A 266,361-nucleotide genomic window follows, 5' to 3' on the forward strand; every position below is an offset into this window, starting at 1 on the left:
AAGTTTGTCTTTAAGTCGAATTTGTATGTAAGTTGGATAATTGTAAAATTTCATAGGGACATAGCCTTTTACATACTCCATTATTTTCGCTTTGTCCTTTAAAATTGTCCCAGTTGTTGACTAACTGTAGCCTAACGCTTTTCCAATGTTCCTTGGCCTTTCACCTTTTTCTGATTGGTTTATTTCCCCTTTAGTTTCAGTTGTGATTGTTTTCCTTTTCTTGGCTGCATCACCATCACTTGCATCACATTTATTCTTTGGTGCCATAGTTAGGAGGGTAAAGCCAAGAAAATTAAAGCCAAATACAGTAACACACACGAGACACTGTTAACAGCAAAGTGGTCCTTCTCATACTGAGCGGGTAGGTTGTCATGAGTTCACTGAGAGACGGGTTTCTCCAATAAGATTCCACAACCAGCATATGCAGGTGCGGCTTCTTTATACACCACTGCTCTGATTTCTGGAAGGTGCGGACGTTCAGGGCGAGATCATGGGCATGACAGTCCGACTGAAAAGAAGGGCAAGTCTTTGCCCTATTTCGGACTCATGCGCTCACGAGTCGACGAACCATTGTAGACGCGTAATGTTTTGATGGGAGTTGTAAAGTAGCGCCTGTTTGTTATTACGAGTCATTGTATGTAACTTAGATTTTTAATAGGCTTTACAGGGGGTGGTTCGTAACTACAGATTGTATGTAAGTCAGATGTTCGTAACCTGGGAACTGCATGTACTGGTCTATATGGTAGTATGTCACAAATTGACTACTCAAAAATCCCGCTTGCATTCAAATATCTCCTTCTGTCAATGTAATGCACTTTTTTAAATTGTTCTCTATAAATAAATGTGTCCTGGGTCTTTCATATGCTTCTGTATACTTATGGTGCAGTAGTTTACTAAAAAATAAAATTTCTTCCTCAATGTAGTCTTAAGTTAATTTTCTTTTTGATTATGCTTAATATCTTATCCTAAAGTTATTATTACTATTTCTTCAGGCTGTTTTTAAGTGTTTGGAGGATGTTTTTGGAAAGATTTGGGGATGACCATAAAGTCCAGGAGTGCATCATATTTTTTCCCCATTTAAAATAATGGGAAAAGACCTCCCGGTCTACAGAATTTCGGCACACGGACTGTTTTCAGGAATGAATTAGGTCCATGTAACGAGGGATAGCCGTATAATGTAAATGGAATTCCATGCAACTGGCAAAAAACACAAGATCTGAAAATAATGATGAATTCCTGAGAAGGAATTATTTTGTGTTAAATAATATTTACCCTTCAACCCTGCATTGTGTCAATATCAGCCCAAGAGAATATCTGAGAATTTTGAAGGGTGTGACATAATTTTACTGCCAGTTTAAGTTTCTGATTCTGTCTTCAGAGAGGCCCTTATTCATATTGTCACCTGTTACTGTACACTGAGGAATAGGTTTCATTATTACATCTTCTATCCTTCTGAAGAAACTCAGAAGAATTTCAGAAGAAAACCTCACGCATTTCTATTTCTACGTGCACCTGGAATGCACCCCTCAGAGACTGTAGACTGTGACTATACTTGTAAATATTCCCATCCTGTGACCTTCTGACAATGTGTCTCGGAAGGGAGAAAACTGTAGATGTGGGCTAAATTTAGTTAAAGTCATCCACCCTTGGATTCATCTTAGAGACAAAGAAGTCATTGACAGACAGAAAGAATCACAGGATGAGATGTCATGACAACATTTTTAGAGCAGAGGAGGAGCAGCAACTGCCACAGTCATGTTACACATCCTGTGTTCTTCAGGTCCAGTTTTGTTCCCTTCTCTGAACTAATACCCCTGAGCTATTCCAGGATGATATGCTGTGACACTCCTGTCCACTGATTTCATACAGAGGTTCCCGCTGCCATGTGAATTATACCTGTTTGTGCTATACATGGTATGCTATGCTTGTATGTGCTTTTCTTCTGTACGTTAACGCCATCCTGCTCTCTTTTCCTGGTGTCACGTCCACGTCCACAACTCAAATGACAACACCTGACTCTGCTCCAGTACCTGATTAACCACTCACCCTTTAAAAGACCCTCCTCAGCTCCCATACTTTTGCGGAATCTCGTCAGAGACAACCGCCCTTCCTTGTGACTTGTCCCTCGTACGCATCTCCAGTTCTCAGTTCACGTTCTCCGGTTGTTGACCCTTCGCCTTGTTTCTCGACCACATCCATGGATCTTCGTTCTGACCCTGATCGCCGATCGACCGACCACCTGCCTGTCCCTGACATCGAGAACTTGCCTGATCCTCTGAATCCAGACGAACGACCCCGCACTTGGGTCCTTCCGTCCCGGTTCACCGTGACACCTGGGAGATGATCACATTTAACTTATGTTTAATTTGTGACTATATTCCAGTACAGGTTTTAGTAGGAGGCAGAACTTTAAGCACACTGTGATTTTCTCAAATTTAATATCATTGTATCAGTACATGCATGGTGACTGGTTGTAAAAAGAAGGTTTGACTGAGACATACACCCAAAATAAAGTACTGTCAGTGTGCATCATTTTTTCATTCCAATTAAACCAATAAATGGTCTAATATTTTCTGCTAATTGTACTGGCAGAATAAATATTTTTATTTCTGTGGGAGCTGTTATTTCTTACATTTTAATCACAAAAAGTGAACTAACTAATTTTACTGTTGTATCTGATTATATATATCTGTATATATATATATATAAAACATTATTTACCTTTGTATTCACAGTTTCCAGAAGAGTTACCTTAATACACTAGATTACGGTACCTTTTCTGGTGGAGTACCCTTAAACTGTATGAAATATATGCTAATATTGTGCAAAACATTATTCTGCTACCACATCTGGACAGAATAGCACCTTGTGTAACTGTTTTGATAAAGGGAGAAGCCTTACGAGTAAAAATTCTACTCTAGAACAAATCCTAAATGGCTTCCTCAGTTGGGCACAAAGAGATTTTTTCAAATGTTCAGTGTTATACTTCTTCATAAACTTTTTCTTGGGCCCTCGACAAATGTTCATAACGATCGTTCGGTATGCTCATATTAATCTTGGGCTCTAGCTGTGCTTTTAATTAGTGATTTTGTTCGTGAAGAATTCCAACATCTAAATGAGGGGCAAACATGTCTTTGCTGGTTTGAATTACACCACATCTGTGTGTGTTGTCACAGTTGTTCCTTCAGAAAGAAATAAGAAGTGGAATCCCTCTGACAAATAAATCTGTTTGCGATTACACTTCTCCTTTCCCCTGCATATTTCCATGTAGCTTATTTATGGGAAACAAAATTTCAGCTTCTTTGCAAGCAGTATTTGAGAAGAACAAGTGTTTTGCAAAAGACCTTGAAATAAGGTTTAAATGCATTCCTTAGTAACAAAAATTTGTCATTTTACCATAGACACTTAAACTGAAAAACATTTTCCAAGTGAGATGTATTTCATCTCTTGTACAATGCATTTGTCTATTACACAAAGGTGCTGGAGTAGCATAATGATGGTGCAATGGGTAACACTGGTGTTTCACAGCTCCTGGCTTGTGCGTTAGGACATGGATTTTGACCCAGGCTCAGTCTGTATGGAGTCTCCATGTTCTCCTTGTGTTCAAGTGAACTTCCTCTGGATGCTCTGATTTCCTCCCAGAGTCCAAAAATATGTTTCACGTGAACTGGTGACTAAATTCCCCATAGTATATGAATGTATAAATGAGTATGCATGATGGCCTTGATTACTGATGTTCTTTCCAGGGTGTATCCTGTTCCACACCTTATGCCTCAGGCATTGGCTATGGACCACTCCAACCCTGCATTGGACAAATAATTCATAATAATGGATAGATGGACTGATGGACTGATGGACGATTGGATAAACAGATTTACAAAAGCAGCACTATTTGCGACCAGGACTGGGATTATAATATTTTTTCTTCTTAAAGTTGTACTCTATAGACTGCTTTCAGAATACTTGTCTCAGAATCATCCCAACCAATACAACTTTTTTTTTTAACGTTACCATGACACTGCAGGCAAGAATGTCCCAAAATTAACCAAAATGCACATTTACATTTATTTATTCAGCAGACGCTTTTCTCCGAAACGACATTCGATGAACTCTATGTAGTGTTATGAGCCCACACACCTTATTCACGAAGGTGACTTACACTGCTAGATACACTACTTACAATGGGTCACTCATCCATACACCAGTGGAACACACACACTCTCTCTGTCACTCACATACTATGGGTTAACCTGAACAGCATCTCTTTGGACTGTGGGTGGAAACCAGAGCACCTGGAGGAAATCCACGCAGACACGGGGAGAACATGCAAACTCCACACAGACTGAGTGGGAATCAAACCCACGCCCTCTCACACCACCCAGACACCACCCCAAAATAAAACATCTCAAATTGTTTACATATGATAAAGAATAACTTTTTTTATAAAACAGGAAAAAACATTTTAAAACTTTTCAAAAATATTAATTCAACTTTGCTAGCTGGGATGTATGAGTGAGATTTTGGAAATGGCTGATGGAAAACGAAGTTTCCCCTCTGTATTGCCAGATGGCAGCCTACGTTGGCAATCTGAGATCTAGTCATACCACCCACTACTTTGGTATGGCCAGTGACTAAAAGTTACCAAGATGCTGTAACATCTTCATGGAAAAGGGGGGCAAAATAATTTTCCAGTGCATACTATGGTATTATTATTATTATTATTATTATTCTTATTTTTATTATCATTATTATAAATAGAATGACATTTCAAGGGAAACTTAACAGAATGCTCCATCAAGCTTTATGAGAACTCATTATCCAAAACTTTATTGTCCTGGTTATGTATAATGCAACAGAGGTATAAAATGATGTACTTTAAATAATGCGGGGCTGAAAACATATAATAACAAACTTCCTGGCTGATTTAGTTGACTTATGGTCATTTGGAAAAGCAATATACAGAGGAAAACAGAGAAAATATGCATTTAACAAGTGAGCTGCTAGCCATAACCCTAACTTCAGTCTTCATAGATGAGCTGTGGTAGAAAGACTACTCAGCACCCTTTCCTCACTGTGTGGAGCTCATTTTTGATCTACTGTTCCTTCAATGTTTTTTTATCATTTACTGTTATTTACTGTTATTTCCTAGGGGGTCGCGCAGTGGGTTGGACTGGGTCCTGCTTTCCGGTAGGTCTGGGGTTCGAGTCCTGCTTGGGGTGCCTTGCGACAGACTGGTGTCCTGTCCTGGAAGTGTCCCCTCCCCCTCCAGCCTTCTGCCCTGTGTTTCTGAGCTAGGCTCCGGTTTGCTGTGACCCTAAATGGAACAAGCGGTTCAGAAAATGTGTGTCTGTGTGTTATTTACTAATTTATTCCATCTTTGGCTTGTTCTGTGATTATCGTGTTGAGAAGATGTAAAAATAATTTCCCATTGGCTGTTCTACACTTTACATGAACAGGCATAAATCACATAACGTTTTGTCTTCAGTTTCATCATTTTGGTTCAGACCTGTATCACACTCACAATCTGTACCATGTAACTATATTCTAGAAAGTCATTTTTATGTCCAAGGAATCGTTGAACTATTGACAGTCACACAAAACACAATTTATTTATAATGCACTTATTCCAGGGGTCTTAGAATCATTTCATGGTGGCCCTGTGAATATTAGCGAGTTCTTACCTTAATCACATATCATATCAGCTGGAATGAGAAGTGAAAGTGGAAGTATTTAGATAAAGAGAACGAAGAATTGTAGTCCACAGATGGGTTTCATTTTTGATAAAAACAAGTACAGTAATGATATGAACCGTTGCTATCAATGACGAACTAGGAGATGCGGATGGTGAAGGACCTAATGCACAGTTTATTTATAATAATCCATGGAGCATGTGGTGAAGATACAGGAGGAGGAGGAGGACCCACTAAGACTAAGACTCCATAGTACTCACTGCAGGAAAGTTTTTATTGAAAGATAGTCCTGATTACATGACTGATGACAGGTATGAAGGGTTGCTAGTTGACTAGTAGGGTTACTGTAGGTCACTATGTTACTGCAAAGAGCCCACTGACACCAAGAGTTGTGACAGTTCTTTTGCACTCAAAGAACTTGGGTTTGAATCCTACTCCTGCACTAGTACCTTTTGTCATTGCTTCCTCACGGAACTCAGACGCCAGACCCAGGTGCGAAGCTCAGGGTGTTTTATTAAGGGAAATCCTAAACTCGTTATCCAGAAAACCAGGCAAGGGGTCACCGAGGCATGAACGCAGTAACACGGAGAATCCAAAAGAAGTAAGGGCTCAGCAAAAAGGGACAAGGAGAGAGGGACACCGGGATAAGCAGGAGAGCAGATGCTGCCGTGAGAGACAGGTAAGGTTGAACTAAGATTCCGCGTCCTGTCGCGCCTTGAACTCCCTTTTATCCGTGCGTCTCGTGATCTGCTGTAGGTGTTCCCTGTTGCGTGGAAATGGAGGGCGTGACCCCCTTGATGAAGGAACTTCCCTTGAATTAATGCAATAAGAATATATGGCTGTATAAAAAGTATAGATCATTGGAACTAGACTACTACATAAACCTAAAACTGGAAATTGCTTTGGAGAAAAATCCACAACTAGAAGAATAAACAACAAGATTAAATAGCAAACCGAAGGTGCTAGCTGACTAATTTATAGCGGTGCATAAAAAAACAAATTAGACTATGAGATAACATTCATATTTGAGCAGACATGTAATGATCCATAGTATGCTTATAATAGTTTCTGCACTTCCACTACCATGCTTTTATTGAAAGATAATGAGTAATGATGGATATGGCACTCTATGATTAAACCAGATGTTACCATCATAACAAGTGCTTATTGAGTCCCATTTAAATTTTATGGTGTGAGTGTCTCTTAGGGCATCATTTTGGCATGGTAGATAGACGGTGTGTAGGGTGGGGCGGGCAGATCTATCGTCTTGGTAGGGCTTTGCATGTTTTATTTCAGATTTTTCCACTATGATCTATTCATAAACGTTTCTTTATTTTAATTATTAATTTATTAAAAATATTTTCTCAAATACTTTCAAAAACCATGGACATAGAACTGACCGTACTCTTCTGCAGGCTTGTGTGAAATAAAAGAAACCAGGGCAGTAGGAGCAAAGCACCGTCATTTTATGTTGTTAGTACAATAATAGCGTAAACAGTTTTGCATCATCTGAATACACTTAGTCAGTGCTACTGGTGGAATGACACTAACTTCAGGTCATCTGCACAATTACCTGTCACGTTCATGCCTGCAATTAAACCGAGAACACCTGACTCTGCTCCAGCACCTGATTAAATGCTCACCCTTTAAAGACCCTCCTCAGCTCCCATACCTTTGCGGAATCTTGTCAGGGACAACTGCCCTTCCTTGCGACTTCTCGTTTGTACACATCTCCTGTTCTCAGTTCACGGTCTCCGGTTTTAGATCCCTCGCTTTGTTTCTCGACCACGTCCACGGATCATCGTTTCAACACCGACCGCTGATCGACCAACTCTTCGCTTCGTCTCTTGACCTTGCCCATGGATTCCCGCTCTGACCCCGACCTCTGATCGACCGACTATTCGCCTGTCCCCGACACCGAGAACTTGCCTGATCCTCTGAATCCAGACGAACGACCCCACACTTGAGTCCTGCCGCCCTGGTTCTCTCGGCCAGCCATGACGTTCCCACCTCACTGGGAATGGATGAAGTATAGTTTTTAAATTTCTCTGCAATACACTGTTTGTGGTGTCATGTATACTGAACTGTGTCTGAAAGTGGATTTTGAGCAGAAAAGTTTTTCTTTATTGAATAAAGAGGCAGCAAATTTCATTATAATTGAGCAGTATTTTATGTTGCTTATTAACTGCACATTTTTTTTTAATATTTTGAACCAAGTTTAACATAATAAGTAGATCATTATGTGGTGTTTCTGAAGAACAGCAGGCCCTGGAATGAAATGTGTGTTATTTTTATTTTGACTGCTGCACAATGAAGGGGGTTCAGTGGTGCAGTGGACTTGGCTGGGTCCTGTTCTCCGGTGGGTCTGGGGTTTGAGTCCTACTTGGGGTGCCTTGCGATGGACTGGCGTCCTGCCCTGGGTGTGTCCCCTCCCCTCCAGCCTTATGCCCTCTGTTGCTGGTTTAGGCTCTGGTTTGCTGTGACCCTGCTTGGGGCAAGTGTGTGTGTGTGTGTGTGTGTGTGTGTGTGTTGCACAATGACCTGCAAAATAATGGCAGACAAGCAGATAACATCAGCTGTTACTTAGTATAACTAAAACTAAATTTAAAAATAGGTTGCTCGGGAGAAGAATAAAAACTCAACGTTTTAAGCCTTCTAAATTAAACTATCGGCAAACAGCTCTTTTTATGTGATCTATACCAGAAATCCAGGGTGTTGAGAAGTCAGAATATTTTGCAAGATGAGTGTTTTTTTTTTTTTTCCCAGCTTCAGTTACAAGGATGTCATTTACATTTATTGGACTTTGGTTTCTGCTGGGCTCTCTTCTGGCTCATCTCTAACTGGTGTTAGTGATGTCGTTCCTCTATATTTGCCAAATCTCCTGCAATTCTCATCCCTCTCAGCGTCATTGTCGAGGAAGACTCAAGTGCAGCAGGGAAATCTCAATGATTGATGTTGAAGTCCCTCCCTGAGGTGGCTGAGGAATTCAGAGTTCTTCCATATTTATTTTGGCAGGTGTGCTGGCAAGCCTTGGATCCTGGGAGGCGTGGTCAGAGAACGTGCGAAGCTACCCTCTCCATAACGCTCATCTACACCTTCCCTAAGAGATGTTCCCGGCACAGAGAAATGTTGGCCGCTTTGTGGAACAACCTCTCATCTTCATGCATATTTGTGTAACTTGGCATCGGTGCGTCTGTGCTTCTCTGCTTTCATTCAAGCGGTGCGAAATAAGCATGCCACTGCAGTTGCAACCTAGTAACAGTGGAAAAATATTGTTTCACTCAATAGAATACACACCCTGTGGGGCCTTCCACAGTTTCCTCTCCCTGTTCACACTGCATGTTATAGAGCAGTGGTGAATTTCACTTATACTTTTGACCTCGGAATCACATGAGAATATGCAGGACTTCATTTGCTTGGACCAGGACCGGACTGGACGCCACTTTCAGCCCTGGGAGTTACCTGCTGCAGACCAGAGCCCTTACTGATGCTGAGCAAGTAATATTTCAGCTGTCATGAATGCTGTGCAGCTGTTAACTAACAAGAAAATGTCAGATGGATTTTCTTCCACAATATAATGACAAACAAGCACATTGCATAGATGACCCCCAGCGCTGAACATTGGTAAAATGTTTTTTTAATGGGTTTCCATGTCCTTGAACAGCAAAGCTAGCACAGTGAACTCAAGCTGCCTTGATATTTTATGGTGCACCTGCCATGTCTCGGATGTCTTTCACTTGGAATATACTGGTTATTGTGGAGCGCTTTAATGCTTTTTCATCCAGTGTTTTTCTTTGTAATCCTGGCTGTGGTCCTCGGTCTTTTCTCCAGATGTTACATGCTTTTTTTTGGTGGCTGCATGTTATAGCATGCATTTGGACTTACAGAAACATCTCAAAGTCTTAAACTACCTGTTCAGTGCAGATTCAGAGTTAAAAAGACATTACAAGGACATGTCACAGGTTCCGATCCATGTGACTGATACTCCTGTCTTTCCACTCCTAAGACACCTTGGGGCAGGTAGAACACGGCATGTGTAAATCACAACATGCAAACACAGTGAATCGGTTGTGGACATTGTCCATTTATTTTGTTTTCTGTCATTTTAAAACTGTCAACATTAAACTCTAACCAATACATCACAATCCACAAATGTTTAATAATATAACTTAATCCCTTGCTTTATTCACAGGTTATCCCTTGAGAATAAATCAAGGGATAAAGATGCATTTAATAAGTAAATAAAAAAATTAATTATTAGATCAGAAGTAGAAAGCAAGAATAACTCATATGACTTTGTATGCAGGAATTAGTTTGTATTAAAAGTTTGAGCCTTCACTGCGAAATTGTAATACGTATTCGGGCATTGCAAATCATACTTTCTGCTTTTTATACTGTAATATTTTGAGGATTTTGGGAGCACATGTAGCTGGTGAATGTGGAACTCGGTTTCCTTCGTTACACGGACATTCTTGGTTGGTGAAGTCCCAGCATAATTAAGTGGTTCCAAGTGGACAAAATAAACAGAGGAGCAAATGCTGCGGTGAGAAAGGCCTGTGCTCCTATTCCAAGTAAGGAACAAACAGAGGCAGCCAGCAGCACATCCTCTGGCCTGCGGCCGTTTAAGGAGAACAACCTGCAGGTCACAGTTTCAGTGTGTGACTCAAAGGATGTCAGGATGTTTGATTAGTTTCTATTTGCATGCAGCTTAAATGTTTGGTTTAAGTATGTAGATTGACCAGGATCAAAAAGCACAAACAGACATGGAATTCCCTCCCGAAAAAGCAGTCCATATAAAGAATGTATACATGGGGCACAGCAGGGGGTGTGGTGGTGCAGTGGCACAGTGGGTTGGATCAGGTTCTGCTGTCTGGGGTTCGAGTCCCGCTTGGGGTGCCTTGTGATGGACTGGTGTTCCATCCTGGGTGTGTCCTCTCCTCCTCCAGCCTTCCACCCTGGGACAAGCTGTTCAGACAATGTGTGTGTGTACATGGGGCACCTGTTTCCATGTATGTAGTCCAAGCAATGGTGGCTTATGAAAACAATGCAGAGAAGGTCATTTTTTTTTACCAGTTTATGCAGCTCATCTGGAAGCTTGCGCTGCCACTGTATTAATGAACAATAGATTGTGCAAGCGCTGGAGCGGTTTCTTGGTGATGTAAGTTCACCAGCGAAGATGGAAACTTAAAATTATAGTAGGAGGGTTACATCCAGAAATTCATGGCCTTTGCTGAATTTCTTCCTAGTCTTACTCACTACCCTCAGGGACTTTAGTATCGTCTTGGTTCAAGTGCAGAGGTGGATCCTTGTGAAATAAAAACATTTTGAATTGATTCTCCCTTAAATATACATGTATTGTCATAGAGGGCCAGTTATCATTATGTTTAATTATTCTAAGTGGGGCCATTTTTCACATGGTGGCAAAGCTTACCTTGTTTAACCAGGATCTCCTGTCCAGCTTTTTAATGGTACAGAATCCAAGCTATTTTAAAGCAATTTAAACATTATTTTGACATTAGTTGCTTTAATCCAGTTTAGAGCCAAATATTAGGTAAAATATAACAATAAGTGCTAATCTCACAGTAAAGAAATTTTCCGGTGTAATTCTTTTTATTTTCTATTTTTAAAGGAAATACATATTTAGACTTTTCCCATATCTGTTAGTGCAGACGTGTTCAGACTGAACTCCAAAGAATCGTTTTCTGAAATTAAAACAATCACAAGCAGATGATCCCTGTAAATTGTATTTTCCTTTTGTCTGGACACTGGTTCTCTAATTCAATTATAAATCAATAGGAGCTTTCTGCTCTGGAAGTTATGATTTTAACTTTGATGAAGGTCTCTTGGAGATGAAGCATTTATTTATATCATTTTAAATGTTGTTTTAAAATGTAACTTCAGCACTATCACAATGTAAAGATACGTACATAATGAAAACAATCGAAATCCTGGTATTAGAAGTGGACTGTGTTGTGTAAACACCAACGCTCACATCATCACTCACATCACGGCATATCACTTTATTATGGAATGTCTTTAATATGTGTTTCAATAACAATTTTGGAAAAAATGTATTAAATGCCTCTTGCATTCATATCAGCCCTGCCCTTACTATGCTGTTATGGAACCTTAGATCAGCTACTCTCTTCTCCAGCCACTTGTGGCCATTTTTTTGTTGACTGTTTTGCACGAAAGCTGAAAATAAAAGCTATTTGCATATGAGAGGGTTTGCATTACAGCGGCCACATGTATTTAAATAGAAAGCAGCCGATCTTTTCTCCCACATCATTTTGCAATAAATGAAAAAAGTGCATTATTATGCACAGAATAAGGAACATTTTTTATTACACCAGATGTTAAAGCGAAGAAAATAATTGAACATCTTCCTGGTCTGATTCACTTTTCCATCTCATACTTTGGAACCAAGAAAATGGTGTTGAAACATTGCAGAAAAAGATTCAGTCCAGTCCAGATTCAGCCCTGAAACACCAGTGAAATGACTTTAGTCTAACAATTCTGTTATGGAAAAGGCACAGAATATTGGACCTCATATTGTTTATTGCTCTTTAATTTAAAGAAGATCAGGAAAAATCCCTTGAAGCACAATGGCAGTATAGACAAATATTTCTTCTTTGCATTACAACTGATTATTTTCTAACTTCAAAAACATGGCCAAATTACACATTATTTTAAAAGATGCGTTAACTCTTTTGCTACTTTGGCAGTGAACTTTTTCGGCGCTCTTTCCTACAAGTCAAGTCAGGCAGCACCAGAGAGATCTTCCTCGGGGAAATGGGAGAGTGAAATTTATGGGACCCCTTTGCCATACTTCCAACAGCTTCAGGGAAACAACAGAAAAGGGATGCGACCTCAGTTGCTCCAGGGAAGAAGCTGGCACAGAAAACATTGTTTCAGACAGAGCACACGTCTTTCACAAACCATGCCCCGAGCAGCAATGTGCTCCACCTTCCCGCAATCTTTCATTGCTGCAGATGCTCTTTTTATATTCTTATATTTTTATATGGTTGCACCTGCATATGGATAACTTCAAGAGGCCTGTGCTCAAGGCTGTCAACTACTCTCACTCCTTAATTTTGTCATTTTGGACTCCATCCAGGTTGCACTATGTAAACTAAAATCCAAAAGTTAGAGTACACTTCCTGGAAACTTTTCAGAAGGCATTCAGCTAACAAGTTTCAGCAGGAAAACATCCAACGTGTCTTCCCACATGTCTCCCCAGCTCTTCCGCAGAAATTCCCAGAGAAGGACATTTGAGAGCCGTTTTACTTGGACTCTTTTATTCAGTTTGTCCCATTACAAATACTGCCCAGATTGCCCAGCTCTTTGACTGTTACTGGACTTGTACATGCAATACCATGGTACTCATAGCAAGAATCCAAATAACTTCACCTGCCTATGGAACACTGTGATTGATCGTGTCGTAGAAATCAATTAACTGATGAACTGAGGTCATTGTTCGTCCTGAAAAGTAGATTTACTAGATGGCAAAATATTGCATTATTTTTATAACCCTCTAACATCCTTTTTTAGCACTTAGCGAGAGTCGGCTGCTATTTGCGAAAAAGTTCTTGCAAAGTTCTTGCAGATCAGTCACAAATTGAAATTACATGCATGTGTTTTTCATGTTTGTGTTTGTTTTCATAATTGTAAATCACAGCCCAAGTCTAAAATAAACAAGCAGATAAATAAGCCTCATTATTTTTCCAGAGTAATTTGGTTTTAAACTGATTCCCTAATGGGTAGTAGCAATAATGAGAAAGGAGTGTGGAAATTCCTGAATTAAGAATGAAACACATAACTGGCCAAGCGGATTCTAAGGGCAAGGCCAAGTTATTTGTCCCATGATAAAAAGCAAATGTTGCTATTCAAGTTTAATTTCTGACACACCCTGAAAGGCGAGAAGTAGCATCCTCCAGTCATCCATGCTGATTTTCCATTACAGGACTGTAATGCTCGAAAAATAAATCATTTAAAGACTGCAGGAGAAAACCCCCAACATGTTTTTGTTCTTCTCCCCAGAAGTTCCTAATAACTGAAGTGGTGTATTCACGCCCACGCTGTCCGAAACCACTTGTCCCGAGTGAGGTTGCGGTGAACCGGACCCTAACCCGGCAGCACAAGGAGCAAGGCTGGAGGGGGGAGGGGACACACCCAGGACGGGTCACCAATCCATCACAAGGTACCACAAGCAAGACTCGAACCCCAGACCTTCCAGAGAGTAGGCACAGGCCAAACCTGCTGTGGCACTGCACTCCCCATAAATTGTGTATTAGCATGCTAAATTAATAGTGAACAAACAAGAAGTATAGGATACGGTATACAAAAATTTTCATTTTTTCTATGAATGCTTCTTTGCAACAGCTTGACATTTATATACAAGTCTGATAAAGAAACAAAACTTTGTCAAGGTTAATCTTTATACCCTGGCATTCTTTTCAAACAAGGGGATATAATGAAAAGACCAATTCTTCACAAAACATTATCATCTAAAAGATGAAAAGAATACTAAGATGCAACTGGATTCCAGAGCTTCAGTTCTTATATTTGGCTCAAATTCCAGGTGTGGGGCCAAAACATGGTAACATAAAGCTGTCAGTACTGAATGATGTCCTCTTATACTGAAGGAAAGTGAAGCAATTGCTGCAATAAAACATCAGGAGTAAAGAATATTGTGCATCATGTCGGTGCCAACTCTTAAAGAGGTCATCACCCAATTACATACATATAGTATATAACTGATCTGAATCAGCTGTTTCTAACAAATTAAAGCAGGACATTCAAGGTACACAGGATGACAAGGACAGAAGACAAGATGTATACCCCTTGCGTATATTACAACAGCTGTACACAAAGACCCAGTCCAACCAACAACAACAACATGAAGCCAAACAGAACATCCAGCATAGCCAACATAAATCTCCATGACTCGAAACCGAGAAGGTTAACAATCTTCTCCAACAAACCAAACCAACACAACTACAGGATACCAACATGAGTACTTCATTGAGGTTGTCAAGTCACGACACATCCGGGATCCCCAACAGTGCAGTCTGGCGTCCCAGAGCGACCCCCCTCCATATACATGTTACCTGTCCTTCATTCTCAACAAATACTGCAACTCCACAAACTCAACAACCAGTAAAAAAGGAAATGCAGCTCTTGCATTAATACTGTGGAAAAACAGAATTGTTCTATCTGTCCTCTTAAATGTCAGGAGAAACAAAAAAATTGTTGAGTTTCTTGTGTATTTAAAAGTTATAATATAAAACATGTCAATACATATTGCACCTTAGAAGTGTGCCTCAAGCTACATAGTTCAAAGAAAGTTTACTGCCATGCTGGATTTATATTGTATTTTTTAACTTTGGCCTCAATAAAAATGTAAAAAATCTTAAATGGCTAATTTGTTGGATTTATGATGCCAGCGAAAGCTAATAATCGCAATAGGTGGACACATAGAGAGAATTTCTGTCCAAAAATACCTATAGTTTACTGCTATACAAGAGAGGCCTAATGATACCTTTCACTGTGTGTCGGTGTTCATGTGTTCATGTTCATATAATGATAATAATACAGTGATGGACTGATGTCATGTCCAGGGTATACTCTCAGTCTTGTTCCCAGTGCTTCCAGGATAGGCTCCACTCATGGTTATGGAAATTTTATGGAACAACAACAACAACAATAATAATAATGAATTATATGATGAATAATTATATGAATAATAATAATGAATTATATGATGCAGTCACCCACATCAATGGCCAAGATCCTTCTAGCTCAATAACCAAATATTCTAGATACATTAATACACGCGAAGCTGTTAAACAAATACATTTTTTAAGAGAGCAATAGTCATTGTGCCTGTGGAGTTTTTCAGAGTGGTGATTAGCCACTCCTCGTCTTTCTGTAACAGCCCTTCTTTGCCAGAACAAACATACCAACAAGACAGAGTTTGCCTTGCCCTTTAACAAGAGCAAGAATTTGCATAGAAGAGATGAAAAAAAAGAAAAAAAGAAAAGAGAAACATCATACCTTGTTTCTTTTATTCGTCATTCTGACACAGTTCGTGGAAACCTGCTTTCCATGGAGATGGACAAAGTTAATCCTCCATGTCTGAATAAATGCCTGCAGAGGTGAATATTTCTAGATCTTCTATAGCACTCTTTATTCATCTGAAACAATAATATCAACTGAAAATTCTTTAAAAAAAACACTGAAAAGAAGGTACAGTATCTATTAAGATATTACTAAGGTTGCTCGCAAAAAATATCAGCCAATAAAGCCGATTCTGATTCTGATTCAAAAACAATAACTTGCTATTAATAAATATTTGAAATTTGTTTGTATTGCAGTATTATCTTCATGGGCAACTGCAACATTATCTTCAAATGCACCAAAACTCAAAAATACTTTGGTGTTCAGTAAACAGAGTATTGTGGCAGGAAGAAAAGGAATAATAACCATGTTTATTTGGTGTTGGTAGATGTTTTGCACCTCTTACTGTCCAACCTTTCTTCAGTATTTTCAGAATTACATCTCTTTTGTACAATAGCACTGGAAGATGTCATTTAATGTGTGGATGTGCCCCATTTGTAATTACAGTTCTCATAGTGTCATTGATGAGGGCGGCAGACTGAGGAGTTGATGTGGACCCAACTGTGAGTTTGATTAATTGTGGGAACAAAACAAGGAGTAAGCAAGGATCGTAGTCGGGGGCGGGCGTGGGTCTTTCGAGACGAAGATGTTGTTCTTGGGACGAGACAGGAATCCAAGTTGATTGGGGAAGCAGGAGATTTGAAACCGGGAAGGTGGCAAACAGGGAACAAAGGGCAAAGGACGAAGAGGTAAGTAAGGTTCTGTCACTTATCGGAGAAGAAGCAGGTTTACTCAACGAGATCCCTCAACCAGGTGACCTGGGACAGCTTCTTTTATACCCTCCTGCTCTAATTCAGGGGAGGTGCGGTGAGGGTGTGGCACATAGTCAGTGCTGAATATTTTTGAAACCCTGCATACTCCAAAATGTCATTTTTTGTTTCAACCAACCAACTTCTACAACCGCTTGTCCCGAGCGGGGTTGCGGCGAGCCGGAGCCTTAGCTGGCAACACAGGGTACAAGGCCAATGGGGGTAGGGGACACACCCAGGATGGGATGCCCGTCCGTCGCAAGGCACCCCAAGCAAGACCCAAACCCAGACCCACCACACAGTGGGAACCGGCCAAAACCACCACACCCCCTTCAATTCAATTCAATTCACACACAAACATTGTCTGAAACCATTTGTTTCAAGCGGGGTTGTGGCGAACCAGAGCCTAACCTGGCAAGAAAGGGCGCAAGGCCAGAGGGGGAGGAGACACACTCAGGACAGGACACCAGTTTGACACAAGGCACCCCAAGGAGGACTCAAACCCCAGACCCACCAGAGAGCAAGACCCGACTAAACCTGCCACACCACTGCCCCCCTCCCCCTGCAATTCAATTCAATTCTCACTCACACACACACACACACACACACACACACACACACTTTCAGAACCGCTTGTCCCATACAGGGTCACGGGGAACCGGAGCCTACCCGGCAACACAGGAGGGGGAGGAGACACACCCAGGACGGGACGCCAGTCCGTCGCAAGGCACCCCAAGTGGGACTCGAACCCCAGACCCACGGGAGAGCAGGACTGCGGTCCAACCCACTGCGCCACTGCGCCACCGCACCCCTCAATTCAATTCAATTCAGTTTATTTTTGTGGTGTTTTACACCAAGAACGAATCCTTGAGAGTTTTGTAAAAGAAAGGTTCCTGCCGGCCTGTAGGGTGTAAGCTGACAAAGGATAATTGTCATTGGTTATTTCCTAAGAGAAGCAGGAACCATTATTGGGGGCACTATATATAACGGGGGGCTTTTTCGCACGAACGCAGATGAGGTTCCGCGGTGTGAAGTGAGTTTGTGACACGAGCTACTGTTCTTAATAAACTCTTTATTTTGCACACTTCAAGTGTTCCAGTGCTTTGTTTCAGGGAAACCTCCAAAGAACGGTGTTCCTTCCTTTTCGGACACCACAATTTTCATAGAGCGCTCTTCTCGCACAGTGACACAGAGTACTGAGCAAAGGCATAAGGCAAACAAATACGATACAGTAGCTTTACTAAACTGCTACATTATCCATGCAGTTATTAAAGTTGTAAGTATGCCTACCGGCCAAAGAGGAAAGGAACAAAAGACCACAAAATGAAAATCAAGGGAGAAAAAACCTCTAGGGGTCCAAGTGACTGCCTGCCTCTCCAGAGCATTCTAGATTAAACAACACACACACATACACACACACTGACTGAAACCACAGGGAGCAAGGCTGGAGGGGGAGGGGACACATCCACTACAGGATGCCAGTCCACCACAAGGCACTCCAAGCAGGACCTGAACCCCAGGCCCACCAGAGAGCAGGCACAGGCCAAAGCCGCTGCACCACCGCACTCCAGTTAAACAAGACTTTTAAGCCAGTTTACAAGTAATAATAATAACATTACAGCTGAGTGTTAACTTGATGTCCCAGTTCACAAAGATACGTCGTGTCCATGATGGCAGGCGGTCATCAGCTTCAGTCAGCATGCGGTGCTGATATCACAGCTGGCCTCCTTTGGTCTTAAGTGGAAATAACAAATTATTCATTCATTACCAAAATCAACATTTTAAAATATTATAAAAATATTTCCATCTTGCTGTCATGAATGCCAAACAGTCATTAAACTAAAAAATCTGAGCAGGCAATCCCAAGTAACATTATGTAACATCTCAAGTAACATTATGATCAATCTGTGGATTTATTTTCAAAAAAGACTTTTACCCTGCCCTGAGCGCAATGACAGAATAATAATATCTCGGGATGACGTCTGGTTTTGTTATTATTGAAGTTTTCAGAATAACAATATAATCTAGGCCACAGATGGGGTGTTTATTGAATAAATAAAGTGCCAAAACTCAGTTTACATTTGCCAAAAAGCTTCAGTCTTTTTTGTACCCTAACTACAAAGTAAACAAGGATAAATAGAAAGAGTGAATAAAGGGAGTGCAAACATTTTTTAACAAAATTTCAGATTTTTCCCTGGTTTTATTACTATGACTCTTTTTTGCTACTTTTATTACTGAGCATGTTGTACTGTATGTGTAGGGTCAAATCAGCAAAAAAGTTAAAAAGGTTTCACAGAACTAACAGCTTAATAAGGTCTGATTGAAGTTATTGTAAATAGTTGGAAAAAGTACAGATAATACACTGACATCTGCAAAACAAAGTCTGTTGGGAAATATTTTACTTTAGTATTTGCACAGGGGCAGATCATGGAACTCAGTCCATGTAGAGTTTGTAAGTTCTTCGCATCTTCATGTGGGTTTTCTCCAACAGTCCAAAGTCATGCATTTCAGGTGGACTGGTGACTATGAGTTTTTCATAGTGTCTGAGTGAGGGTGTGTGGGGACTCTGCAATGGATTGGCATCCCATCCAAGGTACACCCTGCTTGGTTCTGCTCTGTATGCTTTGAGGACAGATTCTGGACCGCTGCAACCCTGACTTGGACAAGCGGTTGATGGTCGTGAGCAAGTGAGTGAGTGAGCAAGAAAGCAAAGAAGCAAGCAAAGCAAACATAAATGACCAAGCCAAACAAAAAGCTCATTTTGTCGAACGAGGACAGTATTTTTCCATAGCTGTGCTCGTTTTCATATAAATGTATTGTGGTTTAATACTTTTCTTGGCTTCTGCAGTGTCCTGCAAAAACAGTCTACATAGTGCTGGATATATAAGCTTTTACACGCACACACACACACACACACACACACACACACAAAACATTCTTTCCATGGTCTGCAACTGGGTTATGTAACAGTAACGTGCTGCACAAGTCCATCTATCAAATGAAGATGTAAAAATAGGGAGTTTTTCAAGCAGGTAAGTCTAAAGGAGAAATAAATTTAAAAAGTGGAAGCTTTCAGGATATTTGTCTAGGTAACATTTCAAAATCATCTCGATTAAGTCGCGTGGAGTTTTTGCAGGAGCTATTTTGCGTTAATTACGATTTTTGACATTTATATTTTTGTAATTCTAAGATGAACATGGCACCTTGTTTGTCACAAAGCATTCTTGCTATTACTAAATTATAGGCATTTGGACATCATACACATCATTACTCCTAAAATAGTCTGCTGTGTGCTTCAGTGCTGCACTTAAAATGTAATGACAGAAAAAATGCCCACAAGTGTTTGGTTAAATTGTGTTGTTTTTATTTTGTTGCTAATGGAAATGATTTTTCACAGTGACATTCATCTTGATAAGATCTCGGCAGCTGTAACTCATAAAGAAATGCGGTCCTTCAAAGCAAAGAAAAACAAATCATTCTTAAGCACTCTTAATTCTTGCCTATTTATTACATAACATGCAATTAAGGACTAGAAAGACTTGAACTGTAAAACCAGGTTAATGTCTTTCCGTATCAGCCATAGCTGAAAAATGTGGTCTTGCTAATGATTAAACCAGTTAAATTATTGAGTTTAATGGTCAGTCACATGTAAAAGCATACATTTAAAAACATGCAGTTGTAGTCATTTTCCCCAAGACTGAAAGATGTTTCAAGAGTGAAATGGCTGGAAAATTTCTGAGGAAAATAAGTCTTTCAGCCATAAATTTAGGGATAAGAAACTAAACTTTATGTAACTATGACCCATAATTCAATTTGGGGAACTGAATAGTTATATGTTTGGAAAATATACTTTGGGTGAATGAAATGCGAAAAAGAGTCCTGGAGTCTATGACACATAGCTTATTTTCCGTCTCCTGCGTACAGGCAGTTTGTGTTCTTTGGTCATGTAACTGCATCTGTAAACCTACAATAAAAACATAGTAAAAACTAAAAAAAAAATCTGCTCTTAGATTATATTTATACAGAGTATGTCAACTTTTTCTTACATTTTACTTTCTCAAAAAATATGCTCACAGTCTATATATATTGCAAGTTGTTTGTGTGTCTATTTTTATCAGTTGTATAAATGATAGAAAAATTAAGGGGGTGACTTATTAAATTACTTATTTCCATGTATGCATTTCTTGGGGGGTGTGGTGGCGCAGCGGGTTTGGCCGGGGCTTGCTCTCTGGTGGCTCTGGGGCTCAACCCCTGCATGGGGTTCCCTGTGGTGGACTGGCATCCCGTCCGGGGTGTGTGTCCCTGCCCTCTCCCAGCCCCGTGCCCCGTGCTGCCGGCCCAGGCTCCAGCTCACCACGACCCTGCTTGGGGCAAGCGGCTGTAGACATTATGTGTGTGTGATGTATTTCTTCTTCATTTATATGGATGTCTCTAAGTTAGTCATGTGGTACTCCGCAGCACACATAACACATTGCTCCCTCTAACTCCGCATAACTCCAAGTTCCAAGGCCACTGTAAATTTCCACAGTCTTATCAATATCACCTGCTTGCCATTAAAATTTGGAAGCGGGTATAATCCTCCATGCTGTGTTTATCCAATCTTTCCTTGTCCCTGTTTGTGTCTTCCTTGTAGTTTATGATCACTGCCAGTGTCACATACTGGGAAATTGCAAGCCTCTGAATTTTTGGCATAAAACACAGGATCACATGTGAGGGCAAGTCAGTCAAACAGCTTTTCTTATCAGATTTAGTGTCTGCGAAGACATAATGTACTAAAAGTAAAGGTAAATGCGACTAAGTGAGAATTAACTCTTAAAAATCACTTGAGTGGACTCTAAGGTGAAGTTTACCGTTGTATTTTTGAGTGCATGTCGTTGGGTGGTGGAAAATAGCCCATGAAAACATGGGGAAACCATGCAAATTTCAAAGATACTGAGCAGAGGTCAAACTTGAGTTGTTAAACCACACCCAAGGTGCTACCTGCTGCGCCACCATACCAATATATGCAAGAAACATAATGTATTTAAGGGGGGTGCGGTGGCGCAGTGGGTTGGGCCAGGTCCTGCTCTCCGGTGGGTCTGGGGTTCGAGTCCCGCTTGGGGTGCCTTGCGGCGGACTGGCGTCCCGTCCTGGGTGTGTCCCCTCCCCCTCCGGCCTTACGCCCTGTGTTACTAGGTAGGCTCCGGTTCCCCGCAACCCCTTATGGGACAAGTGGTTCAGAAAAAAAAAATAATAATGTATTTAAAATATACTGGTATATCATAGGGATTACTTGATTTATAGCTTGTGTTTTCATTTATTCAAAGTCTGGTTTTATCTTGATGTTGTCTTTTCTGAATGTTGCAGTGATTGACTATTTATAAAGGCACCTTTTACAGTATTTCTGGAAGCAAGCATTTAATGATCTAGCAGTGCAAAAGTTTCAGGTAAAGGTAATCCTCATCCGCACCCATGGCTTTTGATAAAAAAAAAATCAAAGTCCCTGACGAAGCATTGCCTTAGATTGATGCATAACATGTTGATTCCTGCTATTTCTTCTATTACAGTCTTTCTTTGTTCAACTAACTTAAAGATTTTGTCAGAAAACACTAACACTCACAGCAACACCAAAAACCAATCTTATATGAGAAAATAATCTAAGTACAGCATGTAAAAAAAAAGGCAAGTAACTGATATACTGTGGTACTTACACTACCTCATTTATACTACTACACACAGTCTGAATAAAATAACAGTGTATTTTAAAATTATTTGGACTGGGTTGCCTTATGTAATGCTTTGGATGAGGCCAGACTTTTGGAATCCAGATCCCATCATGTGAACTCGTGGCTGAACTCTTCTGTGTTTCACCTGGAGAGAACTTTGCCAACATAAACCACTAAAGCAGCAGACTGCACAATACAAAGTGTTAAACTGAGAAGTCCATTCACAATTTCCATATTTTCTGAATAAATCTAAGCCTTTTGCACTGATCTCAAATCTCAGTGAAACTTCTTGACTTCACCTGTGATAATCATTCCATGCAAAATCTAAATACATGGCAGTAATATATTCATTGTCCAGTTTCAGATTTATGTTTGCTCTGTGATACAGTCATTACATTTACATTACAGCCACACAATAATTAAATGTGTGCTGGCCTACTTATATATACTTCAGTTTTGTGCAGAATTCTGCGCCTGTTGGCGTAATTTTTCCCATACATTTGTTATTTTCTAATTTCAGTGATGGTCATCTAGATTAGCATATACTTATTTTATTTGTTCATTTAGATGACACTTTTGCCCAAAGCAACAAAGTTAAGGTACTTACAATTAATTCAACAGGAGCAAATTAAGGATAAGTACCTTGCTCAAGAAAACTACACCCAGCAGCAGGAATTGAAGCTATAACTGTTGGGTCCAAAGGCAGTAGTTCTAACCGCTATACTACCAGCTCTTCAACATGGGCAATTAGAAACAAATACATCTGATAATATATTACTTTTCTCAAAAACTAAACTAGACTTCAGTCTTCTTTCTTCTGTCTATAATACAGGGCACAATGTCCATTTAGAGGAAAATGAGAAATGAGAATTTGAACAAGGAGAATATGACTAATCATTAATTTCAGAAATGTTTTTAATGGTTGATTTTCATACTCAACAGACTTTTTAAGATCATATAGTATTTTCAGTTATTAAAACTTATTAATACTATATAGTTCAATTATTTGGGTGTGAGGGGGTGCGGTGGCGCAGTGGGTTGGGCCACAGTCCTGCTCTCCAGTGGGTCTGGGGTTCGAATCTCGCTTGGGGTGCCTTGCGGCGGACTGGCGTCCTGTCCTGGGTGTGTCCCCTTCCCCCTCCGGCCTTACGCCCTGTGTTGCCGGGTAGGCTCCGGTTCCCCGTGACCCTGTATGGGACAAGCGGTTCTGAAGATGTGTGTGTGTGTGTGTGTGTGTGTATTTGGGTGTGCTGTCTGACAAAATCTGTAAATGAAAAGGTTTTTTTGTTTAAATTTGGTGGTTTTTTTATTGAATCGTATAGCTCAAAGTATAATGGTGTTAGAATACTTAATATACTTAAGGAGTTACAGCCATAGTAAAGATCTCAGTAATTCATGATTCAAGATATAGAACAAACACACAAGAAAACATTTCAGAACTAGTAGTCAAGAAAAACTGCTGTCAGGATTGTCTAATCCTGGATACTTGTTAGGACATTCTTCTAAAGATCAACAGGTTCAAACAGATGTACCTGCCAATCAACAGGCTTACGGAGAATTTTCAATTCTATACTTTACATAACTTAACAAGACAAGTTTAAACAAGATATTGCTAAAACCCCTTATTTATGCTGTTACATTGCTTGGCTGACACGTTAATGCAAAGCAAATTATACATTTTTACTGGATATGTATTGGATATTTGTACTAGATTAACTCCAGTTAACCCAGGTTAAGTACCTTGAGGAAGTGATACTGGAGTGGTGGTGGGGTGGGGCTTGAACAAGGAAACTTTACAAATCTTTATATTAATCCACTATTTTGTCTGCAACCACCTTTTATAGTGTATGATTTGGTTTTTACATATTTATAAAAGTTAAATGTAAGAATTACATGTAGTCTTATATAGAACTACAGTTCTAAAATTTGTAAAATAACTCTTGGATAAAGTTTTCTTTATTAATAAAGTTTCATTTTAATAATCACTGTCAGGCACTCAACCATTCATAAAAGCCTTTCAGAAATATAATCTATTGAATTTTGATGCTTACATCTTGTTTAGAATGCTTCCTACTAATAAGATTTTTGCAATTTTTTTTTTTTTTATTATTATTTGCTCTACAAGAAATAAACTACATTGCTACTGGTAGAGACCCCATGAGACAGAATTAAATAAAGCCTAAAGACTAACATTTATCATGACTGAACCAGCATAGCCTGAACTGGAAAACAAGAGTGCTGGTTTTCCCTAAGCTCACTAACACAAGTCAGGATGTGCCATACCCTGAATTAAGCTAATATAGTTTGTGACCTCAAGGATTAAAAAGCTGCACATGACAACAAGCACTACAGGGTTGAAAAAGTGAGTTGAATCACAGTCAATGCTGCTGCACAGCCTAAGCAGCTTAGACACCTAATGGTTGTGTTCCTAAAACAACTGACCCTGATGGCCACACCTGTGGGTTGTCTGCTAAGGACAAACAACCACGAGGTGTGTCCAGTTTTACCTGTGAAGAAGCTATGTCTTACAATGATAAAAAGTGGATCTGAGTTCAGTTCATACAGGTTCTACATTGATGCAATGAGCAAACAGTGAACAGAGAGTTCATGTTGATGCGGCACTTCTGGTGATAAAGAAAGGATGCAAATTTTCAAAAATGACTTATTTATTGAAATGACTGGAACATTTGCATGGACAGGTTTAAAGCTATGGCAAAATTAAAATCCAACCAAATATTACCACTAGCTTCTGAACACAAAGCCCAATAAAAGCAGAATAACTTGCAAAGCTGTGCTGTATTGCAAGAGAACTGCAGTATTGGTACTGTCTGTTTCTGAACCAAACCCAACAGTAAAATATAAGCATAAATATGAAAGAGAACAGAGTTCTGAAAAAGCACAACACTAGACTAAACATTCAGTCTAGGCAAGCCACAAACCTTACAGAAAAACCTCGCTATGTGAAGTAGCTAAGTATTGTTTATTGAGAGCAAAAAAAAAAGGCATTCTGCGATCTGAATGCGAGCACCCTAAAATCACAAATGTAGAGGTAAATGGTCCTATCAATCTCCGTCATTCCATTAATTTGATAGTAATTTCTATAAAAGGCATAAGACTGGGTTAATTTTTAAGTTATCATTTAGTTCCCAGTTCCATTTCGTACATCAAATGAAGATACCTTGATTGACAAAAGGGAACCTAAAAAAGTAATGGAATAAAAATTTCATTCAATATTTTTGATCATCAAAAAGGGGCTTTTTATTGACCTCAGCATTTAAAAATTTTATGAAACTCTAAAATAAAATTGAAACATGGAGATTATGCCGCTTATTGTGGAATTTCTAAACTGTGTACTTAAGTTTGTTCATATTTATTGAAGTTATACCAAATAATAATATTGGTAAGAATATAAAATCCCATGAATGTATTTAAACCATCTGCATTTAATAGCTGATATTAAGGTTTTACATATGAAAACCTTTCAAAAAAAATTTCAGGCAAATTTTAGATCTCCATGTATTTTGTAAACTCTAGGAAAACAGTATAATTTCATAGCATCACACAGTATACATTTTCTGACCAAGCAAATGATTATTTGGAAGATTGCCAATGAGTTTTAAAATAGGGTTTTTCTCTTTTGAAGGATTTTAAAGTTATTTTCTCAGCTCAAAATGACATTCAGCATTTAAGCATTGACAAGGTCAGTGCCTTTATTGTTTTTTCACCATTTCTAGTTCTGGTTGCTGAAGGACGTTCTTGTGTGAGTCATGCTCACTGTGTTCTCACCTCGTAGAGTCAGGCTAGCCTTGTTATCCTGGGAAATGAGAATGAGAAAGACGTTGATTCTGTGTTCACAGGGTCAAGGACTGATGGGAGAAAGGTGATTAGAAACCAAAATATATGGCTGTTGAGAAAGTTGACAGTTGAAATATAAATTGAACAAATAGAAGACTGAGGGCTTGGGTGGGTGTCCAAGATTTCACACTTATTAATCTGATATTTGGAAAGTGATTTTTTTGAAGATCAGTCCTATTCTTCAATACAGACACCCCTCTACGTACGTAAATTTGATTTCCGTAAATCTGGATTTACGTAAAAAATTCCCAGCATACACATTGTTTACAGACAGCGCTTACGCAAAACATTTGAAATACGTTAAGAGCAAGTCGGCAAGGCAGGAATCTTCCCAGTTCCCATGTGTTTTGAGCAGTGAACGGATCTCCTCTCATTAGTGTAGTGCTTCTTTCCCATATTTTTTACCCTTTTCATTATTCACAAAGCCTGGTGGCAAACGTGCGCTTGAATAAAAACGAGAACTGTCTCGCAAGCCTTCAGTTATCGATTTGGAGATGAAATTAAACATAAGAAGGAGGTATGAAGGTGGACAAAGATTACTGTCTACAGCACGAGAACCAGGTTTAGCTGTATTGACTATAAATACGACAGTGAAGGATGCTGCAAGTATAAAGGAGCACGTGAAAGGAGCAGCTAGCATGTAAAGAACAATAATAATATGACAGACATCTAACATGTCTCACATTTACTAGAGAATTATATTGTGTAATTTTTTTATACCTGTGTTTGTAAGAAATGCCTAGACTAGGCTAGGGTAGGCTGAATGGTGGGGGAGGAGGGGGGAATCTGATATACATGACTTTTGACTGATGTAAGGGGTTGAAGAACGGTTTATCTGCATAAGTTGAGGGGTGTCTGCAGATTTTTCAGAATATATTCCAAAAACAAAAATGTCTATGTATATAAACATACACTAAAAGGCAAAAACCAGTTTTCCTAGCATGTTTCAGGCTATACCTTGGATGGCTCTGGTCACTGTTGTGACCCTCTTCCGATGACCCTCGTGATCTTAGTGGTTGGCCCTTGAATCACCCTAGTAACTGGCAAGGTACGACAAGAATGAAGAGTATGAGACCTGAGAAAGAGACTTTAATACCACCTTTACTATACGGCCAGTGTGAAAGGCATTAAATGACTTTAATGCTTAAACACAGTACCCCACAATTACTGAATGGTGTGAATGCATTGTTGAATTTTCTTCCTATGTACAGATAAGCTGACTTTTTACTGAACAAGACTTTTATGTTGTCTCGGCCCTAAGGAAGTTCTTTGGATGAAAATAAGATCTTTGTAAAACTCTTATAACTCATTTCAAAAGACATCATGGAACACTACACATGAATTAAATTATCTCTAATTGATTTAAAAGCTAGGAATGTCATGAAACCTTCCAGGTTTTACATCTGGAGATAAGATATATATATACTTTCCACTGATTTATCTTTTTTTACTAACACATTTGGCATTGATAATATTTCTTCCCTTGTTCAGAAGAAAAATGCTGCCAGTATCAGAGAATGAGTCTTTTTGATCGTGTTCTTTGATCTTGCCCTTTAACTATTTCACGACCACCACTGGCTGTACAGTAACGGTTGCAATGGTGCTCCATGTGGGGTGAGGGGGTGAGGCATGCACATGCAGGTGTGGTTTTTTGCACTGCTCAGGTTAAGCTCCTTCTCAGCGTGGCCTGTCCTCGACAAGGGGCCCCATGTTGGGGTGCTTGGAAGCACAGCTGAAACTGAGGCAGAAGACGACCATGGACGGTCAGGACCCCAAGGTGACACTCAGTTCCTGGGTAAAGCGAGTGGAGCCGGCACACTTGAAGCAGCTGTCATGGGGAACTTTCAGCAGTACTGAAGATGCTCAGCTGACCAGACTTTAATGAGTTCTTTGAGTAAAAATTTCATTTTTTAAAAGATGGTCTTTGTTTTGAGTTTAGAATTCAATTAGAAAATATACTTCAACGTTTAAAGTATGTTCTGAGCACAAGCGTTCATCTCTTTTGGAATTAATACATTTTTAATTTTAAAATAAATACATTTTTACATTTTACATCAGAATTGACCTATAAAATTTCTGAATTTCCGTAATTAGGAAATGTTGAGCTGCCAATCGCTGATGGGGTTTGGATTCTCAAGGACTGCTGAAAGAATCTATGCGGTAGACACTACACTTACTAGGCCATAAAAGAGACCTGTTGTATGTGCTGGCGAGCCAAAGCAGTGAGCGTGAATGTCATTCCCATGAACCTGGTGAGGTGTGGTTAGCTGGCATCTGTGTGGGGTACCTGGAAGGGGACGGGAAGACCCGCCCCCAGTAGCGGCCCGTTGCCTGCGTCGCATATCTAGACACATGAAGTGGTACAAACTGACCACTTGGTCTTTGGACTATGTATGTTCGAGTTACAAATTCTTGAAGGTATGGACATTTTTCAGTGAATTAATTTACTTTCATTTGTATTTTTTTCCCACTTGTTTATTTTCAGAAATGTTATTTCTGAAAATATTTCTTAGCTGTGTTTCCAAATCCAGCTGGGAGGAAAAATTCACCCAAACAGAATACAACCAGGGGCTGAGTTTATCATCCCTATGCCGTAATTTTAGAAACTCACGCCTGGTGCCAATAACAAGACAACAAGCTTTGCACATGATTATGGGATAAATGAAGGAACAATTGACGTTAAATAGGAATTTACGTACAATATCTTCAGTTATTAATTATTTTGGTTTTCATATATATTATTAAGCTTTTAGTGATTGTACTAATAATGAAGCAAACTAAAAGTGGCCAGATGCTGACAAACGTTGCACATGTCATTTCAAAAAATGATGATAAATTAAAAGTGACGACGGACTGTTGTTCCAGTCGCAGTTTTTCTTGCCGCATAACACGATAGGTTATAGAACACACAACCTTGCTCAGTTATTAAAGATAATGAATAATGCTTTTCAATAAATTTTAAATTATAGTTTTTTCTGATGTTTAGGGGAGACTGTATAACTAAGCTTTTATTGCGTGGTGTAATGATTTCATTTACAAAAAACATCAATTTAGGATATTTAATTTATTCTAGGATACTTTAATTTGCAATTTCTTGTCCCAGTTGTGTTTGAACTATATGTTGGGGGCCCAGTGTAATGACATTTATTCACTTAGCTGATGCTTTTCTCCAAAGCACCTTGCAATTATTTACCCGTTAATATAGCTAGGTGTTTTTACTGGAGCAATTTAGGCTAAGTACCTTGCTATTGAGTACTGCAGCTGGAGGTTAGATTCAAACCTCCTTAGTATTATCTTTGGGTTCAAAGGCAGTGGCTCTAAGCACTACACTACCAGCTGTGTCTTTATTAGACACTTTGCAGTGTATAGTCTCCACAAATGTGCAATATAAATTGGAAGAGAAGTGTGATCGTGTGAAAACAGGCTCTCTATATAACAATATTTGGATATGTATAAAATCCCCAAGTGAAAACAACTGGAAAGAATCGGGCTGATATAACTATAATAAGTTCAATAACTGTAATAACTTGTATACATTTGCACCTTCTGCATTAATGGGGTTTCCTAAGTTCAGAAGCTGTTTTTGATGAGTTTCACAAAGTGTAAGTCTACATTAAAATACATTCCAGCAGAAGTAATGTTTCAGATGTGTTTTGCATTCTAACACTGAATCAAGGTCCTCTCAATCAAGGCTAATGCTTGAAGGAGACTTTTGAGGCTTCAAGATACAGTAAATACTAAGAAGGCTTGTTTTCACAAGCCATAAATTCTTGTTAGATGAAGATTAAAAGTGAACTTGTTGCCCAACACCTAATTACCAAAGAAAATTGATCTGCACATTTAAAAGATGGACATAGAAGTAGAACCTGCTGCAGAATAAAATTTACACGTTATGTAACTGTTTCAAAGAAAGAAGGCAAGGCTTTTCTTGCCGCAGTTACAGCTACATTTGGAGCTGGAGGAAAAAGAATGCTTTAAGGTCAGATCATTCAAAACATTTGAAGAAAAATAACAGGGATCATTATGAGAGCATCATGACTCCTATTTTCTCTGACAGTTTGAAAAACTACAAATGGGTTTCATTACCTTTATCAGATAAAAACTAAGAATATTTCTACGTTCTCCACATCTTAGAAATGCGGATAGCCTTTCATCCTTTTCACAAAGTTTTGTTTTGACAGGTGTCTATTAAAGAAAACAAATCTCCCATCATAAACCTATCCTAGGACTATAGCTCTTTCAAAGCGGTTTCATAACTCCATGTTTAAAGACTTACTTTACCTGGGACACGGGTGACAACTCGTTCTGTAACGAAAGAAACATTTTGAAATCAGTCATCAAATGGGTCAGCCAGAAGGCCACTTCAGGTTCTGTAAGGGCAGGATCATCTGTCTGTCTAACACATACACAAAACTCAGCGGCGGAGGAAACACAAACGATAATGAACTTACTTATGAAGGTAACAGGAATCTCCTTGTATCTGTATCCAGGGACATACTGGAAAGAGTAGGAAACTGTGAGATGGATGCATACACTTTTTTCCCCATACCACTACGAGTTAACAGCTGGAACTAAGCTATGACTAATTTCCTAATTGCAACGGCAATAAAGCCAATGGAATAGCAGATGACGTTCATGTTTATTACTTTGCAGTGCTGTTCTGTTCTATGGTTACTGGCCACCAACACTGCATTCTTCAGTCATGATAAAAGCATATGCATCAGGTCCCAATATAGGAAAAAGGCTGAGAAAAAAAAAAAAAATTATATATATATATATATATATATATATATATATATTTAAAAATACTCAAATGAAGCATTTGTACATTACTTTAAATTGACATGTTATTATTTGTAATCTGGCGTACACATGACTAAAGTGCTGCCTTCAGGTGAGTTACTTTTAGACTTTCAAATTGCGGCAGCATATGAGAGGATAGATGGGTGCTGTCTACGTGGGAAGGTAACGCAAAATTCCTGCTCTGACATGTCCAGTGACGGTACCTTGATCTGAATGTTCTTAATGATTCTCTGCAGAAGACTTAGCAGCTCCTGGTTTCCCACTGGCACATCTGCTCAGTTAGATGTAGACGATAAGGACATGACCAGAAAAACATGCGGTGAGCAACCGTGACGGGTCAGCACGCAGACAATATGGCGAAACAAGAAAATGCAGTTGGCAGCTCTCATCTGACCGCTGAAAGCTCTGTCTTCGAGAATCATATTTCATTCCTGCAAGCTCGCACTCCTGCCTGTCCCGCTGCGTCAATAGCTCGCAGCTCATTGCAGCCTAAGCCCTCACCTGAACTTCCGAGAGACACAAGAACAACAACTGTAAAACTCACCTCCAGGATAAAGAAAGGTTTTGACAAAATGAACCACTCCATTTGTCGCCATCATGTCTGTTTCAGGTAACTGCATGGAGTTCACCGAAATGGTGTTGTTAATCTGAAAGGAATCAGAAAAAAATTTAATTATTTAATATAGTAAATACTTAACACTCGTCTATATTCTTAACTAATTGTTCAGCATAGGTACACACCCTGGAGAAACGCCAGAAAAAACTTCAGCACTACATGTTTTGAAATTCTGCAGTGCTGCAAAGTCATAGAGCACAAATAAGAGCCAATAGAGCCTCTCAGCTTGCGACTGATGTACAGACCGGAACCTCATCATGCTCTGCTGTTTGCTTCACTTATAAAGACCTTTGACAAGCCAGATAAATGTTTCACATCCTGCAGTTCCAGCATCTGCTTGGGAAATAAGGTAAATTACAGTGCACGAGGGAGGCTCAGCCATAACGTATTGTACCCGCTGTCCCCCCAGTGTGCCAGGTTTTGAAGACCCTAAGGCTTTCAAAAAACATTTACAAAACATTTACATTCAACATTGCTGCTGTCTCCTGCAGCTCTTTCTGCTTGTTGCAGAATTTCATTTCGCTGAAACCTTTTTTTACACAATACATATGTTAATTAAATTACTTATTATTCAAATCATTACTTATTTCATTTGCATATCAAGTTTTTTTTTTATTGTGGAAAGTGAGTATTTGTGCATTAGTCAGTTGCCTCTAGCAGTCACACTACTTCTGTTTCTCGAAATGGGAGAAGAATAACAGAATAGTGACTGTCGTAGAGGCGCTGAAATATACACAATTTTCATAGCAGTAACACCTATCTAAGGACCTACAGTACATATAGACACACACATTGTATGAGACCGCTTGTCCCAAGCAGGGTCGCGGTGAACCGGAGCCTAACCCGGCAGCACAGGACGCAAGGCTGGAGGGGGAGGGACACACCCAGGACGGGACGCCAGTCCGTCGCAAGGCACCCCACGCGGGACTTGCACCCCAGACCCACTGGAGAGCAGGATCCAATCAAACCTGCTGTGCCACTGAACCGCCCCCCCCAGTACATATAATTAGGATGAAAAGACAGATCAAAGATATTCTTTAACTTATAATTTTATAAACCATTTCAGAGTTATTAAAACACACCATAAAGCTGCTTGAGGACGGCTAACCCTCCAGGAAGCATAGTTTCATTTAATTAAATTGTCTGGGGTGTTAAGTTTCCCCAGGCACACCCAGTAAACTACATAAAACACACTTTGTAAGTAATTACATCAGGGAATTACGCATAATATCTCAAATGTTCTGAGGACTTGGAAGTCCACAAATAATGCGTATTTTACATGAAACAGTTACACGTATGCAGGTTTTCCTTACGTTAGTAAAACAATTTGCTTGTTCTAAGTTGGCTCAAAGTATTTTTTTTTTCTAAAAAGAACTCTTCATTGCAAAATCATGTAACACATTTGCTGATCCCTTTTTATTTCCCCTTTCTGTGTCACATGTTGTGTTACTATAATTCCTTTTCTGCTAATTTTATGGAAAAAATTACATTTGACTTGATTGCCAGAATTGTCTTTGCTTCACAAGGGATGCCTATAGTTTCAATGCATAGTGCAAAGTGTTTTCAGCATGTGTGAGGAAGGATTTGCTACTTACAAGGAGCACTTTGAGATAATTCCCCTGCAGAGAGCTGAGCAGGTTGGTGACTCCGGTTTCTAGTCCTCCACCGATAAAGATGCCTTTGCTGAAGTGGTACAGCAGGAAGGTCTTCAGTGCATCAGCGTCACCTGATTGCAAGAGAACAGTCTCAAACTTTTGTGTCCCAACTTACTGTAGTCCAGCAGCAAAAACAAAATCAAAAAACTTACCAACAGAGGACATGTAATTTTACATTTTTTTAGCAGATGTTTTTCCTCCAAAGCGACTTCCAATGTAGTGTTATTAGCCCACACACCTTATTCACGCTAGATACACTACTTACACTGGATCATTCATCCATACATCAGTGGAACACACTTTCTGTGTCACTCACACACTATGGATGAACCTGAACAGCATGTCTCTGGGAGGAAACCAGAGCACCCGGAAGAAACCCATGCAGACCCGATGGGGAGAACATGCAAACTCCACACAGACTGAGCAGGGATCAAACTCATGTCCTTTCGTACCACCCAGCTATTGTGAGACAGCAGCACTACTCACTGTGCCACCCGGTGAACTTTGAAACTATATCAGCCCACCCAGTTTTAAAGTTTCTTTTTTTTTTAAAGTTTGAGTTTGGCTTTCAGACTGATGAAAGTGAATTCATACTATCCAGAGACAAGAGAACCTATCTGTGTGACTCCTATCTTTCTCATAAAACATCTGTAATAGGTAGCTCTCACTAATACTTCAGTCGTAAAAATGGTTGACACCAAATGGGACGCAGAGATTGTGAGTATAAAGCTGCACAAAAAATATCATAATAATACCAGCATAACTGAAAAATCAGGTTTATGCCCCATGCGGAATACCCTTGCCTTATCTAGCATGCTTCTGGGAGAGCCTCTGGAACACCACAGCCCTACACTAGTCAGATGATCATGAATAAATGAATGAACGAACGAACGAACACTCAAAATGTCAGGCATCATAACACTCTTGGAAAGTTTTGAGTCGGCATCAAATTAACAGTGACATTTCCATTTACTCTTTTAGCAGACATTTTCTTCCAAAGAGATATACAATGATTATTATCTGGTATTTAGCTGACACCTTGGTTCAAAGTGACTTACAGTGCTAGATACAGAACACTAAAGTCCCTACCGTTATAAATTCATTTATGAATCAGTGCAATGTAACACACTCATTCACACACGTACACAGACTAAGGGTAATTTAGTTACCCCTGCACCTAAAACACATCTCTTTCGACTGTGGGAGGAAACTATAGCAACTTGTAGAAACCCATGTGAACAGGAGCAAAACATTCAAGTTCCACACTGACTGAGCCAGATAAAAACCCACATCCAAACGCACCGACTGCCCAGGTGTGGTGCTGCATCAGCAATACATGATATGCTGATTTACCTTTAACATATTTACCAACAGTTCCACAGAGTCAGGAAATATCAATTGCTCAAAAAGGCTTGGAAAACAGCTTGATTATTAGATAATGGGAATGCGGTCACTGTTGGAAGTTGTTGCCTTTCTAGTTCTAGTTGACTCTTTCAACACTTCGCACGACTCAACTGGTGCATAACTCCTGCAACGTTAGATGTTCTACTAGAAAGTGGAAGTCAAGCTACCACTCACTACCGATGATACTGTTGATGAGAGATTTAACGTTGTTAATAAAATAAGAAAAATCAAACAAGCTCTTACTTTTCAGTGTTGCAATGTCTTGCTGGCTCAGACCCACAAATGCATCATCTGTGGGGGCAAAGAGAGTGTAGCTGCCCTCCTGTCGCAGGATATCAGTCAAGCCTGCGGCCTCCATAAGGGACAAGAAGATCCTGCAACCAAGGTCAACAAAACACATCTGATGACCTTTATTGTGGCAACTACATTAGTGAGTAGCGTGTGTCATTTGGTTTTCAAATAATGTGTGAGTGATAGAGAGAGTGTGTTCCACTGATGTATGGATGAGTGACCCACTGTAAGTAGTGCATCTAGCAGTGTAAGTTGCCTTGGCGAATAAGGTGTGTGGGTTCATAACATGACACAGAGTTCGTATGATGTTGCTTTGGAGAAAACGTTTACTAAATGAATAAATGTAAATGTAAATATAATGGAAGACTTAGTTGACTAGTGTTCTTGCCATAATGACATCCGGTTAAGAAGTTTAGTCAGCCGGTTACTTGCAGGCTTACTTGAAGCGCCCAGAACTCTTCAGGATCTGGAACATATTCTTCACAGCTGGCTTGATGAAGGTCCTCATGAGGTGCAAGGCACCATTGATGCCCTCCTTGCTGCCCCTTACCAAGCAAGAATTCTCAATGCAAACGGCCTGTGGGACATGGTACCTTCAGTCATTATGCCACAGCTATACATCTCCAACTGAGCACAGCTTGCCAAATCTGAGGCTGCTATCATCAAGTTTTTTATGTTTAAGTACAGATGAGGAAGAGCATATTAGAAGTTCCAACAAATTAATTTTAAAGCAATAAAATTCAGTAGGTTTTCTTTTGTGCAAAAGTTTTGTGGCTATCCTGGAACACGGGTGAGGCTAAATGGTTCGAGAGAGGAGCTCACCGTACGATAAAGAAACACCCTCAGAGTTTTGCCTCCAAGGGTCTCCAGGCGCTGGCCATCATACAGCTGGCTCAGGACCACCTTACTCTTTAGGATGTGATTCTGTAGCATGATCATAAGCTCATCCTGTTCCATGGATAACACTTCCTCTGTGAGTAAGGGCAAAGAGTAATGCAGAGAGTTGGGATACATGGAGCTCCAGTTCTGATTGTTCCGACCTATAGTACTGAACTGATCTGACCAAAGCACACTGGTTTGCCCAGCAGTGCAATCGACTACAACTAAAACTGTGAGATTTCTTGTGCCTAGTTTTTCAGACATTCCATTTGGAGAAAGCAGTTTTTAGTCACTATGGGAAAAAAATTTGAAGAACAATAAAGCATAGTATGTCAGATACGTGCTTATCAAAGATGGTTGAATATCCTATTTACACACATTATTTAAACTCACTCTAGCACAAGTTTGTTTGATTGCTTGGCCATAGGAGTGTGAGTTTTAGACTCCGTGGGAATGTGCCAGTAGTTGAAACACTAAGTAATAACTACTAAAACTGAGTGTCTTTCTTGCAGAGTTCCACTGACATTATTATTTGGGTTTGATGATACCAGCAAAGTGATACAACAGGTCAGAGATATTGAAATGTCTTTGGAATTCATTAAGGTTCAAACAGCACTTTGTGGAGGAGTCCAGGGATTAGCACTCACGAGTGAAGACTGTATTGAATGGGGCCAGGAGGGTGTATTCCACATTGGATCTCATCTGGGCTGACAGGCCAAGCTCAGATATCATGTCGGCAAACATGGCCTGCGAGGGCCCAACAAGCTCCATCACCTGTTTGGCTTTGAAGGGAGGAGAACCAAAGCATGTTAAGCATCGGCTCCTGTATGGAGTGTTGCCATAAAATGAAAACACAAAGTGTTGTTCTTGGCTGTATAATCTGTCGATGAAGTAAAATGGAAAACTAGATAACAAATGTTGTATTATGTGGGCATGAAACAAGAAAACAGTGAGTGGGTGTTCTGAACTCAAAGTTTGACATCAAATGGTTCAGTATCTTGGAGGAACCTCTCATCTACCCATTAATCTATTCCCATGTTATCTGTGAGTCTGGAACCATGACATGGGTCCTCACCTGAGTCTGGTATAAGCACTTCATCAATCAGGTGGACAACACCGTTGGTAGCGACAATGTCCTTCTTCAGCACCATCTTGACCCCGTTGACGGTTAGACTCTCACCATCACAGCCTATCTCAATGTTGTGGCCTTCCAGTGTCTCGTAGGAAGCGCCAACCATGATGGCCTCAGCGCACAACATGGAGTCCAGAAGGTGGAAGTTGAGCAGGGCTGGAGAGGGATGGAGAACCCATAACGACCAGGAAATGAATGGCAATTGTAACAGGAAAGAATACAGTGATGCACAACTGGATGAATCACAATGCCTCTCAGAGCATGAACCAGTGCATGATTTCAGAGGCATAAACTCAACAGTAGCAGGTAACATGCTGACTAAAAACATGTATTTTGAACCTGAAAGTTAAAATCTTTTTGAGGAAGACAGCAAACTTCAGTCATTCCACTGAAATATGCAAGAAAAAATTTATAAGCTGTTTTATATGAAAGCATTAGACAAACCACAAAATATCAACTTTCAAATTAATCAGTATTTTACTATTATTTGGACATATCTAAGGGTAAGGTCTTGGTTCTGCTATTTAATTAAAATATGGGACTCCCAGCAATCTTGTGGTCACCTGGAATCCAGGCAAGATGGCACCTGACGGCTTCTCCTCTCTGCTAACACTACCAAACACACCACAGGCTGAGTCTGTGCCAGGTTTAAATGGTGTTAAAAGAAACTTGGAAGAAGAAATACGTCCTTCCTCCTGCCCGAGGATTTGGCTCCCTGCTATGTACTGTACTTGGACGAAAATCAGAGTATGTGTTCTTGGAAGATCACCTCTGATCCCTTGCACAGTAGAAACACTGACAATATTCACTTCTGGTTTAAACCCAATACAAACATATTGTGGGTTTCTGACACCTTTTTTAGTTAGGACACACTTCGCGCACTGAATCTCCCAGAACATGAATACGGTGTTGCATGCCGAGCTGTCAGTGACTAGAAACCTGCTACAGAAATCAATAGAAAAATTTCGAGTGCTATTTCCCCTTGAGGAAAACTTAGAAAATCTGTAGAACAACTTTTTTTTCAGCCCACTCCACTGCATTATACAAATCTAGACATGTGACAATAGTTAAGGTACTGATTTTTCTAAGGAGGATTTGTGTGCAATGACAAATCAGTCTTATTTAAAAACAAGTGAAGTCACAGATAGTTTTGAACACACAGAAACACACCCATACACTCGTACACACTCATACAGACAGACATAGATGTACAGGTTTGACAGTGAACAGCGTGTGTTGATTTATAATGTATTTACTGCTGTGATGCTTGCTGTGTGACAGAAACAAACAACACTCTTTGCTGAAGGCTGGAAGCCAAGGCCTCGGGCCCTTGTTCAGTACTGTACCTCTGAGGGCATCTTTATTTCCCTTCAGTCTCCTCAGGACCTCTCTGTCGAGCTTATCAAAGGCGCGATTGGTCGGTGCGAACAAGGTGAAGTGTCCCCGCTCGCTCAGCTTTTCCAGCAGGCCAGCATCCATGGCTATGGACTGCGTTTCAATAGAGCCATCATTATTAGTAATAATTTCATTGCCTTTAGTTTGCGTCTTATCTAAATGTCTCAAAAGCATTTAAATTTAATACTAAAGATAAAATGCATTCCTATTTCTCCTTGAAGCTTTATAACATCAATTTATACATTCATGATTCCAGTGAACATCCTAACTGGCATATGAACTATTACACTGTTCTAAATATTGGAATCATACAAGCAGGGTATGTTCTCTTGGTCTATAGTGCTGGTGCTTACGCTCAGGGAGGAGAGCTCTGAGTCATTTTCAACGATGTCCTGGATGGTTCTGCCCACAGCTTTGATGACACGGTCGATGACGTGCACCACTCCATTGGTGGCCACCTGATTGGCATGGATGATCCTGGCACAATTCACCGTCACTACCTGCAGGGTTATTGGTTGTTATAAACTCGGGACTGCAGCATCGGCATGTTACAACAAAATTATGCTCAGTACATGATTTCATCTCATGCTGCTGTGAAAAGTCATACCCCATTAGGGTAGTGATTGATGAAAAAGTCAAGGTCAAGATACATAGACGGGATCATCATGCCATCCTTCAGGTCTTTGGTGAGCAGTCGGCTGTCAGTCATATGGTAATGGAGAGCATTATAGAGTTCGAGATTCACGTTGTTCACCAAGGAGCTCCTTTCTGTCTATTGATGAATCAAAGAAGATAAACATTAGGATTCTGTCTGATAAGAACATATACTTGAGCTACTGCCTTCTGCTGGATGGGCAGAATCCCAACAGAAAATCAAATGTTAACAATACAGTGGCCTGTGAAGTTTCCACCCGTGACAACATCTGAAACTAACTTACAGGGTTTAAAAGCTCCCAAGCATCATTGCTGGGGGCAAACATGGTGTAGGAGCCAGGGCCCTCGATCTCTTCTCTCAGCTTTGCGGTCTCAGAGTATTTCTGGGTGGTAGTGGTGCCAACCAGACCCAGTGTGCCATACACATGGTCAATGGGAGCCACTGAAAAGAAAGGGGCAAATACATGCTGATTGTACAAATGAACATTAAATTTATGTAAGCACTGGTGTAATTAAGGCAAGAAGATTACACAGATTTTAAGACAAGATATTTAGTCCATAGTTAACAACAAATTTGAAGACAGGAGTATCAAAATAAAATATAGCAGAAAATATCAAATTTTTTGAGAATATTTTCAAATGTGAAAATGATACACATTCATCAAAAGACTAATTAACAATGAAAATTCTTCTATCATAATAAATTATTATATAATATTTTGCTCAGGCTGAAAGTCAAAAGCAGAAAGGAATAGTCACTCTAACCTGCAGGGCAACCTCGCGTCCCCTCCAGCTTCGTGTATCCTGGACAACATTCGTACATCACCACCCTGAATGGAGACCATTATGAATTATATTTCCCCATTGCTGGGCAAGGATGTTTGTCAAAAGCAATTTCCATGACCTTATCACGAAAAAAAGTTTTGACTTAAGTATTTTAGAATACTGCAGGGGGTGAGGTGGCGCGGTGGGTTGGACCAGGTCCTGCTCTCCGGTGGGTCTGGGGTTTGAGTCCCGCTTGGAGTGCCTTGTGACAGACTGGCGTCCTGTAGTGGATGTGTCCCCTCCCCCTCCAGCCTTATGCCCTGTGTTGCCGGGTTAGGCTCTGGCTCCCCATGACCCCGAATGGGATGAGCAGTTCAGAAAATGTGTGTGTGTGTGTGTATTTCAGAATAAGACGATATTATGTACTGTAACAAAAGTTTCAATGGATTTTGAACACTTACAAACCTTTAACAAATCTAAGACCCACTTTAAACCTAGGGTGGCTATGTCAGAGTGACCAGTAATAACTCCACTTCACTTTGTATGAAAGTCTAATCTACACTAAGTTATGATGCTGATACAGTTATATTTGGTTTTGTCAAGACTGTTATACCACAATTTGAAGAGGCAACAGAATAAACTGCAGCTGCAATAATTTTGTACAAACTATAATAGATTAGCAGAACACATTTGACTCCATGCCAGAAATGGAACTCCTTGTATGAATTACAATTAGTCAGATATGTACTATATAAATTCACTGGCATGTGAGTGCATTCCTTTTACTGTATAATAATGACACAAAATTCAATAGTTAATAATGTGTTTACTTCAAGATAAAATTTTTGTGTCCTGGGCAATATTTTTATTTTAATCAGAAACAATTGGATTTTATGAACAAATCAGTAGGTCTGAACATACGCAAGGTCTATACTGTATGCTCCATATTGATTTAATTATAACATTCCTCATATAGGTACACTATTCTAATCTGAGCAACTACAAAGAAGCTGTCTTTTTATGTCTTCTCCTTTGTATAATGAATAAACACAACATGCACTCCATATGTCTGAAAAAAAACCCATTTGTTTAATCCTTGACTAAGTGGGTGGTTAACCTCTGGAACTTTATTTATTGATGTAGAATGCAGAAGACTTTAATGAAATGGCTTGCTTGTCAGAATCCTTGACAACATCGTAGCAACTTCGCAACATCTTTTGCAACAACTCAAACAAAAGAGGTTTGAATCTTTTCTACAAAACTGAATGAGCTTGGAAAACAAACTGGAATTTATGTAGTTTAGAACGACAGTGACAATAAGAAATAAGTTTGACATCCTATTTATTAAAAATAAATTTAATAGTAGCAGCACTAAATCTTCAGCAAAAACAGTTGCCTGCAGTTTTGAGGTTGCTGTCCTCTGTTTCACTAACATTAGTTCCGATTAAGTCTTCAGTCTGAAGTTTTGATAGGGATTTTTGCTTTCTTTTTTGCTGCTGTCTTCCATGAGATGTTATCCCTGAGAAACTTGCACTCAAAGTAAGTTTACAAATTAAGTGAAACTGCAAAAGGTCATGAATGCAGCCAGGCATTGATATGTTTATGTCATACTCCTGCAACACTGTCCAAGGACAATCTGTTCTTTTTTTTCGGTCCAATTAAAATGAACTTGATGTCGATTCCAAGAGGTTCTGCAACACATAACAAGCAAGAATCTTCGTGGCAAAATTTAATTGTGTTTCTTTCGACAGCTTTTTAGCTTGTCCAGTATCTTGTTCAGAATACTAATCCACATTGAAACAATTTTGTTTGAAATTGTTTGTCAGAAACATGTTTTTATTTGCTTCTGCATAAGAACTGGTTCGAATTAGACATAGCCACCACCTTTATTGCAATGCATGTCATATTAATGATATGCATCTCTAGCCTGCTAAAACACTGAGCAAATTTTTATGAAATGGCCTAAAACAATGTTTGATTGAAGAAAAAAAACCCACTAAATTAAGGGTTCTATGGTACCAAACATTACACTGCTTTTCCACAGTTTGCTCCTAAATAAATCAACGGACAGAACCATGAAGACTGTTTCAGACCATATAGTCTGCAAAGAACAACCAACCAACCAACCAATGTCAACAACCACCTGTCCTGAGCGGGGTTGCGGCGAGCCGGAAACACATGTCACAAGGCTGAAGGGGGAGGGGACACACCCAGGATGGGATGCCAGTCCATCTCAAGGCACTCTGCAAAGTATATCAATATGAAAAACCCAGTTCTCTGATGGAAACTTAAAAAACTCAGTTCTCTCTTTAAGGTCCCACACAACCAACTTGCGTGTCCGATGTGGTAAGAAAGACACAATTGCCTCCGTTTTTGCAGGCAATGACTGATCATCATTAGAGGAAATTGTGGAAGCAAAGTTCACTAAAGACCACTTAGCGGTCCAGGAATTGTCAGTCACAGCCAACCATCTTAATGGCAGTGTCAAATGAGATCTTCACAGTGTGGTGAGGAGTGGGGGAATGGTGGGTGGGGAGAAGGCAGAACCTATCCTAAGATCCAGAAGCAGCTTGGGAACCCTCCTGCCTCATGAAAGCGGTTCAACATGTTTGAGTTCTGAACTACAACCAGATGGCTCCGCAGCCAGTCCCTGAGGCACTCAGCATGAGTGGCGGGGAAAGAAACCTTAAGCGCAAAATCATAAACAGACTTCCAGGACAACAAGAAGAAAGCAACACGTGAGATGCTCAAAGACGGTTTGTTTAACGCCTGTATCCTGGAGAGTGGAAAAGTGGTGAAATGGATATGTCTGACTTGCCCAGCAATGTCGATCACCAATCTCTTCCATAAGGTCCTGTTCTTGAAACGGGGGAAGGCAGATGTGGACGTGTTGCTAGAATCAGACATGTGCTGCCATAGAAACACAGACTTACACCCTCCTCACTCTTACAGGAGGAAACTGTGATACTGCTGGCACAGCAGATCATCATTATATAAGGAAAAGCCAGCACTGAGGGACTTCCAGAAAATTCCTGACAAATTAATTTGATCTTTATGTTGCTTCCACTACATGACTTTCCCATGATGCTAATCAGGTAAAACATGTAAGGTGTAATTAAAAAAAAAAAAAACTTCAGTCAAATTGTTTGCTATTAATATTAATAAAGGACAATATATTCACTGAAGAGATGATTGATTTACATAATGCTATGGGATAGTCTATGAAATCTTCCTGCATCTAATAACACGGTGACTTTAGCTTGTCTTAATTCTTCGTGAATTCATGCATGCCAGCAGTGGTGGTGAAATAATATTATGCACTGTTATCACATTAATAATGTGACTAAAAAGAAGAAAATTACCTTGACATGGTGTAATTCTACTTCCTCTCTATTAATAACAGTAAGAGACAAAATAACTGCTTCATTTTAAAAGTCTTAACTAAAGCTTCATTGTCATTCTCCACCTATATATTGCTGTCATGAAGAAAGTGGGAAACGGTGCATCTCTGACACCAGAGCCAGGAGTCCTTGGACGTGCTCTTGTACTACAAGATGCGGAACACACGGAACACCCCAGAACGATACTCTTCGCTTTCCATTGGGCAAGGAAACTGCAGACACAGCGTAACCAAAGAAGATGGAGAAGCCACAAGGCTGCTGAATTGACAGTTAGCAGCTGGGGCAGGAAGCCAGTGGGTGACGCTATATGACAAGACTGAGTGGGGCTCCTTTCCTGCGACCACACTCCACAAAATGTCCTGATGAGACCAATGTGGAACACCATGGTTCAGGATGGCCTCCCACAGTACAGTCCAAACAACCTCAGTTCTAGCGGTTTGTTTTGATGGCTTCTCACACTCCTTGTAATCCAAACCAGATTCACATTTTCACAACAGTAGCTTCTTCACACCAAGCTGGACTGGAGAGCTACAGTTCTATTGTTAACATGAACATATTACTAACACAACAGCTACCTTTGGACCCAAAGGTTGGCAGTTCAAATCTCACCTCCAGCTGTAGTACCCTTGAGCAAGGTGCTTAACCTGAATTGCTCCAGTAAAAATCCCCAGCTGTATAAATGGGTAAATAATTAGTTAGGCAGGTAGACTAATATTGTAAATCGCTTTGGAGAAAAGTGTCAGCTAAATGAGAAAATGTAAAGATTGTTATACTTGCAGTTACTTTTGATTGAGAACCTCCCTGTTGTGGGCACTAAGGATTATTCCCACAATGTGTAGGTCATTAAAGGCTTGGGGTCTCCCTGAGTTGCAGTTCAGATGTCCCAATAATGGATGCAGTTCAGAAATAATTTATATCTACACCCAGAAAAAGAGAAATAAATCCCTCAGACATCCCTCGGGGGTTGTAACTTAGGTAACTGGAATTGTGGTAAAAGCATGCTGAAGTTACAATTTCTGGGATCTACTTAATCTTGTTTTGCAGCACATAAGCAGACCCTCTGGTGTAGTTTTAAGCCTACAGCAGTATGCATGCATGTTTCTAACAAAGCAAAGCGGTGCAGTTGGTTTTGCTCTTGACAGAATGTAGGTCACATACCTTGGAAGCACATGATGGAAAGAATGCTAATAAACTGACACTGACATTACATTAGTATGTTGTGGAGTAAAATTATTTTTCAGAATGCTGTAGGTTGTACTTTCTCCAACACCTTTCCATCAAGAAAGGGCTCAGAGGAGAGGAGCAGATGTCCAACACTGCTCTGGAGCCAAACTGTCCACCAGACAGATGACCTCACACTTACGCTTTCTTTCCACAGATCTTCCCATGGTACCAGTTCCGGCAGGTGCTAAAGTACTTCTTCTTGGTTCCCTCGACCTGCTGAAGGGCGCACACGTTGGGTCTGTGATGAAGGGAAAGGTTAGGAGAGAGATCAGTACGACAGCGAGAGCAAATCTTATGCTTGTCTCATTATTTGTAAGGTCATTCTCGTGATTCTGACATTGTGGTGGTATTTATGCTTTGTGGTGTTTTGTCTTTGTGGTCTTTCAGGTCACTCTTACAAGAATCACTTCCAAATGAACAGCCGTAAATATATTGTGTCTTTAGAGCCAGGATAAGAACCTATTCTCTTCTGATTTATCATAACACATAAAAAACAATTTATTACTAAATTCAAATTTAAACATGCATTTTAATTTCAGTCAACCTCTCAGGGAAGTTCAATGTGTTCTTCTTTTTCTACAGTTTCACAGGACAGAAATGCCTGATATTTGTTAATAGTTGCAAGAAGCACAAACAGAACTAGTGGATACCATCCTGTCAGCACTCCAGATCAGAGAGGGACCATGAAGTCTTCACTTACTGACAGACAAAGCAGAGGCTATTTCGCTAGTACTAATAGTGTTGTTAATATTATAGTAATATTATCAATGCTATTCATTTTAATATTGGGATGTCTATGTTATAATAAACCAGATGCAGAACAATATTTAAATTTTATGCACAATATAACTGAAATGACATTTTTACACATACAGATGCTCCTGGACTAACGATGGGGTTACGTTCCGATAAACCCAGCGTAAGTGGGAAAAACTCTAAGTCGGAAAAAAGTAAAGTACCGCACCTACCGAACATCATAGCCTAGCCTACTTTAAACATGCTCAGAACACTTGACATAGCCTACAGCTGGGAAAATTTAAGCAGGAGACACACATGGGCGTTTAGCAAACATGATGGGACATGAAAAGACAAAATAAAAAAACACTTTCAACACAGTATCAGTTCTTTACACTCGTTGGCGTGATCCCTACAGAGACTGTGAGCGTGGATGAGTGGATGTGGCAGCTCGCTGCCATCGCCCCACATCGGGAAAGAGTATCACATCGCATTTCGCAAGCGCGGGAACAGATCGAAATTCAAAATTCGAAGTCCGGATTCTACCGAATGCGTATCGCCATAGCGCCACTGTAACTTCTAAAAATCGTAAGTTGAAACATTGTAAGTAGAGGAGCATCTGTGTACATTCAAAGATGATCTTTGCTATTTTTTTTAGTTCTGATCACATACAAAAACAGATATTTCATACATAAAAAGTTATGTTAAAAGGCTAATTAAAACTGCAAAGCAAATATGCTTGAGAAAATTTTAATAACTTTAAAATGTCTTTTCCATCAGAAAGACTTTTTCAGACTTTTTTCAACAGTCCTCAAATTTGCCTCTGTATTATTTAATGTATTGCTGAACATATGTCCGGGTAACATTTGAGCTGTTCTTTTAGCTGCTCTTACCCCTGGTCCCTGGCTCTGATTCTGCTGTGGGTGACTATCTTGTCGTAGGCTGAGGAATCCACCCTATCCAGGGCGGATAGCGCAAACAGCGCGAAGGCCACAGCAAACACAAGTTTCATCCTTCTCCCTTCCTCCGTCTGCCTGGATCAGAGGCAAGAAATGGAAGCTGCAGCAGAAGTTGCGAGTTTATATATCACAGGGCCACTGTAGTGGGAGGATGGCACAGGAGTCCAGTTTCTCCCAGTACCACCCCTCGTCTCCCCCACCTCCCTCAAACCCCTGCAAGACTGCTCCCTCATCCTCACCCATAATAGAGAATCAACATTTTTCAGTGTCATTATTGACATTGGGGATGGTTTCATACGATGCCTGTTACATCTCAGGCAACATGTCATTACGTACTGTGCTGCTTGAAAGTTTGTGAACCCCTTGTGTCCTTTAGTTTTACCACAAAATAGTTATTTAATGAAAAGCAGACTTTCTAATAATAAGGCTGTAATAATCAATTCCATATGTTGCTTTACAGGAAATCATGTGTGTAGGAGAAAAGCAAAAGTAGTTCAGGTGCAAAAATAAGTGAAGCCCAAACTGTTTTCGTTAAGCGAAGTAGTTAAGTAGAATCAGGTGTATCAATCATTGTAATTTAGTCATTGTATTTATTTTTGTAAGCTTACTGTAAGATTTAAAATGTAATAGTTTCTGCAATAGTTTAGAGTTCAAGGAATTTCCAGCAGCACTGTATATGGTTTACATATATGCAAATTTGAGTGCAATACATGTGATCAGAGAAAAAGTGATTATCTTGGGGGACAAGAAAAGTGGGGAATTTGTGAAGTGAAATTATCTTCATGGATTGTCACTCCTCAGATTTTGTATTTTTCCCCTAACAACCAATACCATCGCTGACCTCAGGATAAAATGGTGAGGCAGTCGACTCAGTGACAATTTTTGGCAAATGAGGACTAAATAGAGACAGTTTAATGGGTTATTGTGTAACTTGTACATGATTAATAACTATTTCTGGCCATGAAGAAAGTTTTGAAGTAAGGAGAGGAGTAAGGTTTCTGAGAGACAAGTACTAATGTTACTTGTGTGCCTGTTACATTACTGCACACAGTGCGTCACCTACTGAGGAAAATGAGCCAGTGCAGAGGCTTTTGAAGCATAATTTAGTCAAGAAGTATCAAAGCCTCTTTTCACCAGACATCTGCACAACAGCAGCTGCAGTTCATTGTTGGTTGAAGTCTCTTTGTGTGCAAATTGAACATTGTTCGCAAAAAAGTACTTGGACAGGGGGGCACTATTTCTGAGCACGTACGGGGCGGAAAAAAATGTTGTTTTCAACATAACATTTTCCATTAGCAAGTACATTCCTCATTCACTGTTTCCTGCTGAGGGCACCCAGTTCATTTCTGAGAACAACAGGACACATGCTCCATTTAGAAATCCCGCTGCATAAAGGAGCAATATAAAGTTGCGCACATGTTTTACACTTGCGTGTAACTGCAACAAGATTTGGGGTGTGTAAACATGTTACTGTGCTTATCTAAGGGATTGCCTAATTCACTGACTATTTAACTAAATATAAAAAATGTTGCTTTGCATATTACACTACTCACAGTGAATATGAACTATCCGTATCTTCTGGACCTGCAGATACATCATGCATAAAACCCACAGGATCCGTCCCTATCTAACAGACTTTGCACAACTACTTGTCCAGGCCATGGTAATATCCCGCCTGGACTACTGCAACTCACTCCTGTGTGGCCTTCCAGCTACTGCCATCAAACCTCTACAACTGATACAGAGTGCTGCTGCCCAAGTTGTTTAACTTGCTGAAGCATTCATATATCTCTTCCGCCTCGTTTTTCTGCATTAGCTTCCTACAACTGCCCAGATCAAATTCAAGACTCTGGTTATGGTTTACAAAAGCATCAATGATATCTATAAGACCTAATCATTTGCTATTCTCCAATCAGAGTGTCACGCTCCTCTATCTCTGCCTGCTTGGTAGTCCCACCCACCAAAGGTCCAAAACCAAAGCACAAAGGTTCTCAGTTTTGACTCCAAAGATCTCTTAAGTGCATATTAATGTGTGTGTGTTTATGCTCAATAATCTTTTTATTATAATTGCTGAATAACAAATAAACCTTTATACAGCTATTTCTGTGAGGTACATTGGTTCATACAATGGAAAGAAACAAACTATACTTTAGAATCGGACATCTGCATCTCACTCTCTTTCTGCTAATGTAATAGACATTGTATTTTCTATGAGATGCGTAACACTTTTCTAAAGTATCTGCTAAATGAGTAAATGTAAAGTAAATGTACCAGTTTGGCACAGGGAACATATCTGACACCAAGGGATCAGGCGAATTCTCATTGTAGGGAACAGACAAAAAGTCAATTGATCAATTTGATTTATTTATTCAGCAGACATGGAACCTATGTAGTCTTATCAGCCCACACCCATTATTCACCAAGGTGACTTACACTGCTAGATACACTACTTACAATGGGTCATACAATCAGAGGTCAGAGTGGGAGTGAGGATCCATAAATGAAATCAGAGGGCAAGGTAAGTGGTCAGAAGCCAGGGAATGAGGAACAGGACAAAAGCACAAGGAGGACAGTTGTCTCAGATTCTACCACTGAAATGTGGTAGAGTGGTAGTTTTTATAACCCAGTGTTTCAACTGAGGTCAGCTGCTGCTGGTTGAGGTGCAGCCATGGCGTGACAATACTCCCCCACCTCACAGGCGGCTTCAGCCACCCTGTGACATCTGGAAGGAGGGCAGCCCCTGGTATGGGGTGCCAGCCTAGCTGGATGGTACCGATGGAAGTTGGCAATGAAGGAGAAATCAAGGATGTTACCCGCTGGCACCCAGCCACCTTCCTTTGGGTTGTATTCCTCCCAGTCCACAAGGTACCGCATGTCCCCTCACTGGCATTGGGAATCCAGGAGTCCTCTAACTGTGTAGGCTGGAGCGCCATCCACCTGGCCTGACAGGGGAGGCGTGGTCATACAAGGGGCCTGGAGTCGAGATGTCTTGTATGCTTTGAAAAATGACACATGGAACGAGGGACAAACCTGCAGGTGCATTGGCAGCTGTAAGCGGTAGGTTACTGGGGTGAGCCGGTGGATAATATTTTAGGGACTGATACTGCGCGGGCCGAGCTTCATGGATGGGAGTCGTAGTCGCAGGTCCCTGGTGGAGAGCCAGACCCATTGCCCTGGATGGAAGCTGAGGTGTGGCAATTTCAACTCGCTTAGCGTTTGTACCTGTCGGTGCTGTGCCGGATATGGTCCTTAACAGCCTGCCATGTCTCCTCACTGCCCCGGAAGCAGGCATTGACCGCAAGCACATCGCTGGAGCCTGGATGCCAGGGAAATGGGGGAAGTTGATAGCTAAACACACACTGAAAAGGAGAAATACCTGTGGATGAGTGTGATAAGGAGTTGTGAGCGCATTCCAGCCATGGGAGCCAAGCTGAGTCTCCTGTATGGACACCACGTTCTGCAGGTGCTCAATCTCTGCTGGGTCCATTGGCAAGGTGGAACAGGGGACTCAGGGAAAGTCGGACCCATATGCAGGAGAGGTTATCTGAAACCAAGGGATCAGGCAAGTTCTCGTTGTCAGGGAGAAGAGTCGGTCAGTCTGCGGTCAGAGCAGGAGCAAGGATCCTTAGATGAAGTCAGAGGACAAGGCAAGTGGCCGGAAGCAGGGAAACAAGGAAGAGGAATGAAGGCTGAAGACAAACAGGATATAAGTCCAAGGAGGCCAGTTGTCTCTATGAGATTCCACAACTGAAATATGGTTGAGTGATAGTTTTTAGGGGGGGTGTGGTGGCGCAGTGGCGCAGTGGGTTGGCCCACAGTCCTGCTCTCCGGTGGGTCTGGGGTTCGAGTCCCGCTTGGGGTGCCTTGCGACGGACTGGCGTCCCGTCCTGGGTGTGTCCCCTCCCCCTCCGGCCTTACGCCCTGTGTTGCCGGGTTAGGCTCCGGTTCCCCGTGACCCTGTATGGGACAAGCGGTTGGGTTGGGTTGGGTTGTGTTGTGTTGTGTTGTGTGTGATAGTTTTTATGGTCAAGTGTTTCAACTGAAGTCAGGTGCTTAACTGAAGTCAGGTGCTGCCAGTTGAGGTGCGGGTGTGGTCATGACACAGTTCTAATTTGTTAAGGAAAATCAGTTTACTTATTTGTTTGTTCATTTTTTTTGCACCTGTTGAAGGTGACTTACAGCCTTAGGCAAAAGGTACTTTTTCAGTCTAGTGGATCTGAACTCTTACATGGCTTATTTTTGTCCGTACACTGACAGATTTGTTCAGCAGGATTTGTCCAAATGCCTGCCATCTGTATTACCTAGTGTTGTGATCTCAGTTCTGCAACATGTGACACAGATGAACATGAAGTTAACACACTGCACAGGAAGACACTGGACATCCCAGTGTAACAAAATCACAGACTGCCAACAGTCTTTGAAGCATTAAGAGGATGAAGATTTACATTTATTTCTATGCATTGTTTACAACATACTTTATTGACACTTCTCTCCAAAGTTACTTACAACTATTTAACCATTTATACAGCTGGGTAATATTTACCAGACTAATTTAGGACAAGTACTCTATTCCAGAACACTGCAGCTGGAGAAGTAAGTTGAACCTGCAACCTTTGACTCCAAAGGCAGCAGCTTTAACCACTATGTTACCAGCTGCAGAGCGGTTTTGTGAAGTTCCTCTAACATCAAATGGTTGGCTCAGATTAGTTGCCAGCATAGGACAAACATCTGTCTGTTTTAGGGGAGTGCTGTACTCCAAAACCATCATGAATGCATAACTAGGAAAAAGGCAGTAAGAAAACAAAAGGACTGCTTAATGTCTCTTGGCCACCAGAGCGGTACTGAATTTCAAGCTGTGTATGAAATGAGTTAAACTTACTGTATACACGACTTTAGCATACTTACTTTTACATTTACATTTATTCATTTAGCAGACGCTTTTGTCCAAAGCGACGTACATCTCAGCAAAAGTACAATTTATGCATTACAAATTACACCATACATGTAGATGAAACTGAATCAATGTTATTGTAATAGGGGATGTAACATTTAGAGAATTCTCCAATTTTCATTTCAATATTCCTAATATGGAGTGGCATATGGGTAAATGGTTCCTTACAGCTCTGGGGCAGTCGGTTCAAACCAAGTCTAGTTCAGTCTGTATGAAGTCTGCATGGTCACCCATGTTTTCTTGGATTTCCTCCTGGTACTCTTGTTTCCTCCCAAAATCCAAAGACATGTTCTTCAGGTGAACAGGTGACTCTAAATTTCCTCTTTTGTGTGTGTGTGTGTGTGTGTGTGTGTGTGTGTGTGTGTGTGTGTGTGTGTGTGTGTGTGTGTGTGTGTGTGAGATTACCTTGTGACAGACTGACATCCTGACCAGGGTGTAACCTGTGTTATGCCTTTTGCTTACAAGATAGGCGTTTTGGCCATGTCAACCCTGTACGGGACAAGCGGTTATTCTAGAAGGATGGATGATGAATGGAAATAGTGAATATTTAATTTTTTTTCTTATCTTTCAAAACAATTATAAGATCGATTATCACAAAAACAAATACACAAAGGGGTTTGCCAGGACTATGGTTTAATAACCTCTGATAATTATATATTAAAGAGAAAAAAGAGTGGAATGAATAATAAGTGTTAAACAAGCCACAATACTGTATTACAATGACATTTGCACAAAAGTACTCTTAGTCTGGTGAGAACTCGGTATCACATGTTTAGTTATTTATTTAGTTTTGACTGATAAGATTTACTAGAGTTGATTAAGCTTCCATACAGCAGTGTATCTGAAATTAAGCTGAGCTTTCATTTTGCTCTCTTCTGATATGAGGAACAGTGCATTCTGTGACAGGAAAAACTGAAAAAAAAACATTCTTAGTCTCCAGTGTATGTTCACTGACTCTCTGCCTGAGGTTAAGTTGGGACATAAAGCTGAAGTCATGGTTTGACATGTAGCTACATCATCCACCAGCTGTAATCAGAGTTTATGATGAAATGCACAACAGTTTGCCATGTTGCACAGTGGCATTTACTCTAGCTGAGGTAAGAGAGCTGCCTGCAGTCACAGACTTGAACATCACTGCCTGGCAGCATGTGACGCTCCTCCAGTTTCACACACACACATTGTCTGAAACTGCTTGTCCCATACAGGGTCACAGGGAGCCGGAGCCTAACCTGGCAACACAGGGTGTAAGGCTGGAGAGGGAGGGGACACACCCAGGATGGGAAACCAGTCTGTCACAATGCACCCCAAGTGGGACTCGAAGAGCAGGACCCAGTCCAACCCACCGCGCCACCGCACTCCCTCCTTCAGTTTCATACAGCTATTTTCCAGAGAAAATGGCAGAATTATTCTTTATCAAAGCTTGCATACACAATGTTCCTTGAAAGTATGTGAACTGTTTTAGATAAGGCTATTATTCTTGAATAAAATATTAAAATAAACTTATAAAATGAATAAATGATTATGACACCAGGGGGGTGTGGTGGCACGGCGGGTTTGGCCGGTGCCCGCTGTGGGGCAGGTGTGGGGCTCGAGCCCTGCTTAGGGCGCCATTCAACGGACAGGCCCCCCCTCCCGGGTGTGTCCCTTCAGCCTTGCACCCTGTGTTGCCGGGTTAGGCTCCGGCTCTCTGCGACCTCGCTCAGGATGAGTGGTTGTTGACATTGGTTGATTGGATTTAGACACCTAACTGGTTTAACCAATGCAACTTGAGGTTCACTTATTTTTGCACATGCACTACTTCCATTTTACTACTACACATATGATTTCCTCTAAAGCAACATATGGAAACAGTGATTACACACCTATTACATCAAATGAGAAAGACTGCTTCTCATCAAATAACCTTTTTTTGGTAAGACACAAGGAGTTCACAAACTTTCAAACACACACACATTTTCCAAACTGCTTGTCCCATATGGGGTCGCAGGGAGCCAGAGCCTACCCAGCAATTCAGGGCATGAGGCTAGAGGGGACACACCCAGGATGGGATGCCAGTCCGCCGCAAGGCACCCCAAGCAGGACCTGAACCCCAGACCCACCAGAGAGCAGGACCCGGTCCAACCCACTGCGCCACCGCACCCCCCGAACTTTCAAACAGCGGTGCATAAAGATAATCTTATCTAAACTTTATTTTTGGGCAAAAACCCATCTTCTGTCCTCTATTGCTAAAACCTGACCTTAACAAACTCAGTGAAAAAGAATATGAAACTACACATGTTTTGGGGGACAGAGCAGCATCCTTATTACAGCATACAAATAAACAGATGCAGAAGTGGTTAAGCTTTTTAGTGTTCAGGTGCTGTGTGTAGAAGCTGGCAAGAGTCTGCAAATAATCATTCATCAAAAGCACATTAATTGTAATTTTGGACAATTTTGGATGCACTTGTATGCACTCAGCATCACGAGCTGTGTCAAGTAAACCCATTAGCTTCCCTATGTTAATAGTGACATTTCCTTAAATGGGTACTACATGCTCAGGGAATTATAACACTGCTGGGGTCCTTTCTAAATTGTGCAAACTGTGTGCGAGTCATAGAAACACAGGAATCTTCCTGACTCTGGTAAGTCATTCTGGGACATCATCTGTCATATAGCATTGAAACAAATCAACTCTCCGGTTATGAGAACTCTGAAAGGTTTGGCTACTTTCAGGACTGAGATTCTGTGTAAGCCACAGGGACTTAAACACTTCACTGTCTTCCTCCATAAAACCGTGAACTACTTAAGCTAAACTTGATTGCAACATGATCAGAGAAAGCTTTCTGTCAGTTTTACAGCAAAAGATCCAACATTGTGAGGACAGAGGTACTTTGTGCTGTTATTTCAGAATCCATATGGAGATGCCAGTCTCACATTGCTGCAGTATTATGATGCTTTGGGTGAGTTTCTGGAGGTGCACCTTCAGTAGATGGCTCATGACTAGTTGTTGCTGAGCTGAGTTCCTCCAAACGCTCCACTCTCTGGTCTCTCTGTTGTCCAATCTCCGCAGCTCTGCCAGGTAATTGCTCTGTCCCAGCCCCCTCATCCACAGTCTTCAACAAGTGTTTCGTTGTGTTCCCCACTGGCAGCTCATATTCAAAAGAGGCCTCAGAGGCCAGATGGTATCGAGCAGCAGACCTGTCACACGAAGAGCTACTATGGATGTTCTTTGAGATCAGCTTGCCCTTCTGCTGGCCATTCGATGCTGTGGAGTTATTGGGACTATGGTTGGCATGTTTCAAATTTGATTCTTTATTGCTAGATTTGTCTTCCTTTAGAAATGAGCCTTTCTCCTTCATCAGGCCCAGAACATCATACCGGAAACTTGAAATGTCTTGTTTCAGTTCCTGAAAGGATTGAAAAAGTCCATCAAGATTCCTTTCAACAATGTTCCCTTAGTGAGATCAGCAGAAAGAAGACTACTGCTCTGTAAATTTTAATGAGAACCTGATTTAATTCTGAATCACCAGATAACATTCTATATAATTACACACACACACACACACATTATCAGAACTGCTTGTCCCATACGGGGTCACGGGGAACCGGAGCCAACCCGGTAACACAGGGCGTAAGGCCGGAGGGGGAGGGGACACACCCAGGACGGGACGCCAGTCCGTCGCAAGGCACCCCAAGCGGGACTCGAACCCCAGACCCACCAGAGAGCAGGACTGCGGTCCAACCCACTGCGCCACCACACCCCCCTCTATATAATTACAAAATCACTATTTCATCAATATAATTATTATACATAATTACACTTATTATAAGTCTAGAGACACTACTGGGATTAAAAGATATGTTGTTGTAAAAATGTTATTGTACAAGACTGGTTTTACAGTAAGAATGGAAAACACTAACCAAAAACATACAAAGCATGTTGAATATGGGAACACAAGAAAACATCTCACACAAATGCAAACAAAAAAAAATGAATGTACCTTGAAGTTCTCCTCTGTGAGCCCTTCTTCTGTTTTTGCATGTCTTATCGTTGCAGCCACATATCTTTTGATCAAATGTCTCATGACTTCCTATTTACGAGGAAAACATGACAGGCAATTTAATTAATGAAATATAATATTTTTTCTTTTTCATGCTTAAAATAACATTTAAAAAGTCAGAAAATGCATAATGTACTTTTATCTGTTTATTTCGTCTACTTAGTGAGTCGCAGACAAATCTGCAAACAGTCTGGGGTTTTACAGAACCTGAAATAACTTAAAGTAATTATTTAAGACAGCAATGTTTAGACTTAAGAAGTAAAACATTCTAACAGTTGTGCTTTCTTCAGTACATAATAGGTGAGTAAAGTAATGGAAGTAATAATTACCTGATACTGATTATTTATTTGGATATTTTCAGAATTTTGCTTCTACAGGAAAAAAAAAATATATTACAAACTCACATTAAAAAAGTCCCAACTGGATTTGAGTTTAATGTCTACATATTTTCATTCAAGTCCTCACCCCAATTGCTGAATCTCTTTCTCTTCGTTTTGATGTTGTTCTTCTGTAAATGTGCTTCTTAGTCCATTTGATGAAATACCAAATGGACTTGGGGCTCGGAATTATATTAAAAGGGGATGGAAGAGTGCCTCCTTCTTCAAAGTAGCTGATCCACAGCTTTGTTCGTGCAAATTTCCACTCAATATCTGCATGATCCTAGGGAAAAATTCAAAGGCAAAGGATGTAGGAAAAAAACTAATTCCCTTTACACATAAAGAATAATAAATCACAGGCAAACTGAGCACATCAATACATCTCATTTTTAAATGTTTGTTTTGTGTAAATAAGTCCTACTCTGATAAAGAATATGTTCTTTGGAATTTGACGGATGGACGAACGGATGGATGGCTGGATGGAAGGGTATGATTTCTCTATATATCTCATGCCATAGTTCTGAAGCTTTATAAACTGGGAAGAACATGTACATATACAATGCTGCTTGAAAATATGTGAACCCCCAGTGTCCCTTAATTTTACCACAACCTGGTTATTTAATAAAAGCAGTCTTTCTTACCAGATACGATAGGTGTGTAATGACCAGTTCTGTATGTTGCTTTACAGAAAGTCATGTGGATACAATAAAAACAGAAGTCGTGCAGGTGCAAAAATAAGTGAACCCCCAAGTTGCATTGGTTAAACCATGTAGGTAAATAGAATCAGGCGTGTAGATCAAAATCATTTATGTATTTCCTCAGTTCACAGTTGAGATTTAGATTTGAATAGTTTATTGGAACTTTACATGAGAAAGTAGAACACATATTTTAAAACCCTGAGGTACACTTTGATGTGGATGTTCAACACTCACAAAGATTTGCTGGTAGGAGTTGTTCATCATGGCGATGAGCATGTTAAGAAGAACCACCAGAGAGATGACATTGTAGGTGCCAAACATGGTGGCTCCCACAAAATTGGTGAACTTGTGGTTGGCTGTGACGTTGGTGACATGAAGGCCAACAAGCCCGAAAACAGACCAGAACAGGGACTGCAGGGTCTCAAAAAATCTGAGTAAAGGAAGTTAAAAATGAAATATATAAGATGAAATATTTCTTTGCGAGCACTCATAAAAAACTAATGCAAAACCAATTACAATTAATGGTAGGACTGTATAATACTTAATTCTTTGTGATTGGTCAGTAAATGCTGGATAAAATGTGAGAACTACCAAGGAGAGATGGTTAGACTTACGTCGAGAAAGCTCGAGTCTGGTAATAGAAGTACAGCTGATTGAGACCGTTGGCAAAGGCTAGCAACACCAGGCAGAAAATGAAGAGGAACTTCAGTATGTCCAGGAGCATGCGGCCCAGAGAAATTTGCAGCGGGCCCAGGTGCGAGTTGGCCGTGAACAAGGAGATGAGCCGTAGTGAGCTGAAGATGTTAGCAATCGCAAAGAGGGCCTCAGCAACTAGTGTGGGGTGAAACATCTCCCAGTCATCCCTGCATTTTTTACCCCTATACTGGAAGGACAGAGCAGGACTGGTCACATTTTGGTTAACATAGATGTTAACAGAACAAATCTACAGGACAGGCAAATAAAGAACATATATTCTACACATCTTTTCATCCCAATGTCTGGTATATAATATCCACATGATTTAGATGCACCACATTAAAGTTGTCACGCAGAGGTATGTATCAGGTGTAACAGATGCATTTTCGACTTACGATCGGGGACCACCTGCAGTGCTATAACTATGAAGATATCACAATGTGTCTACACATATACACAAACTCCACACAGACTGAGAGGGGATCGAACCCATTTCCCCTCACGCCACCCAGGCGCTGTGCCGCCGATATATATTCAAGTAATTTTTTGTACACTGTATGGAATATGCCACACTGAATTATTTGCATAATGTTTCAGTCAGCACCCTACCTTAACATAGGCAACGATTCTGAGTGCTATAGTTGCCAGGTACAAGGAATTCATGACAAAGTCCATGAGGTTCCACCAGTCATCAATGTAGTCCTGCAGTCCATCATTCCACATCTGTTTGATCTCAGTCCACACAAAACCTACGGAAGAATTTTAGCAGTCTTAACTGAGCAATTTAAATACCACTGATGTTGTCTAAATATTCTAGTAAGAAAGCTGAATAGCTGAAGAAAGATGTTTACAGATCCCCTCAGAACACACACACACACACACACACACACTGAACTCACTGAACTGAATTTAATTTTAACACAAAATTAATTCCTGTTTTTCATTTTTTTTTTTTTATTATTATCTTGGTTCCATAAGAAGAGCAACTGAATGTTACTTGCCGAAGTTCTAAGGCCCTTAGGATAAATATTCGTCGATATGTCAAAACCTAATAATCTTGTATCACCTAGAATCCAAGGTAGGATCATCCATTCCACTATGGTGGGTGCTGGTCCCTCGTTGCATTTGTCTGTGAACATCATATGCTGGGATGCCATCAACAGGAGGCAGAGGAAGGTTAGGTAGGACGCTGTGTGGCAGATGAACTTGATGAAAGGCTTGCGGATGAAGAGGCCGCAGCGGCTTTTGGGGGCGACCAGGTAGCAGAGGCAGAGGATGGGGAACAATAGTCCAATGCAAATGGAGGTAAGCAGCTTTACTGCCCAGTGGCGCTTTCTCCAACTGGGAAACTCACCATACCAGCGTGCAGCCAACAGCTGCTGACAGTTGGGTTGAGCCACAAACTGAGAAATCAAAGAAAAAGAGAGAAAGATTAAGCAAACGTGTTGAAACTCTACTTTTTATCATGTCACAAGCAGACCGAAAGAAGATGCAATGATGAGATAATACTTGAAACCGTAAGTATAGGTGGGCACACAGTCTGATCAAGACTGCATTAATTAAAGCTTAAACACATATCCTCCTCTTAGCCTTGCTAATCATCTAGTTTTCAAAATCAATAAGTTCTCTTCTTAAGGACATGGTACAATTGCTATTTGATTGAATTTCACATAGCACTTTCCAATCAGTAAGATAAGTAATGATCTCTAAGATGCCATTATGGATGTTTGTATAACAGCTATTCTTGAAACCATAGTCCGGGTGTCAGCTGGAATTTTTGTGAAAATTTGGTCAATCTATCGCACCTGAAATCTCCCACTGGAGTCATAAAACTATTTGTTGCTTTCACTGGATATTCTTCACGCAATTATGCTCACTTTGGAAAAATATCGTTATCATTTGTAGCTATATATTTCAATAATGTATTACTTGGGGCACTGAAGAACTACTGTTCCAATTGTTTAGCCATTCAGAGAGCAAATAGTTCCTATGGGTGGGTGGGAGGAAGGGTGTGATGTATAACTTTTCAACTACATACTAATTCACATGCACATAAATATTGAATGACAGTTGTACCTTTGTCTTCTTTATACTAGAATATTGGATGCTATTTTAGAAAATCTGCTTATGCTATGTCATTGATTTATGTTTATACTGGAAGTAACAAGAACACCTTCCTCAAACATTTAAAAAGCTTCTTCAAGCATAGCAGGGCCTCTAAGTGCATTCATAGATTTATTAAGGTCAGAACTGATCACCTCCTTCTGATGGTACTTTATGGCCAACTTCAGCCGGGCCAAGTCGTTGCTGTTCTCCTGGTTTAGCAAAGTGATGTCGTCCCGAAAGTTGAGGATCATCTCAAGCTCGTGAGAGCTGCGTGTCTGGTCCAGAAGGTCCTTGGCAAAGCGTTTGCACTGATGTGATAATTCTTCATACTCTGACTTGAACTCAATCTCCATCTTGCTGAGCTCCAGAAGCTCCCAGCTGAGCTGGAAGGCGGCGAGGATGGGGTCCTCACTGGACAGGGCAATGAGCGAGGGGCAGGCCAGGGCCCGATACAGGTTGAGGCGGGAGCGGGAGTTGCGAAGGCTGTCAGCATCTGAGTTGGACGAGCACTCCAAACATTTGCACCGCACGCCATGTGGCTTGGGCACTGACACACCCATCTGCAGCAGCATCTTGATGATCTCATAGTTGTTGGTGTGAGCAGCCAGGATGATGGGAGTGATATCTGGTGTGAAATAGGAAAACTGCCTGTCCCCCCAGATCTGTGGCACCTGTAGTGGCACAACCGTTTCAAAAGACATGACACTCAGCTTCAAGAATGTTCGAGTGGCATTCTGCCATAAACAAATCATATTTATATCGTCTAAAAAGTTAAATCTCCACGTTTTCCTTGTCTTAATTAAATCTTTCATAACGATATTTTGCCTTTGGAAATAGAAGGATTAAAAATGAATGTTTTCACAATTTCTACAGGATTTAAAAATAAAATTGAAATTGGGGTGTTGCATTTGAAATGAATTTAAGTTATGGCAGTAAGTGACAACACAAAATATTTATATCAAATATTAGAGTCTTCCTGTGCATTAATATGACTATGATGATGGCGATTTTAAAAAAGTGCTAAAAGAAGATGAAATGGAAAAGGAAAACCATACTTCTCAGTTTAAAATTCAAAGTACACACACACGCATGCACGCACACACACACACACACACACACCATCATCTGAAACTGCTTGTCCCATACGGGGTTGCGGGGAGCTGGAGCCTAACCCGGCAACACAGGGCGAAAGGCTGGAGAGGAGGAGACACACCCAGCACGGGACACCAGTCCATCACAAGGCACCCCAAGCAGGACTCAAACCCCAGACCCACTGGACAGCAGGACCCGGTCCCCCCCCACTGCACCCTTCAAATTCAAAGTACACACACACACATTTTCAGAACCGCTTGTCCCTTACGGGGTCACGGGGAACCGGAGCCTAGCCGGCAACACAGGGCATAAGGCCGGAGGGGGAGGGGACACACCCAGGACGGGACGCCAGTCCGTCACAAGGCACCCCAAGCGGGACTTGAACCCCAGACCCACCGGAGAGTAGAACTGCGGTCCAACCCACTGCGCCACCGCACCCCCAAATTCAAAGTAATGCAACAAAAAAAAAAAAAAAAAAAAAAAAAAGTATTAAAAGGCAATATCATTACAAATGACCTTGTGTGATTCCATTTTCCATTCATTTATCAAACCAGCACAGAAGGGTTATAGGTGTCATGAGAGATTACATTAAGATTTACATGTATTCATTTAAGGGGGGTGTGGTGGCGCAGTGGGTTGGACCGGGTCCTGCTCTCCGGTGTATCTGGGGTTCAAGTCCCGCTTGGGGTGCCTTGTGACGGACTGGCGTCCCGTCCTGGGTGTGTCCCCTCCCCCTTCGGCCTTACGCCCTGTGTTACCGGGTAGGCTCCGGTTCCCCGTGACCCCGTATGGGACAAGCGGTTCTGAAAGTGTGTGTGTGTGTGTGTGTGTGTGTGTGTGTGTGTGTGTGTGTGTGTGTGTGTGTGTGTGTGTGTGTGTGTGTGTGTGTGGGTGGTGGGTTGGACTGGGTCCTGCTCTCCAGTGTATCTGGGGTTCGAGTCCCTCTTGGGGTGCCTTGTGATGGACTGGTGTCCTGTCCTGTCCTGTCCTGTCCTGTCCTGGGTGTGTCCCCTCCCCCTATGCTGTAAGTTGCTGGGTTAGGCTCTGGTTCCCTGTAACCCTGTATGGAACAAGCGGTTCAGAAAATGTGTGTGTGTACTGACAGGGGGTGTGAAACAAGTTCCCTTGACAGTTGGCAAACTAAGACAACTAGTTGGCAGACTAGACTAAAATGAAGTTTGTTCAGAAACAGAATACACTGAGCAACAAAGCATTGTGAGAGGACCTGCAATCCCCACCTCCATTACTGCCAGTACACACACATCATCTGAAACCACTTGTCCCATATGGGATTGTGGGGAGCTGGAGCTTAACCCAACAACACAAGGCTGGAGGGGGAGGAGACACATCTTAATGATGTACAGAGTGGTTTTTATTCTGAACTTGGATTTGAGTTAGATTTTCTGTGTGTTTAAAAGACAAGAACTTTGCATGTATTGTGGAAAAAAAATAGGTGAACCGTTAGGGGCTCAGGAACACATTCATCCATCCATCTTCCATCCCGCTTGTCCTAATAGGGTTGCAGTGGCAGCAGGGAGAGTAGAGAGGCCCAGCTGCCCCTGTCCTCTGCAACTTCCTCCAGCTCAACCTGGGGGATCCCCAGCCGTTCCCAGGCCAACTGTGAGATATAATCCCTCCAGCGGGTCCTGGGCCGACCTCGGGGCCTTGTCCCAGTTGGCCGTTCCCGGTATACCTCCTAAGGGAGGCACCCAGGGGGCATCCTTATCAGATGCCTGAAACACCTCAACTGGCTCTCTCAATGTGGAGGAGTAGCGGCTCTACTCTGAGTTCCTCCCGGATGTCCGAACTCCTCACCCTATCACGGAGAGTAAGTCCCAACACCCTGCGGAGAAAACTCATTTCGGCCGCTTGTATCCGCGATCTTATTCTTTCGGTCATTACTCAAGGTTCATGACGATAGGTGAGGGTAGGGACGTAGATCGACCAGTAAATGCAGAGCTTTGCCTTATGGCTCAGCTCTCCCTTCACCACTACAGTCCGGTACAGCGACCACATTACTGCGGCCGATCTCACGCTCCCTTCTCCCCTTGCTTGTGAACAAGACCTCAAGATACCTGAACTCCTCCACCTGGGGCAAATTCTCGCCCCTTACCTGGAGGGGGCATGCTATCATTTTCCATGAGAGAACCATGGACTCAGACTTTGAGGTGCTGATCCTCATCCCAACCGCTTTACACTTGGCTGCAAACCATTCCAGTGCGGGTTGGAAGCATCCATGTGATCGTGCCAGAAGGACAACATCATCTGCAAAGAGCAGAGACGTCACCTTCCGACTCCCACACAGAATGCCCTCCTGGCCTCGACTGTGCCTTGATATCCTGTCCATGAAAACCACAAACAGGAGTGGAGACAAGGCACAACCTTGGCGGAGTCCAACACCCACACTGAACAGGCTTGACTTAATGCCGAGTATGCAGACACAGCTATCGCTCCGTATGTACAAGGACCGAATGGCCCGCAGTAGCGGCCCCGGTATCCCATACTCCCGAAGCACCTCCCAGAAAATTTTCTGGGGGACACGGTCATAGGCCTTCTCCAAGTCCACAAAACACATGTAGACTGGATTAGCGAACTCCCATGCCCCTTCAATTACCTGTGAGAGGGTAAAAAGCTGGTCCACTGTTCCACGGCCAGGGCGGAATCCGCATTGTTCCTCTTCAATCTAAGGTTCAACTATCGGCCGGAGCCTCTTCTCCAGCACCCCGGCATAGACTTTCCCAGGGAGGCTGAGAAGTGTGATACCCCGATAGTTGGTACACACTCTCCGGTCCCCTTTCTTAAAAACAGGGACCACCACCCCAGTTTTCCAATCCAAAGGCACTGTCCCTGAGGTCCATGCAACATTGCAGAGGCGTGTCAACCATGACAGCTCTGCAACATCTAGGGCCTTAAGCAGTTCCGGGCGGATCTCATCCACCCCCGGTGCTTTGCCACTGTGGAGCTTACCAACTACCTCAGTGACTTCCACCAGGGAAATGAACTCTGACGGCCTGAAAGCCTCAGGCCCTGACTCCTGTAAGGGAGGCATATCACTTGGGTTTAAGAATTCTTCAAAGTGCTCCTTCCACCTCCCGACAATGTCCCCATCTGAAGTCAGAGTTTCTCCACTCCTGCTGAACACAGCCTGAGCGAAACTCCTCCGACCCCTTCTGAGCTGCCGGATGGTTCTCCAGAACCTCTCTGAAGCCGACCTATAGACGTTTTCCATGGCCTCTCCAAACTCCTCCCATGCCCTAGATTTTGCTTCTGCAACAGCAGCAGATGTTGCTGCCTTTTTTACCTGCCGGTACCTGTCTGCTGAGTCAGGAGTCCCCAGAGCCAACCAGGCCCTAAAGGCCTCCTTCTTCAGCTTAACGGCTTCCCTCACCACCAGTGTCCAACAGCAGGTTCTCGGGTTGCCGCCCTGGCTGGCACTAAGAAGCTTTTGGCCACAGCTGTGCCTGGCTGCTTCCACAATGGAGATTTTGAACAGAGTCCATTCAGACTCCATGTCCCCTGCCTCCTCCGGGACATGGGAGAAGCTCTCCTGGAGGTGCGAGTTAAAATCATTCTGGACAAGGCCCTCCGACAATCGTTCCCAGCACACCCTCATTCAACGTCTGGGCCTACCGGGTCTGTCCATCAGTTTTCCCCACCATCTGATCCAACTCACCACCACACGGTGATTGGTTGACAGCTCAGCACCTCTCTTCATTCGAGTGTCCAGAACACGTGGCCTCAAGTCAGATAAAACGACTACAAAGTCGATCACTGACCTTTGGCCCAAGGAGCTCTGGTACCAAGTACACTTATGAGCATCCTTGTGTTCGAACATGGTGTTTGTTATGGACAAACCATGGCTAGCACAAAAGTCCAATAACATTTCACCATTCGGGTTTAGATCAGGCAGGTCGTTCTTCCCAGTCACCCCCGCCAGATTTCCCAGTCATTGCCGACGTGAGCATTGAAGTCCCCTGGCAGAACTATGGAGTCTGTAGGTGGAGCCCTCTCCAGAACCCCACCCACCCTCTCCAAGAAGGCCGAATACTCTGAACTGCTGTTTGGTGCATAAGCACACACAACAGTCAAAGTTTTCCTCTCTGCGACCCTAAGTCGCATTGAGGCGACCCTCTCGTCCACCGGGACAAACTCTAACTGTATGGCAGCCAGCTAGGGGCTTGTGAGTATCCCCACACCCACCCAGCGCCACTCAGCCCATGCAACAGCTGAGTAGGAGAGAGACCACCCCCTATCGATGAGTTTGGTTCCAGAGCCAACACTGTGAGTGGAGGTGAGCCCAACTATATCTAGTTGGTATTTCTCAACCTCCCGCACCAGTTCCGGCTCCTTCCCCCCAGTGAGGTAACATTCCACGTACCAAGAGCCAGTTTCTGTTGCGAGGGACCGCGACATCATGCACCACCCCGCCCCCTCCCACTGCTTGGTACACATTGCACCCGACCCCCATGATGGACCTTGCAGGTGGTGGGCCCACATGGCCCCTCCACGATGCCTTTTCGGGCTGAGCCCGGCTGAGTTACGTGGGCTGCCCGGCCACCAGGCACTCGCCTAGGAACACTATCCCCAGACCTGGCTCCAGGGGTAGGTCCCGGTGACCCTATTCTGGGCAGGGTAAACGTTTTTCTGTTTACATTTTTCATAGGGGTTTTTTGGATCGTATTAGTCTGGATTCTTTCTCTTTTAATACATAACAAGAAATCAGAGACTATTTAAATGTATCTAAGCCACTCAAGTGTCATGTTCCAGCAGCCAAAAAGAGAAGCGAACAAATGTTGTTGCTACCAACTCCTCCTGCTATGTCATATCCAGTTCCATCTTATTATGATCGGTTTGGCTGAGTGGATGAGTCTGTCCATCAATAATTCATACAGCTGGGTATTTTATCCCTGCTAAAGGACCCTACACTCTATTGAGAGTCTATATATGTTTATGTATGTTTAAATATCTCAAAAAATATATATATTACTAGGAAGGTGATTAGGAATCGTGGATATGAGGAAAAAGTTTTATGCAGCTACTCGTGCGATGAACATTGGTTCATATGGTGGAAAGTAACAAACTAACTGCACTTAAGAATCACGCATCTGCATCTAAGTGTCTCTTTCTCCTAATGTAATGTAGATATTGTATTTTCTATGAGATGTATGTCGCTTTGGAGAAAAGCATCTGCTAAATTAATAAATGCATTGCTTCTTCAACCTGAAACCCCTCCAGTCTCAGAATATCTATGCTTACAGCTGCTTGTATTACAAGAACAGCTTCATACATGTACATTTTTTCACTTGGCTGACACTTTTCTCCAAAGAAACTCACAACTGTTAAGCTACTTACAGTTGTACAATTAAATGTACATTAAATTCCAAACAGATACATGGAGAGGCTGTGCCACAATCTCTATGCTGTCAAGCAGATTTTTAGAGCTCTTTTAACATACATTTGTTAGTGCCAGAAAATGGTCAGATGACAAAGGTCTGCCTGTAGTACAATCAGTATGTATTCCAGTTAGTACTTTGTCAAATAAATGATTACATTTATTTATTTAGCAGATGCTTTTCTCCAAAGCGACTTCCAATAAGCTCTATGTAGTGTTCAGCCAAAAACAATTTATTCACCGCGGTGACTTACACTGCTAGATACACTACTTACACTGGGTCACTCATCCATACATCAGTGGAGCACACTCTCTCTGTCACTCACACACTATGGGGGAACCTGAACAGCATCTCTTTGGACTGTGGGAGGAAACCGGAGCACCCGGAGGAAACCCACGCAGACACGGGGAGAACATACAAACGCCACACAGACTGAGCGGGGATCGAACCCCTGTCCTTTTGCATCACCCTGGTGCTGTGAGACAGCAGCACTACTCACTGCGCCACCCGGTGAACTTTGAAACTATATCAGACCATCCAGTTTTAAAGATTTTTTAAAGCACCCAGATGAAACCCAGAGAACATGCAAACTCCACACAGACTAAGCGGGGATCAACCCTACCTCCTTTCACAACACCCAGGTGCTGTGAGACAGCAGCACTATTTGCTGTGCCACCATGCCGTCCATGACTCCAAATGACTCGAGTAAAAAATACTTTTCATTAGCAAAACACATTTTGTCGTACCGACCGCACCTGTGACTGGTATCAGTCTGCCTCTTCCGAATCACCAGTGGTTACAGATCTTGCAAATTTCACCAAATGATGATTCGGTTTAAAAAAATAAGACCTTTCAGGGTTCCCTACCTTTTTCTCCTTGCTTGGCTTCTTATGGTTGAGCAGCAACTCTACGGCACCCACCACCCCCCTGCGGATGGCGTGCAACAAGGCATCCCCCACATATACATTGTAGGAGAGCAGTAGCTGGATGATGTCCAGATTTTCGTTCTCAATGGCGATGAGCAGCGCCGTGCGGCCCAGGGAGTCCACACAGTTGATGTTGATCTTGAAGTAGATCTCAGCCTCCTCCAGAGCCTGTTTGACGCTGGCGTAATCACCGCAGTCCACAGCATTCAGGTAGGCCTTCTCCAGGGGCGACAGCTCTGGTTCGGCCCGCACAACACGCAGCGGGATGCGGTCCTGTTGGGACGAGCTGTTTCTCTTCCAATAGTACAGGTTCATGATCGCTGCTAGGCCATCCCGTGGTGCTGGAGCAAGGCAGAAGGAGAACAAGAAGAACAGCAGAGCTGCTGGGGCAGGGACATTGGAAGAGGAGATGTGAAGGAAGAAAACTGCTCAGCCAGCACTCAAGTTATTCCACTCTTCCCTGTCTGCTCTGGTGTGCCGCAGTTTCTGACCCTGTCATGTCACTTCCCAGCAAATGAGAAAAAAGGGGCTGTTATTCCATAAACCAGCACTGTTTTCCCAACAGGGCACGGAGTTTGTGCCCTTAATTGCATCTGGTTACTTGTAGATTAGAGGTGTGGCTCACCCCTGGGATCTCACGGCAGTAAACATCTTAAGGGATACATTCCATCAGGAAACTACTATGGCTGATAGCAACCAAACTGGTTCCAGGAAATTACTTCACCCTTCAGTGATATTTCTCCATTCATAATACCTTTGGGTGTATAAGTAATGTAGCAGTTGAGAAACTGCACTTTTTACCAGAAGGTTGCTGTGGTACAAGTAGTATGAGTGTAGTTGTCCTAGTAAAATGCTTACATTTGCACCTGCGATAAGATGCCTCTGTAAATATCCAGTTGTGCTGCGCAAAGTCGGAAAATTGTAACCTATCACAGTGCTGTCTGAGAAAAACAGTTTGTACCTCCTTAAATCAAATATAACAATTTAGGGTGGAGAGTTCAGCTGATTCCATTTTCCCACCTAACAGATGACAGAAGAAATTGACATTCTCAAGAATTAATCCTATTTAAGCTGCTGCAAATGTTATATTTTCTATTATAAGTGATCACCAAATATTTATAAATATAACAAATATTTCTATAAAAGCTCCTTGGTTACCACAAATTATAATAATGTATTAAGAGGAGTATTATGAGAATCAAAGTAAAACCGACTTCCACTTCAACTAAAGGACAGCAGCGATACAAGGTTAGCTCAGTTCTACACTGCTGGACTTGGGGACAATCACTTGTAATGGGTGGGAATTTAGTTACACAGTAGGAAACACTATACTTGGGTGGAGGGGTGCAGTGGTGCACTGGGTTTGCTCGGGGACTGCTCTATGGTGGGTCTGGGGTTTGAGGCCTGCTTGGGGTGCCTTGCAATGGACTGGCATCCCATCCTGGGTGTGTCCTCTCCCCCTTCGGCCTTGTATCCTGTGTTCCTGGGTTAGGCTCTGGCTTGCCTTGACACCACTTGGGACAAGCAGTTGTACACAGTTTGTGTGTACTTGGGTGGTGGGGTCAGCCCCCCCACCACTAGCCCTGGTACAAAGGATCTTCAGCAAAACAAAACCCTATTAGAAAATGAGGTGTCAAAATACTCACACTGATGCTTGAACATGTTTTGAGTATAAAAAATAACTTATGGTAAGGGTTGCCTGGTGGCATCGTGGTTGGAGCAGCTTCCTTTGGCTCTGAAGGTGGCTGGTTTGATCCCTGCCTCCAGCTATAGTACCCTTGAGCGAGGTGCTTGCCCTGAAATTGCTCCAGTACTTTCCCCCAGCTGTGTACCCGGGTGCATTATTGTGGCCCTGTCTGGGGTGTGCCCCCCCACCCCCTCAGCCTTGCACCCAATGTCTCCAGGTTAGGCTCTGGTGGTTTTTTAAGTTGGTTGGCTATTTATGTCAAAAAAAAGAACATAAACACTACACTGCCCTGCTGTAACATCCAGCACCCATCAGTTTAGTTTTCTCAGGAACACCAGGTGATGTTACCTGACAAGGGGTCTCGACCTGGGGGGCGAAGTACTGAGTTGAGGTGGGGGCTCAGCAAGAAGTCACTTTGAAACGTGTAGCTGCTCAGCTGAGATAACTGTACTGTACTGTACACTGGGTGTTTGCAGATGTCACTACCCTGCAATAGACTGGCGGCCCATCCAGGGTGTATATCCCCACCCCTCCTCCCCAGCCGCACACCCAGTGCCTCCGGGATAGGCTCCGGATCACCGCGACCCTGCTCAGGACAAGCGGTATTGGAACTGGGTGGATGCATAATTAATTGCACTACAATTAATTAATAGTCATAGTTGAAGGAAAACGTGTACTTACATCGCTGTTGGTGCTTTTAGAAAAAAATGAATCACGATGAATTAGGACGAATTTACGTCACTAAGCGGACGCCACATGATTTAAAGAAAATTTGCAAAACACACACAGAGACACACAATGAACTGAACCAACATGAAAGGAGGCGATCATGTCACGCTCTTCCAGTTCACATACGTTGCACGAAGTTTACGAACACGCGGCGAGATGGTGCAGAAGTTGAGCACTTACTCAGAGCGCGGGGAGGAGGCGCGCGGCAGTTGCACGACATCGGCGGAGCATCTCCATCCTCTCCTTAGAGAACCGCACCGATGGGATGAAGGAGATCGCGGCTGGAGTCATCATGATGATCATCGACCCCCGTCACTCATCGTCGCTCTCTTGCTCCTCGCGACAGGGACCCCGGGGGAAAGCAGCTCGAGACGGAGACTCGAACGCGACGAGTTGCCTTCCGAACGACTAGGCTTGGAGATGGACGAGACTTTACTAAGTTGTCACGCATGGCAGGGGGGGCGGGTGCAGTGCTTTCGCTTTCTATCTAAATAAGGCAGCTCGTAGTAAAGAGCGGTACTTCAGCTCGCGTCATTTCCATACATTTCTTTTCATTGTCCATAAATTGGATCAGTATTTGCATCAATCTGTGCAACCTGCTGAAGTTTTGTCCCACGTTCAGCCGACATCCTCAGAAATATGGGCCTTACACTATTGATAACACGCAAATGAAGTTGACATTATTAAAAGAAGAACATTTTTTTTTTATTAGGGCAGCGGGTAGTAGACTAATGTTCAATTTTATTTCACTGGAAGGGTTGCTATCTTGAATGCGTATAATAAATAATCAAAAGACAGAGAAGGTTCTCCGTCCTTTCTCGAATGACGTGGAACGATCTGCCTCTCAGAACTGCTGAATCCCTCGCAACTTTCAAGACGGGTCTCAAAACGCACCTCTTCCTGACACATTTCTTTCCCAATCTACTCCATACATTACATTATTTGTTACAAGTACTTTGTCCTCCTACCAGCTCTATACGCTACCAGTCCTACATCCAGCAACCCTTCTGCATGTAGTGTTAAAACAGTGGTACTGTCATAAATTGCACTATGAGGGTCACGTGTCTCCGTCCGTATCTGCGTCCGTATCTCTCCATCTGCTGGTGAAATGCACTTTTGATTATTTTTACTTATGTACCGCTGTGGAGAAAAGCGTCTGCTAAATGAATAAATGTAGACGTGAATGTAAAACAATGATAAGTGGTGTCACCGCCCCAATACCAGACCATACAGAATCCTTAGTATTTTGTACTAATCCATGGATTACTCGTAAATCGTAATTTCCCTATATCACTGAATGTAGTGACATAAATAACTAGCAAAATTAAAATGACACCTCTAAATTGCAATATCATACGCATACACACAGCCTAAGTAGTTTCATTAAGTGAGAATTCGGTAAGAAAATAATAGAATTCGAAGTAAAAGCGTTTAAGAACTACACCAAAATTATGTTTATTTTAATGTTATTGATACAGGTTCACAAATACTAATTACCACAATATTGTAGCTAAAACACAAGAAAATTTGACAAAATCAACGACTGCCGAAACAGCATCAGCGATAAAAACAACAGCGCGCGCTCGCAGCGCATGCAGACGAAACCACGTGATTCGAAGCGTCATTGTAATTCGCAATTGTAACTGTAATTGGATGATAATGAGAGCTCTGAAAGGAGCGCATTGGAAAGTTCCAAACGTAAATGAGCACAGAGTTTCAGCCTTGTAGCTATATATTGATACATGTAAGCTGGGCTTTATTAGGAAAAATGTTTTTTGTTCTTAAAACTAAGCACACTGGCATTCTCCGGTTTCCCCTAACAACACAAAACCACGTGTTTCAGCTGCATTGACTCCCAGTTGCACTTTGTGCGCGTGATTGCCATGTGTCCTGCCATAGACTGGTGTTCTGTCCAAACAGGATATACCCTGCCAGGATTATTGAGTAAGTTTTTGATTAAATGGTCCAAAAGCACAAAGGTTCTCGGTTGTCTCCGATGCGGTGGAACAACCTCCTCTCTCACCCAGAACTGCTGAATCTCTGTCCACATTTAAAAAAGGTCTTAAAACTCATCTCTTCTGGGCTCACTTTTCCTATGATCACTTCGATTCATGCAAAGTGTTCACGCTCTATAGCTTTGAGATCATAACTGCAACTGTTAGCTGTGTGACCTCCGGATGTGATATATATATATCTCTATGGGAGGAATTCCAGCTGCAATACTGTGTTGATATTTCTGTGTGAACTCCCAGTGGTGTAAAGACATCTGGAAAGCATGCTCAGCTCACAACAATACTGTCCTGACAACAATGACTTGATCCTGTGACCATGGAAAGAATTGAGTGCTTAATGTCATCAAGGCCTGAAAAATATCATAGCAGCATCTTGACTGGGTGGTCACATTGTCCTTAGCATGCACTCTAATGTAACTAAGTCATTAAGCTTTCCCAGACGAACTCTAAGGACTTGTTTGTGTCTTTGAAGGTTGCTTCAGCTGAGGTGCACTTCGGTGTTCAACTCTTATGACCCAGCTTACCATTTTATTATGACCAAGAGACTCGTGCACATGACACTCATAACATTTCACTCCATTGCATTCTTATATTAGATTGTGTTTGTAATAGGGGGTGTGGTGGCATGGCAGGTTTGACTGCTGCCTGCTGTGTGGTGGGTCAGGGGTTTGAGCCCTGCTTGGGGTACCTTGCAAGGACTGGTGTCCCATCCTGGGTGTGTCTCCTCCCCCCTTGATCTTGTACCCTGCATTGCTGGGTTAGGCTCCGGTTTGCCGCGACCCTGCTCAGTACAAGTGGTTTCAGACAGTGTGTATGAGTTGCTTGGACACAACCTGGGAGGACGGAGTGGTGGATCACACAGAGGCTCTCAGACAAAAGACCCATGATTGCACCTTCCTTTAATACTCAAATGATTCTGCTGTATCACAAATTGCTTTGTTGCAATTATACCGTAAAAAAAAAAAAAACATCTTAACAGTGGCAGTTTTTTCTGCTTGCTATTGGTACAGGGCAAATTTTTTCACATTAATGAATAATTTAATACGCATTAATGAATTTAGAAGGTTTCATGCATTTTTAAACCTTGAAAAAGAACTTTGGCTCTAAAGGCAAATACTTGTCCTTTTAATGCCATCTGTAGCGCTTAATATGCAATAGATCTTACATTATGGGAATTCCCATTGTTATTAAATCCCGGGCTAAGTGGATCTCATTACTATTGTGGGTGTTAAGTGAATACGGAACAGGCGTGTTCTCTGGTGAAATTTCCCATTACGAGTTCCTCTAATTATTATGGTCAATATTTCCTCTTCTCTGAGTGGGCCCTTAATGGCCACAAAAAAGGCTAACAGAATCAAAAATGAAATGATTGTAAGGTAAGACACATTATATCAGGATCCAGTGCAACTTCCTTTTTTAAGTCAATCTGTTTTTCAAGTACACTTGAGAATTTCTGTAGGTGAATTTCTGCAGTCACCCCCCCGATGATGATACACCCATTTAAGTGAATTTGACTTGATTTCATATGATACCCCTCCTTCAATTTACAAGGGATTTCTTCACACTTACAAGGGCCAAATCTGAATGTTGTTTGTCTCCCGACAGCTGAGTAGCAGGGCACATCTACATTTACATTAATTTATAGTGAATTATTATCTGGTACACTTACTCCTTTATCCAAGGTGACTTACAGTACTAGATACAGTACAATAAACCCTCTACAATGATTCACTCATCTGTACAGCAGCAAACTGTAATAGACACACACACACACACACACAGGCATTGTGATTTTTGTCAAATTCACATAGTAAAGTAGAGCAACGGGAAAAGAGTGTGAAAATATTTAACACAGGAGGCGTAGAATCTCTTCAGAAGCTCATGGAGAATCAAATAGCACCAGAACTGTGGATGTCTTGTTTAATAATGCAAATATCACACAGAGATAAAAAAAAGTGCAGTATCATTAAGGCACCATTATATTAAATTACCATTTACTAACATTATTTTAAAAGATGTATTTCAAATGTTAAATGAAAACAGCATTTTATAGGAAGGATTCCGAATGATTCATGTTCACCTCATACGGAAAATGACCAATGCACAAGACGCACTTTAACGTCTTTTTTGTAATAATCTCATAGCAAAGCAAAGATCGAAGAGCACACGAAAGCTTAAGTCCCAAAAAATAGAAAAAGTATTTTGGTAAGCTTTCATGTGCTCTCACACCTTTGCTTTACTTTACATATAGCTAGGGTGTTCTCACCACCCAAGCCATTTACGTTATTATTATTATAGTTTATAAAAGTAATAATTAGGTATTAAGCTATTATAACTTTGTTATCATTAGTTAGGCTTAGCTGGGCATGTCTTCTTTTTCTCAGAAAATCTAATAGTGAAATTACATTTAACATCATAAAGTACTCATGACAAAAATGCTTGACATTTGGGTTTCGTTGGGTCTTTGCCTGCAAATATGTGTATATGTGTTTTTGGTGTGTCTGTATGGCTCTGTGTTTGGAAGAGCAAATGTTTAAGTCTTGAAAGCATTGCCAGCATTCATCCTCATATAATTTAATCCTCACATAATCAATTCTGAAAAAAGAATATGCAGCAATAAACATTATTTTAAAGTGCATTTGTCATGGGGGGTGTGGTGATGCAGTGGGTTTGGCTGGGTCCTGCTCTCTGGTGGGTCTGGGGTTCAAGTCCCGCTTGGGGTGCCTTGTGACAGACTGGTGTCCTGTCTTGGCTGTGTCCCCTCCCCCTCTGTAGCCCAGTTAGGTCCCAGCTTGCCGTGACCCCACTGAAGAAATGAGCAGAGGTGAGAATAAAGGAAGACACACCATTGCTCACAGGTTGCGGAATCTCCATCGAGACAACTGTTCCTTCTAGGTTCTCAATCTGCCACTTTGCCTTGTTCGTACCTTTTCTCCCCAGCCTTGATCCCTTGTCCCCAAGTATTGACGCTCCGTCAATGACGTTCGCTTTATACTTCAACTTTGGATTATCCCTCAGAATGACGTTCACCCTTCGATTCTTCGACACACACCTGTCCCAGATTATAATTCTTGCCTTGTCCTTTGAACAACTACAAGATCCCGCACTTGGGTCCTACCTCTTGTCTCCTGCCCTTGTGTGTGATGCTATTCATATTAGCTTCTTTAGAAAGTAACATTAGTGAAATGAACCAACGATTCAAATGAGTATGTCCTTCAGATTTTAACTTTGAAACATTAACTACTTCTAAATTCTCTTCATAAATAAGAGTTAATATAAATAAGGACTAAGATGTTTATTAAGGAGGAATGTGGCAGAAGTTTGAGGCAATACAATAAGCAGATACACTCAGCTTGAAAAACATGTTGAAACTGTTTTTTATTTTTTATAATTCGTATTATGTTGCCCTTTACTACACTGAGGCAGTCATCCTCTACTTTGTAATTTTCACAAACTGAAACACATGAAACATGTTTTATTTAGGTTTTTTATAAAATATATATAGAATTGGTATTTCCATGTTAATCATCTTCAGTTCCAGTGTAATATTTTAATTCTTATTATGTAGTTACATAAAATTTTGTACAAAAAAGACTGTAATACAAATTTTACAAGACATATTCAGTATAAAGTGCTAGACCCAATAGAAAACATTACCAAATAAGCATGTAATAATATTGATTACTTTTAATGGGAAAGCCAACTATTGCGGAAAATCAGGCTTGAAAGGCTGCAACATTAATTGGAGAGCATTTAGGCCCATTATGAGAAGTAACACTAACAAGATTTAGTGGTATATCTTGCACAAAGATTAGTGAGTGGTTATGCGACATTAAAATTGCCGTGAAGATTTACACTTCAAAAAAAAAAAGTGTGTACATATTGAGGAAAAGTATTGAATTATGCCATAGAACATGCTGCATTTTGTTTCCTAACGTCGGATTGATGCCCTCGTAACCACTTTCTGTTTCTGTCACAATTTCTTAGCCGTTATTTCGCTATTTCTTTATTGCATACAGTTTCAACAATGTTGTGCTAATCTGACACCCCTTGTGTGTAACAGGTGACTGAGGCAAGAGTGCTGCAACCTAATACGCCAACCGCTGTATTTAGTATTTAATAAAAAAAAATTAAAAAAAAACCCACTGCCTGTGCTACTCAGGGAGTCTCTCTGCTGAGGTCTCCCAGTGTGCACTGCTTGCCACCGCTGTACTCAAAGAATAAAGGCGAAGCTGCATCGAACCTGAGATGTGTGCAAAGTTCGCCGATAATATGAACGACTAATACGGTCAAGGTATTGTGCACGTATGTAATTGTTTGAGCAACAACTAACAGGACTTTCTTGTGTTCATATACAAGCAAGCTGAACATTACAGTAAACTACAGATTACAGTTGTAGTTTGTGAGCAGCATATACTGGTTGCACATCCCACTGAAGATTATTGAAGAGTCAGAGATAAAAATCACAGGATTAACAAAACGAGGCCAGAAATAAAGAAAAACAAATGAATCAAAGTACAGCACAGAGCAATGAAACACAAAGCCACGCTTTATTGCAGATGCCACACAAATGTTAGTGGCGGGCTCCCCACAGGTACTGGCATACTGTGTGTGGGGAGGAAAAAGGGCACGTATTTTACCAGAAATTGTCGGGGTCAGTCTAATTTGTGAAGAACCAGTCTTTAGCAGACTTTTAAGACCTTTAAATGACCAGAGTAGGAGATGAGAGGTCAGGAACTCTTGTGGTTGACTCAACCCAGTCTTTTTCAGGAAGTTAAATGCACTGTCCATCACAGTGTGGTCAACTTTTAAGTTATGGGGGGTCCATTAGAGCTTTTAAGGGCACTATACTGTAATACTAAAAACTAAAAATTAAGCATTTAATTTACGTTTTGCTTGACCACTTTTACAACCTGTACTGTTCTGATACACATTGAACCATCTGCAAGAGAAAGGTATTAAGGTTATTTATGGCAATATTAATAGTATGTGAATTTTCTGATAATCATAAAAGAACATTATGGTTCTCGAATCACACCCGGTTATCTTCGCTAAGACATTAATCCTGTTACACATTGATAAGAAATAAAAATGTGTGGGTCAGAACTTTCATACACAAAAACATCCACAATTTCATATAATACGGGTTGCAAAAGTAATAGCTACACCAAAATGTATCTACAATCTCCCCTTGGATTGTGGGAGGAAACTGGCATTTACATTTTCAAAATGTAGCTTCCTGGATTGTTTTCATTTAGGAAAATGGCCCACGTGTTATGCTGGCTTGCATGCAACAACATGAAAAATGCCATCAAAATCTGATATCAGCTTTTCATACCTTTCCTGAATGGGCAACAGGTTAAAATGCTCAATGGAAAACCCAAGATTCCTCAGCATTCCCTGGACAATGTCCTTACTGAGGGGCAAACATGAGAACCTCTGACCTCCCACCATGTAGAAGGTCTCATTAAGGGCACCTGTCATCACCAGAACCCCACCGGGTTTGAGCAGCGCCTTCAGGCTCTGCAGAGCACGCTGGTAGATGTCCAGGTCTTTGCAGGCCGCCTCTAGACAAAGGGTGGTCACCACACAGTCGGCAGGCTCCACTTCCAAGGGTTCGAAGGGGTTCTCCAGACGCACATCACACATCAGCACCTGCTTCACAGTTTGTCTGAGTCTCACTTTTACCTCCATGGGTGTCCTGCCACAGGAACGAGGAGTCAACAAATGGCACTTGCATACAAATGTATCAGTAGTACAGTACAACATTTTGCAGTAGGAACATTATGTAAAAGCACCTTGTTGCAGCTATACTATTCTGAACCTAAGTTGCTTTGGACAAAAGCATCAGCCAAATAAAGAATTTAGGGGTCAGTGATAGGGCATATAATCTAAGACCAAGGAGGAACAATAGACCTCGATAGTTGATGATCGGAGAAGTAAACAGAAATAATGTAAAGCGAAACGTGTTGCACATTTTGCCAATAGCATTACAACCAGGCAGCCCTCTTTTAAACTTTATTTCAAGACAGGTGGCCAAAAACAGTTATCTGGCAACAATGACCCAGTCAAAAAAGTGCTGAAGAATATGAGCTCTACGGAGTGATGTTGTACTGATCTAGCTGCGCAACGTCTACTTGCTTTGATATTGTTTGAAAAATCTGTGTAAGCCTTTATGGGAAATAATTTGTTTTTATAGAACATTACACAGAATCTCTAAGATGCCAATTATGGGCTAAATATGTCTTTTTTTTGTTTTAGTTTTTCTACTTGACAGCTCATAGACCCTCAGTAAGAGATTCCACATGTCAGGCAGTAGCAGTTACATTTCTATTTGACTGGCTGCTACTAGATAAATATCTGGAGGAGGTGCAGACAAACCCAAGTCATAAATCCTACCTGTTTCCCTCCAGCTTGCAGACAAACTGGATGATAGGATCCCAGTCAAAACAACCCTCATCTTCTCTCAGCCAGCTCTCAATCTCCTGGCGATTGCGGTCAGCAAAGTCGGACATCACGATCTCCTCAAAGTGCTCGCAAGCACTTATGAGGCTGACGATCGATGGACCACTTCCTATCTCAATTAGCCGTTTACCTTTCCATTTGCCTTAAATACAAAGTCGATCAACAAGAATAAGTTGCCATTCGTGGACTGTAACCTGTTTATAAAATGTTCACTAGAGATTCTCAGGTCATTGCTCACACTTTGTTTGAACTCACCTGTCTTAAATGTGTTGGTCAACTGGCGCAACTCAAGTTCCAGGTAGTTCTCTTCACAATGGCCTTGTGGGAGAGAAAAAAAGCTATTTAAATATGTTTTGGGGTCAAAATGAGCCTGATAAAACTCTCCTTCTGTGAAAATCGTTTGTTCTGATTTCTCCATTCTAACCAAGTTGTAGTATATGAGGCTAAAACAGGTCTAAGTCTCACAAAGCATAGGGAAAGGACTTTGAACTTGTACTTTACCACACTGACTGTATGTCCACGGCTATTCCAGAGTTACACAATCCAGCAGGCACGTGAGCATCGCATCCGGATAGGAGTCCGACACGGGGGGGGGGTGAGGAAAGACGCACAGCATAATATTCTCACAAAGGTGAAAAGTGAAACAGAAATCTGAGAGTGGGGCTTGAATACGGAGGTGTGACGAAATACCGGACTGGAACTCTGGACCTGGAGCGGAGCACAAAATGAGGAATAGAGAGGACAGGCATTTGGAAGTGGAACATAAACACCTATGGAACAAGACTTTGGATATAAGTGTGTAGCTAAGGTGCCGCTGATTAAGAATCCACAATCTTGCCTCAGTTGATTGCTCACAATTTGATCCTTTTATATCTGACAGTATCAAATTGTGAAGTGGTATATGGGACTGGACGAGTAGAACTGAGTGGCGCCTCCTTTGGTCACTAGGGGTATTGTCCCTGTGGGTCGTGACACTAATAAAAGATGTTTCTGAAAAACTCACCAGTATGTCTTTCACAGTACAGTACAATGTTTTTTGATGCATCTTGTTTGTGAGTATGAGTCCCTGCAGTACCATAATGTACGTACAGCATAATCGTCATCACTCTCTGTTAAATGCTCATCTTAGTCAGGGTCACCGTGGTCCAGAGCCCTACCACAGAAAAACATGGCTAAGTAGAGTACACCTCATTATATTGTTTCACTTCATACAGTGCCATGGCAAGGGGCTCATCTATATAAAGCAAGTGTGCCATCTTCTGGTATTAAAACCTACAGTCATAAAAGTAATAAAAACTGTAGATAAATCCATCCATCCATCCATCCATCCATCCATCCATTTTCATTACGTGCTTGTCCAGAGCATGGTCATGGTAGTGCAGAGCCTTTCCCAGAATCACCAGGCACAGGGTGAGGGAAGTACACCTTGGATGGGACACAAGTCCATCACAGGGTATGCTACTAAATCCCTCAAGTGATTTTCTATTTATACATTCCTCTCACAGTAGATCCAGTCGTCCGTGTGCAGATTCATAGCCACTGCAAAGCTGGATCTCTCACTCACTATTGATAATCACTACTCCTTTTGTGAGGTCAGTCACAGAGGTCCAGAGGCCTGGAAGTATAGGTAGACCTTGGGCAGGCTGCCAATCCATCACAGGGTTGCCACCTCACCTGTAACACATCTTTGGACTGTGGGGGAAAGAGGATGACCCCCACATGAACATGGTGAGAACATGCAAAGCCCACACAAATAAATACCTTGTCACACACTCCAGGTGCTGTGAGGTGCCTGTACTGCCCACTCTGCCACCTTGCCACCCTTAGAAAAAAACAGGCATTTCCAGTTTTCCACCTCTCTTTATATATTTTATAAAAACAAGCAACCTGAAGACTCAACCTTTTTCAGGATCTTTTGATTACCTTTCACGTTCCCTATTCAGGTGTATCACCGCACTCCATTTCTATGGAGGAGAAACCAGCACTGCCCCGTGGTTCCTCGCATACTTACCCCTCTTTTTTCTTTTATTTATTTTTTTTCTGCAGTCTGTGACATTATACAGTTAAAGAGATGGTGAACCATTTCACAAGGTAAAATGCCCTATTAGAAAGCGACAGGTTTTTGATTAGTTATTGGTCTGAAGATGTCTGAATGACACTGTTGCTTCACTTAGGCTGGTAACCCTCTGTTTAGAGAAAGACCCCTAACACCTTAAAATAATATGTGGGTACATCAGGAAGGTGGATGGGGTTTGGAGATGGTAAAAACAGAGGCAGCACAGTATGATAGTTAAGAGTGTGTGAGTGCGGTGCTGTCGGGGAGAGGCACAGTGCTGAAGGTGCAGCTGTCTGTGTGGACCCTGGAGGCTAAAATACATGCTCCATTAGGCCCACTGCCTTATGGCTGATGTGGGAGTGTGTTGACAGCATCCTCACAGCGCTTGCAGCCCACAACAAACTCCTGCCAAAATGCCCACCAAAACAGACAATTAGGAACAGAATCCATCTCGTTAAAAACCTCTGAGCTCTGTGAATTGTTTTCATTCACGGGATGAGCTTCTCGTTCCCTCAGTTAAGCCCAGTGCAAGGAGCTTCACTTGGTGGGCAGGTGCCTCGCTGTGCGATAACTATTTGGGTCAATCACAGCACGATGAAGAAGCTCGGATTTAAACGGCAACATTTCCTGCTACTCTACTGTATCCCAGGAGGGCGCGATGGTGCAGCGGGCTTGGATGGGTCTTACTCTCCAGTGGGTCTGAAGTCTGAGTCCTGCTTGGGGTGCCTTGTGATGGACTGGCGTCCCGTCCTGGATGTGTCCCCTTCCCCTTCAGCCTCATTGATTTCTCATGTTATTCATGTTAAAACCATACAAATACTGACACTCCTCGACTTATGAAAATAGACCGTTCTTCAACCCCTCACGTAAGTCAGAGTTACGTATGTCAGATTCCAGCATCCTTCACTGTCGTATTCACAGTCAGTACAGCTAAACCTGGTCTCGTGCTATAGATGATAATCCTTGTCCACCTTCATACTTCCTCATTATTTTCATCTCCAAGTCGACTGCTGTGCGCTTGCGAGACGGTTCTCATTTTCCTTCAAACGAACATTTACCACGAGGCTTTGTGAATAATAAAAAGGGTAAAAAATATGTGAAAAAAGCGCTACACTAACGAGAGGAGATGCGTTCGCTGCTCAAAACACGCGGGAACCGGGAAGATGCAGCTTCCCGCCTTGTCTGGCCATGACGACTTGCGCTTAACGTATTTCAGATATTTTGTGTAAAATAAAAGCACTATCCGTAAATATTGTGTATGCCGGGAATTTTTTTACATAAATCCGGATTTACAGGAGTAGTGGGGTGTCTGTACATGGTGTCAAAGTATGCATAAAGCGTTCCCATGAGGTAAAAGCTGTGGTTTTACTGTCATATCCACTTTGTGTGCTTAGGATGGTATTAGCTGTTTTCTATTTTTAATTTGTCCTGGGAAATAATGTACATTTCCTACAGGGGATTCTCATGGGCATATTTCCACATCTTCCTCCTGTGCAACAAGCACACTCATCTGTTTGCTGTTGTTGCACAGATGCCCACTCAGTTAGAGGGGTCAATGAATGGTTGTCTGCTCACCTTGGGCTCCTGGTGTGTATCAGTACCACTCAAAATTTTAAGTAACACCACAGTAACACTGGAGAAGGCCTCGGAATCACCTTGAGTGCTCATTATAAGACCAAATAACATTCACTCAAGACTTCACAACTGCAGGTATTCCAATCCTGAGCTTGTCTGTCACTGAGAAGTCTTGAGCTATATCAAGTTCTGGATGGTATGATTCATAGGTGTGTGGTGGCAAGTCTTCCCTTCTAACTGACATATTGTAGGAGTGTGTGTCACGGCAAGAATAGGCTTGAGTCTTCTGTGGTCTTTCTTCTCAAAAATATGCATTTTTAGAAAGTTTGTGAGTTCTTCCATTGGTATTGATGAACTCTTTGTGGAGCACCACAAATTAAATACATTTCCAGAGGGCACAACAGCAAACCTGCACAAAGATGCTGCAGATTTAACTTTTAAAATGTTGCAAGTATGCTGAACTATTCTATTTGGTTCCATGAGTTGATGACAAACGTGTTGACAGTCTTCTGAAAATTACTGGGGGTGTGTAATGAGTGAGTAATCTCATCTCACACTGAACCGAGCTTTTTTCAACAATCCCTCAGTTCCCCTCAAAAATCTACAGGAGGTTACAAGGAAAAGCACAAACAGAATGCCTAATGATACCCCAGGGAACGTATAGGCAGTAGCAAAAGGGAAAAGGAGTACAGAAACAAGTCACAGAACAATGAGATCAAACTACAATGACAGTCAGAGAAGATGATTTTAAAATTCTTTGTGCGTTGTTTCGGAAAGAAAATCTTGGAAACTATTCCACGATAATCCCTAATGTGAAAACTGAATTAAAGCACACATCCCCTTTATATGCTTATCCCTCTCCAGTTGTTTGTTTCCAGCACTTTGAGTGCTATGCACTGAAATTTGTAGTGGTAAATAAATTCTAAATGTTAAACCAACTCCGAGGGATTTGATCCGAACAGGTAAGGTTCAAATGAACTCTCTAGGAGACATAACTCTTCAGGTCTGTCACTGAGATTGATTTTGACTATAGAACCCAGCTGTTTGCCTTTTCAGCAAGCTGTAGGCAAGTACGATCGAAAAACAGGCCTCACACTGAGATGATATTAACTGAAATAGCAGCGAATTAGATTTGAGAGGCCTTGCAGTGGATCTGTGGGAATGAAAAAAGAAAAACACACCTTCAAATTCGACTTGGCCAGTCTGAGATCTTGGGACATGTTGTAATGGGGCAACAACTAGCTAAAGAACTGCTCACCATCCTGAAGTTGAAAAAAATCGTTAAGTCGAACCATTGTAAATCGGGGACCACCTGTACAGCACACCACTGCAATGATATACTGGCTACGCATCCACCCAGAAGAGGGGCATGATGGCGCAGTGGCACTGCAGGCTTGGCTGGGTCCTACTTTCTAGTGGGTCTGGGATTTGAGTCCTGCTTGGGGTGCTTTGCAACAGACTGGTGTCCCCTCCTGGGTGTGTCTCCAGCCCCCCACCCTGTGTTGCTGGGCTAGGCTCCAGTTTGCCGCGACCCTGCTTGGTACAAGCAGTTTCAGCCTGTGTGTGCATCCACCTACACTTGAAGCATATCTTGTCATCTTTGTTTGCCAAAGGATGTCAGGCTCAGTGTACATAAACTCCATCCATGTCAGAAAAACATGTTAACAGCAAGTTATTGCTTTTCTTCTGTTGCTTAACTAGCATACTAACAATGCATTAATAAGGTAGCAAGGTCTATGTGCGTTCTAACCAAGATGCCAATGCCAATGGAATATCACCTAAAGAGCTTGGCTAGGGATAGTTGATAGTGTAGTGGTTAGCGCTACCACCTTTGGATCCAAAGATCCCATTTTCAATCTCCCTGTCCATTTGTAGGACCCTTGAGCAAAGTACTTACCCTAAATTGCTCCAGTAAAATTACCCAGCCGAATAAATGGGTTAATAATTGTCAGCTTGTAGTAACTGTAACCTCAACATTGTAAGTCACTTTGGGAAAAAAGCATCAGCTAAATGAATAAATCTAAGTTAGACACTGCTGTGATTAATTAGCTCTATAACTTGCTTTCAATCCAGCACTTGCCGCTGTCCAATGTTGATGTCCTAAATAAACCATCTCCTTGCAGGGTAAATATTAAATCAGCTAGACTGGCTTGCTAAAGCAAGTTAAGAGAATATGTGTGACTCTGTAGGATTCTACCTTTTTTTTTAATTTTGAGCATGGGAATTGATGTTTGTTTTTCATGTGTTAGTTACTTTGAACTGTGTTTTTGGGATCTCTTGTTACAGGACAGTCAGTTACATAGTTGTTAGAGCTAATACCTTGTAACCTAAAGATTGTTAGCCAAGTCCTGTTCTTGCCAGTTGGTAGTTGTTTTGAATAAAGGTAAAAAAGGCATGTTTGGTGCAGAGAGTAGTGTAATTGCAACGTAAATGTTTACATGTATCTCCAAAAAAAAAAAAAAAAAAAAAAGAATCATTATTAGGAAGGTGATCAGGAATCATGGATATGAGGATAAAGTTTTATGAAGCTACTGGTGTGATGAACATTGTTTCATATGGTGGAAAGTAACAAACTAACTGCACTTTAGAATCAAGCATCTGTATCCAAGTCTCTCTTTCTGCTAATGTAATGTACGTATTGTATTTGAAACCACTTGTCCCAAGCGGGGTCGTGGCGAACCGGAGCCTAACCCGGCAACACAGGGCGCAAGGCTGGAGGGGGAGGGACACACCCAGGACAGGTAAATGAATACATGTAAATGTAAATGTATTTGCCAGAGCCCTTGCCTGTCCTACTGTAGTACCCACGATCAAGTTATTTATCTTCAGGTGCTCCAAGCAGAAATAGATCAGATACTGCAAGGTGATTTGTAAAAAGAGGCAGATAAGCAACACTTTCATAACTCAGCCACACATGCGTTGTCTAGTCATGCCTATTTAGTCTTCTTCGATTCCTTTTCAGGTCCCTCTAGACAACAATTTCAGAACTGGTTCCGAATATATTCTCTGTGCACTAAATTTGCCAATTCAGTGGACTAACATTTACAGATTGCTATCATACTATTCATTTCACAAGCACAACAGCTTTTCCTTCCAAGAGACCTGAATATGATCCAGTTTCTCCACCTCCGCAGAATACTGGCACCTGTTCACATTTTATCAACACAAAAGGCAAAAGAATGAGGACGAGAAACTTAAAGTATTAGACAGAAAGTGAGGGTCTGGGGGGAATAAGTGAGTAAGGAGTTCAGGAGAGAAAGAATGCAGCGAACTGAACAAGGAAAAGGGAGCAGTGATTGATAATGATGGAAAGAGTATGACAGAGGTAGAGAAAGAAAGAGTGTTTAGTTCACTGATGCCAGCTAAGCTGGAAGGCTGAACAGACTTCTAGAAAAGCTGTCAAGATGAGGCCTATAAGACGGATGAGGAAGTTGTTTTGTGAGCACCCCAACAGGCGTGCTTCGTGATAAAACACCTCAGGTGTTTTCAGATTCCGACAGAAATGGGAATCCGAATCAAACAAGAGCCATATCTTACGTAACAATGGAAATTTCCTTCTGTACATGGGCGGGCATATTGTTTTTGGGAGCCACTCCATGTTTGCCAGGTTTGCTTTTTTGGGAACTCAGACACTGACGTGAGTCCTGCTATGCCATTTTATAGTTCATGAATATGATTCTAAAGCGGGGCTTCTAGGTAAAAACATAGAAACAACCCCAAAAAGGCATACAGAATTACTTTATATCATACCATAATCTTCTGTTGCTATAGTTGGGAAACAGCGCAAAATACATTTGTGCAACATTTGTTGTTTTTTAATTGCCACCTTCAGTGATTATTTTTTCAGATGATATTATATTCCATCCAATTTCAAACTGTTTATTCCGTTGCAGGTTGTCATGGCAAAAGAACAAGCAATGTAGACCATACTTCTGTTGCTGCAGCAATAGTCTCTGAGTCATTCTAGACGATCCCAGAGCATTTCCAGACCAGCAGAGAGAAGTAGTCTCTCAAACCTGTCCTGGTTGTGTCTCCTCCCAATGTATAGTTCCTGGTACACCCATCACAGGAGATCTCAAGGGGGCATTGTAACTAGAATGAACTACCTTAGGTAGCTCCTCTGAGTCTGGAGGAGCAATGACTTTATTCCAGGGACCTCCCTGTTTGCTGAGAATCTCATTCTGTTACAATTTGCACCCTGCCACTCCGAGGTACGAGCCACATTTCCACTCCTTGTACCTGCGATTGTGTTCTTTCAGTTACTATTCAAATCTTGAGACCATAGTTGAAGATCTCAGAAGCAGGTCAAATGGTTTTGTCTGAGAACTTAGGTACTGCTTCACCTCCACAGTTCTGCAAAGTGTCTGCAATATTGCTCCAAGCCAAAGGTCAATACTTCCGGTTTAACTTGTGAAGAGTACTTAATCTACCTCCTCCACCTGGAATGGCTACTCCTTCCAAACTAGAGAAAACAACTCACCTTTTCCCTGGTGGTAGTTCTCAAGGCACGGTGAGAGTCCAGATCTCAACTGTCAAAATCGATAGCTCTGCGTTCATATCCTGACAATGAAACAGAAGAGAAAAGATACTTGGCAAAGTCCAACACCCACATGAAATGAGCCTGACTTAGTGCCAAAAATGTAAATGCAATTCTTGGTTTGAGATAAAGGAAGTAAACAGCTTTCAGAATATCTGTAGCACCCCATACTCCAACAGCATCTCCTAATATGCCAGGACAACCAGTTGCAGGGCTTGTTAAGATCGATAGACCTTATATATATAGACTGGGTTTCCCAGAACCCCTCCAGTATCCTTCCCAGGGTGGATGGTTGGTCTATAGCCAAAATGAAATCTGCATTGATTCTCATGAATCTAAGGCTCAACAACTGAAAGCAGTCACCTTCCCAACACCTTGGCATTGATTTATATAAGAGGGCTGAGAAATGTGATCTTGTGATAGGACACATCCTGCAATCCCTTTTTTTTAAAAAAATGGATAACCTTTGAACTTTTGAAAGATGCCACCTCAGCCGAAGAGATGGGCATGGATCCGTAGACCTGGAAGGAGAGCTCATCTGCTAGGCACAAGGTGCTCCTTCTACCTCCTGAGGATATCACCAGTTAAGGATAACACAGCTACACCCTTGCTGAGAACAGCCTGGGGGACATTCTGCTTTCTCCTCCTTTGTCATCAGCTTTTATTAAATTAAATACTACATACTAAATAGAAATACTAATTGATAGTATTGGTACTGGTTGATATTGTCAATGTGGTTGGAAGTAGGAAGCATGTAATTGGTTGTAATGAAAGAATTTTGACCATGCTAGTAAACTGCTTAAAGGAATGAACACCTGCCTTGATTAAGACCCTATATTAAAAGACAGGAGCCCAACTATCAGCATCCAGCATCTACTTGTACACTGTTGATGTTTGTTTCAAGGGTAAATTAGATTTTAGCACAACAGATTTAGACAAAAAAAAACTTCCATACTGACACCACTGAGGGACAATCTCTGTAACAAAAGGTCTGATACAAGCTGTTGTACAGCATGAAATACTTGTAGAAGTAAAATTACTGCACAATGGCCAAAAATGCCGTAGTACTAATTCAGAAATCTGTTATGTAAAAAAAAAAATGTAGATATTTTTATCAGTTGTTGCAGTGATTTTTCTGTTGTACTAGACCCCGACATACAAGGGTTGCGCGTATATTATATATGCCATATGGGGAGAGTGAGAGTTTACATATGCTTAAACATACTAGATTAACATTTAAATAAATATATATTTATTTAGTTATTTAATATATAAAGTATGTCTTTAGCCCCTTTCAAGGTAAAAAGAATAATTTAAAGAAACGTAGAGAATATTTAATTTTATTTACTGAAAATAGGCTGTTTTTATATTTATCTGTAATATATAGTAGCCTGTAGAGTAATGTCATACACCGCACCACGAGATGGAGCCAAAACATGTATGTGATGGTCTGACTTCTGAGTTATTAACTGTATTAACAATTATAATGCATATTGGAGAAATATAAATTATGTATCATGTTACCAATAATTATGACAAATAACAATGAACTGTGCTCTTGTTTTTTCACTGTTTAAATAGCTGTTTCTACTAAGAGACTTAATAGCCTTGAACTGCTAAGAGTTATGTATTCATTTATACAGATCCTTATCATATATCAATATAATACCAATCATGGTAAGTACTTTACTCAGGAGTACAAGTTGAGATGCGAACTGGGTCTTTCCAGTGCAAGGGGGTGCCTCCAAACACTACCTACAAGTGCATTTTTCATGACATACTAAAAGTTCGTCTACAATGGTCTCATAAGATCATGGATTACTCATCATGGCGAAATAAGAATTTTTCAATAATATAGTGCTTGTCGCGCATTTGATTTGTACAAAATTATTATCATGATTATGTCATGATGCCATGGGGTATAGTAGTATTTATATAGTACTTTACATCATTATTATATGTTATTTTCTTGCATATTTATACGCTTTCTAGCCAAGTGTATATGTGCGATTAGATATATTCTGATATAATAGTGTGTAATTCACAATTACTTAGCGAAGTTAACAGTTGCTCCAACCTGCTGCTCTGCTCCCTGCTCCTTGCATGATCACCCGGTCCGTCGCTCTCACGCAGAGTGACATGAGGTACATCCAATTGGCTCCAGAAAGTCGCATTCCGCTATTAATGTTGCCCAATCAGATGCGAAAGGAGGCGGGCTCTCCTCGCCACGGGCTCCTGACAGAGACCGAAGTTTAAAACTCGATGCGCACGATAGATCTCGGGGAATTGGAGTGATTCAGCGCGGACGGGTCAGTGGAGTTTAAATTCAGCCGGTAACTGTGCGCCCTGGATTTCCCAGCGACTCGTTTTCATTGGTTTGCGTGCATTTTATTTGCACTGTGGAGGACGACTGCGGGTTGGAGCTGAAGTCCGAATGAATGGGAAGATGTATTTCCCGCGGCTGCAGGGGACAGCGCGAGCCGCCGCGTGTTTCTTCTGCGCGCTCGCTGTGCAGGCTGTGGTGACCGTGGCCGTGACAGGTGCGGCATCGGAGCGGGTCTCGCACCGTCCTGCCTCGTCACACTTACTGAGATCAGAGCTGTCGGAAGATGCCCTTCTGGTGGCCAACAACGGAATACGAGTGCCATTGGGAAGATCCGTGTTTATTGATCCCATCAATGACTTGGTGGTCCAGGTTGAGCCCGGGGACAGATGCACCATCACCGTCCTGGGTCATGATCCACTGTCACAGAGGCCTGGACAGCTGTCACCGAAAAAGTTTCCCTGTGAGTTCGGCCCCAATGATGTGAAATACTCACACTTTGGGTCAAGGAGCCCTTCAAAGGACAGGGTGAGGTTACAGCTCAGGTATGACACTCAAACTGACACCTTGATTATCCCTTTCATGATGGAGGTTGAGGTGATTTTTACCCAGCTTGAAGTGCTAACAAGGAACATGCATCTCACTGTTGAAAAACTGCTCGGCACCAGTAATCTCATAGATAAGAACATTTTGGAATTTACTTTCGATAGAAAAACGCAGCAGTGCAGGGTCACGTCTCTCACGGCTAGCAGTGTGTTACCGCGGTATGGGAAACTTACAGGTGAAGACAAACTAGGAAAAGCCGTGGATTGCGATGAATTTGTCGAGCTTGACATATGCTACCAGCACACGTTTACAGAAAGGTCTCCAAACAGAGATTATATACCTATGGTTGTTGAGTTACAGGACAGGGAGGGTAACCAGCTCAAGGAGGAGTTTTTCCAAATTATGGTGCGGATTAAAGAGGGGGAAGACAACACTGTCCCCAAACCCAGCTTTGTGGCAATGATGATGATGGAGGTGGATCAGTTTGTCATGACAGCTATAACCCGTGACATGTTGGCTGCAGAAGACATGGAATCTAATCCAGATGATTTAATATTCAATATCACGTCTCCTCTCTCCTTTGATGAAGGGTACATTGTCAGCACAGATGATAGGAACTTGCCGATCACCTCTTTTTATCAAAGAGACCTCAAAGATTTAAAAATTGCTTACAAGCCTCCCTCTGTTGATTCTGACGCCGAACGGATTTTCCAGATTGAGTTTGAGGTGGTGGACACTGAGGGTGCTGTCTCAGACCCCTTTGCCTTTATGATTGTGGTGAAGCCAATGAACACACTAGCCCCAGTGGTAACAAGGAACACTGGCCAGCTTTTGTATGAAGGGCAGTCCAGGCCTCTGTCTAGCTCGCGCAATTTAGAAATCAGTGATGAGGACAATTTATCTCATGTCATGATCACAGTTGTTGATGGACTGCATCATGGTGAACTCACAGTTCTGGGATCCAGGAGGAAATTCTTCACTCCAATGGATCTTGATGCTGGAGTTGTCATCTACCAGCACGATGGCAGTGATACGTACAGTGACAACATCATTTTCAGGATGACGGATGGCAAAAATGAAGTTGAATTTCTCTTTCCCATTACAGTGGTGCCAACTGATGATGAGCCGCCGACTCTGAATGCTAACACTGGCCTGGTGCTGTTCAAGAATCAAATGATTCCCATTTCCCCTCTAATGCTTAGCGCTGTGGATGTTGATTCTGAGGACTCCACCATCAGGTTTACAGTTCTGCCTCCTTTTTCCAAAATTGGGGAGCTAGTACTCCGGCAAGCTGATGCTCCAGAGGATCCCTCTACGTGGAAGTTCAGCGCAAATGATGAAATATATGAGAAAGTGGTGACAAAGTGGCTTCAGCAGGACATCATGGATGGGAGGCTGTTTTATAGACACACAGGCCCCCATAGCCCTGGAACGCTCACAGATCAGTTTGTGTTCCGGGTTCAGGATGACAATGACCCTCCCAACAAATCAGGTGAAAGCACGTTTATCATTAGGGTTCTACCCATTGATGACATCCCACCTGAGCTCTTTCCTGGCTCCACTCTGCATATGAATGTCCATGAGTACCAGCTAACCCATTTCCGCAAAAAGTACCTGCGGTACACTGACCTGGATTCAGAGGACCGGGATTTGAAATACACTGTCACTCAGGGGCCCACTGATACAGATGAGAACAACCCGCTTGCATTTGGGTCTATAGTTTTGTCTGAGAGTCCAGATACTCAGGTGACTGAATTTACTCAAGCACAAATTAACCACCATAAAATAGCCTACAGACCACCTGACCTGGAGTTGGGAATTACAGCACATGTGGTGCACTTTAAGTATACCGTCGAAGACATGGCGGGAAATAGTGTTGAAGGAGTGTTTTCTATATTTCTTCAGCCTGTGGACAACAAGCCCCCTCAGATAACAAACACTGGGTTCAGTGTCTTTGAAAGGGGCACACACATCATCACAAATACAGAGTTGGACACCACAGACATCGACACTAAGAGACACCAGATATCATTCACATTAACTCGGCCTCCGTTTCATGGGCAGATGTATTATGAGCTAACGGAAATGAGTGAAGGTCAAGTCTTCAAACTGGCGGACATTTCCGGTGGTAAAATCATCTATGTCCACAATGGTGATGAATCAGTCACTGACACTTTTCTGTTGGATGTTAGTGATGGTGTTCATGTCGTTACAATCACTGTGAAAATAGCTGTAAAACCCATAGATGATGAAATACCAGAAATCAGTCTTCCAGTAGGAACAATAGGTTCCCACTTGGATGTCTTGGAGAATGGAGCTACGGAAATCACATCCAGTGTAATCCAGGGAAGGGATAAGGATACCGATGACCTCAGGCTGACATTCATCGTAGAAGATGCCCCACTTTTTGGGGACATTTTAGTTAATGGAATATCTTCTGATAGATTTACCCAAGCTGACATCATAAATGGTGTAGTAATTTATGCTCACACAAGTGGAGAAATAGGTCTCACAACAAAAGAAGACTCTTTTAACCTGACTCTCACTGACATGTCAGATGATTGGATTGTGGGGGGTAACAAAGTTAATGGGATCCGTGTGCACGTCACCATTCTTCCAATTGATAACCAAGCACCAAAAATTGTGGTTGGCCAGCAGTTCAGTGTGGTGGAGGGGGAGAAGAACGTCGTAGAGATCCACCATATCAGTGCAGAAGATGTTGACACCCTGATTGATGACCTTCTCTGTACCATCATTATCCAACCCACCTCTGGGTACTTGGAGAACATCTCACCAGCCCCTGGCTCAGAAAAGTCAAGGTCCAGGATCGCAATAAGTGCTTTCACAATAAAGGACATCCGTGAAGGTCATATTTATTATGTACAGAGCATTCACAAGGGTATTGAGCCTGTGGAGGACAGACTCACCTTCAGGTGCTCAGATGGAATTAACTTCTCAGATCGACATTTTTTCCCCATTGTCATAATTCCATCCAATGATGAAAAGCCTGAGATCTATGTCAGGGAATTTGTAGTAATGGAAGGCATGAACATTGTGATTGACACACCCATTTTGAATGCTGCCGATGCTGATATCCCTGCCAATCAGCTAACATTCATCATCACTAAACCTCCTAAACATGGGTCCATCGTCAATCAGTTCACCACTGGTACTAGTCTTGTGACTAACTTCACCTTGCCTCAGATTAAAGATGCTTCTGCCATTATTTATGAGCACGATGACTCCGAGACCACAGAAGACAGCTTCAGTGTCATCCTGACCGATGAGAGATTCACAGTGAAGAAAATGATCATTATAATAATTATTCCAGTTGATGATGAAACACCAAGGATGGCAGTCAACAATGGATTAGAGCTTGAAATAGGGGAAATAAAAGTGATTAATAATAAAGTATTGAAGGCCACTGATCTGGACTCTGAGGACAGTACATTGACCTACATAATTCGCCATGGCCCCGGCCAGGGGTTCTTGCAGAGGAGAACTCCTTCACAGTTATTGGAAAACATCACTGTTGGCATGAACTTCACTCAGAGCGAAGTGGACCAGAATCTTATCTTTTATGTTCACAATGGACAAGGGAGCGTTCGTGACCTCATTAAGTTTGATGTAACGGATGGCATTAACCCTCTCATTGACAGGTATTTTTATGTCACCGTGAGAAGCATTGACATGGTATTCCCCGATGTCATTAGCAAAGGTGTCTCTCTGGAAGAAGGGGGCATAGTGACCCTAACCACGGACCTGCTTACAACTAGTGACCTAAACAGTCCGGATGAAAACCTGGTCTACACCATTACCCGGGCCCCTGTGCGGGGTCACCTGGAGTACACAGATATGATCGGGATACCCATATCCTCTTTCACCCAGCTTCAGCTGGCAGGGAACAAAATCTTCTATATTCACACTTCAGATGATGAGGTGAAGATGGACAGTTTTGAGTTTGAGGTAACAGATGGTTACAACCCTGTGTTTCGCACGTTCCGTATTTCCATTAAGGACGTGGACAACAAGAAGCCTGTCCTGACTGTGCACAGTCTCACAGTAGCTGAGGGGCAAAACAAGCTGATTACGCCCTTCGAGCTGACAGTGGAGGACCGAGACACAGATGACCGCTTACTCCAGTTCACCATCACCCAGGTACCCGTCTACGGCCGGCTGCTCTTCAACAACTCCCGTACTGTCACCTCTTTCACCAAGCATGACCTCAATGAGAACATGATCAGCTACAAGCATGATGGAGCTGAGTCTGTCAAAGACAGCTTCTCCTTTACTGTTACTGATGGAACCCACACCAACTTCTATGTTTTCCCTGACACTGTATTTGATACACGTAAGCCACAGACAATGGAGATCTCTGTTATTTCTGTGGACAACAGAATCCCACAAGTCATTGTCAACAAGGGCTGCCCAACCCTGAGGATGTTGCCCTCTGGACACTTGGGGTTCATGATCACCAGTAAAGTGTTGAAGGCAGAAGACAGAGACAGTTCTCAGGTGTCTGTGACCTTCAAGGTTACTTTAGGCCCGGAACATGGTTACCTTATCAATTTAGGCAAGGGCAATGCTTCCATCACCACCTTCACTCAAGGTAGGAAAGCCATTTAAAATAATTTCTTACTCAATTTTCAGACCACTGCTTTAATAATAATATACTTCTGAATGTACAGCTTCTTAGTCCTTAAACTTAATATGTTGAATAAAAACAGCTTTAAGTTCTTTATTAACTGTCTTAATGTTTTAATTGGTAATTGTTTTATCATTTTGAACATCCAAGAAGTGCTCACCTGGCAGGAGAGGTTGAATTTTGTTTTCACATATTATTTCTAGAAGTACGACAGGAACTGAGTATAACTAGCACATTTCTGTTGTTGATGACAAGGATTTTAATGGGCTGAGATGCAACTCGGGTAGGCTTTGGCTGCTCAGTAGTATTTGAAACCGTATTGCAATTAAATGACATTAAGAGGTAAAGGAGGTCACTCACTGATTCATTTGGAGGGACACGGAGGTCAGATTTGCAGGTGGGTGATTGTCCAACACACCTTACTGAAATGAGATTTCATAAGAACATTGCGATCAAGAGTTTTACAAGTCTATCAGTTCACCGGACAGCTGATCTCTATCCTGGAATTGCTCTATTAGAGTATTTGTACTGTTAATAAAATAAGACTAAGGCCATAATTCTCAATAAAGACTAAGGATATAATTCTCACATGTCATAGCACATAGATCACTTTTGAAAAATGTCTGGGGTTTGCATTTAAGGTCTTTTTAAACGTTGGGGGACCACTACATCGCCATTTCCCCCATATTGTGTGCTCATGAGTGCTCCCCCACTACTCCTAGTAGATGACTGTAGAGATGAACAAGGGGAGATATGACATCTGAGCAGAGGGAGGGGGAAATGCTTAAAGGGAATGGGGTAGGGAGTGGAAGCTGAATTTCATCTGTTTTATTTAGTGACTCCACTCACCACGCAGCTCTCTCTGCAGGAAAATCGCTAAATATTTCAGGCAGGTTACATGGTGTAAACAGCTAAAATGAAAGCAGTTCCTTGTGTGTCTTCAAAAATAAGATGCTTGGATATTTATGGCCCTGCTTGCTTTTTGACACAAAAATTGCTGAAGACATGGGCAACCTTTGACATGCTGTACAAATTGATGGCGACTGTAGGGAATTTAGACAGAAGATCCAGACACTGGTTCTTCTAACATTTTTCTAATGATTCAGAAATAAGTTGATAATGTGGGTAAACTTAAAGTCTGAAAAATTGTCTACGAAACATTTGTGACAGTAAGTTAAAATATATGATATATCTTATTATTTAATAGTAATAAATTGTAACTTTAAATGTAACTCTTGTCCAGCGGACATAGATGACATGAAGATTTGCTACGTCCTCAGACACGGAGACAGTGCTACCAGTGACATCTTCTACTTCTCCATTGAAGACAGTGGTAAGAAATTTACTTTTTATGTTAACACCACACAGGGGGGGCACGGTGGTGCGATGGGCTTGGCCGGGTCCTGCTCTCTGGTGGGTCTGGGGTTTGAGTCCCGCTTGGGGTGCCTTGCGATGGACTGGCGTCCCGTCTGGGGGGTATCCCCTCCCCCTCCAGCCTTACGCCTTGTGCTGCTGGGTTGGGCTCCAGCTCAGGCTCCGGATCGCCGCGACCCGGCTTAGGCAAGCAGTTTCAGGCAATGTGTGTGTGTGTTAATAACACAAGACCGCCTGTTCTTCTGCAGTTTGCCACACTAAAGTTAAAGCAGTATCATTGTGCAATGAGGAAATCACTGGTAAACACCTTGTTGCTGCAAAGTCAAATTACCACACTGAGTATCGAAAAGGGATTGGGGTTGTTTATACAGTCACTCTGTCTGCTACGTCTAAAAGTATTTGCTTAAAAAAACAATCTGGACTGTGATACATCTCTTCACCTTCAGCGATGCCTTTCCTTCAATCAGTCCTGTTAATGTGAATGAAAGAGTGCTAGATGGCTGAAACAGAGATATGAGGGGAATTGAGATATAATCCTGTTGATGTTACCATCGTACTAACCACAAAATAAAGCATTCTGATATAAATCTGCCTCCACTGTGGAGTCAAGCCACTTTCTCTCTCTTCAAGGAATCTAAATTCATTTCTGCTTGTTCAGGCATGTTTTGTAAGGTGTTGGTGTAAAAGGCTAAATGATCAAATATAGTTTAAACTCCTCTTGCCCTATGAGTGTATCTTTGTGTAAAATAAGTAAGTCCAAGGACATGCTGTTCAGGTTCCCCCATAGTGTGTGAGTGACACAGAGAGTGTGTTCCACTGATGTATGGATGAGTGACCCACTGTAAGTAGTGTATCTAGCAGTGTAAGTCACCATGGTGAATAAGGTGTGTGGGCTGATACCACTACATAGGGCTCATTGGAAGCCGCTTTGGAGAATAGCATCTGCTAAATAAGTAAACAAATGTAAATGTAAATTAATGGGGGCGCGGTGGCGCAGTGGCGCAGTGGGTTGGACCAGGTCCTGCTCTCCTGTGGGTCTGGGGTTCAAGTCCTGCTTGGGGTGCCTTGCGATGGACTGGCATCCCGTCCTGGGTGTGTCCCCTCCCCCTCCGGCCTTACGTCCTGTGTTACCGGGTAGGCTCTGGTTCCCCGTGACCTCGTATGGGACAAGCGGTTCTGAAAGTGTGTGTGTGGACAAAAAGTATCATGTCATTGTTGGGGCAGTTGAGCATTTCTGCGTCAGTCTTTCTAAGAATTTCTTAGTCTCTTCAGACTTTAGAAAATCAAGTTTTTGCATAAAAATGTGCTCGAAGGGAATTTAGTCCCAGTGTCCTGTACCGCATCACCTCTGAGTTGTGTTCTGCTTTTGAGTGGCAATCCACGAGCTTCATATCATGTCAAAGGATGATGAGTTTTTCAGAATACGATTTTGCAGAACTGTCTTTCAGCATGTCATGTAAACATCTGGAGCAAGAATCTTTATATTTAGTAATCTGATATTGTGATGTGCTGAAGGGATATTGAAATGACTCACATAGAATTTTTGGGAAGCTGCTTAAGATGTAGCTGGGCACTGAAAGGGAGATTTTTTTTCCAGTACATGGCGGGGGTGGATTTTCAGTTGCGGCATCATTCGGGCAGCTGAGACTGCCAGCGGAAGCCTTGTGAGGTCAGCTCTTTCAACTTTTCTATAGGGGGTCCACTTGATTTTACAGAAATAAAGTAGACCCCCCCCCATTGAAAAGTCTCAGTGGATCTGTGCATGATTGAGTATAAATCTGCTGCTCTTTGATTGGCTTCTCCTGTCAATGATGACAGTAATGCAAAGACCCAGACTTTGTTCTGTAGAGTTGCTTTTCAGTGGGCGTTACAGTGACACAAAAGGTTCTCATCGGGTAGCCACACATTTTCCACAAGGACTATGAAGTGCTCAATCTAAAGTGGTCCTTACACTTCAATCACCATGCCCTGTTGACAGGTTCATCACACCCATAAAAAGTGGCTCGTATGACCTGGATGCTGATAAGAGACATGCCTAAATAATAAAAACTGGTCTGGAAGAGGACAGGTGGCCTTTAGATGCCTACAACCATCAAATTTAACCAGGATCATGCTGCTATAGAAGAAGATCTAGAAAAATCTATTTTATTATTTGTTATTGTTATTATTTTGGAAAGCAGACATTATATATATTATAATATATATACTGTATATACGGGGGTGTGGTGGCGCAGTGGGTTGGACCACAGTCCTGCTTTCCGGTGGGTCTGGGGTTCGAGTCCCGTTGGGGGTGCCTTGCGACGGACTGGCGTCCCGTCCTGGGTGTGTCCCCTCCCCCTCAAGCCTTACGCCCTGTGTTACCGGGTAGGCTCCGGTTCCCCGTGACCCCGTATGGGACAAGCGGTTCTGAAAATGTGTGTGTGTGTACTGTATATACTATTTATATATATATACACACACACACACACATATACATAGTCTGCTTTCCTACCAAAATAATAATAATTACGAATAATAAAATAAAGCAGCTTCATATATATATAACATTGGTGCACCTTTATCTACATATGTAGATGCTGCTCAGTGTATTTCAACTCTCTTACTTAAGCATATAACAGCAAGGCTCACATTTCTTAAGTACTGTGGCATCTGTTCAAGTTCAGTTTGAATATCATATGCGCACACACGCACACACACTTTCAGAACTGCTTGTCCCATACGGGGTCACGGGGAGCCGGAGCCTACCCAGCAACACAGGGCGTAAGGCCAGAGGGGGAGGGGACACACCCAGGACAGGACGCCAGTCCGTCGCAAGGCACCCCAAGCGGGACTCGAACCCCAGACCCACTGGAGAGCAGGACCCGGTCCAACCCACTGCGCCACCACGCCCCCCATATCATTTGCCCTGACTAGGAAATTTTCCTAGAGCTTTTTACAGGTGCCGATCAGATAAGGTTGAATTTCGCTTTGGGTGTTATTTTCTGAAATATTTTAACTGCAATGCTTCCAATGAACTTGAGCTGAGTACAATGCAGGAGGGATTGTAGACATGGTGATAACAACATCTATTACTATTTTTTTCAGAATGAATGTTTATTTGTATTTTTTGGGTGGTTTAGCATCTGTGTGTCTATGCATGTGTTCCTGGGGTTTGACCCTACTGGATGTGCTGGTGCTGTCACTCTCCAAATGCTCACTGTGACCTTTGACTATTGGATGAACACCAATCTCACTTTTCATTTTCTAACCGCTGACCTTGAAAGGTACTAAATTATAGCAGAGGAAAATTGGAGAATTCAAGCAAGCAGATTAAATTGCTTTCATAGTGACAGGATATGCTTTGGAAAGTGTCAGGCAGTCTATATCTTCACAAAAGGCATAATCACGCGACGCTCAGTATGGATTTATGACATCTTATAGGGTTAACTAACACAAATAGAGGTCCCGTGGAAAACAGATAATGTGTTCTTCCCTATGGGGGCACGGTGGTGCAGTGGGTTGGAGTGGGTCCTGCTCTCTGGTGGGTCTGGGGTTCGAGTCCCGCTTGGGGTGCCTTGGGGCAGACTGGTGTCCTGTCCTGGGTGTGTCCCCTCCCCCTCTGGCCTTATGCCCTGAGTTGCTGGGTAGGCTCCGGTTCCCCGTGACCCCGTATGGGACAAGCGGTTCAGAAAGTGTGTGTGTGTGTGTTCTTCCCTGTATGAGAGCATGGCACACATTATAGAACTGTTAATACATCTAAAATATTTTCTCATGATTTGTGTTCGATAGGAGAATGATCCGTTTCCCTTAGATTTTTTTTGGTTGCTGGAAGTGAAGGGGGATGCAAGTTTTCATAAAAAAGAAACACAAGATAAGTTATATCCTTAACTTGTCTTAAGCTCATGTAAGGTGTAAATGTTCATGCACTATAACTTCAAGATGATGCTGGGATCAATCCTTTACGCAGCTACTCCTGTAATGTAACGTAGATGTTTATATGTATCTCCAAGCAAAAAAAAAAAAAATACTAGGATGGCGATTTGGAATCGTCGATATTCGGATGAAGTTTTGTGCAGCTGCTCGTGTGATGAAGACTGTTTCATATGGTGAAAAGAAACTAACTGTACTATAGAATCACGTCTGCATCTATGTCTCTTTCTGCTAATGTAATGCACACATTGTATTTTCTAGGAGCAGAGGGCATAGTGGTGCAGTGGGTTAGACCAGGTCCTGCTCTCTAGTGGGTCTGGGGTTTGAGCCCCACTTGGGGTGCCTTGTGATGGACTGGTGTCCTGTCTTGGGTGTGTCCCCTCCCTCTCCAGCCTTATGCCCTGAGCTCTCAAGGTTAGGCTCTGTGACCCTGTATGGGACAAGTGGTTTAGAAAGTGTGTGTGTGTGTGTGTGTGTGTGTGTGTGTGTGTGTGTGTGTGTGTGTGTGTGTGTGTGTCTTTTCTATAAGATGTATGCTGCTTTGGAGAAAAGCGTCTGCTAAATGAATACATGTAAATGTAAGACGGATGAAACAGGCTGTCGGGGCACAGATTGCATGCACAAGGTATCACTGCATTAGAGGAAACACCTGCAAGCTCCATTACACAATATTGTATGTTCTGCTGTAAAGCTATAGTTCAGGTAAGCAAGGGGAGCCTGTTTTCTCTGTAGTTAATCAGGTGAGTGTGGCTGAGTTCTCAGTGGTCCAGACCGCTCCAGAGTATCTGTTTGCACTACCTGATCTTCTCAGTCAGCCAGTCAGTGTCTGTTGATGCTCAGGTCCCAGGCTTTTGTTTTCTCATCACTCCACACTCTTTCAGACAGCCCCTCTGGGCCGCAGCTGTCAGGCTGGAGGATTCGCTCTTTTCATCCTACAAATCACTGCGAAAAAAAGAGAGTTGCTGGAACCAAATCACTCAGAAAAGGATGGCTTTTGGAACCAAAAACTGAGAGTGTAACAGACATACGAGATTATATCCACAGTTTTGCTTTAAAAAAGAAAAATATATACATATGTATAAATAGGCGGCATGATGGGTTTGGCCGGTGCCTGCTGTGTGGCAGGTCTGGGATTCGAGCCCCTCTTGGGTTACCTTGCGACAAACTGGCGTCCTCTCCTGGGTGTGTGTGTCCCCTCCCCGTTCGGCCTTGCGCCCTGTGTTGCCGGATAAGGCTCCGGCTCACTGCGACCCTTCCTAAGGCTTGTCGGTTGTAGATGTTGCTTGGTTGGTGTGTATATATAAATAGGTGGAACTTTTACAAATTTGAACAATAGTATGAGGCTCATCTAACAGATCTGACCATTCCTGTTCCAAAGATATACACATTTTTCCTGATTAGAATTTACCCTGGAATATTTCCTGCTGGAAACCTAACAGAACCATCCAGCACCATGTCCAGGATCATGTGCAAAGCTGCCAGAGCTACTTGATACAGGTCACCTACTATCAAAGGCTTGTCTCAAGCAATTGTCCTGCAAAGGCAGAGGAGCTCATCTCTCCCCTGCACTACTAATTCACATTTAGCGTGTCGGGTCAAGCCTTGGATTAGATTTCACTCAGCGATTCCCTGAGATGGGCCACCAGCAGCAGTAGCAAACACCCTCATGCAGCAGGACAACTGGAAAATGCAGGCAGGATGGGGCAAAACCCCAACACAGGTCTGCAGCAACCTCTCTCTCACACACACACACACACACACACACACTGTCTGAACCACCTGTCCCATACAGGGTCATGGGGAGCCAGACCTAAGGCTGGAGAGGAAAGGGACACTCCCAGGATGGGACACCAGTCCATCATAAGGCACTCCAAGCAGGACTTGAACCCCAGACCTACTGGAGAGCAGGACCCAGTCCAACCCACCGCACCCCATACAGGAACAACAGCTCTGCATTTTTTATCTGTGGCATTATCTTGTCAAGACTGATTACTTAGCTCATTATCAACTATCTTTCCTAGTTATTTTCAGTATGTGGTGGGAAAATTCAATAAATTAACTTTTCAAAGTCTTTTTTTATAAATTGTTTTTGTATAAGTAGCAGGGGATTGAGGATAAGGGCCTGGCTTATGAGGACAATAACAGTGACCCTTGTGAGATTTGGACCTTTGGTGAAGGGGTGCTGTTAAACGTTAAATCGGGACTTTCTTTCCACCCCTTAATTAAATCAGAGGAAAGGCAGTGATTTTTATCTTTTTTCAGTGTGAAAAAATTATTTTACATCAGATACCTGGGACCTTTTTATATTCATGTTCAGCCAATTGCTGGTTGAGGCTTAGATTTTCAGAGGACTCAAATTTCTTTATTTTTCAATCTGTTGTTTTTCTCTTGAAGTGCCCTGTAGTTGCTGGGTGGCTGCTGTGCTGCTCTTCCTCTTTTTTCAATGCCTGCCATTAAGGCATTAAAACTGGTTAAGGTCAGGTGTGTCCAGTAAGTGGGCTTAGGAAGAATTGTGATGAGTATTTACCACACATCTTACAAATCTTTTTCTCGGTGTGTCTGTGGAAAGTTCTTAATGCTGTGATAATATTTACAGGATTTTTTGTCTTATGTTAAATATTTTTTTCCAGATTGATGTTTATCCAGAAACTAAATGTGTGATTTGTTGACTCTTCAATGTGCTTTTTTACAATACAAATTTTAGTTACTTCAGTCACAGAGGGTCCAGTAGGATTCCTGGTCTCTGTATACCAATAAGACCTGAAGTTGATTTAAGCTACTGAAGTTAAATGCGAAATGCCCAGGCTCAGCCCACGTAGGGTCACGGTTCAACGGTCATGGTTTTTATAAACCTACAATATGTCGCAACTTGATTGTTATTGTGGTGGTTGTCTCACCATTAGTTGTTTTTCACCTCAAAGCATCTGTCAGTGTTGAATTCTGTGGTGATCTTAATTTTTCTTTCGAGGTTGGAGGTGAGGACCAAGTTCATTGTAGCCCATATAGCCAAAAAGCTAAGAGTACCTCAAAAGGTTTCTTTACTTATCCTTTGGCAGCACGTCAAGGACTTCAGTACAAAACATTTTTCAGGCTGGCCGGGGCATCCAGTGGTGTTTTGTGAAGAGAGATTGTCTTGAGGACTTTGAGAGGAAGCCTTCCGTTGCCTGCACCGCCAGTCACTTCCCGTCTTCCGTTGTGTGAGCTTCAGGACAAGCTATAACCTTCAAAGTGAGCAAAGTTACACACTGTCCTGCAGCGGTCCTTCTTCAGATGACGGGGATGTTCACAATAGTTTCCTGGTTTGTAGTGAAGTGGAAGTTCACTGTTAAAGGCTCCATGTCTTGCCTCTCCTTAAACACTCAGAAAAAAACCATGGAGAATATAAACACTACTCAAGGAGCTGAGTTGATTAAGAATTGAGATTACGAGGCATCAAATGAGTTCTAGAGAGTTTCCAGGATGGGTGTCCCTGTGTCTGGTTAGGGAAAAACTGGATTTCTTAAGATCCATTTACTTTATTGTGTGAAGAGTCCTGTTCTTCACATACACTTCTTTCATCTTGTTTCCTTGGCAAAGGAGAAGTTGAGATGGTGAGCCTTAGTTAACTCAAAATGGTGATAATGTTGGTTGGTGTTCTTTAATGAACACAGCACTAGATGAAATAAGGTGCAAAGAGCTGCGCCAGATGTTTTGCCCATGTTGATGAACACTGGAGGGCAATGGGAAAGCGTTGCGTCCTGGCGTGAAGGGCCAATCCGGTACATAATGATAGACAGGATTTATCTCGTTGCGATCGGGGTAAAGGGCGGAGCTCTAAATTATCCTTGTCTTTATATTTCTTGTTCCGGTAAGCTAACTGCTGAGTGGGGAATTTCATGCAATACAGTGCCCTCTGAACACATTAAATATCTTAAATATGGAACTCAGCACTGTATCAAAAATGTGAATTGTTAAAATTACACTAGAAGAAGAAAAACTTTCTCACACTTTTTTTTTTTTCCACAGCATGAAGCATAATCCATGGGATGTTTTAGCTTGCCTTGAAGTAGGTTTGAAATGTTTTGAATTGCATCGCTGAACAAGGAGGGAATGTTACATGAATTGCATGGAACATGTTCACTGGGGTTAAGCCCAGGGACTAAAGTTTTACAACACCGACCAGCAGAACTTGGGTGGTACCAGCCAGGCTTGGCCTACATTTCTCCATGCCGTGTTCACCCCTCCTTTGGGGGGTGCCCTAGTAATCCCTAAAAGGAGGAGGGACCTCCCTGCACGCAGAGTGTACGGCTTCCTTCTCCGGTTGTTGCCGGAGCAGAAAAATGACAGATCCACAGCAGTTTGTGTTGGAGAGCAGCCCTTCCATGCGTGGTGGAGAAATGAGGCCCAGGCCTGTGTGCTGGAGGGCAGAATGTGTAAGACCCATGTAAGACCCACGCCCTTCCCCAAGGATGGCAGTGCTGGTGGAGCAGAAACGATGTTTTCTCCTACATTATTTATTTGGCTGACACCTTCATCTGGAAGCAACTTCCATTAGTTTACACTTAGCTGCACTTTTCTGTCTGATGCTCAACTAGGGGTCACCTAGGGACTTTTTTTTCCAGCATTGTAAATTAGGAACTGTAGTCTTCTGGACAGACTGTTCTTCATTCTGTTGCTCTCCTCCTAATTCTTTTTAATGAAGCTGGAACCCTTGGTCTTGAAGGGCCGCTGGTGTCTTTTGGAGAAGTGTGTGTGTGGCCCTGGACGCTCTTTACTTTCTCCTTTAATTACACACACAGCTGAACTCATTGCTTTTCCAGAGGCCCATTGTTTGCTGCACTGTTGTTTTCTCTGCATGCAGCAGCCGAGACTGAGCTTGTAGAGCTGCAGCGTGCCTGTCCTGTCTCTTTCCCTCTCTCGCTGACAGCTCAGAAGAGGGCACAGCTTAGCAAGGGATTTCCCAGAAGGCCCTGGTGTCGTGACTCTTTGCCTCCCCCACCCCCAGAAAGTATTTTGGCTGACCAGAGCTGCGGCGCATTGGCAGTTCCCACACTTTGTTGTGCTAGTTAAGACATGGTACTCCTAAACCTGGCTCCTCGATGCAGTATAATATTCTGCATGTAGATCTGAACACCACTCACATTTTGTAGAGGGGATCTTCACTTTGCAAATGAACGATTTACATGCTTTTCAAAAGAATCTCTTTTTTCCCCTACATGTGCCCCTTTCAAAAAAGAAGAAAGCATAGGAACTGTATCAGACTGATTAAATAATTCATAATGGACCCCAACATTCTGAATCCTTGACTTTTGTGAAGCGGCTGCAGTGAAAGCTGTGGGCACACTAAACTCAGGACGCTCTAGTTACTGCTCTTTGTCACAAAGTCCTTGTCATTTTTGCACGGAATGCTGGTCAATACCTCACAGCCATGCACAGATTTTTGCATTATTTTTTTTTTATTTTGGTGACACCTTTCTCCAAGGCAACCTGTAACGCTAGATAATTAACTGTAGCCATTTACACAGTATGGCAGTCTTACTGTATTAGTTCAGGAACCATCCATCCATTGTCACCTGCTTGTCCCAAGCGGGGTCGTGGTGAACTGGAGCCTTCCCAGCAACACTGGGACCCTGGAGCCTAACCCAGCAACATACACAGGGCATGAGGTTGGAGGGAAAGGGGACACACCCAGGACTGGATGCCAGTCCATTGCAAGGCACCCCAGGGTAACCCCGTGGACAGGATGCCAGTAGTTCAGGGTAAGTACCTTAATCAAGTGTACAGCTGTGGGAATTTGATCCATGGACTTTCAGATTACAAGGCACTGCCCTAAACATTGCAGTATATGCTGTTCTTGAAGTTGTGTTGCTGATGCTGAAGGAGCTGTCACAGAGCTGTGCTCCTGCTGACATCGTGGGGAATTTTGGACTGAAATGCATACACCCCTCATCCTGATCATGACCCACTCACTGACTCACTGACACTTTCAGAAAACCAAAAGCAGAACAAATCAATCGGACAGTGCCGCCTACCCCTGGCAAACAATCTGGTAAACCAGTTAACTGATTATAACTGTGACCGATAATGTGGAAGTTCATGTTCTGAAACAAACAGTGAAGTGCTGTATATGACATTAACTTTTCATTAAAACACATATTTAACTGAACTTCAAACAGCAAGTTATGAAGTCTCACACACACATTGTCTAAAACAGCTTGTCCAGAGCAGGTGCCTAACCCAGCAACACACACAGGGCATAAGGCTGAATGGGAAAGGGACACACCCAGGACTAGACACCAGTCCATTGCAAGGCACCCCAAGCAGGACTTGAACCCTAGACCCACTGGACAGCAGGACCTGGTCAAACCCACTGTGCCACCATGTCCCCAGTTATGAAGCCACCTCATGTTAAATCTATTAAAGATAGGTTAAGAAAACCACCGTTACTTTCAAGTAGCTCAGAAAACAGCCTCATGTTGTGTTTCGTTTAAGGCAGAAATAATCAGTGAGCGCCGGAGTTGTCCTTTGCCTGTATTATTCACAATAACCAGATGCCCGAAGTCCAAGGTTCTGTATAACTTGGAAGGCATGTCTTATGATGTGGACCTTATTTTCTGTACGTCTTCAGCTTCAGAAAGGTCTGAAAAAGACATGGGGTTCGAAAGATCGCAAGGAGTTGATGCTTAAGGCCTGTGATGTGACTGGAATGGTCAAGCTCATCCCAGGGAAGCGGGGATGCCCTACCTTGTATAAGTGTGAATGCCCTCACCTTGTCCAAGGGCTTATCTGAAGATAACAAGGACTGCTAACAAGAACGGGTGTGTGAGGGTCTTACACGTTAGTCATGTCACCGGAAAGTACAAACAGCAAAAATATCACTGAATGGAAGGTTGCTAATGCTGTCTTCAGCCGGTTTCTCCTTCTGTTTGTCCACTTGGCTGCAAGCTTGAATCTTCATACTCCCTTCAGTATTGTTAGTAGCAGGGGCATAACAACTTCTCAGGTACTGGCAGGGACCAAAACATACAAGCGTTATTACTCTGTGGAGTTCTGCACCAATTGTTGGAGGCATGCAGGGGGCAATTGTGAGCGTCATAATTAAAGCCGCTGCCTTTGGACCCAAGGTCACAGGTTCGAAACCCACCTGTATTTGTAATACCCCTAAGCAACATACTTGCCCTAAGTTGCTCTAATAAAGAAATTACCACTGGATAGATAATTGAAAGTTGCTTTGGAGAAAAGGATCAGGTAAATGTAAATTTATGCTGCTTAGCCTTCCATGATTGCCCCAGAGATCAATAAAGTATTTTGACAGTGAAGATAGGTCATTTGATTTAACTGGAGTTAAATTTCATCATTTAATGTATTGGTAGCTCTTTGGTCTGGTTTTGGTGCTACAGACAGATTTTGTTTATTTGTTGTGCCTAACTGGGAGACTTATGTGCTCAACAGCTTTCTGATATGCCAAATAGTGCAAAGAAAAGGCTGCGTGCAAGAAATATGTGAGAACTTCTCACTGTCTGATGAAATTCCAAATTTCCAGTTATAACATGTTTTGAATGACTACTTAACCTAAAGGTACAAATTACACTTAACAAAACAGCATGGTCCAAGCGACTGTTTGCTAATGCCAGGCTTTCGGAATCAACCCTGTACGGTTGTTCAGACATATTTGGATCAGTCATGCATTTCTGCTTTCATTCTGCAAGGTGAGATATTAACTGTCACAGAGGGTCAGGGTAGAGAAGAGTGGGGAAATGCCTTGGCACCAGTACAATTCTGGGAATTTTACGCTTGTTCTGGTTTCTCTCTCTGGACTCCCACAAGCTCCTACCCCATGACGGTACCACTTTGTCAATGAAGGCTAAATGGGTACACACTATAAGACCAGAGAGACTGCTTGAACTTACGACACCCAAGGTAGAAGTGGAAGGGCTGAGTGTTTTCAGAGGTTTGTGAGGGGGTGGACTAGTTTACGAATGGCTTATGAGGTCAATTCGGCATTCAGAACTCAAAGGCGCACAGACCAAAGCTTTTCTGTTTTAGAAAAGTAAACAAATGTGGTGATAGTAGTTTTACAGGCCATGCAAACATCGCTGTGGAGTCCATAAAAAACACATATACCTCTAATGGTAAGTAGCAGATGTCTTGATGATCAGGCTAAATACTATGGTATAAGGGGAGAGATTTTGACTGTAGGTGGCTCTCACTACAACCCCAATTCCAAAACAGTTGGAACAATATGGAAAAGCCAATAAAAACAAAAAGCAGTGATTTGTAAATTTACCTTGACTTGTATTCAAACAAAAACAGTATAAAGACAAGGTATTTCATGTTTTACCTAATCAACTACATTGTTTTTTGAGGATATATGTTTGTTCTGAGCTGGGGGGCGCGGTGGCGCAGTGGGTTGGACTGGGTCCTGCTATTCAGTGGGTCTGGGGTTTGAGTCCTGCTTGGGGTGCCTTGTGATGGACTGGTGTCCTGTTCTGGGTGTGCCCCTTCCGGCCTTACTCCCTGTGTTGCCAGGTAGGCTCTGGTTCCCTGCGACCCCCTATGGGATGAGCGGTTCTGAAAATGTGTGTGTGTTTGTTCTGAAATTGATGTCTGCAACACGTTCCAAAAAAGTTGGGACAGTCGAGTCTTTTCCACTGTGCAACATCACCATGTCTTTTAATAACACTTATTAAGCGTTCGGGCACTGAAGACACCAGTTGGTTAAGACAGCAGTTTAGAGCTTCAGGTTTAGGTCTTAACTTTTATAGATTTGTACAGTGAATGTAAAAGTTGAGATTATAAGGCAGAGACTGCATCTTTATTCTTGGGGCCAAAGATGTGCTTTAGGATCTAAGGGCTGGAATATTTGCAGGGATTCCAGTATCACATAGTAATGGGCCACTGGCAGCATGTTTTTACTCCCTCCACACTTCAGCCTTGCGCCCTGTGATTCCAGAGCCTGTTCCTGAATAATCGGGCACAAGGGTTGGGGGGCGGGCAACACCCTGAGCAAGATGTCGGTCTATCACAGGGTAGCCACAAACACACAGTCACTCACCTATTTTTACATAACTGGGAATTTAACATCAACTCACCTGGACTTCATGAAGAAACCAGAGCACCCAGAGGAAACCTATACAGACACAGTGAGAACAAAGAAATTTCATAAAGACTGAGCAGGGTTCAAACCCACATTGTCTCATACCACCCTGGCTGTACCGTGAGGCAGTAGCGCTACTCAAAGCGCCAACATGCTGCCCTCTCTGAGCCGCAACCAAGTGGAAAAAAAGAGCCCAGAATTCACTTGTCACATCTCCTCAGAATGTTTCCTTTTTTGAGGGCAGTTGAAAAACCTGTGATTTTAACTTGCTAACCCACATGGAAAAAAGGTTTGGCTGCTGCTTAAAGCGAAATATTTAAAAAATCCACTCAGGCAGTTTTTTTCTGATGATAGTAACGAGGAAAGGTGTAGATGTTGATGTGCAACAGTGATGCTGAAAGAACCATATTTAACCTGAAGATGTGAAAAGGAAGAGTCAAGGAACCCTTACATATAGTTTATAATTCATAGCTTCATAGTTCATAGGTTGAAAATCCAATTTTATGAAATCTTAGTCACCCGTTTGTGGTTGGAGTTAGACCCTCGCTCCTTATCTTCTGCCTCGTAAATCACACACCTCCTTTTCTAGGCATCCCACACATAAGAAGGACCTGGGCTCGATTAATTCAGTTGGAACACAACAAGCTATAGGGAGCCATTGGGTGCAGCCGCGAAGCAGCCACAGCGAGTGCCGTCAGCGATTAGCATGGCACACATGGAGCTGAGGGGCCCATGGGGTTTTTGTTCTTCTCTTGCTAGTGCATTCAGTATTATTCCGCCTGACAAGAGAGCAAACACTGTGCATTCAGAGGTCAAGAAATAGGAGCCCTCCAATTCCAATCCCCCCTCTCCACAGAGCCTGTTTGTCAGACCATTTTACCCTGCAACATTTCATGATCTTATTTACTTTTACTCTGTTTTTACACTCTTACAACTTTACTTCCCAGTATAAACTTCAAAAATTTCAAGAAAATGTGCATCAGTGAAATGAAGAGAAAACGAGCATCAGGTAAATGAAACAATGAAATAAACATCATCTTCTTATCAGATTATAGATGAAGTTTTCCATGAGAAATATTTTACAGGCACGGGTAAAATGCCGGGGAGGGTTGCTGTGTGATTGAACGATTTTCATAATAATTAAATTAAATATTATTACCAGCCTTTTCATGAGAAAAGAGTCAAGGGTCTCATCAGGACTTAATCAATGTAAAGATACATGAGAGGGGTAATATTTCTCAATTTTAATGCACTCAGTGTTCCAAAACAACCTCTCCAAGCAGTATTTTTGTCTGTCCAGGTCTTTAGTTCTCTAATCATATATATTTTTTTGTGGTTCACCAAACACTGTGATTACAGAAAACCCTTTAACAAGTATGTCTTTTGCCAATGTGATCTCTAAGTGTCCACTTCACTACTGAACCATCCATGTGATGAGCATTTATTTCCTTCCTTAAGTACTAGGGCACCAGTGCCATGACCATGTATTGTCCGTTCAAAATCGAATACTTGGGCATCGGCATAATGATCATGCATGTTCATCGTTGAGTACAGGGACACCAGTTTGAAATCCTAAAATGCTTCAGAAAAGAAGACTTTAAAAACTTAAGATGTTTGATTCAGGCAGAAAAAAGTTACCTGCATGACTCAGAATGGGAAAGTGTTGGCTTATTAATCATGTGGAAAGGAAAGTACTGCAGGATGTTTCTAAACACACATTGCAGGTTGGAATATGCAAGTCAGGCTGAGTAGAAGGGGTTTCTGATATGAACTGTATTGTCATCTTTCTTTGTCTTTTTCGGTGCTCACTGGGATTATTAAAATTTTGGTGCTCTTCCCACCTTTTGGTTTTGTTTTTTCTCATGTTTTTTTCCCCCCTGGTCCCCTTGCACTTCAGAGAGCATGCTCAGGTGACCGTCAGAGCAGTCGTGCATAATTGACTAGCGAAATGACTTTCAATATTTAATCTCCGGTGACCTTTATCTGCGGATGCGGAATAAATTAGTGTGCAGCTGCTGATTCCTCACTTCATTGTCATTTTGAGTGCAACAGGGAATTCAGACTCTTGATGCTGGTGCAAGTTTCAATGGGACAGCAGATGCTTTAGCACTTAGACTGTAAATCCCAAAACGATGCTAGTGTTTTACCCTTGAGGAGGTACTTAATTGAAAATGATGCACATTCCGGTGAAAGTGAGATATCATTAGTTATTTTTACTTGCTAATCTAATAATTTCATTAATGCAATGAAACACACTTTAGTGTGCAATGTTTTTGAAGTTGTTAAAGGACAAGTGGGAATGAACATGACCTTGTTTGCTTCTCAATTTGAAGTTTATTAGCGGAAATTGGATCTTACCTCCTGCAAACAGGACAGGGCAAATCTGCAAAACTGTGCAGTACCTTAGGGGAACCATAAATAGGCGTTATTAATTTGTTATAGCTTTTTTAATTACACTGAGTAGACTATGTCTTTACAAAAACGTTCAATTTTAAACCAGCGGAACACCGTAAGTACCTTATTCATGGGTACTACAGATTCAGTAAGAGAGGGCTAACTCCAGGTTGCAAGCCCATGTCCTCAACTGCTTGGTATCTGCTGCTCTCTGTTTACTAATCTACTGTAGCAAAAGTAGCCCTAGACTGGGGGAAGAAGTTGGACCAACCATGGAAGGAGGATCCGCTTCTCCATTTGTTGGCCTGAAAGTTCTGGCAAAATGAAAGAATACATTGTTGAGCAGATTGTGCTGATTCGATTAAAGTCTGAACTTTAATCTTCACATTTAATGAATTGGCTGTGGCTCTGGGATAAGGTTTTGACCTTGGTGGGATGCACCCTCCTCATGTTCCTTCACCCCATCCCCAGGGTTTTAGGGGCCCAGATATGACAGGCATAGCTTCTGTAGTGCAAAGCAACAGGATGGGAAGGCCAGCTAATCCAGAAGTGTTCCCCGTGAGCCTCCTCCAGAGCTGACATTCTCACGGAGGAGTAATAGGATTAGGCTGGAAAGTTCGGGGTTTGAGTAGTGTGTGCCTCCGTGTTCTCAGTCACGCTGAAAACGGACTTTTATTAGAGCCCATTTTCCCGTTCAAAAAGGTCAGATTCACGAGACAGAGTGAGACAGAGACAGAGTTTTGTTGAGTCAAGAACGGAATCAAATCTTAGAAACCCTTGTCTTCAGTGGTCCATGCAACACAAACTGTTTTCATGCCCCACGATCAATATGTCGCTTTTTCTTTTTCTCTTGTATCTGCTGTCTGCTGAGGAGGGGGAGCAAACTGGATTCCTGCACAGTCATAAGTTGGGCACAAAGTATGTAAACTGGCAGACCTTCAGCTGCAGTCCCATTGCCCATCTCCCAGGTCTTGCCTGGCATGGAGGTGCCACAGCCAAAATGAAGAGACTCCCGATTATTGCTGCTCCAGTTGCCCATGGAGCGCCTTAAATGGTTTCCATAGTAACCAGGAGGAACATTCTGAAATAATGAAAAAGAATGCCGCCCTCTGAGCGTGCAGAGAGAAAACAGGTTTTGGTGGTCATTAGACAGATATGTTGACATGATGGAACAATATGTGGATATTATTGTTTTTAATATATTCCATAATATCTGAGACATATTAGTTCACGTAGTAAAAGATGAAAGGAACAGCTTTAAATCCTTGGGCACCACTTGTGTAATTTGTGCGAGAGAATGCAAAGATATTTATGGGCAATTTAAAAAATTGCCAAGAAATATCTTTGTCATACAGTTACAAATTATAAACAGAGTACTGTAAGAAAATGAGAACATGTGCGGTCGCTCAAAAGCTTTACCAGTGAGAATAATCTAGATAAAATATTTGCTTTGTGGCTATGAAGAAGAGAGGTGCCTTCAAAGCTGAGAATAGTTGTCTGCCTCTATTTTTCAGAAAGACTTCCATTCTTTCTGGCAGCCTGGTTATTTTTGAAAACTTTGACATGTCCAGTGCCTGTGGGGCTGTTCCTCAGCCACAGAGAGGTTTGGGAGAAAGAGAATCTGTCTTAAAGGAAGTGGTGACAGATTAATGGTCTCCTGTTCTCTTGTTAGCAGTCTTGGATTAAAACTCTGTAAGAACCTCCAAGCTCTAAATCTGTCTGTTAGTGTAACTGTCACTTAACTCCCATCTGGTGGCAGCTTAAGACAAGTTCTATCGTCAAAACTGTTTCTTGGGATTGTACTCGTGATTCTTCATGGCTTAAAGAAGCCATCCAGCAGTACAGCTCACTCTACCCACCGTCAGAATTTACAGCACATTCCTTCATTTTATGGTCCTGGCCTTTTTTTGTAGGACAGTGGTGACACTGAGGATGCAGGAATTGTTTTTCTGCTGGGATAATTTACTCTTCAACCAAAGGCCTGGGCCCCGAGCAGTCGTATGAATGACCGGCTGAGTGAACATAAGTCAACTTAGCCCCTCGGCCCCCAGACCCAAGAGTTGGGGATAGCCTAATAAGGGCATTTGGCTCTCCATGTTCCAGAACAGTGGCAAGGAAATAGTGTTCACGTTGGTTGATCCCAGACTTTTGCCCGACTCCCTTTAGAGGGCTTTCCGTAACCGAAGCTCCTGCCTGTATGAATGCAAACCTAAATTTTAGCACAAGGGTTTTAACGTCTTACCCTGTGTATTATTGTATAGATAGACCTTTAATGCTGTGGACACAGTACCGTTTACATTTTTTCCTCTCCTGAGAAGAAATACTTCAAAATGCTGGAACATCAGCAAACAAAAAAAAAAAAAATGTTTCATCTGTGAGTCAAATGCAATGTTTTCCAAGTTGTAACATCAAGATTATCCCATTTAAAAATTACTTGGCAGATGTAATCTAATTTAGTTTCGTGTCCCATTGGCACCATTCTTGGATGAGCACTGTTTGATTCCATCAAAAGAAAATTCGGAAGTTGTACGTACACCAACTTTTTTTTTCAAAGCAGCAGTTAGAGAGCTGCCTGCCAGTGGATTAGCAAACAGTGTTAAATCAGATATCTTAGTTTATCGTGCAGGCATGGGTGGAAATGTCAAGGGCCTGAAAGATTATGAAGCTCCTATAACATAAATTAATTCAATTGAAAACAGCATAAGGACTATTGGATCGAGAGAGCTTAGTAAAATAATAATGTAAAGTGACATGAACTAAGTGTAAAATATTTCTCGATTATTACTTAAATGATCAGAAATGTACAGATATTGAAATAAAGCACTTCAAAGCTGAGTAGGCGGGGTATTTCAAGTGGTATGGTATATCTGATCTGATGTTCTGCAGGGAGACTTTAGTCTTTGTTGAAGTGGGCACCCGTTGTACTTAGAAAAGCGTGCAGTTTCTGTTCTAATAGAAATATAGTTGAAAGTCACGCCTTATTGTTTTCGAGAGCAAGATCACTCTCTTATTCTATCATCGTATTTTAACACATCTGTTCCAAAACTTACTGTATACTAATCACACCCACATTGTCTGAAACCGCTTGTCCCATGCGGGGTCGCGGGGAGCCAGAGCCTAACCTGGCAACACAGGGCGTAAGGTTGGAGGGGGAGGGGACACACCCAGGACAGGACGCCAGTCCATCGCAAGGCACCCCAAGCGGGACTCAAACCCCAGACCCACCAGAGAGCAGGACCTGCTCAAATTCATTGTGCTACTGTGCCCCCTCCTAATCACACCCTCTAAATCTTAATCTTTTAATGTTATTTTAACCATTACAGACTGAGCGCTTTACCTACAGTACATCAAGTCTTATAAAATAAACTTGGCTGAGATGATCTCGTGTAATCAGTTACAGATGGTATTCCTGCTGGCTGAAAAAATGTTCATTTTATGGCCTTAATGCATGTACAAATAAATCTTTATAAAACAAGTGTGTATAATGCAGTGGAATTTTGCATAAAATACGTAAAAGAAGGCTTGGGTTGAATGATTTGTGTGACATGTCTTGTTTGCTTAGCTCTAATTTTTGTGTAGTCTTAAACTCTACCAAGAGGATGTGAATAAAAATGGGAAGAATTTTGCTGAGACTGAATCCTGCTCAGGGGGTGCGGTGGTGCAGTGGGTTGGACCGCAGTCCTGCTCTCTGGTGAGTCTGGGGTTCGAGTCCCGCTTGGGGTGCCTTGTGATGGACTGGTGTCCCGTCCTGGGTGTGTCCCCTTCCCCCTCCGGCCTTACACCCTGTGTTGCTGGGTAGGCTCCGGTTCCCCGTGACCCCGTACGGGACAAGCGGTTCTGAAAATGTGTGTGTGTGTGAATCCTGCTCCACTTCACGGAGCACATGTTCACAGCGGTTGGTTAAGGTAGCCACTCATTGTTCCGCACAGGTCTGTGGGGGGGTACCATTCCCATTTCAGGTCCAAATCATGGTATTGGTCCCACCACAGTTATCCAGTCCATATTGTTCCTCTTTCAGTGTGAGAACCATTTAAACTCAGGAGGAATAAAAATGGACTAACACTTCCTCCAGGGTGCTCTGAGCTTCCAGCCTCTTTTCACTCTGGGGTAACATGCCTGCAATGCACTTAGTTCCCTATAAGAGTGAGTCTGATCAAACATGATGCTGAGAGAAATGAGGGAGAAAAACCCAGCCATATCATCCACCTAAGGAAGCCTGGGATTTTGTGTTTCATTGGCCTTCTTGCTGCACATAATTACATTTAATCTTTGATTTGCATATTCTCAAATGGGTTCTAATCCCTCTCAAGGACTCGTTCATAAATACTAAAAATCAGATTCGAGCTGGGATTGCTGTTAAGTGACCAAATTTGAATGGACCATTTAACTGTACAAATGTTTTAATATAAATAAGCAGAGTTCCCCAGTTCCAAATATTTATACTTAAATATATAGAGCACACAGTGATGTTTTTATCTATACATGGTCTTGAAGTGTTCTAACTGGGTTTATGATTGAAGGGATGTCATTTGCATTTGCAATAAATACAGTTTAACAGGGGAAGTGTTTTTACGGGGCTGACATCCGTGCCATCATCTTAACATAAATGTTAAGATCTGCCGTTATGAAGTTTACTGTTGCTTGTGCTTGACACAGGTTCCGCACAGCCAGGAAAGTAAAAAATGTATACATTTGCTTCTCTCTGTTAGTAAGTCAGTTTTCAAAGAGGGACGTAAATCATATGAAACAGAGGGATGGTTGATGGCACCTTGAGTTCACCATCCCCACCATTTTGTGCTCATCCCAGAGGTCAAGCAAAACTCGTAGGAAGTGTCTTCCGTTCCACATGGCATTGGTTATAAGAGAAAACACCAAGTTTTTTTTTTTTTTTACCTTGAAGGATCTCTAGTTCTTGTATACAACAAGGCAGTAACAGAAAAATCAAGGAAATTGGATTAGTGTCTACTTTATTGGGAGGCCTGGGTTCGAACCTCTCCTCTGTAATACCCACTTACAAGGTGCTTCATCTGAACTGCTATAGTAGAAAGTACTCTGCTATAGAAATAGGTAGACAATTGCTAATAGCTTTGTACAAAAGCCTAAAATTGTAAGTCATTTGGGAGAAAAGGTTCAGCTAAATTAATACTAATGCATATGATAAAAATACAGTTTTTCTGCATTATTCTTAATCACACCTAAACTCTGTGAAATGTAGCAGGTAGTATAGTGATTCGAACTGTTACCTTTGTCACCAAAGGTTACAAGTTCGAGTCTCACCTCTAGCTGTGTTACCCTTGAGTCTTACCCTGAAATTGCTCTAGTAAAACTACACAGCTGTATGAACAGGTGAATAATTGTAAGTTGCTTCGGAGAAAAGTGTCAGCTAAATGAAATAGTGAAAATGCAATAATAAAGTAGATTTTTTTGGGATGGGGGTTCAATAGAATTCTTGTAGCCTAGCTGTTAAACCAGAGCTACTGTCACGTCCACGCCCACAACACAAGCAACAACACCTGACTCCGGACTAGCTCATGAGTAATCGCTCACCCTATAAAGACCCTCTTCAGCTCCCGTACCGTTGCAGAATCTCATTTGGGACAACCGCCCTTCCTTGTGTTACTACACTCTTGCTCTGTCCACAATCTCTGTTTTTTTTTTTTTTTTTTGACTCCTTGCTTCGTTCTCCGACCATGTCCATGGATCCTCGTTCCTGTCCTGTTCGCCGATCGACCGACCATTCGCCTGTCCCTGGTTTTGAGACCTTGCCTCTTCCCTCAACTTCTAACGAACAACGCTGCACTTGGCTTCAGCCGTCCCGGCTCCCTGTGTTTTGCGTGAGAACTGCACACCACTGTGAAATATTGAAATGTACCAGTAAAGAGCCTTCTCAATAATTACTTAGTATTTCTTATTGTATATCAGAATTTCTCTTTCTTCATTTTTGGGGTCTCGGTGTTTGGAACTTTCAAAGTCACCCCATTTATTAGCTTTACTGTGTTCATATAAAATACAATCCTCGTACTATATGAGATTATTGTTTCAAGGTCCTTCGAGAAAAATATGAAAACTTTTTGTGCAAATAAAACAACATAGAATATTGTCCCTGCCAATGTAGCATTGCTGTGTTCTATCTGTAGAGTTCCTGATTTATGTGGCTCCTGTAATAATTTATTATTTTTCCACGCACAGGTGTACCATCTGTTAAATCCCCCTGATTTGCTGATAAGTTCTCCTGGAGTCATTCCAGACAGATAAAACCTCTGTAAACAGGTGCACCGGAGACACAGTTGATACTTGAGGGAAACACCGTGCCTTATATATGCTTTGGTGAATGTGTGGCTCTGTTTCATACATAAAAGGAAATGATGGAAGGTGCACGGTCTGCGGAGGGGGCCACAGAAGATCGGCTGACCGTAACAGTAAAATGATGGGGCAAGTCTCTGTAGTGGTGCCAAGAAGTACTATCCAAACCTTCTTGCTGGCTTTTGGTTTTATATTGTGACAATGGAGGGGTGCCATGGTGCAGTGGGTTTGACCGGGTCTTGCTCTCTGGTGGGTCTGGGGTTTGAGTCCCACTTGGGGTGCCTTGCGATGGACTGGCGTCCCGTCCTGGGTGTGTCCCCTCCTCTTCCAGCCTTACGCCCTGTGTTGCCGGGTTAGGCTCCCCGCGACCCCGTATGGGACAAGTGGTTTCAGATGATGTGTAACAATGCAAGTTGTGGGTTGTTTCCTTGCAGTTCCTTGTGTACTTTTAGCAGTGCAGTGCTCCTCAGTACCCCAAGTGCAAGAAGCAAAGTGTGTATTTTCTTCTGAGATGTGCATCTCCTTGGAGAAAAGCATCTGCTAAATGAATAAATGTAAACGTGAATGTGCATGTCAGAGGCAGGGGGTTGACGTAATTCACTTCACGATAGCACCCAGTCTGGGGTTCTCCACCTGATCCACTCACTCATGGGTTCTCTACTTACATGTATTCATTCAGCAGATGCTATTCTGCAAAACGATGTACATCTCAGAAAACAAGACAAAAGTGCGTTACACCAACAGATGGAGAGATCTAGATACAGAGCAGCCAGGTACATTTTCTTCAAGGGATGGCAGCAGCCAAGAGATACAGTATCAGTTCAACACCTTCTGCCAAAATATTATAAAGAGAAAGGATATACTGTACCTATTAAAGGAACATAACATTTCAGTGGAGAACATGTTATATTTATTTATTTATTCAGTAGATATTTTTCTCCAAAGCAACTTCCAGTGAACTCTATGTAGTGCTACCAGCCCACACACCTTACTCACCAAGGTGACTTACACTGCTAGATACATTACTTACAAAGGGTCAATCATCCATACATCAGTGGAACACACTGTCTCTGTCACTCACACACTATGGGGGAATCTGAACTGCATGCCTCTGGACTGTGGGAGGAAACTCATGGGGAGAAGATGCACACTCCACACAGACTGAGTGGGGATCGAACCCACGTTCTCTCGCACCACCTAGGCGCTGTGAGACAACAGTGCTACTCGCTGCCTTCATACAATTTACAGATTCAACAGATCTGTTGCTCTTTGGAATTCATGTTGTGAAGGTGCAAACACAAGGAGGTATGGAGACCTGAAATAGAAAGCATTCTAGTCTATAGCTACTGATATGTTGTGAGTGACAGAGAGAGTGTGTTCCACTGATGTATGGATGATTGACCCTTTGTAAGTAGTGTATCTAGCAGTGTAAGTCACCTTGGTGAATAAGGTGTGTGGGTTGGTAGCACTACATAGAGTTCACTGGAAGTTGCAACATCAATCCAAAACTGGAGGTCATATGTCCAGAATTTAAGCATGGTTCTAAGAGTCTGGGGGATTTTAGTGTAAAATTACCACCAAGTTGAGGTGCAATAGCTCTAGCAGGTGCAGAACTGAGAGATGTGTGTCTGTAGGTGTGCGTGTGTGGTCTAAAACTAACAGGCAGTGGAATCCCCCCAGGACCACAGAGCTTCTGCACTGAGTGGAATCTTCAAAGGGGGTCAAAAAATATTGCAAATGTCATTGAAATAAGAAATAATAAAGTTTTCTTCCCTCCTCATTCATTAGAAAGCGGCAATTAGATCTCATAATTTGAACTTTTTGCAGCATCAGTGCTTTTGTTAGAAATCAGTGCTGTCAGCTACCTCATCAGGCAGGAGGTCACACAGAGAGAAAGCGCACTGGCTCTCGAGTGAATGATTGGGAAGCATCGTGAAGACGAATAATGCGGAACGCTCCCATACGATGGTAACACACTGTAAACCATAAGATTAAATGCGGTATGTGCACGCTGCTAAATAAAGTCCTTGCCTTAGCTCAGACTTTTTCATTATTTTAAATCATCATGCTTTAAACAAACTCACGGATTCCATCTCCTCCGTTCAATAGCGGCCCATGGAGAGAGGTGCCCACAGGAGCCCATGCTGTGTAATAGAGGCTGATTACAGAGCCATTTGCCTAAATCCTGCTTGCATTGTTTTTCTGTGCAGGTGGAAATGAACTGAAAGACCAGCTGTTCCGTCTCAACTGGGCCTGGATCTCCCTCGAGAAACAGTACTACGTGGTGGATGAGGAGGCCAAGTTCCTGGAGGTGGTGCTGAAACGCAGGGGCTTCCAGGGGGAGACCGCTTTCGTGAGTGAGTGGACCTGCTGCTCGCTTTCCTTTCCATTTCTGTTTTCGGTCAGTTTCTTCAGTCTGTCATCGCAGATTCTTTGGTTGTAATGAGGAGGTCAACATGTGGGTCAGGAAAAGGTTAACTCAGATTTTAAGTCTATCAGATGACCTATGATTTCGCCTTATATTTTTGTGGTTGGTCAGTCTTGAATGTGGTCAAAGTGCTTTGAAAATTGGCTTCTGAAAGATTGGCACTCAACCCCCAAATCAAATTAAATCCAAAGGATCTGTTCATTCTGAACTGTGCCACCTCTAACAGAGCCCTTTTGCCTCTGAGAGACATTTTCCTTGTAATAAGACATTCCTGTTCTCTTGAAATTTTGGTGGGGTACAGCTTTTGCTAACTGCAGCTTACATTTGACTGACTCCAAACTCAGTCATTTGTGTTACGAAATACATGATAGATGAATGAATGAATGAATGAATGAAATGAATGAATGATATCCTGCGATGGACTGGAATCCTTTCAACACCCAAAGTTTCCGAGATAGGCTCCAATTCATTGTGACCCTGCTTAGGAAAAGCGGTTTTTGAAATTGGATGGTTGGATGGATGGATGGATGGAATCCTGGAGGGAAACTGCACAAGGCTGCAGCAGCGTACAAACAAAAACAAGATGATGTGCGGAACTAGTGACAGAGACGGAAACTGGGTGAAGACTGAACACAATAAAATCCCATCTGAAGGAAATAAAAAAGAAGCATATTTAGACAAAAAATATATGTTATATGGACAAAAACAGCCCTACAAACATGCAGGGTTCACACCCAACAAAGACTGGTGTGAATTCATGTCTTATATACTAACTTCCATCAAAATGCAGAAAACCTGTGCCTTTATAACTGGATCTGTGAATATTCAGAACTTTTGGGGTAGATAAGAGAAACACACTGTAAGGACAGGGAAGCTTTGTTCTGTGGTCAAGCCAGTCCTCATGACATTATCTCCTTGCCAATCCTCATCACATTCTCACACTAATGATGGGGCCCTTAAGCAGAGTGCTGAAGATGGAAGAGAAAGAAAGGGAAGACTGCACAAGTCCACCCCCCAGCTGCCATTCCCCCACTCACCTGCACAGCTTGGCATTGTTTGCTGGAGCAGCAAGACAGAAGTGTTGAAAGCAGCGAGCCAGTGTCTTGTCCCCAGGCCCAACCGTGCAGTGATCCGAAGCCTCCTCCAAGTGCCGCACTATGGCACATCTGCATTGGGGGTCCTTTCATCACACCACCCATCCAGGACTACAGTAGGCTGCTAGACCTCACTGCCAGGCTGTCGAAACAGCGCAGCTGGATGCCTCCAGCACGGCAGTTCAAAAACTTCTCCGCAGATTTTTCTAGATCATGCGTGTATCTCAATATTTCAGGATGATTCTGACATTACTTACGCATCGTTTCTTCGAAAACTTACAGTGCCTTGCGAAATTATTCAAACCCAAGATAGGCTCCAATTCATGTCTCTGGTTTGCAAATGATACAGCCGCATTTAGATTTAATGCAAAGTTGCATCAAGAAACAGTAATTATAAAGGAAAAAGGTATTTTTTTTAGTAACAATAACAGCTTTAACTGTATTACAGTGGGTAGGGAGCCTTGAACATTCAGCATTGCTGGAACAATAAAGCCTCTATTCCAGTTGCACCCCTTAGTACATCCCCACCACTTGACCATCTACATTTATTCACTTAGCAGACACTTTTGTCCAAAGCAACTTAAAACAGATACTATGTAGTGTTACTAGCCCACACACCTTATTCACAAAGGTAAGTACATTGCTAGGTACACTACCTACAAGGGGTCACTCATCCATGCATCAGTGAAACATTCTCACTCTGTGACACTCATACACTATGGGGGAACCTGAACAGCATGTCTTTGGACTGTAGGAGGAAACCCACGCAGACACAGGGAGAACATGCAAACTCCACAGAGACTGAGCAGGAATTGAACCCACATTCTCTCACACCACCAAGGCGCTGAGAGACAGCAGTGCTACTCGCTGTGCGACCGTGCCACCCTAGCTGATGCTTTTCTCCAAAGAGACTTACAATGTTAAGGTACTTGCAATTATTTACCCATTTATAGAGGTGATTAATGTTACTGGAGCAATTTAGGGTAAGTACCTTACTCAAGAGTAGTACAGCTAAAGGTGGGGCTCAAATTAGCAACCTTCAGGTCTAAAGCCAGCTGCTCTAACCACTACACTACCAACTGTCTCACTAAACACTGTGTGCTCTTGGATGCCAAAATTTCACAAGCACCTCATTAGTCTTTCTGATGTTGAGCGCAACTGGTTGCTTATGCCCCATTCAACAAAGTCCTTCACCCAGACACAACCAACTGATGTATCACCATAGTACTTACATTTACATTGATTTATTTAGCAGATGAGAGGGTGCGGTGGCGCAGTGGGTTGGACCACAGTCCTGCTCTCCAGTGGGTCTGGGGTTCGAATCCCGCTTGGGGTGCCTTGCGGCGGACTGGCGTCCCGTCCTGGGTGTGTCCCCTCCCCCTCCGGCCTTACGCCCTGTGTTGCCGGGTAGGCTCCGGTTCCCCGTGACCCCGTATGGGACAAGCGGTTCTGAAAATGTGTGTGTGTGTGTGTATTTAGCAGATGCTTTTCTCTAATGCGACTTCCAATGAACTCTATGTAGTGTTATCAGCCCACACACCTTATTGACCAGGGTGACTTACACTGCTAGATACACCATTTACACTGATCCATACATCACTTATCCATACGTCACTTATCCATACATCAGTACTTAGTACTTAGTGCTCAGTGTTGTATCCAAAGGAGTAATACTTGACCACTACTTGGACAGTTGTACAGTTTTCAAAGAATGCCATGTCTTGCTGAATATCCTACAATGGTTTAGTTTTTGGCAGGTTGAACCAAGTGCCCTTGTAGTATTTCACTAATTATTGTATAATTTCTGATAAGATTATCACTCCCAGCTGATGAGAGGCATCCCATCTTCATAATGCTGCCACCATCATACTTCATCGTAGGGATGGTGTTACTTCTGTGCATCACAAGGAAAGTGCTTTGTGTTATAGCCAAAAAAGCTGAACCTTTTTTCCACATCTTAGTAGGACCATGTTGGTACTTTCTACCAAAATCCACGCAGAGTTCTTCAGGGTTAGGGCTTCGTTCTTGCCACTGTCCCACACAGGCCAGCATTATGCGGAACTCTTCATATACAGTAAATGCCATTGAACCTTTACTGTTGTTGGATGGTGAGATTTAAAGGATCATCTTTTCTGGGCACTGCCTTGGTGACTTGATGCACCTTCCATTTCCTTCCATTGATTAATGACCCAGCAGTGCTCACTGGGATATCCAAACCCTTAGGTATTGTTTTATACCCATTTCCTTCTCCGTGCATTGGTAAAACTTTTGTCTAATTTCCTTAGGATGATCTTTGGTCCTCCATTCTATGCATTTACATTCACTGCCTGATGAAAAATCCTCATGGGGCTTAGATCCAACAAATGGAGGCAACTTCTTCAGTGGTGCACCGGCAGAGGTCAATGGTATAACAAATAGATACACTTTGAGCCACCAGAGCACAGGGAATGAATACTTATGCATCAGCATATTTCATTGTTAGCCTTTATTTACAAGCTCGGCAGTGAAAAAAATAATTTTGCCTTTAAAGTGTTTCTGTTTCAGGACTGGACTTTAAAAGAAAAATTCTACTTGGGCAAAGGATTGATTGTGTTGTTTTTAATCCAGCAACATTTTATCACGTTTTCAGGGTCTGAATACATTTTGCACTGTAAATATTGATCCCATCGACAAAAAACGTTCTGTGCATCAATTTTTCCATCTGGACTCTTGGTGTCTAAAGATTCATCATGAATAGACTGAAACATGAAGCTGTCTTTCTGGAGGGGAAGTTGCAGACAATGAGTGCCATTTTTCCGCAGCAGCTCATCTGTGCAATAATCCAGGCAGGAGGTGTGGAGGGAAGGGCCAGAGTGGTCGCAGCTCTGCTGTTTTATTAATTGGAGGCAACCCGCTGGGCATCAAGCAGTTATCAAACGGAGCGGCCGATGTCCATGTGCCACGTGGCAGCTGGCATGGCCGCCATGGCAGAAGGACCCCGACAGTGGTGGCGATCAAACGGCCTCTTGCTGGGTCCAGCATCGCAACCCTGGGATTGAAACAAGGAGGTCAATCAGCAGGGTTACGAATACTGATTGCTGACAGGAGAGCTCTGTGTGTTTATGAAGCATCTTTGGAACTCCATGACTTTGCACTGTAAGACATAATTGAATTATGAAGGCTTGCATATAGGGTACTAACATCTTACGAGAAACTGTGCTTTGCAGAGGAATTTCAACTCTCTAGATGTACATTTGAATGAAGCTAGTGGTGCTGGATCCTGGAGAGCAATAACATATTGTGTATGTCCGTGAATGTTGGTCAGGATTAGTATTTTTCTGACAAATTTTTTAACTGTTCCTAACTTGGTGCTTCCAATAGGTATTGGCACCAGAGATGGCACAGCCGAGAAGGACAAAGACTTCCAGGGGAAGTCACAGAAGCAGGTCCAATTTAATCCAGGCCAGAGCACCGCCACCTGGAGGGTCCGCATCCTGCCCGACAACATGTTTGAGCAGTCGGAGACCTTCCGCATTGTTCTCTCTGAACCTGTCATGGCAGTGTTGGAGTTCCCTGACGTAGCCACTGTGGAAATCCTCGACCCAGCTGATGGTTGTCATTCTTCTACCACCTAATAATCAGTCTTGATGGTTTTACGGCTTCGAACCTGTCCCTGTGCTTTAATGTGGCTTACAAAGCATACAGCAACTTGGTCATTGCATGAAATTACTGCTGGGTAGAAAATTCAGGATTTGAATTTAACCTTTTTGTAGCACTGGCACATGGCATAAATGACTTGGAGGAAGAAATGCATTTTTTTTCACGAGTTGGACAATAAGCTTTCTAAACTCCACTTTCATGAATCAGTCATCAATGAATCAATATTGATATTATTGATTATTGATTGATTGATTGATTTATATTATTATTGAAGCTACACAGTAATAGCTCTTTCTGACTGTGTGCCATCATAGCAAAGGTGAATAAATGTGTATCTGTATGGGCAGCACATTACATAAATAGAATATTTATTCATTTAGTACTTTTCTCAAAAGCAACATACAGTGATATTTTTCACTTAACACATTTGTTCAAGGCATCTCTGACCATTACATACACTGAAACAGACTCCTTACAACCATTTACCCATCTGTGCACAAGAACAATGTACGCACACATTTTTTGAACCGCGGGGAACCGGAGCCTAACCCAGCAACACAGGGCGTAAGGCTGGAGGGGGAGGGGACACACCCAGGACAGGATACCAGTCCGTCACAAGGCACCCCAAGCGGGATTCGAACCCCAGACCCACCGGAGAACAGGACCCACCGCACCCCCCAAGACCAATGTAAAACACACACTACAGGCAATTAAGTCACCAGACCATCTGAAACGCATCTTCAAACTGGGACGAAAGCCACACACAAACTCCACACATGCTGGGTAGGGATTGAACCTAAAATCCCATCATGCACCTCGACACTGCGAGACATCAGTGCAACCTCTAGCACAACCACGCCACAAGTATAGAAAACTTCCTGTAATGTCAAGTAGTCATCATGAAAACCCTTTGAGCATTTCACCAGATACCAGGAACTTTCAACTTAAAGAAGGAAGATTAGCAAAAAGCCAAAAAAAAACACAGAATATGGTCTGTACTTCTATGACTATCTTGGGTCAGATTGACTAATTGGCCTCTTTTAACTATGTTAATAAGTTATACTTTTATGAGATCCTTATTAATTCCATGGGAAACTTGAATTGTTTTGGTTTGCTTCTTCTCCTGGTGCTATTTTGATAACTGTACACTGTGCCTTTTACAGAGTTTCTGTAAAAAAGAGAGAAAAGGGGCTTCTTCTTTTGAAAGTTTTGAGATAAACAGAAGCTCATAGTTCTGTTTGTTGCCTCAAACACGAAAGAAACACCAGCAAGCACTGGGGACACATGTAAACATTTTTTTTTTAAATTTCACCATGAAAAAAAAAAAATTTCCATGCCTGGTGTATTTCGAATATGAGCCTGCCTTTTTAGATTTTTTTATGGGTCATGGGAATTTGGCTAAGAAAATAAAATTCATGATATGACCGCTTTGTATATTTCTAAATTTAAACAACTCAGTAAAAAGAAAGCATTTCATCATGTTTGATTATCACACAGAAGCTCTCATGTTTAAGTAAGACCTCTAGAGAACTTTCATGGTTCAGCTGCATGGCGAGGCCAGGGATTATCGTATTAAATGCTTCAAAATGTCACATCTCTCTCTGCGCTCAATCGCAAATATACCATAAATATTCATACGAAAAACATGTCAGCATCTCCCAGCTGATTGCAGCTATACTGTTAACATCAGATGTCAAGCTCTTCACTTCACCTGCTTGCTGCATATTTTTAGATAAGTGTCCGGTTAGTCTGGGAGTTTGATCAACGGTGATAAATACATGAAGAGATGGAAATGGATGATTTTCTATTCTCAATTTGTCACCCCTCAAGCTGTCACAAGCTTGTATTTCAACTTTTACAAGCATTATACCGTAATAAGGATACTCCACCAATATACCTCATCGAGGTTCTTCTATTTGTTAAACCTATATTACACAATGTATGTCAAGTGCAATATGATGACATCTTCTTACTCATCAACAGAGTCCATGGTGTTTATCCCCTTATCTGCCTACACCATCGAGGAAAACATCGGTGAGCTTCTGATTCCTGTGCACAGAAGTGGAGACATCAGCCAGGAACTCATGGTCATCTGCTACACTCATCAAGGTAGAGGTGTCTCTGAGCCCCTCCTATAACTCCAAACATTCCTCCTCAAAAAAAATCATAAGGTTGAAACAATTTTCAGCTCATTGCATTAATTACTACTTGTGCCACAGATTGATTCTCTGTTTTCTGCTATACCAGAAGTGGTGAGTCCCAACTCAGGAAAGAGAAGTTGAGAATTTCAATAATTTCCCCTGCCAAAGGAGCTTATAGTAATTCAGCTGGACATTTTGTTTGATCACTACACTTTAATTACCTACCTCATATTAGGATTTGAGCCTACAGTATAACCTTGGCTTGTGGTTACATATCATGTCCTTAGCAGATATACTACTATATGTCCAAAGAGCTGCTTCTCCACAGTGTCCCTTCAGAGGTGTTCTATCTGGGTGTTTCCCCTTGGCCTTGTGTTCACAGGCTCTGCCAGAGGCACCGTCCCGACATCGGTGCTCTCCTACTCGGACTATATTTCTCGGCCAGAGGAACACATGAGCTTGCTTCGCTTTGATACAGGCGAGGCACAGAAAGCCTGTCGTGTAGTTATAATTGATGACTCACTCTACGAGGAGGATGAGAGCTTCAATGTCACACTCAGCATGCCCATAGGTGGCCGTCTTGGCCAGTACTTCACGGCAAAGGTCACTATCTTGTCTGACTTCGATGATGGTAAGGACTCTTAATATTGACTTTACAACCAAAATGTTACCACATAATGCAATTCTGCAAATTTACTTATAACAAGGCTTTTTAGTTTATTGCCTTAATATACAAGTGTTTGTAGAGTTCTCCTTCATGGATGCCTTTTGTTTGTTGAGACAATATCCCATAATTCTTGCAAATAATGCAAATGTAACTTTGAATGTAAATGTTAGCAGACCCTAAATATGAGTTTTGCTTCATATTTTAGAGGGCAGTATTTTTTGTTATTCCTGTGTCTACTTTTGTCTCATTGTTTGCTTAAACATTTTTTAGTCCTTTGTCGAAGGGGATGCGGTGGCGCAGTGGGTTGGACCGCAGTCCTGCTCTCCGGTGGGTCTGGGGTTCAAGTCCCGCTTGGGGTGCCTTGTGGCGGACTGGCGTCCCGTCCTGGGTGTGTCCCCTTCCCTCTCCGGCCTTACGCCCTGTGTTGCCGGGTAGGCTCCGGTTCCCCGTAACCCCGTAAGGGACAAGCGGTTCTGAAAATGTGTGTGTGTAGTCCTTTGTCCTTTAAGAGATCAGCATTTGATTTGTGGGCACAGTCATGGAGAAGCTCCCTTCCCACTGTACTTTATTTACCCATATGGTCACCCCTCATACCTCCTCCTTCTCGGTAAAGGCTGCTGTGATGTAGACACACCAAAATGAGACTGAGATCAGGGAAGCTTACAGACTTGACATGTTAATGAATGTCTGTTTAGAGAATATGTCTAATTCAGTTTAATAGACACAAAAGACATTTTTAGCATTTCTATAGCACTGACTACAGCTTTGCTTATCCGTTTCATTCTCATCTTATTGAATTAATAAAGCAATGGGCTGACCCTCCGTACAGAGAATATGGCTCAGCTCAGTAGAGTGATGTGCTTGCTGTTGATCTTGTAGGGTAAGCTACAGAGATTTATGGTAAACTTTGACCCACTCAGCTCTTGGGCATTTCAGCTGCAGTATTAGGAATGCTGTTCCACTTGAAGGTAGGCAGCTGAAGCCACACATTTTGGTTTTTAATAGAGTGTGGCAGGTCCTTCACGGAACTTTTCTTGTATTTAATCCTGTTCCAAAAGTCAGAAGTCCATTCCAAACAGAATAGTAGGGGATTTCAGCTCTGCATGAAGGGATTTAGGCAGGAAAGTGAAAGCCAGTCTGAGCATCACACTCTATTTTCACACTCTAATATGCTTTAGAGTCAAAATCTATATACCTTTATAGTTAATGTCATGCAATGCTATGAAAGGCATGTCTTTATCATCCTCTTTGCAAAGCACATTGGGATCTTCCATAGGCTAAACATGCAGCTTCTGAAATTTTGTCTTTTTTGGTTTTAATATAGTTATAGTTTCTGTAGACTGGCTCCCACTACAGTACATTGATGATTTGTTTTGTTTTATTAATTATGGGTGCATCATTTAGATGAAGGGTCAGACATGCTTTATTTTAAACAAGCAGAATATTCACTTCTCTGAACATGTTTAGGAATAACGAGAACCATGTCTGTCATTAAAGGGGTCATCCAGGAGTTCACCCAGGGCCATGACTGTAGTGCCACCACAATAGCCCTTTGGGGGCCCTACGTTCTTTTCTCCTTATAAGTAGCACTGCAGCTCAAGAGGCACTTATATTCCCCAGCATATTATTATTTCTTTCTCAGCACTGGAAAATTGTGTGGCGTTTGCTTATCCATTTCATTCTCATCTTATTGAATTAATAAAGCAATGGGCTGACCCTCCCTACACAGAATATGGCTCAGCTCAGTAGAGTGATGTGCTTGCTGTTGATCTTGTAGGGTAAGCTACAGAGATTCATGGTAAACTGATCCTTCTATACCGGTGTACTTACAGTGTTTACACAGTTTAGCATGTTATTCTAGCAGTTCAGGGTAAGTGCTTTGCTCAAAGGTAGTACAGCAGTATGGAATAGTATGGAACAGGCTCAAACCAGCAACTGTCAGTTTACAAGTCTGTATCTTTAACCAAATATCTTAACATCTAACTACACATTTTATCCATCTCATCTCCCTATCTTTTAAAAGAAAACTTGTATTCCCAAGTCTCTTCACAGAGAGCACCAGATAAAGAAAATCAAAATCAAAAATAAGAGCTGCAATATCTAGCTCTTGATTTTATTTTACCAAGATTGTAAAATATTGTGGACCGCAGTCCTGCTCTCCGGTGGGTCTGGGGTTCGAGTCCCGCTTGGGGTGCCTTGCGGCGGACTGGCGTCCCGTCCTGGGTGTGTCCCCTTCCCCCTCTGGCCTTACGCCCTGTGTTGCCGGGTAGGCTCCGGTTCCCCGTGACCCCGTAAGGGACAAGCGGTTCTGAAAATGTGTGTGTGTGTGTGTGTAAAATATTGTTTGGGCTTAGTTTTTGTATTGCGGGAATGGACTTAACTCCTAACTAGAGGGTTGTTGACATCCACGTGCGGCTCTGATGTTGTACCCTTGAAGTTCAGTTAACTTTAAGATCTTCAATAAAACATACTCAGCATATGAATGAGCAAAGGTTCAATAATTCAGTGTAAAAACTTTTTGCTAAGCTTCACAGTAATAGGAATGTACTGTATGTAACGAATTGCGTTCAACACATCAGGACTGAACGCAACAGGAGAGGATTCTGAATAACAATCAGGCCAGGCACCCGAGTCATTTTAGAGTACCTTATCTTAAAGAACTGTCTTCTGCTGTTTTTTGAATGAAAAATGTCACCTTCCATCATGAAAAGTTGAATGAGCATCTGAGGACGTCTACATGTATTAAGTCCTTGGAAAGTGAAGATCACCATTGTAAATGTTTCATTGTTGCCTTATTGCCTAAAGAATTGTGTGTTGTGTGAAAAAAAAAAAACATGACCTGAGGCTACTGTCTGAAAGCAAGCCTTACCTGGCTGATCTGTAATCTGAGATTTGAGAAGATGCAACACGATCTGCCCTAAGCCTCCTTCAGTGCTGTGTTCTGGCCGAATCTGCTCTCAGGTTTTTTAGGTGCAAGCACGCTGTGGTTTAAAACAAGTTAATTAGCTGCAGATGCCAAGTAATGTCCCTCAACGTGAGAGAGGACAGAAGGAAATGGAAGAAGATGCTGTTCTTTGGAAGAAAGGACATGTTCACTACCAATGGTTTGCGGAACTGGTTAAGCTCTAAAGCTTCTGGTGAAGAATGTTAACTGAATTCCCTCCATTATGCTTGGTGGTCACCCTTCCCTCCTGTCCTGGGGGAGGGCATAAAGCTTAATTATCTCTCCTTATGTTGTCCAATTGTGTGTCCAGACTGACACCTGGACCTGCCGCTTGTTCACTCAAAGAAACACACACATTTATATTTGTAAGGAATTTACTTTAGCTTCCACTTCAGTGCAAAACATTTCTTATAATTCCACCAAATGAAAATCAAGACCACATTAAAGTGTATAGCAAACAAGAAGTTTTTGCACTCATTATTAATTAAGCAAATTATTTACACTTTTTTACCCATGTACATTTATCTGACACTTTTCTCCAAAGCAGCTTACAGTGTTATGGTTACAATTTACCCATTTACACAGCTGGGTAATTTTTTACTGAAGCATTTTAGAGTAACTACCTTATTCAAGGGTATTAGAGCTGGAGGTGGTTATCAAACCTGTAACCTTTGGATCCAAAGGCAGTAGGTCTAATCACCACACTACCAGCTGTCTATTTAAATAGTTCAGAAATTTTTACTGGAAGGTCTCGGAGTGAATACCTTGAGGATACTGTGATGCTACAGTGCATCACCTGCTGTATTTAGGCTTTAAAAGTTTACTAAACTTTAAAGAAAAAAAAAAAAAAAAACGCAGTTTCAGCATTTGTTTTTCAGCAGTTTCCCCCCAAGGTTTGGAAAAGCCAAAAATACACAAATCCACATTTACAGAACCCACTGGACACACTATGAAGAATTAAAAAATGGGAGTTACCCCTGTGTTTCATCTTCAGCTGTTTATGTTTGAATTATTCACGCAGTTTGTACTATGTATGCAGCTGTATTAATAGGTGGAAAAGTGTGAAACAGATTGTACAAGTCATCTTAAAGATGAAGAAATGCTTGCCAAGCGCTGCAGCTCAGAGGTGCCAGTGTCGGAAATTAAACTTGCAGCATTCTGACCACACGTCTCTAAACCACTCTGTTACGCTGCTGTCAAAAAGGATTTGTATCTCCACAATGTTCAGCGTGAAGGGACTTTTTTTACGCTCCACATGTGCACCATGAGCACAAGATCTAACCATCCTTCCTACACTGATGCCTCTCAGAGGCATTTGGTTCAGTCCCATAACCGCTGATACTTTCATGATAACAGACAAACACTTGTAATTTGTCTAATGTTAGAGATCTGGATGTCAACAGATACGTTTAGAATGCACTCCCACTGCACTGTGGACCTAAAGGCTTGTTGCCTCTTCCATTGTGATCCAACTCTAACTAGCATCTCTGCCTGCGACAAGAAGAACATAAGCATTCATACACACACTAGAATCGCTCACCTGTCTGCCCTCTGATGGTCTTTGCTTGTAAAAGCTGTGTGTTCCTTGGAGGTGAGATCATGTCAGAGTTTGGGAGGGATGACGTGTAGTAGACGGGGTCTGACCACTGGCGTCTGTAACAAATTTTTCTGTTTTTTTTTGTCAGCCACTGATTTGACAATCACAGTAGTATAACTGTATTTCTTATCTCTTAGTTGTCAGTTTATGTTTTTTTTTGGCTGTGAACCCTAACGTTAAACTCCTTAAAATAATTTACCGATTTTTACAGGATTATTAGTTTGTGCCAAGTATTACTTGGGGGTGCTATAGCAGGAGGTGGATTTCAACCAGGGTATTATGAATCCAAAGGTGTTAGCTCTAGCCACTACACCACCTATTACCTTGGTAGCATGTTGTAAGATCAGTGGCCTGTCTAGATAACCAGTCAAATCACCCCAAGCCTCCTGTCCTTCCTGTCACATCCTCATGGTCTTCATGCTGTGCCACCACTGCTGCCTGATGAAGCGAAAATGCCTGGAGAAGGAGTCTGCCAAGCAGCATTGTGGGAGTGCTTGTTTTTAAAATGGTTTTAGTAGACCCGTCCTTGGCTTGGCTGCTTTTCAGACAAACCAGTGTGGGTGGGGTTCAGGGGTCGGCGGGGGTGTCTCAAGTCAGTGGGTTGGCTTTCAGCCGGCATTTCTTTGAAGCCGGTCATTTGTCTGCTATACAAACGAACCTTATCTTGTTACTGCAATTGTCGTATTACCAGGTAATTGCAACAGACTGGTGCTGCCAATCCCAGTAGCTGCTGGATCTGGTTACCTTAGTGTCACAAAGGTACGATGCTGTCGCTTGACTTGATGGTATGGGTGTGAACGTCACGCCATGGGCATTGACTGGCTAAATGCCAAGCCCTTTGGTTGGGTGATTTGTCTGGTGGGCGACGCTATAGCACCTGCACAGCCCAGTCACGTCATATACGCTGCTGAAATGTCTTTTCAGCCCATATAAGAGTAGAAGCATCATACTGTGACCTGAACTCAAATTTGCCAATTCCACTTCAAGAACAATCTCTTGCAGTTTTTTTTCCCCCTAAACCACAAAGTCTTAGTCACGAAAACCATTTTCCCCACGATGTCTCATTTTAAGTAGCATTAAACCAAATTTTTGACTATTAAAGTGAACAAGGCTAAGGCATTTTGGAAAATGATATAGTCTCACATCTTGTTTTTGATTGTACAGTCAACCCAGCGCATTCCCTCTCCTTTTTTTTTCCATCTGAGCTGTAATGTGACTTTTATCAGAGACACTAATGTATTTTAAGAAGCTGTGAACAAAGTACATCATACACATTTTCAGTTTCACCTTGGCACATTAATTGGACATAAAAATGATGTCTTGCTAAAATACCAAAATGACCCCATTTTTGAGGGTCACAGGCTTTTTATGACTTGAATATTTCTTAAAAATGAAAAGCAAATCTGTTTGCTTATCACATTCAAAACTATTTTTTGAGTTTCATGTGGGTCAGCATACAACGTAGAGCTGCCAACTTGCAATCGATGGACCCGGCTTAGGAATCTACCTCTTGATACAGTAAAAATTACCCTGCTGTATAAATGGGTAAATCATTGTATCTTAACATTGTAAGTCACTGTCATTATCCCTGAAAACAATACTCAGGATGAACACAGGGAGCACTATCCCAGGTCCACTCAGCTGCATCAGCCCACCTGCGCTCAGTGAATGGTGAATGCCAGATACTCAGCACTATGAAAGGTGTGAATGACTAGCATCCAGTTGTTGTCACGTACACGCCCACAGCTCAACCGACAGCACCTGACTCTGGTCCAGCACCTGACTAACTGCTCACCCTTTAAAAGACCCTCCTCAGCTCCCATACCTTTGCGGAATCTCGTCAGAGACAACCGCCCTCCCTCGTGATGTCCAGTGCACACTCAACACTTGTTCTTCGTTCTCGTCTTCCGGTTTTCGTCCCTTCGCTTTGTTTCCCGACCACGTTCACGGATCTTCGTTCAAACGCCGACTGCCGACCGACCTTTCGCTTTGTCCCCTGACCTCGTCCATGAATGCTCGCTCTGACTCCAACTGCCGATCGACCGACCATTCGCCCGTCCCCGACTCCGGGAACTTACCTTATCTCCTGAATCCAGACGAATGACTCCGCACATGGGTCCTGATGTCCCGGTTCTCTCAGCCCCGCATGACAGTTGTGGTTCCTTGATCATCTCTTCATTGCTTTTGCCTGTGATCCCATAGCAATTATTGTTCCCTGTTTCCTCACCTGTTTCCAAAGTTCCATTCACAGTGTGTTTCTGTTCCAGTCCCGAGCTCTTGTCCTGCCTGCATCAGTCCTCCTTGGTCCTGTCTCGGTCCCATATCTCAGCCCTGTCTAAGTCATGTTTCTATGTACTAGTTCAGTTCCACTTACGGTTGTTGTGAGAAAACCCCATGCTTCTCATTGTTCTTTTTTCCGTGTCCCATGCATTTCCTTCTTTGCGATGTAGAGTTCTATATCCACTCTGCATTTGAGGTTATCACCCTTTACACCTGTATTTGGGCAGTAGAGTAATACACGTCCCTATCACCACCTGACACGACAGTTAATTGTGGGAAAAAGCATCAACATAATGAACAAATGTACATTTGTGTGTTTGTGTTTTATTGTTTTCTGATCAAATTAGGAGATGCTGGTCAGAGTCTGAGAGCAGAAAATTGAGTGAGTTTGGCCAAACGTAGCACTTGAAAGTACTAATACTGGTCAGGCCTTCTGAGTCAGGGAGACACACAGATGCTTTTAGACAACACCACAATGTGACCCTCAGAAGATAAGGAAGGTGTTTAAGCACTACGAAAACAGAAAAATAAAGTTGGCTACAGCCCTCCTACAACATGGTCTTCATCTGTCTTGAGTGCTTCTATGTGATGTATCTTGTAATATACATAATAAACCTCTTTCAAATTCCAATAAAACTTATTCATGAATGAAGTGTTTCAAATTCCTGTAAATTTTAGAAAGTATGGAAAGTGGTAAGTCTAATCATTTGTGTCCCACTCCTTCCCAGTGCCTGTCTTCTATTTTGAAGACACAGAGTACCATGTTGACGAGAGTGATGGTTTTGTAGAAGTCCGAGTGTGGAGGACTGGTACGGATCTCTCCAGGATGGCCACTGTCATGGTTCGGTCCCGCAAGACCGAGCCATTGTCTGCCGAAGGTAGGTGGTCTGATGGAATTTTCTTTGCTTTCAGTTGAGTACATATTGTGAAGTAAGTGGTCAACACAAATGTTTGCTGCGATACTCTGCAGGTGGAGGGTACTGTGATATTGCGTTTCACCTTCCCCAAACAACTCATTAACAACATAGTTCCAATGGGGTTTGGTGATTTGTAGGATGGGCCATGCAGGCTGAAAAAGAAAAGTTCCTCAAGATGATAAATTACATAGAATAAAGTCTTCGGTGGTTTAAAGGCTTGGATTGTGTTTTACAAGCAAAAACAGAGGAGGAGAACGTGCTGGAGCTCAGCCCTAGGGTCTTATACCCTTTGTCGCAAGTCCCTGCCCTAGCTGGTACACTAGTACAAACTGGTCAGCCTCACAGATCAAGTTCTTGTGAGCAAAGGCAATTCCTAAGGAAATTTTATGTGCATTTCTAAGTGCTATAATTCACACATTCTTGACTGTCTGTGGGGAATAATTTTCCTGGACCGACCCTACTCTCAAATGAGATCTCTGGACATCTTTGTCCCTGCTCTCCTTTGGGTTGCCTTTTCTCTTTGCTGCTCCTTCAAAATATTTTCTTTGTGTTATCTAATCTCTGTGGGCTTTTGCATAACTGTGTTGCTCCTGCATAACTAGTGTTATCAGCTCATTAGTGCATGAGAACAGAAGATGTGGTTAAGGATATACAAGCCACACCAAGCTTATAAGAGCCAAATAATGAAATAACCTAATTTTACCTGAAAATGTGGTACAGGCCATATTCGGTTGTACTTTTCAGTTATTACCTTTATCTAATTAGTGTGCGTGGTGTTCATTATCCCTTTTATTATCCAACAATACAAAAGAGCTGCTGCACTGGTAGAAGATCGAGTTTTAAATTGTGGTGATCACAGTAGGGCTGTTTTATAGGCTTTGCTTTGAATGTCCATCCTTGTAGATGCTCTGACCTTGTGTTCTTCTGCAGCTGCTGTGGACTATGTGGGAATCAGCAAAAGCCTAGACTTTGCTCCTGGGGTTAATATGCAAACTTGCAGAGTTATCATCCTGGATGACCTTGGCCAGCCTGCCCTAGAGGGGACGGAGAAATTTGAGCTTGTCCTCCACATGCCTATGAATGGTATTCTGGGGCAGCCAGGAAAGGCAACCGTCTTCATCAATGACACAATTTCAGACCGTAAGTAGTGCTGGCTGGCTGCAGCTGTCCTGAAATGAGGTTTTTCATTGATTGATAAGTTGAATTGAATGACATGACTGATCACAAACAAATTCCACATTTAGTCCCTAAAGTCCAGTTCCGGGAATCGGCCTACTCAGTGAATGAGAACCAGGGACAAGTGTTGGCATTGGTGTATCGCAGCGGTGACCTCAACTACCGGTCCACAGTGCGGTGCTATAGCCGCCAAGGATCTGCCCAGGTCATGATGGACTTCCATGAACGGCCCAACACAGATGCATCCATCATTACCTTCCTCCCTGGTAAAGGGCTACAGCATGACATGCAGAAAAATACTTGATCTTGTCAACTCTTTGATTTGAGTTAATTGTCCTTCCAGAGCATTAGAATGGATGCAGTGAGGGTTCAGTGTCCATTTACATTATCTTTCAACACCCCAGGGGAAGTGGAGAAGCCATGTGTTCTGACACTGGTCGATGACGAGCTTCACGAGGAGGACGAGGAACTGCGCTTGGTCCTGGGGAGCCCCAAGAGTGATTTACCCTTTGGAGCCTCTGTCGGGGCTCAGAGCGAGACACTCATCACCATAAAGGATGATGCAGATAGTAAGAGACCTCATAGATCCAAACAGCCTATATTATGTTCTGGGTTCCATCTCATGCTAAGATAAAATACAACACATTAATTCCTGATTGTTTAAACTCAGAGCAAATTATGAACCTTACATATGCAGTAGGCTGTGTATTAAATTAATATCTTTTCTTGCTTTTATTATCTGTTCAGTGATTTTCTTCTGCTTCTGTATAATTAATGGTGATTTCCTCGAATGTTTCACATTCCTAAATGTCTGCTGAAAGAACACATCTGTTTAAAAGGATTATTAAGCATGTGGTTTTTCTGAATCTGTCCTTGTAATATGTAGTATAAACCACAAAAATTATTTATGAAGGAAGGGAATGATTGTAATGATTGTAAATGATCCTTATTTTTCCAGAGCCCTTCATCAAGTTTGGGGAGACAAAGTTCAGTGTGAGAGAACCCAAGGAGAGCGATCAGGTTTCGGTTGTGCTGATTCCTGTGCTGCGCATAGGTGATGCCTCCAAGGTCTCGCTGGTCCGTGTCCACACCAAAGATGGTTCCGCCACCTCTGGGGAGGACTACTACCCTGTGTCTAAGGGTATGAGGGAGGCATTGACACTTCATCTCTCAAACATCTGGTTAAACTGTGGCTCATGCCTTCAGAAGCACTACATAAACTTTTTTAAATGCATGCATCAGCTGTCATAGAGTAGTGAGTATAATTCATCCAAAGTCCCTAGATATGACCCGTCAACTGTAAGTGCTTTTTTTAAAAGCCAACGCAACATAAACACCAAAAACCACCATCTGTCTCATGTTTGAGCGTTTCTAAAATGTCACAGTAACAATTCAGATGAAGAACTCTATATTCGATGTGTTTAAGTATTTCATATTTTGATGCATTCTTTATGATTGCATTACTCATACAGGAATCGGGTATTGCATCATACCTACTATGATGGTGACAGTATGTGGAGTGGTGGGAAATGGACATGTGATGAAACTGTATGGTTGAATTCCAGAAGGAGAAAAGATTTTTTATTTTTCAGGGATATACTTATCTTCAGATGTTTCTCTAAGTATTTGGATGTATAAATTGGCATTGGTGTATGGATGCTGGTAGGTAAAACTATACACAGTATATATACATATATATATATTGGGGGGGGGGGGGGGGGGGGGGGCGCACTGTGTTTGACTGGGTCCTGCTCTCCGGTGGGTCTTGGGTTTGAGTCCCGCTTGGGGTGCCCTGCGACAGACTGGTGTCCTGTCCTGGGTGTGTCCCCTCCCCCTCCAGCCTTGCACCCTGTGTTTCTGGGTTAGGCTCCAGTTCGCTGCGACCCTGCTTGGGACAAGCGGCTTCAGACTCTGTGTGTGTGTGTGTGTGTGTGTGTGTGTGTGTGTGTGTGTGTGTGTGTGTGTGTGTGTGTGTGTGTGTGTGTGTATAGTACTGCAACTTCAGAAAGTCATAGGTATGGCTATAAAAAGAGCTCTGCCATGTTATAGTGAGGGACACCTTTGCTCCACCAGACATTGAGTTCAAGGAAGGTGAGACGCAGCACTTTGTGGAGGTGGAGATTCTGTTCGACGATGTGCGGGAGATGCAAGAGGCCTTTACTGTTCATCTGAAACCGGACGAGTACATGGTCGCTGAGACTCAGGTAGGAGTCGTGAAGCACAGCTGAATATCTTCTAAAGTGTGTCTTATGCCGAATGTGACCATGCAGTACAGTAAGTACAAGTACAATGTAAAAATCCTTTCATATCTTTAATGCTTTTAATTTTTTGCATCCATGCCGCCTGTTTTTGCTTTCTTTACTATATTTTTTCTCTGTTAAATGTTTCAGAACAGTGGTTAAATTTCCAAATTTAGAAAATTAAGTGATATGTAAAATATACAGTATAATATACTATATGAAATTAATATTAAAATTAGTATGAACTAAATCTGTAAATATTTATCATGTGTTGCCTTATATTTCAAATGACAGGCAGCTAAAGCAATTATCTATATCGAGGAGGCCAACGGCATGGCGGGCGTCACCTTCCCCTCCGCACCTCAGGTGGTGTCGCTGCTGCAGTATGACAGCACAGACAGGACCAAGGACAGCCATCACCCCGCTGCTGGATATCCGGTTGTTTGTGTCACGGTACATGTGTTCTGTCAGTTATTACAAGAGGCAAAAACTGTAAAAATGGTTCTGTCCAGGAAGTACCTATAGTTCATCCTCGTGCGACTAGACTAATAGGGGGTGGAGGGTCCAGTCATTCAGCTGAGCACTATTTCCAATGTATCTTATATATGAGACTTTTTTTTTAAAAAAAAAAAAAAAAAACCTTTTGACATGGTAGTAATCTTGTTGGGTGTAAATAATTTTAACAAAAATTTTCAAAATTTTGAAATGCTGAATTTTTTTTAAACATACTTTCATTTCATACAGTATCCTACCACTAGGGAGAAAAATTATTGATGAGCTTAAATAGAGGAGGGATGTTGGTGCAAAGAATACAATTATTCATTTCAGTTCTGCATTTCCAAAAAGAAAAAAAAAAACCATATTGAAACAACTGTCAATCTTCAACTTCACAATCAACTGAAATATATATTTAAGTATTTTTTGAAAACTCTGGAAAATACATAATAATATTTTCATGCGCTGGAGTGCCCAGCCGTTCCAATATCAAGTCACCCAAGCTCTACTAGTTCTGTGCAGATTAACTGTATTACCTTTTCAGATCATGGAATCCTTTTACCTCCTCTCAGCTAGCTCTTATATACAGTCGGTACATGTGTTCTCAGGATGTTATATGGTTTTTTGATTCACTAAAGCTCTCCCCACCCCCCTGATCCCACTCAAACAGGCTTGTAACCCAAAGCACTCAGACCACGAGAAAACTGGGTCCATCTGCTCAACTGAGGGCATCAACGACACGCTGACCCAGTACCGCTGGCTGGTCAGCGCCCCCCCTGGTCTAGATGGTGTGACCAGTCCCATGCGCGAGATGGCCTTTGACACCTTCTTCACCTCTTCCAAGATGATCACCCTGGACTCCATCTACTTCCAGGCCGGTTCACGTATCCAGTGTGCCGCTCGTGCCGTCAACTCCAACGGTGATGAGGGCTTGGAGATCAGTAGCGCCATTGTGACCATCAGTATAGACGAAGGTGAGTGACACCCACGCCCAGGGGTAGCATGTGACCTTGTGGTAAGAGAAATAAACCTGTGATCTGAAGGACTGTTTAACAGCTTATATGTACGTGTTGTCCTCTTAGAGGATCTTAGCTGTCGGTGAGACATTTTATGAAGACAGAGCAGACCAACAGTGATCTGTTGTATTCTCACTCACCATGAGTAAGACTGGAGTGGATGGTCCAGTCTGCCCATCCAGGAAGCACAGGACAGTAGGCTAGTTAGGGAACACCTTCAACAGGACACCCGTGTGTTGCGGATTTGTTCTATACCCTTTTAATATTCTGTTTTCACTGTCATTTGGGAGAGTGGGATCTATTGTGTAATGTGTTAATTAGTGATGTCGCACCAGTTCCTGTGTTATTCTGAAGCTTTTGAGAGACACACACACACACAGTTTCACGGTCTGTCTGACGGCAGGCATGTGCCAGCCTCGCGAGGTGGGAACGGTGGGTGCAGATCCCTTCTCGGCCAAACTGCGATATACAGGGACAGAAGACCCCAACCACCCCAATCTCATCAAGTTGACAATTACCATGGCCCACGTGGATGGTAAGAGGCTCATGCTGGTTCCCTGCAGCCCAAGAGAGTCGTGCCCAGTGGCAGTGGCCATACAGCTACAATATATTGTTGAATTCTTTCTTCCTTCAAAGACAGTCACGCTGTCTTAGCTAGCAGCTTGATGTGGCGTGTGTTGTTCGTGTCACCTTGGTCTCGCCTGTTCCCTGTCACTAACGGGCAACTGTTGGTCCTGATGGTCCTGTCTGCCTCTTCTGCCAGGCATGCTGCCCGTGGTGTCCACACGGCCGCTTTCCAACTTTGAACTGACGCTGAGCCCCGATGGCACGCGAGTGGGCAACCACCGCTGCTCCAACCTGCTGGACCAGCACGAGGTGACAACCCGCCACGGATTCCTGACGGATGTTACCGCGAACGCAGAGGCTGTCGGAGAGACCGTGCCTTATCAGTACAGTGCCGTCCTGAGGGGGATGGCAGCGCTGCGCTTCTACAGGAACCTCAACTTGGAGGCCTGCCTATGGGAATTTGTCAGCTACTACAACGTGTCTGAGCTGCTGACCGACTGCGGGGGCAGTGTGAGCACTGACGGCCAGGTGGGCAGTGCTCTCATTTGGGGGTCTCATCTAGAGTGTGTAATCACCCGTCGTCAAGGCAACAACTCTGGCCATGACATGATGTTGCCTGAAGGGTGGATTTGTGGGTGTAGTGCTTTACAGCTAAAGACAAGTTAAACTCTAACTCCAGATAACCAGAACTCACATGGGAATGGGAAAACATGGGAAAAACACCCACCAATGTGCTGTTTTTGGGAGTTCATTTATAATCATTTTCCTTTATTATAGTCTGCAGGAAAAAGATTTTTGAAAAAAATTCAATAAAAATTAAAATAAATTATGTAAAACCCTTTTTTAGTAAAGCCCCTGTATATCAGGACAAAGAAGCTTTGGTGCGATGCATGCCCATATTCAGTACAAAGTGTCTATAACCTGGGTATTTTGCAGGGGTTTGACGGGTGGCACAGCGAGTAGCACTGCTGTCTTACAGCGCCTGGGTGGTGCGAGAGGGTTTGATCCCCGCTCAGTCTGTGTGGAGTTTGCGTGTTCTCCCCCGTGTTTGCGTGGGTTTCCTCCAGATGCTCTGGTTTCCTCCCACAGTCCAAAGACATGCTGTTCAGGTTCCCCCATAGTGTGTGAATGACACAGAGAGAGTGTGTTTCACTGATGTATGGATGAGTGACCCAGTGTAAGTAGTGTATCTAGCAGTGTAAATCACCACGGTGAATAAGGTGTCTGGACTGATAACCTTACATAGAGTTCACTGGAAGTCGCTTTGGAGAAAAATAAATGTAATGCTGCGCATGTTTTGCAGCACAGACAAAAAGATGGACCAGTCAGCCGTCCGAGCAGATTTTGCTCTGACACATTTTTCGGTAATTTTCACAGCTGTTCTTTTTGTTGACAAGCGACTCTTTAATCAGGCCTCGAACCCCTAGCGGGCTTCCCTCACGCCAGAAATCTGCTTCCCTTCAGTTCTCTTCTCTCTCGGCTTGACAGGAACCTCCTGTCCGCATTCCTGCTCCGGAGCAAATCGCTGAGCAGTAAAGTGAACAAAACGGTCGCTTTGTGCGGCCCCTCGCGTCCACAGTTAACGCAGCGTTCGGGTCGAGTCCATTTCCATGTATTTATTGAGCGGACGCTTTTCTCCAAGATGACACGCAGTGTTAAGATACACATTTTCACAGGGGCACTTAGTGTAATTACCTCCCTCATGGGTAGCACAGCAGGAGGGGGGATTCAAACCCATGTTGTTGGGGAAGGCAGCAGCTTCGACCACAACTACCACCTGCTGCCCCAGACTCACTGGGATGTGGGGGTTGTGCGGTAAACGGAGCTCTCAGTGTGGTTTTACTTGAGTTAGATTCCTGTGAAGTAATTATTCACTTTTATAAATTATTGCAGCACTTCGGTACAAACCACATTGAATGCCTGTCAGGGAAACAATGATCTTTTATAGAAATGATACGATTAGCTCTGCGAGCGCCGCGGCGCAGCGTCGTTCATGTACAGCTGCGCCGGGAAGGAATATTTAATAATAAAATGTTATGTCGGTGTTTCTGCAATAAATTCTTTCCAGAAAGATCAAAAGCGTTGCGTCCTTTTTATCTTTTCTGAAAAGGCTGATGTGATTCAGCGACTTAAATGGGACGCGTCTCTTTATAAATGTTGCATGTTGTTTGTGTTCGGTGAAATGAGGGCACAAAAGAGTTCCTTTTAGTGCTTTTCAAATTAAAGGACGTTGCATGACAATGGTGTAAAGCGTGCTGCTGTATTATTAAAGAAACTGTGTTGCCGGACACAAAAAGAACAAATGTAGCTAAAGGAGACAAACAAGCGTCTCGTAATTAGAGTCAAATTAGGCTGGGGTTCGACACTCCGCCATTTTCTGTGAGAACAACACTGGGCTTTAGTGTGCTCCTCGTTGTCTGCTAGGTTTTGGACCTGGTCCAGTCGTACGTGACCCTGCGGGTTCCCCTCTACGTGTCCTACGTGTTCCACTCCCCCGTGGGCGCCGGTGGCTGGCAGCACTTCGACCTGCGCTCTGAGCTGCGGCTCACGTTTGTTTACGACACCGCCATCTTGTGGACGGACGGCGTCGCCAGCCCACCCGAGGCCGAGCTGCAAGGCAAGTGCGCCGTGAGCGGAAAGCGCGGCTGGTGACGTCATGGTTGGAGGGGCTGCCTTTTGGCCCTGAAGATGGTCGCCGGTTTGATCCTGCCTCTCTGGCTGTAGTGCCGTCGTTGACCTGCTTGCCCTGCAATTGCTCCAGTGCCTGGGTTACTAGTTGTGCCCCCACCCCTTAGCCTTGTGCCCAACGTCTCTGGGATAGGCTCCAACTCACCATGACCCCAATATTAAAACTATTTGGTTGTATGTTTGACTCTCGCATGTGGCACCAATAGCCCTGAAGCAGCTGTTAACGTGGGTCGGTGGCCATCACTCACAATGCCCCGTGCGTTAATGTTTATTCATGCTTTTCTCTAAAACAGCTCATAATTACTCACCCCTTTGTACAGCTGGGTAATTCTTACCAAAGCAATTTACGGTAAGCACTTCGCTCGAGGCAGAATCAAACTTGCGGTCTTTGGGGCCGAAGGCAGCGGCTCAAATCGCTGCCGTACCACTTGTCCCCGCGGTTGTTAGGCTTGCAAGATCTCCTCCAAATGATCAGCAGATGTTCTGGAAAAAAATATGGAAAGAACCCACCTGATGCGAAGTTAATTAAGTCATGGATGAATAAATTCCTGGAAAACAGGGACAATGTAGAAGGCGAAGAGCAGTGGCAAACCACCGGTTTCCAATGAGATGGTGGTAAACATTCAAGCTGCTTTCAAAATCAGTTTGACAGGTTTCACACCAGCTGCAGATACTAAAGTCTCACCGAAGTGCTTCATTTTCTTCTCCTTTTCAGCAAAACTACTTGTGATTACAGCTATTAATTGTCACATACTGTCATCAGAATATTCATTTACGGGCACCCTGTGTTTTGACACTCCTCTACCACCTACGCATACCGTAATCTGTAAACTCTGCAGTTTTTACCTTGTTTGTCCTGTGTGAAGGCAATGTGACCTTGTGCCCGTATGATCTTTTCATTTTATGACCTGGTGACTCCATGATCCCGGTTTACCTTGTAGGTGCGCTGTACCCAACCAGCATGCGCATCAACGAACAGGGCCGCTTGGTGGTCAACTTCCGGACAGAGGCCCGTTTCAGGGGCGTCTTCGTGCTGTCGCACCACGGTGAGCTAGCTGATCGCTCTCTCTCCTGCCCACATGTCTCGCACTGGTGAGAGCTCACAGTTTTCTCTGCTCTGCTTTGCTCCAGCCTCCACCCTGTCCTCCATGGTCATGTGTGCAGACCACCTTGGCCTGACGTTCAGATTGACCGTGGTGAGAAGTGAGCCCACCTACGACCAGCCGCTGCAGCACTGGACCTTCACCTCCGACTTTGCCGTAAGGAAGTCCCGCCTTCCAGGTTCCATCACTTCCTATGTTCAGATGCCATCGGTTCACTTTATCTCCATCAAATGTGCTTGTAGGTTTGCTATGAAGGCCATGGTGAGAAATGATACAGGGTAGTGAAGACCTGAGTAGTCAGTAAGGTGTAAAAATCCATCAGTCCACATAGTCAGCAGTATTGACATAGAGGTAGAGAAGTGCCCTAGGTTTACACCACAAGTCATGCTGGCTGTGATCAATAAAGAGTTTTTAATCCTTCCATACTTGTTAGATACGGCATTTACCATGGTGATTTTATTAGACTGCCTGCTCCACTGTGTGGCCCTTCCCTCTCCCAGGTGAGAGACTACTCTGGAACATACACAGTGAAGATGCTCCCTTGCACAGCTGCCTCCAACTCGGAGTACACAATCCCCCCCGTGTGCAACCCCAGGGAACCTGTGACCTTCAACTTGGACATTCGCTTCCAGCAGGTGATCCTCAGATACACGCAGCCGCTCAGCTCTGCTGCAGCAATAACCGACTAGTCCAATCCGACATGACATTTTTACCCCTTCTCTACTCCCACTGGTCATGTTGTGGTTTCTGCTGGTGCCCCTGCAGGTGAGTGATCCTGTGGCCGCTGAGTTCAGCCTGAACACGCAGATGTTCCTGCTGTCCAAAAAGGAACTTTGGCTATCGAACGGGTCCATGGGCTTTGGTCAGGAGAGCGACACAGCGTTTTCAGAAGGTAATGCCTTTCCGCTCACAGTCAGGAATTTACTCACTGCGGTGCTGGATATATATGATTCATGCTGCTGTCTACCAAATTTTCTCTGCTCATTACCATTATTACTGTTAAGTACGAATGTATGTGAACCGATCATATCGTTGCTTTCCCGACACTTCTGAAACCACTGTCAAACTGATGAGTTCCCTCCAGGAATGAATAAACTATTGTCCTGTCCGGTCCTCTTCTATCCCATCCCGTCTTGTCCTGCCCTATCCTTTCCTATTCTAACCTATCAACCCAAGTGCACGCAGTCAGTGTAAGACGAGCATGCGTGTAAATCTGTCCCTTGCTTCACATATGCAGGGGATGTGATCTACGGCCGAGTGATGGTAGACCCCGTGCAGAACCTGGGTGACTCCTTTGTGTGTACTGTTGAGAAAGTCTTTCTGTGCACCGGGACTGACGGATATGTACCCAAGTTCAACCCCAGCAGCTCGGAGTTTGGCTGTCTTGCCGATTCCCCGACCCTGCTGTACCGATTCAAAATAATTGTAAGTATTGTGACAGCGCTCATACTGCAGGAAGCTTAAATATCATACTGCTGCCTAAATCCTCACAGTATTACTTAATTAGAACCTTGCAGAGAGCACTTTCATTAATGTCAGATGTACAGTTTTTGGTCTTTATGTGACATTTATTTGGCAGACTCTCTAGAATAATTTGCAGAGCCCATCGTGTTACATTTTACTCACATATAGGTCTTATATTAACTCCCAATGGTTCAATAGTTGTGCCCACAATACAGTTTTTAGACCTACAGTCCACTTGTTGCGAGGCTAGTTTGTAAGCCAGATTGGTCACCTGCTTCCACTCTTTTCTATTTCGCAGGACAGAGCTCAGCCAGAGACTCAAGCCCGGAGTTTTGGGAGTGTGGGATTCAATGCACAGCTAGCTGTGGATGACCCTGAAGCGATGCCTCTGGTGGGGCAGGCAGGCTCAGATGGATTCCGGGTCGATTCAGCAGCTCTCTTTCAGGTTTGGCCTGGCATGCTCTCTCCCCGACATGTCCTCACATCCTTCCTTAGTCCTGCTATTTCATTATAGCCAGGATTTTCAGAGATGTTCAAAAATTTTTTCACACATTTGAAAAGTTCACCTTGTTTTGACAACTAAATTTCACTGCTAAGTGTTTGACGTGTAGGATACGCTGACCCAGACAGTCCATTGGAAAGATGCCTGAAGCTATGAAGCCAAGGGTGAAGGATGAGAACACAATGGGTGAAAACACGCAAACACACTGAGTCTAGCAATGCAGTGTGATATTCTCGGTCTCTTGAAGGTGTCCCGGGGCCGTGAGTGGTATATCCACACCATCTACACAGTTCGCTCCAGGGATGGCACCAGTCGAGTAATTGGGAAACGGAGTTTGGAGTGCCACTCAATGTCACCTGCCGACGAGCTTCGCCTTAGGAGATCTGTGGCTGCAGTGCCTGCTGTTGCTAATGGAATTGGGCAGGAGAACGACAGGGGCACCAACATTATGCATGTTAGGCTGCAGCGTGGCACCGATCTTCCAAGGTCCGATCTGGACACACCCGCCCTTAGCGCCGTCCCACAGGAGCGCCACGCTGAAGTTGGGGATGCTGATGGTGGGATGGTGATGCTCTCAGCGGTTGTGGCTGGACTGCTGCTCATCGCCCTTACTGTTGCGGCCCTGATCCTGGTATGGAAGTCCAGGAAAAGTAACGTGAAGACAGAGCATCCCAAAAGGAATGAGAGTGCAGCACCCACAGTGACACAGGTTCACAGTGGCAGTGACAGCTCAGAGGTGTAACACACGTGTGTAGCATTTTAATTTCCCCTAAGTCAGTACACAGGGCTGTACAGTTAAGGGAGGCAAATAAGCCAGTGATCTGGGTGCGAGAAGAGACTTGAAACACTGCCATGACTTTGTTTAAAACGCAGTGATCGTAATCTGATCTGTAGACTCCTGTTGTTATATGTTTAAAAAAATTTCAGTGGTCCAAAATATTTTTCCTAAAGGTGCTGCATTACCTGTCAGACAAAGTTTGTCTGAGGAGACAGTTCAGTAATTTAATACATCAGACCAATTAAAAACTGGCAAATTTTCAAGGCTGTTTGAATGAATTGATGAAATGTACCATTGGACATTGATGTATTTTACTGTATTCATTTTGTGTTGTAGTCCTTATCTGATTCAAGTTGAGACACCTGTTTAGATAAAAAAATAAATCTCGATTAGTGATTGTTTACATTGCGTAACTCTTAACCGCACTGCAAAATAAACTGTGGCTGGCAACAGGCTCATTTTGCGCCGCAGTCGGATAAATGTTGGACCTTTTGTTTAACATTCAAATTTTCAGTGTTTTCTTTGAAAAAACTCTGAAATATAAATATGTGATGTTGGTTTTGTATTTTTTGCATGTGTGTTGGTTCTCTTTTTTGCATCCTTACGGTTTTGTATTGCCGTTGAAACTGCATCCCTAGAGAGTTTGGAGAATGTGCTAAATCCAGTAAAAATATGCAGTGATAAACAAGAACACTTGGACACTTCACATTGTTCAGTATGACTGTATTCTTCATATTTTGATCAGACTGATAATATTCTTGCCCTGTTTTAAATGTATGAACTGACTTTATGTTTACTGTGTTTAATTATTACAGCAAACTGCCCATTATTTTTACTTTGGTTACTATTGGTGCAGCCACAGGTTGGGAATTTAGAGTACTACATAAATCATTGCTGTGTAACATTTTCCTTGCTGGTTATGGAGGTTATTGTCGGAACAATTTTGGAAACAGATGCAAAACAGAAAACAAAAAGAAAATGCCAAAAAAATTAACATGTTCACTGTGCCGTTGCTATGCAACGCATAAAGTTGCGTAGGAATAATTAATAAATGTTCATTGTGGCTATTAAATACAAATGGTTATTTCTTGCATTAAGCTGCCAAACATTAATAATTAATAGCTAATTATGTTTGTAATCACAAATCATGATATATAGTTATCTCGTGTTATTCCTATAAATGCAATATAATTTATATGAAATTCTGTGCATTTGTCTATCTGCTGAACACATCTCATACCGATGAACAAGTGAGCTATATGAAAGCAATTGTACTTTACTAACAAATTCTCTGTTGTACTTCAGGGCTTTTGTTTGTTTAAAAAAACTGTGTTTTTGTTTGATAATGGAAACCTATGCAATATTCACTGTTAGAAAAAATTAATTTCTGGCGGTATAAAATTAATTTATCGCTTCAGAAGTGTGCTTCTCGCTGCAACGTTTGTACCGAAGACATCGAACTATCCTAATAATTTTAACATTGAATTGTTTGTGATTTGCATGAATGCATATGTAAATATGTATGTAGATGAAAATTTTGTGAACAGTAAGTCTGATGTAGCTCTGATTTTTGTCAAATAGCGTTACAATATTGCCTATATACAATTTTTCACTGTAGCACCTATAAGCAATCAATGCTTTTGTCTGACTTTTAAGTCTTTTTTTCCTAAGAAAAAATGTCATTGCAGAAAATACTAAATATTTTAAATTGTATTCCAAATGCACATTGGTTTTGAAAAACAGCATTTTTGCTATCACCTCTTGATTTTTGTGTGAGTTGAAAAATAACCACCCATTCCGTCTCAGATGTATAATTCCGAGCAATTCTAGTCTTACCAGATCGACACATGACTTAGAACACAGTGAACCATTTCTCTGTTGAAGATTTCCAACACTGCTCAGCTATCACAAAATATAGAAAGGATTCTTTCACTGTTATCGTCATCCAAAAATATTACAGATCTTGTTTTTGTTATAGGAGGAAACCTGAATAGGCTTGAATTTGTGACACTGAAATTTACACCTGTTTACTTATCTGTCATTTTGATTTGTAGATAAATCTCCCTCACAGTTTAATGATTGCTTTGGAGCACAAGTGTTGGCCATCATGAGCATAACATCTGTTCCCCTGCCGGGACCGAGTCCTGACACCCTTGACCTAGCAGTTGGCTGCGGAGGCCCTTTTCAGCTCCTGCTGCCCATTGCATCGACTAGACAAATACCCAATTGCGCTAATAAATGTACTTTTACCGTGTCTTTTATTCCTGGAGGGTTTAAAGGTATCGATGGAATTATAGGATTGTGTCTTTGTTTTAAACAACCCATTTAAAAAAAAAAAAATTATCTGTCTCTTTCACCAGTGTCAGTTTCAGAATTACAATTTTTTTTTATTATTATTTTTAATAATTGCAGTTCAATTGTTGGACTGTAAAACATTTGTTCAGTTGTCACTTCAAAAACATTATCTTGTTGCTGGCAGTGGGCTAAAAATCAAAACTTTTTTCTCTTGTGCCGCTGTGGTTGTCAGTTCTCTTGGTAAAAGTGACATGGTATAAACATGTCTCATCGCTGCTGAACTTATAACCCATGTTACACAAGTATTACACAACGTGTTTTCCAAATCTGATGTTGATCAGTTTTATTCGGGGTCTGTGTGAGTTTTTTAGTGCCTTCGTATGTCACATGTCTTTAATGGACGACCAGGGGTTTATCAAATACTTTAAGGACAGGCTTATTTTCCCCAAACAGCAACTTCTTCCCTTTTTTTTCTGAAAAAAAAAAAAAAAAAAACATGAATAAGGACCATTGGAAATGAATTCTTTCATTTCCACGGAGTTTCCCTCCCCATTTTGGCTTAAAAAGACAGTTTTCCTGTAAATCATGTGACTTGCTTTCGGAACCTATCCCTGCAATGCCAAGTTTCCCAGTGTGAAATTCAGGGACAAGTGTAGTGAACTGTTAGACTTAGGACCCTGCAGTTGTGAGCCGCTGTGTTTTGCAGTTCTGATGAATGTCCCTGTTTTTCGCTCAGTTTCCTTGGGCCTCTGTTGTGTTCGGCTGGTTCTCATAGATAATCGGAAACATTTAGGTTGTGCGAGAGCATAACAGCACAACAGATCTGACATTTTTTTCCTCTGAACGGCACGAGAAGATCGAACAGCAAAACAGGATGAAGTTCGCTCTGGTCATCGTCATGGCAACGCTGGCTGCAGTGAGTCCGCAAAAGCCCCTGTAAGTAGCATGAACGATGAGTATTTGCTAACTAATGCACATGAAGTTTTCAGTGAGTGCTGTTTTGGGTCAGTTATGTTATTCTGAGCATGAGAAATAGTTGGAGGTGACATGAAGGTGTAGTAAGGAAATTTAGTTGCAGTTTAATTGCAGTAAAATGTAGTTGAAGCTGGTGTTCACCCTGCCATGCCAAGTGCCCTGGTTGTTGGACCCTTACCACTGAGGGGTATCAATAAGGACTTGATTGTATATATTTACTATGACCCTTAAAGGATATCATGAATTGGTGTGAGGTTGGGGTTCAGGGAATAACCGTTCATTCTCTAAACAGGATTCTGAGGATCCACCAGGTAGGTGTTTAACTATGAACCTTAGCAACCTCAGGCTGATGATAATATGAGTGTTTCTGAACACAATCATGGGTCTCTGCATGTCTGACACAGCTGCCTTATCACGGCACCTAACATTATTCATCTGGACACGGAGGAGACCGTAACAGTCCAAGTCCATGGAGCTACCAAGCCTGCGAGCATCACACTGTTCTTCAAGAAGCAAGTTTCTATGAAGGGAGGTGCAGAGATTCTATCAAAAAAAGAAACTGTGCTACTCAATGAACACAATGATTACCAGACCGTGGTTAAACTCAAGGTAAGTATTTGTATCTGCTTTTCCTCCACAATAAAGTATTTCTCTTTTCGGATGCCTACTGAAACATGCCAAATAATTTTACCATGTTCAGTTTTCGGAAAGTAAAGGTATGTGTACCTACCATGAAACCAATATGGTATTTATTCTAACACATATCTCTTCTTTCACCAATTTAGCTGGAATTTAGCACATACAAAAAGGTGCAACCACTATTCTACATTCAGCTGGTAGCAGAGAGCAATGATATTTTGGCAGATGGAAAATACATGAAAAACATAATCTTATCTTCAAGAAAAGGATACATCTTCATCCAGACTGACAAACCAATCTACACCCCAGGAGAAAATGGTAATATTTTAATGTGTGCAAATACGGCAGCCTTTGAATAATGTATAAAGAAAAATTAAGTATTAATATTAATACTTTTATAGCTATTTTTTGCTTGCGAAAATGTACTGTTTTTAGATGCTTAGTTCAACACAAGGCTATTATAAGAATATTTACGTTTATTCATTTAGCTGATGCTTTTCTCCGAAGCAACTTACAGTGTTAAGGTATTTACAATTATTGACTCATTTACACAGCTGGGTAATTTTTGCTAGAGCAATTTCAGGGTAAGTACCTTACTCAAGGGTACTACAGTAGGAGAAGGGGATCAAACCTGTGACATTTGGGTCCAAAAGCAGCAGTTCTAACTCTACACTACCAGCTGTTATTATTATTACTGCTGCTACTACTCTCCAGTTTCCAGTTGACCATAGTGATACAGTGGTAGTTTTACTGGAGCAATTCAAGTTAAGTATCCTGCCCATTGGTTCTACAGCTGGGCCTTCTCAGCTGTCAAAGTTTAATTGTGAGGTTATGGTTGAAAATATGCACTTTGTTTAACTTTTTCAGCCAATTTCAGAGTCTTTACTTTGAACCAGTACATGCTCCCAACAGATGAAGCTATGAATCTGAGAATACTGGTGAGCAAATGCAATGAAACTTTCAAATCTTTCACTTTGGCAGTGAAATGTGCCCCATCCCCCCAAAACATTTGCTGTCTTTCCCGCAGAATTCAAAGGGCCTTATGGTCTACGATAATACTGTCAAGTCCATGCAAATTTATCAGCAACGTATACCCATACCTGACGTTGAACCGTGAGTTGCTTCTTCCGTGCTCATTTTACTGTTGCACTACGGCTTGGTTCAGTATTAAAGTGGTTTGATCATTTTTACTCTCTTAGGGCTGGCCACTGGAAAATTATCGCTTGGTTTACGCATTTGCCCATGTCCAACACTACTGTGGAATTTGAAGTAAGGCAATATGGTGAGTGTTTTTTTTTTTTCTTTTTTTTAATAAACCCTGAAGGGGTCATCATTTTATTTGCGTGTATGTTTTTTAAGTGCCAAGTCTCAGCAATAGCTCAAACATGTGTGAAACGCATTTGGTTTATTATAAAACACCAAGGCTCAGAAATAAAACGTTTAATTTTGTTTAGTTCTTCCATCATTTGAAGTGAAGATAGAGGCGTTGAAGCCATATTATCTTCTCAAGGAGGATTCTTTTGACTTCAGGGTATCTGCAAGGTAGGTGCATATTACAAAACCTCCCAAATATTGTAGAGAAAAACTTGATGACAATATATGTCATTATAATTTCAGATACACCTATGGAAAAGGACTCAATGGTATAGCTTATGTAAGATTTGCACTTATGGATGAACATGGCAGCAAAACCCATCTGCCTGGTTTAGAGATGCAAACTGCAGTAAGTAAATATAAGCAAACTACAGCACTGCTTTTGGTAAATATTTCATGAAACATGTGTAATTACCTTTTTTGAGGAACGCACATTAAAAGATTGCCGAATTACATGTTTGCTGCAATCCAGGTCAAAGATGGGGGAGCGCAAATTACTCTCCGTACAGAAGATTTGCGGGAAAAAGCAGACAACCGAACCACTGAGCCTATAGAAGGCCATCGCCTGTACATTGCGGTGACAGTGCTTGAAACAGCAAGTAAGTCTAAGAAACGAGAAACCCTTAATAGTGCAAAAAGACTTACTCAGCATTTATCTCGCTTAAATGTATAATTCGAGTGGTTCCCAGTTTACGATGGGGTTACATTCCGTGAAACCCATCATAAGTCGAAAATATCATAAGTCGAAAATGCATTTAATACACCTAACACACACCTCTGCGTGATCGACTGGGAGATGCGGATCGCTGCTATCCAGCATCACGAGAGAGTATCGCTCCGCGTATCACTTGCCCGAGAAATAACCAAAATTCAAAATTTGAAGTACAGTTTCTACTGAATGTCTATCGCCAGCTCACCACCGTAAAGTCGAAAAATCGGAAGTCAAACCATCATAAATTAGGGACCACCTGTATAATATAGTGATTGTTAGTGCTGACATCATCTTTAAAGGGTGAGCTTATGCCTGACTGGTTTTTAAAGGTGGAGAACTGGAGGAAGCAGAGAGTAGCACAGTGAAGATTGTGTCCATGCCTTATGAAATTGATGTATCCAAAACTAAACAATACTTCACGCCTGAGGGGAAGTTGTTTATATTGGTAAGCCACAGGTCTTGGAGCTGCACATTTTGTTCTTGTCTGGGAAGCTTCAGATTTTGCCTGTGTTCAGTGACTCAGTACTCCTATCTCTTTCTCATCTCTCAGGCTTCCACTGTCTACCCGGATGGTACCCCGGTCCCACACCCACAGATGAAGGCTACTGTGGAAGTGACAGGGGGTGCCGGCGAGTCATTCCACCTGAAGGCCTCTGGCAATGAGGATGGGGAAACAGTGTTTAATTTGAAAGTGCCTAAACAGGCAGAATCCCTGAATATTGAGGTACACTCAGACAATGCAGAAGGCTATCCTAGTTGGAAGCATGTTAGTGGCGATCATGACACATATCCCAGGCAATGTTTGCGTTTGCTTATTTTTTATCTTTGGCAGGTGTTTGCCGTTGAAGACACTGGAGATGCCGTGCTTGGTCGTACCCGTATACGTGCCACTGCCATTGCCTCTCTGAGCCAGAGCTACCTGAGCATAGAGCTGCCACATGTTGTCCTGAAAGATGGCCAGGAGATGAACGTGATCTTCAGGGACATCACCCCAGCTGGCCTTGCTAAGCCTACACACATCTATTACTTGGTTTGGAAGCTCTTACAGGTTGTCATATCACTTATTCCCATAGACATGAGGGGCGATTCTGATCATTTCACTTCTCCTCATCCCAGATTTTGAACAAGGGAAAAGTGGTCCAGGCTAAGAGGGTCCAATGTACCGAGTTGACTTCCATCACTCTGCCCTTCAGCTATGACCTCACACCCTCCTTCCGAATCGTGGCCTACTATTACATAAAGCGTGGTGGGGAGTGGACGATTGTGACAGACTCCGTGTGGGTGGATGCGCAAGATGTCTGCGAAGGGCAGGTGGGCAGCTAGGACCCCCAAGCAGGTTGGGAAGAGAGATGGTGTCAGTGTGATGATGCCTCTACCTAACACTTTGCCTTCACTTTCCAAGATGCAAATTGTGCCCTTCAAACGTGACTACAAACCAGCAGAGAAGATGAATGTGGAGGTCCGGATGGACCAGGGGGACAGAGTGGCCCTGGCAGCTGTGGACACCGCAGTCTACATCCTCAACAAGCAGAACAAACTCACCTCCCAGAAGGCAACTAGTTTCATAGTGGCATTTAATTTCCTTTCCTTAAATTTAAATATTCACAAAAATCCAGTCACTGTGAGTAGCAAAGGACATAAATGTACAGGCTCTTTCCTTTGTGTGGCTTTTGCAGTGTGAAATGAACATGCTTCTCTTTATTATGCAGATGTTTGATTACATGAATTCTTACGATCTTGCTTGTTCGATGGGAGGAGGTAAGGACCATCTATCCGTTCTCAACGATGCTGGCCTTACTTTCATAAGTAACATCAAAAACATGGACAACAGTGTAATGAGACAAGGTGAGTATAAAACAGACCCCGGTGCGGTATTTCTCAGGTGATTTTAGTACTACATGCAGAGTGCCACATTAGAGCATTGCCCTGAAGGTATAGATGACTGTGCTAGCAGGTGGCCTTCTTCCTCCCAGGTTTCAGCTGTTCCAGTGGGAAAACAAGGCAGAAGAGGGCCTACAACTACGTACAACTGTTTTCTTCAATAGGTAGGGCTCCAGATGCATTCACATGCACTCATACTCACATGGAAATGTGTGTGTAGAGCATTGCTGGGAATCTCCTTGAATTTCTCTTCCACAGTAAGCGGTTACAGGAAGCCTGAGGAGAAGAAGTGCTGCAATGATGGTGTAAAGTTCAACCACCTGAAGTTGTCCTGCGAAGAACGGCTCACCAAGACTCTCCATCAGTCACCCGCGTGCCGGGAAGTCTTCTACAAGTGCTGCAAAGCTGCCAAAGAACTGCGAGAGAAGATCCGCAGGTCCAAGAAGAGTTACAGCCTTGCTAGAAGTAACTTTGGCTACCTTTGCATTATAACAGCTATTTTAAATATACACAACAAACATTCAGTTCCATGGAACATTTACCCAGACATATGTAAAATAATTAAGTAATTAACATTAAAAGTATTTTTTAAATATTATTAACAAATACAGTGTTTTTTTAGGTAGAAATGCAGAGCAAGTGGCTTCAAATAAATCAGTGCTCACCTAATAAGTATGATAAATACAGCATAATTTGAAAATCCTAACCTTAACTCCATTAATGAGTTAGAAGTGTTAAGTAGGTAAAATCTGTTACGCTTTTGACTTTTTTCAAATCTGAAAAATGTATCAGTACTTGTACTGTTCATTATGTAAGATAGGCTAGTGATGCTGGCTCTCTGATTACCGATTGTCTGACACTGCAGAGACTCATGTTCTGGTTAGTTACACTAAGTCACTTCTGCCTTCTCCCTCTGTTGGCTCATTTGACACTTGCTGGGCCATGCAGCAAAAGGAGGTGAAGAAGAAGACATGTTCGATGAGACCAGTGTGCGACTGCGCAGTTTTTTCCCCCAGACCTGGATGTGGGTGTACATAGATCGTGATGCTTCTGGTCTTTTCAAGTAAGTTGTCCTTCCCCTCTGTTTGCTTAACTGTCTGGTAACTGGGTGTCTACATTCCATGAGCTGGTGGGGGGGGGCGTCTAAGCCAGGGCAGGAGGTGGGTACATCAAGATGGACAGCTCCTTGGGACCCACCCCTCCCCTAAGTGAATAATGATGGCCAGCTGCTGACACTAGGGTCCAACTAGATGGATTATTAAGGCAGCTGTGCTGAAGACTTGAGGGACCATGTTTTGGAGAAAGACTGGTTAGAAGGTTGATCCTGGAGAAATGGTTTTGGTCTTGTCTTGGTTGTGTTATTGTCTGAAAGGACCTATTTTATTTCCCTTTGGTTTATAATAAAACCTTTCTTCTTTGGTTAACGTCTTGCTGTCTCTTGCCTTGATCCTGCCCTGTAGCTCCCTCTGCCCCTCAACCAGCCACAGTTCACTGAATGATCCTTGGGTGTAGATATAGTGCTCGTTTTTGTAAATTTATATCCTCATTCAAAAATCATTAAATGCATTCTTCTCTAAATTATCTACAGAAGTAAAAAATTAGCATCTTTATTGTTCCTTAATGCTAAATGAAATATTGGACAAGTTAGGCCTCCTTAAGCCAAAGCAATATTCATTTTCAACTCTTCTCAAAAATGAACTTTGTCTTTGGACACTAGGAACTTGGTGAACATGACACACTCTATTTCATCCATCAGTGGCCATGTTCCTCTTATTATGATGTTTTCTCCAGACATACTGATGCCGTTCCAGACTCTATTACCACGTGGGAGGTTCAAGCTGTCGGGATTTCTGGAACAAAAGGCAAGTCTGTATGAGAAGGGACACTTTCTAAATGTAGGAGAATCTAAACTATTTGGTCTTTGATTATTTTCTGGCCTTCTGTGGTATGTGGCCACAGGACATTTTTGTGTTTTAATGTCAGACATTTTGCAAAATGCTTTAGATTAAAATCTTATTCAGTCAGGGCAGCACATCGGGTAGTGCTGCTGTCTCACAGCACCTGGGTGGTGCGAGAGGATGTAAGTTCGATCCCCCCTCAGCTTGTGTGGAGTTTGCATGTTCTCCCTTGTCTGTGTAGGTTTCCTCTGGGTGCTCTGGTTTCCTCCCACAGTCCAAAGACATGCTGTTCAGGTCCCCCCCCATAGTGTGTGAGTGACAGAGAGAGTGTGTTCCACTGATGTATGGATGAGTGACCCAGTGTAAGTAGTGTATTTAGCAGTGTAAGTCACCACGGTGAATAAGGTGTGTGGGCTCATAACACTACATAGAGTTCATTGGAAGTCGCTTTGGAGAAAAGCATCTGATAAATAGATGCATGTTTAGAACTATGTGCAAGCATCAAGCAGGCAGTGATGTTTGTGCCTCTCTAATCATCTTACTCTACATCATAAGACATTTAGAGATCTCCTCTGTGAGATTTAATTTTTTTTTTTTTTGCTTACGTTAGTTGGGTGCTGAATTGTGACAATGTACCACAATAATTCTGGTTTACTCTTATTTTGCTGTAGGTTTTGTTTTAAAAACATTGTAATAATGATTAGCACCTAGTACTGAAAATAAATGAATGAAGGTTTTGTAGATGGCCCCATGTTATCCGTATTCTTTGTTATCCAGCCTGCTGCCATTGCATTTGTGGAAAGGCAACAGCATACAGTCATACAGTAAAGTAAAAAGTTTGAGTACACAGCCTGGAAACAAGTTTTTGTAGCATTTGGCAGATCCAAGTTTGTCTGGAAAATGAGCCTAGATGTCTTATGTTTTAACAATAACGCACACAAACACGTATGTATGTATGTGCATTTGGTGTGTTCAACCCGCTAGGACAAGTGGTTTAGAAAATTTACGTTTGGCTGGTTAAATAGATGTCACCCCTCTCCATGGGTGACCTTTTCAGGCTTCTGCGTAGCCAAGCCACAGCCACTCCGAGTCTTCCAGAACTTCTTCGTATCTTTGAAACTGCCGTACTCTGTGAAACGGAATGAGCAGCTCGAGGTGAAGGCTGTGGTCTATAACTACAGAACAGAGCCCTTGGAGGTAACAGTTCTGCTTCTGAAATCCCTCACTCTCCTTGCTTCTGGATTACTGCTCTGTTTTCTTATTCTGCTCTCCCTTGATGTAAATGATTTGGTTTTGTCCCTGCTGAGTGTACTGCAGTTTAATTTAATGTACAATATGGAAATATTCTTTTCCCAAAAGGGGACCGATTGTCATGCGCTGGCGAGCAAACCTTAGTCTAAGCCATCGTGAATATCATGCTTTGGTTTCCACTAACTTGGACAGTGTTAATTCTCATGCTATCTATGTGTGTATGTTTAATCCAGAATGATTCTGATTTTTTATGTGATGGTGTGTTTGCGTGTACATGCATGTACTCAGGTGACAGTGCACATGCTGTCTGTAGAAGGACTATGTAGCGCAGGCGATGGAAGGGACAAGCAAGTGGTCACTGTCCCTGGGAACTCAGCCGTGCCTGTCTACTTTGTTGTGGTTCCCTTGATCATTGGAAACATCCCGATCCAAGTGACAGCCTACTCGTCCAACGACCTAACTGATAGGATAAGGAAAGACCTCAAAGTTGTGGTATGAACTGTCCTCCTTGGAACTCTCTGATGGGCAAATGTCTCTTTAAACAGTCTCCAGTGGGCATAGACCTTGGCCCCCAAATCATTTATTAATCCTTACAAAAAATTAAAAATATGCAGTTCAGAAGGTTTGCATTTGTTACCTAACTTCAGTCATCAGTTCATACTGACAAGTTGCTCTTGTGCTCATTACTGCAACTTATAGGGAGAAGGGGAGCTTATTTCTCTGCACCATGAATACAACCTTGATGCAAAAGGTAATGGTGCTCAGTAGTGAGCGTATGTGAATGTGCGTGAATGTATGAACTTGAATGTTTTGTTTTAATTTGTGATCTCCTGAGTAAAATCTTCTATTGGTTGTATGAAGCTGCAATATCAATGGAAATTGAAATACCAGCACCTCTCAAGTCCATCCCAGGGGAAGAGTCAGACGCATTCATCAGCGTTAAAGGTGAGGACATCCAAATGAATGTGTGAGCCTTTGAAATCAAATTCAGTATTATATCAAAATCATATCCATTTTGATGTGTGAGGTGGTAAAGTTGACAAGTTAGTTCCTTCATGCTCAAATTCAGTGGTATTATTCATGCCTTCAACAGAACAATGTCAATGTTTTAATTTAAGGTGTAAGATTTAAGATGTATTCTCTGTAAAAAGTGAAAACATATGTATTCCTGTGGTTTTACCAATGACAGGTTCAACACTTCAAATTTACCCTCTGCCATTAGGAGAATTCATTTTAGTCATTAATGTAATGATGATTGGTACATCTTTTCAGGAGGGGCGATGGGCGAGTCTGTGGAGAACTGCCTGAACCTGGATGGGGTGAATAGACTGATCGCACTGCCTACTGGCTGTGCAGAGCAAACCATGGTGAAAATGTCTCCAGCTATCCAAGCCATACAGTACCTGGATGCTACCAATCAGTGGATCAGTCTAAGGGCAGAGCGGCGTGATGAGGCCCTGGAGATGATCCAGAGTGGTGAGCTTGCCTCTCACTGGAGCCACTTACACAGATCCTCCTTAGATTTCAAGGATGATGTTTTTTTAAAAGCATGGTTAATATTCTAGCCAGTGATGAAACATTAGAAAAGGACTTTCCTGAAATGATGCCTTCATGTTTGTTAGGTTACAACAGAATCCTGAGGTACAAGAAGGACGATGGTTCATATGGAGCTTTTGAGACAACTCCCAGCAGTATTTGGTAATTCCTACTTTTTGAAATACTTCTATCCAGATGTGATTTGTATTGATCCCAGACTAAAATGTCATACAAAATTGACTTGCTCTCTCACTACTTAAGTCCACAATCTTATGACTGAAATTTTAACTCGTTTGTAGGCTTACTGCATTTGTTGCAAAGGAACTTATTCGATGCAGGAATATAATTCCTGTGCAAGATTCCTACATTCTGGAGTCCATCTCATACCTGGTGTCCAAACAGCTGGATAATGGAGCATTTAATGATCCACACCCGGTCTACGATAGGAGCATGCAGGTATGGCATATTTCTTCAAACCCTACAGATCTTGTAGACTTTTGCTGTGTAACTTGATACAACTTTTGCCTGAGAACCACTGTAGTGTAGGAGTTTTCAGAGGTAATTTTAATAATCATTATAGATTGATTTATAAACAGGGTGTTGTGATCCATGTTTGAACCATGAGATTAGTTACTTGTCACATTGGTTTAGTTGAATGTTTATTTTATTTCAGGGTGGAGTCGGAGGAGTTGAAGGGGATGTGTCCCTGACATCGTTTGTACTGGTGACCCTGCATCATTCTTTGAAAGTTCAGTCCACAGAACAAAGCACACCAACGGTATTTATTGACCTGACTCATCACTGAATACTTTCACCTCCAATTTTTGAGAGAGTACTTCTATATAGTCTCATTTTGGGGGTCATTAAGATGAACAATCTTACAGTAAAGATACTTACTGTGGCGCGCAGCACTCTGGGTTCGGATGGGGCAAAGAAGGACACGACGTTTATTAAAACACTGGCATACAGGGAAATAATGCTCTCAGTCCAAGGACCCCTTTTCCTCAAAGACCTGCACCTCAAGTTAGTCCTCCCAGCCTGCTTAGCACCCCTAGGCTTTCTCCCTTTCTTGCTAGAAAACAGCCACCTCCTTATATTCCCCGTAAGTCTCCTCAGTGGTTGAACACGTTATTCCAATTTTCCCACAATGCAACTATTTACAACAGACCCTTTTTCCCACCCAAACTCTTGGTAACATGGGCTGTTACATTACTTTAGTTCTGTGGTTGAGGAGTGCTACCATGGCAAGTGTTTATTCTGAGGATTTCTATCTTGCAGATAATGGCAATGCAGAAGGCCGAGGAGTACCTGTCCAAGAAACTGAACTTGCTGCAAAGGCCATTTGCGGTGGCGATTACAGCTTATGCTCTCAGTCTGACGGCGCCTGGGAGCAACATAGCTTCCCTTGCCCAGTCCAGACTACGTCTACTGGCCAACTGTGATGACAGTGAGTCCTCTATCCAAAGCTACTCTTGTGGAGCAGGACAAATCGCATACAGAAAAGAAGGGCAGCCGTTTCTGTGGTTTACAGTTCTAATGTTAGAAAAATAACATAACGCTTGGAATAATAGAATTCAGTAAACCCAAAACTTGAACAGACTAGGAAAGACTGAGTAAAGGCCAATTGGGGACTCTGTGGTGGCAATCTGTGTGGACTGTAAAGGTATTCATAACACCAAACTTGAGTGTAATGCCTGCCACGTAGCAAGAGCGTATAGAAAGGGCTAAAGTAAATTATGTTGTCACTAGAAAACGATACCTGCCATTGGGAGGCAAGCGAGGATCTTCGACTGAAAGAAGAGAAAAAGGCCTCTGGGGTGCCCCAGGCAAACGCCATCTCTGTGGAGACCACTGCCTATGCCCTGCTACAGACCCTGCTAGGGGAGGACTGGCGATATGCGGCCCGGATTGCCAAGTGGCTAACGGAACAGCGTCAGTATGGTGGAGGCTTCCGCTCTACACAGGTAGGATCTGATGATGGTGTACGTCTTGTCTTCAGCAAGAATGTTGTATGACTCTACAATGAGAACCTCTGGAAAACACATCAGTGGGCTGGTTTTACCAGTCAGTGTGGATTTTGTACCTGTGACTTGAATCAGCACCTCAGATCCTCCATCTGGTGAACTACAGAGGCTTCTTTCTCGTTGTTCTTTAGGACACTGTTGTGGCCCTGGAAGCCTTGTCCAAATACAGCATGCTGAGCAATGATGTAGTGGAGCTGGATATGAGAGTGGATTTCTGTCTTCCCTCAGGAGCGAAAAAGTCATTAGTTCTCAATAAGCAGAATGCCCTCACCTCACCAGCCATTCAGGTGAGGTTGCTGCCACACCCTTGCACCTGAGTGATACAGTCACACAACTTTGCTCCAGGTGACTTTGGGGTTTTCATACCGTTTCTATTTTTTTAGGAACATTATTATTATTATTATTATTATTGTGGTGCGCAGTGCCGTGGGTTTGGATGGGGTGAAGAGGGACGCAGAGGCAGCATTCATCTCAAATGTTTTATTGAACACCGGCACAGAGGGAAATAACGCTCTCGGTCCGATGACCCCGTTTCCTCCAGGGCTTGCGCGTCTAGCCAGCCTTCCCAGCCTGCTTAGCGCCCACAGGCTCTCTCTTTCTTTCCCTGGCAGACGCAATCACCCCCTTATATTCTCCAAACGCTAACCAGTTACAATAAACATAATTTCCGCTCAAACACAGTAACACGGGTTGTTACATTATTATTATTATTATTATTATTATTATTATTATTATTAACGACACCAATAATAATATATTGTTTTTCATCTTTATTAGATGACACCATTGTATAAAGACACAATTTTAGATAAGTAATGTATACTTGGATATTACTTGGGTATTCTTACTGTATTAGTTCACTGTAGCTCCCTTGACTATTTGTTAAAAACACACAATACAAATGATTTCCTCAGTGGCTGAATACTAAAAATTAACTATGGACGTGTGAAATGGTAATAATGACAAGTATGAGAATGTCCCATCAATGATATTATTGGTTCTGCAGGTTGAACCAGGAAATAAATTTAAGGTCAACATTAGAGGAAAAGGGAATGGAACCATGACAGTAAGGCAATTGTTTCCTTTTCCATTGCAAGGCATTTGATTTTTTTTTTGTATAGTAGTATTCATTTAAGGTGTGTTTGAATTATTATTCATATTAATGTATTTCTTCTCTTTTTATATCAATAGGTTATACAGACTTACAGAACTATGAAAAGGACAGACTCTCACTGCGGTTACTACCACCTGAATGTCACCGTGGAAGGGGAAGTGAAATATAAAAGTAAATATGTCTTTACCTCAAGGAAAGCTTTTTTTGATACCTGTATTTTTTTCTCTTTTTTTTTTTTTACATTTTTATTGTCATGTCATGTCATTGTCTGAACCGCTTGTCCCATACGGGGTCGCGGGGAGCCGGAGCCTAACCTGGCAACACAGGGCGTAAGGCTGGAGGGGGAGGGGACACACCCAGGACGGGACGCCAGTCCATAGCAGGGCATCCCAAGCGGGACTCGAACCCCAGACCCACCGGAGAGCAGGACCCGGTCCAACCCACTGCACCCCCCTACATTTTCATTACAACCTCTATTATCAGATAGTCCCCTCTTCCTTCAAAATCAGTTCAAAAGTGGTTTTTATATGACTGATGCACTGGCTTTTGCAGAGAATGACTACGAGGATGGCCTGGATGACTACTACAATTATGAGGAGGGAGAGGATGGGACAGCACAGAAGGACGAACCATGGAGTCGTATCGAGTGGTTTGACCTGCGTTCTCGGAGAAAGAGACATGCCCCGGAGGCTGACGAAAGAGAGAGCTCCCTCATCTACACAGTGTGTGCCGGGTGAGTGCTGGTGTGTCCGCACAGGTCGAAACTGGGGTCACTGAGGTCACCCAAGTCCCTGATCTGGTGTTTCTTGCTGCTTTTCATTCTCCATCTACCTTCAAACTTTCACCTCTGCTACGTTTTTTGCAGAACAAAGGCAGGAAATGCCACAGGAATGGCCATAGTTGACATCTCGCTGTTGAGTGGATTAGACGTGAACCTACAGGATCTTGAGGATGTAAAAACATTGTGCTGGTTTTATTTAATGTGTAATAAAAATATTGCTTTATACCACTGTTAATTTATTATCGTCCGTTTACACGAGCAGTGTAATCTGATGTGTGGGTATGTTATTTACAGCATTCAAAAGGAACAGAGAAATATATTGACCATTATGATGTTGGACCAAATAAGGTCTATCTCTACTTTAATAAGGTAATGCACCCTTGCATTCATGGTAACCTTATGTTTGTTTTCATCCAGTTGGAACTAATTACGAATCAATTACCATAAATTCATGATTAGTACAACCCATGTGTAATATATAAATAGCAAATGACCCTTTGCAGATTTTTCTTCTGCATGGGAAAGCAGTGCCCTTCTGACTGGAGTAAATGTGCATTTCATTACACAGATGCATTTGTGTCTGTTTCGGTGTTACTGTAGCTTACTGAGAACCCAGACTGTGTGATGTTCAGAGCCAAACAGATCACACCCATTGGGTTGGTCCAACCTGCCAGCGCGGTTGTCTACGACTATTATAACCCAGGTGATTGGGTCACACGTGGTGCAGTAGGGGTAGGGTAAATTCCACTTAGATTTCGAAAGGTAACAATTTAAAAGAATCTTTCACTACTGCTGGCGATCCACTGCCCAGCTATCATGCATCTGCTGACCTGGTATTCAGCCATGTTTCCAACTGGCTTGTAAATGGAGAGCCTGAAAAATGAATGCTAGCCAGTGAAACGTATGCACTAAACCCACATGCGTATGTTATTTCAACAAATTATGTAATATATGCAAAGATGTAGATGCAACAGCAAAGGTCGACACTTATAATACAGACTAGGAACCATTTATAGCCATTCAGTCACATTCAGTCACTTTCAGTGAGCCCTACAACATGAGTCTCTTCTAGTGAGAACTATAAGCACTATAAGAAGTGCTACATGTATTCAATAATAGAGAGTGGGATGGTTGGTGGCAGAAAAGTTGGGGTTTATTCCCCCCCATCTTACAATTACTTTTTTTCAGAGCGAAGATGCAGCATATTCTACAGTGCCCCAGAGCAGAGCACCATGATCTCCAAGCTGTGTAAGGAGGAGGTGTGTGCATGTGCAGAAGGTATGTTCCACTCCTTCCCAAAAATGAGTTTTCCCCAACTCAAGAACATTGTGAAATGTATATAATTCTATATAAAATGGTAAAATTAGTCATTTATATGAAATAATTGATTTGTTTTTGTCTTTCATATACAAAGTACTCAAACTTCCATATATTCTTGATGTGTACATGTCTCTGTATACTGAGATATGAGCATAAGTTGTTTATTCCTCCCATCTTTCCTATACAGGCCACTGCCCAAAAATCAAAGTTACCTTTAGTAAGAATATGGAGAAAAGCACTCGAAGCAACTATGCCTGTTTTTCTCCCATTGTGGATTATGGTGAGAGGGCCTTTATGTAATATGCTCTACAATACTGGCAAGCAGTGATATGTTCAGTGTGTCTTTAACTTGCTTTTTTGTGTTATTTTGACAGTTTACTTAGTCAAGATTGTCCAGACCAGAGAGGATGGTGTCTTTCAGTATTACACTGTCACCGTGACCAAAGTCCTACAAACCAGTAACTATATTGCCGCTCTACCTTCATTTACATAGTTTTACTCTAATAGTCTACATCTGTCCTCGTTTACTGGGGGCTAAGATCAAGTTTGGTAACAAGCCTGGTTGGTAACAACAACTGGTATAGAGTTTGGACTGTTTTCACCCACATTAAAAGTTAAAACACCTGAATGCTATTTCTTGTTTTTTTTGGCCCTTTTCTGCAGGTAAGGATAAACTAACCTCAAGAGGAGCCATGCATGAGATGATCCATCGAAAGAGCTGCAGCGAGTTTGAAATGAAAAGGAACTCAGATTATCTGATGATGGGAAAAGATGCCACTATTGCCGACACCACCGATTCCAACGGAAAGTACGTTTCCCCAAAAAGTGATATAGCTAAACATAAACATTCAAGCTCCTACGTCCTCATGTAATGTTACTGTATTCGAATAGTCATTAGTTCTGAAGATGTCGTTTATAAGGGAAGCAAAGTTATGCAAGGGAAGGGAAGCATGGGTGAAACACGTGTGCTTTTGTGTTACATCCCGCAGCTATCAGTACATCCTGAACAGTGACGTGTGGGTTGAGGAGATCCCTGAGGAGCGGAAATGCCAGGCTACAAAGAACCGCAGAGCATGCCAGCTTCTTCATGACTTCCTGCAGCAGTACGAGTTGAACCAATGTCACAGCTGAGCCCCGCATGGACAGTAGCCTGAGCGCGGGAAGCAGGAAAGCTGGCTTTTTTAACCACCACTAACACTGGTACACGCTCTTTCACTTCTTCCGATGACTGATGCTCCGAGCTACTCTACAAGCATAACAAGTAAAACAAGCTTTTGTAAGACACTGTATTCACGAATAAAAACGCTGCTCCTTTAACCACGGTGTGCTTTTATTGATGGTTTGAATGCTATAGAATCTCGAGAGTTGCGTGTTGACAGAATAACAAAAAAAAAAAAAAAAAACACATTTTTTTCAAGTCACAGGGATTTATGCGCTGGAAATACATCGTTAAGAGTTACCCCAGTGTTTCCGGAAATCAGCATCTCCAGATTTATAAATGATGGCGTCTCGGATTTCAACAATCAAAAGGGGGGGAGAAAATACTGTCGTTTTGTTACTCGTGGTTCCTCTGTACTGGACAGGCCCATCACCAGCAGGAGAGAGAACACTGGGAAACCATATGCCATGGACAGAATGAACCTTAAAAGCTCAGTGCACCCTGCAGGAATACATTAATTCCCGACATGTGCGCCATCGTTGTCTTATTTTCGGATTCTTATCTTTGCACCCCGCACAGCTCAATGTGATTTGTGTTTTTAAAACAACTGTAATGTTGGCACAAAAAATTCATATAACCCAGTAAACATGGTTGAACCAGCTAATCAATAATAATATAAAATTGACCCTAATTGTAGTTGATGGTTTGAGCATTTTTAAAGTGCACAATGTCCCTGGATATTGAATGCATTTCCTACTGTAGCATGAATAGCCACAAATTACAATCAGTACACTTTTTATATGTTGGTTACATAGTTCATTTACACAAAAATTCAAAGATATGGCCATTCTGAAACCTGTTTGTGGGACTATGATCTATGTAATCCAGTATGCATAATGTAAATTAAGTGTCATAATGAAATTAATAATGTTCGTGTTGCTGAGTAAGCGGAGTGGGTTTTTTTGCAAACACCAACCTTTACACTTCTGATGATGAAGAGTGAAAAAATTGTGTACTTCTTTCCATTGGTATTATATGTTTTGGCATCTGTTTTGTTGACTGTCAGTGGGTTATACAATTTCAGAACAGAAAAAAAAAAAAAATCAAGAATGCGAACAATTTAGTAAATGAAGCAGAGATTTTATGGAATAAAATCCATCTACGTATCTCCAGCTTCATGTATGTTATTTTAATGCTACTGCTACAAAAATAAAATCAATCTGGACAGAGTTTATTTCCATTGAAGCCAAAGTCATCTTATCAGTTTTTTTATACATCACTTTTCTACTTTTTGACTAGGAAGTATATTTTGAAAATGGGCAAGCCCAATTGCTAAAATCACAGGGTTCTGATGTTTTGCTTAATAATTTTTTTTCAATATTGGCTCTGGGGCTGGTGCTGTGTTCTTCATGGAACTTCTTAATGGAAAAAATCTGAATTTCTGCACCCTGCAGTATTATCAGCCCTCAAAATGAAGTCGGTATTCTCTGTTGACGAGAGAATAACACCATTCCTTGTCACAGCCATATCTATATTTTAGAAATATTCAATTTTTTCGTTTTGTGTTTTCTGCTGCAGTGTGGGACGCAAAGGTGTAAATAAAGGCATCCAAGTCCATATATTCTAACAATACTTTAGCACTGCACAGCAATAAAAAAAAATCACAACAGTGAACTGAAATATTACACAAAGTAATCACCGTTTTTCTGGCTCAGTGATAATAACAATATTGCAAACAAATAGTATGTGCTGATATTTATATACACGTTGGCATACATTACAGTATTCCCAGTGTTTCTGGTATTGTTTTGTACAGTAACCGTTTTCTAATTTTTTTTTGGCAAATCAATTGCTATAAAGGAGGCATTTTTCCTTTTCCAGTTAACAAGTTACAATACCCATTTACAACTTCCAGTTACTTGTTAGTGGAATTGACAGTGGAAAAATTGAGCATTCTGCTTGATTGCTAAGTAGTGTAAATGTCAAGGTTTGCGCTAATTATTTGGCAGGAACACAAATTTGAAAAATTAAAAAGAAAACAGTATAATTTATACATGAAGACAGGTAGAAAACGAAATAAATTAATTTCACTTTGCAGCCTTTTTTGTCAGTGTTAACTGAGAACGTGTGCACATGCGCACATATACACAAAGTTTACAATAAATACTGACTTTCTCTTGTAAAAGCCCGTTTTGACTTTGAGGGCCAACGCATTTCTACTTTAAATGCAGGAACGCAGCCATGAGGAATTCTCAATCGACTCTCTGTGAATTTGAAAGTGGCAGCGAGAACTTCAGAAAAACAATTCAATTTACAGAATATACACATATGTATAGAAATATAATTATACAATAAAATTAAATGCACAGATGGTGCTGCTGTCATACGCAAGATGGCTTACATTGTCAAATACGAAATTTCTTTTGCAATTAAAAGGAAGGCGGAGGAAGGAAAGATGACCATCTCAACAGAGACCGGGACGAGAGTCATTCACTAGCTTGCTTCGTAACTTTCTGAACGGAGGGAAAAAAAACTTCCAGTAAAACAAATTGTGCATACACAAGGTGTAGTTTAGCACCTCCGATATCTACAGTTTTGGGAAACTTTGACATTCATTATTTGTTGTTTTTTTTTTTTTAAATTATTTTCTTTTATTGTTTGCCAGAGAATCATCGCCCAACTCTCAGCAGATTTGCTGCCAAACACATTAGTAGCAGGTTGCATCTTCTTTCTTTTTTCTTTCTTTTGCATTTTTTTTTCTTCCTAAGAGAGATTGGGCAAAGCAAACTAATTGTACTTTCCAGATGTGCAAAGAGAAGGAAGGTGAAAGGGTAGGGGTGTGCAGGGGAAGGATGACAGGGGTGCACCTACACCTTCTGTCTGTCCTCATTACCCACTGTGGGTGGAGAGAACCACGCTCTTCTACTGCAGGTAGCGGTACACCTTGAAGCAGTGGTTCCCCGAATCTGCAACCACTACATGGCCATCCGATGTAAGCGCCAGGCCCTGGGGCCCATATAGCGGGTCTGCAGAGGTGTTGATGTAGGACAGGAAGGAACCGGAGCTGTCAAACACCTAGAAGACCAAAAATCCATGTGCTCATGCCAGATGCGGATGTGTCCACACACTTAGACACTACAATGTGACCTGTCACTGCAGTTTTCTCGAAGGGTTTTGTGTCCTTCCTCAAAACATTTTTGCCACTAAATCACTATCGGTTGTGGTTATAAAGGGCAAAACCGTACCAGTCATACAATTAAAAAGCACTTGCTATTACAGTGCACCGCAGCTACGATCAGCATCTTTACCAATTTCTCTTTCAGGTGGATGTATATGCACACGGTTCATTTTAATCTCTTAACCATTTTATATTTGTAATTAAATCACTCCCGTAAACAAAACCTTAAAACGGCAAAAACATAGATACTCTTGGCGGCTGTGTAACATAAAGGGTCTGACCTATGCAAATCTTATTATGTCATTAAAGTAAACACACACACACACACACACTGGCTGAAACCTTTTTCCCGAGCAGGGTCACGACGACCTGGCAACACAGGGCGTAAGGCTGGAGGGGGAGGGGACACACCCAGGACAGGACACCAGTCCATAGCAGGGCATCCCAAGCAGGACTCGAACCCCAGACCCACCACAGATGAGACCCGGCCAAGCCCGCTATGCCACTACACCCCCCTTTTAAGTAAACCTTTTACCCCAACACCTTGCACTTTAATTTATTTATAAACGTAGATGTTTCAGCAGAGCAATTCAGGCTGTACTAAATCCTTGCAAGAAATCCTTGCAAGACTTCAAACCAACACCTTCGAGTCACAAGCCCACATTTTTAGCCATCACATCACATTTCATAACACTGTTTCAAAATATATTGAGATACTACTTGATTCCATTTAATGCATGTCATTGTGTAATGTTCAATCTGAACAAAAGGTCAAAAGGTGGCTGTGGTTCAGCTGAATCAGTGTTCCAGAGCTCTTGCTGTACCATATATGCATATCTGTTTTGTTTTCTACTCCATCCCTATCAGCTATTTTGTTTTCCTTATTTAGCGTGTATTCTAAAAGGGCTCAAGTCCTGCTTTAAACCCCAAATAATTCCTAGTAGAGGTAAGGGGCAGGTGATAGCCCAGTGGTTAGAGCTCTTGCCTTTACACCTGAACATTGCAGGTTTAAGTCTCACCAACTGCTGTAGTACTCTTGAGCAAGGTACATACTCGTAATTACCCAGCTGGATAAACAACTGCAGGTTGTTTAACATTGTAAGTTGTTTACCCAGCTGTGTAAATGGACACACACACACACATTTTCTGAACCGCTTGTCTCATATGGGGTCGCGGGGAGCCGGAGCCTAACCTGGCAACACAGGGCGTAAGGCTGGAGGGGGAGGGGACACACCCAGGACAGGATGCCAGTCTGTCACAAGGCACCCCAAGCGGGACTCGAACCCCAGACTCACCAGAGAGCAGGACCCGGCCAAGCCCGCTGCACCACCGTGCCCCCCATTTCAGGTCTAGTTCAATGAAAATCTCTAGGTCTTCTGTCTCGGTCAGTGTTCACTCTGCCTCAGAACAAGGCAGGTGCTTGGCACATGCAAGGTCTTCATCTGAGGAAAGCTGAACCTCCTGTTATAACCAGACTAACAGTGTAGGGGGGCGTGGTCAAGTTATTGACTGGTCATTCCAATGTGTCATATACGTGATTTTTTTCATGCATGCTAGAGAAAATATACAAAAGGGTGGCAACACATATAGTATTTTGATTAAGGCAGAACAAGGGAGAATCATGTTGGATAAATTTGGCTTTGCTGCCATCGCTGTAGGCCTAAGGTTCATCGTGGACACTGAAACAGAGTCGTAGACTAACTCGTGACTCAGCCCAGTGTTGGATCAGTGAGTGTTTCCACCAGACAGTGTAATGGCAACGTGTGTGAATAGCTCACCTGTATTCGGCTGTTGCCCCAATCAGCGACAATGATGTTCCCGTTGCTGTCAACTGCCACTCCCGTGGGGGCGTTGAACTGCCCATTCCCCTCTCCGTGGGAGCCAAACTTGAAAAGGAACTCCCCGTCTGCACTGTACACCTGAGGACAAGGAGTTCAGCATTAACCACTGGACAAAATTTAAAAAACCAACAAACACACAGAACTTTACATGGTCTGACAACACAAATCAATAATCATTTCAAGATTTCAAAAAACTTCTATGTCAGGCATTGGGGTACTGGATTATTCCCAGGGTTACAGGTGGCAAAAACATGACTCGAATCGCTCGGGTAAATATTCTACTGAAAATATATTTATCTGATGCTTTTTTCCCAGTGTGACTTACAATGTTAACATACACATTAGCTGAAACCTCTTGTCCCAAGCAGGGTCATGGCAAGCCAGAGCCTAACCTGGCAACACGGGGCACGGGGCTGGAGGGGAAAGGGACACACCCAGGGCAGGGCACCAGTCCACTGCAAGGCACCCCAAGCAGGACTCAAACCCCAGACCCACCAGAGAGCAGGACCCAGTCAAATCCACTGCACCACTGCATCCCCCCTTACAATGTTAAAATTTTTACAATTATTTACCCATTTAGGTAATTTTACTGGAGCAATGTGAGGGTGAGTACTTTGCTCAAGGGTACTACAGCAAGAGGTGGGAATTAAACTTGCAACCTTTGGGTCCAAAGGCAGTAGTGCTTACCACTAGGCTACCAGCTGTCTCTATATAATGAATGAATGAATGAATGAATATTAAATCATTATTAAATCATTAAATGTACGACACACAAAGAACTGGACGGATAAAAGACTTGACGGAGCGTGTCAGCTTTACCTTCACTGAGTGGTTGTGGAAGTCCGTCACCACTATTTCGTTCTTGTTATTTACAGCCACGAAATGTGGACCTTGGGATAAAAGTTGGGGTGGGGGTGGGGGGGCATGAAACGCAGGGAGAAAAGAGCAGAGAAGAGTTACAGCCGAATGTAACTGGGGAGAAAGAACATCATTTCTTTTTCCCCTCTGAAGAGGAATTTGTCAGACATTGAAATATATGCAATTCTTAAGTTAAAATGCATAATAATCAAAGGATTAAGCTGACTATTGATGTTTTCGTCAGTATAGCTGTGAGTGAATACGCAATAAATGACAAATTAACTTTTCTGTTGTTACTGCAACTTCTACACAACTCTTACATAACTTTTTTGATTTAGCTCAGGTACCAGTATATCAATGTGAAAGACACATGGGATAATATTTACTGAACACGGGATTAGATTTTCCCAGCTTTTGGTCCACTGCAACATTTCCGCTGCTTTTATCTGAAAGGAATGAAAAAAAGTTTTGATTAGGAACTAAAAAACGACAAGCAGAGAGTTTTATGAATGGAGGTTTCCTCTACTGTCAGTGATTTGTAGTTTGGTAAGTAGTTACAGGTGGTCCCCGGTTTACGATAGGGTTACGTTCCGCGAAACCCATGGGAAGTCGAAAATATCGTAACTCAAAAATGCATTTAATACACCTGATGCACACATCTGCACGGCAGACTGGGGGATGAGGATCTCTGCTTCTGCCCAGCGTCGGAGAGCGTATTGCACCGCATATCGCTTGCCCAGGAAAAATTCAAAGTATGGGTTCTGCTGAACGCCTACCACCAGCTCACTATTGTAAAGTCGAAAAAATCGTAAGTCGAACCATCGTAAATCGGGGATCACCTGTAATGGCTCTTTGATTTCCACATGTGCTAAATTGTTTGCTCTGTTCAGCATGATAACATCATTACAGATATGTTGTTTACCTTCTTTACCTGTGAACTGCCTGTCGGAGGTACCTTTGGCTCCAAACTTTGTCACTAGCTTCCCGTTGGGCTGGAAGATAAAGACACAGCAGGCCTTGTTGTCGACCGTGATGATGTGCCCGTTGCGGTCCACTGCCACACCCTTGGGCCCCATCAGCCGCCCTGCACCTATTTTATTCTGGGAAGAAAGGATGAGTCAGCGGGATCCGGGACAAATAAGACAAAGCTTCTCACAGCGTAAGACAACGCCCTCCCGGGATTTACTACCACCCACCTTGAACTTCCCGTCAGATGTGAAGATGCTGACCCATTTGTTGTCGTAGTCAGCCACGATGATGTCACCGTTTGTGTCCACGGTGACGCCCGTCGGACGCTGCAACTGCCCAGGAGAACGACCTCTGACCCCAAACCTGAGTTTGAACTGTCCGTCATTGGAGAACACCTGCAGAAATGGACATCATACAATGGCCCCGTGGGTGATCGTGATGTATCAGGATGTTGGTCCACCGACCACAGTTGGTAATGCCATTAATGTAGTGTTGCAGACAAGGCCAGGAGTAGGTCAGGACCAGTTCTGGAGCTTCTCCAGAGCTAAATCCATGTGTGGACTGCAGTTACCTGGATACATTGGTTGTTGCTGTCAGCAACTACAACCCGGCCATTGCTGGTTGCAGAGATGCCTTGGAGGTTGGTGAACTCTCCCTTCTCCCTGCCTCGTGTTCCTGCATCAACGACACAGCAGGAGAGCGGTCGGACGCACATCACGTCATCAAGTGCGAAGAGCCTCGAGTTCCATCGTCCTCGTAAGGAAATATTACGTGGATGACGACACCACCGGGACCCACCCACTCTGAAGATGAGCTCGTCCTCAATGGGGTTCTCCTTCTTTTTGCTGGTGCTGTACATGCTGGAGGGCCGGCGGACGGCCTTCTGCCGCACGTGGCCGCCGCTCCCGCTGGGTGACTTCACGCGCCGCTTCACGTCATCGGGAGACGGCGGTACATCGGAGGGCCGAACGGCACGCAGGCGAAACGGGCTGCCTCTCACGGGCCTCCCATAAAGGAGCAATGAGAAGGAGTACTCGCCCTCTGCGCGCAGCGTGTAGCCCACCTCGTAGGTGCCGTTCTTGTTGTCCGTCACCTCGGCTTCCACGCAGACGCCGTCTGGCCCCAGCAGCTCCGCCCGCAGCTCAGCATTGCCAGTGCGCACCAGCTCGCCCTCTTTGTCTTTGGTGGTGACTGTGACGGTGGCCGGCTGGCCTACCAGGGCATGTCGAAGACCCTCGCCAGCCGCCACGCTTGTGTAACCCACAGCAGCTGTGGTGAGCAAGACGCCCAGGTTCTGGATCGATCGCCGCAGACCTTCCGTCTCCACCTGAGGAACGAAAGGTTGAGTTACCAAGGAATGTTTTACGTTGGTAATTGTGTAATCATCAGGTAAATCGCTGGCTGTTGCACGAAGGTTGTCGGTTCTGGCTCCGTTGTGGCGGAACGACCTCCCTCTCGCACTCAGAACTGCCGAATCCCTGTCCACATTTAAAAAGGGTCTGAAAACTCATCTCTTCCACTCACTTCCATGTAAAGTGTAAATGTTCATGCTCTATAACTTTAAGATCATGTCCGGATAACCCTTTACGCAGCCACTCCTGTAACGTAACGTAAATGTTTATATATCTCTAAAAAATAGAAAAAAATTACTAAGAGGGTGATCGGGAATCGTGGATATTCTGATGAAGTTTTATGCAGTTACTTGTATGATGAACATTGGTTCATATGGTGGAAAGAAATAAACTAACTATACTTAAGAATCACATGTCTGCATCTAAGTGTCTCTTTCTCCTAATGTAATGACCACATCGTATTTTCTATGAGATGTACATCGCTTGGGGGCAAAGCATCTGTTAAATGAGTAGAATAAATGTAAATGTAAATGTAATATACTGTAACTACTGAAAAAAGTTCACTCCATCATATGACCATTAACAGCATCATGAGGATTTTATTTGCAATCACATTAGTAACACGTGGGACACGGGACGAGGGAAGGAAGTGACCGTAGAGGAGGACGTCAAATCTGAGAGGGATGTGACGTGTAATCCCACATCTTCCCACCCTTACCAGGCAGTCCAGGTGGGCGTTCTCGTGCGCCTGCTCCGGGAACTCGTGTCGGGCCAAGGCGCTGACCCGCTCGCTCATCTGCTTGCGCACCAGCAGGACCTCGGTGGCGCTGCCGTGGCTCAGCGCCTGCTCTGTGAAGCTGCAGCTGCTCTGGATATGTTCCCTGCCCTGCAACAGGACAGCCAGCTGGGCTTGCAGCACCTGGGGGATGAGGGCACCTCTAGGTCACATGGAAGCTTACGCTAATTCAACGCACAGAACAAAGCACTTAATTAAACTTTAATTAGTCTGACCTAGCTATTTAGCCCTACTTCTTAAATCAGAGGTGCTGGGCTGAGGGGGGGTGCAGTGGCGCAGAGGGTTGGACTGGATCCTGCTCTCTGGTGGGCCTGGGGTTCGAGTCCTGCTTGGGGTGCCTTGCGATGGACTGGACTGGCGTCCCGTCCTGGGTGTGTCCCCTCCCCCTCCGGCCTTACGCCCTGAGATGCCGGGTTAGGCTCCGGTTCCCCGTGACCCCGTATGGGACAAGCAGTTCAGACAGTGTGTGTGTGTGTGTGTGTGTGTGTGTGTTGGGCCGAAGAACTCCGCAGCAATATAAAATGCTTTTTCCTTTATAACTTTTCCAAATTCATTCATTTTCAGAGTTATACCTTCAAAAATTAGTGCTTATCACATTTCATAAATGCATCAGCTATTATTATTATTTAAATTATCTCTTCTTTGGGCATAGCTGAAGGTCTTGGGAAGGGGTAAAGTCCACAATTTAGGTTCTGGCAAGGAAAATGGATGCTGCTAATAATAATAATAATAATAACAACAGGGGGGTGTGGTGGCATGGTGGGTTTGACCATTGCCCACTGTATTGCGGGTCTGAGGTTTGAGTCCTGCTTGGGGTTCCTTGCAATGGATTGGCATCCCGTCCTGGGCGTCTCCCCTCCCCCTCCGGCCTTGCGCCCTATGCTACCGCGTCAGGCTCTGGCTCTCCGTGACCCTACTCGGGACAAGCCATTGTTGACAATGGATGGATGGACTATTATTATTATTACTACTATATAATCAAAGGGTTATGCACATTTACACTAAATTAAATCAGAGTTCAAGACCTTCTTTTTCAGTATGATCATTACTGGTAATGATAATGGATCTTTCCTCTGTCCTGGCATCAGGTGCCTTTCTGAAGTAAGGAAGGACAGAACAGCGTGGAAAAGCAGAAGCGGAGCTCTTGTGTTGGGGGAAAACTGAAGGGATGTGAATCTGGATGGGGTTGACCTTTTGCTTGGCGCTGCAGATGCTCTCCAAGTCGGTGACGAGTTCAGCCTTGCGCTGGTGCAGCGCTCGTTCCAGGCCCTCAAAGGCGCTGCCGATCTCGTGCACGGCCTCGTTCTTGCGCTCCGTCAGCTGTCTGGAGATCTCGTTCACGAGCTCGATGGCCGTCGTGAGCTGAGGGAGCCTGGGAGGGAAGGCAGGTTTGGTGGCGATCGGGGGGAAGCGCGTAAGGGGCACGGCAAAAACTCGCAGCCGAACAGAGACCTACAGAGCAAGGATATCTAAAGCGAAACCTAGATTCTGTCCAAAATCTGACAAAGTGAGCGTTGAAACGGTTACAGAATTCTCCCTGGTAATACAACAGTCTTGGATTACAGCGAGAATCTCAAACTTAGTCCACGACTGGGCCGCGTGTACATGGGTTTTGCTCCAACCGCTCAGCTCGGGCTCGCCCATCAGTCCAGTCACTTTCATATTTCACGTCATTCTTTAATGCTGACATACGTGCGTCGCACACTTTCTCAGCGAGCTAGAAATTTAGCATATGGTTATGTGTATGATTACGTATTTGGAGCAATGAGCAAGAGCAAACCGCTGGATTCACGCATCTCCGTGGGGTGAGCTGAGCCCTGTGTTCAGAGGGTTCGGTTGCGACTGCTGCTCAGAACCTGTTCCGAATAGCGTCCAGCTGATCTTTGAGCGCGGCCTTGTGCTGCTCCAGCACATCCCTCAGGGGCACGGTCTCGTGCTCCCGGTGCTCGCCCTCCGTGCACTCCAGACACATGGCTGTCTCGCAAGGCTCGCAGTAGAACTCCATCACCTGCAGGAGGTGGCAGGAAGCAAGATGGGGTACAACACTGCTCAACAAGTAGACAAGTTGGGTGATGAGAGGCAGAACATGGGAACTCTTCCAGCTGTGTGGTCAGAAAAACTTTGTGTTGGTGCTTGCCCAAAATACATACACGTTACATTTATTCGCTTAGCAGACGCTTTTCTCCAAAGCAACTACCAACAAACTCTATGTAGCGTTATCAGCCCACACACCTTATACACCAAGGTGACTTACACTGTTGGATACATTACTTACAATGGGTCGCTCATCCATACATCAGTGGAACACACTCTCTCTGTCACTCACTTTATGGGGGGACCTGAAAAATACACCTTTGGACTGTGGGAGGAAACCAGAGCACCCGAAGACTTATACTGCTAGATACACTACTTACACTGGGTCACTCATCCATACATCAGCGGAACACACTTTCTCTCTGTCACTCACACACTCTGGGGAACCTGAACAGCATGTCTTTGAACTGTGGGAGGAAACCAGAGCACCCAGAAGAAACCCACACAGACACAGGAGAACATGCAAACTCCACACAGACTGAACAGGGATGGAACCCATGTCCCCTTGCACCACCTAGGCGCTGTCAGACAGCAGCGCTACTCGCTGTGTCACCGTGTCACCCCTATGTAGGGTGCTACATCTGTGGCACTGCCAACTCACGAACAGATCTCCTTTAACAGAGTCGCATGTATCCGTTTAGCGGAGACTTTCATCGAAAGCACCACACGATGATTAACTGCATACCATTAAGACTTGATCAAAGGTGTGTTACAATTCTCTACACTTCGCTAAACTTGGCACAGTTATTGACCACCAGTACAGCCTAGGAGCAATTCAGAGACAATGTGAAACACGTGTTTGGGGGGGGATCTACATGAACAAGGCAAATTGAACAGATTGAGCAGGTATCAAACCCACATCCAGAGCGACCTGCTGCAACACCATGCTATCCAAGAGGTAGAGCAGAACGGGGAAAAACCACATGGCAGAACTGATCCCATTAAGACCTAAATCTTACAATGTTAGTGCACCTACACTCAGTTACTCATTTAGACAGCTGGGTAACTCTTACTGGAGCAATTCAGGGTAAGTACCATGCTCAAGGGTACTACAGTTAGGATTTGAACCTACAACCTTCAGGTCCGAAAGCAATAGCACTAAGCGCTATGCTACCAGCTGACTTTCTTTGCCCCGCTGGATAAGGTGGAATCGGGTGTAACTGAAGCTCTTGAGGACAAGATGAGACCTACCTTGCCCTCGTGGTTGGGGCAAGAGAGAGGCTTGCCAGCAGCAGCACTGACTGACTCCAGCACACTGCAGGCATCGGGTCGCGTGCACTCTGGGTTCCGCTGGAGCACCTCCATCAGGTTCGTGATGAAAAAGTTGTTCTGAAGTGCAGACACGCCCTTCTCGGGCAGGATGGAGGTCTGCCGGCATACGGGGCAGGACAGCGTCAAGGACTGCGGTGGGATGTAGTTCTGTAGGCACCTGCAGAAGGACACGCGAATGGCTTTATGAGCCTAACTCAAAATCAAAAAATTGATACCCCATGCACTGCATCCCTACGTTAATTATCAACGACCACCTCCAATGCACCACACGGCTCGGTTTCCTGTGCTAAAAAGGCCGGGTAGCGAGGAAGTTTGACGACGCAGCAGATGCCGTTAAGGACCCACCTTTCACAGAAAGTGTGCAGGCAGGGCAGGACCTTGGGGTTGTGGTAGTGATCCAGGCAGATGCTGCAAACCAGGAACTGCTTGTCTATCTGCCGCACCACGGGGCTGCTGTTGGTGGGCTCACGCTTCGCCATTGTGACCGGCATTCACAGGGAAGGGGCTGGGGGGCAGGGCCACGGTTAAATCTGTAGATGCAGGATGGACACATTATCGTCATAAGCCACATCATGTACTATTATTATTATTACTACATTTGTTTATTTAGCAGACACTTTTTGTCCAAAGCGACTTCCAATGAGCTCTATGTAGTCTTATGAGCCCACACACCCTATTCACCGCAGTGACTTACACTGCTAGATACACTACTTGTGCTGGGTCACTCATCCATACATCAGTGGAACACACTCTCTCTGTCACTCACACTGTGGGTGAACCTGAAAAGCATGTCTTCGGACTGTGGGAGGAAACCAGAGCACCCGGAGGAAACCAACACAGACACTGGAAGAACATGCAAACTCCACACAGACTAAGGGGGGATCAAACCCACGTCCCCTGGCACCACCCAGATGCTGTGAAATAGCAGCACTACTTGCTGTGCCACCATGCCACCTTATTATTTTTATTATTATTATTATTATTATTATTATTATTATTATTATTATGTGGGGGGTGTGGTGGTGCAGCAGGTTTGGTTTGTGCCTGCTCTCTGGTGGGCCTGGGGTTCAAGTCCTGCTTGGGGTGCCTTGTGATGCACTGGCGTCCCGTCCTGGGTGCGTCCCCTCCCTTGGGACAAGCGGCTTCAGACAATGTGTGTGTGTGTGTGTGCTATTATTGTTGTTGTTGTTGCTGCTCTTGTTGCTTCGGTCATCGCATTCTTTCTTGCCAAGCATATTTGCTGGTTTATAGTGTTGAAAACGTTACTGGAGCAATATAGTACCTTCATCAACAATATTCAGGTTACACGTCCACAGGCATAATCATCATGCCACCTACTGCCTGCATGGGTTGAAGATTTCACCGTTAAACATAAGAGGAAAGGTCATGTCCTTGGCCTAAAGCAAGACTGTGACAACCACTGCTGGTCTAACTGTGGTCCTCACCATCGCTGTCTGTCTCACATGCTTACCCCAAGGGGGGGGGGGGGCACGGCAAACCGGAGCCTACCCTGGCAACACAGGGCGTAGGGCTGGAGGGGGAGGGGACACACCCAGGATGGGACACCACTCCATTGCAAGGCACCCTAAGCGGGACTCGAACCCCAGACCCACCCGAGAGCAGGACCCCGTCAACCCCACTGCGCCACCGCACCCCCCCGGCACTGGCTCATCACAGCTAATTTTAATACCATTACCACACAGATAAAAACGTCATCGCAAGACGGTATAATTGAACTTCATGAATCCTCAGCGGGATTTGTGAATCATCGCACGTTTTAATTAAGCGAGAAAAATCTCGACACGGCGAGCAGATTTATTCCCAGTACAGACAGCTGCGCTTGTCCTTTCGCGAACATCTGGCTTTTTTATGTTTCCTAGCATCTCGCTTGAGGCTGCTCTTCCAGGACGACACGCCTTTCAGAAGATCAATTCACACCGCAGATACAACGGCGTACAAGTATTCCCCAGTGCCCAACGAGTATTATTCGATTCACGTCCAGCGGAACGTGAAAGGCCGACTGCACCTCTATGATGGAACAATAAATATCAGTGCGAGTGGCACCTCGCTGTTACCTGAGGGGAAGACGAGAAACAACCTCTTTAATTCGTCCCCACGATCAAGCTGCAGCGGGTCATCACCAGCAAATTAATTTTCCAGTCCTCTCCACGCGACTAAGGCGACGGACACACCGAACGAGCAAATACGATCGATGATCCCATCTGCACGGATCCCAGAAAAGCACATCCGAGCAGCGGCGATGTGCTTATAAATGGCGCTGTCACGCTACGAGCGATCTGTAGGGCCACGGGTGCGCCGAAATATCCAAAGGAATCGCTCCGCTAAGTGCTGCTTAAATTACAAAAGGAGCCGTTTTCGGATGCGTCGTTCTTGTCCGCGTCCTTGTCGCGTCGCGCACTGAAACAATACCGCAAAACCCTTTCGTTCACATACAGGGGATTTAAACTGCTTCCCATCAGCCGTAATTGAAGCTGCTCTTTAATCTTAGACACCTGGAAATCAGTCCGGACCAGAGTGGGGTCGCGGCAAACCGGAGCTTAACCCGGCGACAGAGGGCATACGGGACACGCCCGGGACGGGACGCCAGTCCATCACAAGGCACCCCAAGTAGGACCCGAACCCCAGACCCACCAGAGAGCGGGACCCGGCCAAGCCCACCGCTCCACCGTGCCCCTTCACCTGAAATTTTTAAAAAAAAAATCAGTGCAGACAGAAAGTCATCACAGCTGTGTCGCAACCCCCTCTCTCCGTGGCACATCATCTGTAGGTCACCGGCAGATTTGTCAGTTTTGCCAGAGACACGCAAGCCCATCTGTCAGACGTGGTACGTCGGGGGGAGGGGCAGCGTTCGGACAGCTCCGATAAGTGTCTTACCTCGTCTTTCACACTCAGAGGCCTGACGCTTACACGGTGTTGGCAGTGGAACAGCTTTCCCTGTCACAGCTTAACCACCTCTGAGGAGGCTTCCACACACACACACACACACACACAAGCTCTTTTTTTTCCACTCTTGCTCCCGTGGCCACTTTTGATGCTGACCAAAGGCCTCCGACACACCAGCATCAGACCCCGGCGGTGTAAAACACCACGCTCTGGTCCGACAGCGGCTAGAGTCAGTCTGCACTAGTGAGAGGGGCCGTGTAAACACACACACACACACACACACACACACACAGAGTCTGAAATCTCTTGTCCCAAGCAGGGTTATGGCAAACCAGAGCCTAACCTGGCAACACAGGGTGCAGAGGGACACACCCCGGACGGGACGCCAGTCCATCACAAGGCACCCCAAGCAGGACTCGAACCCCAGGCCCGCAAGAAAGCAGGACCCTGTCAAACCCGCTGCGCCACTACACTCCCCAGATGAACACCTCTCCTGCTTTTTTCATAGCTCACATTACGAAATAAATGAGAAACCCCGCACGGTTTGAAGCAAATACAAATACTCATCCTAATACTGCTACAACTATTGATAATGGTGATCATAGTGATGTTGGCATAATTCATTGTACAGCCATTAATGAATGCTGTCAATCACTGCAAATGCATTACTGTTTAATAGAAATATATGAGAAAAAAATAAAAATACACGATGAAAAAATAACACTTAAATTTCAAGGTACACACTGCAGGCAGCTTCACAAGACAGATTTTTTCATCATTTTCACCATTTTTTCACCCGATGATGTAAAATTGTGCGGCTGCATAAGGCTGCAGATACACCTATACGACGGATTTTAATAAAGTGCTTTCAGAGTCACACAAAACCTTTATGCGGTATTTGCAAATAAAAAAGTAAAAAGTACCCTTGATTACAGAGCTTACCGTGAGCTGAGGTACAAGTGCAAATTATCCAGCTGCATAAAGGGGCATGTAATAGTGATTAACATAACATTTTAAGTCACTTTGGAGAAAAGCATCAGATAAACGAATTAATGTAAATTTAATCTGCTCGACAACCTTTTCTCAAGGTAACTACCACCGTGCAGAAGCTGAACTGATAACCCAACAGCCACCTGTGCTGACAAAACACACACCTGCCTCTGGCAGCACCTGTCCCGACACCCAGCCTCCACCCATCACACATTTTTCTCCTGTTGGGAGAGGCAAAATTATATATATAGTAGGGGGGATGCGGTGGTGCAGTGGCCAAGGCTGGCTTTCCGGTGGGTCTGGGGTTCGAGTCCCGCTTGGGGTGCCTTGTGATGGACTGGCGTCCCGTCCTGGGTGCGTCCCCTCTCACTCCAGCTTTGGACCCTGTGTTGCTGGGTTAGGCTCCGGCTTGCCATGACCCGACTTTGGATGAGTGGTCTTGAACAGTGTGTGTGCGCATCTATGTATGTATATAGTGCTCTACTAAAAGCTACTATATAGATGGGTCAATAACTGTAAGTAGCTTACGTTGTCATATATAGATGATGATGATATAAACATATATAGGTTTATATATATATATATATATATATGTCCACTTCACCCCCAAACACACACACACACACACACACTGTCTGAAACCACTGGTCCCAAGTGGGGGTTGCGAACTGGAGCCTAACTCGACAGGGCTGGAGGGGGAGGGGACACACCCAGGACGGGACGCCAGTCCGTCGCAGGGCAGCCCAAGCGGGACTCGAACCCCAGACCCACCGGAGAGCAGGACTTCACCCTGACTCCTTCAAAAAAAAAAAAAAATGTAAAAAAAACCATAGAAATATGATTTTACATGTAAACGTAAAGCCCCCACCACTGTCACCCATGCAGACTTTGGAAAGTGTTCCTAAGAAACCGAGAACTTTCTCCAACAACGTGCAAGAGTTATTTTTATTTATTCATTCAGCTGACACTTTTCACAAAAGGGACTTACAATCATTGACCCATCCATATACCTGAGTACCTTGTACTAGAGCAATTTAGGGTAAGTACCCTGTACTAGGGTACTACAGCTGGAGGAGGGATTTGAACCTGTAACCTTTGCACCTACAGACAGCAGCTCTCACCACTACACTCCCAGCTACGCTGGGGCCAACTGCCTCTGTAAGATACTACATACAGAAAATAAAACAGTCCATAACCCACACTGTCTGAACCGCTCGTCCCATACAGGGTCGCGGGGAGCCAGAGCCTAACCCAGCAACACAGGGCGCAAAGCTGGAGGGGACACACCCAGGACGGGACACCACTCCATCACAAGGCACCCCAAGCGGGACTCGAACCCCAGACCCACCGGAGAGCAGGACCCACTCCACCCCACCGCGCCATCACGCCCCCAGTCCATAACCCCTGGCACCGAGAAGCAACATGCAGACAGGCTGCAGGGCAGGGAAATGAGTCCGGAACACACAGGATGAGATGAGATCACAACCGCCGTTAGCGAAAAAGCGTCTCACACACACGTAAAAACAGGAAAGCGGCATTGCTTTCTCTTTACTGCTGACTTGTGTGAATGGCTTGGTACGAGGCGGACGTGGGCTGTCGGAGCGCTCTGAGCTCGAGGCGGAGGCCGCATTAACACAAGCCCAACAGCACAGAGACGCTTCCTCCGCACAACATAACAACTCACCCTCGGGGGAGCGGTCCCCCAGCGTCCCCCCGCCTCGCGGCGCCCTCTCCCTTCCCCGGCAACCGCATCGCCTCCTTTATAATCGCTTGCTTGGGCAGCGCTCCAGGGTACCTGATATCTGAGCCAGCGCTCCCCGATGGGCGTGTTGCTGCACCGCGTGGCGGGACGGCTCCGAGAACGCCGCAGAACGACGTCTCCCTCCCTCTCTCTCTCTCTCTCTCTCTCTCTCTCTCTCTCTCTCCTTCTATCCTCTCTCGCCCCCCAGAGCCGGCTCCCTCCAGCAGACAAAGGGGCCTACCGGTCCGTGTCTGGACGCCGCAACTCGGGCCGGGCCTTCTGTGGAGGAGGGGGAACAGAAGGAGCCTCCAGACGGCACTCCCGAAATTCTCCCTGCTTCCACCCCCGACTCCCAGCTGGCCCGACAGTGACGGAAGAAAGAGAAGAGAAGAGAAGGAGAGGAGCAGCGGAACGGGTGGAACGCTCTGCCGGGGCGCGGAGGGAGGGACGAGCCTGGGCTGCGAGGGTCTCTCCCTGGACTGGGCCGACCCACAGGGGCAACAGTCACCGCCGCACAACAATGGCTTTCTCCTCCAGCGTCTGTCGCACACTGCTCTTCACGCTCTCTCTCTCTCACACACCCACTAATGGAGGGACACACACGCAGGAACACGGTCACACCGCAGTGAGGAGGGAACATGACCCGATCCACAGCCCCCACACTTACAGCACAGCCAGTCCTGTACCTCTCAGGCAGCCCTCATGGTTGTGTCCGCCTGGAGACCGCGGAGTCCAGTGACCGAGGGGCACTGCAGATTCCTTTCACTGCTCACGACCCCTCCTCCCCCCAGCCCAACCTCCCAGCAGCCCCCTGGCTCCCCCCCCCTAACATGTCTGTCTTTCCCATTGCTTTAAACAGGCCCTGAATGGGAACAGCTGAACAGTGACAGCAGGGGGGACATGGGCGGAGCCTGAGCCCTTTAGGCCACACCCATCTGTGTTGTCTTCCCATGGAAGTCCCGCCCCAACCCCTCCCACCAGCCGCACTGCAATAGGTCGAGAGAGAGGTCCCACAGGAGAGCTGGGGGCTTGGAAATAGGAGTGGGAGGAGACAAGAGAGGAAAGCTGGAAGAAGGAACAAGCCATGGGATCTGCCCTTACATTTACATATGTAGCAGACGCTTTTCTCCAAAGTGACTTCCAACGAACACTATGTAGTGCTATCAGCCCACACACCTTTTTCACTGTGGTGACTTACACTGCTAGATACACTATGGGTCACTCATCCATACATCGGTGGAACACACTCTCTCTGTCACTCACACACTACGGAGGAACCTAAACAGCATGTATTTGAACTGTGGGAGGAAACCAGAGCACCCGGAGGAAACCCACGCAGACACAGGGAGAACAAACTCCACACAGACCGAGGGGGGATCAAACCCAGGTCCTCTTGCACCACCCAGGCACTATGAGACAGCAGCGCTACCTGTTGGGCCACCATGCCACCCTACTCATGTCCTTATGGTCTTTAACATGTGTAGGACCTTAAGAGCTCTTCCTCTTGGAGAATAGAAGAAAAGACAACTGTACATTCAGATATCACCACTTTCCCTCTTTCTGTCAGGATGGGTGAATAAGGAAATGGAAACAATGGGATGGAATGTACATCACAGTGGTCAGCGAAGGTGCTAAGTCCACCTCAAATCTTCTAAAAGGACTTTAATTGTGCAGACAACATCTCTCTGCTCAACAGCACCTACAGATAAAGTAATTTCCCCAAAGGCAGCAAGTTTTTTTTTTTTTTTTAAAAAAAAAAACTTTCTTGATAAGCACTGCTATAGTTTTCCAGCAAAATTCTTATGGCCTTTGAATTACAGTAAACCGTTGCTTTCTTCTTCTTCTTCTTCTTCTTCTTCTTTCCTCTTCTTTCTTCTTTATTCTTTCTTCTTCTTGTTCTTCTTCTTTCTTCTTCCCTCTTCTTCTTCTTCTTTCTTTTTCTTTTTATTCTTCTTCTTCTTTCTTCTTCCCTCTTCTTCTTGTTCTTTCTCCTTCTTTCTCCTTCTTCTTTCCTCTTCTTTCTTCTTCCCTCTTCTTCTTGTTCTTTCTCCTTCTTTCTCCTTCTTCTTTCCTCTTCTTTCTTCTTCTTCTTCTTCTTATTGTTATTATTCTTGTTCTTAAGGTTTCATTTTTGTTATTGTAATTTTGCATTATGTTCCACTGTTTTTACATATAAATGTGTAAAATGTGCAAAATGATATATGGTAGAATTTTTAGATATTTAAAACTTAAACTGTATAAACAACCTGGGCCGTTCCAGCGCCTCACTCAAAGCTGATATAGCAGCAGGGAGCCTCCTGAGGCTGAAACCAGCAACATTTCAGTCAGAGGTTCGGTACCCTTACTGCCACGCTGCCTTCAGCTTCCGGCACATTCCTGCTGTCCTCCTGAGCCTCTGCTTTCGGTGTTTGTTTTGCTCTTTAATCTGGAGCTGTGCGTGACTGTGAAGGTCGCGACAGACAGTCTTCATGGTGGGGGCTCTGCACACGTCTGGATAATGGGCTGCCCTGCTGTGGGTCGTGAACATTTGCTTTTACTGCGGCAGAACTATATCTTACTGGTGTCGCAGCTAATCCTTCGGGTTAGCATCCTGGGAGGAACCTTCCGCTGAAGCTCTGGAGTTTCTTAACCTGATATATTTACAAGTAGTTAAACAAATTACAGTGTCTCAAATAAATACATTACATTTACGTTAATTCATCTGGCAACTATTATTGTGACCAAACAGCCTATAATTCAGAGGGGACATGTAACATAACAGTCATTATTATTATGACTGTGCATGAAAGCAGGTGGGATAAGCACGACAAAGACATGGTATTCTACCCTGAACTAACACCTTTGAGTGGATTATAGCTCGTCTTCCTCCTTTGCTACTCCTTGTGGGATGGCATACACCCAGTGCATTGAGATGCTCATCGTCTTTTCTTCCTTTTTTAAGAAAAGGCTGGCACTGAGCTTTAATTCCACTCCCCGCAGGACGGGATTTAATCGGATCACGCAGCAGGCCCAGCGCTCGGAGGACACATCAATCTGTCGGTAATCCGCGAGGATTGGCCGCGGCGCACTCTCGACCCTCCCCTCTTCCCTCCTCCTTCCCTCCCTGTAGCCCTGAGCTCTGCTGTTCGCCGCTCTGTTCGCACCCTCTGTGCCTTCCCATCCAGAAAGGGGGCGTTCTCATAATTTAACACGCACGGTTCCTCTCCAGCACAGATCTAATGAGAGGATGTGATTCATTCCACTGTCTGTGACTCCTTTTCATCTGCTAAGGCAAAGGAAATATTTATTCTAGCCCACATGGCTGTTACAGACTAACAGGATATAGAACGCCAAAGCTGGTGCCATTATTTTTATTTATTCAAAGTGGTCATTAACAAGCTTTAGGCATTACACAAACAGCTGGCTGCTCTGTTTCTATTTTTTTTTGTCTATTTATTTGGCTGACACTTTCCTCCAAAGTGATTTACGATATTAAGCTACTTACAGTTATTTATCTGTGGCATGCCCAGGCTGGGCGAGAAGGGCATGGTGAGGAGGAGTGATGTCACCCCACCTGCGGGTAACAATCGGCCCTATTTTACCCCGTCTTCCCAAACAGTACGGGAGACCGACTCTGAAGTTCCAGACGGACGCCAAACCCGAGAGATTGAGGAAACGCAAACCCAAGACCCTGAAGACTCAACGCCCAACCAAGGGCACAAGGCGGCGCAAACACAAGAGATCACTCCTACCCTGTGCACAGTTCCCCTTCGCTGACGTGCCACACGTGTGAATAAAAGACAACCGAACGTGTCCCGTGTGTTTGTGCCACATTATTCTGTTATACAGCTAGGGATTGTGGGTTAGTGCCTTGCTCGTGTGTGCTCCAGCAGGAGGTGGGCTCCAGGTCCTTCGGTCCAAAGATGGCCACTCTAATCTACACATTACCCTCTGCCCCTTTGCTGCTGTGCTTCGTATTGTTGGCCTGCTATGATTGTTTTTCTCTTGCTTAATCACAAACTGCTTTGCATGGCAAAAAAAACCCCAACTTTTCCACTTTGCATCGACTTATATTTTGTGATGCAACACAGGGCTCTAATTCAGCAAGATGAGCCTGTATGAACTTTGCCCCTGTTCATGCAAGTGGTCTATTGAGCTCTGAGGTCAGAACACAGAACACATAGGATGACAACGGACATGGCACACAAATACACGTGAGGGCTGGAGAAGCCTGTTACAGCACACACCAGCTACCAATGCATGCATCACAACAGCAGTCAAAGCCCATCAGATGGTGCAGGAAAGGAAGGGGTCCATTCAAATTCTCATCATGCATGACCGCTCCAGTGTCTTTGGGCTATTGAATAATTTAGGCCCATCCTACTTTTGGAGAGTGTGAGGGCAGAGTCTTGGCTGAATCTCAAGACAAAAGGTGTATCTGAGCCTCGGCTCACCAAAAGTGGAATTGAGGCCTGTGTACAGTGAGATAAGTAGGAAAAAAGAGCCACAATGCTGACCCTAGTCTCACGCACACCCACGCATGCAAATCCATACATAAACACGTACGCCCAAGAACCATTTATCTGTTCAGAGACACATCAAGATGGCTTAGAAATAAATCCGGACAATGCTCAGGGTGTACAAGGCTACGTTCTGTGAGGTTTCTGTACTCTCATCCTTATGAAAGGACAGATCAGCTGTAAATCAGTGGACCTTCTGTTCATTTTTCAACATATCGCAATGCTTTTCCCCTGTTAACTCGGTGTGATATTCAGCAAAACCTTCTTTAAAAGTTAATAGCCATTCACCTCGGCTGACATATTCTTGCTTCTTTCCTTCCTTGTTGGCGTTTCTGTAGCTGGCAACGTTTTTACGGAAACTTCACGACATCTCAGCTCTTAGGGAGGCATGGAGAACCCTCGATGGCGGACTTTGCCCCGGGAGGGGTGGAAGGCATAAGAAGAAGATATTCTTGCACCAAGAGTGGAATTTGAACACAAATGCTCATGGACACCTTTGACACAGCAATGGCAGGTTGACCACGGAAAGAAACATTGCTTTCCATAGCCATACCCAAAACTAAACAGCACTTTGCCAAGGGACTCTGATGATGAGAGAACTATACTTTCATAAACATACCAATGCAGCTTGTGATATCACAAGGAGAATATGAGAAAGATTCTTGAGAGCATTGCAAACTTAATGGCGGATCTCAGCGTTGAAGTGTTAAACTTTCACAAAGCTCAGTGAAAAGACCTAAATAAACCTTACATAAGAACTCCTTAGATAAGAACAGTCCTTTAGTCCTCCGCTCCTTTGGCCTGACGGGCTCCAGATGCATCTCATTATTTACATCAGCACAAAGGACCATGAGGGATGCACCTCAGTTGTTGTTGGTGGGAAGAATTCTTGTTAAATACAGTTGAATTGTTTTCATATCTCTGCGTTTCTCAAGATTTACTGGTGCAGCTGGTTACAGATGTTCCTCTACTTACGATGGTTGGACTTACGATTTTCCGAAGTTACGATGATACGACAGCAATATGTATTCGGTAGAATCCATACCTCGAATTTTGAATTTCGATCTGTTCCCACTGTTGCGATATATGGTAGGATACTCTTTCCCGATGCTGGGCGATGGCAGCGAGCTGTAGCATCCACTCAGCCACGCTCACGGTCTCTGTAGTGATCACGCTAATGAGTGTAAACAACCGCAAGCGTAAACAACCGATACTGTGTTGAAAGCATTTTTTTATTTTGTGTTTCTGCATCCCATCATGTCTACTAAACAACTAAAATAGGCTTTGCTTTAGATAAATTTGTCCACCTGTAGGCTATGTTAAGTAAGTGTCCTGAGAACATTTAAGGTAGGCTAGGCTAGGTAATGATGTTTGGTAGGTGCGGTACTGCTTTCTTTTTCGTCTTACGATTTTTCCGCTTACGATGGGTTTATCGGAACGTAACCCCATCGTTAGCCGAGGAGTATCTGTATTTGAAATTTTTAAAATGAGTAAGCAGCAGTGACTTTTCAGCAAAACAAAGACACAAAGGAATAAAAGTAGTCATGTAAGGTGATGTGCCACAGTAAGAAATGTCAGGCAACACAAATATCCCACAGGAGAAACTGTAAGCTTGTTTTCACAAGTGAATGTATGCCAAACAATGCACCCGCCTGTCATCTTAAGCGGGAGAGCTTCATGGCATTATCACACTTTTGAAATAATTTTCAAGTTATTGTCAAGCAGCCAGGCCCTATTACGCTGACAATGTTCCCTCCCTCTCCTTCTTCTCTTACTTATTATCTATGGACTATCATTGAAAGTGTGCAGAAAATCACAGCAGTCCTCAAAGCCTAGAAAACTAGAATGAAGAAAAGCAATTTATGGGTTTGGAGAGCCTAGGTGATGTTAGTAATTGTGAGAGAGCAGAATTTCTGTTACCTGGGGTATATACATTTACACAGACATACAACCATATTTTCTAATTTTTTTTTTCCCCTTATCAGACACATGCATGTTTGCCTCATTCTGTTTTGTATGTGTGTATGGAAGTGCTTTTTTGACGCTAGAATGAAGGGAGAAATAGCAGCAGAGCTATTGATGTACCGGGAGAAATAGCAGCATCTATGCATACAATTATGCGATGCTCAGACGCAGTCTGAATTAATCCAAAGCACAGAAGTCCGCTAATGCCACAGGCTATTACTCATGGGAGCGCTATCCAAGAAAGGTCAGGACACCAGAGACCGCACCACGTCCCTCCACCCAACCCCGTCCATCAAACAGCAGACAACTGTGCTGCAACACCAAGTCCTCATACCAGCTTATTGATATATACTACACTGCTTCATAGTACGAAAATGAAGGGAATGTCCGCCAGGGCAAAGACACGCAGTACAGCACAACTCAACCCACTCAACACAAAATACAATATTTCAGTGCTAAAGATATAGATCAAATCATCAATACTACACTCACCCCCTCAGCTTCCAAATACAATATTTCCAGTGGAAGGTTACAGTTATCCAGAGTCTATCCCAGAAGCATAGTGCACAAGGCAGGGTACACCCTGAATGGGATGTCAATTCACCGCAGAACTTTGATCGTTTATCTTCTACTAAACTGAAACAACATTAAGTCCAAAATTGATTACTGCAAATAAAACAATACATTATCTAGACATCCTCTTATTCAACGATGACTGCTGAGCAATTCCTCCCTTAAATGTATGCTATGTCCATCATCTAACCATTGTCAACTTTATTGTCCTCTCAAGCAATAAAAGCTTATTAATAGAGACATACAGTATTCACGGCCGACGTGCTTAGATCGTCTTAGATTTAACAACAATAAACGAAAACAGGTTGTACGGAAATTAACATTTTAACTTTATGAACTTTGAGCTACATTAAAACTAATTTAAAACAACAGAAAAATAAAAACGTCTCTACGAACTGCTGACTGCTGGCCGATTTTACTTGTTATTGGTCACAAGAACTCGCAAACACAAGGCAAGAGCTGTAAACACTGTGGAACTGAGTTGAATCAATCCAGTCCCACCTTTCTACTCTTTGTGGGCACTGTTCACATACAACTAAAAACTGGATGTGCAAACAAAGGCAACGATGACTCCGCACCAAATGTAAGAACCAAGTAACGATAGCTGAGAAATGATGACCCGTTGTCTCTTTTGTACCGTTTTATATTTAGAAAATCACTGAGATTAGTCTTTCTTCTATGGCAACAACAGCCAGCTCTGATAATGTCTGAGAACCAATTCTTTTTTTAAAGGAACACATCATGCAAGGTTCAATTCTCTACAGGACGTAAGAAAACATATTTTCTGACACACACACTCATTTCCATGCAAGCCGCCACCAGTGATCTTACCTCTGAACGAGGTCTTTCAGATGTCAGTTTCGAAGGAATACCTTGAACACAGTATTGTTTCTGACAACCACTCCCCTTGTCTTAACTGACACAAACATTCGAAGGGTAACCATTAACTAAGTGATTCTTTTCTTAGGAGTACACAACGATTTCCACTCAGCATTTTGTGTGCTGATAGATCATAATATTTACACAGTAATCACTATGTCAGTTGCAGTTTCTAAACATTATGGTGGGAATTTTAGTCTTTCCAAATAAACTACTCTTACGGTTAAATTGTTTCATTTCACTGAGGTCTTCTGGTTTGCACAAATATCATCAAGCTGTATATATATATATATAAAATGTTGAGAACACAAATGAAAGAGACAGTAAAGGCACGTGCTGTACTCTATGTTCTGATCAAATGTCCCTGTGTGATAACACTGAACTGAAACTATCCATGTAGATGATTTTTTCACCCTACAGCAGATAAAGGTTAAAGGTTGAACTTGTTGGACTTAGAAGGAACCACGACTCTTTTAAAATCAGCATAATTCTTTTTAAATGAAAATAAACTTCACTTGGTGGGGGGGGGGGGGGTGGGTTTGAGCAGGTCCTGCTCTCCGGTGGGTCTGGGGTTCGAGTCCTGCTTGGGGTGCCTTGCAATGGACTGGTGTCCCATCCTGGGTGTGTCCCCTCCCCCTCCAGCCTTACGCCCTCTGTTGCCGGGTTAGGCTCCGGCTCCCCGTGACCCCGAATGGGACAAGCGGTTTCAGATGATATGTGTGTGTAAACTTCACTCGCTTAACAATAAATGTCATTTTCTATTTGACCAAAAGCTTGATTAAACCTACACTAATTGAGCTGTGAATTAGGTTGTACAGTTTAGCTGTTTAAACAAGAAACCTCAATGGCTGTAGAAATACTTACCAAGACAAATTTATTAAAAAAACTGCAGTGAGTGTACACTTGATCATACATTTTTAGCAACACTTTCCAAAAAAAAAAAAAACTTGAAAAAGTTAATATGGTGTGCTGTGAAAAAAAATTTGTCCCTTTACAATTTTTTCTATTTTTGTGCCTTTTTAAAATGAACTTTGATCGGTTCTTTTGTCAGCTCTGGCAGCGTATGAACGGCGCTTCAGAGAAAAAAATACACTGGTATTGTTTTTCAGTTCTTTCTTTGTTGTGGAAGATAACGAAATATGTATTCATACAGGAGGTGTGAAAAAATAATTTCTCCTTCATGATCGATACCAGGTCCTGCCACCTTTAGCTGCAATGACTGCAACTGAACAATTCCTATACCAGGATCTCATACTGACACGGAAAAATGTCAGCCTACTCGTCCACGTAGTACTGCTTAAACACAGTTACATTTATAGACCTTCAGGCATGAACAGCTCTTTTAAGGTCTTGCATTTATTTCATGGTATTATTAAATATAAACATATTTGTAAGGGAATCCATGTCTTAAAGCTTGACTGAATCAGTACAGGCTAATTTCAAAATAAAACGTTAACGCTTGCTCTGTAAACTTGATCATACATTTTTATGATTTATAGAGCTGTAAAAATTATTATTATTATTATTATTATTATTATTATGGGGGGGGCGCAGTGGAAAAGTGGGTTGGACCGGGTCCTGCTGTCCGGTGGGTCTGGGATTTGAGTCCCACTTGGAGTGCCTTGTGATGGACTGGCGTCCCATCCTGGGTGTGTCCCCTCCCCCTCCAGCCTTACACCCCGTGTTGCCGGGTTAGGCTCCGGCTCCCCGCAACCCTGTATGGGACAAGCAGTTCAGACGTGTGTGTGTGTATTATTATTATTATTATTTATAGAGCTGTAAAAATGTACCCAGATGCACACAGAGGACACATGAAAGTAGAGATGCGTCTACAAACTGTTGAAACCCGCAAGGAAATTCACCTCCACAATTTTACGTACAGCTTTATGCATATAGATCTCTGTGTATATCTGCTGCAGCATGTGAACGGCTCCAATGTCTGAGATAACACAGGTACATTTTATCCTGGGAGATGTTGATTAGCTTTGGCTTAAAGGGCCAGTGGATGCAGCCCACCCACTCCCTTGCCAAATCGCTCCCACCCACCTCCCTCCTGCACCCTGCGGTGTCGACTTCTAATGGTACAACATTTCCACGGTGAAAACAGGAAACTTTTTGGAACCTCCCAGCGCAGCCCTCACCGCAAACTACCTTAGCTCAGCTGGAGCTCAAACCGCTGGTCCCCAGGGTGAGGTTAGTCATTTTGTATGTTATTTCAGCATTTATTTTGCAAAAGATAAGCTCTATTTCTAATCCAGATGACCACCTGCTCCTATTCCTGCAGACCTACAAAGAGCTGTTAATGTCAATGCAACAAATCTCTGATACTTTTGTACAAAAACAAGTCATAAAAAGGAGAAACGAGCAGAAGCAGCTCTTTTCTACTTTCCAATCTGGATAGGAGTGCGGCTTAGGCAACAGCAGGGAGCTGGCACCAAGTCCAATTATTTATTTAGCAGACGCTTTTCTCCAAAGCAACTTCCAATGAACTCTGTGTAGTGTTATCAACCTCAACCCCTGCCTTCGGTCTTCTGGGCATCTCAGATTTCCATCAACGCTGTGGTTCATCTCTTATCTCTGAGCATTGCCTCTCTATCACTACCTGTTCAGCTGAGACTCGGACTTCCAGACTTGTTAGTGGTGTTCAGCTCATTAGCCGGACGCACGGGGAGCTGCTCCTGCATCGGTGATGCGTAGGCTGACAGCATCCCTGACCATACGGCATCCGCAGCTATGACATTACCTGCTTGCTAAGCAGCCCCCCCCCACCCCGCCCCGACACAAATCCCACAGCTTATGTCCTAGTTACAAGACTAGATGTTTAATGAAGCCCCTAAGGTGCAGAGGTTTGCTAAAGGACACAATGGCAGTGTCACCGACGTACTGGAAACTGTTGCTTGCATTCAGACAGCCAATAAAACTCTACGGTGCTGCTTAAACCACGATGTGTTTTATACTGTAGGCTCCCTCAGCCTACAGCAGAGCTGCTGGAGATAAAATTCAGTGCAGATGAGTCAATCTTGGGGTCGGATGCATTCCCTGTTTCGAAACAGCCGTCGGGCTTCATCTGGGTGGCCCCTACCCTCCGATGCACCTACAGTCCGCAGTCAGGCCCCACCCCAACCCACTACACGATGTGAGAAGCGCAGCTGCGAAGACTGTTCAAGCATTAAAGCGCCTTTGCCCTGTCAGCATTGCGCTACAGTCTGAGCTCTGCGGTTCAGCATACTCACACATTTCCCCAGCTCTGGAACTTCCCAACAACTTTCCTAATAACACGCAAAGGAAAGCTGCGTATGTCTGAGACATCCTCTTGCCGCAAATACTGCCGATGCAGCGTTCCGTGATGTGACGTGTAGCACGATGTGCAATACAGGTGTTCAGCTGTAATTATCAGGAACATGTATCCAGAAAACGTTACGCTGCATGTAGACGCGTCCGAGTATTTCAAGCGGCGGGCTCTCGCCGCCGGGGCGGCAGCGTGAAGGGTTCGGAGGAATGACCATGCACATAGGGGCGTGGAGGAGCCGGCGAACCTCCCTGCGGGAAAGAGCCGATCTAACAAAAGAGCAGGACCGGAGCCAGGTAACTGGCCCCAGTTCCACTTCCGCACAGAGATGCCAGCGGCGCACGGCAAGCAGAGACAATGTCACGAAGATGCTTGGAGAAGGAAAGCGGGTGCCAGCATTTCGGCGGCGTGAGCACCGGCCAGTGAGACTGCAGTGAGGGGGCGTACAGCATATAGGCAAGATGCTGTGGAGCCCCAGCAAAACCCAGCGACTAAAAGTCTGGGTTTGTCTCCGGTGAGGGGGTGAGAAGAGCCGACAGCAAAGCTCACAAAGAGACAGCATGTGCATACTATTACATTTAGATCTGGGTGCCTTCTCTGCCTTTTTTTGCGAACCAAACAGCAGAGCATCATGCCGTTTACACCCCCTGCCCTTTCCCAGATCCCTACAGCCCAGTTGTCACAGCAAGACCAAAGGTTATAAATTATTCATCCTTCCTCTTTGTGACCTATTCGGCACCAACCGAGGGCGGGACCCGGTCTGAGCTGCTCCTGGGATGAGGAAGCAGAAGGCGGCGTACTCACGTGAGGCTTCAGCAGAGGCCAGCGAGGCTGCAGCACCCGGCGTCATACAGGCAGTAGCTCATTGCCAGCAGCCCTCGGTCACAGGAGAACAGAAGCTGGGTGAGATGAAACCACAGACATAAAAACCAGGGTGTGTGTGTGTGTGTGCTTGCTCAGGAGAGACATGGGGGTGGGGTGGGGTGGGGGGTCTAAGCACTAGAAAGAGGAGAAATGCCTGTAGCACATTGGCTGAGGAGGAGGAGAGGGAGGAGACTCACTGTCCAATGCACGGAACGGTCCACAGCAAACACAAAACAGCGCCACTTGGAGCATCCTCCAGCGCCGATGGTGAGCGTGCTGCGGCAAGCGGGGTGGCTGCCTGCAAATCACCCCTCCCCCTTTTTTGGGACTGAAATTGATACTCCGCAAGGGTGTTAATAGGGTGCATTGTGCAGAAGACGGTTAAGAGACACACAGAGAGGATCACAAAAAGCGTACATAATTTGCTGAGTCGTACCTCCCGAAACGGGGGGGGGGGTTGGGGGTTGGGGGTGGGGGTGGAGCAGGAACTGCTTGCCGAGTCCCTTTTGTTAAGAGGGCAGCTGCCTCCCGCCAACCAGCAGACTCATTACTATGCACTGTTAGCATAGGGAGAAAGACAGAGAGAGAGAGGGAGAGGGAGGTAAGGCATATAGCTGGAGGTTTTTGTTAAGATTTGATGGGGGGTGGGGGCGATGGGATAGAGCCCAGCTAGGATTCAAGCCCCGGAGCAGACAGGATGCTGGAGCTGTGAGACATCAGACAATAGTGGCATGATTGTTATAATTTGTACTTTTTATGGATTATTATTTTTTTATGGATAATTTTCCTGCAGACTCGGTAGCGGAAATGTTACGATGCCATGCTGCCGAAGCGTGCAGGGCGGAATGCTGAATTTGCTCAGGTGGGATGGATAGAAGTGATTTTGGACATGGTCATCACACAGGCTGGTTTTGACAGAAATCTGAAATTCAAGATGGCTAAAAATCTTTTAAATATTTAGCAGACCAGAGAGGGAGAGGTAAATAGCTATAATTCTAGAGAAGGTAGGCATTGGGACCATACCAATGGATCAATCAGAGAAGAGGGTGGAGAGACAAGGCTGGGCTGGTAAAGAGAAATGGACGTTGGGGGGGGGGTGAGCAGAGAGACAGTCATCTCAAGACTTCATTGTGAAAGGATGGGGTTGCCATGGAGACCGTATCCTCCACAGCGGAGTCCAGATGGCAGAAGAAGACTCGCTGCCCCAGTGTCAGCAGTTTTTGCAGCAAGTAATATTAACACACTGTAAGGATGGGGACACATCTCCCTTCCGTCCTGCTTGAAGAACAACTCTTATCTGTACCAGCATAGACAGTTTGTTGGACAACCTGCACAAGACTCTTAGGGCTGGTTTTAATGAGTAATAGAGTACAGTCCTTTATTCCTTGCCCGAATTCATTAGCTTAATAAACCATGCACTGCATAATATGCAGACAGCTTTGCTGTTCACATGATGTTCCAAACTGCAAAAATACAATTTATCCAGTTCCTAAAATGCTCAAACCACAGGAATCTCACAGGTCTGTAGCAGTGACACACTTTCTCATTCAGTCAAACCTCAGGATAATTGAAATCGGGATAAATCTGACTGATCTATGGCAGTCTTTTTGTTACTGGAACACGGCAGAGACGCAAAACAAATTTGCATGAAACAGGCAATTCTCAAGTCTAGTAAATGCTTCCTTTTAATCTTCATTTTTTTAATTAAATACAAGCATCAGAATAATTTGGTAATTGTGTGTTGTGTACGAAACATTTTTTCTCTGTGTTGTTAATTATTCCACTGGTTGATGTACCCACAGTGCTTGCAGGTACTTTTAATCAGATATCTGCAAGAGTCATTTTCTTCCGATGCACCTAGAACATTTTAAGGTGGGACATGTGGTGCGGCAGGTAATGCAGGTGTCTCTCACTTTTAGGGTACCACTTAGGTTGTGCTGAGTTTGCATGTTTGCATCTTGCAGATATGCGTCAGAGAAGGCAATGGCAAACCACTTGTGGTCCTTCTCTTGCCTAGGAAAGCATGTGAGCTGTTGAAATGAGTTGACTTTGACTCAATGAGACATCCATCCATTAAAACAACTCATTGTCTCTTTGCAATTTCAAGGTTCCAGGGTCAAATCCCACTCTTGAATTAGTGCCCTTAATGAAAGTACTCTGAACTGATAGTTAGAATACATAAATGGAAGAATAAATTACATAATGCTCAAAACCAAGTTGCTTTGGGCCAAGGTAGCAGGTAAAGAAAACAGGGATATTTAAAAAGTGAAAAATTAAGGAAAATTACAACAAAAAAAAAAGATTAAAGGTAATGCAAACAAGGTGCAGCACTTGCATTCTGATGTAGTGCAGGAGGGAGAGATAGGATGGTCTAAATGCAGCAGTAGCCAGAAGTTCTATTAATAATTGTCTGTTTAACCCTCTCACCACATAGTAAGTAAAGGGCGAGCAAGACAGAACCGAACCAATGTCCCACACACCTATGTCTTGGATATCAATGTTCCCTGAGCTACTTCTTCCCTGCAGTGCCCTCCTCAGTGTGTTCACCAATCCCAGAATTGGTGAACACAAAAAAAAAAAAAAAAAAAAAAATCTTCCACAATCTGCTTCTCTTGCCTGATCATGTCCACTGGCCATGGCAAGCACCAGATAATGCATATTGTATGTAAGTGTAGCTTATCACAACAATATATAAAGTAGTTTGAAACCAATAGAACAGTTAGGAAATGTTCACACCACTCAAAGAAGAAAACCCATCCCTTCTCTCTATCTCAAGTCAGGCTTTTCCATTTAGACACACATTGATTTGTTGGAGATCATGGAACCATCATCATCAGCTGGTCCTTAGACGATAATAACACTCCCAGTTACCAGCAAGCATGAAGGTTCAGGTGTTCGTTATTTTCCAGCCAAGAGGAGCAAATGACTTCCTCGGGGTTTAGAGTGATGCACGATGAAAGCTGCTTTCCGGGCCTTGCCGTTAAAGATCTTTTGAGCAAATATCTTCCAAAACTCCCGCTTATCTTGCTTTCTTGCCCAAAAGCAAGAAGATACCAAACCAGGTTTATTCCTTTATCCTTTAATTCCTTGGAATTATACTGTAGATGCAGTTCATACTACCTCTTGCTTTTCAATGGCAAACTTGATCACTGAGTTTACTCTTGGCTTTAAGCTGAGTCCCAAGCCACAATCATGCATTCATTGTCCCCTTATGAGAAAAACTTGCATAGGTCATGTTGGGGGGAGCATGCATCTTCCTACATGAGGCAGAAGCTGGAAGTTGGGTGATGTACCCCAGTAAAAGGTCCATTGAGCTGTTGTCTTCCATGACAGGTTGATGACATTTTATTTGCAATTATGTTAGTGGGCAGTGCCCTGGAAGGCTTGACCTCTGCACTGCCAACTCTCATCAGCTTGCTATGATTGTTTGTCTTTAGTTTAAACACTACCCACTAAACAATGTGGCTGGCTCCAGTTGGCCTTCCCAGGCAACAGGAGCTCTTTCATCATCTCAGTTAAAGTAACTGTTAGAAATGCAAACAGTAATTTTTCAATATTTTGTAGAAGAAGGAGACCTTTTCCTTCTCAAGCTTGAGGGTAAATTACAATATGTCACCCTAACTGTAAAGGAAATGAGCTGAGGTGAGGAACAAGCATTGGACTGGAAAAAAAAATACATATTTCTATCAGTAGCCTACCCCTGGTCATGGTGAAGGCATTTTATAGCCTTTTACAGCCTCTTTTTGTAATTAATGTGTTAAACTATATCTCTATCAAGACATTTTCCTACCTCATTTCCACTGTTCTCTATTTAACTCTCCTAAACTAAATCAGAACAAATCATTATATTTACAGTATGTACCCAAAAGCACGTACAACCACAGCTTTTACTGCATTTTATTTAAATTTTTATTTAAAAAATAAGACTTACACTGTGTACGAGTGAGACAGGTACGCATTATGTGTATTATAAATACTGATGACTCAGCAAGCTGGAGATGTTTGTGTAGTTGCAGTGAAGCTAATTTCCGGTATAAATACAGCACTGTTCAGCTTACATTAACATACCATAGGATGCATTATGAATACATATTAATTTACATTTACTCATTTAGCAGATGCTTTTCTCCAAAGCGACATACATCTAACAGAAAATACAACGTGTACATTACATTGGGAGAGAGGCTTAGATGCAGATGTGATTCTAAAGTGCAGTTACTTTGTTTCTTTCCACCATACGAACCAATGTTCATCACATGCGTAACTGCATAAAACTTTATCTGAATATTTACGATTCTTGATCACCATCCTAGTATTTTTTTTTTTTTAAAAATATATACTGTATATATAAACATTTAGGTTACATTACAGGAGTAGCTGCATGAAGGTTTATCCATTGTTTAACAGGCACGATCTCAAAAATATAGGTCATGAACTTAAGAGATCATGGGTGAAGAGAGTCTGGAAGAGGTGAGGTTTAAGACCCTTTTCAAATGTGGACAGAGATTCAGCAGTTCTGAGTGAGAGGGGGAGGTCGTTCCACCACAACGGAGCCTGAACAGAGAAGTTTTGTGCTTTACCTTTCGTGTGTGGGACCATCAAGCGGGCAGATGAGGAGGAGTGTAGCAGTCTGGTTGGGGTGTAGCAAATGATCAAATCTTGTGGATAGCTGTGAGCAGTTCCATTGATGCCTTTATATGCCGTAACCAGGGTCTTAAATTTGATCCGGGCAGATATGAGAAGCCAGTGAAAAGAAACAAGAAGAGGAGATACATGCGAACGCTTCAGCAAGTCAAACACAACTTGGGCAGCAGTGTTCTGTATCAGCTGTAGAGGTTTGATTACAGTAGCTGGGAGGCCAGACAGGAGAGAGATACAGTAGTTCAGACAGGATATCACCATGGCCTGGACAAGTAGTAGGGCAGAGTCAGTATCTGCAGGTACAAGTTGTGGCTTCGATGTGCTGAGAGAAAGATACACTTGAGTCAATCATCACTCCCAGACTCTTAGCCGAGGAGGTAGACAAAATGAGTGAGTTGTCCAGTTTGATCGAGAGATCGTGACAGGAAGACAGGCCAGCTGGGAGGTGTTGGATCTCTGTTTTGGAGAGGTTGAGTTGGAGATGGTGATCAGACATCCATGCAGAGATGTCCGACAGGCAGGCAGCGATGCGCGCAGAAATGTCTGATGCTCCAGGTGGAAATGAAAGGAAGAACTGGATATCATCGGTGTAGCAGTGTTATTTTGAATCCATGGGAGGCGATGACAGGGCCAAGGGAAAATGTGTAGATTGGGAAGAGTAGGGGCCCCGGTACTGAGCCCTGTGGGACACCAGTTGAGAGAGGCAAAGGAGAAGAACAGGAGGCCACCAGACCACTTGATAGGATCTGTCAGATAGGTAGGACTCAAACCATCTTAGTGTCATTCCTTTGATCTGAAGCTGATTAAGACAGGAGAGTAGAATTTGATGATTGACAGTGTTGAACGCTGCAGACAGGTCAAAGAAGATGAGGACAAAGAAGAGGGAGGCCGCTCTGGCCAACTGGAGCGCACCAGACACTGCCAAGAGCGCTGTCTCGGTGGAGTGACCAACTTTGAATCCAGACTGATATCCACTGAGAAGATGGTTCCAGGTGAGGAATTCAGATAGTTCATCACAGGTCGCCTGTGCTACAGTTTTTGACAGAAAACAGATGAGAGAGACTGGCCTATAGTTTTGGTAGAGTCAGGATCCAGAGAGGGTTTCTTTACCAGAGGTGAAAAGAGGGCAGTTTTGAAGGCAGATGGGAAGCAGCCAGAGGTGAACGAGGGGTTGATGATCTTAGAGATGAAGGTGGAGAGTTGCGGGGAGATGGTCTGTAGGAGTTTTGATGGAATCGGATCTAGCGAGCAGGTGGTGGTTAATTTTTAGCTATGGTTGTGTTGGACATGCCCATTATGTAGAAGCGTCTGTCTAATGCTGCTGCTGTTGGTTTTTGCTGTTACTTGTTTTTCCCATGGAGTTTCAGTTGAGCATCCGCTGGGATCCCAGTCCACTGCATGGCACTCAGACACACAAACACATACTAGCTGCAACTTAGTCATCACTTTACCTGATAGACATCTTTGGACTATGGGAGAAAGCCCATGTCAACACAAGGAAAGCATGCACACACGCAAACCCCTCACAATCAGAGCTGGAGTCAAACTTACATCAAGATCCAGAATTTAAGACCTGTGAGATATCAATGCTACCCACTTCACCCCATACTTTATTATATCTACACATTAAACACAGATTCACACTTAATGCCATTTAATATCTACACATTAGATAGATATTAAGCCAATGATGCAGTGTAAAACACAGCATTACTAACATTTGAAAACTACTGCATGGTAATTTGTATTCTCTGCAGCACTGATTTAAACAGTTTCTCTTAACCTTATTTCACACTAAGAAAACTGACAGTTAAACCAAACTCAATAAAAATACTAAATACTCAAATCATTCAATAAATAAATCATCAGTAAAACTCAGATTACCCAAGCTTAATATTCTATACCTTGACAGTTATTTTATTTAGGTGGTACTTAGCCCCATACTTGGCCCCAAGGAGTAGCACAAGAATCCAAAATTTTGTGTTTAAACTGTTCTTAAAAAGCATGATTATTGTTCTTATAATTTTTATATATATATATATTATTACGGTTCACAAATAAGTCTATGTCAGTGACTTCAATATCTAATCCACTAGAAAAGATAACATTTGAGATGGATCGTAATTTGAATGAATTATAGATTTGGTCATCTTTTTTTTTTTTTTTTTTTGCAATGTCCTAAATGCAAATGTTTCCCCGTTTTATGTGTGTGTGCTCTCCATGTATCTGCACATACACATTGCCACAGTACACTGCTTGTCTTCACGTTGTTGTGACCCTGGTCTGTTGGCCTATCCAGATGAGGCCAAGTGTGAAATACCCACACTGCTCTCTAGTGTACAGTCCTCTCTCGCGATCTGTATCTAATTAGGCCCTGAAAATGGTCCTTTGAGCAAAAAGTCAAACAACAGACACAATTGCAATATTTTAAATCAAGAAAACTAACTAGATCCACAGCCGTTTAAAGTTCCCAAAAAACCTGAACCTAAATGTTTAACACTTAAAATAGTTGTGTCATAATCGTCTCTTCTCTCTAACTTTGATAGGCTTATTAGCAAGCACGTTGAGCTCCTATAATTTGTTCAGATCGTACACACTGTACATTTTCATAACCCTAAAGCAACACGTTTGTCTTCTGACACATTGTGTTTTAGCTCCTCCAACTTCTGCTCCAAACTGAGCTGCTTGTGTTTTTTCCCCATCTATGTTGAAGACCCATATCTTCAATAACACACAAAAAAGTAGACTGCAAATATGAATATGTACAGAACTTATTTACTCATTTAGCAGATGCTTTTCTCGACAGCGACTTCCAGTTAACATTAGGTAGTAATACCAGCCCACATCTTATTTACCCAAGGAGGCTAATAATGCTAGATAAACTACATACTGTCAAAGTGGCTTTGTCATTATTTCAACCACATACAGCTGGTACAGTATAGAGTGAAACGAAAGAACATTCCTTCAGGATCATGGTCCTACATTGAATATATTACAATATAGTATATATACAATATACAGTATTGCAATATAATAGTAAACATAATTGCAAAAAAAAATAAATAATTGCAAAGGGAATGGAATAGTGTTCAGTTGAGTACGGGTGTGTGTGGGTTAGGGTTAGTTCAGTCCCTGGGTATTGAGGAGTCTGATGGCCTGGGGGAAGAAGCTGTTACACAGTCTGGTTGCGAGGGCCCGAATGCTTCGGTACCTTTTGCCAGATGGCAGGAGGGTCAAGGGTTTGTGTGAGGGGTGCGTGGGGTCATCCGCAATGCTGGTGGCTTTGCAGATGCAGCATAAACATCTATGATGGATGGAAGAGACCCCAATGATCTTCTCAGCTGTCCTATCCGCTGAAGGGTCTTGCAGCCCAAAACGCTACAATTTCCAAACCAGGCAGTAATGCAGCTGCCCAGGATGCTCTCAATAGCCCCGCACCTCTCGTCTCTGTCTCTCACACACACACACACACACACACACACACACACACACACACTTGGTGATTTTAGTCACCATTCCACCCAAAGTCTGTCTGTGGCCTCTGGGAGGAAACTAGAGCACCCGGTGGAAACCCACACATGCATGGGGAGAACATGCAAACTCCAGAGTGGGCAAGGATCAAACTCGCATCCTCTCGCACCACCTAGGTGCTGTTATACAGCAACACTACTCAGTGTACCACCTTCCTGTGTACATGCCTTGAAAGGCAGCACAAACCTTAGCGGGGATACACACTACCCATCAGGCAGTGCATCTCGCACAGGTGCTTGCTACCATTCCAAGTTGCTGCACAGCCTCACACAGGCTGAATGTTTCTTGAACCCTAGACATACAAAATAAGGAATTCAGACTACAGGGGATTTATGTATGTTGAAACTAAGTAATGGGGTTACCCTTCAATGCTTTCCCCATCTTTATTTCCAGCACAGAGGCCTGCATGCTCACTAATGCCATTGTAGCAGCTCAAGAATTTGTACCGGTAGAAGCAGGTACACCACTTGGTTCCAGTTTCCTGCTCTTATTCAAAGGAGAAAAAGGCAAGAGCTTCTTTTCTCACACTTAAATGTGCACAAAAACATTATACCAAATGGGTTTTGGTAAAAAAAAAAAAAACATTTTATTCATGACATTTTTTGAAAATGTTCACTAGTATTAAAAATACAGTCTTAAATAGTTCCTATGTTACAGTTTTTCCCACTAAAAATCTATTCCTTTCCAACGACAATATAATTGTCAACTTGTGGTTCGAGGGGAAGTTCAGCTATAAAACTTTACCAAAATGCTGCTGATTGATAACCTTTTTTATGCTGAGCCATGTTTTGACTTCTGCAAATGAAGAGGTAAAAATTTATACAAACATCTGTCTATTTAGACAGATTGCCCACAGGATCCTTGGATTTGCTCTTCTCACTAAAGCGCTTGAAGAACAATGAAAAGGAAGCGAAGATTTTGTTTTCCTGTATATCCACCTTGGACTTCTCCATGGGCTTAGAAGGTTTCTGTGAAGCATTTTGAGCTTCTTGCTGTGTGTTCCCCTGCTGGATGGCAAGAGCAGGTTCCTTTGCTCCACTCTTCTGTTCCAACTCAGTCTGCGGTTTATCAGACTGCTGGGCCAGCGCTGATGTGGGACAGTTCTCATTCTGGGGGCCTGTATGGTTGGTTACATTCAACAGTTGACGGGACTGGTTTTTCTGCTTGAGAGAGTCAGAGAGCACAAGCTGTGGCTTCTGCCCTTGGTTCTGAATCTTCTCCAGCTTGGTAGGCAGCTGACTACTGTCCAGAGATTTTCCTTTCCCCAGACAGCCAAGTGGGACTGGAACCCGAGTTGGAACTGTGGAAGGGACCAACACTCTGTCCTCACCATCACTGTGTGACAAATCTGTTGCAGGGATGGAAAAAGTGTGACGTCGAGATAGGCTGTTGGTTGTATTCCTGGATCCAAGGTGAGGGCTGAACACATCCTTGGAGGCTCTGTGACTTAACTGCTCTGCTAACGCATCGAGTTTTTCCTCTGCAAAGTCCCGGCGCTGAGGGGATAGGCATTTATTTCTGGGTGACTGTGGGGCATCCAGATTGTAATCCCCAGACGACTGGCTTCCTCGACTCTGGTAACGCAGGACTCTACGGGACACTTCGCGGAGCTTCTGTGCTTCCTCTTCCTCATCCCCTTCCTCTTCCTCTGACAAGACAGAGGGTGACCTTCTAAGGAAGGGCCTGCTCTCATTGGAAAACCATAAATGACCCGTCCGGTCTACCCTACTAGGGGACAGAACCACCCCAACCATTATGTTTTCTGGCTTCCTGAACTCTTTTTTCTCCTCATTAGGGACTTGGGATACCTCTTCAAAGTGTGGTTTTGCCTCCTGCTGAGAGTTCACATTTAGGTCTACATTGGAATTCTTCTCATTTTTCAGGAGTTCCAGGGACTTAGATGGGTTCTTTGGGGTTTTCTCCCTGCTCGTTGATTCCTCATCCCCTTCAGGAGACTGCCCCTTGGGACGGATTTCTGTTAAACTGCTGCTGCTGGGTGAAGGAGTGACCATTTTCCTTCGTGAACCACGGCCAGCAGTAAATTTCTGTAGAATGGATTCCAGTGCTACACTGTCTACATCTTTATCGCGAGTTGAGCAGGTGGCGGTGGATCGGCGTTTTGCCGTGAAGCTCTGACGTTCTCGTTGCCTCCGTTTCACCTCTGCCACCTCTCGTTCTGCGTTCTCCTGGAGGAGTCATAAGAAAGGGTCAGATTGTCTGGATTGGTGGAATGTTTTGGTGGGAGAAATTGCCCTTTGTCCCCCCTCTGTCTTACCTGGATAGCCCGTAGGAACTTCCCGCAGAATGAGTGGAAGATGTAGCAGCACTCTTCCAGCTTGAACTGAGCGGGGTCCTCACAGAAGTACTCTGCCAAAGACGAGATCGCTGAATCGAGGTTTTGGAGGGAGGACTCAATCTCAGCCAGCCGTGAATCTGCCCTCTGGGGAGAAGGAAGTCACCGGTGAAACTCAGAACACAGTTCTGTCTTTCTAGCTTTCTACAGGGCACAACAATATAAGCCATGTGAACTTCAGCTAGAAGATCTGGAGACTTGGGTGGAGTGGCTATTGGACTTACCTCCAGAAAGGACTCCATCTGTTCCTGGAGATCTGGCTGTTTCCTAGACACCACTTTTGCCTCCTCAAGTTTTTTCTTTTCTTTCTGGAGCTCTGCCTGTACATCCAGTTTATGAATCCTTTGTGCAAGAAAGGATCTCTCTCATTAATGTAGACATGAGCTCCAATTGTTAGAAATGCAAAAGGTATTCAGAATTCAAGTTTCCCCCCCCTCCTAATTTCTTTGTTTAAATCTAATCAGCTTTTACTGAGTGTATATTAAATTTATTAAAATATTAAATTTCATACCTTACAGCAGCATTGATGTGTGGAAGTTTACTGGGAAACTCAAGTAGGCTGGCATTAATTTTTTGTGCTTCCTACAGTTTAAGCAGGAGAGGGGAAACGAAGGCAATGGTGACATTGCTGCAACTGGCAAAGCACAGACTAAGATACTTCAGATTCATGCTAAAAGCTTTTTCCAGGACAGCAGGTGACAGTGTTGCAAGTTCAAATTCCATTACAGCAATTGTCACAATCTCCGTGCTTACATAAACAAGATTTAAAGATTAAAGTTATAATATTTTCAGCTTTCTAATGATTTGTTTTATGTAAAATAGTTGTTTTACCATTGCCACATAATGCATGAGGTTCATGCCAGGTTTGTTGGCTTTGGTGTCTGCCAGCTTAAGGAGAGAAGTCATTCTGAAGCCAATGGCACCACCAGCATAGCCACCCTGTAACACAATGAAGGCAAACTTTAACCAAACATCTAGTGGAAACTTGTAAAGTTACACAATTTCATCCTACATTTTACTCACAGCATTCATGTAGTTCCCAGTCTTCAGCACCAAGCGAATAACTGAGTGAAGGTCCTCACAGGCAAGAAGCTCTAGATGAACAAAGACAACCAGAGGCATGAATGGAGTATAAGCATCGTTTTACATACAAAGGGCCTGAGGTTTTTTCTAAAAATATCTAATTCTGATTTTCCAATATTTTTTAAAATCCAAATGCACCAATGCTTATTCCTTTTCTCATGGTTGCCCTGGCTGCATTTGGTAGTCTTTTACTGTACCTTGAGCAGCAGCAGACATGGTGGTGATAGATTGGTCCATTTCCTCCATTAAGGGGAAAAACTCTTCTTGGAGAACCAAAGTCCTGAGTCGTTCTTCATAACTGGGGGGGGGGGGGAAGGCAGCGATTACCCAATTTGCAGACACTATTTCACATGCTGTCTCATGCTTAAAGAAAAAAGCTGCACTGCCTTCAAAATAAGATAAGCCAGCTGGGAGTAAGACACACCTACCTGGGAACCTTCACTAAGAGTACCATGAATTGGTCAGCCTCTGGGAGTGAGGACAAGTCCCCATTGAACTCACACAGATTTTTCACCTGGGGGGGATTAGCACACAGGGCAAATATCACTCCTCAAGATCAGAGGAATGTCTATTTGAAATGGAAATACTTCAACTGACCTGAAAAGAATGCTTTGGAGGAACAGCAAACCCCAAATTAGTTTCAAAACAGTTAAATTTAAATCTTTTCCATCTGATCAGAAATGTTACAATCTGATGGAAACAAGAGCTGAAAGAGTTTAAAAGGAGATGGTAGTGAAGTTGAGGTCACTTACCTCTCCCTCCTCAGGCAGGAGTTTACACAGCTCCTTCAGCTTCTCCACACTGAATTTTTGTCTGTTCCCCTGCTTGATGTCCTCCACCATCTCAGACACTGGCCTGTAGAGGAAAAGGACCACCTCAATATTCCACCATAAAAATGCACATAACTTTAACGGTTATAAACCTACAAGTGTTTGTTGTACAGATGTTACAATTACAACGTAATCCAACATGAAAATGCAAAATGGATATACATAGAGGCACATGTATGACATCAAGTCAGTCAGGATTTGTGTCGCATTGACTTAGCCACTTGAAATCCAGTCAATCCTGCTATGTACAATAAACCAATATGAGCACAGTCTTATGCAGGAAGAGGAATACAGAAATTATCCTGACATGCATTACAACATTGGAGGAACCTGGAGGCCTCTGCCAACATTCCTGAAGACAGAGAGCACTGCGTCCTCATTGTATATGGTCTTCCCTGATTGGCTGATGAAGTGGTAACTGGGCTGGCACTTAACCTGTACCTTTCCTCTATACACTCCTTTCTCACATAACAGGGCAATGGGGGGAAAAAATAAAATGCTATAAAAGCTTCTGGAAATATTTACCCTTTTTCCCCATACAATGGACCTATACATTCAGTACAGTGACATTTTTGCCCACTATGTGATCACTGTCCTACCATAAAAGTCCAATCTTATCACAACTTCAACATCACATTTGTTTAGATCCAACAACCAACTAGCTGCTTAGATACAAAAGTGTAATATTTCTAAAACCCATCCTATTACAATGACAGCACAGTGGATGATAAATATATTGCCCTGCCCACCATGGTTTTTTTTTTTAAAAAAAATTAAGATTACATCATTCTTCCTGTTTAATTGTGCTGTTGAAAAATGGGGAAATAGCCATTTTACAATGTAAAAAGCTGTGTAGAGGAACATTCTTAAAAAACCTTTCTGCCAAAGATAATTACATTCATTGAGTTCCTGTTTTAAACAATGTACTTTGTGACTGTGTTAATTCACTTCTGAAAACTGAATTCAACAGTTGTGTCTAGGGCAACACTAACAGTGCTGAGTATTTTCTGCAAGACCAGGAATGTGTTTAATCTTAAAAAAAAAAAAAAAAAAAAAAAAAAAAAAAAAAAGTTAACTGTGGTGTTCATGTGTATTGTTTCAGACATACAGTCTACAAAATGAAGACGGCAGGTAGTAGGCTACATCAGTTCCCATCCAACTACAAGCCATGCTGAGCACATACTTGACTACTCCAGCAGAACACAGAAACAGTTCAGTGCCTGGTCCTCTACTTAAAATAGGAACTAAAAAAAATATACACCATTCCCAAAGACAGCAAGACACTGCTGCTGGAACAAGAGATGGCACAGTGATTACAGCCTTTGCCATGCAAAGCAAGGCCTGGTTTAAATAATTGGATCAAATAATCAGCTAAGTCCACTTGAGATCTGCACTACTGTTTGTGTTGGAGAACATGCTAACTGTGTCCTAGAGAAACTCACTTTCAACTTCAAACAAGTTTCTATGCCTTTGGTGAAATCACACAGTCATGATAGTCAACCATGTTATCAATGTTTCTCTGATAATGTTTATGTGAAGCTCCACTAAGTCATGTTGATCTCATCATTTCTATTCAACCTCATTGTTACAATTAACCATTTTGTCTGAAAGCCCCCTCACCTCAATTTACATTTATTTACCAGATGGTTTCACCAAAGCAACTTCCAATGAACTCTATGTAGTGTTTTCAGCCCTCACACCTTATTCACCAAAGTGACTTACACTGCTAGATACACTACTTACAATGGGTCACTCATCCATACGTCACTGGAACACACTTTGTCACTCACACACTATGGGGGAACCTGAACAGCATGTCTTTGGACTGGGGGGGGACGGAGCACCCAGAGGAAACCCACGCAGACGCGGGGAGAACATGCCAACTCCAAATGATCCAAAGGTCTCAGATTCAATCCCCACCTCCAGCTGTAGTACCACTGAGCATAGTACTTACCCTAAATTGCTCCTGTAAAATTACCCAGCTGTATAAATGGGTAAATAATTGTAAACTTAACATTGTAAGTTTCTTTGGAGAAAAGTGTCAGCTAAATGAATAAATGTAAATTAACATATCAAATGTATCTGGAGATTGCTGAAAGTTCCTTCGCACCAAGACGACGACGACAGCGAAAACTACCAATTTGATTACCTAATAGAAAACTTCAGCACAGCAACAAGCTCCTGTGAACTGTGCCAGAAAAAACTACAAGAAATGTAAATGGTTATAATGCTGTCTACTTGTTGAAATGTCCTTCAATAAAGCATTTTGGACTCTAAGGCAAAGGGATGAAGCATAAGGTTGTAAGGCCACAATATTCAACTATTTAAAAAAAGATGGACATTTAACACCTCTTCTGACCTCAGAAATGAGGGGAAAAATGCTGTAAAGAGACAGGAAAAGCAAAAATTGAGTTACTTGTAGATCACCGATGTCATTTCTTCAAAATTCCTATTACTCATAGTCACCCCCATCTCGCCAGACCTTTGCTCTGAATGTTGTCCCACAGCAGCCCTGCTTAAGGGAATGGGGTATGACACAATACAACAAGCCCCTTCCTGTTATGGTCCATAGGGCAATTCACTCCCAGACATACACAACGGCACACCTCCGCAGCAGCTCAGGAAGAATTCAGCGAGACACTCCAGTCAGACGCAGAGGAAAAAAACAAGGATGACAAGGCCACAGCTTTTCACTTGTCCCAGGCCACAAAAACGTCACTGACTGAGCAACCTACCTTGTGGGCGCACACTGAAAGACTTACAGCAGTGCAACATGTGGGCACATGATGTTGTCAAATGCAAAGCAGCGGGTTTGTACCAGCGCCCTTCACATCCGATGCCATTATGAGATGCGGGGTGTGGGTTGGGTGAAACTTACCGCTTGAACTGCTTCAGGAAAATCCCAATATTCATACTTCTCTTCGAGCCAAGAATGGACACCTGTATGACAGGCATGGGACAAAATTGGCAACAAAAAGCAGTGTTTTCAGCCCTCACATCAGTGCTTCCCTAACAGTGTGTGATTTTTCAGTTACGGGCAGGGATAAAAAAGTTTTACAACAGCTACACATTTTACTTCAAAAATTGCTTTGTAACATTGTTATTTCATGATAAATGTTTACGAAACTTTGCTGCAGTGTGTAAATATTATACACAAACCATCACCTTAAAGAATGAATGACAGACTGATTAGAGGCATTTGGATGGTTAAGACATTTTACTACAAAGAAAATCCGACTTTTTGGGTGTGAGGAATTACCCCCCCACAATACCAACACATTTTCAGAGGGTGGTATACACAATCCAAAGTGTATATTGGGCAAGAATGATAAAGAAAGAAGCTAGTTTTATGTAAAAGCATCTCTAACATTGAAGTGCATTTATTCTAATTAGTGTATTTTAACTACCATTCTTGTGTAGAGGGACAATGCTGAATGAACAAAAAAGAAAAAAAAAAAAAAAAAAAAAAAGCTTTGGGTCAAGGACTGAGATTTAGGTCCAAAGGCAGCAGCTCTAGCTGTTACGCTACCAGCTGCCCCATCACCTTAAGACGAAAATAAATTTCAGTGAATAATTCATCTGCATTTGTATAATGAAAGCCTAATTAAGCCATCAAAGGTACCAGGGGGTTATATTCTTTCACAGCACTGTTAATGTTAAATTCCTGTGACAGAATTATGCCCCCTACAACCATTCTGTGGGAAGACCCAGTTTTCAAGCTCACGCAGATTGTCAGGATTCCTTGATGGAGCACATTTATTATGCCATTCTACTAAAGGCGAGGTCTGTCGCACGTCATTGTTGGAGCTCATGATTTCCGACATCCTGGCAAAACCTTTCTGCCTCCCAAGCAGCACATGTGCTCACCACCCAAACCCTAAAGAAATTCCAGGCTTCAGAAGGAAAATAAATAAATAAATTTTAAAAAAGTGCGTCATTTGGGTGTGCCCAAGTCAGTATGCTGAGCAAACCGTCAGTGTGCTGAGCAAACCGTCAGTGTGCCGAGCAAGGGGGGGGGGGGGAAATTTCTATCAAGCTTTATACCATTTTATTGACGAACTGTAAAACAACCATCAAGGTTAAGATGTTTTCTTACAATAACTTGACATTAAAGTTTTAACTTTACATATAATCTGATACGTTTCTTTGACAAAAGAAGGGGGGGGGGGGAAAAGGCAGAATTCTTTAGAACTTGTTACCAACAAGATCAGGCATGTTTTATCAGTAGAAAGGACTACAACACTACTATACAGGCCTGAGGACAACATGTCAGAAGATACTTCACAGGACTACCATAAGATATTTACATCCACAAAAAAAGAACTGGACTATGGGAGAGCTACAGAGAGCTACTGCTCCCGTCACCGCTGCTACAGTACATTTTGTAGCTTTGTCAGTTTGAGGTATGAATATATAAGGTGTTCTTAGAGGATAACAGTTAATTTTTTCAGACACACTTTGACAAGAAGGCATTAGAGTGGGAAGGATGAGGGCAGACTGCAAAGAAGGGTATTCATTTTTAAGAGACGTGAAAGCGCCGATACCAGGATAGCAGGGGACACCTGTACTTTGAAACTCCAAGCTACCAGGAACATATACTACTGCAGTCACTCAATGCAGTATGAAGTCAAAATATATAAGCCAGGCAATTCTATGGCAATACTTGTTATAGGTAGTTTATGTCTCAAGTAGCTAGGGGATGCAAAACCTCAGAAATGCAGTTTCTGTTCAAGAATTTCCAACACTAAAGGAAATAACTGAGGATCTGCCTTAAACTGAGGTATCCAACACTAGCATACTGTACCAAAGGAAAAAGTGGACATTTTAAAGGAACATTACACACGCTTAAAACACACTTAAAATGATTGGAAAGTCACCCCGTTGATCTTTCTTCACCCCCCCAAAACCATACATCACAGAATACCTCCAAATAACTCTCATATATAATTTACATATATAAATAATACAGAAACCTTGTGTGACATGACAACATGGAACTTTCCCCTGCCCCTCAAACACATTACCCAGATGCTTTAGCCAGTACTGGTCATACACAAAAACTGTCAATCAGCTGCGATACATACCACCTCAGCGGCCTGTGCTTGAGCTGGAAGCCCTCGGATGCTCCTTCGAGCCATGGTTCGCTCCTGCTTCTGGCCCTGTTCTGCATTGCTGAAGAGCTCCTCCATCCGCCTGGTGTCTAGCTCAAAACCCTCCAGTGGCTTTTCCACAGTCCAGATGTTGCGCTTGCCCAACACACTCTGCCGAGGGATGGCCTCCCAATTGAAGTTGCGCATCCGGGAACGTCTCAGGGGAGTGCGGGAGATTGGGCCACAGCCCGGGGCAGGAGGAGGTGGTGGAGGAGGAGGTGGAGGAAGTAATGGTGGCAGGGGGGGTGGCGGAGGAGGAGGTGGCGGGCCTGGGGACATGCGTTCAGTTCCAAATGGACCAAGGGGAATGAGAAAAGGAGCTGTAATGGCAGCAACATCTCCATCCATCTGTTTTCAGCTTGGATGTCTGATGCTGGCCAAGAATGGGCACAAATGCAGAAATATTTGAATTCTGCCCTCCCCAAATGAAAAAATCCAGAACAAGACTGAAAATGGGGAGGGGAGAGGGGGAAAAAAAAAAAAAAAAAAAAAAAAAAAAAGTGTCGATCTCTTTCCAGTCGAGGTAAACAATCCTTTCTTTTTTCTGCCGTTTGTGCAAAAAATGACCTACAAAGTGAAAACAGAATTGCATACAAGTCAGCTGTCTAGTTCCGACTGGCTACAGGCTCCTAGTGTCTACTGGTAGATGATTAATGAACACTACTTTCAGACAGACAGTCACAAGGGGAGATCGCTGACCTCTGTTTGCAGGTGCCTTTGAGATACATTGCATCACAGACATGTGAAAACAGTTTTGGAATTTTTTTGGCTTTTCCCCCGTTTGATAGACTTCAGATCAATTAAAAAACCTCCTGTAAATTAATGCGAAAAACAGCACTACATTTTAAGTTTGATACCGAAAACATTACAGAACACGTGTAGGAAATTCTGTACAAAATAGGTTCTTAAACATCACCCAGCACTGCATGGATTCTCATGTACTAGGTTAAAGCTGGAGGGTCTGCTGCAACATCTGTCCCATGTCCCAAACGTCAAGTTTCAAAGACGAGACAAGCACCAGATAAACGAATGAGCGAACAGTTAGTGTTAGTACCTGGATCAAAAGGTACTACAGCTGGAGGTGGGATTCAAACCTGCAACCTTCCTTCCAGTCCAAACTTAAGGCAGCAGCTCCAACCACTATGCAACCCAGCTGTCTAGTTCTCACGACTGATTTCCCCTAGGTCCGCTCAGAGGTGTCTCCCAGATCAGACCTACAATTTTAGAATCAGTCCTCCACCAAGGAACATTACATAGTGACGTACCGGATCACCACACCTTTTATTTCGAGCTTTGTGTCAAAAATGGCAACGGCATAGACACCTGTAGAAAGAGGAACAGCGAGCAAACAAGAGTGTTTTGGGTAGAGATTAGCCGCGACGGGTGGCGGAAAACAACGTGCATTCCGACGGGACGGACCGGTTCCAACATGCGCGAGCTCATCGAAAAAGACCGGGCACGTGCGGGCGAACCTTCCCATTAGTATATTAGTATTATTAATTCAGTAGCTAATTCGGCAGTGCACCCAGCAGAGTTTAACAAGGGCCCCAGGGCTGTTTCGGGAAGGGAGAAAACAAAGTTAAGAATAATAAAAACAGTACAACGAATATTTAAGTTCTAACGTGAGGGAGTCCCTAGAAAATGTCTAGAAATAGCAAGGAAAGGAAAGACTAGAGTGAGAGAGGTTAAAAACCTACACTACGAACTTAACTTTAATTTAACAATATTCTGAGACATGATGTTACGATACCTGTCCTGAATTTTATTTTCAGGATGAATTTCATAACAGCTGAGTACTCAAACTGTTATGAAATTCAGCCTGAATAATTCTTCAGAGTGAGTGACTCTGAGGAAAAATGTCCCGCACAGCGACCCGACGACCACATTTCCACTTGTGGGAGACGGACGAAGAAAAAGTAGGTAGATAAGATGAGTAACAACGCCTGTGTTTCCCCCCCACAGTAAAACGCATTTTGGCGAAATAAAACACACAGCTGTCTTACTTGAGCTCAGCGTCCCGAGCGATCCTCGCTCTACAGTCCGTCCCACGTTACTGGCCGGAGGGCGCAGCCGCACCTCAGCTCTATCATGGTACCGGTGACGTCACCAGATGGCCACGCCCACCGGACACAGCCAACGTTTCACCTGAGCGCCGCAACATCCGAAATTTACCTTTCTGTGTACAAAGGGACTTACATGACTACATAAAAAGAAAGCATACGGATATTTATACGGGAAGCATTCTTTCTGTATTCTATATCAGCCTAGGGTAGGTATGTATTGGGCATTCGAACCAGCACCCTACCTCTACATGATTGCAAGGGCCCTATCAGGACACTACCTGCTGGCCCAAGTGGGAAGCAGTTTCTGCAATATACACACACGCAGAGTCAGAAACCGCTTGTCCCGAGCGGGGGTCATAGAGAGCCGGAGCCCAACCCGGCAACACAGGGCACGCGGTTCAAAAAATAGCTATTGCTTTGGAGAAAGGAAGCACATGGAGACGAATGAGTGGTTTCGGGGGGAGGGCAGTACTCGCAGAGGGTGTGAATGGAGACCTTTAATCACACTGGACGGATACGCGTTCACTGATTACTTTTTGTAACGCTGTGCCTTCATCAAGATTCCAGTGAATAAAGGTGTGAACGTTTTTTTAATCTTTCTTCCACTCAACTCGCCGAAAGTGATTTTGATTAAATCATTCAAATGATGTCCTTTGAGTAGCAGGAATGCACAAATGTGGAGCAGATGGAATAGCAGTGGACCTGCGGCCCACTCATACACTGGTACAACTTTTGGAAACACGGTTTAACCCTTGCGGTTTGTTCTTATTCCCCATGGAGGGTCAATGTAAAAACAAAGTCTTAATCCGTTAACCAAAACATGGGTTTTATTTTTAACTCAAACATAACATAGTCATTAACACAGTACGATATTGCGGAGCAGCCTAAAAAGTATCTAAATATTTCATACAAACCCCTTCTAATTTTATCAGACTACTGTAAAGCTTAGCTGAAACCTGTTTAACTGTTCAGCTGGTATGAACTGCACAAGTCAAGTAGTTTTTTGGGACACTTGCCACTAGATCCATATGGCTGTTTAAGTCCAGTTCAGTCATACAAAAACTCATCTGAAACAAAAAAAAAAAAAAATTCACCAAAACTTCAGACAGCAGAAGAATGACATACAATGAAACTAAAAGGTTTAGACTCATTTGTTTTGCAAAGGAATGAAATAATTAGCCCAGAGAAGGAGATGATGCTGGCTGTCAGAAAAAAAAATCATAGGCAGTTCAGAGGGAAATTAATGAAATATGAATTAAATTTCTGGCAAGTGTTGCTGTAACAAGGGGACACAATAGATCATCTTATGGAAAGCACAGCTTTAAAACAACTGTTCCACTTCATAGTGCAACAGTCATAGCACATCCAACCAAGCAAACATATTTCCATTTAAATTTTTTTTTTTTTTTAAACAATGCAGAGCTTCAATATCTCTGGAGTATTCCTTTGCTGGGAGCTGGCATGAATGAAAAACAGGGTACTGCTTTCAGTTTTCTCCCCCCCTTAAAAAAAAAAAAAAAAAAAAAAAAAAAAAAAAGCACCAACCACTAATACATTTTATCACTTTTTCATATTGAACACAGAAAACTGATAATCAATTCATCATCCATTTTACAGAAAGCAGACATTAATACATTCATGAAACGATAAGCATTTTAACAGACACATAAAATAACCACAGTTATCTCAACAGAAGTGACAGTTTGTCTTGGCTGTGCACCATGTGCAACACATAACAGCATGTACAGTGTGCATGGTTAAACATTTCTTCGCAGGAGATTTTCTTCATGCAATATCCACTGTATTGTATTATTGCTTTCAAGGTAAAGTATCCAACCATTAATGCATTAAATTTGTTTATGCTAGTTTAATCTCACTGAACCACAATGCCAGTCACTTAAAGAAGCATATGCCACGTAGCACAATCAACCAACTGCAAAGGATTGCGAGCAGCTGTCCGTCTAGAAGACGGGACATTATCTCAGCCTGTGCAAGATAAGAAGTGAACACAATTCATTTGTATGGAGCAGTGGAATGAAAAGTGCCTTCCAGTTTCATATCTGCTCCTCACGAAACTCCTGCAGTTTGCACACTGCACAGGCCCATTAATTTACAGTGAAAAAAAGAGTGTTTACAGACACATGTAACTCCTACAAATCTACTCTTCCTTTAGCCATAGCTCTGAAGTGCTTATGATCTCATATAATTTCTATTAGGGGAATAAGTCTAAACAGGACCAAGGGTTTATAGTTAGATTCAATACATTAACAAGACAGCCTGGTCTGTACCAGTGTGTCACAATAACTCATTACCCACCAAAAACAGAAAACAATACCTACATTAAAAATAGGATTTCTTAGAGGATGACAACTGGAATCAAACAAAAGTCTAAGTTATTAATTTTATTCTAAGTCCCTAACATGACTGTCACAAATAAACCTCTTTGCCCAACCTTTTTTTTTTTTTTTAAAAAAAAAAATTCCAGATACCTTCATTACACATGAGAATGAGACACAAGATAACAAAACAAAGAAAAGGATCTCGCACCTAAGATTACTCAGATGCCAGTAAAGTGATTTGCTTTTTCATTGTAAGCTAAAACATTAACTTTCATTCACTGAACTGCAACACTGCCACAAAAAAAACTGATGTGTGAAACTATTAATGTACAGGAAAACTGTACATTAAGATGCTATGATTGATCAGACAATGTAAAATAATTGTATACTTCTATATTCAACTAATATTTAATCTCCCCAAATGCTAAAAGCTATTGATATTCTGTGTATGTTATTTTGCCTGCAGCATATTTTTCTTCATAATTAAAGCTGGTGTGGTACTGCAGACAATTTATCTGAGGTGAAACAATACATTTAGCATCACTGCATAAAGTTACTGAGCAGCCAACCATACTGGTGGACAAAAAATAACAAATCAACAGGGTTCATGACTAAGACCTTCAGAAGCATGCCCTAAAAATGCAATACAGATAACAGAGAAGACAAGATACAAGTTGGAATATTACACACTGCAGACATTGATTTTTCTGAGAGACAAGCATTCCAACTTTCCACTTTGTGCAAAAAAGGCTACTAGACACAGTCTAGGGTCTTCAAACTAAGTTTGAGGCTTTTGACTCATCACAAAAATGCTGAGAGATGTCTTACCTTGGTAAGATCCTTTATTTCTCAAATCTCCAGGATCAATCAAAAGGAGATTTTACATGCAAGACTAATGTTCCACCCATTCTACAATTCTGCCGTTTTCTGCTTTGTTCTTTGGACAGGAACGTCATCGCTGATTATACACTGCTGCCTGAGCTGTCCGAACCCAACAGCTTACAAATGTCCGCCTGAGCCGAGTGCATGTAATAGGGTTTGCAGCCCTGAAATATTAGACCTCAAGGGTCGCTGTGTTCAAGAGTCAGGCTGTATTCTTGAGTACCAGGGTAAGGGGCTGTTCTCACCCAGCAGCATGCATTGGTATTAGCTCCGTTTAGAAAGAAATGGGCATACACATCAACTAACTTACATCTAGGACTACGACAAAATCTGCATTTGTCAGTACATACTGGAAACAAGGCCTCTCATTATCTAAAATACTAAACAGGAAATCAACATACGGTATTTGGATCTTAAAAAAATTATGAAAAAATAAACCTAAAAAAGGTTCCATAATTAAAATTTCTCTGTGAAGACCAGATACATATTTTTGCATGTAGCCAGTATTCAGATATTATGCTGTGTACATTTGTTACGCCTATATAAGTGCAATTACCTTGACCCCCCCCCGCGGCTATTCTGCAGTTAAAACTCACTAAAGAAAGAAAACACATTTTAGCTTTTTGTGTAGTGTTACTCCTACATGTTTAGTTTAAGAAAGATTTGTACAGGAAAGTCTATAACCATTTGAAGATATCATTTGTACCCCTGGTATTGTTATTTTCAAAACAAAAAGTTCTTGTGCAGCCTATTATCCATCCATCCATCCATCCATTTTCTTGACCGCTTGCCCTCCTGGGGTCGCGGTGGTAACAGGGAGAGCAGAGAAGCTCAGACGTCCCTATCCCTCGCAACTTCCTGCAGCTCAACCTTGGGAATCCCCAGCCGCTCCCAAGCCAACTGGGAGATATAATCTCTCCAGTGGGTCCTGCACCGACCTCGGGGTCTCGTCCCAGTTGGCCGTGCCTGGTATACCTCCAAAGAGAGGCGCCCAAGGGACATCCTTACCAGATGCCTGAAGCACCTTAACTGGCTCCTCTCAATGTGGAGGAGTTGCAGCTCTACTCCAAGTTCCTCTCAGAGGGCCAAACTCCTGAGCCTGTCATGGAGAGTGAGTCCCACCACTCTGGGGAGAAAACTCATTTCAGCCGCTTGTATTCGCGATCTTGTTCTTTCGATCACTACCCAGAGTTCATGAGCACAGGTGAGGGTAGGGACATAGACCGACCGGTAAATAGAGAGCTTTGCCTTATGGCTCAGCTCCCCCTTCACCACTACAATCCAGTACAGTGACCACATTACTACTGTTGCTACTTCCAGTCTGCAGCCGATCTCACGCTCTCTTCTCCCCTCACTTGTGAGCAAGACCCCAAGATACTTAAACTACTCCACCTGGGGCAAATTCTCTCCCCTTACCTCAAGGGGGGATGCCATCTTTTCCTGTGAGAGAACCATGAACTCAGACTTGAAGGTCCTGATCCTCATACCAACCGCTTCACACTTGGCTGCAAACCGTTCCAGTGTGTGCTCGAGGCAACCATGTGATGGTAGCAAAAGGACATCATCATCCGCAAAAAGCAGACACATCACCTTCTGGCCCCCACATAGAATGCCCTCCTGACCTCGACTACGCCTTGATATCCTGTCCATGAAAACCACAAACAGGAGTGCAGACAAGGCATAACCTTGGCGAAGTCCAACACCCACATTGAACGAGCTTGAATTAATGCCGAATATGCAGACAGAGCTCTCGTTCTGTGTACAGAGACCGAATGGCTCACAATAGTGGCCCCTGGCACCCTATACTCCCAAAGCACCTCCCACAGAAGTTCTCGGGGAACATGGTCGCAGGCCTTCTCCAAGTCCACAAAACATGTAGACTGGATTAACTAACTCCGATGCCTCCTCAATTACATTTACATTTATTCATTTAGCAGACGCTTTTGTCCAAAGCAACGTACGTCTCACCAAAAGTACAATTTATGCATTACATTAAGAGAAGGAGACACAGCTGCAGACATTGAAGTCTCAAGCAAACTTAGCTTGTTCCCTACCACTTGCTGCACCGAGGTTCATCAATTATCTGTGAGAGAGTAAAAAGCTGGTCCACTGTTCCACGGCCAGGATGGAATTCGCATTGTTCCTCTTCAAGGTAAGGTTCAACTATCGACCGGAGCCTCTTCTCCAGCACCCCAGCATAGACTTTCCCAGGGAGGCTGAGAAGTGCGAACCCCGATAGTTGGCGCACACTCTGAATGCAGCCTATTAATTAAAGCCATATTGTCCACTGATTGCAGGTTTATAACTCTTTTGTATATTAAGGCTAGTTGTTGTCATTTGAGAATTGTACAATGGACTAAATGATTAGGACATGTAACAACAGGGAAACTGATCAGATGAAAACCAAAATCAAAAGTAAACAGCGTACCTTTATCGTTGTCATAGTGTGAGAACAAGCTCTATAAATGAAAGAAAATAAACAAGGTGATAATGTAAATCAGCCAGAATATTCAGAGAAAAACCTGTTCACTCAGTGACTATAAAATTTCCCAACCAAAGCATAAACGTTGGCCTGGATGTCCATCCATCCATTCATCTTCTATTCCGCTTGTTCTAATAGGGTCGCGGTGACAGTAGGGAAAGCAGAGAGGCCCAGCCACCCCTGTCCCCCCCAACTTCCTCCAGCTCAGCCTGGGGGTGCTTACCTTAATAAGTAATAAAAAAACTGGCCTAAAGATAATTATACTAAGGTCCATGGAATACGTTACATTTCAATGGGTGGGACTAAATGTCTTAAGTTTCTGTTTTCTTAAAATGAATAAGAAAGAAAAAACCTAGAGGAGTGTTGTGGAAGGAGTAAGGAAACACGTCCCTGTTCTACTGAAGTGCATCTACCACAACGGATCCGTCCTGGACTGGCACCTTTTTGGTCCTCCTGCACCTCCGATTTAGATCCTTTTTACCATCAAGTAGTCCATTCTTCTAATCATCCATGTGTTTTAGTCTGCTGAGTCCACTGCAGATCCAAGGCCCACTACTGCTCCTCCAGCCAGGAGGGCTTTCCAGCCCCAGGGGGCTTCAGGTTCACATTGAACTGCTTCAGGGTCTGCTCCAGCTGCTGCTGATTGCCGGCGAAGTAGGCCGAGATAGCATTGTGGAATAGCAGGAGCTGCTTGTGCATCACCTTCACCTGCATGACCAGAGAATCATTCAGACACAATTACGGCAACACCATGGTCAAAACACCCTGAACTGGACACCAGTCCATCTCAGGGTATCCACACGTGCACACACCCATTCACGCACTGCATGCAATTTAGCGTCACCAATCCACCTGAACTGCATGTCATGCTTAGGCACTGTGAAGTGGCAACAGTGGCACCATTCCACCCAAAAACTGAATGAATGAATAAGTGTAAGTGTGTGTGTATGTACTATATAAGAAAATGAAACTAAAAATAAATTATTTGGAAAATGCTTTTCTCTTTGAAAACTACTAATTTTACCACTCATAATGCAAGGAGCCAGCATACCGACTGCCACACTGACTGTTTCAGACAAGGACGGAGCAGGACATACTTTTTACATCAACAGTGCAAATGGCACTTCTAAGTACCTTGTTCTCCTCCAAGAACTTAAGTTTGATGGTGACATCGCTGCGCAGCCTCTCGTACTTGTCCTTGTGGACCTGATACTGCTGCTGTGCTGCCTCGATTCTGGCCAGCGTGACTGCGTCTCTTGGACCCGTGCTCACCTCCTCCAGGTCTGCACGGTAGGCGTCGTACTCAAGCCTGCCGGGCAGGGGATTGGAGGGGAAGTAAATCCCACGCAGAAGCTAATCCCTTTCGCAATCCAGGAAAAACAAGCCCATAAACACGCAACCCTACTGTAAAACCAATGTTTGTTTATGGGTCTCCGGTGTTCTCAGTCGTTGGTAGAGATTTTCGGCACTATCTCAAATGGAGCGTTGCACTAATTCTGCTCAAAAGCAGAGAGCAGTTACCTTGCATTCTCGTACATCTTGACGGTCATGAGGGTGTCCTCCATGGTCTTGTTCACCAAGGTGTTAATGCCAGAAACAAAAAAGTTGATGGCACCCAGCAGGGTCTCCCCATTCTTACACAACAGCTTCTGCGTCTCTGCATTGTATCCAAACTCATCCTGTGCAACAAACACATCTCCTGTACATTACGTTATGCTCTTTCTTAACACACACTTATTTTTAGCAGCTTAATTACATTTTGCCTATTTATGGTGATTGGTTCTTACAGAAATAATCCAGGTTAAGTACCTCACTGAAAAATAGCAAAGCAGTTAATCTACTGGGATTTGAAATGGCTGCCTATGACTGCTTCTGCAAACTCAAAACTCGTCTCATTTTATCAGCACGCAGCTTAATTACATTTTTACATTACATATACAGCTCTGGCCCACGGGCTGCAATGGTGCACAAGGTATATGGGATTTTCCTTGGTACATTTTAGCTTCAGTGTGTGATTACAGTGACAGGCACACAATTTTTGTCAACACTACGTTTTACAATTATTAAATGATTGCTTATCTGACACTTATTGAATCTTGAATCTTAAATCCAAAAGGACTTGTTCTAGTCCACAGTGACTTTTGTATCCTTTTCAAAATCATAAGGCTCAGGATCCGAGGGCCCAGTGGCCAAAGGACTGAAAATACACGATAGCCAGTGCAGTACCTGGAGTTCAGGCGACTTCTGGCTGAGGTCGGCGAAGGTGTCACCCAGGGCATGTTGTGTCTGCACCACGTTATAGAGGTGTGTGCTCAGCGCCCGCGCTAGTCGCAGCACATGCTCATACTTGCGCTTTGTATCATGTAGGAAATCTATCTGTGCCTCTAGCTCGAGGTCCATGGTACGCTGACCCCGGCCAAAGCGCTCCGAGATCATTTGTTTGGTGCACTGCAGAGAACAGAGTGTTAAACATATGACAGCTCAGTTTTTATAGAACACAGCAGTCAGTGCCACAGTGTGTACATTTTTGGATACACCATGAGTTCAGCTGTTTTTTTTTTTTAAACAAACACAACATTGTTGCTAACAAAATGTTCTAAACTGTATAGTCTAGACTGCTACATACGAAATGTTCTGTAGATGAGCATGTGAGGAGGTCTGCATTCACCTTGTAAGTGTTGATGCCCCATTTCTTCATGATATCAAACTTCTCCACAGCCATACCCCGTGGGACCTCCTCAGTACTCATGCAGGGGGTGCTGTTGCTGGGGTGCAGGCCATGCCCTGTGAGGGTGGGGTTAGCAGACATCAGTCACACATGGTAGTATCCGCACGTGTAAAATACACATACTGAAAGAGACTCAATAACGACGCTGTGATATGTTTTGTGCTAGAAACCGCAAATCCTACATTTGAAACCTTGCTGGACTAGATTTGATCTCCTCTACATGGGAGTGTAACAGCTTAAGATAACCTCACATTTTAGCTACAATTTTCCATCTCTTCTGTTATCTGTACAATGAAAAAGTCATGAAGAGAGTATAACACAAGACCGGGGTGACATATACTAGTAAACACACTGAGGAAAAGTGATGTATAATGGGGTATGTTGAAAAATCAGAGACAAGGCAATGAATGCATGGACAAAGTGAGTCGGGTGAGTTGGTACCAGTGCTAAAGGGACCTTGGATGTTTTGAGCCTGAAACGCAAGGCGGCTGGCTGCAGACTGGCTGGAGGAGATTCGAACCCCTCTTGATTTCATACGCAGATCTGAAATGGGTATCGTCCAGGGTTTGTGGGTGGAAGTGAGGAAGGGTGATGAGGGTGAGAGTGAGGTGAGGGCAATGGTGTACCCAGGGAGCGAGAATTTAACATATGTACATATGCGTCGTCGTGACAATGGGTGAAGGGACGGGGAGGGGGGCAGAGGTGAAATGCAGAGGGTGCAGGGTGTACACAGGATATCCACAAGGACACACAAGGAGATGTAAATGGTGAAGGACGGAGAGGTAGGTAGGTTAAGCAGACAGAAAAATGGAGACTGATTATGAAGCGTCCAGAGTAGAAACATGGAAATGATGCACAAAAATATAAGTATGAGACATGGAAAACGGCAATCAGCACCACAAGGCATGCAGGTTCCAGGAAACTGGTACCACATGCTGCAAAAGTGTTATAAGGCTGACCACTGCCACTTGAGAATCTGAGAAACTTGCGCACTCCACAAAAAACTCGACATACAGAGAGGGGGGAAAAAAAAAAAGTTGTGTTTAAAAGATTCAGAAGAAAACAGTGCTAAGTCTAAGGTTTTAGTTCACTAAATGTAAAAACGACTTAAGTCCTGACCGATATTTGCATCTAGTACTAATTTGAGTGACAGTGCTAACAAAACATCGAGCCACTGTTTGTTAGTACTAAAAACACGTGCTACTATACTTTGCCTTTGAACAAACTCCCAAAATGTAAGATACAGGGACTTTTTTCTTAAACTTTGTGCGTATAGTAATGTAACAGGCCTTTATATTCCTGTTTAGAGCAACACCAGTCAGACTCCATTGTTAAAAGAAAACCTCAAGCTCTGTCCACATGCAAACATGCTTTTCGTTTGATATAAGTAGAAATGTCAGTGCTCAGCACTACACGGCATGTCCATCCGCGTTGCAGGGATAGGCTGCAAGAGAATGGGGTTACGGCACAAAATAACACACAGATGTGTCACAAGCAAAAAATATTAATTTCACTGAAAAGCAGAATAGCAGACATAACAGTAAATCCTGGCAAACGGAGAGGTGGAAGGGGAGGGACTGAAAGGAGGAGTATTTTGCAGTGAAAGAAGCGCGGGAACCTTGTCGAGGTGGCGACACTCTTCTTCGGCCCAGATACTCAGGGTTGAAGTGAATAGCAGGCCCTGAGGAGAATCGGTTAGTGAGCAGACCTCAGTGACACCCTGAACCACATTAAAAAAGCTTTGGTTCTTTCAGACCGCTCCATAGGAACGCTGATGTAAGACTAAATTCCAAATAACACCGGCTCTCAAAAAATCTGTGACGATCCCAGGACACAGGTAAGCGTGTACGCCAGTTTCTAAAGCAAGCACAGCTGCATCTTCTAAACAGGATTTGTGAGCCAGAAAGTAATCAGTGCAGTTTACTACAACAGAACTGGGATAAATGAAACAATGAGTCCTATGCAAAGCCGGCTGGCTCCGGAGTCCTGAGCTCAGTCTTGTGGGAAATGAAAAACAGCTGAAAAGGAAGTTTCACAGCTGAGTGAAAAAAAATGACGCAATGCACCAGGAGGTCATTCTGACAGAATATGACGGAATGGCCACACTCGAGTTTTAAAGGACTTGAAATGGGTTTTCTGCACACAGAATCACCTCTTCTGTCACAAAATCTTTAAAAACAGAAAGACAGCCACAGGCATAAAGGTTATGACATTCAGTCAGTCAGTTAGTATGCACTTCAAGTCCTAGGCCATTTATCTCAACGTTCCAAATGCACTCAAACTCATTAAATACTTTCAATCTGAAGTAGTTCTAAAGATGTAAGAAGAAAATCATGGAAAACATTCATTTCTGACAGTAACTGCTTGTATAGCTTTTGAAAGAGAAAAATAAGCAGCATAGTACTTAGAACTGCTGCATTCAAACCCAAAGGACCCAGGCTTCGTTCCCACTTTGTTGCTGTTTTACCCGTAAGCGGGTACTCTACCTTAAACTGCTCCCGTAAAAATGACCCAGCTACATAACATGTGCATTTATTCATTTAGCAGATGCTGTTCTCCAAAGCGGCGTACATCTCAGAGAACAATACAGAAATGAATTAAACCAACCAAAGGAGAAATCTGGATGCAGACGTGCGATTCTGGAGTAGTGTCAGTCACATAACTGGGTTTAAACTGGTATACATTACATAAGGAGCTGCCAACTGTTTTTTTTTAAAAAAATAAACTGAAAACAGTATACATTTATCGAGTACATGGGATATCAGGGGAGAAGTGAGTACATTTAAAGCTTTATATATAAATGGGTAATCATTGTAAGTAGCTTCAAATTGTAAGCTGCTTTGGAGAAAAGCAATAGCTAAATGATGAAAATGTAAGCACTTCCAAATCTCTTATTTTTCAGAACATATGATTTTCTAAAACTCATGTATATATCACAACATTGCAATAATGCCTATGACAATACACACTCCTAATCTTAGAAGTTAGTCGTTATATACGAATAATTCATACGCGTGCACCTCAATTTATAAACACAACCAGAAAGGGACCTGAAAAAGTGTTATTTAATTGGTTATAAGTACAACTACTACATCACGATCAATGAAAGACAAATAATGCAGCCATCCCTCAATTTATTCAGAAGAAAGGGTCAATAAAAGTCAACAAATAGTTACAATGATTACAACTTTGCATCACAATTTATTTAGAAAGCTAAGGAGAATTAACTGTGTTCCAATGAGAAAACAAAATCAGTATTCAAGATACAGAATCACCCTTGTATCTAAGGGAATTGTTCTTTCTCCAGTGTGGCAATCTACCTGTGAGATTACCTTTAATGGAGCTGGTGGGTATGATCGCCTCAGTGGCCCCTCCGTAACCACCTGACACAATGCTGGTCTCGTTGAGGTTGGGACCAGACACCATAACCTGCTGCAAGTCCTGCGGATGGGGAGCAAATTAACCTCAGTAGAAGCAGAACATGAAGGGAAAAATGATCACTAACTTTCTCTTGTATGAGTTCATTTTCAGTACTTCCATTAGTCAGGACTAAATACATCACAGCCTTGAATTCTTCTCTTAGTTTGATAAGAGCTTCCAGAGGACAAGCAAAACTACTTAATGAGACGAGGACCACATTAGCATTTCACACCTTAAGATTTTTTTTTTTTTTTTTTAAACTGATGCAAATCATTCACAATGAAGTCATTCATCTACCACACAAAGCAGTCAAATTGTGTGTGTACAAATGCATTTCATCATCACAGGCACCACATTGTACTTGGTTACAAACACCTTACAGAGAACAATTTACACCTTTACAGATAAGGGGAACGGCTACTCAAAAGCTCACGTTGCTGACAAGTTACCACTGACTGTCACTGCTGCAGGTTTGTGTAGTCGGACATGATTGACTTGATTATCACAATTAACTGCTCAGTATCTGAGTAACATTTTTGTACATTTATTACAATGAAGACAATGTAATATGAAAAACAGGAATACATAAAAATACAAACAAATGCTTTAGAAAAAGAAAACCAAATGCAACACGGAATATGAGAGCCGACAGAGGCAGAAATGTAAGTTACTGAATTACATAATACAGACTATCAAGAAAGGCTTTCAAACTTATACTGTAAGCACAAGCGGATAGTTCACAGAATTTAAACAACTAAACACCTGTGTCCCTAGGGCTGGTTTTGTTTTACAAAAACACAATTTAACAGCAAAATACTGAAATGAATCATCTCATTTAGCAAATAAGCCTTTCTTTATTTTCTGTAATATGATGGCTAATTATTCTATTTAAAACAGTCTGCTGATCAAACCGTGGGATTCTTGATATGGCGTACGTTAAAGAATGAAGAGATGGAAACCAACATAGAAAAGTTTGAATGTAAAGGGATGGAAGCAGTTATTATGAATAACTGTTAGTACACAGATGATATAGCGAGGGAGACACACACGTGCATTCCGCAGGGTGTAAAGACCCCCCACAGGACCCATCACACAGGTACCCCTACCTTCTCATCCAAGCTCCACTGAATCTGCGCTGCCTGCATGAGAGTAAGAAATGAGGCAAGACTGACAAGCAGAAACAAAAGGACCAAGGGATACATCACAAAGCAGAGCTGTTTGGAGCTGCTGCGCTCAGTCGTGGCTAACCAATCGGAAGACACCGTTATTTAACAGCAGTGTTATATGCTGAGCAAATACCATGAAAATTTGTATTGACTGGCACATCCGCATGTTTTCTGTAATACTAAATCAGGAGATGCATCACTATTACACCTTAAAACTAAACTGGCAGCAATTAGGTAAAATAACATTAGAATAAAGTAAGATGCCATCCGAATGAGAGGACTTCTGAAGTCGAGGGTGTTAAACAGAAACTGAGTCAGCTGAAGAAAGAGTTGAAACAGCCAGAAACTTTTACGGTCACAAACTTGTGGCAGAAGCTTGCCGGTTCAGGAACGAAGAGGAATTTTGCTTTAGCACCCTTAAGCAAAGGGATCAGATCCAGAAATCCAGCAAAAATACTCAAATATTGAAGTTGCTTTCGGCAAAAATGTAAATGGACTATAACAACAACAAAGGCAGCAAAAACAATAATAACAACAGCAGCACACATCTGTACAGCAGGCTGAACTGATAAGCTCCTTTCAAACCTTACCCTCCAGACAACCTTTCTACCATGCTTTATCTAAATCTAGACAGGAACTACTTTGCGGAGGAATGGGGGCACACTGGGCCCATTCACACCCATCCATGCCCAGGTGGCCATCTGCCCTGTGCTAAGATCTGCCTTGGCTGACCTCCAGGGAGCCAGCGCTGCTTAGGGTGCGGCCATTTCGAACCAAGAACTCAAAGGCAAATAAAATAAAACAGAAGAAATTATATACACTCCAAAGCATAAGCAAAGAAAGAACTGAGTTTAGCATCAGATTTAGGTCCGGGCAATCAAATTCTTACTGCGTCCTCATTCATTTCTTAATTTCCATTAAATATTATATTGTTACAGTTATTCAAAATGGAAAATATTTTTTGTTTAGATAAAACTTTGCTCTGTATGTTTACCAGGCAAACGGAGTGGAATGATTCATCTTTCCTCCCTTAGGGAGAAGCTAGTCTTTGTTTGACTTGACATAGGGTGGGTCTTTGCCTGAGTCCAAACATGCTGCATCTTAACATCGTTCTCCCGGATATCCGTACTCTAACCATAAAAGCTTCTGGACAAAATACTCATGCTTGTAAAAATATTCTTGCTAGCTAATTTAACAGAAAAATTCCTAAATCAGAATGAGACTGAATACAGACAATGTTTCTAATCAAAGTGTGAAAGTCAGCGCTATTATTTTTGCTTATAATTCAACCACGTAGGAAATAAAAGCACCTTCACCTGATTCTGGACCATTTTCAAGTTCCCTATTATTCACCACTTCAAATCATGATCTTATAGTGCTGAATCCATCAGGTCTTCCAGCACTCCAAGCGCTACTAATAGTTTGGAAAGTGGGTTCACTCATGTCAGTGAGTGTTCCTTTAACCAAGGGACCCCCAATCCAACATGCTATATGGATGTATTTATTTTGTGAACATCTTTCTCCAAAAATTACATAAATTAAGTAGCATCTAACTGACACTTTCGTCAAGGTGAGAATGCTAAGTACCGTACACTAAACTGAGTAAGATAACGTACCCATATATACAGCAATGTAACACATGCATACATGTTCATACATTAAAGGGTAAGAGTGAAACATGTCTTTTGACTACGGGAGGAAAATGGAGAGAACATGCAAACTCCACACAGACAGCTGAATATGAAGCCACATCCAAAACTACAGGTCAGGCCCTACCATTAACCTTGTGCGAAAATTCCAACGTCACATCTATTACTGAATTACTATTCTACAACAGATGGAGTACAACTACACGCTTCTGGATGCAGGGTAATGGTAGGAGCATAAGCAACAAGTTTATATCATTTTCTATGGAACCTTACAGAGGGTGAGTGAAAAAATGCTAAGAATCCCTAAAGTGTGATACTTTTCCTTCATTCTCTTTGTATTGAAGAAGAGCCAAGACTTCCTGTCAGTTTGACGTATTCATGGAATCCGTGGGAAATCGAGCCCCACAGCCATGAGGTGATGGCAACACCGACCTCCTCAAGGCTGGTGTCCTCAGGTAATGTCCCAGCATCTCCGTTGCTGCTGATGGGAATCTCCATGGTGGCTGCCTTGCTCATTATGCTGTCCGTCATGGTGGATCTTTATGCAGGAGAATAAGGGAAAGATGTGCAATCGGGAAAATAAATAAATGTAAAGGTAAAAACAGGAAGTGGGTGCAAGACAGGACTCAACATCTGACAATTAGCTGATGCTTTGCTCCAAAGTGACTTGCATTGCTAAGTTACGTACAATTATTTACCTGTTTATACAGCTAGGTAATTTTACTGGAGCAATTTTTAGGAGCAGTACCTTGCTCAAGGTTACTATAGCTGGAGGTGAGATTCAAACCTGCAACCACTGGGTCTAAAGACAGCAGCTGTAACCATTATGCTACCAACTGTCCTATACGTTAATTCCTTACTTTTTGAAAATTATATTTAACATCATATTTTATTATTATTTTTTTAAATTATATATTTTAAATTTTAAATTATATTTTCACAAGTAACCAATCTCCAGTTTTTGAGTATAAGTGCATTTTAAAAGACATTTCAACCCCCTTAAACCCATAACATTTCAGTTTGAAAATAAGGAAAGAGGGAACAAAAAAAAAACTGTACAAGAATTGATGGAATTTAGACGAACCTACAGTATGCAGTTAAAATTGTGGGAGGGTCACATCTAAGAAATTTGAAAGTAGCTGTTTGAACAAGAACCTTATTACGTATGTAAACAAACAGGAAAAAAGGGGTGAAACATGTTTACAGACAAAGCCTTAAATAGCACAGTAAAAAACCCAGCCAGGATGCCTCCATCACTAGGTAACCTGGAAACGATCACTCGCTACACCCCAACCAGACAGCTACGCTCCTCCACCTATGCCCACTTGGTGGTCCCCTGCACAAAAGGGCCAAAATCAAAAACACAAAGCTTTTCGATTCTGGCTCCGATGTGATGGAATGACCTCCCCCTCTCACTCAGAACTGCTGAATCTCCGTCCACATTTAAAAAGGGTCAAAGTTCTTAACTTCTCCCACGATCTCTTAAGTTCACGTGACGTGTAAATGTTCACGCTCTATAACTTTGAGAACTACTACTGAACAACACATAAACCTTCACACACAGCTACTCGTGCGATGAACATCAGTTCATATGGTGGAAAGTAACTAACTGTACTAGAATCACGCATCTGCATCTAAGTCTTTCGCTCTGCTAATGTAACACACACATGCCATTTGCTATGAGATGTATGTCGCTTTGGAGGTGAATACAAAACAGTGATTTTTTTGTGTGAATGAACTCTTAACACCTAAGTGAATAAACAAGAGTACATGGTTCCCCAAAGGTTGCCTGTTTAAAGATATAAAAAAACGTGCCTCCCACCTACAGGCAGACAATTTGTAACACCTGTGAACAGACGGAACATGATGATGCAGTGTGTCTGAAGGTCCAGTGCGTGGTTTCCTCCGCCGGGCGCTCCGGTTTCCTCCCACACTCTCCAAGACATGCTGTCAGGTTCACCCAGTGTGACCGTGCGTGACAGAGTGTGTTCCACTGTATGGATGAGTGACCCATTGTAAGTAGTATAATCTAGCAGTAAGTCGAAATGTCCCGATGAGCCGTGAGTGACGCGTGTGTGTGTCAGTCGAATACAAAACGACACTGACGACAGGCCGAGCCCCGCAGGGCACAGGCCGCCCGCGGTGCAGCGGAACATTTCGCCACTTCCACCAGTGACTACATAATACTTGGTAGTGGAGAGCAGGTTTTCTTGGAAGAAGGAGTTAGGGCAGCATGCTTGCTAACTTGTAGCTACGAGGCTACTTCAGCTTCGCCTACCTGAAGAGCAGCAGCAGGTTTGCGCGCCGCGCGTTCGACGCGGTGTCTCTACTAGGCGCGCGCGCCGTGAGCGCAGTGCCCACGGGCTGCTGCTCTCGGTGTCTCGTGCTCAGCTGTCTTTCTTCCCGCTCTTTTCATGGCTGCCTTGATGCCCTGGTCCTCCTCCCACTACGATTATTACTACTACTACTACTGCTGCTGCTGCTACTCTCAATAACACGTCCCACTCTCTGTCCTCCCCCTCCGCGGATGCAACGCTGGACGGAAGTGACGACACGCCGCCCTAAGTCCCCGGACCGCCCTGGACCTTTCCTGCATCTTCCCTCGCGATAAGTGCGTCTTACACCGAAACGTCACGTCGCGGGATTTAGAAGAAATGAAGAAACGTCGCTGTTGGACGCCAAGCGCTAAATTTTCTCATTGATCCACAGACGATAAAGAAACAAAATTAAACGCTGTTTTTCAACATCTTGTGTATTTTTTATATCCGAAAAAGTATTTTATATATTATATATTATATTTTTTGCGCTAGTCTGTAGTCAACTGTCTTTTTCTGTCTGATGTATTTGTTTCTTTGCCTCATGTCATGTCTGTGTTCAACTTCACGCACTGTCACTGCGCTCTATATAAAAAATACATTAAATTAAATTGAGGGTTTGATCCCCACCTCCTGTCGTTGTACCATGAGCAAAATATTTACCCCAGATTGCTCCACTAAAATTACCCAGCTGTAAAAATGTGTAAATGACTGTAAGCATGTAATAACAGCGACCTTAACGCTGTAAGTCGCTTTGGAGAAAAGTGTCAGATAAATGTAATATAAAACAGTTGCTACAGCGCTGTGAAAAAACTAGTTTCCCTCCTCCAGATTTATTCTATTATTGCAAATTTATTACATCGAATGTGTTCCAGCCTTCAACTAAAATCTAGTATTAAAGAAAGAACACCTGAGTGGACAAATAGTATTTTTTTTTTAACTTATCTGATGAACTGATATTGAATTACAGGAAGCATTTAGTTGCAGTCATAGCAGCGAAAGGTGACACAGCCAGTAATTAAGCGCAGTTACGGTTTCACGGTGTTGGGTAACCTTGTTCAGTGAGTAAATAAATAAGTAAAAATGTTTTGTCTGCGGGGGTGCGGTGGCGCAGTGGGTTGGACCACACTCCTGCTCTCCGGTGGGTCTGGGGTTCGAGTCCCGCTTGGGGTGCCTTGCGACGGACTGGCGTCCCGTCCTGGGTGTGTCCCCTCCCCCTCCGGCCTTACGCCCTGTGTTACCGGGTGGGCTCCGGTTCCCCGCGACCCCATATGGGACAAGCGGTTCTGAAAATGGATGGATGGATGAATTGAATTTGTCTCGGGGGGTGCGCCGGTGGCGCAGCGGGCTTTGCCGGGTCCCGCTCTCTGGTGGCCCGTCTGGGGTTCAAGCCCTGCTTGGGCTGCCTTGCGATGGACTGGCGTCCCGCCCTGGGTGTGTCCCCTCCCCCTCCAGCTTTGCCTCCGGTGTTGCCGGGTTAGGCTCCGGCTCGCCGCGACCTCAAACTCCCGACAACGCGGGTCGATACAATCTTCAAGGCACAGGAAAAGTTTCTTTCCTTAGGCCATCTACCTCATGAACAGCTAAATGCCCCATAGGGAGTAAACTGGTACAATAAACAACGCTATTTATATTTATTTTTCACATCATATCTCTTATTTACTTTCCCTTGCATTGTATATATCAAACCTGTACAAACATATAATGTCTACTGTCTATTTGTATATTGTGTACTTTATACTCTATATATTTTCCTTTTTTTTAATCTTTTAATAGCCCACCCTACTTTTATCTGTGTCTTGTCACTGTCATTCTGTCTGTGCTGTGGAAGTTCCTGTCACCAAGGGGAATTCCTTGTATGTGTAAACATACTTGGCAATAAAGCTCGCTCGCTCGCTCATTCATTCACACACACACACACACACACACACACACACACACACACACACACATTTTCAGAACCGCTCATCCCATACGGGGTCACGGGGAACCGGAGCCTACCCGGGAACACAGGGGCGTAAGGCCAGAGGGGGAGGGAACACACCCAGGACGGGACGCCAGTCCGTCGCAAGGCACCCCAAGCGGGACTTGAACCCCAGACCCACCAGAGAGCAGGACTGTGGTCCAACCCACTGCGCCACCGCACCCCCTTTATTCATTCATTCATTCATTCATTCATTCATTCATTCAATAACAATGAACGAATTGCACTGTTATTACAGTCCACTGCACTACTCGTGTGCTACCAGAAGGTGGCAGTACGACGCAACGTAAAAACGTGGGCGAACACCGCCTGAGACAACGGTTTTTCTCCTCAGTTCGAGAACGTTCTTGACAGTCAATCTAACATTGGAAATTTAGTCCGCGGGTATGCAGAAATGTTATTTATAACTTAAAATAATGAATACGGGTGTATTCTTCCATGCTCAGCATATCACATAGAATTATATGGAAACAGGATAGTCAAGTAATTACTGTTTTTAAGACGGATTTCCAAGCAAAGCAAGAAGGGAAGGGACAACGTGGCTTCTTGGAGTCAAACAGGGAACATGCAGGGCGACTTCCTTTATCATAAGGACTGAACAGTGTTGAATCCACTGAGAAAGTCACAGCTGGGGGATTTTACACCCCAGTTCTGAAAGAGACTTGTGTCCTCGCCTCCTTTACCAAGCCGCTTTGAAAAGATTTCTGTGTGAACACACACGCACACAGAGGAAATGGACGCCTGCTCTTTTGGGAGGGACCCAGTTGCCTTCAATTTAATCTTTTTTTCTTTTTTTGCAAAATAAAAGAAGTTGGCTTTCAAGTGATTTATTCAGGGGTTTGTGTCTCTGACCTTGATTTTATGGCTGCGGCCATGAGTAACTATCCGCCTATGGTTCCCTCTCCCTTTCTGTTACGGTAAACGTGATTCAGGTTTAAACAGAAACAGATCCCAAAGACTTCTTGGTCCAAAAAAACCAAGCAGAATAACTTTCCATAACAGGGAGAAAGGCAGCGGTCTTCTTCTCGCAGGCTGACTCAGAAAAGACGTTGCCTAATAATACTCAAACCACATGGCACAGACCCAGCGAGCACCAGCGACAGGCCGCTTGCGTACCGCATGTGCGCGACTGCAGCTTGCTGCTTCGTAGTGCTGGAACTGCATTAAAAAAATGAATATGATAATAGTGTGGCGGGTTTCAAAGCTTGAAGTTAACGCAAACGTGATGAACGTCTCATAAAGGTAATTTATTAAAATCAGACAGACACCGCTATTGTTTGTGTTGGATAGATAGATAGATAGATAGATAGATAGATAGATAGATAGATAGATAGCCAGTGTGAACTTTCCGTTAAACCTTTTAGTACATCATGTTTCTGAAACATGGCGTACAGTCAAGGACCCAAACTTGTAACCTGCTTGTTGCAGTTTCAAGTCTCGGAAGAGGCCTTGCCGTGGTGCTCTTGAACAAGGAGCTCTGTTCGGAATCCTGAATTTCTTTTGGCGAACTGTTCCTCTGTGTCAAAGGGTGAAAAAAACGTGACATCTAAGAAATTATGTAATGAGTATTTATCTGCCCTTGTGCTTTCTCATACCTTTCTGCGGTGGGAGGATTCAATATCATGTATTGGTTAAATACAATACGATTCTGGGACCTGAATGGAAGAACAGACTTGGGGTACAGATTTCCTTAAAAAGTGCACAGCAACGTAAACAGTGGGATCACGTTCGGTGTAAGTCAATCTGGTCGTTAATATTAATTTGTTACAGTTGGCTGAGCCATATGTGCAGCCCTGCAAGGCCAGCCTGCCACCCCATGATCTTCATACGCATCACGAAACAACACGGCAAGGGACTGATGGTAATGAATATTAATGAGAAGATCCAAAGTGTCCTCTGAGTCAAAGGTCATATTCAGTTGAATCCCAATGGAATTTTCTCAGCTGTTCTCCAGAATAAAACGTAAACATTGATTGCAGCATTTCAAAAAATGACATGCTGAAAAATTCAATATCGCAAGAGATTCAGAAGTTTGCCAGTGAGTGAGATGATGTGCTTTTTCAAATGGGAAAAGGTTAGAATACTAATCAGGCAGAGCACAAAGATGCAATTGTTCGCCGCTATCGTCAACTCTGAATTAATTATATGACCTGGGAGCTGTCGATTGTCCTTATTTTAGCTGAAGCGTGCTGAAATTGGATGAGGTGAAATGTGGGCAAGGATAAGCATCAATAGGAGAGCGTTGCTCTTCTAGGCCTTTGGTGAGCTTGTTCCGACGGTCGCGGGTGGTACCCTGTCTCACCGACTTTGGTCAACAGACACAACAGACGTTTGCAACCCAGACTCACCATCACTAACAGATTGGGGCCGCTTGTCCAGTCTTGGCTTCAGACAGAAGGGAAGGTTTTGGCCTTCTGCTTTTATATACAGCAGTGCCAAAAGCAAACTTACCATATGCCATAAGGAAATCTAAGATTCTGATTTAATATCTGATTTGATCTGAACTCCATGGCATTTTTCTTTACTATGTACTGTGAACAAACCCTGTGTCACTTTTCTATTTACTTGCAGAACTCTGGTTCGATGACAAGCAGATTCAGAATATTATTTACATAATGCCAAAAAGCGATGTTCACATCATTTTTTTGAACATATTTGGAGGATGAACAAGATCCAGAGGGCCGCTTAATTTCTCTACATTGGAATATAATAAAAAATCATCCCTATTTGCTCTTCTGAATTGTGTACCTTTATTCAGTCTAGATGTTTCCTTGATACTTGTATTTGTAAAATGCCAAAAATCCGGTAAATATTTTCAGTAACCTTTACAGTTTGTTTTTTTTTTTTTTATTTTAAATTTACAGTAGTATGTATGTATACACATAGACAAAACTACATACAGTACATGAATGAATGAACACAAATATATTTGACATTTCCCAGTAGGCTACACCATGCCAGTATGGTTGCCAAGTGAAAAACTGAAGAAGTGTGTTTTTGCTTAACGTTAAAAAAGAGAGTGACAGACGTAACATCCTTTAAGCTAGAGTGCCTGACCTCCACATTATTCACAAACCGCAAATAATTCCTTTAGACCAGATTTTAAAACCAGTTCTTTTTCTTCCTTGGAGCAAGGAAAAGATCAGCTCCCCGGTTGCACCGCATACAAGCATAACAATAACAGTTCCCCCAGTGTGGAGTACTCCGTCTTCTACCTACAGGTACATACACATACGCACACTCATAAATCCCGCTACCCACCCTTACCTCTGGAACTGCACCATGTCAGACGTTTGCACAGCAGATCAAATATCTCATAAAAGGTGAAAAAAGTGCTTATATGCACACCGGATTCAACTGGCAAATAGCTGCTTTTAAAAAAAATCAAGGAGAAGGATTGCACCGTGGTCAGCTCAAAGAGTCGAAGGGTGTGCGAATCATGAGAGGGGCGCGCTGTGAGCGTCTGATTTGGCTCCGTGGAGCGTTATCAAAGAGCTAAATGACAGTAGGCAATGAAATGGCCAGGGAACCACAATTATGAGTCTGCACCCCGTCTTTGCCAAAAACCTGGTCATAATTTAGTCGCATTTTGCTTGTGCACACGCGAAAAACACCGAGGGCCTTCTAATAAAAAGCGAGAGTTCTCTGAACCTCCAACACACGCAATTTATAATCAGTAGGAGAAGCTTGCTGTGACATAATGCCCATTTTTTTTTACTTTCTGTCCAAACGGCTCTGCAAACGCACTTCTTTCAACGTTGACGGTTAAGTGCAGTTCAGTAGACCGCCTTGGACAAGATACTCTGCTGGCAACAAGTAATAGTAAGAGCAATAACTTCTACCTTATTATTTGAATAGTTATTAACAGTATGTCAATAGCTGTCCACCCCTACGGATTAAGTGCTAAGTCGGTCCTTGGGGATATACAGTATGGCTTTGCTGTCCTTTAGCGATATGCTGGCCCAGCTCTGGCTGATGGGGGCGAATGCGCTGTCTCCTTTGCGGGCAGAAGTTAAGGCCCAGTAGGTTCAAGCATCCCATCTGTGACCTTGAAGGAGAACAGGCCGCAGGGTTCGGATGCCACGAGGGTGTTAGAGCCCCTTATTTCTCATGTCCCACTCCCCTACACTTAACAAATGTTCTGTTCTGTGTGTGTGTGTGCGCGCGTGTGTTTTTTTAATGCGTTCATTAAGTACGCCTCCAGATGTTGGCTGGGTATGCCTCCCCACACAGATATGTGAATCCCTGCGGCAGGAAAAAAGGACACCAGGACACCGTGGCAGCGCACCACGTTCGAGATTTCTTAAAGGCTATGTCATTGTTCTCAGAAGAAAATGATTACAAACACCACTTTGTGTTTATGCCGCGCAGAACACGGCCCCATCTTGCGCAGTTTCGCTTTTTTGTTGTAGGACATGCCGTTTCAAACGGCCTGTCAGAATTCTTTTCCGTAAGCGGTTTAATCAGCGCGTTATCTGAGCACACGCAATCCATCATCATTACGGATACATGTTACGCTGGATGCCGAACATCACGCTTGACGTTTTTTTTCCTGTTTGTAAAAAATGACAGAAAGTGTAACGTAAGCAGAAGAATAAAAGTGGAACAGATCAGCATCCATCTTTTTTCCCCCTCTTTGCATTCGTTTAATCGGTTTTCTTTTTTAAATTAGAGTTTATTACGGCTGTTTCTGTTTAATGTGGCCTTGAAATCAAAATGATGACAAATATTTCATTCTGGGGAGGGGGGAAAATTGGGTGGGGACCGCAGAATGCGATTGCTGGTAGCTGTCATGTGATGTCTGAGAACATCTACAGCTGCCTGAGGAGGATGGCCATGGCAGGGGGATGGTGCCGTAATTGTACTCCTTTCAAATCTGAACTTGAACCGGACTGATTGGTTTAATGCCTCCGCTGTCCGGATTTTACAGTTCTCTGGGAAATCAGTTCAGGTCGCGGTCTGATGTGTTTCAGACAGCTCTGATCCAAATGATTTTGACGGCAATATGCAGCACAGATGATGCTGGCCATAAATACTATGGAGCATGTAGGGAACAGAGGGTGGAGATGATGTGCTGCATCCTTTACAGTGTGAAACATAAAGCATTTTACAGAGTAACAAAGGTTTTTTTTTTTTCATTTTTTATGTGGGTGTCCGAAGGGTGCTCTGGTTTCCTCCCACAGTCCAAAAAACACATGTTTCAGGTGCACCTTGGAATCTAAGTTGCTTTTATTGTGTGAATGTATGTGTGAGCAGCTACCCTGCAGTGGACTGGAATCCCATACAGAGAGCAGCCTAACAGACCGGCACTGTATAAAGGGATCTGTGACATGACAAAGTCGACTTTCGATGAGGTTGTTGGAGCAGAACCCCACTGTCAGCTGAGGACTCAGGTTTTATGTTTTTAAACTGATCGATTTACTGAAGCAATTTAGATGAAATGCACTGAACACGGATGTAAAGCTGCTCCATTCCAGGGATATGATCTTATACCCTTTGGTTCTTTATCTTCGTCCAAGAATGGCAGCACTCAGAGCTGGACAGTTTGCAGAGTGCAGTCGGTGGCCTGTTGTGCAGGCAGTGAACAAGCTGCCCAGGATGCTGGCAAAGCAATTCCTCCAGGTGAGGTGGGACACAGCAGCGAGGAGTGTGGTGCCCAGCTCATTTCCCGCAAGACCATTCACATCAGCTTCTTACACTAGATGACACTTATTTTTTTCAAACAATTTGGCCCGAGTTAACTGTGTAGAAATAAAATTCAGCAATGTAGAAGGTTCGATCCCCACCTCTGGCTGAAGTCCCCTTGAGCAAGGTACTTACCCTAAATTGCTCCAGTAAAATTATGTATAAATGGGTCAATAATTGTAACCTTAGCATTGTAAGTCGCTTTGGAGAAAAGCATCAGCTAAATCTACAAGACTTGATCATCTACTGCACCCCAACCAGACTGCTACGCTCTTCCACATCTGCCTGCTTGGTGGTGCCGCGCACGAAAGGTATAGCACGGATGTTCTCGGTTCTGGCTCCATTGCGGTGGAACAACCTCCCCCTCTCACTCAGAACTGCTGAATCCCTGTCCACATTTAAAAAGGGTCTTTAAACTCACCTCTTCCAAACCCACTTCGCCCATCATCTCTTAAGTTCATGTAACGTATAAATGTTCATGCTCTATACACTTTAAGATCATGCCCGGATAATCCTTTACGCAGCTACTCCTGTAATGTAACGGAAATGTTTATATGTATCTCAAAAAAAAAAAAATACTAGGAAGGTGATCAGGAATCGTCGATATTCTGATAAAGCTTTATGCAGCTACTCACGTGATGAACATTGGTTCATATTGTAGAAACTAACTGCACTTAAGAATCACAGCATCTGTATCTCTCTTTCTTCTTATGTAATGCGCACATAGTATTTTCTAAGAGATGTACATCTGCTAAATGAATAAATGTAAATCTAATGCTGTAAGGTCAAGCGTCGGATTTTGCTGGGAGACACAGGTACAGATGCACAGGTATTCCGCGAGACATGCAGGGGAGCCTCGTGCTTAAACTCATGGGCTTGTAACCTAAGGCCCTGCCGGAGTGCCCGTGTGAACGGATCTTAGCCTGAGTAGCTCTGGTCGAAGCCCAGCTGTACGAATGGAGAAAAAAAGGCAAGTGAGTCTGGAAAAAGGGGTCATCTAGGCAACGTGGCTGTAATGTTTAGAGAAACTGATGAAGCTCAGAGGAAATGTTCAATCCAGAATACAATTTATAGGGGAGCGATCCTTTCAAAGACAGACGCAGTCACATCAGTTATATAAGCTACGAGCACACAATCTGGATGTCTTTATGAAACAGACAGGCATGCTTGGTAACCTTTGCAGAACTGTTCCAGCTGGACTCGTCTTTGGTCCGTTTGGTGTTTATTAATAATGCATTTTTTTAATCCAATACATTATAATACAGCATACAAGTAATATTTTTGAACTAACACCAATTATATCTCAGGAAATGTTCCTTTTAATGTATAGCTGCATTTCTGGAAAGGGCAACTCTCTTTCGGTCCGGAACATTTTGATCCCTGGGTGCAAAGTGGACATTTGAAATTCTCTCTTTCCTCGTAAATTTCGGGGGGGGGGGGGGTAAACAAGAAGTAATTTAAAGTGCAGCAAACAGCAGCGAAAACAAGGTGTAATATAAAACACACTGGAGCAATCACGTGTGGGAAGAGCTGCGGTAAAGATCAGACCGTGGTTTTCCACGGTAACGATGGGAGCGATTAACGCATCACGAGCAGACCATAGTCACACAGAAAGACTCCTCCTGTTTCCCCCTTAGTAGAGGGACACTGCATCTTCATACAGGGGATACTTTCCTCTGCTCCTTTGGGTATTTTGCCTCGTTTACTCTCCGGCGTGGTTCTAACGCACATGTGGTAAAGACTCTTCAGGATCTGCTCAGACTCGAGAGCACAAGAATGACCCAAAAGATCAAGAGGCTATAAAAAGCATCCAGGAAAGGACAAAATATTCAGCTAAATCATGATGACCAGTGCCCACTACTAACAATACCAATAATCACACACACACACACACACACTGTCTGAAACCGCTTGTCCCCAGTGGGGTCACAGCAAACCGGAGCCTAACCCAGCAACACAGGATGCAAGGTTGGAGGTGAAGGGGACACACCCAGGACAGGACGCTAGTGCACTGCAAGGCACCCCAAGCAGGACTCAAACCCGATACCCACAGGAGAGCAGACCCTGACCAAACCCACTGCACCACCACACCCCACACACACACATTGACTGAAACCGCTCATCCCAACTGGGGTTGCAGCAAACCAGAGCCTAACCTGGCAACACAGGGCATGAGGCTGGAGGGGGAGGGGACACACCCAGGACGGGACGCCAGTCCATCACAAGACACCCCAAGTGGGACTTAAACCCCAGACCCACCAGAAAGCAGGACCTGATCAAACCCACTGCGCCACACCCCCATAATAATAATAATAATAATAATAATGTGTGGGAGAGAGTTATGAAATGTCAGTTTCCAGGGTAGACAAAAAACAGAGCCCCACACTTCGTAATATACATATGTTTTTTAAAAAAAGAAAGAACTGGGCCTGAGAAAGTTGTAAATCCAGTGGGAGGATGTTTACTTTCCCGCTGAAGTGTTAAAGCAGTTTTTAACTGCCTGTTTGTGCGCGCTACCTGCGGTCGGCAGAGCCAGGCTGCACACGCAGCAGCCGAGGAGGAGGCCGTACGCACTTGCGCCACCGCCAAGTTGCGCGTTCTCTTTTTTCCTCTTCCCTCCATCCGGCGATATTTTTAATTTACAGCACTTTCAAAGTCACGCACCCCGAAAGCTCTCGCACGGAGGCCAGTTCACAGGCAGCAGACAACAAGGCACACGCACGCCACCGGTCAGCCGGGAAGCAATAGAGCTCAAACTGTTAACAGATCCACATGCAGGCAGGAGCCCGAGCCAGAAACCACCAGTAAGATTACAGTCAGCGGTGTGGACGCTTTTCACTCATAAATATTCATAAGTGCAGCACTGCATAGATAAAACCCCAGAAACGCTCTCCGTTGGGGTCTTTTTCGGCACTTTTTTTTTGCTCCGCGAAGCTACTATGTATAATGGAATATTACATATGTATAACGAATAATGCGCCCAGCTAATTAAATGCAATAACATTTATTCATTAAGTATTTCCCTAAAGCACACACATTGTCTGAACCGCTTGTCCCATACGGGGTCGTGGGGAGCAAGAGCCTAACCTGGCAACGCAGGGCAAAACGCTGGAGGGAGAGGGGACACACCAAGGACGGGACACCAGTCCACTGCAAGGCACTCGCAGCAGAACTCGAACCCCAGACCCACTGGAAAGCAGGACCTGGTTCAACCTACTGCACCCCTTTCCCTAAAGTAACATACAATTATTTACCCCTTTATACATGAAGGTAACTTTACTAGAGCAATTCAAGGTAAGTACCTTGCTCAAGGGTACTACAACTGTATGTGGGATTCAAACCTGCAGCCTCTCAGATCAAATGGAGCAGCTCTACTCACCATGCTGCCACTGCCCATATGTGCTCTCAGTTTGTAAAAACTATATTAAAATAATGCTTGTAATTGGTATAATTGGAAAGTTTCTCTATAACCGATGATTCATATTAATAGAGATTATCAGAATGTATACGGTATCTGCCTGGAGTCCCTCAAGTGCACATGACTCAGAGATGGCTAATAATTGATGGATTGAATCAGGTGCGCGTCAACGGGACTGTGGTGAACGCTGCGGATCACATGGTGGTGCTGTAACAAAACATATATTTTTCGTGGCCCAGCGCCTGCTTTGCTGAACTGTCCTGCTAACACACTCTCAATATGAAGCAAATAAAAATAAACCAACATATGAAGGTGCTTGTGCAACTAAATCTTAAAACATCGTAAGATTGCGTATGACATATTCATGGCATCGTTGTTTACAGAATTACGTGTTACAGTTAATGATTGTAATATCGTCGTGACTTAATGCTTCATGGTTATTATGGTAAGTTGAAACCGTTATATTGAATTTTATGAAAGTATATCGCAAAGCATTAGACACTAAAGGTGAAACGTTCATTAATGTATAATTTTTGTTGAAAATGTGTTGCCATTGGGGAGGGGGGCATCTTGGCGCGGTGGCACGGTGGGTTGGACTGGGTCCTGCTTTCCGGTGGTTTGGGGTTCAAGTCCCGCTTGGGGTGCTTTGTGATGGACCGGCGTCCTGTCCTGGGTGTGTCCTTTCCTCCTCTAGCCTTTTGCCATGTGTTGCTGGGTTAGGGTCCAGCTCCCTGTGACCCCGTATGGGAGAAGTTGTTTCAGATGGTGTGTATGTGTGTGTGTGTGTGTGTGTGTGTGTGTGTATTGCCATTTTCTCTTATTTTCATTTTTTGTTTTGGATCTCTCTCTATAAAGGCAAAGCAAAACCCCAGTTTTACTTTGAATCAGTTTGTTTTTTTCTCAACTGGACCAGGTGAAGTTGACATCATTGTCTTGTAATTATTTGGTGAATTGCGAGGAGGCCGCTGGCGCTTGGGCCGGTGGGAGAACAACGCCTCGGGCCAGAGACAGGAGAGTGTCAGGGATGGGAGCCCATGGACAGGAGAGCTCTTGCAGAAGCCAGAGGTATTAGGAGTTGGAGGATGTTTGCTCTCTGGAGGACCTGACATGCAATCCTTTTTTTTTTTTTTTTTTTTGTTTTTTTAAGTCAAATATAATTTTAGGAAGCTTTTTAATGAGTTGCCTTCATTAAAATCCATGGGGAATTCCTGGTTTCGGTGGAGACAGTGACACATCATCCATCACGCTTAAAAAAGTTCTAAATAAATGAAAGAAAAAAGCCACAATTTTGCACTCTTTTGGAATGGAAATGTAAGACAAACAACCTTAAATATCAACACAGAACCAAAAAAAAAAAAAAAACACTAAGCACCTGCCAAAGCCCGGGACTGAACCGGAGACCTTCACGTCTTCGCTGTAACGTTCCAGCCGAGAGCTGTTTTTCCGCCCTAGCAAGTCCGGTCTGACATGAGCAAAGCAGGCCTGCTGAAGGAACGGCTGTTTAACCATAAGGATGCTTCCCTGTTGGAGGGGGTCATCGGGCTGTTAGTGTAGCTGCTGCAGATGTGTGTGTTGTGTAACCGGGAACCCCACAGCCCGCAGATGTGTGCACGACGTGTAACTGGAAACCCCGTGGACTTTTGAACGACAACGTGAACTTGTCGGACGCTCTTCCTGAACTCATCCCCCTCGCTCTCTTGCTGAGGTACCAGACTTTTTATCATCCAACCAGAACATCCATGCTCCCAGAACTGATCTCAAAACTCAGAACTCATCTCCTCCAGGAAGCACCCCAGCTCATGAGATGTTCTGGCCACACAGATTCATGCCAGACCTCATCGATCCATCAGCCATCAAACATGGAGGATGAAAGAGAGTAAAGAGGTGACTTTTAATAGCAAAGACAAAATCTCCTTTCCAATTTCTCTGGATCTGAAATATTTGGTAATAGCAAACCCCCGCCATCCTTGCACGCCACAGCTTCTCGTAAATCTGTGTGTGGAAGTAGGAGGGGGAGTCCAACTCGGAGCAGTATCTAGCCTCCATTTGTGTCACATGGAAGTGGAGGCTGTTTGGAAGGCCTGCCCTCTTTTCCCCTCCAGAGAGAAGCAGCACCTGCAGGATCTCAGACCCCTAAATCATATCAGAGGTCCAGATGGAATGAGGTCTCCACACTGTAACCATTAAATCCGAACTTCGCATCCACACAATGGCGATGCAGACCCACGCCGAAGATGCAGCAAAGCTACGCGTTATGCCTTGCACTGATTTATGCTCTTTTTGGTCATGGAGCAAGGAAGTCAGTGCTCTGCATCATATTAAAACTATTTTCTGCCCATTTATTGAATGAGGTACCCCTTCAGGTGATGCCAAAACACAATAAAATCAAAAGTAAAAAAAACAAAAAAAACTATAGGGAAATGAACAGTACTTTAAAATGACTTTGCCAAAAAACTGGATCTTAGGATCAAAAGTATATAGCCAACTATAAACTGCTTAAAGGTCTCGAAACCAAATGGAGAGTTCTAAATCATCTCTGTAGCAACCAATTTGCCAGACAATTATGCTCCATTTTATTGCATTTATTGGAACAGAGGTGGGTGAGCGATATAAAAGAAGTTAGTATTTTCTTTGGCCTCAGAGCTGCAGAGGGAGTTGCACCTGACCATCTGGACGATTGCTCGCCATTATTTATATAATCAACAGGAAATAGATGCTGAGATGGGGAGGAGAAGGAGGAGGTGTTCAGAGAACAGCTGACACAAAAGAACGAGTATGAGGGGAAAAGCAAGAAACGATAAGGTGTATCCTGTACTTAACTGAGTCGGCTCTGTCTGGAAAGCCCAGTGCAGAGTCTGTGTTTGGAACTTCAACAGCTGCTTAAAGAGCCCCACTAGGTTTTGCTTGATCAAAGGACACAAAATCAAAGCACCATCTACCGCAAGAAGGAGAACAGATTCCAAGGAGACCTTCAGCTCCTCAAGCAGTCTGGGAGCACGCTGGCCACATTCATCATTGCAGGCTTTGTCCTGATTCCACCCGTGCCCAGCACCTGCCCAGATCTTCTCCGTGAAAGAAGCTGACGGTGAATTGCACAAGCATATCCCAGAGAGGTGTGGGCACCGGGGGTTTCTTGAGGGTTTCAGGAGGGCTCAACGCTCACTGGGACAGAACAGTAGTAGAGGTGAACACGTGATCCTCACTGTTGTAGATGCAACGGCTATGGATCCTGGCTGGGTTGTACAGTCCTCTATAGTACAGTCTGAAGACTAGCTTGACGTCAGATGTTTAACTGAAAATTAACTAAATGTGAAGAAGGCTAAATATAGCTGAATATAACTGGATAAATATTTGATATCCAGAACATATATATATATATATATATATATATATATATATATATATATATATAATTTCCCTCCACCTCTTTGAGTTTGTATTTTATTTCTATTACAAATTCTGTATTTACATACTTCATGGTTTCCTGCAAAGGAAGAAATGGCCATAGTTAAAAAGAGAATGAACATTTATTCAGTTGACACTTTCCTCTGACGCAAACTACAATTACTGACCCATTCATATAGGGGGGAAATTTTTACTTAGACAATTTAGGGTAACTACTGTGCTCAAGAGTAATGAAGTTGGGATTCAAACCTCTAACCTTCAGGTTTAAAAGTATCAACTCTAACAATTACACTACTAGCCATCCCTCACTGCTGACACATTCAAAGTTTAAAACAGCTTGATGTGGTTTGCATAGCACATCTCTTACACTGTTCTGTGAAGTAGATTGTTGAGGTCTTGTGGGTTAAAAAAAATGAACATTTGCATGTGAACAAGCGAAAGACTAGACCTTGATGTGCCAGTCTTAGAAAAGACAACTTTATCCCCCCATAACTTAGGAGAAACTGAATATTAGTCAAAAGTTTGCTTCAGATCACTTTTTACCCCTTAAATTTGTTTTCAAGACTTTACGATGGGATGAGGCTGTCTTCCAAGAACATCACTCACCCGATTTGCATATTTACTTCTGTAATCTGACTACGTCCTCAATATGTCTTGTACAAGTCTCCTTGAAAAGTTTTTAAAAATCTTTTTCCGTGCGAATACCAAGTAAGATAATGTTTTTACAACTCTGGAACATTCTTTCGGCCTCTGGTGTCATCTTATTTTTGACTTGGGAAAGGGACGGCCGTCAGGTTGAGGAACTGGATCGTGACTGACCGTACTTCTCGAGAACTGGATTAAACCCTCATAACCCTAAACCATTAGAAAGTCACACAGCATCACAATAAGTGGGAGTCAACACTCTTAGTCAACTGCTCAAGATCAATAACGCTATCAGCGAGTGAAAGGACGATATCCAACCCAGCGACATCTGGTACGCAGAGCGAGGTACGAGGATCTGATGTAGTCAAATCTTTCATAAATCACAGTGCTACACTCAGGAAGTCCTGCTCCACTACTTGAGTTTCTAAATTAAATCACCCCCAGGTACAGGTTCCTGTAGAGTCTCTTTAGGCCGTACTACTAATCAGGGCTAATCAAAACATACATTATATACTGAATAAGGGGTCAGTATGAAAAGCATAAAAATAAACCTACATTCTCCCCCGTGACTAACTTACTGGAACTGCTCTGGAACTGGCCAGTGTGATCCAGCAACATTGTGGAAAGAAGAGGAATTCCAATAGGTGCTGGAGAGCAATTAAAGGCTTTGAAAATGGAAGATCGGGGCTACAACCTCCCGTTGCCTCAAAGTGAACTCGGAGTATGGCGACCGGAGGAAAACAAGCAAGACCCCGCTACGTGTTTGCAGACTCAGAAACGGTTCCATCTCCTTTTATCTTTGCCCGACTAATTACAGACACATGCTTCGAACTGCGCCGTTAATAGGCCTCTTTATGCGTGTTCTGGGCCTCTTTCTGCTAATCCCTACATATTGTTCCCGAGATCTAAAAAAGCTTTGCATAACAAACACACAAAAGATTTTTTTTTCCCCTCAGAATTTGAACAAAAAGGAAAACGATTCATGAAACAGACAAGAGTGCTGCTGAAGGAGTCCCTCAAAAAGATGCGCGTATGGAAGAGTGTCCATCAGACACCAGAACCAGGAAAAACTGGGCCTTTAACAGCAGGGCTGCAGGGGGGCACATTGGAAATGGTCTCCTTCTTATTAGATGGCCTTCTCAGCTGATCATTTTCATTGATTTTTCAGAGGTTAGTTGTTCCCCAGGAGAACCGAAGCATGTCTGCATTTTATTTAAGTTGTAGGATTCCGCTGAAGCAGAGAAAAATTTGCAGACAATGCGACACAAAAGAATACCAACCAACCAATTTCAATAACCGATTGTCCCGAGCGCGGTTGCGGCGAGCCGAAGCCTATCCCGGAGACATAGGGCGCACACCTTGGCCGGGACACCATTCCATTGCAAGATCACAAGCAGTTACCCAGTCACACAGCTGGGCAAAGGTACTGGAGCAATTGCAGGGCAAGAACTTTGCTCAAGGGCGCTATTGCCGGGGATTAAACCGGCAACTTTCGGAGCCAAAGGCGACCGCTCCAACCGTGATGCCACCGCTTGCCCACAAAAGAAAATCCTCTCCCTTTTCATTAAGTAAGCAAACAAGCTTATCTGAATGCTATTCAGCTCTCTAGGCCTTTCTCTAAATAAAAAAAAACAACCTTTCCAAGACCCTGACTACAGCACTCACCACCCACCAGTCCAATTGCTGCTTCTCAATTCAAAAGGTACTGACCTTTAACCTCCATTTTCAGGACGCCGGCCAGACCTTTTGTGGGGTTTCACAAATACGACCCGATACCCTGTTGCATGCTACCAAACACACTGTGTTTTTGTTTATTTGTCAGTTCGGTCTCTCGAGTTCGTCTTCCCACTTCTTTCCATCAGTCGCCGCAATCCATCTCCCATCTCCGGCTGACTATTTCTCCAGGTAAAGCCATTACACGAGGTTGTGCCAGGGCAGTGAAATTCTTCCCACTCTCCACTACTGCTACTTAGAAAGCAAATCTTTCCCCCCCATAAACACATGCTGTTTTTCAGCATTCATTTTCAACAAGCTGAACACCAGTTTCGGTGCTGGCCGATCGTTTGTAAACCGCCATCTGCCATCCCTCCGGAAAGCAAGACAGGCTGTATATTTTTCTCCTGTTCTTCTGTCCCCCATTTTATTTTTTCCCTCTTCTCGAGCTCATCTCAGCCTCGCTCCCCAAGCTCCACTTACAGCGAGAAGGTGAAGACCCAGTGGAGCTTTTCTGAGGAAATCTTTCATTTTCCTCCTCTGGAATGGTCTGCTGTATTAGGCTTTCTGACAAGCCACTTTAATGGAAATGTCTGGTCCTGATAGTTTAGTCGTGTGTCTTTCTTTCTTTCTGTCACCCAGACCCAGATTTATATTTTGCTCCGCTGTTGTCTTTGGCATCAGAATGTCCACAAGACAAATGGGAGGTACAGTGAAATGACACCACGGATAGCTTAATCTCTTTGTGAAATAAAAAATAAAAACATGATTCTGCTCTGAAGAGTTATTCTTATTGCTGTGCTGTGATTCACAAACACTATATCCTTCTCTTCAGCCCACAGCAGCTGTAACCAACGGCAAACATGAGCAGAAAAGACACAAAAACACGTGTTTCATTTTGTCACTTCTTAATCATTAATAAACTGCAAATCCTTCAATTTAAACCCATCGGATTTTTTTCAAGCGTTAGTCCTCGAACTCTTGTAAAAGCCCCTTATTTGGTATTCAAGAGGCCTTCGTATGTTGCCCTGATCTTGACAGAGCATCACTCTCAATTCTGTCTCTCCACTTCAAATCTGTCCTCTTGGCTTTCCTCCTTAGAGCAAAGTAAAGTCTTCAGTCTCCTGGCTGCAGATTAGGGAATCGTGAGCCCTGTACAGGGACCTCAGCGAAATCCCTTCTCAGCAATAACCTGCTTGTCAGATTAAGTCACAAATGAAGTTGTTTAACTCAATGCTAACGCTTAGGGAAACTTTCATCGCTTAAAAATGGCAGGGATAAGAAGCTCCCCAAAATCGGCAGTCTTTTCTTAGCTTCTTTTAAATGTAAAAATGAAGCAAAACTTTTAGTAAAAACCAAAGATGCTCAACTGATGAAGATGTTAAACCCTAAAACGTAGAGACGAATTCCAGATAGATGTCTGTACTTAGGGACCATAAGTTAAATCATAAGACAGAAAGGTTAACATCATAAATAAGAGTAAAAGTTCTCAGGCTGAATGCTGAATTGACACTATTAGAGGCACCGTGACAGCAGTGAGCCACAGGATTTGCTGCCCTTCAAGTTTTTCTCCATCCCTCCTATTTCTTCTCTGTCCTCAGTTCTTCGTAGAAGAGCAGTGCAATTTAATTTAGTTCCTTCAGGATCGAGAAAAGAAATCTGCAGTCACAGTGATTTCCAGTTTACACCTCCAGCCTCCTATAGTCAGTCATTTTTATCAAGGGTGTGAATGTGAACAGGAATGAAAAAAATTTTTCAGGCAGCATGTATTTTCATGTAGTGAGATGTACAGTACAGCTGAGCTTGGGAACAATTTTATCAAACTATTACTTCTTACTTTATACCAATGTTGTTGGTTATTATTTTATTTAAATTAGCAAAAAAATTCAACTCCATAAAATTTTAACTTCAACTTCAATGTCAGTTTAAGAAAAAGCATTTTTAAGTGAGCAGTTGAAACAGAATTAAATACTGTTCGAAATATAAATATTTGACTTGAAAAAACAGAGCTTGGTTTTCCCAACAGACATCTCATCTTGTTGTAAATGAATTTTAATGAAGACGAATGAAATCAAACCAAAAATTAAAAACCAGTTCTAATCCTAAACTGCAAAGGCATATTAAAATTTGAGTTATACCGATGCTAAACACCGTAATGAATAATGCAACATAAAAGTCCGGATTCCCAAAATACTGGCTCATGCATTGAAAAACGCATCATTCTCTCCCCATGAATTAATCTGTTTTGCTTTTGTCGTTGTGGTTTAGGGGCGACTGTTGATCCCGACGTTGGTCTCAGTCGCCTCTCAGAGCACCATGTGTTGAGTATCACAATAAATCACCCTGACTCCTTCGATGGCTGAGTCAGTCTTTGGGTTGGGTTCAATGCACAGGACTGATCGCTGTGGTTTGCCCGGCGTCATATGATACAAAGCACAGCGATGCAGCCCGATTTGCCAGGAAACACCTCTTAGTGCTCATTCACCCAGGTCTGGATCTGTAACTATGCTGTTTTCCATTTGAGCCTCTGCTTTAGGCTTCTAATTTGGGGACCCAAGAAGGGCTAATCCCTCTGACCTCCTCCCTCATTGTTTATCCAGATATCGGGAATACAACAGAAATGAGATTGGTCTATTGAGGGGGGGTGAGATCAAATTCTGGTCCAAATAGACCTCCCGGGAAATCAGTCTTGCAGGAGCCCATCCCACTGAGACAATGAAATCCATCATGAGGACCTCTGGATGAGATCCTGTGAAGTGAGACGAACCCCTCTGAAAACATCTCAACCAGAACTGATCTTATTTGCATTTGTGAAAGTCACCTTTAGACAGCAAGCCCAGGGGAAACCAGGAACCTGATCTGCCTGAGGATGTGTGGATGCCAGGTGGGGAGGGAAATCCAATTCAAGCAAGACCAATCACAACCTCGCCAGACAGGCTGTAACCCTGTGATGGAAGTGTTTGTCGCTCCATTTTGCAGCGGGCCATCATGCTGCCCTTCACCTGTGTTGTGACAGGATCCATCCTGGTTGTATTTGTTCACTAAAACCTGAAACTGTCAGAGGTGGACATTCTGACTGGGAGCGGCCATAAGAAAGTACAATATTTCCCTTTGGTGTAATAGATTTTTCTCAGTATGTTTCATATTTCCTTCCACTGATACAAAGAGTGTTCCAAAATCAAAAGTTCAGCTAATTCCCATCCTATAGATCATGCCCACTACGCGCTGTGCTATCAATCGATTCGTGTGCAAAGTAAGAGCAAAAAAGAAGTGACAATTTCAGAAGAAGCTTCCTATTGAAGGATCTTCTTCCTTAACTGTCAAAAGAAAGCGACAGCTTTCCCAGACACTCGGATCAGCTTTTGGAAACCCCAGTCACCGATATATAGGGAGATCTACTCCACTCGGTTTTTCTAATGTAGTCTAATCTTGCAAAACATTTTCTGAAATATTTTTTACATGTGGTCTTTTGGAACACCAGCCGGTGTTACTGTAGTGTTGCCACCAACAGCAGTATTTCCTGCGTCGGTGGAGTACCAACACAGGAACTATGTCTACCTTTGTGTGCTCTCAGCTGTTTGCCTTAACACAGTTGCAGACAATGCAATAAAGCCCAATAAAAAGTAGCAGAGGCATCTTTATTTAGGCAGAGAACCGAAGGATGAAGTGAAAGCAGATGGGGCTGATGGCTGGAATTTTTTCCACTTGAAGTGGGCCGCTCAGGTCGGACCCCTCTTGTGAGCTGGGTGCGATCCAGGACCCTGGCCGGGGTTCTGGAAGACGACGAACTTGGCACGGACCTTGCAGGTTAATCTGTTGGTGGGCAGCACCGTTGGTTCACAAAAACACCGAAGGTTACTGAATGAAATTCGGCACAGGAGTGGAGAGCAGACAAGACAGCTCAATCTGCACTGATAGAAAGGGAACCAATCTTCTGCATCATCTTGTGTTAAAGGCAAAGAAATTTCTGAGCTTGTCCAGCTATATTAAAAATAAATGAAAAAAGTTTTAAAGCAATAATAGAAAAATAAAGGTGCAGTGAGGAACATACAATTTATACATTTATCTGATGCTTTTCTAAGCAACTTCCAGTGTTAAGGTTACAGTTATTTACCCATTTATACAGCTGGGTAATTTTACAGGAGCAATTTAGAGTAAGTACCTTGCTCAGAAGTACAAGAGGCAGTGGTGGGGATCAACTCTGGGACCTGTAGGTCCAAAGGCAGCAGCTCTAACCACTATGCTACTGGGTGCAAGACTATACTTGGTATCCAATTCGTATCACAGAGGCTTGTACAGCCCCAATAATTGTGGAAATTTCTCAACAGCATTCAAGAAACTCACAATTCTCATCACAGTAATTTCCTCAATAATTTAGTCACATGATTTGAAATTATTTTGGTAGTTACTGTTTTAGTATTTTGTGTTACTATCATGAGGTGTATGGTGGTGCAGTGGCACAGCAGGCTTGGGGGGGGGGGGTCCTGCTCTCTAGTGGCTCTAGGGTTCAAGTCCTGCTGGAGGTGCCTTGCAATAGACTGGCATCCTGTCCTGGGTGTGTCACCTCCAGCCTTACACCTTGTGTTTCCTTTACTTATTTGAAAACTGTTCTATGGGAAGGGGGTGTGGTGGTGCAGTGGGTTTGGTTAGGTCCTGCTCTCTGGTGTATGTGGGGTTTGAGTCCCACTGGGGGTGCCTTGTGATGGACTGGTGTCCCATCTTCTTCCAGCCTTGCACCCTGTGTTGCCAGGTTAGGCTCCGGTTCACTGTGACCCTGCTTGGGACAGGTGGCTTCAGACATTGTGTGTGTGTTCTATGCTACCAGATCTTACCATCAACTCACTATCCCAATAACTTAGCTATTTGATTAAGAATCGTTGACCACAGTAAGTAAGGCAGCTTATACGTAATTATACGATTAAAGCGGAAAGTGTTCATGTTTTAATTTTTCAAATAATATTTTAATTAAGTTAAAACAGGGAGAAATAAGTGTAAGGCAAATAATGTGTAGGTTATCAATTACAAATCAGTGCAGCTCATCTGAAGAGGCCAGTGACCACTGAGTCAGGATCATCGCTAAAACAACACTGCTAATAAATTTAATGCAAGCTGTTTGATTCATAGTGAAGTCAAACTGAAAGGCTGAAGGGTTATGCAGGTCCTTTCAGTTCTTTCTGGGCCATATGTTAGCACATTTCTTCTTGTTATGACAGCCTGTTGGCAGGGCTGGTAAATCACTTCTCTCATGAGCCAAGGATAAAAGATCCCCACAGATTGTCAAACTCTTCCAGAAAACACTTGTCTAAGGACAAACGAAGGAGCAGCTCCCCACTCCATAAGAAGCATCCTGGATCTCCGGTGGCTGTTTGCTCTTCACATTGCAGCAAAGGTCAGACCCCGGGGTCAGGGGTGAGGGAGAGTAATGTGGGCCGACAGTGCTGTGGAATGGCTAAGGCACTGGTTGCTTTTTTCAAACATGGGACCATCTTGAATAGATGAAGTTCGTCCAGGATTGCCTCGGTTTGGGTCACAAAACCTTGGTTGGAAATTCTCTCACTAAATTACAGCTGTTCTAAGTGCTTCCATCCGAGACTTTCCGCCAAAAGGAGACTGAAACGGGACCTTTGTACTGCCTGAGTGCTACAGATCATCCGCGTTGTCCGTTTTTTCGAGAAAGTCAAGAGAAAGCTCTAGTTAGGCTTGTCGCTGTTTCTTTATAATGAGGTGGTGTCTCGCTTGTATGTTCATGCAATACTGAAGGAGCCGGAGAAAATTTCTCCACGTTTCTCCTTCCATAAACATTTTCTTCCACAGAGAATTGTCACAGCTCACAATTCTTAAGGCAAAAAAAAAGCCAAAGGGGTAAAAAAAAACGTCCCTCTCATTATCTTTACCTTCCTTCATCCTTGTTGATGTGCAAACGTGCAAGAAGATGAATTGAAAAGTTAAAAAAGTAAGAGTCCAAATTCTGAAATGATGCAAACTGTGCATGAACTCATTCTGCAAGGTGGTGGGCCAAGCTGCAAGAAAATATTAAAATAATATTAAAGTCCTTAACAATTTTGCAGTGATGATGACAGTTTCCCCATTTCCTCATCGCAGATAACACTAAGTGAGTGATTGTATCTGTCTGCACGTGTTTAGGTTTGTCTCTTTGCTCTCCTGACCCATACTTAAGGTGTTACATCATTAAACCGAGCAGAAAATTCTGGATCAAACTGTCGGGGTTGTCCGCCTGGGTGACTCTAACAGGATATCTGGGTTCCTCCCAGCATTACTGACACTGGGAAGGGCTTCATAACACTAAAAGTGTGTCGTTCTATTGCTAAAGGAAACCTTGACATTTTTCCTCTGAATATTATATTTTTCTCCAAATTTTTTCCATAACAAAAGGATTTGTTTGCAAAATTTCTTTTTTTTTTCCCTCTCTCTTATACAGCAAAACATTTTGCACTAGGAAAGCATGCCAATGTGTTATAATTCAGCGTTTTCTTCTTTCGTACATTTTCTTTTTCTGCTTCAATAAGAAGTGTCAGCGGATTCCAAATTCATTCCATTTTTCATTATCAACAGATTCCTTCAAACAATGAAAGAAAGGTACAGAAATTTATTTGGGCGCTAAAGCATCCAGCTACACAAACCAGATGTCTCAGGGAGAGATTTTTATTAAAGAACTCTGAACATGACGACTCTCAACAGTGGGTTCCTTCATAAAATCATCCATCTTCTGCCTTCACTTTTTATTACACTTGATCTGCAAATTACCTGCTCTTAGAAGGCTCCGGTAAGAAATTTGTACCAACATTTACGGAAAGGCGGCATACAAGAAAGAGCCAATGACTTGGCCGTACCTCACTCATATCTCCAGAGATCTCTGTCTTAAATCACTGCTTTCAAATGAAGATTTTTAGTTTTTCTCCAGCACCCTAACCAATGAAAGACCGACACTGCAGCGATCACCTAGATTCATACTGCTAATGCTTAGAAATTTGGCAAATGCCCCCACACAAGTACAAAACGTGCTAGGGTTCTTGAGACCAGGATAGCTTCCAGAATATCTCTAGGGCCAATTTCAGTCAGGGAAGCACTGAGGCCAGGTGACAATAAAATGCACAGAAACATATGAAGAAATTTCTTCTGATAACTTACACCTTCACATCCAAGTTCGTGCAACACACCCACTGTTTCCTTGGCCTTGCACTCATCGATGACCGCCCTGGTCAACAGGTTGTGTACTTGTGAGAAGGGTCATATTGTACAGTGCTGTGAAGATCAGGTTGTGTGAGCACAGCCTGGATAATAACGGAATATTCCCCGAAGTCCCATACAGAACTGCAGCTGAAATTTCCAAAACGGGTATGTCCCGTTACCTTCCGTAACGCCGAACACTTAAAACCAAGAAGGTTCAACAGTTTCTGAGCTGTTGCTTGCAAAAAAAATAGTTTAAAAAAAAGCAGGGGGTCCAGACAAAACCCCTAGGACAAAAACCCCTTAAGGACAAAACCCCCTCCTTGAAACACAAAGTGGGACAAAACCTTCTTAATTAAATAAAAAAATGACAAAAGCCCCTGTTTTTTTTCTATTTTTGCACTGTAATGCCATTTAATACCATCATAATTGGAAGGAAAAATATAAATTAAGTAATCCTAAAAAATATTATAATCTTTCTCTGTATTGGTTCATTTCTGAATGGTGTAAGACACAGCATGTAATAAGGTAGTAAATGAAATTTAAATAAACCTTAACACTCAATGATGTTTTTAATATTGCTTTTTTTATTTTTCGAAGATACGATACGACATTCTTTTAATTATGCTTTTTTTTATATAATTGTACAAATAATTTTATGTTGTAAAACAATGAGCTTTAAATTTACAATGCAAGTATTAATGTATGCTACAATACAATACTTGTAATGCCTTCCTTATTGCAGTCTCATTATATAATAAATGTACATGTACACACACACACACACACACTGAAGTCACTTATCCCAAGCCGGATTGCGGCGAGCTGGAGCCTAGCCCAGCACAGCACAGGGCACAGAGTTGGAGGGGACACACCCAGGACAGGACGCCAGTCCGTCGCAGGGCACCCCAAGCAGAACTCAAACCCCAGACCCACCGGAGAGCAGGCACAGGCTAAACCCGCTGCACCACCATGCCCCCAGCATAATAAATACAGTATTTCACAATTCAGAGAAGTGTTCATAAACTACAAACATTTAGAAGAATAAACATTTTGTTAATTATTTGTCCGAAGGGGGTTTTGTCCAACACTCTTAAAAAACACAACTTTGCATCTCTAACAGAAAAAGAAATGAGAGTAATAAAAAACATCAGGCTATGAGAGATGGGGGTAATGGGACTTTGTATCCACAGCATGAATCTTATACAATAAAAAAATTGAATTCTTGCAAAGAAATCCCACTTTGATTGTTTTTCTTTAGTTTTATGATTTTTCTTCATGTATTATACCCAACCCCCCACACTTCTTCCCACTCATTTGAGTTCTGAGTAGCAGACATCATATGTTCAACCAAGAAGTATTTAAAATATCGGAACATGACATTAATGGATGTTAATTACTGATCTGTAGCTAGTATGATTTTCCTGCCTTTCCAGAGAATGCAGTAGGCTCGCGGATATGTCACTTGATACTTCTGGCAGAACGGAGAAGGTTCTTAAGGCCTGGCAAGCTTCTGAGCAGCCCCTATTGCCAACGAACAGCTTGGTTTCAGCTTCTGGCCAGACCCGCATGAGCTCACATGGGTTCTCCACGAGTAGCCCTGTGGTCCATGCACATGATCACTCCGCGTATGCTGCCTTAAGCAACCACCAAGACTGAGTATGAAAATTTTTTTTTCACATTTTGAAAAATTATTTCACAATTTTCCAGTGCTACAAGCAATACTCAAACGCATAATTTAGAGAGGGAATTTTTCTACAGAAATGGAAAGTGAAGTAGACAAACCACAACCTTTTAAGCGATCAGGCACTAACGGTCTAATTTAAATGCACCATTAAGATTGTAGGATATGTGAGTGACCCGCTGTGGTTTTCTGAAAGCTGCTTGCTTTCTGTCTGATTGTCTCCATGTATTCCTGGCCTGAGGTTGTAATTGGGTTTTAAACATGAATAGGTAGCTTGCCTTAAGGTTCACGATTGGACTTCCAGCTAGGAAAACGGAATAGCGCTTCCACGGATAATTATACTTAAAATTCAACGAGACACTTTTTTATGTTTGGGGGATATGGAATTGGAGCGGGGGCACCCATATGGTTAAGTGGGACAATTCAGCAACTCCAGAGTACAGGCTGTGGTGTGGGTCCGTGCTTTCGTTAACCATTTTTTGCTCAAGAACGGTGTAGAGGCAGAAAATAACTGCCTACGTTCGATTTTCACTCAGGGCATTTCAGCTGAATAGTGCAGCAGCCCTATCAGGTGATTTCATGACATCGATTGTCTGGAGCAAGAGGCCTTCGGTCAGGGACTGATGAGCATCGCTGCCATTAGGAGTAGCAACTGAACCTGATCAAGACAAAGAGTCTTCTCATGCCTCCCTGTGCATCGCAGCCTCATGAACACGGGAATCATGACTGTCAAGTCCTCCACAACTGCCAAGAACCTCAGCACCTGCTATGTGCACTTTCACCTTCACCGGCACATTTTTTTTTTTGGGAGACTTCTTCAGAACAACCATTAAAGCATGTGCCCGCATGAAACCACATTGTCGAACCAAATGTTTCCCTAATCTACGATGACCTCTTATTTGGACTACTGCAATGTTCTAATGGCTGGATGACCACGACCCGCCTTTTACCTGCTTAAACAATCCTATGTCTTTTCTCTCCTGGTTACCTTTCACGGCTACAAACTTAACAGTATGAACTTCAAAAGCACAGGTTTTAAGGAAAACCAAATCTTACACTTCACCTAAAACAGTGCAATGTGCATCTTCAAGTCATTCGAGGTAAAAAATCACAGTCACACCATCTGTTACTGTTCCTTCTTGAAATTCCTACATCTTCAGGCTGTGTTCAGTATGCCGGGTGGCACGGTGGTGCGGCAAGTAGCGCTGCTGTCTCACAGTAGCTAGGTGGTGCGAGAGGATGTGGGTTTGATCCCTGCTCATTCTGTATGGAGTTTGCATGTCCTCCCTGTGTCTGTATGGGTTTCTTATGGGTGCTCTGGTTTCCTCCCATACTCAAAAGGTATGCTGTCCAGCTTCACCCATAGTGTGTGAGTGACGGAAAGAGTGTGTTCCACTGATGTATGGATGAGTGATGTAGTGTATCTAGCAGTGTAAGTCACCTTGGTGAATAAAGTGTGTGGACTCATAACAGTAGATGGACTTCATTGGTCATCACTTTGGAGAAAAGCATCTGCTACATAAGTAACTGTATTTCAAATCCTGTGATCTGTGCTATTGACATTTCTAGCAAGATCATCCATGAAAGCTTTCATAACCAACATGTATGTTTTTACAGTAGTCTACATATAATGCAATTTTACATCATCTGTTGTGTTCTTTCAGAATTCAAAGACACCCATGAATATGTACGGCCAGAAGTGTAGAAAACTGTTGGCCGAACTACGATTTCCATTTAGATCCAAAATGACTTAAGGGGGCACCATTTGCATCGATATTCTCTTCTCCATTTGGCATTCCGCAGAAGCAATAATTTATTCCAATAAATCTGCATGCAATGAGCCAGTCTGTAAAGCTCCAAAATCTGACAGAATAGCACCATTTTACCCCACATTCTGGTTCCCTTCCATCCCATCCTGGCGGGAGGGTGAGGCAAACAGCACAGCCGTGTTTCTTCTGTCAGCACCATTGCTCATCACCACTGACAGCCGCGTATCAAAACAGAGAAACATGCCAGCTGTCTAAGACTAATATTTGGAGTTTGGCTTGACTGCTCATGGTCAGCTGCTGAAACATCTAGTTGCAAGATGTCCAGTTTTGTTCTTGCTGTTTCGTTCGATTCTCCTCCCTCATTTGGCCTCTGACTGAGAGCACACACTTCGTGACATTCATCAAGACCCCTGGCGGAATGTGTCACAGTCCCCCTCTTAGGTGAAAATACTCACAGAGAGCCATCGCCACGGGGGCCAGGAGGTTGAGCCGACAAGTCTTGCCTTACGACAACAAACAGACACCATGTGGCTGCCGTCTCGCCCCGTTCTAATTAGGCTAGCAGCAGGTAGCGCGGTGGATAAGGCCGTCAAATTGCAGCGTAAAGGTTTTTGGGTCGCGTCCCGAGAGTGGCCCCGCGGTACCAGTTAATGCAATTTCGCTGGCGAAATTTCCATCTCTATAAATAAACGCATAAATCCTATGCATTCTGGTTTGAATACAATACACACGGAATTTAACAGTACGAAGCACCTCCACCCCCACCTCCAGGATGCCTATATTTGAGAAGGAGTCAGCTGGGGCGCAAATGACTGACGGATGTGTTACTGTATAATATAAACAATTTAAAATCTGTTCCTTTAAGTCAAACATTAACCACTGAATTGTATTTGTAGTTTTGAACGGTGAATTTATGTCTTTTTTCATATGGTGCTTATGCTCTTAAAATGAACAGTTTATGTAATATAAAAATACAGATATATTACTGACTACTGTTCCTCAAGAATCTTGCTGCTGAGGCTAGAGTACAAATTATGATAAAATGTACTAGAAGCTTCGAATGTAAAGTTAAGCTTTAAATGATGTGATGTAATACAATAATTCTATGGCTCCCCTTGACAAAATTGCATTCGGAGCTGAGTGGTTTTTAAAAAGTCCGATTCAATAAAGATAAAGAGAGGAAAATGTGCATTTTCAGTTTGTCTGGAGACAACATCTGACACTAATCTCGCTATTAAGCTCCATCTTGTTTTAAAGGTGTTGGGTGGTTTTTAAAATATTCATTCTCACAGCAGACAAAATACTGTGATGGATTGGCATCCCATCCAGGGTCTAGCCTGACTTGCCCTGCACCTTGTGCTTCTGGGATAGGCTCCAGACCACTGTGATCCTCACTTGGACGGATGGTTAATGTTAGTCAGCGAGAGCAAAGTAATGATGATATACATGTAACTAGCATTACTATATGTCCGGGGGGTGGCACAGCGAGTAGTGTTGCTGTCTCACAGCGCCTGGGTGGTGCGAGAGGATGTGGGAGTGATCCCCGCTCAGTCTGTGTGGAGTTTGCAGGTTTCCCCCTGTCTGCATGGGTTTCCTCCAGGTGCTCTGGTTTCCTCCCACACTCAAAAGGCATGCTGTCAAGCTTCACTCATAGTGTGTGAGTGACAGAGAGAGTGTGTTCTACTGATGTATGGATGAGTGACCCATTGTAAGCAGTGTATCTAGCAGTGTAAGTCACCACGGTGAATAAGGTGTGGGGGCTCATAACACTACATAGAGCTCATTGGAAGTCGCTTTGGACAAAAGTGTCTGCTAGATAAATAAATGTACAGTCACATCCAGGCAACAGCACTCACACTTCAAAAAATAATAATAAAAAAGTATTATAATTACTGTATGTCCTTGAAAAAAAAGTTTTTAATGATGTCTAAAAACAACTGAAAAGAGCCTTGGGCATCCACATCATGTATTACCGTAGATTTTGACAAACTCATGAACGTGCACTAATTTATGGATGATGCATGCATTGATTCATTGATTAAAGGAGTTGCAACAGAGGATCAACCAAATTCAAATGTAATGTTATGTCTGTAATGGGAAGTGGCGGAGTTCTAGCAAGGGAGGAGAAGATTGTCGAGAAAAGGGGAGCAGTTGGTCGTCTTGCCAAAGATTGAAATCTTTAACAACCCTTGACTGGAATAGTATTAGTTAAAATATAAAGCCTTGTTTCCCGTGTTGAAGCGAGACTCAGATGGTTTTCTTTATCACTGGAGAATGGTGGATTTAGCCATCTGCTGGCTTGGATAGCTGGGTGTCTCGGGCCAAATTGTCAGCCTGTCAGCGTGTTTAATATCTTCCCCTCTCCAAGGGTGTGTGAGGTGGGCTTTTTTGTGAGAGGACAAAACAATTGTTCTCTCATTTTTTCGCCGTATCTTAAGAGGAACTGGAAGACGTCCTCGTTCACTCTATCAATCTTGCTCTGTCCGCAGCCAGGAGCTCAGCCAAAGAGCCCCGCAGAGATACTGAGACCTGGGGGGGGGGGGGGGGGGGGGAATCCACTCATCGTCAAAGCTAAACCAACATGGTAGGGTAAAAAAAAAACCATTGCAAAAGAATATATTTTTTCTCACTTTCTAAAACAAAAACACCTTATATAACACCTTAATAACCTACTGAACATCTGTTCAATGTATGAATTTTATTTTACCGTGATACTGTACGCACTCAGCTGGCGAAGGCAGAGGCCCTGTCATCTCCCAGCTCCGGGTTAATGTTTCCAAGCCTCCATGAGGTTTTTTTTTTTTTCAGTACTTTGAGCATGCTTTGTAGACGCCTGGCTTCTTTATGCCGCGGCTTGACGTTACGAAGAGGACGGTCATACCTGCATTTTAAGACGATGACCTGCAGGCGAGGTCGTAATGTTAGCTGGGAGCTGATCTGGAAACCGGAAGATTCTTTTCAAATCCCCAACCGATGAACCGCTAGCGAAAGCTCCCCTGTGAATAAATCCTGTTTGCGCCCCCAGCAGCTCAACATCCTTGCCCTGTTGCAGGAAATAGTCCTTCTCTGGTACCCTTTGAAAAGGAGTGCAAGGTAAACATAGTAATAATTGCACCGTAGCCTCATGCCGCTCTTTGGCTTCCCGGAAAGAACGTATGTGTTCGGTTCGAGCGACCCATCCCTCTTCGGTTGGGAATGAATGAAAAACAAGCACGGCAGAGAAATGCTGAGGGTTCTGGGGCTTTGGACAGCCGCTGCCCCGGGTTCCTAGGCTCATCATGCAAGGAGAATGCATGGGAACACCTGCGGCAACACCGAGGCACCATTTGTATCAACACCGTGTAAGCCCTCTGGTCCGGTGCGTGTGCTCTGGTCATGTTGTCAGGCCCGTTAGGGAAACAAACCATGTTCCCAAACTGTTTATAAACCACAGACACGGCCAGCTGGAGACTGGTTATTTTTTTTAGGAATCAGCAGAACGCCCTCGAAATACGCTGGGCAGCCCTGGCTGAGTGTTCCTGCTTTTGATGTCCTCCACCCTTGGTATTAATAACTTAAGGAAGCATTTGTTTTGCCTTATTTATGGTCAGTGTTTCAAAAAGGGTTTCTGAACAATAGCACCCGGAGTCACGTGATTGGTTCTCATGTCAGGGCGAAAAAATGTGCCTTGGGTTAGGGGTGTAATGCTGGGAAAACCTTTTCCCTCACATCTACACGCATCTTCACTTTTATTAATTCAAGGCTGGTCTGGCCGCTCTTGAGCAACTTTCAAAGATGTTACCGTAACTCCGAGCGTAAGTAGGGTCCCGAGGGCATGGCTTCTTTTCGAGCGTGCCGAAATGGAGGGAAAAATGACATTAGCTACATTACTTTTACCAAAATTACATTTACATTGTCATTAATGATTTTATGCAAGTACAGATGCTCCTCGACTTACGATGCTTCGACTTACGATTTTTTCGACTTTACGATGCTGAGCTGGCGATAGACATTCAGTAGAAACCACGCTTTGAATTTTGAATTTTGATTTTTGTTCCCTGGCAAGTGATACGCCGCGCGATACTCTCTCACGGTGCTGGGCAGGGGCAGCGATCCGCATCTCCCAGTCTGCCATGCGGTCGCTATAGAGATACCCCCTCGTATCTACGTTGCGTTTTGTGCATCCATAATGTCAAAGAAATGCCCATCTGTCTCTCCTGCTACTGGTGGGAAGAAGAAGAGGAGGGCAACTACTCTTGAGGAGAAACTCAAATCGTCGCAATCGACGATCTCGACCATCTTAAAGGATAAGAAGCGATGATGTTCAATAGGTTAGGCGTATTAAATGCATTTTTGACTTACGATGGTATTATCGGAACGTAACCCCATCATAAATCGGGGATTATCCGTACATCTGTCCATCCTTTATCAATAACCACTGCAGTTGTGGTGGTGTAGAGCCCATCCAGAAACTGTGTACACCCTGGATGATATGCTAGTCCATCACATAGCAACCATGTGCACTCATTCATTCACACCTATACATACCCGAGGTAATTTAGAGTCACCAGTTCACCTGAAACTTCTTGGAAGTGTCGGAAGGAACCAGAACTCCTGGCGGAAACCCATGCGAACGCAGGCAAAACATACAAACTCCATTGAGACCAAACCATATCCAGCCCCATCTCTGACCACACAATCCAGGACCTTTGAAGCACCGGCGTTACCCGCTGTGGCGCTTTCCCACCCTGCTCAAGTATATGTGTAGAGAAAAATGTACTTTTACACCGTTAAACTTATATCGCCCTCTTCTTATTACTTTGGAATTTTCCACATTTACTGTCTCGCTGCAAGCCATTAGTGACAAATTCTACCAGCTAACTCCTTATGTGCATTTTATTCACCTACTTTCAGTTTCCTTTGGCCATTGTCTATTCTTCATCACAATTTTGTGGGCTATTCATGAAGATCAATCACAGCTTTCCCCTAAAACATTTCATTTGTTCCATTAGCAAAACATCCCCACTGGCAATTGCCATCGTCTTTGGAATTTATTAACTGATGTTCCCCCGTCAGTCACAATTTTCATGTCCACTGGTTATGGTTGGAAAAATATTTCTGGAAATAAAGCAAAGGAGTGAAATGAAACAAGGTACATCTTATAAATGCTTTGGTTCCCATGTAGATGCAACCATGTCAGGAAAATCACACACTTTTGCGATGCATTTACTTCCTTCAAAGTTTAAGATCCTTCGGAGCCGGAGATGAGATTTTATTTTTGCTTTTTACATCAGTAGTTCGGAATCTCGTGCTGTACTGTGCTACAGCTTGGTAAAGCTATCTTTCGGTTACACTTAAGGCTAGGTTGTTCAGATTACTTCAAATTTGAGCTAAGATTGTGGACCAGCCCCTAGAGCAGTGATTTCTGGCAGCTCATCAGAAGAGCAGGAAAATTACAAAGTGTCTCTTCTGACCCCTCACATGCGCAGCGAATGCCTGGTTATGCCTTCAGACTGACGGTGTTGAGTTCCAAGATGTTAAAATTAAAAGAATTCTTTTATTCCCCAATCAATTATGCTTATGTGTTTGTCATCTGGGGTAAGTATGATCCAACTTTGCAAGAGTTAAAATGTACCTTGAAGGTTTAGCCTCCTCCTCAGCCTAAATGATGGAACTTTTTACTTTCACATTTACTTGGATAATCACTTTATATCTGATACATCCTCAGAGAACCATGATTTAAATAACACATTTGGTGTATTTATAGTACACCAGAACACAGAGGCGCAGCGTTGGTGACACACCATCAGGCTTTGTGGGGTACAAAGTTTGCATGTTCTCTCCATGTCTGCGCGAGTTTCCTCTGGGTGCTCTGGTTTCCTCCCACAGTCCAAAGACATGCTGCTCAGGTTCCCCCATAGTGTGTGAGTGACGGAGAGTGTGTGTGTTCCACTGATGTATGGATGATTGACCCAGTGTAAGTAGTGTATCTAGCAGTGTAAGTCACCGCAGTGAATAAGGTGTGTGGGCTCATAACACTAGATAGAGTTCGTTGGTAGTTGCTTTGGAGAAAAGTATCTGCTAAGTAAATACACACACACACACAAAGTCTGAAACCGCTTGTCCCATGCAGGGTTCGCAGGGAGCCAGAGCCTAACCCGGCAACACAGGGCGTAGGGGTGGAGGGGGAGGGGACACACCCAGGACGGGGCGCCAGTCCACCGTAAGGCACCCCAAGCGGGACTTGAACCCCATACCCACCGGCGAGCAGGACCCGGTCAAACCCAGTCAAACCCACTGCACCACCACATCCCCCTAAGTAAATACATGTAAATGTAATAAAACCCTAAATGATAACCTCCTATTCACTATTTTTCTTGCAGACATCATCATTTAACATGAAATTTTAAAAATCTATTTAAAAAGGAAATAAAAAAACTTCCAGTGTTATACCCACAAAAATGCTCCGTCATTGTGACAAATAAATGTAGAAATGAGGCGAAGCGGACCTGTCACCGGCGCTGCAGCTCAATGTCCACGCAGCCGTCACGCTAACAAGAGCACCGGGGAGGTTGCTAAGTGCTGCAGCGTGGGCTCGGAGCCCAGGGCTGACCGCGCGCCTGCGAAAGGCACCTCGTCGAGAAAAGCCCGGCTCTCTGTTCACCACAGCGGTTGAGGCACTGGCGAGGCGGGAATGGGGGAGGGGGGCAGGCTTGGCCTAAATGAGAAACAGACTCCTTCTAGCCCTGCTGCCTTTTTCTCCAGGACTTTTTTTTGGTGTTGTTTTTAAATGAAAAAAGTACAGGGTCCAAAAATAGTTGTTGGGGTTTGCGTGCCAAAGCGTTCGGAGGACTTTTTTTCACTCCTTCTAGTCACGCAAGAAGCCTGGCAGGACCTTGGAGAGAAAACAGCAGGAGGGAGAGAGAAAGAGAGGGTAAGAGTGAGGAAGAAAAAGACAGCGAGAGGGAGAAAAGGTGGGAAGATAAAGAGGGTGAGAGAAAGAAAGAGGGAGGGAGAGAGCGAGCAAGAGCAATAAAGTGTGGAGAAGGAGCGAAACGGACAATGGGGAGAAGAATTGGGGATTCTCACAGGTGTGAGACAGGGCAAAGTGTGGTAAACTGTGCTGCATCACAGCAGATAGCAGTGACTTCTGGGTAAGAACCTCTCCCTTACAGGGAGACGGTAGACTGAGCCTCTGCTGTTGATCTGCTCAGGACCGTTGCATAAAACCTGCATCCAGTAGAGAGTCTCCTCTCATAGAACATCACAGCACTTCAGTGCTCGAACCCCCAACTCTATCAACCGTTACCGACAAATCAAAACAGCCACCCTCTCAACTGCTCCTAGCACCTAAAATCCTTATGTTACCTTTATGCGTTCGCATTTAAACGGAAAATTTCGGAGTGTAAGGACTGCTCGGGAGCATTTTGAAGCCACTGGTACAAGAGAAAGGCATTTTTTTTAAAAAAAAATTATAGGAGTGCTTGAAAAATACTTCA

At 43.0% G+C, this 266,361-nt stretch overlaps 8 protein-coding genes across 21 annotated transcripts; 2 read left to right on the forward strand and 6 right to left on the reverse strand.

The window, feature by feature from the left end:
- Positions 1 to 25,141: 25,141 nt before the first annotated feature.
- Positions 25,142 to 46,176, reverse strand: postnb (periostin, osteoblast specific factor b). 3 transcript variants are annotated; one of them, XM_029255704.1, is made up of 21 exons: positions 46,026 to 46,176; positions 44,537 to 44,635; positions 39,773 to 39,837; positions 39,292 to 39,449; positions 38,961 to 39,125; positions 38,707 to 38,853; positions 38,305 to 38,446; positions 36,902 to 37,114; positions 36,474 to 36,608; positions 35,770 to 35,918; positions 35,388 to 35,524; positions 34,900 to 35,030; positions 33,193 to 33,323; positions 31,526 to 31,628; positions 31,185 to 31,252; positions 30,630 to 30,675; positions 30,460 to 30,483; positions 28,466 to 28,522; positions 27,136 to 27,218; positions 26,110 to 26,137; positions 25,142 to 25,521 (listed from the first exon to the last, which is right to left on the reverse strand). In XM_029255704.1, the coding sequence occupies exons 1-19, from the start codon at positions 46,142 to 46,144 to the stop codon at positions 27,151 to 27,153; spliced, it is 2,157 nt and encodes a 718-aa protein (XP_029111537.1). In that variant the 5' UTR covers positions 46,145 to 46,176; the 3' UTR covers positions 25,142 to 25,521; positions 26,110 to 26,137; positions 27,136 to 27,150. The 3 variants fall into 3 exon arrangements, with proteins under 3 accessions (XP_029111537.1, XP_018620360.2, XP_018620367.2); XM_018764844.2 differs by having other exon boundaries at positions 25,142 to 26,137; XM_018764851.2 differs by lacking the exon at positions 28,466 to 28,522 and having other exon boundaries at positions 25,142 to 26,137.
- A 7,091-nt stretch (positions 46,177 to 53,267) lies between these two features.
- On the reverse strand, positions 53,268 to 66,932 carry LOC108941081 (short transient receptor potential channel 4-like). Its single transcript, XM_018763548.2, has 10 exons — positions 66,311 to 66,932; positions 59,112 to 59,630; positions 57,920 to 58,256; positions 57,463 to 57,602; positions 56,772 to 57,040; positions 56,392 to 56,587; positions 55,548 to 55,742; positions 55,412 to 55,453; positions 55,023 to 55,112; positions 53,268 to 54,428 (listed from the first exon to the last, which is right to left on the reverse strand). The coding sequence occupies exons 1-10, from the start codon at positions 66,683 to 66,685 to the stop codon at positions 53,952 to 53,954; spliced, it is 2,640 nt and encodes an 879-aa protein (XP_018619064.1). The 5' UTR covers positions 66,686 to 66,932; the 3' UTR covers positions 53,268 to 53,951.
- Positions 66,933 to 74,180: 7,248 nt separating this feature from the next.
- LOC108941486 (nicotinamide N-methyltransferase) lies at positions 74,181 to 77,758 on the reverse strand. Its single transcript, XM_029255674.1, has 3 exons — positions 77,519 to 77,758; positions 77,198 to 77,405; positions 74,181 to 76,499 (listed from the first exon to the last, which is right to left on the reverse strand). The coding sequence occupies exons 1-3, from the start codon at positions 77,679 to 77,681 to the stop codon at positions 76,073 to 76,075; spliced, it is 798 nt and encodes a 265-aa protein (XP_029111507.1). The 5' UTR covers positions 77,682 to 77,758; the 3' UTR covers positions 74,181 to 76,072.
- Positions 77,759 to 87,865: 10,107 nt separating this feature from the next.
- Positions 87,866 to 145,779, forward strand: LOC108941254 (FRAS1-related extracellular matrix protein 2-like). Its single transcript, XM_018763961.2, has 24 exons — positions 87,866 to 92,909; positions 94,189 to 94,278; positions 118,212 to 118,358; positions 122,884 to 123,114; positions 125,146 to 125,271; positions 125,686 to 125,934; positions 133,520 to 133,669; positions 134,639 to 134,848; positions 134,953 to 135,150; positions 135,289 to 135,453; positions 135,843 to 136,025; positions 136,958 to 137,088; positions 137,419 to 137,577; positions 138,290 to 138,593; positions 139,039 to 139,170; positions 139,399 to 139,730; positions 141,627 to 141,819; positions 142,832 to 142,936; positions 143,022 to 143,149; positions 143,494 to 143,628; positions 143,759 to 143,885; positions 144,231 to 144,418; positions 144,756 to 144,902; positions 145,207 to 145,779. The coding sequence occupies exons 1-24, from the start codon at positions 87,866 to 87,868 to the stop codon at positions 145,699 to 145,701; spliced, it is 9,369 nt and encodes a 3,122-aa protein (XP_018619477.2). The 3' UTR covers positions 145,702 to 145,779.
- A 2,892-nt stretch (positions 145,780 to 148,671) lies between these two features.
- Positions 148,672 to 164,854, forward strand: c4 (complement component 4). Of its 2 annotated transcripts, XM_018764462.2 has the most exons (41): positions 148,672 to 148,968; positions 149,412 to 149,616; positions 149,793 to 149,964; positions 150,514 to 150,584; positions 150,674 to 150,759; positions 150,846 to 150,928; positions 151,101 to 151,188; positions 151,264 to 151,369; positions 151,493 to 151,619; positions 152,062 to 152,177; positions 152,283 to 152,456; positions 152,565 to 152,762; positions 152,849 to 153,043; positions 153,135 to 153,284; positions 153,442 to 153,577; positions 153,706 to 153,777; positions 153,872 to 154,078; positions 154,562 to 154,676; positions 155,405 to 155,475; positions 156,569 to 156,708; positions 157,051 to 157,254; positions 157,462 to 157,513; positions 157,624 to 157,707; positions 158,035 to 158,238; positions 158,385 to 158,460; positions 158,598 to 158,754; positions 158,972 to 159,076; positions 159,577 to 159,745; positions 160,048 to 160,262; positions 160,454 to 160,609; positions 161,329 to 161,388; positions 161,514 to 161,607; positions 161,989 to 162,169; positions 162,302 to 162,389; positions 162,512 to 162,586; positions 162,818 to 162,920; positions 163,406 to 163,495; positions 163,725 to 163,817; positions 163,912 to 163,995; positions 164,201 to 164,345; positions 164,527 to 164,854. In XM_018764462.2, the coding sequence occupies exons 1-41, from the start codon at positions 148,907 to 148,909 to the stop codon at positions 164,666 to 164,668; spliced, it is 5,151 nt and encodes a 1,716-aa protein (XP_018619978.2). In that variant the 5' UTR covers positions 148,672 to 148,906; the 3' UTR covers positions 164,669 to 164,854. The 2 variants fall into 2 exon arrangements, with proteins under 2 accessions (XP_018619978.2, XP_029111109.1); XM_029255276.1 differs by lacking the exons at positions 162,818 to 162,920; positions 163,912 to 163,995; positions 164,201 to 164,345; positions 164,527 to 164,854 and having other exon boundaries at positions 163,725 to 163,806.
- Positions 164,855 to 164,924: 70 nt separating this feature from the next.
- On the reverse strand, positions 164,925 to 194,857 carry LOC108941684 (tripartite motif-containing protein 3-like). Of its 8 annotated transcripts, none has more exons than XM_029255278.1 (14): positions 194,701 to 194,857; positions 177,402 to 177,586; positions 176,976 to 177,213; positions 175,547 to 175,698; positions 174,882 to 175,062; positions 173,613 to 173,813; positions 172,341 to 172,869; positions 172,114 to 172,217; positions 171,770 to 171,937; positions 171,496 to 171,673; positions 170,960 to 171,019; positions 170,535 to 170,605; positions 169,653 to 169,793; positions 164,925 to 167,771 (listed from the first exon to the last, which is right to left on the reverse strand). In XM_029255278.1, the coding sequence occupies exons 2-14, from the start codon at positions 177,545 to 177,547 to the stop codon at positions 167,619 to 167,621; spliced, it is 2,322 nt and encodes a 773-aa protein (XP_029111111.1). In that variant the 5' UTR covers positions 177,548 to 177,586; positions 194,701 to 194,857; the 3' UTR covers positions 164,925 to 167,618. The 8 variants fall into 8 exon arrangements, with proteins under 8 accessions (XP_029111111.1, XP_029111112.1, XP_029111117.1 ...); XM_029255279.1 differs by lacking the exon at positions 194,701 to 194,857 and adding an exon at positions 183,378 to 183,505; XM_029255284.1 differs by lacking the exon at positions 194,701 to 194,857 and adding an exon at positions 183,359 to 183,505 and having other exon boundaries at positions 171,529 to 171,673.
- A 7,776-nt stretch (positions 194,858 to 202,633) lies between these two features.
- On the reverse strand, positions 202,634 to 212,835 carry fhdc4 (FH2 domain containing 4). The gene is made up of 11 exons (XM_018763459.2): positions 212,283 to 212,835; positions 210,077 to 210,138; positions 207,121 to 207,223; positions 206,797 to 206,882; positions 206,566 to 206,666; positions 206,309 to 206,379; positions 206,117 to 206,224; positions 205,797 to 205,867; positions 205,510 to 205,627; positions 205,208 to 205,372; positions 202,634 to 205,118 (listed from the first exon to the last, which is right to left on the reverse strand). The coding sequence occupies exons 1-11, from the start codon at positions 212,694 to 212,696 to the stop codon at positions 203,766 to 203,768; spliced, it is 2,652 nt and encodes an 883-aa protein (XP_018618975.1). The 5' UTR covers positions 212,697 to 212,835; the 3' UTR covers positions 202,634 to 203,765.
- A 6,889-nt stretch (positions 212,836 to 219,724) lies between these two features.
- LOC108942019 (arfaptin-2-like) lies at positions 219,725 to 231,607 on the reverse strand. Of its 4 annotated transcripts, none has more exons than XM_018765030.2 (10): positions 231,356 to 231,607; positions 229,510 to 229,615; positions 227,369 to 227,401; positions 226,175 to 226,283; positions 224,461 to 224,523; positions 222,783 to 222,898; positions 222,341 to 222,562; positions 221,636 to 221,793; positions 221,249 to 221,423; positions 219,725 to 220,822 (listed from the first exon to the last, which is right to left on the reverse strand). In XM_018765030.2, exons 2-10 carry the CDS (start codon positions 229,606 to 229,608, stop codon positions 220,667 to 220,669), a joined length of 1,131 nt encoding a protein of 376 aa, XP_018620546.2. In that variant the 5' UTR covers positions 229,609 to 229,615; positions 231,356 to 231,607; the 3' UTR covers positions 219,725 to 220,666. The 4 variants fall into 4 exon arrangements, with proteins under 4 accessions (XP_018620546.2, XP_018620575.2, XP_018620556.2 ...); XM_018765059.2 differs by lacking the exon at positions 231,356 to 231,607 and adding an exon at positions 230,904 to 231,047; XM_018765040.2 differs by lacking the exon at positions 227,369 to 227,401.
- Between the last annotated feature and the right edge of the window lie 34,754 nt (positions 231,608 to 266,361).

The sequence above is a fragment of the Scleropages formosus genome, chromosome 10, assembly GCF_900964775.1.
Source record: "Scleropages formosus chromosome 10, fSclFor1.1, whole genome shotgun sequence".
Lineage (NCBI taxonomy): Eukaryota > Metazoa > Chordata > Actinopteri > Osteoglossiformes > Osteoglossidae > Scleropages > Scleropages formosus.

What these genes read in the sequence shown, in the direction of transcription:
- LOC108941081 (XM_018763548.2), bottom strand. Translation starts at nt 66,685, where the DNA reads ATGAACCTGTACTATTGGAAGAGAAACAGCTCGTCCCAACAGGACCGC. An exon ending in CAGACTCGAGCTTTCTCGAC is followed by an intron (nt 56,588 to 56,771) that starts GTAAGTCTAACC and finishes TCCTTTACTCAG; the next exon opens with ATTTTTTGAGACCCTGCAGT. An exon ending in ACTCCTACCAGCAAATCTTT is followed by an intron (nt 55,743 to 56,391) that starts GTGAGTGTTGAA and finishes ATTTTTCCCTAG; the next exon opens with GATCATGCAGATATTGAGTG.
- LOC108941684 (XM_029255278.1), bottom strand. Translation starts at nt 177,547, where the DNA reads ATGCCGGTCACAATGGCGAAGCGTGAGCCCACCAACAGCAGCCCCGTG. An exon ending in GCAACAACCAATGTATCCAG is followed by an intron (nt 171,938 to 172,113) that starts GTAACTGCAGTC and finishes CCATTTCTGCAG; the next exon opens with GTGTTCTCCAATGACGGACA. An exon ending in GGGGCAACAGCCGAATACAG is followed by an intron (nt 167,772 to 169,652) that starts GTGAGCTATTCA and finishes TTGGTCTTCTAG; the next exon opens with GTGTTTGACAGCTCCGGTTC.
- c4 (XM_018764462.2), top strand. Translation starts at nt 148,907, where the DNA reads ATGAAGTTCGCTCTGGTCATCGTCATGGCAACGCTGGCTGCAGTGAGT. An exon ending in CCCATACCTGACGTTGAACC is followed by an intron (nt 150,760 to 150,845) that starts GTGAGTTGCTTC and finishes TTACTCTCTTAG; the next exon opens with GGCTGGCCACTGGAAAATTA. An exon ending in ACAACTCCCAGCAGTATTTG is followed by an intron (nt 158,461 to 158,597) that starts GTAATTCCTACT and finishes ACTCGTTTGTAG; the next exon opens with GCTTACTGCATTTGTTGCAA.
- LOC108941254 (XM_018763961.2), top strand. Translation starts at nt 87,866, where the DNA reads ATGAATGGGAAGATGTATTTCCCGCGGCTGCAGGGGACAGCGCGAGCC. An exon ending in CTTCTCCATTGAAGACAGTG is followed by an intron (nt 94,279 to 118,211) that starts GTAAGAAATTTA and finishes TTTTCTGTGCAG; the next exon opens with GTGGAAATGAACTGAAAGAC. An exon ending in CTACTACCCTGTGTCTAAGG is followed by an intron (nt 136,026 to 136,957) that starts GTATGAGGGAGG and finishes TTGCTCCACCAG; the next exon opens with ACATTGAGTTCAAGGAAGGT.
- postnb (XM_029255704.1), bottom strand. Translation starts at nt 46,144, where the DNA reads ATGAAACTTGTGTTTGCTGTGGCCTTCGCGCTGTTTGCGCTATCCGCC. An exon ending in CTTGGGAGCTTTTAAACCCT is followed by an intron (nt 39,126 to 39,291) that starts GTAAGTTAGTTT and finishes ATTCATCAATAG; the next exon opens with ACAGAAAGGAGCTCCTTGGT. An exon ending in ATTCAATACAGTCTTCACTC is followed by an intron (nt 35,919 to 36,473) that starts GTGAGTGCTAAT and finishes CCTTACTCACAG; the next exon opens with AGGAAGTGTTATCCATGGAA.
- LOC108941486 (XM_029255674.1), bottom strand. Translation starts at nt 77,681, where the DNA reads ATGGAGAAATCAGAACAAACGATTTTCACAGAAGGAGAGTTTTATCAG. An exon ending in GACCAACACATTTAAGACAG is followed by an intron (nt 77,406 to 77,518) that starts GTGAGTTCAAAC and finishes TTTGTATTTAAG; the next exon opens with GCAAATGGAAAGGTAAACGG. An exon ending in TGCAAGCTGGAGGGAAACAG is followed by an intron (nt 76,500 to 77,197) that starts GTAGGATTTATG and finishes TTCCTGTGGCAG; the next exon opens with GACACCCATGGAGGTAAAAG.
- LOC108942019 (XM_018765030.2), bottom strand. Translation starts at nt 229,608, where the DNA reads ATGACGGACAGCATAATGAGCAAGGCAGCCACCATGGAGATTCCCATC. An exon ending in AGGACACCAGCCTTGAGGAG is followed by an intron (nt 227,402 to 229,509) that starts GTCGGTGTTGCC and finishes ACTCTCATGCAG; the next exon opens with GCAGCGCAGATTCAGTGGAG. An exon ending in AGTTCTTGGAGGAGAACAAG is followed by an intron (nt 220,823 to 221,248) that starts GTACTTAGAAGT and finishes CTGGTCATGCAG; the next exon opens with GTGAAGGTGATGCACAAGCA.
- fhdc4 (XM_018763459.2), bottom strand. Translation starts at nt 212,696, where the DNA reads ATGGATGGAGATGTTGCTGCCATTACAGCTCCTTTTCTCATTCCCCTT. An exon ending in TTCCTGAAGCAGTTCAAGCG is followed by an intron (nt 207,224 to 210,076) that starts GTAAGTTTCACC and finishes TTTCCTCTACAG; the next exon opens with GCCAGTGTCTGAGATGGTGG. An exon ending in AGTTCCTACGGGCTATCCAG is followed by an intron (nt 205,119 to 205,207) that starts GTAAGACAGAGG and finishes TGACTCCTCCAG; the next exon opens with GAGAACGCAGAACGAGAGGT.